We start from the raw sequence: 285,342 nt of genomic DNA on the forward strand, positions 1-285,342 counted from the left end.
CCGCTCAGCCCCTCGACCCTGCTCCGACATTCAATAAGACTATGGCCTCAACTTCCCATCCCACCCTCTCCTGAGATTCTTTGTTAGTCAAGAATCTATCAAACTCAGCCGTACAAATATTCACTGGCCCTGCGCCAATGCTCTCCAGGGAAGTCCCAAAGATACACGGCCCTCAGAGAAAACATTTCTCATCTCCCCCGAGCTCTGAAATTCCCTCCCCAAACCTGCCCATCTCTAACTTGTTCTCCTAGTTTAAGACACTCCTTATACCGATCTCTTTGACCCAGATTTTGGACAAAGAGATTGGGGCAGCAGTGGTTAGCACAGTTGCTTCACAGCTCCAGAGTCCCAGGTTCGATTTCCAGCTTGGGTCACTGTCTGTGCGGAGTCAGCATGTTCTCCCCATGTGCATGTGCGTGTGTGTGGGTTTCCTCCGGGAGCTCCGGTTTCCTCCATATTCCAAAGATGTGCGGGTTAGGTGGACTGGCCATGCTACATTGCCCTTAAGTCTCCAAAAAAGGTTAAGTGGGGTTACTGGGATAGGGTGGAGGTGTGGTCTTAGATAGGGTGCTGTTTCCAAGGGCTGGTGCACTCGATGGGCCGAATGGCCTCCTTCAGCACTGTAAATTCTATGATCTGCCCTGATGTAACCGTATATTTTGATATTATCGTAGCACACTTCATTCAACCTCATCTGTGTTTGTCATTGTTGATGTAAGATTTATTCACAGTACCATGGGAAGTGAGTTAGATTTTGTTTCTTAATGCGTCTGTGAAGGATCTCGGGCTACTTTTAATGTTAAAGGTGTTATAGAAATACAAGTTTGTAATTATTGTTTTAAAAAGTGGGGTTGGGCTGCAAGGGGGTACCAGGGAAATGAGTTTCAGACGACTATTTGCTTCAGCTGGTATTGGAAATGAGCGAAGGAGGTTTGGGAGCGAAGGTGGTTTTGGAACGAAGGAGGTTTGGGAGCGAAGGTCCGTGTCCCTCGATCCCATTCAGCAATCAAACACAAACAGCTCATAATGCCATGTCATTGTTCAAAGTGGCAGCTACAGTATTACAGTATTAATAACAGTTACAACATAAAGTTACAGCTTTTGAGACATGTCAGAGCCCTGGATAGGCCTAAATAATGTCCATTCTGACACAAGTGCAATATTTTGTCTGCAGGAAGCTGTGCTGCCACTCGGAGAGCAGTACGAGCTTCCCAAAGCGCTTCACTAAAGCTGAATTATTTCTAAGCGACTGTGAAGTGGGAACGCGTGGCAGACACGCACACCCTTTCAAAACAGCAATGAGATGAATGACCAGCTAAACTGGTGTTTGTTCAGGGATAGAAGTTCACAAAGGCACCAGATTCCCTGCACTTTTAAAGTGCCGTGGGATCTTGTACACCCACCCGAGAAGGCCAGACGGGGCCGCGGTTTAACATCTCCTCTGAGAGACAGCAGCTATGACAGTGCAGCACTCCCTCAGGACCGCACTGCGGCTGTCCGCCTCAAACCCACGACAGTGCAAGTCAGAGGAGAGAGTGCTGCCTGCTGAGTGGAGGCTGACATTTAAACTGGAATGTTGAACGGTAAGAAGGGTTGGAAAGTTCCAGCTTCTGCTCTCCCAGATTTGGGCTGCGTTTGGGGAATTTTGCGAATAATACTTGGGTGGAAACCATGGGAATCATTTGAAGTTATTAACAGCACATTGAAGTGCAAATAGCTGGAGGGAGAATCTCCCAATAATACATAACAGGCAGTATTAAACTAGTGACAACATTGGGAAGCAAGGTGCAAATCAAATCCAAGGCAGAAGCTAATTACCGATCATTACACAAAATAAGACAAATCCCATCCACCGTCTTCAGTCTTCCCCTCCCTTCAATCTTCTGTTTACCGTCTCCCATCCTTCCGCAACGGAACTCATGGCGATGGTTCAGCAGCTTACTCAGGCAGATGTTATTTATGTTGGCAGGGTATTTGCACGTTGAATAACTAACATGCTGTCCTTATTGAATATCTGTACACAAACAATCGCACGCACGTGTGTGCAGATGACTAAATATTACAGTATCCGGAATGGGAGCGATTCTCTGCTCTCTCACCCGAGAAGCCACTGGCAGTCACAATAACTCAGCCGACGCCCTGATTGAGGTTGGGCGCGACTGGGGATTGTGCCAGGAGTTGACCCTCGGCCCTTCCATAATGGGGGGGGGGGACATCAGTGGCAGAGGTCCTGGTGGCCAGCTCTCCATCAGAATGCAGCTCTCCTGGAACCTGAACCAATTACCAGAGGGAAGAAAAATAATCGGCACCAATTCTCAAAGTGGAACCATTAAAATGAGTCTCTCACGGCCATTGGGACCCACCCAAATGGTCCAGGACATCTATTCTGCAGGGGCTGGGGTGGTGCAGCCTGGTGCACCTCGAGAAACGGGTTCAAATCCAGTCCAGACAGTGGTGCCATGGACCAGCGTCAGGGTGGACATTCCTTCCCAGAATTCACTTACTGGCTGTAGATCGATCAGCGTCAGTCACCAACCAAAACAAAGTTAACTGGAAATCTCACAGGAAAGGCCAGAGGACAGAGTACACTGCGGAGGTCACACTACTTTCCTGCTCAGACAGAAACAGGAGCTTTCTGTTGGTCTGTCTGTGTAGTGAAATTCTACGTACCCCACAGGGAATACTCTGCACTGATATCGGTGCCTGATGCAGGAAAGCTGCTCCACTTGCTAGTGCTAATGTTCCTCAGCTCATTGACGGTTTTCCAAGCTGCTCTGTTCCTCTCCCACTCTACAAGGTTTGCTCGATTAGAAAGCCAGGAGGTGATCACAGCCAAGTCCTGCGGATATTGATTAGCCCTCAGCTGGATTATTACAGCCAGTCCCAGGCACCAGTTTTACGAAGGAAGTCAAGAACTTGGGGAGGATGTACAGATTTACCAGAATGGAGCCATAGACAAGGGGCTTCAGCAAAGAGGGGAGACTGGAGAAGCTGAGATCGTTCTCTTTACAGCAAAGAAGGTTAAGAGGAGATTTAACAAGGGTGTTCAAAACCACCAAGGGTTTGGAGAGAATAAAGAAGGACAACCTATTTCCCGCGGCAGGAGGAAACGCAGAGGACACAGATTGAACACAATTGGCGAAAGAATCAGGGGGGAAGATAGGAATTTATTTTAAACACAGCGAGTTGTTGTGATGGGGAAGACGTTGCCTGAAGGGGTGGAGGGAACTGGAGAAATACCCGAAAAGGAGAGATTTACAGGGCAGAGGGGGAAAGGGAGTGAGACCAATCGGTCTTTCCAGGAGCCAGAACGAGCGTGATGGGCCGAATGGACTTCTATGCTGCTTCAGTCTATGATCCCAATATTGACAGCTGAGCAATTCCCATCGGGATCACTGGATGGGGATTAATGACTGTCGCGCCGGTTACCGTTTCCCTGGTCAAACAAAGCAGCGAGCGAGTTATTAACACACCAAACCTCTGAATGCACCAAAGCTAGATTCATTTCAGAAATCCAATGGAAGTGAATACTGGAGAGGGGGAGATGTGGGATGGATAAAACTCCCGGGGTCTTTTCTGATTGTAGTTCAGAGTGTTTTCAGAATGAGTGACAGAGTCCGGACAGAGGGGTACATACAGGGTACGGGCGAGGAGTGGTTTGGATGGACTGAGTGACGTTTAGGGTGCTTTCTGAAATCTCTCACTGGCTTTAAAATATTTGCTGAACATTTTGCTCAAAATTCGGCCAATTTGCTGAAGAGGAATCAGCTTCTATTTACCATCAGTTTCTTTTCCAGAACTTCTCTCTCTTCACTGAAGCGAGGGATGGTAGCGCTGGAGAATGGACCACCCCGTGTCTAATTCACAATGAAAGCCCCGAATGCAGCACTCCATCAAACCCGGGGAAAGTTTACAAAATGAGAACTGGTGCCATGCCTGGGCTGTAAAAGTCTGCAGAGTGTGGGAGGAGGGAAGACCGAGAGAAGCAAGGATTGCTTCGCTGGATTGCAACTGCCCCTAATTCGGAATCGTTACACCGGCGGACATTTCCACCGCTCCACAGCTGACGGTTATTGTAACTCCATCTATCTGCCCCGGTTCCACCGAGCGTAATTCGCCCTGCCCAGGAAAATCTATTAATCTGGGGTTTGAAATGATCAATTGATCCCTAGCCTCACAGTTTTGTTTCTGTGGGTGGGGAAGCGTTCCAGATTGCCTAACCCTTCGTATGAAGGGGAACGGATTTGATTGGGGACTCATGACAGCATCGAACTGACTACGATCAGTTCCTGATATCACATAAAATACCGCGCACAGTTAAGTGCCACAACAACCCCCTCATTACAATGTCAAGTCTAAGTACTGTTGGCTTGTTCTTGCTCAAACATGGCTAAGGCCAGCTGGGAGCGCGATGCTAGTCCTTCCAGATTGCTGAGGACGCAGTGGTGGTACACCTCCTCACTCAGCCGGGGGTTGCATGTGCGGTGGGTGTACTTCTGCACCAGGGCTGGTTCCACCGGCCGGAAGACATGCAGGCCCGAGTATTTGATGAACACGTCGTACACCTCCATGCTCTCCAGCATCTCGTCGTTGTCCAGGATGTCGGTGGCCATCTTGGTCCTGGCCGCCATGTAGTCCGAGTTGAAGAAGCAGGCCTCACTGAAGACTCGCCGATCAAAATGGCCGTCCTTCAGGAAGTCGGCAGAAGAGGGGGTCTGCTGCTCCCGGTAGATAATGGCGGGGTTATACTCCTGGAAGTGCATGGGGAAGAAGACTTGCCAGTTGTTTATGGTGTTCATGCGGCAGCGGTTCAGAAATTCGCCATTGATCTCAGTCCAGACGCTGGCGATGAAAAACAAGGTGTCTACTGGGTGCTTTTTGGAAATGATGTCCATGATCTTAATCTGGGAAGGAACGTCCGTCTTGACGCTGATCCACGGGATTTTGACATCAGAGTATCGCTTCTCAATCTCGGTGATGGCAGACTTGACCCCCGCAAATATATCGTTCTGGCTCACACGCTGCGCGTCAAAGGGGTCGTAGATGAAGAGGAATGTCAGTAGCATGTTGTCATGTACGTCCAGGGCATTCATAGAGTAGGCCTCCAGGAAATTGGCCACATAGGCCTCCTCGTGCACGGTCAGGGGCAGGATCACCTGAACCCGGGTAGCCTCAGTCACATAGGGCATGGGAATGATCTCGACGGTGCTGAGTGGCCGCAGCAGGCTGACCCGCTTCACAATGGCCCGGCTGTAGCCCTTCTGGGTGTGGGCCTCCAGCATGAGGTCCAGCGTGTACTCCATCCCACGGGTGGGGTCAAAGCGGCGGTAGCCATTGAGAAGCTGCCTCTTGCGGAAGCGCAGCGCGGGCTGGTATTTCTCATTCAGCTGCTGCACTGCCGTCTCTATGATGTCACTGATGTCGGCCTTGTTGATGCCGCGGAGTTCACACTTTGGGGCTCCTTCCACACACGAGTAAATCTGCCCTTCCGTGAAATAATCCCAGTTTATAACCTCAAAGCGGGTTTTGGGTTTGAACGGAGGGTTGATGCCAATTGGCCAGGAAGCTCCTGCTTCCCCCTCTGGTGTCAGCTTGCTCAGGTTCTTTATTTCCACCTACAACACACACAAAGAAAAAGTGATTAGCGCTCGGGAATTTCAATTCTTGAGAAACCCAAGTGGGCGACGATGAAGGGCGTCAGTGAGGTTGTGGAAAGCAGGAGGACGGAAGAGCGAAGGTTCACTGACACAAGCCCAGGGCGTTGGTTTTGTATTTTTACCTTCTTCCTATGATCTGGATGATCATAGAATCCCTACAGTAAGGAGGAGGCATTTGGCCCATCACGTTTCCACCCACCCTCTGAAAGAGCATCCTACCCAGACCCACCCCCCCCCCCCCGCCCTATTCCGGTAACGGTAGGGCTAGTTTAGCTCAGTGGGTGAGCTGAGTTGGTTTGTGATGCAGAACAAGGCCAGCAGCGCAGGTTCAATTCCCATACCAGCTTACCCGAACAGGCGCCGGAATGTGGCGACTAGGGGCTTTTCACAGTAACTGCATACTTGTGACAATAAATGGTTTTCTTATTTTCTAACCCCACCTAACCGCTTGGACACTAAGGGCAATTTAACACGGCAATCCACCAAACCTGCGCATCTTTGGACTGTGGGAGGAAACCGGAGCACCCGGAGGAAACCCACGCACACACGGGGAGAACATGCAGACTCCGCACTGACAGTGACCCAAGCGGGAATTGAATCCGGGACCCTGGCGCTGTGATGCAGCAGTGCTAGCCACTGTGCCACCGTGCCATGGGATGATTCACAAGCTGATTAATAAATTGACAATATTGTGTTTTTATTCTCTTTGTATCTCCGAGAGCAGTATGAAGTGACGGAAGCTGAGAGGATAGGGTTTGAATGGAATAGACCGGGGGAAATATCAGGCCAGAGCGCACAGATTCAAGGCCATTGGTGGAAATAGGAGAGACAAGGAGAATGTTTTTCTTTCATACAGCGAGTTGCTGTAACTAGCGCTGCCTGAAAGGCCGGTGGAAGCAGATTCAACAAGAACTTTCAAAAGGAATTGGGTGAATACTTGAAAAGATTAAATGTACAGGTAACGGAGAAAGGACAGGGCAACAGGACGAATTGGACTGACAGAATGAGGCAGTGGATGGAGGCACTTGCAGAACTGTACCCCAGGAATGAGACCCAGGAGAGAAGAGGATAAATAATGACCCGTGGATTTTGTGGTAAAGTAGATGGAATCAAAGGGCTCAAATTCTCAAAATAAAAGTTTAAAACTCCTGGAATTTTGTGCGATAAAAACAGAATCGTATTTATTTACAGCCTCTTGCGAGCTGGCAGCCTCGGAGAATGAGCCAAGCCATCTCCAAGCCAACCTTACCTGCAGCTTTCTTATTTCCCTGTATGTCCTCTCCAGCTCAATCTCACTGAAGCGACGGTGAAGGCGGTACATTAGCATGGGGTCAGACACCAGGTGAACTGCAGCGGCCCTTTTGAACTCTCCACTGTCTTCTTTATCTGGGTCTGTGTTCTTGCCCAGCTGGAAGGAGTGGTAATGTACATCCTGGAACAACAAGCATGTTCAGACATCAGTGTAAAGGGAAGAGAACATTTCAGGCACCCAGTGTCAGCAACAAGCGGTCCCACACAGAGTGAAGCTCACTCTACACTTTCAGTTTCGCACTACTCTGCACTTAATGCACCAGCGAGACAATCTTCCATTTAGACATGGGGTGGTGCAGAAATTGAATACCGCTGAAAGAAACCAGGCATGCCGTCGAGGATTCCGGATGGCAATATCTCCCATTCCCCACCAGCAATGCAGCCTAGTTAGAGAACCAATACCTGGGGCCAAATGAGAAGCGGCTTTACCCACTGAGCCCGTGACCCACATTGCAAACGCAGTCACAGCGGGGCAGAAAGAACTTCCATTGTCCCTCTGGCTTGGGTGTGAACAGTGCTCCCAAAAGTACAGACCCGGTGTTTGACCCAATGCAACATAGGCCAATAATACTAATCTGGGAGCCTTCAGGTTACCGAGAATCAACTTTTCTCCAAACACAACAACTTTTCAAATGAAGATTCCAATCTCGAATACCAAACTGAACCGATGACAGTCTAGTACCAGCGGAACCAAAGGGTTGAAAGAAGGCCTATTCCAGATGTCCAACACACTCTTGATGAAAACAAATTATTCAGTTCCCCACTAGATTTAGCAATTATTTTAAATCTTCGCCGCTGGTTATAGAACATAGAACATTACAGTGCAGTACAGGCCCTTTGGCCCTCGATGTTGCGCCGACCTGTGAAACCACTCTAAAACCCATCTACACTATTCCCTTATCGTCCATATGTCTATTTAATGACCATTTGAATGTCCTTAGTGTTGGCGAGTCCACTACTGTTGCAGGCAGGGCATTCCACGCCCTTACTACTCTCTGAGTAAAGAACCTACCTCTGACATCTGTCTTATATCTATCTCCCCTCAATTTAAAGGTATGTCCCCTCATGCTAGACATCACTGTCCGAGGAAAAAGGCTCTCACTGTCCACCCTATCCAATCCTCTGATCATCTTGTATGCCTCAATTAAGTCACCTCTAAACCTTCTTCTCTCTAACAAAAACAGCCTCAAGTCCCTCAACCTTTCCTCATAAGATCTTCCCTCCATACCAGGCAACATTCTGGTAAATCTCCTCTGCACCCTTTCCAATGCTTCCACATCCTTCCTATAATGCGGCGACCAGAATTGCATGCAATACTCCAAATGCGGCCGCACCAGAGTGTTGTATAGCTGCAACATGACCTCATGGCTCCTAAACTCAATCCCTCTACCAATAAAAGCTAACACACCGTACGCCTTCTTAACAACCCTCTCAGCCTGGGTGGCAACTTTCAGGGATCTATGTACATGGACACCGAGATCTCTCTGCTCATCCACACTGCCAAGAATCTTACCATTAGCCCAGTACTCCGTTTTCCTGTTATTCCTTCCAAAATGAATCACCTCACACTTTTCTGCATTAAACTCCATTTGCCACCTCTCAGCCCAGTGCTGCAGCTTATCTATATTCCTCTGTAACTTGTAACATCCTTATTGGTTATTGACCCCTTTGCCAAGGAAATTTGCTCCTTCAAATCCACTCTAATATGTCTCCTATCCATTTTTATTCCACTCTGAGCTAGACATCGGGGCCTCATTAATCCTGTTCCAACTATCACAGATAAGATCATCTCTGATCACTTCTTTGTATCGCTTTCCAACCCAGACTTCCAAACAAAATGTCTACTATTGGAAGTGATTGTGATTGGGCAGCACTTGCTGAAAGATACTGAGTGCGCTAACACCTACAGTAACAAATCTAATTTCAGATAATTACTTGAGCTCATATCATGGCCCATTTACACTTGTTAGAAGCGCCGCACATTCATATGCAGAAACCTATTCTCTGCAAACAAAAGGAACATGTTCAATCCTATTGCCAACATCCTTTTGCTCTCCAAACTCCATCAGCAAGTTGTCATCTTCCAAATTCAAGCCCATCTTTCCCACAATTCCATATTTCAATCCCCCCAGTCAGATTTCCGTCCTGCCTCAGTCCTGAATCAGCCCTTATGAAAGTCACAGGGAACATCAGTGGCTAGATGGGTTGAACTTCCGTCACTCGGTTCTAGTCTAAAACCTTTCACCCAGCGAGTGGTTGGGGTCTGGAATGCACGGCCTGGAAGTGTGGTGGGTTCCATCGAGGCATTCAAGAGGGCATTAGATGATTAAGGGGAGGCGCGGTAGCACAGTGGTGAGCACTGTTGCTTCACAGCTCCAGGGTCCCAAGTTCGATTCCCAGGTTGGGTCACTGTCTGTGCGGAGTCTGCACATCCTCCCTGTGTCTGCGTGGGTTTCCTCCGGGTGCTCCGGTTTCCTCCCACAAGTCCCGAAAGACGTGCTTGTTAGGTGAATTGGACATTCTGAATTCTCCCTCAGTGTACCCGAACAGACGCCGGGATGTGGAGACATGGGGATTTTCACAGTAACTTCATTGCAGTGTTTTCTTTTATAAATTTGGAGAGTCCAATTCAATTTTTCCAATCAATGGGCAATTTAGCGTGGCCAATCCACCTACCCTGCACATCTTTGGGTTGTGGAGGCGAAACCCACGCAAACACGGGGAGAATGTGCAAACTCCACGTGGACAGTGACCCAGAGCCGGGATCGAACCCGGGTCCTCGGCGCCGTGAGGCAGCCGTGCTAACCACTGTGCCACCGTGCTGCCCCTTTCATTGCAGTGTTAATGTAAGCCTACGTGTGACACTAATGAAGGTTCTGATTACTGGGAGGTAATCCATGTGGGGGGTACGGTTTAATCAATGTGGGGGGGTACAGTTTAATCAATGTGGGGGGGTACGGTTTAATCAATGTGGGGGGGTACGGTTTAATCAATGTGGGGGGTACGGTTTAATCAATGTGGGGGGTACGGTTTAATCAATGTGGGGGGTACAGTTTAATCAATGTGGGGGGTACGGTTTAATCAATGTGGGGGGGTACGGTTTAATCAGTGGGGGGGGTACGGTTTAATCAATGTGGGGGGGTACGGTTTAATCAATGTGGGGGGTACGGTTTAATCAATGTGGGGGGTACGGTTTAATCAATGTGGGGGGTACGGTTTAATCAATGTGGGGGGGGTACGGTTTAATCAATGTGGGGGGGTACAGTTTAATCAATGTGGGGGGTACGGTTTAATCAATGTGGGGGGGGTACAGTTTAATCAATGTGGGGGGGGTACGGTTTAATCAATGTGGGGGGTACAGTTTAATCAATGTGGGGGGTACGGTTTAATCAATGTGGGGGGGTACGGTTTAATCAGTGGGGGGGGTACGGTTTAATCAATGTGGGGGGGTACGGTTTAATCAATGTGGGGGGTACGGTTTAATCAATGTGGGGGGTACGGTTTAATCAATGTGGGGGGTACGGTTTAATCAATGTGGGGGGGGTACGGTTTAATCAATGTGGGGGGGGGTATGGTTTAATCAATGTGGGGGGTACGGTTTAATCAATGTGGGGGGGTACGGTTTAATCAATGTGGGGGGGTACGGTTTAATCAATGCGGGGGGGTACGGTTTAATCAATGTGGGGGGTACGGTTTAATCAATGTGGGGGGTACGGTTTAATCAATGTGGGGGGGGTACGGTTTAATCAATGTGGGGGGTACGGTTTAATCAATGTGGGGGGTACGGTTTAATCAATGTGGGGGGGGTACGGTTTAATCAATGTGGGGGGGGTACGGTTTAATCAATGTGGGGGGGGTACGGTTTAATCAATGTGGGGGGGGGTACGGTTTAATCAATGTGGGGGGCACGGTTTAATCAATGTGGGGGCTACGGTTTAATCAATGTGGGGGGGTACGGTTTAATCAATGTGGTGGGGTACGGTTTAATCAATGTGGGGGTACGGTTTAATCAATGTGGGGGGGGTACGGTTTAATCAATGTGGGGGGTACGGTTTAATCAATGTGGGGGGTACGGTTTAATCAATGTGGGGGGTACGGTTTAATCAATGTGGGGGGGGTACGGTTTAATCAATGTGGCGGGTACGGTTTAATCAATGTGGGGGGGTACGGTTTAATCAATGTGGGGGGTACGGTTTAATCAATGTGGGGGGTACAGTTAAATCAATGTGGGGGGGTACGGTTTAATCAATGTGGGGGGTACGGTTTAATCAATGTGGGGGGGGTACGGTTTAATCAATGTGGGGGGTACGGTTTAATCAATGTGGGGGGGGTACGGTTTAATCAATGTGGGGGGTACAGTTTAATCAATGTGGGGGGGTACGGTTTAATCAATGTGGGGGGTACGGTTTAATCAATGTGGGGGGTACGGTTTAATCAATGTGGGGGGTACGGTTTAATCAATGCGGGGGGGTACGGTTTAATCATTGTGTGGGGGTACAGTTTAATCAATGTGTGGGGTACAGTTCAATCAATGTGGGGGGTACGGTTTAATCAATGTGGGGGGTACGGTTTAATCAATGTGGGGCGGTACAGTTTAATCAATGTGGGGGGTACGGTTTAATCAATGTGGGGGGTACGGTTTAATCAATGTGGGGGGGGTACAGTTTAATCAATGTGGGGGGGTACGGTTTAATCAATGTGGGGGGGGTACGGTTTAATCAATGTGGGGGGGGTACGGTTTAATCAATGTGGGGGGTACGGTTTAATCAATGTGGGGGGTACGGTTTAATCAATGTGGGGGGTACGGTTTAATCAATGTGGGGGGGTATGGTTTAATCAATGTGGGGGGTACGGTTTAATCAATGTGGGGGGTACGGTTTAATCAATGTGGGGGGGATACGGTTTAATCAATGTGGGGGGTACGGTTTAATCAATGTGGGGGGTACGGTTTAATCAATGTGGGGGGGTACGGTTTAATCAATGTGGGGGGGGGTACGGTTTAATCAATGTGGGGGGTACGGTTTAATCAATGTGGGGGGTACGGTTTAATCAATGTGGGGGGGTACGGTTTAATCAATGTGGGGGGGTACGGTTTAATCAATGTGGGGGGTACGGTTTAATCAATGTGGGGGGTACGGTTTAATCAATGTGGGGGGTACGGTTTAATCAATGTGTGGGGGGATACGGTTTAATCAATGTGGGGGGTACGGTTTAATCAATGTGGGGGGTACGGTTTAATCAATGTGGGGGGGGTACGGTTTAATCAATGTGGGGGGGTACGGTTTAATCAATGTGGGGGGGGTACGGTTTAATCAATGTGGGGGGTACGGTTTAATCAATGTGGGGGGTACGGTTTAATCAATGTGGGGGGTACGGTTTAATCAATGTGGGGGGTACGGTTTAATCAATGTGGGGGGTACGGTTTAATCAATGTGTGGGGGGATACGGTTTAATCAATGTGGGGGGTACGGTTTAATCAATGTGGGGGGTACGGTTTAATCAATGTGGGGGGGGTACGGTTTAATCAATGTGGGGGGGTACGGTTTAATCAATGTGGGGGGGGTACGGTTTAATCAATGTGGGGGGTACGGTTTAATCAATGTGGGGGGTACGGTTTAATCAATGTGGGGGGTACGGTTTAATCAATGTGGGGGGGTACGGTTTAATCAATGTGGGGGGTACGGTTTAATCAATGTGGGGGGTACGGTTTAATCAATGTGGGGGGGGTACGGTTTAATCAATGTGGTGGGGTACGGTTTAATCAATGTGTGGGGGGATACGGTTTAATCAATGTGGGGGGTACGGTTTAATCAATGTGGGGGGGTACGGTTTAATCAATGTGGGGGGTACGGTTTAATCAATGTGGGGGGGTACGGTTTAATCAATGTGGGGGGTACGGTTTAATCAATGTGGGGGGGTACGGTTTAATCAATGTGGGGGGGTACGGTTTAATCAATGTGGGGGGTACGGTTTAATCAATGTGGGGGGGTACGGTTTAATCAATGTGGGGGGGTACGGTTTAATCAATGTGGGGGGGTACGGTTTAATCAATGTGGGGGGTACGGTTTAATCAATGTGGGGGGGTACGGTTTAATCAATGTGGGGGGTACGGTTTAATCAATGTGGGGGGGTACGGTTTAATCAATGTGGGGGGGTACGGTTTAATCAATGTGGGGGGTACGGTTTAATCAATGTGGGGGGTACGGTTTAATCAATGTGGGGGGGTACGGTTTAATCAATGTGGGGGGTACGGTTTAATCAATGTGGGGGGGTACGGTTTAATCAATGTGGGGGGTACGGTTTAATCAATGTGGGGGGTACGGTTTAATCAATGTGGGGGGTACGGTTTAATCAATGTGGGGGGGGTACGGTTTAATCAATGTGGGGGGTACGGTTTAATCAATGTGGGGGGTACGGTTTAATCAATGTGGGGGGTACGGTTTAATCAATGTGGGGGGTACGGTTTAATCAATGTGGGGGGTACGGTTTAATCAATGTGGGGGGTACGGTTTAATCAATGTGGGGGGTACGGTTTAATCAATGTGGGGGGGTACGGTTTAATCAATGTGGGGGGTACGGTTTAATCAATGTGGGGGGTACGGTTTAATCAATGTGGGGGGGTACGGTTTAATCAATGTGGGGGGTACGGTTTAATCAATGTGGGGGGTACGGTTTAATCAATGTGGGGGGTACGGTTTAATCAATGTGGGGGGGTACGGTTTAATCAATGTGGGGGGGTACGGTTTAATCAATGTGGGGGGTACGGTTTAATCAATGTGGGGGGTACGGTTTAATCAATGTGGGGGGGTACGGTTTAATCAATGTGGGGGGTACGGTTTAATCAATGTGGGGGGGTACGGTTTAATCAATGTGGGGGGTACGGTTTAATCAATGTGGGGGGGTACGGTTTAATCAATGTGGGGGGGTACGGTTTAATCAATGTGGGGGGTACGGTTTAATCAATGTGGGGGGGTACGGTTTAATCAATGTGGGGGGTACGGTTTAATCAATGTGGGGGGTACGGTTTAATCAATGTGGGGGGTACGGTTTAATCAATGTGGGGGGTACGGTTTAATCAATGTGGGGGGGTACGGTTTAATCAATGTGGGGGGTACGGTTTAATCAATGTGGGGGGGTACGGTTTAATCAATGTGGGGGGTACGGTTTAATCAATGTGGGGGGTATGGTTTAATCAATGTGGGGGGTACGGTTTAATCAATGTGGGGGGTACGGTTTAATCAATGTGGGGGGGGTACGGTTTAATCAATGTGGGGGGGTACGGTTTAATCAATGTGGGGGGTACGGTTTAATCAATGTGTGGGGTACGGTTTAATCAATGTGGGGGGGTACGGTTTAATCAATGTGGGGGGGTACGGTTTAATCAATGTGGGGGGGTACGGTTTAATCAATGTGGGGGGTACGGTTTAATCAATGTGGGGGGGGTACGGTTTAATCAATGTGGGGGGGTACGGTTTAATCAATGTGGGGGGTACGGTTTAATCAATGTGGGGGGGTACGGTTTAATCAATGTGGGGGGGTACGGTTTAATCAATGTGGGGGTACGGTTTAATCAATGTGGGGGGTACGGTTTAATCAATGTGGGGGGGGGTATGGTTTAATCAATGTGGGGGGTACGGTTTAATCAATGTGGGGGGGTACGGTTTAATCAATGTGGGGGGGGGTATGGTTTAATCAATGTGGGGGGTACGGTTTAATCAATGTGGGGGGTACGGTTTAATCAATGTGGGGGGGTACGGTTTAATCAATGTGGGGGGTACGGTTTAATCAATGTGGGGGGGTACGGTTTAATCAATGTGGGGGGTACGGTTTAATCAATGCGGGGGGGGTACGGTTTAATCAATGTGGGGGGTACGGTTTAATCAATGTGGGGGGGTACGGTTTAATCAATGTGGGGGGGTACGGTTTAATCAATGTGGGGGGTACGGTTTAATCAATGTGGGGGGTACGGTTTAATCAATGTGGGGGGGTACGGTTTAATCAATGTGGGGGGTACGGTTTAATCAATGTGGGGGGGTACGGTTTAATCAATGTGGGGGGTACGGTTTAATCAATGCGGGGGGGGTACGGTTTAATCAATGTGGGGGGTACGGTTTAATCAATGTGGGGGGGTACGGTTTAATCAATGTGGGGGGGTACGGTTTAATCAATGTGGGGGGTACGGTTTAATCAATGTGGGGGGTACGGTTTAATCAATGTGGGGGGGTACGGTTTAATCAATGTGGGGGGTACGGTTTAATCAATGCGGGGGGGGTACGGTTTAATCAATGTGGGGGGTACGGTTTAATCAATGTGGGGGGGTACGGTTTAATCAATGTGGGGGGGTACGGTTTAATCAATGTGGGGGGTACAGTTAAATCAATGTGGGGGGTACGGTTTAATCAATGTGGGGGGGTACGGTTTAATCAATGTGGGGGGTACGGTTTAATCAATGTGGGGGGGTACGGTTTAATCAATGTGGGGGGGTACGGTTTAATCAATGTGGGGGGGGTACGGTTTAATCAATGTGGGGGGGTACGGTTTAATCAATGTGGGGGGGTACGGTTTAAAGGCAGGGGAATGACACTAAGTCATGATGCTCGTCTGCAGACACGATGGGCTGAACTACCTCCTCCTGCTCGGTGATAATTCTGTGATTTTTGTCTATTGAATTACATCCTAAGATTGGAGTCGCTCCATCATTGGTAGCCATGCTTTCATCTGTCAACGGTCTCAGCCTGGACCCTCCTCTCGAAACGCCTCGGCCTCTCTTCACTGCTTTAAGAAGGTCCTTAAAACCTACCTCCATGTCTAAGCTTTGGTCACCTGCCCAAACTTCTCCTTCAGTGGCGCACTGTCAAGCATTGTTTGATAACCGCTCCTGCAAAGCACCTTGGGATGTTCGATACGATTAAAGGTGCCATCTAAATGCAGGTGGTTGGTGTTGTCGCCGATCAGCCTCGGCCTGGGTGTTTTCCAGGTCTGGCTCTAAGTGGGCGCAGTTTCATTATCCAAGACCTGATGTGAGTTCACACGGTGCCTGACTGATGCTCTCTCCCAGTGCCTTCTAATGGTAACCAGTTCTGAGTCATCATTCTGTGGAAAACTAGGCGGGGTGACTGCGTCGAACATTAATCAGCATGCCCCATTTGGAACTTGAAAGCCTCTGGGTTCCTGCTTCAGTTCTGAGAAATTACCAGCAAAATAACACATCAGGCAGCGCAATCCTTTAGTTTAAAAACCTGCCTCAGCACAACCCTCTGCAATGTGAAAACTTCAGAACACAGCAGCAGGTGAAGACGTCACCAGCGGCTGTGGTGAAGGTTGGTGATGCGGACTCTCATTGGTGCTGGCAGCAGCTGATGGTGGTGACACAGCGTGCCTCTGATTGGCCCCGAAATAACAACGCAGGGGTACGAGCGGCAGAACCACACCACAGCAAGTTTGAGAATCTGAATTCAGATTTTTAGTAAAAAAAACCAAATCTTGAATAAAAAGCGGGTAACGGTGAAAAATGGCAGTGAATCTCTTGGGCGGGTGTAAAAATCAAACTGACTATAGAACATGCTACGATTCACCTGAGGAAGGAGCAGCGCTCCGAAAGCTAGTGACATCGAAACAAACCTGTTGGACTTTAACCTGGTGTTGTAAGACTTCGTACTGTGCTCACCCCAGTCCAACGCCGGCATCTCCACATTATAGAACATGCAGTGCAGAAGGAGAGCATTCGGCCATCGAGTCTGCACCGACCCACTTAACCCCTCACTTCCACCCTATCCCCGTAATCCAATAACCCCTCCAAACCTTTTTTGGACACTAAGGGCAATTTATCACGGCCAATCCACCTAACCTGCACGTCTTTGGACTGTGGGAGGAAACCGGAGCACCCGGAGGAAACCCACGCAGACACGGGGAGAATGTGCAGACTCCGCACAGAGAGTGACCCTGCAGGGGAATCGAACCTGGGACCGTGGCGCTGTGAAGCCACAGTGCTATCCACTGTGCTACCGTGCTGCCCATCGACTCTCTGTTAGTGAAAGGAACTTCCTGCCCGTCCCCAGTCCGGCTGACATGTGACTCCAGTCTCAAACAAAGGTGGTTGACTGGATTACTGCAAACAGTTTCGGTACCCTAATCAAAGGAAAGATATACTGCCGCTGGAGGCAGCCCAGTGGAGGTTCACTAGGTTTATCCCGGGTAGGGAGGGATTTTCTCATGAGGAGAGATTGAGTAGATTGGGCCTGTACTAATTGGAGTGCAGAAGAATGAGAGGCGAGCTTACTGAGACATTTAGATTCCCAGGGGGCTTGACAGGGTCAATGCGGAGGGGATGCGGCACGGTAGCACAGTGGTTAGCACTGTTGCTTCACAGCGCCAGGGTCCCAGGTTCGATTCCCCGCTGGGTGACTGTCTGTGTGGAGTCTGCACGTTCTCCCCGTGTCTGCGTGGGTTTCCTCCGGGTGCTCCGGTTTCCTCCCACAAGTCCCGAAAGACGTGCTTGTTAGGTGAATTGGACATTCTGAATTCTCCCTCTGTGTACCCGAACAGGCGCCGGAATGTGGCGACTAGGGGATTTTCACAGTAACTTCATTGCAGTGTTAATGTAAGCTGACTTGTGACATTAAGAAAGATTATTATTATTGTGGGTGAGTCTAGGATCAGAGGGCAGAATCTCAAGAGTAGGATTTCGACCACTTAAGACAGAAAGGAGGAGGAATATCTTCTCCGAGAATAGTAAATCTGTGGAACACTTTACTGCAGAGGGCCATAGAAGCTTAGACAGATTTTTAATCAGTCGGAGAATTCAGGGTTATGGGAACAAGGTGGGAAAGTGGAGTTGAGGATTATCATATTGGATCAATCATACTCTCATTGAATAGCAGAGCAGACTCGATGGGCCAAATGGTCTAGACAGTCACCCAAGACCGGATTGAACCCGGATCCCTGGAGCCGTAAGGCAGCAGTGCTAAGCACTGTGCCACCCCGTTAAAAGTTAATCGGTAGTGTGCGCGCATGGGGGTGAGTGTGAGAGACTGAGTGTGAGCGTGGGGGTGAGTGTGAGAGACCGAGTGTGAGCGTGGGGGTGAGTGTGAGAGACCGAGTGCGTGCGTGGGGGTGAGTGTGAGAGACCGAGTGCGTGCGTGGGGGTGAGTGTGAGAGACTGAGTGTGTGCGTGGGGGTGAGTGTGAGAGACTGAGTGTGTGCGTGGGGGTGAGTGTGAGAGACCGAGTGCGTGCGTGGGGGTGAGTGTGAGAGACTGAGTGCGTGCGTGGGGGTGAGTGTGAGAGACTGAGTGCGTGCGTGGGGGTGAGTGTGAGAGACTGAGTGTGTGCGTGAGGGTGAGTGTGAGAGACTGAGTGCGTGCATGGGGGTGAGTGTGAGAGACTGAGTGCGTGCGTGAGGGTGAGTGTGAGAGACTGAGTGCGTGCATGGGGGTGAGTGTGAGAGACTGAGTGCGTGCGTGAGGGTGAGTGTGAGAGACTGAGTGCGTGCGTGGGGGTGAGTGTGAGAGACTGAGTGTGTGCGTGGGGGTGAGTGTGAGAGACCGAGTGCGTGCGTGGGGGTGAGTGTGAGAGACCGAGTGCGTGCGTGGGGGTGAGTGTGAGAGACCGAGTGCGTGCGTGGGGGTGAGTGTGAGAGACTGAGTGCGTGCGTGGGGGTGAGTGTGAGAGACTGAGTGCGTGCGTGAGGGTGAGTGTGAGAGACTGAGTGCGTGCGTGAGGGTGAGTGTGAGAGACTGAGTGCGTGCATGGGGGTGAGTGTGAGAGACTGAGTGCATGCGTGGGGGTGAGTGTGAGAGACTGAGTGTGTGTGTGCGGTTGAGTGTGAGAGACTGAATGAGTGTGTGGGGTTGAGTATGAGAGACTGAATGAGCGTGTGGGCGCAAGTGTGAGAGACTGAGTGAGTGTGTGGGCGGGGGCTGAGTGTGAGTCTGCTATACGGCCAGTCTGTGTGTTCTCACTCACTCTCAGCACCACACACCAACACACACACACACACACACACACACACACACGCACCCAGTGCCAGTTACCCAGACACTACCCTATCGCACACTTGCATTTTTATTACTTACAACGTAACAATTTATTGCTGACATTACTGTACTCTTGCTCAACAATGTTTCTCTTGTTAAAATCTCAATCCTTTTTTGAAATTCAGTTTATTGCTGTGCCAAACGCCATCATTCTGAGAATTGCGCGAGTGAGAAAAAAATATGGAAATGTGCCCCCCCCCCCCGCCGCACACAAGGCCAGGCTTAACCGTGAGCTCATCGCAGAGTGCGAATGGTTACAGCACAGGAGGATATCACAGGAGGATATCGGGCACATTCTGTCTGTACTGGCTCTCTGAAAGAACAATTCTTTTCTCTTCCTTTTTAAATAATAATCCAAAATAAAAACAGAAAATGTTGGGAATACTCAGCCAGTCTGAGAGAATGAAGAGAAAAAGCTACAGTTGTCAACGGCATGAGTTTAACGCTCCGCTATCAGTCAGACCCCGCAGGCAGGGAGGAAGGAGGACTGAACACTGAATGATGGTCTCACTACGAGCAACAGCAAGCTGCTTTGTTAACGGGTACGTCACAACAAAATTCCAAACAATTTTGTGTTTCAAATTGAAGGTCATTTGTTCTCAAAAACTGAAGAGTCCCAGTAATTAAAGAAACAAGCAAAGCCTTTCAGAGATGAAAATAACTACCTTCCTGCAATTGATTGGAATTTTTTTTAATAAAAGCAGCCTCAGCCTCTCCCTCGCTATTCAGACAAACTGAAGAGCAGAAACCCACTGCAGCTGCCTCACAAGATTCAAACCAACTCAGATTCTGCTAAGTGGTCGCAGAGATCCTCAGCGAAGCAACATTGCAGGTTCAACATCAAGAAAAAGGCTCACATTTCCATCGTCTCTACCAGTTCAGGAGATGCCGAAGGGTTTTATAGCTGATGAAAATCAACAGAAACTTTTGCAGCAGGAACAACGCAGTCAATTTGTACACAGCACGATCCCAAACAGCAACACGGTGAAAGGTGCTGATTGAGGAATGATCAGTTAGTGCAGCACTCCCTCAGTACTGACCCTCTGACAGTGCTACACTCCCTCAGTACTGACCCTCTGACAGTGCGCCTCCCTCAGTACTGACCCTCTGACAGTGCGGCACTCCCTCAGTACTGACTCTCTGACAGTGCGGCACTCCCTCAGTACTGACTCTCTGACAGTGCAGCACTCCCTCAGTACTGACCCTCTGACAGTGCAGCACTCCCTCAGTACTGACCCTCTGACAGTGCGGCACTCCCTCAGTACTGACTCTCTGACAGTGCGCCTCCCTCAGTACTGACCCTCTGACAGTGCGGCACTCCCTCAGTACTGACTCTCTGACAGTGCGGCACTCCCTCAGTACTGACCCTCTGACAGTGCGCCTCCCTCAGTACTGACCCTCTGACAGTGCGGCACTCCCTCAGTACTGACTCTCTGACAGTGCGGCACTCCCTCAGTACTGACTCTCTGACAGTGCAGCACTCCCTCAGTACTGACCCTCTGACAGTGCGGCACTCCCTCAGTACTGACCCTCTGACAGCGCAGCACTCCCTCAGTACTGACCCTCTGACAGTGCGGCACTCCCTCAGTACTGACACTCTGACAGTGCGGCACTCCCTCAGTACTGACCCTCTGACAGTGCGGCACTCCCTCAGTACTGACCCTCTGACAGTGCAACACTCCCTCAGTACTAACCCTCTGACAGTGCAGCACTCCCTCAGTATTGACCCTCTGACAGTGCAGCACTCCCTCAGTACTGACCCTCTGACAGTGCAGCACTCCCTCAGTACTGACCCTCTGACAGTGCGGCACTCCCTCAGTACTGACCCTCTGACAGTGCGGCACTCCCTCAGTACTGACCCTCTGACAGTGCGGCACTCACTCAGTACTGACTCTCTGACAGTGCGGCACTCCCTCAGTACTGACCCTCTGACAGTGCGGCGCTCCCTCAGTACTGACCCTCTGACAGTGCGGCACTCCCTCAGTACTGACCCTCTGACAGTGCGGCGCTCCCTCAGTACTGACCCTCTGACAGTGCGGCGCTCCCTCAGTACTGACCTTCTGACAGTGCAGCACTCCCTCAGTACTGACCCTCTGACAGTGCAGCACTCCCTCAGTACTGACCCTCTGACAGTGCAGCACTCACTCAGTACTGACCCTCTGACAGTGCAGCACTCCCTCAGTACTGACCCCCTGACAGTGCAGCACTCCCTCAGTATTGACCCTCTGACAGTGCAGCACTCCCTCAGTACTGACCCTCTGACAGTGCGGCACTCCCTCAGTACTGACCCTCTGACAGTGCGGCACTCCCTCAGTACTAACCCTCTGACAGTGCAGCACTCCCTCAGTACTGACCCTCTGACAGTGCGGCACTCCCTCAGTACTGACCCTCTGACAGTGCGGCACTCCCTCAGTACTGACCCTCTGACAGTGCAGCACTCCCTCAGTACTGACCCTCTGACAGTGCGGCACTCCCTCAGTACTGACCCTCTGACAGTGCGGCACTCCCTCAGTATTGACCCTCTGACAGTGCAGCATTCCCTCAATACTGACCCTCTGACAGTGCGGCACTCCCTCAGTACTGACCCTCTGACAGTGCAGCACTCCCTCAGTACTGACCCTCTGACAGTGCGGCACTCCCTCAGTACTGACCCACTGACAGTGCAGCACTCCCTCAGTACTGACCCTCTGACAGTGCGGCACTCCCTCAGTACTGACGCTCTGACAGTGCGGCACTCCCTCAGTACTGACGCTCTGACAGTGCGGCACTCCATCAGTACTGACGCTCTGACAGTGCGGCACACCCTCAGTACTGACACTCTGACAGTGCAGCACTCCCTCAGTACTGACGCTCTTGACAGTGCGGCATTCCCTCAGTTCTGACCGTCTGACAGTGCAGCCTCCCTCAATACTGACCCTCTGACAGTGCAGCACTCCCTCAGTACTGACCCTCTGACACTGCAGCAGTCTCTCAGTACTGACCCTCTGACAGTGTAGCACTCCCTCAGTACTGACCCTCTGACAGTGCAGTACTCCCTCAGTACTGACCCTCTGACAGTGCAGCACTCCCTCAGTACTGACCCTCTGACAGTGCAGCACTCCCTCAGTACTGACCCTCTGACAGTGTAGCACTCCCTCAGTACTGACCCTCTGACAGTGCAGCACTCCCTCAGTATTGACCCTCTGACAGTGCAGCGCTCCCTCAGTACTGACCCTCTGACAGTGAGGTAATGCATTTTGGAAGGTCTAATGCAGGTAGGGAAGATACAGTGAATGGTAGAACCCTCAAGAGTATTGACAGTCAAAGAGATCTTGGTGTACAGGTCCACAGGTCACTGAAAGGGGCAACACAGGTGGAGAAGGTAGTTAAGAAGGCATACGGTATGCTTGCCTTCATTGGCCGGGGCACTGAGTATAAGAATTGGCAAGTCATGTTGCAGCTGTATAGAACCTTAGTTAGGCCACACTTGGAGTATAGTGTTCAATTCTACCAGAAGGATGTGGAGGCTTTAGAGAGGGTGCAGAAGAGATTTACCAGGATGTTGCCTGGTATGGAGGGCATTAGCTATGAGGAGAGGTTAAAGAAACTTGGTTTGTTCTCACTGGAACAAAGGAGGTTGAGGGGCGACCAGCTAGAGGTCTACAAAATTATGAGGGGCATAGACAGAGTGGATAGTCAGAGGCTTTTCCCCAGGGTAGAGGGGTCAATTACTAGGGGGCATAGGTTTAAGGTGAGAGGGGAAAGGTTTAGAGTAGATGTACGAGGCAAGTTTTTTACACAGAGGGTAGTGGGTGCCTGGAACTCGCTGCTGGAGGTGGTGCTGGAAGCAGGGACGATAGTGACGTTTAAGGGCATCTTGACGATTACATTATTAGGATGGGAATAGAGGGATACGGACCCAGGAAGTGTAGAAGATTGTAGTTTAGTCGGGAAGCATGGTCGGCGCAGGCTTGGAGGGCCGAAGGGCCTGTTCCTGTGCTGTACTTTTCTTTGTTCTTTCAGCTATATTCCTGGGACTAGCAGAGAGTGGGTCGAGCGAAGCAGAGGCTGATACGAGTGTGGAACTGTCTTCCACAAAAAGCAGTGGAGTTGTGGCTCAACCAATTTTGAATTTTAATTCCAACCCTCAATCCCACCTTTCTCGCAAATTATCATCCCATCTCCAGCCTCCTTTTGCTCGGCAAAATTCTTGAACCTGCTGTAGCCTCCCGAAGGAGTGCCCTTTTGTCCAGCAGCTCCACATTTGGAACCTTCCATCAGGTTCCTGTCCCTGACAGTACTGGAGTGGCTCTTACCAGAATTACAAGCCATCTGCTGTGGGACTGGGCTGAAGAGAAATTTCCCTGCCATCCTTCTGGACCCGTCCTCCTCCGACAGCTCTCCACTGTCACCCAGCAGGCTCAGTCTGGCTTCCATTCTTATCTGTCCAATCACAGCCGGTAAATGGCTTCTCTTGCTGCTCCCACACCGTCATCTCCGGCTGTCCCCAAGGATCTATCCTTGCTCACTTCCTATTTCTCCGACACGCTGCCCCTCGGTGACATGATCTATTTGTAAATTTATTCTTTCACGCGACAATGGGCCTCATGCGTGCGTGGGGTTGAGTGTGAGAGACGGAGTGTGTGCGTGGGGGTGAGTGTGAGAGACTGAGTGTGAGCGTGGGGGTGAGTGTGATTTGCCATTTGTTGCACACCCCTAAAATGCCCTTGAACTGAGTGGCTTGCTGGGCCATTCCTGAGGCAGCAGTTAAGACACCAAGTCATATGTCGGCAGAGTTCCTTCCCTAAAGGACAAAGTCAACCAGATGGGATTTGCATGGGCACAATGGACCAGTTTACAATTCCAGATTTATTAACTAAATTTAAATTCCAGCCGGTTGCAGCATTGGGATTCGGACGCCTGGCCCCAGAGCATTCGCCTGGGTCTTGAGATTATTAATCCTATGACATTACCACGATGCTGCCTTCCCCAAAACACACGGTTGCTTCTCATGCACGCTGACCAAACCCAGCTGCACCGGTCAGGAAATCATGGTAACGATGGTAGCACGGTGGCGCAGTGGTTAGCACTGCTGCCTCACGGTGCCAAGGTCCCAGGTTCAATACCGGCCCTGGGTCACTGTCCGTGTGGAGTTTGCACATTCGCCCCGTGTTTGCGTGGGTTTCGCCCCCCACAACCCAAAGATGTTAGCATTGTTGCTTCACAGCTCCAGGGTCCCAGGTTCGATTCCCGGCTGGGTTATTGTCTGTGTGGTGTCTGCACGTTCTCCCCGTGTCTGCGTGGGTTTCCTCCGGCCGCTCCGGTTTCCTCCCAGTCCCGAAAGACGTGCTTGTTGGGTGAATTGGACATTCTGAATTCTCCCTCTGTGTACCCGAACAGGCGCCGGAATATGGTGACTAGGGGATTTTCACAGTAACTTCTTTGCAGTGTTAATGTAAGCCTACTTGTGACACTAATAAAGATTATTAATTTCTATATAATTTTGTTGCACTGAACAACGTGCCAGAGTCAGAGGTAAATACAGACGGTGCTGAAACATCCGCCCGTTCAGACTGAGGAAAGACAGAAAAGCACTCCTACAGCTGGATGGGGTTAATCTCATTTCCAGCACGCTCGGTATTTTTAAAAAAGCCAATATAATTACAGAAGCACGCTCGGCGGCTTAGAACAGACTCTGCCCTCTGTAAAAACTACCATCTGCTACTCGTTACATTCATAGCAGAACACAGGAACTAAGCAAACACTCAAATTAGTGCCTCTGTTAAAACCACTTCCCGGGAATGAACATTGAGAGGCCGTCTGGTTCCCTGCCCAGTTTTATAATCCTTTCAATGTTCTCCTCTCCCAAAGGCACAGGTTCGGACTTTCTCCCCCCTTGGCCAAGCGGCCACTCTTCACCTGGGGACCTGGAACGTATACATCAACGAGTTATTCAACAGTGGAGGTCATCGCCACCCTGCCAATCCTGCACTCGATGGAAATCTGTTCTTGGGGGGGGGGGGGGGGGGGGGGGTTGAGGGTCACTCGGAATAGTCATTAAAAAAAGACCCTGGCTGAAATTGTGTTTCCTTTTGGGGAAACTGGAACTGATTTTGACACCTTACTCTACTGCCGAGATCACCCAACGTGGCATGTCTCAGAGTCAAGAATCGAACTTGGGCAGGCAGTGGCGAAGTGGTATTGTCGCTGGACTAGTAATCCAGAGACCCAGGGTAATGTTCTGGGGTCCCACCAGGGTAGATGGTGAAATTTGGATTCTATAAAAATCTGGAATTAAAAGTCTAATGACAACCATGAAACCATTGTCGATTGTCGTAAAAACCCACCTGGTTCACTAATGTCCTTTAGGGAAGGAAATCTGCCGTCCTTACCTGGTCTGGCCTACATGTGACTCCAGACCCACAGAGTAATGCCCACTGAGTGATGCGGTTGACTCTTAACTGCTCCTCTCTGAAGTGGCCGAGCAAAACACTCAGTTCAAGGGCAATTAGGGATGGGTAACAAATGCTGGCCCAGCCAGTGATTCACACATCCCAAGAACCAATAAAACACTCACCTGGTATGAGGCACCAACACACTGTCCAAGGCAGGAATCTGCTTGATCTAAACAATGGCTAACCCCACCACCAGTTGAGCGAGGAAAGGCACCATCGAATGGAGCATTACGACACACAGATCAGAAAGCTCACCAAGGGGCAAATGGAGCAGTCCCATGCCAGAGCACAAAATCCGGCCCGACTCTCCCAGAGCTGTACCAAGGGAATGCTGCCCTGCCAAAGGTGCCATCATTTTTAAAAATTCATTAAGGGACGTGGGCATTGCTGGCCAGACCAGCATTTGTTGCCCATCTCTAGTTGTCCTTCAGAAGATGGGGTTGAGCTGCCGCCTTGAGCCGCTGCAGTCCCTGAGGTGTAGGTACACCCACTGCGCTGTTAGGATGTTCCAGGATTTTGTCCCAGCGACAGTGAAGGAGCGGAAGTATATTCCCAAGTCAGGGTGGTGACTTGGAGGGGAACCTCCAGGTGGTGGGGTTCCCAGGTATCTGCTGCTCTTGTCCTTCTAGATGGTAGTGGTCGTGGGATTGGAAGGTGTTGTCTCAGGAACCTTGGTGAGTTACTGCAGTGCATCTTGTAGATGGTACACACGGCTGCCACTGTTCATCGGTGGAGGGAGTGAATGTTTGTGGAAGGAGGAACAATCAAGCGGGGTTGCTTTGTCCTGGATGGTGTTGAGCTTCTCGAGTGTTGTTGGAGCTGTGCTCATCCAGGCAAGTGGGGAGTATTCTCTCACATTCCTGACTTGTGCCTTATAGATAGTGGACAGGCTTTGGGGAGTCAGGAGGTAAGTTACTCGGCACAGGATTCCTAGCCTTTGACCTGCTCTCGTACCCGCAGTATTGATATGGATAGTCCAGTTCAGTTTCTGATCAATGCTAACACTCAGGATGTTGATAGTGGAGGATTCAGCAAAGGTAACGTCATTGAATGTCATGCGATGATGGTCAGATCCTCTCTTGTAGGAGATGGTCATTGCCTCGCACTGGTGTAGCACAATGTAACTTGCCACTTGTGACCTTTTGATGGAAGGGAAGTCATTGATGAAGCAGCTGAAGATGGTTGGGCAGAGGACACGACCCTGGGGAACTCCTGCAGTGATGTCCTGGAGCTGAGATGATTGACCTCCAATCACCACAACTTGTCCTGCACTTCAATCAACTGGCCTTCGCACAGTGGGCTAAACAGCTGGCTTGTAATGCAGAACAAGGCAGCAGCGCGGGTTCAATTCCCGTACCGGCCTCTCCGAACAGGCGCCGGAATGTGGCGACTAGGGGCTTTTCACAGTAACTTCATTGAAGTCTATTTGTGATTATTATTAATCTATATTAGTGTCACAAGTAGGCTTACATTAATATTGCAATGAAGTTACCGTGAAAAGCCCCTAGTCGCCGCATTCCGCCGCCTGTTCGGGTACACAGAGGGAGAATTCAGAATGTCCAAATTACAGCACGTCTTTCAGGACTTGTTGGAGGAAACCGGAGCACCCGGCGGAAACCCACACAGTCACGGGGAGAATGTGCAGACTCCGCACAGACAGTGACCCAAGACGGGAATCGAACCCGGGACCCTAGAGCTGTGAAGCAACAGTGCTAACCACTGTGCTACCGTGCAGCCCACCCATGGCAATTGGCCCTTGCCCAATTAAGCACTCTCACCCGCGAACCATTCTTGTCCTTATCCATGACTACCCGGAACCTTATGGAATTAGGGTCGCTCAGCCCAAAATGCTCGCCCACTGAAACATCAATCAGCTGGCCTGGCTCGTTCCCCAATACCAAGTCTAGTATGGCCCCTTCCCTGGTTGGATTGTCAGCATACTGGATCAAAAAGCCATCTAACAAATTGCTCTCCATCCGAGCCCCTGGCTGGAAGGGATCCCCAGTCAATATGGGGGAAGTTAAAGTCACCCATCACCGTACTTTTTCACGCCTTTTCAGTATCTGACTACACAACTGCTCCTGTCTCCTGCGGGCTGTTGGGACGTCTATAGTACACTCCCAACATTGTGATTTCACCCTTCTTATCTGGTGTGTAATAAAGCTCTTCCTCCCTGGGTTTACGGTGGGCAGAGAGTATGGTCCCTGGGTTACGGTGAGCAGAGAGTATGGTCCCTGGTTTATGGTGAGCAGAGAGTATGGTCCCTGGGTTTACGGTGAGCAGAGAGTATGGTCCCTGGGTTACGGTGAGCAGAGAGTATGGTCCCTGGGTTACAGTGAGCAGAGAGTATGGTCCCTGGTTTATGGTGAGCAGAGAGTATGGTCCCTGGGTTTACGGTGAGCAGAGAGTATGGTTCCTGGGTTTACGGTGAGCAGAGAGTATGGTCCCTGGTTTACGGTGAGCAGAGAGTATGGTCCCTGGTTTACGGTGAGCAGAGAGTATGGTCCCTGGGTTTACGGTGAGCAGAGAGTATGGTTCCTGGGTTTACGGTGAGCAGAGAGTATGGTCCCTGGTTTATGGTGAGCAGAGAGTATGGTCGCTGAGTTTACGGTGAGCAGAGAGTATGGTCCCTGGGTTACAGTGAGCAGAGAGTATGGTCCCTGGTTTATGGTGAGCAGAGAGTATTGTCCCTGGGTTTACGGTGAGCAGAGAGTATGGTCCCTGGGTTTCGGTGAGCAGAGTATGGTCCCTGGGTTTACGGTGAGCAGAGAGTATGGTCTCTGGTTTATGGCGAGCAGAGAGTATGGTCCCTGGGTTTACGGTGGGCAGAGAGTATGGTCCCTGGGTTACGGTGAGCAGAGAGTATGGTCCCTGGTTTACGGTGAGCAGAGAGTATGGTCCCTGGTTTACGGTGAGCAGAGAGTATGGTCCCTGGTTTACGGTGAGCAGAGAGTATGGTCCCTGGTTTACGGTGAGCAGAGAGTATGGTCCCTGGTTTAAGGTGAGCAGAGAGTATGGTCCCTGGGTTTACGGCGAGCAGAGAGTATGGTCCCTGGTTTACGGTGAGCAGAGAGTATGGTCCCTGGTTTACGGTGAGCAGAGAGTATGGTCCCTGGATTATGGTGAGCAGAGAGTATGGTCCCTGGTTTACAGTGATCAGAGAGTATGGTCCTTGGGTTACGGTGAGCAGAGAGTATGGTCCCTGGGTTACGGTGAGCAGAGAGTATGGTCCCTGGTTTACGGTGAGCAGAGAGTATGGTCCCTGGTTTACGGTGAGCAGAGAGTATGGTCCCTGGTTTACGGTGAGCAGAGAGTATGGTCCCTGGTTTACGGTGAGCAGAGAGTATGGTCCCTGGTTTAAGGTGAGCAGAGAGTATGGTCCCTGGGTTTACGGCGAGCAGAGAGTATGGTCCCTGGTTTACGGTGAGCAGAGAGTATGGTCCCTGGTTTACGGTGAGCAGAGAGTATGGTCCCTGGATTATGGTGAGCAGAGAGTATGGTCCCTGGTTTACAGTGATCAGAGAGTATGGTCCTTGGGTTACGGTGAGCAGAGAGTATGGTCCCTGGTTTACGGTGAGCAGAGAGTATGGTCACCATCCATGAACTGTTGTTGTGAGAAACACAGACATGAATACTGAGCAAGGAGCACACCGCACTCACCTTCAACATTCCCGACTAGCACAACATAGGTTCATGGACGAAGGATGGACAATGAACCGTCTCAGGAGCTGCTGACATGGAACATACGAACATAGAAACATTCAGATTTGGAGGAGTTGACCTTTCGAACCTGCCCAACCATTCAAAGAGCAAAGAACAATACAGCACAGGAACAGGCCCTTCGGCCCTCCAAGCCTCTACCGGCCATGATACCAACCTTTGCCAAAACCTTCAGCACTTCATTGTGCCGTATCCCTCTATACCCATCCTACCCATGTGTTTGTCGAGGTGCCTTTTGACCGCCGTTAATGTATCTGCTTCTACAACCTCCCCTGGCAACGCATTCCAGGCACTCACCACCCTCGATGTTTAAAAACCTGCCTCGCATATCTCCTCTAAACTTTGCCCCAGGGAGCTTAAACCTATGCCCCTTGGTGACTGACCCTTCCACCCTGGGAAAGAGTGCCTGCCCATCCACTTTATCCATGCCCCTCATAATCCTGTAGACCTCTATCAGGTCACCCCTCGACCTCCGTCTTTTTCATGAAAACAGTCCGAGTCTATTCAGCCTCTCTGCATAGCTAACACCCTCCAGACCAGGCAACATCCTGTAAACCTCCTTTGCACCATTTCCAAGGCCTCCACATCCTTCTGGTAATGTGGCGACCAGAATTGTGCGCAATATTCCAAGTGTGGCCTTACCAAGGTTCTATACAACTGCAGCATGACTTGCCAGTTTTTATACTCGATGTCCCGTCCAATGAAGGCAAGCATTCTGTATGCTTTCTTGACTACCTTGTCCACTTGTGTTGCCTCTTTCAAAGATCTGTGGACCTGCACGCCCAGATCTCTCTGACTTTCTCTATTCCTAAGAGTTTTGCCATTTACGGTATATTTCCGCTCTATGTCAGACCTACCAAAATGCATGTCCTCACATTTGTTCGGATTAAACTCCATTTGCCATTTCTCTGCCCAAGTCTCCAACCTATCTATGTCCTGCTGTATCCTCTGACAATCCTCAATACTATCTGCCACTCCACCAACCTTAGTGGCAAACTTGCTAATCAGACCGGCTACATTTTCCGACTACATTTTGCTCCAAATCGTTTATGTACACTACAAACAGAGGCCCAAGCACAGATCCAATCCGACAAGATCGCGGTGGATCTAATTGACAGCTCCGCCACCCTCTTTTGCCTACTCTTGATTACCTTGTTGATGACAATCTATCTAGCTCCGCCTTGAAAATAGTGAAAGACTCTGCTTCCAGAGCCACGACTCTCTGGGGTAAGGTTTCTCATCTTGTCGTTTTAAACAGGGACCTCCGAGTTCTGCATCTTTGATAAGAGGAAACATCCTCTTCACATCCAGCCTGTCAACATCCCTCAGGATCTTAAAGGTTTCAATCAAGTTGCTTCTTACTCTCCTAAACTCAATGCCGCAGCCTTAAAAATAGTCGATGATCCTGCACCCACCATTCTCTTGGGAAGACCATCGCAGCACAGCAAATAGGCCATTTTGTCCATTGAGCCTGCTCCTCTATTCAAACAGATTATGGCCGATTATCTACCTCCATGCTATTTCCCCCCACTATTCCCATACTGCTTGACGTAATTATTATGCAGAAATCTATTATCCAGAAGTCTTGAAGGTGCTGAAATTCCTGACTTTCCGCACCCCTCCATGGTAGAGAATTCCAGAATTCCAAAGATTTATCACTCTGAAGAAATCCCTCCTCATCTCAGCCCTAACCGGCCTATCCCTTATTCGGAGACTGTGTCCCCTGGTCTAGACTCCCCAGCCAGGGGAAGCATCCTGCCAACCACACCCTGTAAGAATGTTATAAGTTTCAATGAGATCACCTCTCGTTCTTCGAAACTCTGGAGAATACAGGGCCACTTTCCACAATCCCTCTCCATAAAGACGATTCCACCATCCAGGGAATAACCTGGTGAATCTCCCTTTATGGCCAAGTACATCCTTTCAAAGAACAAAGAACAAAGAAAATTACAGCACAGGAACAGGCCCTTCGGCCCTCCCAGCCTGCACCGATCCAGATCCTTTATCTAAGCCTGTCGCCGATTTTCCAAGGATCTACTTCCCTCCGCTCCCCGCCCGTTCATATATCTGTCTAGATACATCTTGAATGATGCTATCGTGCCCGCCTCTACCACCTCCGCTGGCAAAGCGTTCCAGGCACCCACCACCCTCTGCGTAAAAAACTTTCCACGCACATCTCCCTTAAACTTTCCCCCTCTCACCTTGAAATCGTGACCCCTTGTAATTGACACCCCCACACTTGGAAAAAGCTTGTTGCTATCCACTCTGTCCATACCTCTCAATTTTGTAGACCTCAATCAGGTCCCCCCTCAACCTCCGTCTTTCCAACAAAAACAATCCTAATCTACTCAACCTTTCTTCATAGCTAGCACCCTCCATACCAGGCAACATCCTGGTGAACCTCCTCTGCACCCTCTCTAAAGCATCCACATCCTTCTGGTAATGTGGCGACCAGAACTGAACGCAGTATTCCAAATGTGGCCTAACCAAAGTCCTATACAACTGCAACATGACCTGCCGACTCTTGTACTCAATACCCCGTCCGATGAAGGCAAGCATGCTGTATGCCGACTCTTGTACTCAATACCCCGTCCGATGAAGGCAAGCATGCTGTATGCCTTCTTGACCACTATCGACCTGCGTTGATATCTCTGTACCTCAATTGTCCCCAGGACTCTTCCATTGACCGTATAGTCCGCTCTTGAAGTAGATCTTCCAAAATGCATCACCTCGCATTTGCCTGGATTGAACTCCATCTGCCATTTCTCGGCCCAACTCTCCAATCTATTTATATTTTGCTGTATTCTCTAACAGTCCTCCTCGCTATCTGCAACTCCACCAATCTTAGTATCATCTGCAAACTTGCTAATCAGATCACCTATACCTTCGTCCAGATCATTTATGTATATCACAAACATCAGTGGTCCGAGCACGGATCCCTGTGGAACACCACTAGTCACCTTTCTCCATTTTGAGACACTCCCTTCCACCACAACTCTCTGTCTCCTGTTGCCCAGCCAGTTCTTTATCCATCTAGCTAGTACACCTGAACCCCATACCACTTCACTTTTTCCATCAACCTGCCATGGGAAACGTTATCAAACATTAGCAATTCTCCAGTCCTCCGGGACCTCACCCGTGCTCAAGGATGCTGCAAAGATATCTGTTAAGGCCCCAGCTATTTTGTCCCTCGCTTCCCTCAGTAACCTGGGATAGATCCCATCCGGACCTGGAGACTTGTCCACCTTAATGCCTTTTAGAATACCCAAAACTTCCCCCTTCCTTATGCCGACTTGACCTAGAGGATTTAAACATCCATCCCTAGCCTCAACATCCGTCATGTCCCTCTCCTTGGTGAATACCGATGCAAAGTACTCATTAAGAATCTCACCCATTTCCTCTGACTCCACGCATAAATTCCCTCTTTTGTCTTTGAGTGGGCCAATCCTTTCTCTAATTACCCTCTTGCTCCTTATATACGAATAAAAGGCTTTGGGATTTTCCTTAACCCTGTTAGCCAAAGATATTTCATGACCCCTTTTAGCCCTCTTTATTGCGCGTTTGAGATTTGTCCTACTTTCCCGATATTCCTCCAAAACTTCATCAGATTTAAGTCGCCTAGATCTTATGTATGCTTCCTTTTTCATCTTAGCTAGTCTCACAATTCCACCCGTCATCCATGGTTCCCTAATCTTGCCATTTCTATCCCTCATTTTCACAGGGACATGTCTGTCCTGCACTCTAATCAACCTTTCCTTAAAAGGCTCCCACATTTCAAATGTGGATTTCCCTTTAAAGAGCTGCTCCCAATCCACATTCCCTAGCTCCTGCCGAATTTTGTTATACTTGGCCTTTCCCCAATTTAGCACTCTTTCTTTAGGACCACTCTCGTCTTTGTCCATGAGTATTCTAAAACTTACGGAATTGTGATCGCTATTCCCAAAGTAATCACCGACTGAAACTTCAACCACCTGGCCGGGATCATTCCGCAATACCAGGTCCAGTACGGCCCCTTCCCGAGTTGGACTATTTACAATTTACATACTGCTCTAAAAAACTCTCCTTGATGCTCCTTACAAATTCTGCTCCATCTACGCCTCCAAGACTACATGAGTCCCATTCAATCATAGAATCATAGACGTTTACAGCATGGAAACAGGCCCTTCGGCCCAACCAGTCCATGCCGCCCAGTTTTTACCATTAAGCTAGTCCCAGTTGCCCGCACTTGGCCCATAACCCTCTATACCCATCTTACCCATGTAACTATCTAAATGTTTTTTAAAAGACACAATTGTACCCGCCTCTACTACTACCTCTGGCAGCCCATTCCAGACACTCACTACCCTCTGGGCCCTTCTGAATCTCTCCCCTCTCACCTTAAACCTATGCCCTCTAGTTTTAGACTCCCCTACCTTTGGGAAAAGATGTTGACTATCTACCTTATCTATGCCCCTCATTATTTTATAGACCTCTATAAGATCACCCCTAAGCCTCCTACGCTCCAAGGAAAAAAGTCCCAGTCTATCCAGCCTCTCCTTATAACTCAAACCATCAAGTCCCGGCAACATCCTAGTAAATCTTTTCTGCACTCTTTCCAGTTTAATAATATCCTTTCTATAATAGGGTGACCAGAACTGCACACAGTATTCCAAGTGTGGCCGTACCAATGTCTTGTACAACTTCAACAAGACGTCCCAACTCCTGTATTCAATGTTCTGACCAATGAAACCAAGCATGCCGAATGCCTTCTTCACCACCCTGTCCACCTGCGACTCCACCTTCAAGGAGCTATGAACCTGTACTCCTAGATCTATAACTCTCCCCAACGCCATACCAATGTTGGGGAAGTTAAAATCTCCCATCACGACCACCCTATTGCTCCTACATTGTTCCATAATCTGTCTACATATTTGTACCTCTACTTCACGCTCGCTTTTTGGAGGTCTGTAGTAAAGTCCCAACAATGTTAGTGCACCCTTCCTATTCCTTAGCTCTACCCATATTGCCTCAGTGCTTGAATCTTGCATCGTGCCCTCCTTAATCATAGCTGTGATATCATCTCTGACCAGTAATGCAACTCCTCCACCCCTTTTACCTCCCTCTCCATCCCTCCTGAAGCATCTATACCCCGGGATATTTAGTTGCCAGTCTTGCCCTTCCCTCAACCAAGTCTCCTTAATACCAATAACATCATATTCCCAGGTACTAATCCAAGCCCTAAGTTCATCTGCCTTACCTGCTACACTTACCTGAAACAAATGCATCTCAGACCACCTGTCCCTTTGCGTTCATCATCTCTTCCCTGTCTACTCTTCCCCTTAGTCACATTGAGTTTATTATCTAGTACCTTACTAGCTTTAGTTGCTGCCTCTTTACTGACCTCTAACTTCCTAATCTGGTTCCCATCCCCCTGCCACATTAGTTTAAAACCTCCCCAACAGTGTTAGCAAAAGCACCCCCAGGACATTGGTTCCAGTCCTGCTCAGGTGTAGACCATCCGATTTGTAATGGCCCCGCCGCCCCCAGAACCGGTTCCAATGTCCCAAAAATCTGAACCCCTCCCTCCTGCACCATCTCTCAAGCCACGTATTCATTCTGACTATTCTTGAATTTCTACTCTGACTGTCTCGTGGCACTGGTAGCAATCCTGAGATTACTACCTTTGAGGTCCTACTTTTTAACTTATCTCCTAACTCCCTAAATTCTGATTGTAGGACCTCATCCCGTTTTTTACCTGTATCGTTAGTGCCTATATGCACGACAACTGGCTGTTCACCCTCCTCCTTCAGTATGTCCTGCAGCCGATCTGAGACATCCCTGACCCGTGCACCCGGGAGGCAACATACCATTCGGGAGTCTCGTTTTCGACCACAGAAACGCCTGTCTACTCCCCTTACGATTGAATCCCCTATAATTATAGCCCTGCCAGTCTTTTCCCTGCCCTTCTTGCAGCAGAGCCAGACATGGTGCCATGAGCCTGGCTACTACTGCCTTCCCCGGGTGAGTCATCTCCCCCAACAGTATCCAAAACGGTATACCTGTTTTGGAGAGAGATGATCGCAGGGGACACCTGCACTGCCTTCCTGCTCTTTCTCTGCCTTTTGGTCACCCATTCCCTGTCTCCCTCACCAATCCTAATCTGCGGTGTGACCAACTCACTGAACGTGCTATCCACGACCTCCTGAGCATCACGGATGCTCCAAAGTGAATCCATCCGCAGCTCCAGAGCCGTCATGCGGTCTAACAGGAGCTGCAGCTGGATACACTTCCCGCACATGAAGGAGTCAGGGGCATCGGCCACGCCCCTGAACTCCCACATTGAGCACGAGGAGCATAACACGGGTCTGGGATCTCCTGCCATTTTTACACTTTACCTTAACTGATTACAAATATAATATCAAATAATGAATAAGTGAAAGGAATAAGGATTTTACTTACCAATCACAATACTTACCAACCCACGAAGAGTTAAATTTCTCCCAGCTACTTACCTTCCCGACAGACCCCTGGCCACTGCTCCCGCCGAAAATCTGAAGGCCGCTTCTCCTGCAAGGTAAGTTTTTAAAGGGTAAACTTACCTTCCCGACAGACCCCTGGCCACTGCGCCCGCCGAAAATCTGAAGCTATAACTTGCGGATAAAAGAAAAAGAAAAGAAAGAGCTTACCTGCTATTCACTCAACCCCTTAGGTTAGAGGAGGTGGAAGGGTGGGAGACACTACAAATGTAGTGTCTCGGGTTTAGCAACCGCCCAACTTAAATAGAGGTAAAAATCAAACACTTAAGCACCGACCTGAATCCCAAGCTGCACTCGCTGCACTCCGGCTCCCTCTTTCTCTCCCGCTCCCGGAAATGAAGGCCGCTGGAACCTGGGGGTAAGTTTAAACACCGACCTGAATCTCAAGCGGCACTCGCTGCACTCCGGCTCCCTCTCTCTCTCCCGGAAATGAAGGCCGCTGGAACCCGGGGGCAAGTTTAAACACCTACCTGAATCCCAAGCTGCACTCGGGCTCCCGCTCCCGAAAATGAAGGCCACTGCAACCTGGGGGCAAGTTTAAACACGTACCTGAATCCCAAGCTGCACTCGCTGCGTTCCGGCGCCCTCTCTCTCTCCCGCTCCCGGACATGAAGGCCGCTGGAACCTGGGGGCAAGTTTAAACACGTACCTGAATCCCAAGCTGCACTCGCTGCCCTCCGGCTCCCTCGCTCTCTCCCGCTCCCGGAAATGAAGGCCGCTGGAACCTGGGGGCAAGTTTAAACACCTACCTGAATCCCAAGCTGCACTCGCTGCGCTCCGGCTACCTCTCTCTCTCTCCCGCTCCCGGAAATGAAGGCCGCTGGAAACTGGGGGCAAGTTTAAACACCTCACTAAATCCCAAGCTGCACTCGCTGCGCTCCAACTCCCTCTCTCTCTCCCGAAAATGAAGGCCGCTGGAAACTGGGGGCAAGTTTAAACAGCTACCCGAATCCCAAGCTGCACTTGCTGCGCTCCGGCTCCCTCTCTCTCTCCCGGAAATGAAGGCCGCTTTCTGAGATAAGGAGACCAAAACTATCCACAATACTCGGGTGCGGTCTCACCAACGCTCTATAAAATTGAAGACATCTTTACCCCTGTACCAAAATCCCCTCGTGACATACCATTTTCCTTCCCAATTGCTTGTCGCAACTAACTGCACACGAGCTTTGGTGAGTCATGGACAAGGACACCCAGCTCCCTTTCAACATCAACGCTCCCCCAACCTCTCACCATTTAAGAAATACTCTACATTTTTGTCTACCAAGGCGGATAACGTCACATTTATTCACATTGTATTCTTTCTGCCATGTTCTTGACCATTCCCTTAGTCTGTCCAAGTCCCCTTTAAGCCTCTTTACATCCTCCTCACAACTTACATTCCCACCTAGTTTTGTGTCATCAGCTTATTTGGAAATATTCAATTTGGCCCCCACATCCAAATCATTGTCAACAACTGTGGTCACAGCACTGCTCCTTGCGATACCCCACTAGTAACAGCCTGCCATCATCAGAATGGCCCGTTTATTCCTATTCTGTTTTTGGTCTGTTAACCAATCCTCACTCAATAGCGTTATATTACCCCCAGTCCCATGAGCTCTAATTTTGCTTTGTTTACTAACCTCCTGTATGGGACCTTATCAAAAGTCTTCGGAAAAGCCAAATACACCATAGACCCTGGTTCTCCTGTATCAATGCTGTACATAACATCCTCAAAAACACCAACCAGCTTGTATTATTTGCCTTTCATAAATCTATGTTGACTCTGCCCAATCATATCATTATTGTCCAGGTGCAGAAGGGCAATTAAGATTTTGTAAAGGGCACCCTTCTTTCCATCCTTCTTTATGTTTACAAGGAAAGGCTGAATGGGAATTATGATTTCTGGGGATTCCCTGGAGAGTAAATAATTTGGAATTTGAGCAAGTAGGTCATGGGCAGCACGGCAGCACAGTGGTTAGCACAGTTGCTTCACAGCTCCAGGGTCTCGGGTTCGATCCCCGGCTTGGGTCACTGTCTGTGCGGAGTTTGCACGTTCTCCCCGTGTCTGCGTGGGTTTCCTCCGGGAGCTCCGGTTTCCTCCCACAGTCCAAAGATGTGCAGGTTAGGTGGATTGGCCATGCTAAATTGCCCTTAAAGAGTCCAAAAAGAAAAATGTTAAGTGGGGTTACTGGGATAGGGTAGATACGTGGGCTTCAGTCGGGTGCTCTTTGTAAGGGTCGGTGCAGACTTGATGGGCCGAATGGCCTCCTTCTTCACTGTAAATTCTGTGTGTTTGGAGAGGAATGGGATGATGTAATTAATGGGAGAAGCCAAGTCTGGGGCAGTCAGTTTTGAGTTAGTTTATTTCTGGCTGAACAGCTTCTACAAAAGACGGTCAGGTTGAGCAGCAGTCTGGCAGACAAGAATCTACAAGCTGTTTCCTGACAGGATCTCTCTCTCTCTAATCAGTCTTTTAAAATAAACTCTATTCAAGTGTACAGCAAGTATTCCTGCATTTTCTAACTGTAATTAAGAGGTTTTTGACCTGTGATGGGTTTTGCTTGATTGGAGATAAAGGTGGTGTCAGTTAGATGTTAATGCATTCCTTTTCATTGTTAGGCATTGTTTAACTGTTGATTGTAAGCTACATTTCTGTGATATTAAGGTAGTTTAATACTATGTTAATATTAAATTTTGTTTTAATATTCCGTATCCCTGTATTTGCGTGGAATTGTGTCTGGAGCAAAGTATCCTTTCCTCTCAATTTTACAAATTAAAAAAGATATTGGGGTTCAAGTCCGGTATCCGAGCAAATGTTGGGGTTTTCTCCCTCCCTCCCTTCTTAAACAGTGGGGGTTGCTACCCTCACAACTTGCTACTTGCCAATGCACATGAACCTTTCCTGAATCTATAAAATTTTGAAAGATGCATTCACTATCTCCTAGCCACCTCCTTCAATATTCTGGGCTGTAGCTCATCGGGATCAGGGGATTTGTCACTATTTAATGTAATCAATTCCTGGAGTACTACCTCTGCATTCATACTAATTTCTTTCCATTCCGCATTTTCACAAGTCCTTTGGTTCCCTCGAATCTGAGGTTTCTTCTATCCCCCTCCATGAAGTTGTGCACAAAGTAATTGTTCAATTTCTCCTTCATTTCCCTAGTCTCCATTATGAATTCTCCTGTCTCGGTCTGTAATTGACCCACATTTGTGGCACGGTAGCATAGTGATTAGCACTGTTGCTTCACAGCGCCAGGGTCCCGCTAGATTCTTTCCCCTCATTATATCCTCTCACCAATTAATTGATTGTTTCTAATATCAGTAAGGTTACTCACCACCTGCCCCCGCCCCTGCCATTTTCCTTATCCGTCCTGACACCATCATAGAACATAGAACAGTACAGCACAGAACAGGCCCTTCGGCCCTCTGTGTTATGCCGAGCATTGTCCGAAACCAAGATCAAGCTATCCCACTCCCTGTCATTATGGTGTGCTCCATGTGCCTATCCAATAACCGCTTGAAAGTTCCTAAAGTGTCCGACTCCACTATCACAGCAGGCAGTCCATTCCACACCCTAACCACTCTCTGAGTAAAGAACCTACCTCGGACATCCCTCCTATATCTCCCACCCTGAATCTTATAGTTATGCCCCCTTGCAACAGCTACATCCACCCGAGGAAATATTCTCTGATCGTCCACTCTATCTATCCCCCTCATTATCTTATAAACCTCTATTAAGTCACCTCTCATCCTCCTCCGCTCCAAAGAGAAAAGCCCTAGCTCCCTCAACCTTTCCTCATAAGACCTATCCTGCAAACCAGGCAGCATCCTGGTAAATCTCCTTTGCACCCTTTCCAATGCTTCCACATCCTTCCTATAATGAGGTGACCAGAACTGCACACAATACTCCAAATGTGGTCTCACCAGGGTCATGTATAGTTGCAGCATAACCCCGCGGCTCTTAAACTCAAGCCCCCCGTTAAGAAACGCTAGCACACTATAAGCCTTCTTTACGGCTCTATCCACTTGAGTGGCAACCTTCAGAGATCTGTGGACATGAACCCCAAGATCTCTCTGTTCCTCCACATTCCTCAGAACCCTGCCGTTGACCCTATAATCCGCATTCAAATTTTTCTACCAAAATGAATCACCTCGCACTTATCAGGGTTAAACTCCATCTGCCATTTTTCGGCCCAGCTCTGCATCCTATCAATGTCTCTTTGCAGCCTACAACAGCCCTCCACCTCATTATACACCATTATAACCTGGTATATTAAGTTCCCCGTCCTGACCATCCCGTAGCCATATCTCAGTATATCATAATCTCCAATTTGAATTTGTGCCTGCAATTCATTTCATTTATTCCTTATACTCTGTGTATTTGTACAGAGAGCTGTTATATGGGCCGTACACTCTCCCCTGTCCCTCGGCACTGATGCTTTATTCACCCACGCATTGTTTCTCTCTGCTGGTTTAATCAATATACTTATTGTTTTGCCATTACCTGTTGTACCTGAAGTATGATTCCTGACCGTTTCTTTACTCTCTGCCCTGTGACTTGTTTTTGAAACTGTATTGACTTCCCCCGAGGCCTCCCCACTCCCCCATTTACTTGTTTAAAGTCTGTGTGACCACCCTATTTAGCCTTTCCCGCTAGGACACTGGTCCCAGACCGAGCCCTCACAACTGTCCAGCACCTTTCTGTCCCAATTCTGATGCCAGTGCCCCACAAAATGAAGTCCCTCTTTCTGACACCACTCCTTTAACCACGTGTTTAGTTCCCTAATTTTCTTATTTCTATGTCAATTTGCACGTGGCTTGGGTAATAATCTAGAGATTATTCAATTTTGTTCCTAATTCCTGATAGCCCTAAAATAGGACCTCTTGTCTATGCTGTTGGTCCCAGTGTAGACCACAACAACTGGATCCTCCCCGTCCCTCTCCAAAACCCTTTCATGCCGGTTTGAGATGCGCGTCACCTGGGCATCAGGTAGGCAACACACCATGCGTGGCTCTCACTCCTGTTCCCAAGGGATGCGATCTATACCCAATAACAAAATCCCCTACCACTAGCCTTTTTGCTCCCCCCTGCGTGAATGGCTTCCTGCATCACGGTGTCGTGGTCGCTGCCAGAAAGGGTGGGTAGAGGCGCCCTCACAATATGTTAGTATTTAGATGAGCACTGCAAATGCCATAGCTATGTGCCGAATGCTGGAAAATGGGGTGAGTAGATAGGCGTGTGATGGTCAACCCAGACACGGTAGGCTGAACTGCCTCGCTCTGTGCGGTGAAAAATCTGTGATTCTATGAAAACACTACCGCAGCCCACCTTCAATTATTGAGCTAGTATTTTCTGGTTTGTGGCCGAGTTCTACACTTGCCCTGTGGGTCCCCATCATGTACCTGTGTAGCTTCTTGTTAAATGTATCTATACAATTTGCCTTGACCACTCCCTGGGGTAGCGAGTTCCGTATTCTCACAACTCTCTAGGCTGCTGTCTTTAGCAGGTCAGGGGATAGGGGAGGGGAGACCCACTGGCGACTGACCTTGTGTTTATTCACGCAGCTGATGCCGATGTAGTCGATGATGCAGCGACCGAGCCACTCGTCAGGCCGCACGCTCAGGATGTCGTTGCGACAGTTGTCCAGGTACCGCTGAAGCTTGTCGAGGACACTCCGCGACATCACATAACCGTAGCCACCGTGGCAGTATCGGGAGTCCGGGTCGCCACCGATGAACTCTTCCGCCCGGCCCAGGTACAGGTCCTGGTCAATGCTGAGGTGAGAAACGAGAGACTTGATACGCTCGGCCTGTGTGTATGTGTTGTCCTGCGCCAGGTAGAACCAGTCGTACTCGTTGCCAAAGTGCTGGTAGATGTACTGGATGGTCCGGTACATCAGCCATACTGGACGGTCGTCTCCATGGGAGACTATCTGCATCCCGTGCGGGATCTTGGCATTGCGAAATCCAGTGAAGTAAATCAGCCTGCTGAAATGGTGGGCCACTGTCCGATTAACAGAGATAGCCAGCGAGTTCAGAGTAGCCTTAGATGTCAAGATACCAACAAATAGTTGATCGCGGATTCCCAGCTCCGTATGAATGTAACGTGTCCTGGGGGTGGAGAAGCAGACAGCCTCAGTGCCTGTATTTCAACTTCTTTCCCCGCCCTGATTAACATCGGAACATAGCAAGACATGATAGGTCGGGTGGGGGCGATAGGGTTCACCTTGGTGTGCTGGCCAACATTTATCTCGCAGCTATCCCTTCAGAAAGCATATTATGTGGTCATTTATCTTATTGCTATCTGCGGTATCTTGCTGTCCACAAATTGGCTGTCTTGTTTACATTACAAAAGTGCTTCATTGGTTATGGGATGCCCTGAGGTCAAGAAAGGTGCTACGGAAATGCAAGTCTTATTTTTGCTCTTTACTGGAGAATGGCTGATGACCACAAAGGGATCAAGTTGCTCTCGCAACTGCTTCACCGGTGACTTTAGTTTAATACCGAACCAGCACATTGCTAACAAACTGTTGCTGTTTTTGAGGCCTAAATTTCATTGTCATGTCGCTGTCTGTGGGATCCTACTGTGCACAAATTGGCTGCTGCATTACAACAGTGACGACCCTTCATAGGTACTTCACTGCTGTCAGACAAGCTGAGGATGTCGTTGGAAGAACGTGAAGAATCCTTGGTTTCAGAAACAGGGAGTACAACCGCACGGAGGTTACACTAAACCTGGTACAACACTGGTTAGGTGTCAGCTGGAGCATCGTGTCCCATTCTGGGCACCACACCTTAGGAACAATGTCAAGGCCTCAGAGAGGGTGCAGCAGAGATTTACAAGAGTGGTAACAGGGAGGGGACACTTCAGTTCGATGGTGAGAGTGCAGATAGGAAATTAGGGATGCTGGCCTTGCCAACAACCCTTAAAAAGATGTTAACAAAGACAGCAACTGCTCTCCTTGGAGCAGAGAAGGTGAAAAGAAAATTGCATAGAGGCTTCAAAATTATGAGGGGTTTTGAGGAGGCGATAAGGAGGACTGGTGGCAGGAGGGCCATTAACACTCTCACAGATTTAAGGGAATCGGCAAATGAACCAAAGGCAATGAGGAAACTCACCTGAATGGAAAAGGCACTGGGGAGTGGAGTTAACTTTCAAAGAGCTAAAACAGGCATTATGGGCTGAATGGCCTCCTTGTGGGCTGCCCCATTCTATGCTCCTGAGGCGGAAAGGGCACTGGAGAAATAAAAGTTTTTCTTTCTGGTTCCTTGAGCACTATCCATCCTCTAGTATTTTATCGCTACAATAAGCCCAGGTTTCATCAATCGGCAGGGCCAGGACAAGGCCGCAATCGTTAACTTGCCTGAAGCTGACTAGGCCCCATGCAGTCTACGGCCCAGAGAGTGGGTGCTACACCATATCAGGAACGCTGGCTTTCTCCGTCTCCTACACCCAGAATCATGAGGGCAGATTTTGGGGCTGCTCATCATGGGCCGAGAGGCAAACTAACTCAGAGACTGCCCTTGCTGCAACTGCAGCTGTTGATTTTCACACAGCAAGAGCCCACTCACCGCAAAGTGATAACAATGCCAGAGATCTGAAATTAAAACAGAAGAGCGGGAAAAACACAACAGGTCTGGCAGCATCCGTGGTGAGAGAAACAGAGTTAACGTTTCAAATCCAAAATGACTTTCCTCGGATTATGGATTTCAGTAAGGTATCTGACAAGGTCTCAGACAAGGTTCCACATGGCAGACTGGTCAGAAAAGTCAGAGATGGGAAACCGGGGAAGTGGCAGGTTGGATCCAAAATTGGCTCAGTGACAGGAAACTGAGGGTAGTGGTCGATGGATGTTTTTGTGAATTTTCCAGTGGCATTCCACAGGGCTCAGTGTTGGGCCCTTGCTCTTTGTTGTATCTATCATTGATTTGGTCTCCAATGCAGGAGGCGTAATTGGGAAATTTGCAGATGACACAGCAATTGGTCGTGTAGTTGATAGTGAGAGGATAGCTGTTGGGTGGACAGAGAAGTGACAAATAGAATTAAACCTGGAAGAGTGAGGGAATGTATTTGGGAGGACAAACAGAGGAAGGGAATACTCACAAGAAGATATTGAGAGGAGTTGAGGAAGTGAGTCACCTTGGAGTGCTGTCCACGGGTCACTGAAGGTGGCAGGGCAGGTGGACAAGGTGGTCAGGAAAGCATATGGAATGTGTTTCTATATTGGGTGAGGTATTGAATAGAAAGGGATGTGATGCTGAAACTGTATAAGATGCTGGTTTGGCCACAGCTGGGGTTTAGTGTACAGATCTGGTCACCACATTACAGGAAGCACATAATTACCCCGGAGAGAGAGCACAGGGGATTTACAAGAATGTTGCCAGGGCTGGAAATTTGCAGCTGTGAGGAGATTGGATAGGCCGGGGCTGTTTTCCTTAGAACAGAGGAGGCCGAGGAGTGACCTAATTGAGGTATACTATTATGAAGGGCCCAGACAGAGTAGATAGAAAAGACTTGTTCCTCCTGCCAGAGGGGTCAATTACCGGGGGCATAGATTTAGGTTGACTGGTAGGAGGATGAGAGGGGCCTGAGGAAAATGTTTTTCACCCAGAGGGTGGAGGGTGTCTGGAATTCACGGCCTAAGTTGGTGGTTGAGGCTGAAACACTCAACTCGTTTTAAAGGTCCCTGGATCTGCACCTGAAATGCCGGAACCTGCAAGGATACAGAGCAGGTGCTGGGAAGTGGGATTAAAATGAGGCGCGAGTCGCTTTTTTGGCCAGTGCAGAGATGATGAGCTGAATGACCCCTTTCTGCACCGTAATGTTTCTCTGGTTCTATTCCTTTAAAACTTCTTTGATGCTGGTTGAAGGATAAATATTGACCAAGACACCAGGGAGAACTCTCCTGCTCTTCTCAATGGCCACGGGCTAAATCATACTCATTACAGGCAGAGTCAGAGGCTCAGTTCAATGTCGCACCCAAACGACGAGGGGCTGGACTCTCCATCGGCGGGATTCTCTGCTTCACCGGCAGCGCACTCAGGCCTGCTGGGTGCGGCAGGACAGAGAATCCCGCCCGAAACCTGACCCCCATGACCCGAGTCAGAGGGGAGCATGTAGCCCACATTGACATTAGGTCAGTGAGTGGGCCGCAAGATCGAAATCCGCTTGTTCACTAACCATGACCCGATGAATAAGATTAAATACATTTAATACACGCCGAATATTTCATGACGAGTTATAGAAAATACTTCACCATTTATAAATTAACAGAACGGTCATCAACTTCAAATGAGAAAAGCAAAATAAATAAATATTTTGGCCGCAGAGTGCACGGCTCTCACAGTCCGTGTTGGGAGCAATCAGCACGCACCTCACTTCACTCACCCTCGCTTTGTGCATGAATCACTTCAGTCAAACCGGTAGGAAAACTACGCGGATGGAAATCTGTGGAATGTGACACCCTGCCCATGGGCAGCGGTCAACAGAATGTCTCGTGGGCCACACTCAGAAACCTGATGGGCCACATGTGGGCCTGCAGATTAGGTGGAGAACTGTTGCCTTCAGCGATTGAGCAATTAACCAACCCTCCTGTTGTTCGATTGCTCCTTCACAATGAGGAAATGAACCTGTTTGAATATCAGGCAGAGTGCTTGTGCCTTTTGCAGTTGAAAAGCTTGTCACTATTCACTGTCAAAGCTTACACACGGAAAATGGGTACTTGGACTAGATCATGCAGAGCGACCAGTACTAACGGACTTTTTCTCCCAATAAGGGAGAGTACTTAAGCTAAGAAAGCTCTATATTTGGAAACAAAAATTAAACACGTCAAACGTGTTTTTGCTTTTAAAGATCACAAATATGCATTTCTTTCCATGTTAAATCCTTACCTCAGAACTTTCTTGTGCGGTTTGTTGGGATCCTTGTAATAAGGAACAATCCTGGGTTCATACTCCTTGTTGTCGCTGAAGTCTCTGGTCTCTGATCCTGGTTCCAGGCGACTGTTGTCATGGGGCAGACCCCTGCTGGCCCCTGCATCCATGCACGACTCATCCCCATCCCCCTGGTTCCAAGAGACTCGCAGCAAACTCAGGCTGCAGCCCAAGGATAGCCCCAGGATGAGGGGCAGAGCAGGACGGAAGAGTAGGAGCAAGGAAGTCAAACGCATTGTATAAAATTGGCAGGAAAAGCAACAGCAGAGAGAGAGAGTGCAAAGGGGTGGACACACAAACAAAACAAGGATCTGATACAAATACTCTCATAGAAATTACTCCAAATTAAAATACTGACTTGTCTTGTCTCAAATGCAGACACTGACAGGCTTGAAGTGGTGATTCTCAGCTCCCAGCACCACACTGTTGTCTGAAGCTAGCTTCAAAGAGAAATGTCTCCAATCATAAGAGAGAACACATGTGAGAGTGACACCCAAAGGGCACAAAATCAGCCTCAAATGGAGATTTGATCACAATGCAAACAAAAATCAAAACATAATCAATAAAACTAACACTGATCACACCAGACTGAGCAACACATCACCTTCTGACATCTCAACTCAGCCCAGCCACACTGAATGTACACAACCTTTGAAACTTGAGCAGAATGCGGGACAAATACTAACAGCACTGGATAAACAATAGCCTGGGAGACCAAAAGTATTTTCAATTGATCATAAATCCTAATGCTAGAATGTTTCACCTACTTGCTAAAATTCTACTGCAGTCATATTGACTCTCTCTGTCCCAACCGCTTTGTTCTCCATATTCTGGAAGGACACACCACCACAAACGGAGAAATGTTTCCTCACACCCTCTGAAGTTCCGTTTTCCTTGCAAGGGGGATGGGGGGGGGGGTTGGGGGTTTAACACTCTACTGACCAGTGTGGGTATGGCCCATGTACGGAAAGATTAAACAGGGTGTTCAACACACGTGCTACTGTTGAGAAAAGGTTTCTGGTTAAATCCCTGTGACAATAATATGCTGATCTTCACATTCAGTGAATGCATTGATCAATAAATTACTGTCAGAATACAGGCAGATTAGGGGAAATTGGCAGACAGGATTTGTTAGTCATTCAGACTCGAATCGTTAGCTCCCTTCTGTCTCCAGAGACGTTGTCAGACCTGCTGAGATTGTCCAGTATTTTGTTATTGTTTCAGATTCCGCAGTCATGTGCTTTTATCTAGGATTTGTTTCACCTTCAATTCATATTCCCTCAGCACGAGACCTAATCATCTGGTGAATTCTTCTTGGTTTAGATACTTGAAAGGAATGTCTCATACTCAGGAGAAGAATCTTGCAGTAAAGCACCTTCAGAATGAATCACAGTTTGAATCTTCTTTCAGGCCCATCAGGTGGAGTGTCATTTCAAAGAGCTGTCAGACCCTCAACACTGGACCTCGGGCAGACTGAGGGGCAGATACACTTTGAGGAATGGTTGGTCCACATTTCAGATCACTGGCAATGCAGCGGCATTCACATCTTAGAGAATTACAGAAGCAGCTGGGGTGGGGGGATCAATTCAGATCCCAACGCTGCCAGTGACTGCAGACGGGGGAAGAGGGGTGGGGTGCAGAGTCTCCTCAGACTGTGGAGGATCACCTCAGACTGGGGAGCTCCTTAGTGTGTGGGGGGGGGGGGGGGGCTCCTCAGTGTGGGGTTGGGTGCTCCCTGGGGGGTGGGGAGGGCTCCTTAGCGTCGTGGGGGGGGCACGTCAGTGTATGGGGGGGGGCTCCTCAGTGTGGGGGGGGCACCTCAGTGTGGGGGGGGGTCTCCCTGGGTGGGGGCTCCTCAGTATGGGGGGAGTGGGTAGGGCTCCTCAGTGTGGGGGGGGCACCTCAGTGGGGAGGGTCTCCCTGTTTTTTTTTGGGGGGGGTCTCCCTGGATGGGGGTTCCTCAGACTGGGGGTCCCCCTGGGGGGGGTCTCCCTGGTTGCGGGGGGTCTCCCTGGGTGGAGGTGGGGTCTTCCTGGTTGGAGGGGGGGGGTGTCTCCCTGGTTGGGGGGGGGGGGGTGTCTCCCTGGTTGGGGGGGGTCTCTCCCTGGGTGGGGGGGGGTCTCCCTGGGTGGGGGGGGGGGGTCTCCCTGGGTGGGGGGGGGGGTCTCCCTGGGTGGGGGGGGTCTCCCTGCTTGGGGGGGGTCTCCCTGCTTGGGTGGGGTCTCCCTGGGGAGGGGGGGTCTCCCTGGGTGGGGGGGTCTCCCTGAGGGGGGGTCTCCCTGGTTTGGGGGGGGGGTTCTCCCTGGTTGGGGGGGTCTCCCTGGTTGGGGGGGGGGGTCTCCCTGGTTTGGGGGGGGGGTCTCCCTGGTTGAGGGGGGGTCTCCCTGGTTGGGGGGGGGGTCTCCCTGGTTGGGGGGGGTCTCCCTGGTTGGGGGGGGTCTCCCTGGTTGGGGGGGGTCTCCCTGGTTGGGGGGGGGGGTCTCCCTGGTTGGGGGGCGGGGGTCTCCCTGGTTGGGGGGGGTCTCCCTGGTTTGGGGGGGGTCTCCCTGGTTGGGGGGGTCTCCCTGGTTGGGGGGGGGGTCTCCCTGGTTGGGGGGGGGGGTCTCCCTGGTTGGGGGGGGGGGTCTCCCTGGTTGGGGGGGGGGGGTCTCCCTGGTTGGGGGGGGGGGTCTCCCTGGTTGGGGGGGGGGTCTCCCTGGTTGGGGGGGGGGGTCTCCCTGGTTGGGGGGGGGGGTCTCCCTGGTTGGGGGGGGGTCTCCCTGGTTGGGGGGGGGGGTCTCCCTGGTTGGGGGGGGGTCTCCCTGGTTGGGGGGGGGGGTCTCCCTGGTTGGGGGGGGGGGTCTCCCTGGTTGGGGGGGGGTCTCCCTGGTTGGGGGGGGGGGGGTCTCTCTGGTTGGGGGGGGGGTCTCCCTGGTTGGGGGGGGGGGGTCTCCCTGGTTGGGGGGGGGGGTCTCCCTGGTTGGGGGGGGGGTCTCCCTGGTTGGGGGGGGGGGTCTCCCTGGTTGGGGGGGGGTCTCCCTGGTTGGGGGGGGGTCTCCCTGGTTGGGGGGGGTCTCCCTGGTTGGGGGGGGGTCTCCCTGGTTGGGGGGGGGTCTCCCTGGTTGGGGGGGGGTCTCCCTGGTTGGGGGGGGGGGGGGGTCTCTCTGGTTGGGGGGGGGCTCCCTGAGGGGGGGGGGGGGGGGGAGGGTCCTCTCCAGCCAACTCTGCTGCGTTTCCTCTGCTGTGCGGGGAGGCCTGGGCCCGGGTCCTCTCAGGTCACAGCCCCTGATCTCGGGGCCCTGGGCTGAGGCCTCGGCGTTGCGTGTTCTTGCAGGCCGGGTGCAGCTGCTGGGCTGGGCGTCCTGGAGCTGGAGCTGGAGCTGGAGCTGCCGCTCTCTCTCTCTCTCTCTCTCCGCCTGTCCCCCGAGGCCTCCACTCACCCGCGGGCCGCTAGCTGCGCATGCGCTCAGCCTGCCAGGGCAGCCTGGCCTCGGCGCATGCGCAGGGGCCTGCAAATTACGTGGAAGCGCGCATATAGATTCTGCAAAGAGGTAAAGCCGCGCATGTGCAGAGACCGTGCTGACCTCGCAGCGGGCGGACGGAAATGCGCATGCGCGGTCCGGGCCGCGAAACGAGGGTTTGGCAGGGGCGGGATGCGCATGTGCGGCAAAGGCCGCGCCGCCGCGTGCGGAGGGAAAGCGCGGGAAAGGGCAACAAAATGGCGCAGCTGGAAAGGGAACGACAGCCAGGGGACTGTATGGGAATAGACCAGGGGTGATATTGAGAGGCAACACCCAATGGGGCAGCACGGTAGCATTGTGGTTAGCACAATTGCTTCACAGCTCCAGGGTCCCAGGTTCGATTCCGGCTTGGGTCACTGTCTGTGCGGAGTCTGCACGTCCTCCCGCTGTGTGCGTGGGTTTCCTCCGGGTGCTCCGGTTTCCTCCCACAGTCCAATGATGTGCAGGTTAGGTGGATTGGCCATGCTAAATTGCCCTTAGTGTCCAAAATTGCCCTAGTGTTGGGTGGGGTTGCTGGGTTATGGGGAGAGGGTGGAGGCGTTGACCTTGGGTAGGGTGCTCTTTCCAAGAGCCGGTGCAGACTCGATGGGCCGAATGGCCTCCTTCTGCACTGTAAATTCAATGAAACCAAAGCAGCAGATAGATGTTTAAGAAGAGTGTTAAGAGAATGAGTGTTGTGTGGTGGCCCCTGTGTCTGTGAGCTCTGCGCGCGGGACCTGGTTGTTAGACAGACCAGAGGCTGGAGCAACACCGACAGGGGCGGATCTACTATGAAGCTAACGAAGCTTAAGCTTCAGGGCCCCTAATCCCGGAGGGGCCCAGAAGCGACCTTAGTCCACATTGCTTAAAAAGTTTGGGTCTACTGTATGCGAAGGGGTTTAAAAAAAAAAAATTAATAATATAGTGTAATTCAATACAAAATAATAGTTAAAATAAAAATTAAACGGTTATTAAAGTATTATGTAGGCTAGCCGTAAACGAAAAAACGTTCAAATTAAGGAAGTTTCATTCTAAATATATTTAATATAAAATAATTATAAATAATTTAAAACACTATTAACATTTATGACAGAAATACAAACAGTAGATGACGTGTCGTAACAAGGGAAGCTGTTGAAAAGGCAATCACAATGCTAACGTGAATTTTCAACGTGATAGCACTCGTGATAGCAATCTAGACAAGAATTTTTTCAATAAAGTGTTCATAAGGATACAATATTTTAATTACCTCTACTCAAAAATAAATGTTATATTTAGAAAAGTAAGGTGAGTAATAAAGGTGAAATAGTGTTAGATTAGCCTAAGCCTATTGTTTTTATGAAGAGGTGAACGGAAGGTAGGCTACGACCGCATAGCCTAGGCTAATACTATATTACAAGTATTTATGACAAAGTAATAAAAGGGTGAATTTATGTTAAATTACAGGTGTTTATTATGAAAAGTGTTCAAATAATGGTAAAATTGAGTTACATTACCTTAGCCTATGGGTTTTGGTGGCCTAGTCTTGCCTAACTTAATCTAGCCTAGCGTAGGCTAGCTTGAACGTAGCCTAGTTTAGCCTATTTAGCTTATTTATTATAAATCTTTAAAAATGGCGCTTTACTTTCTGAGAACGGGTTTTTAAAAATACCCTTTCTCAGAAAGTAGACCTAAAATATTTTCCTTTCAAAGCATGTGACAATAGTCGCACGACTCAAATTGATTAATTTTTTGTTGTATATATTTCAACAGTCCCAAAGTTTGAGAGTCAGTAGCACAGTTGTTGTAAAGGTGGAGTGTTGCGGTAAGTTGGCTGTTCTGCTGTGGCTAATGTAATTTTTTTCCCTTTTTAACAGAGGTCAAGACCCTAGAGGAATAACAATGAGTTCACGAAAGTACTTAAGTGGATACCAAAAACGCAAATTCAATGAAAAGCGATCTGACGAAATTTCTAAATGTCAAAAACTAACAAACTATTTTGCAATGTCAAGTTTGTCAACCCCTACAGTTGAAACAAGCCAAGCAAACACCATTGAAGCCAGTGATAGTGCACAAACCGTGGGAGCTCTTTCTAGCAATACTCAACCCACTGTTGACGCTTTTGACACAGGTGACGATCACAGTGGTCAACATGAAAGTATGCGGAACAAGCAGAGACTGAGCAGAACCATGAAACAGGAAGAAAATTCAGTGATTTCAAAGAATACAGTGACCTCGAAAACTGGCCCATAACAGTTGATAATGATTTCATACAGAATTGTTAAATGCAAGACATAGGTTTTTTTCAAAATAAAAAACCAGATGATGTATGTACCGAATCAAGCAGGGTTTACAAGGAGCAAAACAGAAGTTTCTCAAACAAATATTTTGAAAAAAGATTGAAAAATGGCCAGACTATGATGAGATCCTGATTAGTTTACTCAAAGAGCAAAGGCTGTATATACTGTTTTGTTTGCAAACTCTTTTCTAAATGCCAAACATCACTTACAACAGGTGGGTTTTCTGACTGGATGAATGTACTCAGAACTCTGGAGAATCATGAAGACAGCATGGAACATAAGAGGGCGATGTGTTGGATAACAAGAAAGTCAAATAAAAATACTGTGGATCAGCAACTTGAAGAACAATGAGAAAGACCATACAGTACTATTTTGAAGTACTGAAAAGAGTTGTAGCTGTTATAAAGTTTTTAAGTAAAAAAGGTTTGGCATTTAGAGGTCATGAGGAGAAGTGGGGCTCACCAAATAATGGAAACCTCATGGGGGCCATTGAACGTATTGCAGAGTTCGACCCATTTTTACATGAACATCTCGAGAAATGTAAAAATGAAAAAGTAAATGCTACTGACCTATCCAAACCCGTGTATGAAGAATTGATAGAAATCATGGGAAAACATGTGCAAGATGAAATTGTGAATCAAATCAACAACCTAGACACCAAATACTACTCTATTATTGTTGACTCTACGCCTGACCTGACACATGTTGACCAGCTGGTAATTGTGGTTCGATACTGCTGTAATGGAAAACCCTGTGAGAGATTTTTACCGATAGAAAACCATTCATCCACGACCTTGTTCAACAAAATACAACAAGTCCTATGTGAACATAAGCTTTCACTTGAAAATATCCGTGGTCAGTCCTACGATAATGCATCTAACATGAAGGGCTCGGAGAAAAGGCTGCAAGCACTCTTTAAAAACATTAACAGGTACACAGACTAACTTAACCTTGTTGGAGAAAAGGCAGTGTCTACTGTACCTGAAGTTGTTGACTATTTTGCAGGAGCTGTATGTTTTCTTTTCTGGATCTCCACGAAGATGGGAGATTTTAAACACACAGGGCAATCTACATTTTTCTCTAGAGAGCTTAAGTGTAACTAGATGGTCCGCACACTATGAAGCAGTCCGGGCAATTAAAAATGGATATATGGGTATTTTACAAACTCTCAAACATATTTTTGAAGACTCAGAAGAGAAGCCTGAATGTAAACGAGATGCAAAGAATTTATACCACAAGTTGGTAAAGCTGGAATATGCTATTTTAACAGTCGTTTGGGAAGAAGTGCTGGAGCGTTTCAACAAAACAAGTCAGAAACTCCAAACCCCTGGTTTTGATGTATTTGAAGGTTATCTTCTGCTATCATCTTTACTTTTGTTTGTTAAAGAACTCAGAGAAAATTCAGCCGATAGGATTGCACACTATGAATCAGAAGCAAAAGGTTTGTGTGAAGATATCACCTCAAGTTATTCTGACGCTTCCAAACGCATTGTTACAAGGACATTTTCAGATGGAACAAGTGGTATTGCTTCTTTGAGAGGAGCTGACAAATTTAGGATAGAAGTTCTATATCAACTCTATGACTGCTTGATAATCCAGTTACGCAAGAGGATTGACCCATATGAGCAGATTGCAAAAAGGTTCAAGTTCCTCTCAGAATTGGTGAACAATTCTGAAATTGATGAGGACAGTATTAAACTTATAATATTGTATTACAAAGATGATATTGACCACAAATTAGTAAATGAGTGTTATCAGTTCAAAGAATATTTGCACCTTAGGAAATCCCAGAACACAGAAGGAAACACGCCATCTAAAATGCAATGCGCAGAAGTTCTTCAGCTTATTTGTGAGCAACACCTAATTGAAGTGTTCCCCAATATTACTACTGTGCTTAAGCTGTACTTGACAATGCCTATCACGAGCTGTGAAGCAGAAAGGAATTTGTCAAAGCTATCCTTTATAAAGAACAAATTTCGGTCTACCATGACTGAAGAGCGCTTAAATTCTTTATGCATATTGTCTCTAGAAAATGACATTGCAAGGAAGCTCTCATATGACAAAACTGTACGTGAATATGTTGCCAGAAAAAAGAGTATTTTGTAAAATGTGCTTCATGTAGTATGTGTTCTCATGGGTGTGTAAAATAAAAGATTATATTGACTGCAGTCTTTTCTATGTTTTATTTCATCATTCTATGATGCATCATGCATGTATATAACATTTCCCTAATTTTCATCCCCCCCATAACTCGAAAACTATAAGGCATAGAATTTTTTTATTCACACCAGTGACTTTGACATGTGAGATAATCCAGTACAGCAATTTTAATCACAATCTGAGATGTAGTGGTTAAAGTTTTTTTAAATTTGTGGTGATCTGTCGTGGAACAACCCCATTGAAGAAGATAACAGAGGTTACCCAGACCTCGTTGCTCGTTGCGAAGGGGCTCCCATAACAGTTCAAGCTTCAGGGCCCCAAAAATGTAGGTCCGCCACTGCCGACAAGAGTGGGCCAACACAATTCAGTCCAGTCTGAGGCTCCAGGAGCAACACCAACAAGAGTGGGCCAACCCAATTCAGTCCAGTCTGAGAATGGGCCAACCCAATTTGGTCCAGTCTGAGGCTTCAGAGTGGGCAGCCGCATTCCGCTTCCCTGCCAGCCAGAGAGACTGCCGACAATCCAGCCTCGCGGAACCGACCCGCGCGCAGTTCAATAGGAGAGGGAGAAAGCAAAGTGACATCTCAGGAAAACCGTACGCTCATTGTTGGTAAGAAACTGCTGTCAGGGTCTGTCTTTAAATTGTTGCAAATTTTAAAAGTGGATTATTTTTTTAAAAGTAGAGATATTTGTATTTAATTGAGAAATGCCAGGAAGAAGAGAAAGTCACGCTCAGTGTAATAGAATAATCCTAGGTAAAATAAGGGAAGTAAAGTTAATATATGGCTGGGCAGCTCGGTCAGCTGCAATACATGTCCTGTAATATGTGGGAAGTCATGGATGCTACCGATGTCCCAGTCAACCGTATGTGCAAGAAGTGCTGCCAGTTGGAGAAATCTGAGCTCCGGGATTCAGATTGTGAGTAGATTTGAGAGTCACTGTAACGCATTCATGAGGCTGAGAGAAAATACAGAAAAGGTAGGAAAGGGGGAGGGGTGGTATTGGTTAAGAAAGGGGGAGGGGTGACGGTATTGGTTAAGGAGAGCATTGCAGCGCTGGAGAAAGAGGATGTCCCAGAGGATTCAGGACAGAATCAATTTGACTCAAGCTAAGGAACACAAAAGGTGAATAACATTGCTGAGTGTAGTCTATAGACCACCAACTAGTGGGAAAGATGGAGGGGAACAAATCTGCAGGAAAGTTACAGAGATATGCAATCAGTACCGAGTAATTATAACAGGGGACTTTCAGAGGAGGACTTACAATGAAGCAAACAGCACTGCAGGGCCTCTGCCACTGGGGAATCCCATACCAAGCTGTGCTCTGAATTTGCTGATAGGCTCAGCAGGCAATACAGAACCACATTGGGCTCTGATTGGTGATGTTCCCTTGGAGCGAGAAAACACTGCCCCAGACTTTGATGGCCGTGCGAGCAGTTTGGACGGATCTCATGATTGCCTGGTGTGGAGTTTCTGAACTTTCCTTTAGCGAAGCAGCAGGCAAGTTTCAGACGTTCGGGCCTGGCAGCCTGAGGCAAAAGCGAGGTTGCCGAACTTACATTGGGGTACGAGCCTGCGAGGCCTCTGGCGAGGATCGAGAAGGAGCTGGACAATGGCCATCGAGGGGAGTAGTGAGGCAACTCTCAACCTCCAGGTCATTACTGAGGGCAGGCGGACAACCAATTGCCATACCAGGCTGTGATGCAGCCAGATAGGATGCTTTCTGTGGTGCATTTGTAAAAATTGGTAAGACTCAATGTGGACATGCCAAATTTCCTTAGTTTCCTGAGGAAATGTAGGCATTGTTGTGCCTTCTTGGTGATAGCGTCGACGTGGGTGGACCAGGACAGATTTTTGGAGATGTGTACCCCATGGAATTTGAAACTGCAAACCATCTCCATCTCAGCCCCATTGATGCAACAGGGTACTCTACTTTGCTTCTGGAAGTCTTTTACAGATACACCATAGAAAGCAAGCATCCTATCCGGCTGCATCACAGCCTGATATGGCAACTGCTCAGCCCAAGGCCACAAGAAACTTCAGAGAGTCGTGAACACAGCCCAGTCCATCACACGAACCTGCCTCCCATCCATTAACTCCATCTACACCTCCCGCTGCCTGGGGAAAGCGGGCAGCATAATCAAAGATCCTTCCCACCCGGCTTACTCACTCTTCCAATTTCTTCCATCGTCCCATATATCACATTAACCAACAAGAAAAAGGCACCGTGCCATGCATACAGGCATCTGCTCACTATAGAATATCGGTATAAATACAAAGCCACAACAGTGGATTTATACAAAGAAAACAAAATGCATGTTAAACATGAAACAGTCAACAATACAAGGAAGTTACCAGCATCCAAATCAGCCCACCGCTCTTTCCCCCTTTCGCAGCTCCCAGCAGCAGACTCACATCAGTGGAAAGTTGTTTGGGGGTAGCACAACAATACACCGGAAAGTCAGACTGAAGCAGAGCATGGCGGAAGAGTGAGAGAGCACCCCTTTTCAGTCTCCAGGCCTCAGATAGAAGGGGCTGCAGCAGATAAACATATAGCCTCCAAACATTAAACAGTCAACAGTATAAGAACTCCCCACCCGCCTAGCTCCAGCAGTATACCTGTATCAGTGGAAAATTGCTCGGGGGTGAGCAGAATATACCGGAAAAGTCACACCAACCAGAAAAGCCGATCCCCCTCTCCAGCACTGACAGTAGTTCTGGAATCCAGGCCACAGAAGAAAAAGGGGTTGCAGCAAACAAGCACACAGCCTCCAGGCATTAAACGGTAAACAGCAACAGTACGACAGCAAGTACATGGCTTCCGAATGTTAAACATAAACAAGCAACAGTACCAAAAGGCACCAGCAATTTGCATGGCTTCCAAATCTGAAACTGTAAACAGTCACCAGCACAATAAAGTGACCAGCAATCTACAACGGTATTTCTTCACAATCTTCAAGTGGCTCCGTTGAAGCGAGCCACCACCCTTCCCCTCCTGTAGTACCAGCTTCTGGTCACCAATTCCACCCAGTCCTTGCCCAGGTCACAGAAGTAAAAGAGGCAGTCGCAAGCAATCACACACTTCCAAACATGAAACATTGAACAGTCGGTAGTGCAACAAATGCACCAGCAGGCAACAAGAGCAAGTCTTCATACCTTCAGCAAATTGTTCAGTCAAATTGAGCCACCGCCCTTCCCTTCCTGTAGGACCGGCTTCTGGTTACCAACTCCACCTACTCCTTGGTCCAGGCCACAGAAGTAAAAAAGGTGATAGCAAACAAACACACGGCCTGCAGACATGAAACATTGCACAGTCAGCAGGACAACAAAAGCAGCAGCAAGTTGCAAGAACAGTTCTTCGTACTTCCAGCAAGTTGCTCAGTTGAAACAGCTGCCACTCTTGCCCTTCGGCAGCATTGGCTGGATACATCTTGGTTACATCTTACTCTCTTCCTTCCTAACTCCTGGCAGCAGAAGCAAAAAGGTTGGCGAGAAGTAGATATACAGCTTCCAGCAGCAGCAACAGCAATCGGCTCACTCCTCTTCTCTCTCTCTCTCTCTCTCTCCTGGCAGCTCCCAGCAGCAGACTCTCAAGGCAGGAACAATCAGCACCTGAAGCCACACTAACACAGAGCATAGCAGAGGAGTGAAAGAGCACCTCTCCCCCTTCTTCAGACCGGTACTAGTCCAGCCAATTCTCCCCTCCTGACTCCAGGTCACAGAAGCAGAAGAGGCAGCAACAAACAGACATGCAGCCTGCAGGTAGCTGCAGTAGCATTCTAATCACTCTTCCTCTGGAAGCTCCCAGCAGCAGACTCTCAAGGCAGCAACAATCATTACCAGAAAGCCGCACTAACACAGAGGAGTGACAGAGCACCTCTTCCCCTTCAGACCAGTAGCAGGCCAGTCAATCCTCCACTTGCTTGACTCCAAGCCACAGAAGCAAAAGAGGCAGTAGCAAACTAACACTGGGCCTGCAGGCACTGGGCAGCCAAAGCAAGATCAGTCAGCAGACACACCCTGAGAGCTGTGAAGTGCTGTCACAACTATCCAGGCCAATTCCTCATTAGCAATAGCCTTCGGCTGTGAAGCTAGAGGCTGCTCAGAGTCAAAAGGAGTTAAAGTGACCTTCAGCATAGAACCAAGAGCAGAGCTTGTCCTGAAAGTGTTTGGTCGGACAGACAGACAGCAGTTGTAGTTGCTCCTGTTATGGGTATTCACAATATTTAAAGATGGCTTCAAGGCATCAGACTAAAAGCTCCCCAACCCCCCTCCAGACCCAAGAGCGACCTTCGACCTGGAACGGTTCAGCACCCCCGACCAAGCCCGAATCCCATGAGGGATCCCCCTCCCGAGCGCTGGGACAGCAGCTCCGGTGGTGTTGAGCTGCCTGCCGGAAATGGCTACTCATCTGCTCAGTTCCCCTCAGCAGCCGTTGCTGCCAACTTCACCTTTTTATTCCGGAGTACTAAACGACACCCGTGTGATTTAATAGAATCATAGGATCATAGAATTTACAGAGCAGGAGGAGGCCATTCGTCCCATCGAGTCTGCACCGGCCCTTACAAAGAGCACCCTACTGAAGCCAACGTATCCACCCTATCCCCATAACCCCCACTTAACATTTTTTGGGCACTAAGGGCAATTTATCACGGTCAATCCACCTAACCCGCACATCTTTGGACTGTGGGAGGAAACCGGAGCACCCGGAGGAAACCCACACAGACACGGGGAGAATGTGCAGACTCCGCACAGACAGTGACCCAAGCCGGGAATCGAACCTGGGACCCTGGAGCTGTGAAGCAACTGTGCTAACCACTATGCTACCGTGCTGCCCACAAATTTCTCATTGGTTCAATTGATTTCTCATTGGGGAGCCGTTTAATTCCTGGGAGGCCGTTGCGTTCGTCTTCAATCTTGCTAATGAGATGGAAATTAACGCAAATGAGAGTTAATCATTATGCTTGCCATATTTGGGAAATTTAGAGTGGCCAATCCACCTAGCCTGCACATCTTTGGGTTGTGGGGGTGAAACCCACGCAAACACGGGGAGAATGTGAAAACCCCACACGGACAGTGACCCAGAGCCGGGATTGAACCTGATATCTCGGCGCCATGAGGCAGCAGAGTTAACCCATATTTTTCTAAAATTTATCGGTTAATTCAATTGTGTTGCGACTCCGGGTCAATGGAGGGGTAGAATTAATAGCACCCTAGCCCAGGGCGTCCTAATACTATTTAGGATGAACTCCATGTTGTGTGCCCGTTTAAGCTTAATTCAATTTAAAGTTCTGCATAGAATTCACTTTACCAAAGCCAGAATTGGAGGGTCTTCCCCTCTAAGAGACAGCAAATGCAATAGATGATCGCTCGCCACCGCTGATGACACCCACGTGTTCTGGTCCTGTCCAAAGCTGTTCGACTTCTGGTCATTAGAACATAGAACATTACAGCGCAGTACAGGCCCTTCGGCCCTCGATGTTGCGCTGACCTGTGAAACCACTCTAAAGCCCATCTGCACTATTCCCTTATCGTCCATATGTCTATCCAATGACCATTTGAATGCCCTTAATGTTGGCGAGTCCACTACTGTTGCAGGCAGGGCATTCCACGCCATTACTACTCTCTGAGTAAAGAACCTACCTCTGACATCTGTCCTATATCTATCTCCCCTCAATTTAAAACTATGCCCCCTCGTGCTAGACATCACCATCCGAGGAAAAAGGCTCTCACTGTCCACTCTATCCAATCCTCTGATCATCTTGTATGCCTCAATTAAGTCACCTCTTAACCTTCTTCTCGCTAACGAAAACAGCCTCAAGTCCCTCAGCCTTCCCTCATAAGGGGCGAAATTCTCCAGTATCGGCGCGATGTCCGCCGACCGGCGCCAAAAACGGCACAAATCAGTTCGGCATCGCGCCGCCCCAAAGGTGCGGAAACCTCCGCATCTTGGGGGGCCGAGCCCTAACCTTGAGGGGCTAGGCCCGCGCCGGACTGATTTCCGCCCCGCCAGCTGGCGGAAAAGGCCTTTGGTGCCCCGCCAGCTGGCGTGGAAATGACATCTCCGGGCGGCGCATGCGCGGGAGCGTTAGCAGCCGCTTACGGCATTCCCACGCATGCGCATTGGAGGGAGTCTCTTCCGCCTCCACCATGGTGGAGACCGTGGTGAAGGCGGAAGGAAAAGAGTGCCCCCACGGCACAGGCCCGCCCGCAGATCGGTGGGCCCCGATCGCAGGCCAGGCCACCGTGGGGGCACCCCCCGGGGCCAGATCGCCCCGCGCCCCCCCAGGACACCGGAGCCCGCCCGCGCCACCTTGTCCCGCCGGTAAGAGAGGTGGTTTAATCCACGCCAGCGGGACAGGCATTCTAGCTGTGGGACTTCGGCCCATCCGGGCCGGAGAATCGCGGGGGGGGCCCGCCAACCGGCGCGGCGCGATTCCCGCCCCCGCCGAATCTCCGGTGCCGGAGAATTCGGCAATCGGCGGGATTCACGCCAGCCCCCGGCGATTCTCCGACCCGGTGGGGGGTCGGAGAATCTCGTCCAAGATCTTCCCTCCATACTAGGCAACATTCTGGTAAATCTCCTCTGCACCCTTTCCAATGCTTCCACATCCTTCCTATAATGCGGCGACCAGAATTGCACGCAATACTCCAAATGCGGCCGCACCAGAGTTTTGTACAGCTGCAACATGACCTCATGGCTCCGAAACTCAATCCCTCTATCAATAAAAGCTAACACACCGTACGCCTTCTTAACAACCCTCTCAACCTGGGTGGCAACTTTCAGGGATCTATGTACATGGACACCGAGATCTCTCTGCTCATCCACACTGCCAAGAATCTTACCATTAGCCCAGTACTCTGTCTTCCTGTTATTCCTTCCAAAATGAATCACCTCACACTTTTCTGCATTAAACTCCATTTGCCACCTCTCAGCCCAGCTCTGCAGCTTATCTATGTCCCTCTGTAACTTGTAACATCCTTCCGCACTGTCCACAACTCCACCGACTTTAGTGTCATCTGCAAAGTTACTCACCCATCCTTCTACCCCCTCCTCCAGGTCATTTGTACAAATGACAAACAGCAGTGGCCCCAAAACAGGTCCTTGTGGTACACCACTAGTATACTAGTATTTCTTTCAACACTCTCTCCAATATTCTGGACACTGACTTAGAGTCCTGACCTTTAACAGCTGTATTCGGAATCTCATTTACACCGACCAGTTTCACTGAGACTGAAGTAGACATTATGACATTTGCTTCATAAATAGCTCGCAGGCGGGTTTTATTGACCTGGAAATGCCCTGAACCACCCAGTGTTCCATCTTAGTGAGAAGACTTGATGTCCTTTTTATATCTGGAAAAGATTAACTATGTCATGAAGTGTTCAACTGAGAAATTTATTTGTAGATGGTAACTATTTGTCTCTTTCTGCAAGTAATTGATTGCCACCAACTGTTTTCTTTTTGTGTAATAATCTGCACAGGACACATCCAGCTGAGGATGATTGTTTCCCCATGCCCATTGGACTGAGTTAACCCAGCACTAGTATAAAAGGCCGGCCACGAGAGAGCCAGCTAAAAAGGAGAGAGAGGGACCCGGCGAAATGTAACCGGGTCCTGCAAAAATAATGCTGTTGCTGAATAGAAAGACTTTTAAGAACCCCGTTGGACTCCCCTCGCTTTATCAAATTTCTATAGTTTAGTGATGTATATTTGAGGGGGTGGGGGAGCTGAATGTGCGACTCTGTGGGCTGGATTCCCCACCGGTAGCGGGGTTCCCGGTGTGGCAGAGAATCAGGCATCAGGGAAAAAGCAGGATCGGCGCCCCATCGCTGGCGACGGAATTGGAGGTTTTGCATCCGCACACCAGCGGGAGGGTGCAAATGGATCTTAATGACCCATTTGCATCGGCTTAGCGGGCTGGGCACCATATTCTCTGGGCCCACGTATGTCTCCAGTCCTCTGGACCAGGAATCACATTGGCGGGAATCACTACAAGTATTTCCCAGCGTGTCCCTGACGTCGTGGACCTCGTTAAGTGCTGTCAGTTTCCAGCTGAGCTCTTCAAAATCACTCAAGCATGAAGAGGGGTGATTGGAATGCACTTAACTCTCTTTGAAGTGGTTGATGTTGGTAAACATTGTGGTTGAGCACTTCATGAGATACCTCCATTTTACTCAATTAAAGGCTTTCTCTGTGTCCAGGGAGTCGATCACTTCCGGTGTCTCCTCCCTGGGCGAGGTCATTATTACATTCAGCAGATGTTCGCTGTTAGCTGTCTGCCCTTGACCAACCCAGTATGATCCTCCGTGATTATGCCTGGCAGGCAACTCTCCAGGCGCCTCCTCAGTGCTTTCACCAGGACTTTAGCGTGAGTATTTAAAAGATATGATCCACACTCCGCCGGGACTTTGTCTTTTTGGGAGATCAGTGAGACTGAGGCCTGTGTCACCGTGGGTGGCAGGGTCCCCTTCGACAATGCATCGTTGAACATCTCCCACAAGTGGGGCGAGTGATGTTGTGAATTTTTTGTAAAAGTCTACTGGGAACCCAAATGGTCCGCCGCCTTCCCTGACTTGATGGAATTAATGCATTCCATGATCTCGTTGAGCTCTAGCAGTGTTTCCAGCCCCTGTTTCTTGTCTTCCCCCGCCACTGGCACATACAGTCCTTCGAGGAACTGTTTCACCCCCGAGTCCCCCTCCATGGGCCTGAAGGTGTGCAGGCCTCGGTAAAAGTTTGTGAAGGCCTCGTCGACCTCACTCGGGGCCACAACCATTCTCCCATTCCTGTTTCTGACTTGTACTATCCCTTTTGTGGCAGCCTTCTTTCTCAGTTGGTTCGCCAGCTGATGTCTCCATGTCTGTAAAAGGTCCCCCGTGACTGGCGGAGCTGGTGGACTGCTTTCCCCGAGGAGAGCAAATCAAATTCCATCTGCAGCTTTTTCCTCTCCACCAGCAGTTCCATGGTTGGGGCTGTGGAGTACCGCCGATCCACCTCCAGTACGGAGTTGGTCAGCCGCTGCCTGGCTATCCTTTCCTTCCTGTCCCTAAGCTATTATTTCCCCCCTGATGACCACCTTCACTGTTTCCCAGAACTTGGAGGGTGATATTTGGCGATATTGCCTCGTTCTGGTTGCAGGTTACTGTGGTGAATGGAACTACTGTTAATTCACCCGTGCACTGTGATATCATGTTACTGCTGTATCGTGTTACGTTATGTGTTTAACCCTGTGGGCTCCACCTATGGGCCATTGTACGGCTTCACCCACAGGGGGATATGTCGGGGCATGTACGGGCTCGCCCATGGCTCCACCCCTTACAGGAAGTATAAAGGCAGCTGACCTGCTGGGCTGCATTCATTGTTGTACCGGTCACAGGCAGGCTCAGTTGTAAGCTGATTAAAACCACGGTTTACTTCTCAACGTGTCTCTCAGTGAATTGATGGTCGCACCAATTTAATCAGCTTAAAATACTACCATGGAATCAGCCCTCAAACCTGATCGACTGGAACTCGATCAACAGGCCGCGGAGGCGAGAGAAATTTTTTCGCACTGGCTTTGTTGCTTCAAGGCCTATCTCGCCGCGTCGTCTACACCATCCGTCACGGACGAACAGAAACTGAGTCTTCTCCACGCACGGGTGAGCCATCGTATTTCTGTGCAGCTAAAACGGCGCCGCGTCCTGTACAGAGGCCCTCGCACTACTCGTACGCATATATGTATGGCCCGTGAACGAGGTCTACGCGCGACACATCTTCACCACTTGCCGCCAGCGCCCCGGGGAGTCGCTAGATGACTACCTACGCGACCTCAAAGCCGTCGCGCGCAACTGTAACTACCAGGCCGTTACGGCCCCTCAGCATATGGAACTCGCTATCCGAGACGTTTATGTGGCGGGGGTCCGATCGAACTATGTAAGACAGCGCCTGCTCGAAAAGGGGCCCAGGACCTGGAGGACACGGTGACACTAGCTACCTCTCTGGAGGCCGCGTTTCAGAGCCTTACTGCGTTCCCCTCTGACCACGCGACCCCTTCGTGGGCCCCCAACCAGAGACTACCCCAGGCCTGTGCCACGCAGCCGCCCGCCCAGCATGTTCGCTCCCAATATTCCCGACGCGACAAACTATCTCCCTCGCCTCTGGGTCGCACTCGGTGCAAACCCAAGGGTGCACTACTGCAACCCTAGCGATCCAGGGCACTGAGTACGCTAATTTTAAACTGTATGTGCTCCCAGACCTCTGCGCTCCTCCCCTCCTAGGACTCGATTTTCAGTGCAACCTCAGGAGCCTAACTCTTAAATTCGGGAGGCCCCTGACCCTGCTCACCATATGCAGCCTCGCGACCCTAAAAATCGACCCTCCTCCCCTCTTTGCGAACCTCACCACCGATTGTAAGCCAATAGCCACCAGAAGCAGGCGGTACAGTATGCAGGCCAGGAAGTTCATTCGGTCTGAGCTCCAGCGTCTCTTGCGGGAGGGAGTCATCTAGGCCAGCAATAGCCCCTGGAGAGCTCAGGTGGTGGTCGTCAAGACCGGGGAAAAGTTCCGGGTCGTGGTTAATTACAGCCAGACCATTAACCGGTTTACGCAACTCGATGCGTGCCCCCTTCCCCGGATTGCAGACATGGTAAATTAGATCGCGCACTACCGCGTGTTCTCCACGGTGGATCTGAAGTCTGCATATCACCAGCTCCCAATCCGCCTGGAGGACCGCCACTACACGGCGTTTGAGGCAGATGGCCGCCTTTTCCATTTCCTCCGGGTCCCCTTTGGCGTCACAAACGGGGTTTCGGTGTTCCAACGAGCAATGGACCGAATGGTGGACCAGTACGGGTTGTGGGCCACGTTTCTGTACTTGGAAAATATAACCATCTGCGGCCATGATCAGCAGGACCACAACGCCAACCTCCACCGATTTCTCCAAACCGCCCAAAAACTCAACCTCACCTACAACAAGGAGAAATGTGTTTTCCGCACAACCAGGCTAGCCATCCTTAGCTACGTCGTGGAAAACGGGGTCCTAGGGCCCGTCCCTGACCGTATGCTAGCCCCACTGCCCCAAGGCCCTGAAGAGGTGCCTTGGATTTTTCTCCTATTATGTCCAGTGGGTCCCCCAGTATGCGGACAAAGCCCGCCCACTATTTAAGGCCATCCTCTTTCCACTGGCAGCCGAGGCTCGCCAGGCCTTCAACTGCATCAAGGCGGACATCGTCAAAGCTGCGATGCGCGCGGTGGACGAGTCCGCCCCCTTCCAGGTGGAGAGCGATGCCTAAGAGGTCGCTCTCGCCGCCACCCTCAACCAAGCAGGCAGACCGGTAGCGTTCTTTTCCCGCACTCTCACCACCTCTGAAATTCAACACTCCTCGGTCGAAAAAGAAGCCCAAGCCATCGTGGAAGCCGTACGGCACTGGAGGCACTACCTCGCTGTTGGAGGTTTACCCTCATCACCGACCAACGAGCGGTTGCCTTTATGTTTGACAATACGCAGCGGGGCAAGATCAAGAATGACAAGATCTTGAGGTGGAGGATCGAACTCTCCACCTATAACTACGATATAGTATATCGTCCTGGGAAGCTCAGCGAGCCCCCAGATGCCCTGTCCCGCGGCACGTGCGCCAGCGCGCAAGATGACCGATTACGTGCTATCCACAATGACCTCTGCCACCCGGGGGTCACCCGACTCGCCCACTACATCAAGGCCCGCAACCTGCCCTACTGCATCGAGGAGGTCAGGGCCATGACCAGGGACTGCCCAATCTGTGCGGAGTGTAAACCGCTCTTCTTTCGACCTGGTAAGGCCCATCTGGTAAAGGCAGCCCGGCCCTTTGAACGCCTTAGTATCGATTTCAAAGGGACTCGCCCCTCCAATAATCGCAACACGTACTTCCTGAACATCATAGATGAGTTCTCCCGTTTTCCGTTCGCCAATTCCTGCCCCGATATGACCACTCCCACAGTCATCAAAGCCCTGCATAGTGTCTTCACCCTGTTTGGTTTCCCCAGCTATGTCCACAGCGACAGGGGCTCGTCGTTCATGAGCGACGAACTGCGTCAGTACCTGCTCAGTAAGGGCATCGCCTCGAGCAGGACTACCAGCTATAACCCCCGGGGAAACGGGCAGATGGAGAGGGAGAACGCGGCGGTCTGGAAGACCGTCCTACTGACCCTACGGTCCAGGAATCTCCCGGTTTCTCACTGGCAGGAGGTCCTCCCCGATGCGCTCCACTCTATTAGGTCCCTCCTTTGCACGGCCACAAACCAGACCCCTCATGATCGCTTGTTTGTTTTCCCGAGGAGAGCTACCTCAGGGGCCTCGCCTCCGCCCTGGTGATGACACCGGGTCCAGTCCTCCTCCGAAAACATGTTCGGAGCCATAAGACCGACTCCTGGTAGAGAGGGTCCAGCTCCTGCACTCCAACCCACACTATGTGTATATCAGACACCCCGATGGCCGGCAGGATACCGTCTCCCTCCGGGACCTGGCGCCCGCAGGCTCCGGCACCACGACCACTACTGCATCCCCCACACTAGGTCCCATCCAACCTCCCATGTTCAGCGTCCCTACCCCTATCCAACCTCCCATGTTCAGCGCCCCTACCCCGATATGGTTCTCGTGCTCCCTCCCACCCGTCGCACCGGTCCACAGGAATGAAGCTCCGGAAGAGCCGCTCCAGGAGTCCACGCCTGTGCCTGCTCCGGGCCCAGCTCCACAGCCACCCGAAGCGGCTGCAACACCAGTGCTTCGGCGGTCGCCATGTACGATCCGGGCACCAGGCCGACTGAATCTGTAAACCCGTTACCCCCGCCGGACTTCATTTTTTAAACAGGGGGTGAATGTGGTGAATGGAACTACTGTTAATTCACCAGTGCACTGTGATATCATGTTACTGCTGTATCGTGTTACGTTATGTGTTTAACCCTGTGGGCTCCACCTATGGGCCATTGTACGGCTTCACCCACAGGGGGATATGTCGGGGCATGTACGGGCTCGCCCATGGCTCCACCCCTTACAGGAAGTATAAAGGCAGCTGACCTGCAGGGCTGCATTCATTGTTGTACCGGTCACAGGCAGGCTCAGTTGTAAGCTGATTAAAACCAAGGTTCACTTCTCAACGTGTCTCTCAGTGAATTGATGGTCGCATCAGTTACAAAATTGTTGATGGCTTGGGATATACTTTTAAAAATCATTTTATGAAGGCATTTGTAATTTTTAAACAATTTCAAAAGCAAACATAATATAGTAAATAACACCCCCCCCAACCAACAACCACACCCAGCCAACATGGCTTACACACCCAGTTCCCCAGACCCCCTCCTCCACTCACTGATCCCGTCTCAACTATCTCTCTCTACCTCCCCTCCCTCCCTAAAACACGCCCCCCCCCCCCTTATCGTTACTGCCGACAGCTTAATTTTCCCCGATGGGTCGATAAACGGCTGCCACTCCGGACAAACCCTAATGTCAATTCTCTGAGGGCAAACTTGATCTTCTCAAGCCTGAGAAACCCGGCCATGTCACTCACCCATACCCCCGGTTTCGGGGGCTCCGTGTCCCTCCCCACCAATAAGATCCATCTCCGGGCTACCAGGGAGGCAAAGGCCAAAACGGGATATTTGTTTTTACAGAATTCCTTATCGGCAAGGTGGGATGTGTCCACCGTCCATGGGGAGTGCTGGGCCCAGCTCTTCTCCAACCTCACGTCCTTGTAATGGGTCGCGTGGTCGGAGATTACTATTGCAGGGTATTCCGCCCCTACTACCCCTGGAAGCACATTTTCCCTACGATGAAAAATTCTAAGTGTGAGTAGGCCTTGTACAAGTGGGAGAAGGAGAATTATTTTTCCCTTGGGTGATTAAACCTCCATGGGTACACCAACCTCACGCCTCTCACCCCCTCACCCCCCCCCCCCCCCCCCCTCAAATGCATCTGCTCCATAAAGGCATTTAGCTCTCGTGACATTACTGTTATGTTATGGTTCCTGTCCTGGGGTTGGATCTGTCCATTTTGGGTCCTGTACACAATTAAATTCACCCCCCCATGATGAGTCGATGTGTGTCTAGATCAGGGATTTCAGCCATTGTTTTCTTGACAAACTCTGCATCATCACAGTTTGGGGCGTATCTATTTACCAGAATTATTGGGGCCCCTTCCAGGGTCCGCTGACCATAACAAATCGCCCCCCTGGGTCCGTCACTGTATTCATCACCGTGAATGCTACTGTCCTGTTGACTAATATGGCGATCCCTCCTTGCCCTAGAGTCGAGGCACGCCTGAAATGTTTGTTCCACCCAGACCTTCCTTACCCGCAGTCGGTTCTCCTCTCTCCTGGTGCATCTCTTGTAGGAAGACTACGTCCACCCTCCGGCTTTTACATAGATACATAGATACATAGAAGATAGGAGCAGGCGGAGGCCTTTTGGCCCTTCGAGCCCGCTCCGCCATTCATCACCATCATGGCTGATCATCTAACTCAATAGCTTAATCCTGCTTTCTCCCCATAGCCTTTGATCCCATTCTCCCCAAGTGCTATATCCAGCCGCCTCTTGAATATATTCACAGTTTCAGCATCAACTACTTCCTGTGGGAATGAATTCCACAGGCTCACCACTCTTTGTGTGAAGAAATGTCTCCTTATCTCGGTCCGAAATGGTTTACCCAGAATCCTCAGACTGTGACCCCTGGTTCTGGACACACCCATCATGGGTAACATCTTTTGCTGCTCTTGCAGTTGGGTTTTTGGTTCTGCGGCACTCTGGCTGGTACTGCGGTTGATGGTGTTGGTTTGAGGGATTTTCTCTCCTTTTGCTGCCCGTTGGTTGTGATTAAAGGACCTCAACCAAAATTCCAAGACGAGAGCCACTGCTTAGCAAATGGCCGCCACTGGAAATGCAGGGCGGGATTCTCTAATCCCGCGGTAGAGTGTCCACGTCATCGTGAATGGGCCGCTGCATGGGGCCAGCACGGCGTTGGAGCGGTTCGCATCGCTCCAGCTGCCGATCCCGGAGTGAAATGCGGGATCCTCGCATACGCAGCGGTGCCGGTGCCAAGGTGCACTTGTGCAGTGGGCTCATAGATCACAGAATTTACAGCGCAGCAGGAGGCCATTCAGCCCATCGAGTCTGCACCGGCTCTTGGAAAGAGCACCCGACCCAAGCCCACACCCCCACCCTATCCCCATAACCCAGTAACCCCACCCAACACTGAGGGCAATTTTGGACACTAAGGGCAATTTATCACGACCAATCCACCTAACCTGCACATCTTTGGACTGTGGGAGGAAACCGGAGCACCCGGAGGAAACCCACGCACACACGGGGAGGATGTGCAGACTCCACACAGACAGTGACCCAAGCCGGGAATCGAACCTGGGACCCTGGAGCTGTGAAGCAATTGTGCTATCCACAATGCTACCGTGCTGCCTCCTTCAACGCTCCGGCCCCGATGCAACATGGCACAGGACTCCAGGGGCCGGCGCGTAGGAAAGGAGGCCCCCAGCCAGTGAGGCCGGCCCGCTGATCGGTGGACCCCCACAGGGCCGAACACCACCCCCCCCACAGGCCCGCCCCCCCCCGACCCTTCAACGCCGAGGTCCCACTGGCTCAGAGCAGGTTAGAATGGCGCCGGTGGCATCGTTTTCTTTCGTTTTTCCCGCAGGGGGGAGGCACACGTAGAGCGGCCCCCGACCAGCGCCGTGCTGACCATGCCAGTGCCAATGGCAACGATTCTATCACCTGCCAGCGTCTGGGCGGCGTGGCCTGGTCGCGGGGATTCTCCGGCCCGGCCCAGGGCTGGGAGAATCCCGCCCCCAATGTCCAGGAAGTATGAGTAGTTTGTACAAGATTGCTTAAATATTATTCAAATATTATTCTTGACGTGTTGGGTGCTCTGAGACACAGACGAACCAACACAGTTGCGATTGGTACAACGCAATTTTATTCCATTGAACTATTTATACATCAAACTTGGTACTCAGCACGTTGTGACTGTGTGAGTGTCTTGCTTTGAGGTCCTGGCCCTGTGCCATCTCCAGATGGACTGCCCAGGAAGTGTCGTGTTTCTTGTTTTATACTGTGTCTGCTCTTGTCTGTGATTGGCTGTCGTGTTATGTGTGCTAATTGGTCCGTTGCTCTGTCTATCATTATGTTTGTGTTATGATGTATGTTTGAATATCATGACAATTCTGAGGAGGTTTCAAACATGTTTTCAATCCTGGTGTTTATGCCTCAGTCTAATAACACACCTGGGGCAAAATTCTCCGTTAACGGCGGAAAGTCCGCCGATCGGCGCAAAAAACGGCGCAAATCCGACTTGCGTCACGTCGGAAAAATGGGTCGATAGTCTCCGGCCCGAAATGGGCTAGCAGCGACGTAACGGGATCCGCGCTTGCGCAGTGGTTCGCGCCGTGCAGCGTCATACGCGCCGCATGGCGTGACGGCTCATAAGGCCGCGCTGCTCCCCCCCACCCGACTGCAACACCCGACCGCAACACCCGACTGGATGGCTGGCCGTCGCTCAGCCCCGAGGTTCGAGTCACGCGATGTGGAGGCGCTCCTGGACGCGGTGGAGCAGAGGAGGGACGCCCTGTATCCCGGGCACGGCCGCAGAGTTGCCCCATGTCACAGCCGGCGTCTGTGGAGGGAAGTGGCAGAGGCCGTCACCGCTGCGGCCCTGACACCACGGACAGGCACCCAGTGCCACAAGAAGGTGAACGACCTCGTCAGAGCAGGCAGGGTGAGCCTCCCCATATCCCCCCCTCCCCCATATTCCCCCTCCCCCATATCCCCCATATCCCCCCCCCCCCATATCCCCCATATCCCCCTCCCCCATATCCCCCATATCCCCCCCCCATATCCCCCATATGCCCCCTCCCCCATATCCCCCCTCCCCCATAACCCCCCCTCCCCCATATCCCCCCTCCCCCATATCCCCCCTCCCCCATATCCCCCATATCCCCAAGAGAATCCAGCCCTAACCTTAACCTCTGCAATGCACGCGCAACCGATGGCGTGCATTCATATACCTGCCTAACACTGTTGCCTTTTACCCCTGCCCCCCCCTCCCCCCCCCACAGGAGAAGCGCGCACACAACAATAGGGAGCATGTGAGGACTGGAGGAGGCCCCGCTGATGAGAGGCCACTGACCGTACACGAGGAAAGGGCCCTGGAACTGGCTGGCGGACCTGAGGACCGGGAGGTTGCTGATGCAGAGGTCGGGGGCGTACTAGCGAGTGAGCCACCGACAGCCCGTCCCCATATCCCCCCTCCCCTATATCCCCCTCCCCGTATCACCTGATCACTGCCTGATGTCTAACCATGCATGCTTCATTGTGTATCGCAGGACCAAACGTCCAGGCACCCATTCCCGCAGATGCAGACCGCCTGCAGGATGCCCCTCGGAGACCACAGGAGACGGAGAGACCCGGACCCTCCAGCATGCGACGCCCGCAGGATGCCCCTCGGAGACCACGGGAGACGGAGAGACCCGGACCCTCCAGCATGCGACGCCCGCAGGATTTCCCTCGCACACCACGGGAGACGGAGAGACCTGGAGCAACAGGGAGACGACACCCCCGTCACGTGCGGGAGCGACCACCCAGCGACGAGGGGGGCAGCCACAGGCCCCCGTCACATCCGAGCCAGGACACCACTACCCAGGACACCACTACCCAGGACACCACTACCCAGGACACCACTACCCAGGACACCCCTACCCGGGACAGCACTACCCAGGACACCCCTAACCGGGACAGCACTACCCAGGAAGACGAAATACCGGACAGTGACTCAGAGTGGATGGGTGGAGACGAACCCCAAAGTGCCATGGACTCAGAGTGGGACGAAGAGCACGACACAACGCCACTGCTGTCACAAACACCCTCCACCATCACAGAAACACTCACCACGGTTGGGCACTTTCGTGATGAGGCGTCTGGTACACTCACTGGTGCGCACAACACAGCCGTCCCGGTACAGCAGGTGGAGGTAGGAGCAGCAGAGGGACCGGGCGGTCGGAGGGCAGCCCAGCCCAAGCGAACATCTGCCGCCCAGATGGATCCCAGGTTCCTGCAGTTACCACACCCACACATAGATCCGATGCAACCACCGACCCGGAGATGAGCGAAGAGGGTGACGGGCGGCTTGCGGCGGCTGCGGTCGCAGGTGGAGGAGTCCACCCGCGTCCAGGAGCTGGGAGTGGTGCCGGTCATGCGTGCCACCCAGGCTGACACCGCACGGGTGGCGTCCGCGGTGGAGGCAATGGGTGCGACGGTGTCAGACATGGGGAACGGTTTGCGAGGCCTGGGGCCTTCCGTGCAGGCGGCGTCTGTGGCCCAGGAAATGGCTGCCCTCTCACAGGAGGCCATGAGCCAGTGCCAGCGCCAGATGGCAGAGGCGCTCAACGCCATAGCCCAGTCTCAGCAGGCCATGGCCCAGTCTCAGCAGGCCATGGCCCAGTCTCAGCAGGCCATGGCCCAGTCTCTGCAGGCCATAGCCCAGTCTCTGCAGGCCATGGCCCAGTCTCTGCAGGCCATAGCCCAGTCTCTGCAGGCCATGGCCCAGTCTCAGCAGGCCATAGCCCAGTCTCTGCAGGCCATGGCCCAGTCTCTGCAGGCCATAGCCCAGTCTCTGCAGGCCATGGCCCAGTCTCTGCAGGCCATGGCCCAGTCTCTGCAGGCCATCGCTCAGGGCATCGGCGCCAGTGGCCATGTGCGAGCCGGCGTCGCACTGTCACAGACAGGGTTTGCCAACCCCCTGGGCTCCATGGCTGCAAACCTGCAGACCCCTGTCGATACCAGCACGGGCCTCCAGGACTGGCAGCGCCAGATGTCGGGGGCGCGTCGGATGGCCAGTCCGTTCGCATCCCCCACCCATGTAGAGGCCTGGGGGCCATCGGGCACCCCGAGGGAGGAGGAGGTGGTGTGGTCCGTCCCGGCTCCCTCTGTAGGGGAGGTCCCGGTACACCGCGACACCTCGGACTCCCCCCCTTCCGTCCCAGGTGCATCGGGTGGGCAACGGGCAGGACAGGCTGGCAGCTCGCCATCCCAGTCGCCCGGGCCGCAGCCTGGCCCATCTAGGCCAGGACGCCCCAGGAAACGGCCGCCAAAGGGATCCAGTGTCAGAGGGCAGGAATCACAGGAGTCCACCTCCAGTTCTGCTGTACCGTCTGGGGAACCACGTAGACGTAGTCAAAGGGCCCGTAAGGCCAAACAATTAGACACTGAGTAAGTTGGCACGGGTGCAGGGCACAGATGAGTTTTAGAGGCTAGGGCACGTGCATGAACTCCTTTGGTTATTAAAGTCAATGTTACACCTACCGAAGCTGCCTTTGTGCTCTGTCCAAAGTGTGCGGGGGTGTCATGTACGTTGAGCGCAAGTGTGTGTGTGAGGGGTGGTCTTACCTCAGCCCCAGGTGAGTCTGCCTCCTTCCCCCTGGGCCGCCATCAACATCCCCCGGGCAGAGGACGGGACCGTGCGCTGCAGTGTCACAGCCGCATGCAGGGATGGTCCGGGTGGATGGTGGTACTGTGGCCATGGGTCAGACATAGTCCAACGATGTAGAGCCAGGAGCTCATCGCAGGGCGGGTTATCATCATCCTCCATGGCCTGCGATAGACACGCGTCCACCCGCAACTGTGTGAGCCCGGCCCGTTGTGCCGCAGGTGGATCGGCAATGGGGGGGGGGGGTGGTGTGCATGCGGGTGGGGTGGGTGGGGTTGGGGAGGGGGGTGAGGGTGCTGGGTGGGTGGATGGGTGGGGGGTGTGGGTGGTCGGTCTGTGGCCATACTACCCGATTCCCACGCCCACGAGTCAGTGAAGCGGGTGGCTATCAGCCTGTCCCGTGCCCGCTGGGCCAGCCGGTAATGGTGGACAGCCACCCGCCTGTGTCTACCCCGTCTGCCCTGACCATTGCCCCCATCCCCCTCATCTGGGGAGGACTGGGCCTCTTCCTGCTGCTCCTCCACTCCGCCCTCCTCTGCCTGCGGCACATCGCCCCTCTGCTGGGCTATGTTGTGCAGGACGCAGCACACCACAATGATGCGGCCGACCCTATCTGACCGATACTGGAGGGCGCCCCCAGAGAGGTCCAGGCACCTGAAACGCATCTTCAGCACGCCAAAGCACCTCTCGATCACTCCCCTTGTCGCTACATGGGCATCATTGTAGCGGTTCTCCGCCTCATTGCGTGGCCTCCGTATCGGCGCCATCAGCCACGATCGCAATGGGTAGCCCCTGTCGCCCAGCAACCAGCCCCTCAGCCGGGGATGGCGTCCCTCGTACATGCCGGGGATGGATGACCGCGACAACACAAATGAGTCATGTACACTGCCTGGGTGACGGGCGCAGACGTGCAGGATCATCATGCGGTGGTCGCAGACCACCTGTACGTTCATCGAATAGGTCCCCTTCCTATTAGTGAACACGGCCCTGTTATCTGCAGGTGGCCGCACGGCGACGTGCATCCCATCGATCGCGCCCTGGACCATGGGGAACCCGGCCACGGCAGAGAAGCCCATGGCCCGGGCATCTTGGCTGGCCCGGTGCACGGGGAAGCGGATGTAGCGGTGCGCCATGGCATATAGGGCATCTGTCACTGCCCGGATGCACCGGTGCACCGATGTCTGCGATATGCCGGACAGGTCCCCACTCGGTGCCTGGAATGACCCCGTTGCATAAAAGTTCAGGGCCACCGTAACCTTGACGGACACGGGGAGAGGGTGTCCCCCGCCAGTGCCACGCGGTGACAGGTGTGCCAGCAGGTGGCAGATGTGTGCCACGGTTTCCCGGCTCATCCGGAGTCTCCTCCTGCATTCCCGGTCCGTGAGGTCCTGGTATGACTGCCGGGGCCGGTACACACGGGGCGCCCTCGGGTGCCTCCGTTGCCATGGGGCCGCGACGTCCTCCTCCCCCTCCTCGTCCTGTCGGTCAGGTGTCCCTCCAGCCTGGGCGGCTGCCGCCTGCCCCTCTGCGGCAGCCTGCGCCGCCTCTCTGGCACGCTCCTCCTCCTCCTCCTCCTCCTCCTCATCCAGGGCAACATAGACATGAGCGGCTGCCACCACGGCAGCCAACATCGCTGGATGATCTGAAAACATGACGGCCTGGTGGGGGGGGAGGAGAACGACGACATGTCATCATTGCCCATATCCCCTCCTCCCCCCAGCCAGGTGGCATGGACCGCATGGGTCCAACTGTTGGAGGCTGGCACCTGGCCAGGTGGACCAACTCACTTGCCCTCCCATCCCCCTCCTCGGCACGGACCCCCCCCCCAACCCCCAACCTCCACCCCAGCACGGACCCCCCCCCCAACCTCCACCCCGGCACGGACCCCCCCCAACCTCCACCCCAGCACGGACCCCCCCCCAACCTCCACCCCAGCACGGACCCCCCCCAATCCCCAACCTCCACCCCGGCACGGACCTCCCCCCCCAACCTCCACCCCAGCACGGACCCCCCCCCAACCTCCACCCCAGCACGGACCCCCCCCAACCTCCACCCCGGCACGGCACGGACCCCCCCAACCTCCACCCCAGCACGGACCCCCCCCCCAACCTCCACCCCAGCACGGACCCCCCCCCCCAACCTCCACCCCAGCACGGACCCCCCCCCAACCTCCACCCCAGCACGGACCCCCCCCCAACCTCCACCCCGGCACGGCACGGACCCCCCCCCCAACCTCCACCCCAGCACGGACCCCCCCCCCAACCTCCATCCCAGCACGGACCCCCCCCCCAACCTCCACCCCAGCACGGACCCCCCCCCAACCTCCACCCCAGCACAGACCCCCCCCCCAACCTCCACCCCAGCACGGACCCCCCCCCCCAACCTCCACCCCGGCACGGCACGGACCCCCCCCCCAATCTCCACCCCAGCACGGACCCCCCCCCAACCTCCACCCCGGCACGGACCCCCCTCCCGGCACTCCCCCGGAGCCCAGCCTACTCTAACCACTCCCCCCCGCCGCACTCACACACACACATCCCGAGACACACCTCTCCCCACACATTCAGACTGCGGCCACGCCATCGCCTGCCCAGAGCCAACCCCCCAGGCCCCCACTGGAGCACCGGGTCACGCCGATGAAAAGGAGGTTTGATTCACGTCGACGTGAACGGTCATCACGTCGACGGGACTTCGGCCCATCCGGAAGGGAGAATATCGGCAGGCCGAAAATCGGCTGCCTTGCGCAGACCCGTGCCATTCTCCGCGGCAGCGGCGCCATTAACGCCCCGCCGACCTTTCTCCCTTCGGAGACTTCGGCAACCGGCGGGGGCGGGATTCACGGCGGCCAACGGCCATTCTCCGACCCGCTGGGGGTTCGGAGAATGACGCCCCTGGTATCTGGTGTGGAGTTTCTTCGCATTGTTTTGCAGGTTTAAGTAAATCTGTGTTTGAAACATTTCTAATATTAATTTCAGACATTCCATGCTGATATTTGTCATCCTGTTTGTGTAGAATTGCTACTTTGACCATAACATCGGGAGGAAACAATGCTTCTGTCATGCACTCAACAGCACAGCTGCGAAAGTCCCCAGGCTGCTTTTGTTTAACTGGGTGGGGATAAGTGAATGATTTGATAGGAGTGATTAAAATTTGAAAGAATAGCAAAGGTAGGTAGAAACAGACTATTTTCAGTGCTTGAGGGATCTAAAATAGAGTCTAGAGTTTCACAGCATAAAAAGAGGCACTTTGGCCCATCCTCTCTGTGCCGGCCATCAAACACCTATCTATTCCAATCCCATGTTCCGGCACTTGGCCCGGCATGCTATGCTGTTTCCAGTGCTCATCTAAATGCGTTGTAAATGTTGTGAGGGTTCCTGCCTCTACCACCCTTTTAGACAGCGAGTTCCCGATTCCCAACACCCTCTGGGTGAAAAAGATGTCCTCAAATAAATCCCCTGCCCTTTGCCTTAAATCTATTCCCCCTGGTTATTGACCCCTCTACTAAGGGGAATAGTTTCTTCCTATCTACCCCATCTATGTCCTTCATAATTTTGCACATCTCAACCAGCTCCGCCCTCAGCCTTCTCTGCTCCAAGGAAAACCATTCCGGTTTACCAGCCTCTCTCCATAGCTGAAACACTCCAGCCCAGGAAACATCCTGCTGAATTTCCATTGCACCCTTTATAGTGTAATCACATCCTTCCTGCAGCGCGGTGACCAGAACTGCACACAATACTCGATCTGTGACAACCTTTTTGTACAGCTCCATAAACTCTCTTCTCTTATATTCTGTGCCTCAGCTCACAAAGGCAAGAATGATATGCCTTATTCCCCACCTTATTTTAAACTAATGTGGCAGGGGGATGGGAACCAGATTAGGAAGTTAGAGGTCAGTAAAGAGGCAGCAACTAAAGCCAGTAAGGTACGAGATAATAAACTCAATGTGACTAAGGGGAAGAGTAGACAGGGAAGAGATGATGAACGCAAAGGGACAGGTGGTCTGAGGTGCATTTGTTTCAATGCGAGAAGTGTAGCAGGTAAGGCAGATGAACTTAGGGCTTGGATTAGTACCTGGGAATATGATGTTATTGGTATTACTGAGACTTGGTTAAGGGAAGGGCAAGACTGGCAACTAAATATCCCAGGGTATAGATGCTTCAGGAGGGATAGAGAGGGATGTAAAAGGGGTGGAGGAGTTGCATTACTGGTCAGAGATAATATCACAGCTGTGATTAAGGAGGGCACGATGGGGGATTCGAGCACTGAGGCAATATGGGTAGAGCTAAGAAATAGGAAGGGTGCAGTAACATTGTTGGGACTTTACTACAGGCCTCCCAAAAGCGAGCGTGAAGTAGAGGTACAAATATGTAGACAGATTTTAGAAAAATGTAGGAGCAATAGGGTGGTCGTGATGGGAGATTTTAACTTCCCCAACATTGAATGGGACTCAGGTAGTGTTGGAGACGTAGGTGGAGCAGAATTTGTAAGGAGCATCCAGGAGAGTTTTTTAGAGCAGTGTGTAAATAGTCCAACTCGGGAAGGGGCCATACTGGACCTGGTATTGGGGAATGATCCGGCCAGGTGGTTGAAGTTTCAGTCAGTGATTACTTTGGGAATAGCGATCACAATTCCGTAAGTTTTAGAATATTCATGGACAAAGACGAGAGTGGTCCTAAAGGAAGAGTGCTAAATTGGGGAAAGGCCAAGTATAACAAAATTCGGCAGGAGCTCGGGAATGTGGATTGGGAGCAGCTCTTTAAAGGGAAATCCACATTTGAAATGTGGGAGTCTTTTAAGGAAAGGTTGATTAGAGTGCAGGACAGACATGTCCCTGTGAAAATGAGGGATAGAAATGGCAAGATTAGGGAACCATGGATGACAGGTGGAATTGTGAGACTAGCTAAGATGAAAAAGGAAGCATACATAAGATCTAGGCGACTTAAAGCTGATGAAGCTTTGGAGGAATATCGGGAAAGTAGGACAAATCTCAAACGCGCAATAAAGAGGGCTAAAAGGGGTCATGAAATATCTTTGGCTAACAGGGTTAAGGAAAATCCCAAAGCCTTTTATTCGTATATAAGGAGCAAGAGGGTAACTAGAGAAAGGATTGGCCCACTGAAAGACAAAAGAGGGAATTTATGCGTGGAGTCAGAGGAAATGGGTGAGATTCTGAATGAGTACTTTGCATCGGTATTCACCAAGGAGAGGGACATGACGGATGTTGAGGCTAGGGATGGATGTTTAAATACTCTAGGTCAAGTCGGCATAAAGAAGGGGGAAGTTTTGGGTATTCTAAAAGGCATTAAGGACAAGTCTCCAGGTCCGGATGGGATCTATCCCAGGTTACTGAGGGAAGCGAGGGACGAAATAGCTGGGGCCTTAACAGATATCTTTGCAGCATCCTTGAGCACGGGTGAGGTCCCAGAGGACTGGAGAATTGCTAATGTTGTCCCTTTGTTTAAGAAGGGTAGCAGGGATAATCCAGGGAATTATAGACCCGTGAGCTTGACGTCAGTGGTAGGCAAACTGTTGGAGAAGATACTGAGGGATAGGATCTATTCACATTTGGAAGAAAATAGACTTATCAGTGATAGGCAGCATGGTTTTGTGCAGGGAAGGTCATGTCTTACAAACCTAATAGAATTATTTGAGGAAGTGACAACGTTAATTGATGAGGGAAGGGCTGTTGATGTCATATACATGGACTTCGGTAAGGCATTTGATAAAGTTTCCCATGGCAGGTTGATGGAAAAAGTGAAGTTGTATGGGGTTCAGGGTGTACTAGCTAGATGGATAAAGAACTAGCTGGGCAACAGGAGACAGAGAGTAGTGGTGGAAGGGAATGTCTCAAAATGGAGAAAGGTGACTAGTGGTGTTCCACAGGGATCCGTGCTGGGACCACTGTTGTTTCTGATATACATAAATGATCTGGACGAAGGTATAGGTGGTCTGATTAGCAAGTTTGCAGATGATACTAAGAGTTGCAGATAGCGAGGAGGACTGTCAGAGAATACAGCAAAATAGAGATAAATTGGAGAGTTGGGCAGAGAAATGGCAGATGGAGTTCAATCCAGGCAAATGCGAGGTGATGCATTTTGGAAGATCTAATTCAAGAGCGGACTGTACGGTCAATGGAAGAGTCCTGGGGAAAATTGATGTACAGAGAGATCTGGGAGTTCAGGTCCATTGTACCCTGAAGGTGGCAACGCAGGTCGATAGAGTGGTCAAGAAGGCATACAGCATGCTTGCCTTCATCGGACGGGGTATTGAGTACAAGAGTCGGCAGGTCATGTTACAGTTGTATAGGACTTTGGTTAGGCCAAATTTGGAATACCGCATGCAGTTCTGGTCGCCACATTACCAGAAGGATGTGGATGCTTTAGAGAGGGTGCAGAGGAGGTTCACCAGGATGTTGCCTGGTATGGAAGGTGCTAGCTATGAAGAAAGGTTGAGTAGATTAGGATTGTTTTCGTTGGAAAGACGGAGGTTGAGGGGGGACCTGATTGAGGTCTACAAAATTATGGGAGGTATGGACAGGGTGGATAGCAACAAGCTTCTTCCAAGAGTGGGGGTGTCAATTACAAGGGGTCACCATTTCAAGGTGAGAGGGGGAAAGTTTAATGGAGATGTGCGTGGAAAGTTTTTTACGCAGAGGGTGGTGGGTGCCTGGAACGCTTTGCCAGCGGAGGTGGTCGAGGTGGGCACGATAGCATCATTTAAGATGCATCTAGACAGATATATGAATGGGCGGGGAACAGAGGGAAGTAGATCCTTGGAAAATCGGTGACAGGTTTAGATAAAGGATCTGGATCGGCGCAGGCTGGGAGGGCCGAAGGGCCTGTTCCTGTGCTGTAATTTTCTTTGTTCTTTGTTCTGATCTCCCTATCGTGCTGCCTTCAAGGATCTGTGGACATGATCCCCAAGGTCCCTTTGGTCCTCTATTCCCCAGCATCCTATCATTCACTGTGTATTCCTTTGCCTTGTTAGTACTCCCAAAATGCATTACCTCACACTTTTCAGGGTTAAATTCCATTTGTGACTGTTCTGCCCGTCTGGCCAGCCCCTCTATATCGTCCTGCAAACTAAGGTTTTCCTCTTTGTTATTTACCACACCACCAATTCTTGTGTCATCTGTGAACGCACTGATCAAACCCCTCAAATTCCCATCTAGATCATTAATGTACACCACAAACAGTGAGGGACCCAGCAGCAATCCCTGTGGTACACCACTGGACACAGTCTTCCAGTCACAAAAGCAACCTTTGACCCTCACCTTCTGCAACCTGCCATGAACCAATTTTGGATCAAATTTGCAAGACTATGGGCTCCATAGTGGACTATGGACTATGGGGAGAATATGCAAGACTATGCAAGATCCCATGGGCTCCTACCACCTTGATCAGTCTGCTATTCGAGACTTTGTCAAAAGTCCATGTGAACAAAATCAACTTCCCTCATCTATACACCGAGCCACCTCCTCTCAAAATTCAATCACATTTGTTCGATATAATCTCCCCCTGACAAGGCATGCTGATGATCCTTGATTAAATAAATAAAAAAAAATAATAAATCCTTTCCTCTCCAAGTGGAAATTAATTCTGTCCCTCACAATTCTTTTCCAATAATGAAAGAACATATTAAATGTAAAATTCTTCAGGCAGAATCATAGAATTTACAGTGCAGAAGGAGGCCATTCAGCCCATCGAGTCTGCACCGGCTCTTGGAAAGAGCATCCTACCCAAGGTCCACACCTCCACCCTATCCCCATAACCCAGTAACCCCACCCAACACTAAGGGCAATTTTTGGACACTAAGGGCAATTTATCATGGCCAATCCACCTAACCTGCACATCTTTGGACTGTGGGAGAAGACAGGAGAAATTATTTTACACAGAGATGTGAGGCCATAGGAATTAATTAACAGAGTCAGTGATAGAAGCAGGGCCATTGGAAAAGAAGTGAGATAGATGATGGGATGCAACAAAGGATAACAGGATGCTGGAACCAGGCAGGCATTTGGGATTTGAGGCACTGTTGATGCTGAGAAAGTGATTGTTTCTGCCCTGCAATTTCAGTGTAATGCCAGGAATTAAGTCCATTGTATCCTTTTATGGTCTCTTACAATCTCTTTTGGAAATTTATATAAATATTTGCTAACAAATGTTTAAATAAAGTGACCGAATGAAAAACAAAATGTTTAATTGTGCACCATTCCCTTGTTGAAAATAAGATGCAACAATAATGCAAACAGAAACATAAATAACCTCCTTCAAATCCCAGCAAATTCTATTCTTATTTAATAATAATTTACACTCCGCATTGGCAGTCAGTATCGAGCACAACACCTGCTGTTGGGAAAGTAAGCTGATGCAAATCCAAATAGATGCGTGCCCTGAAATCTTACACAGTTTCCACCCCCACCTTCAGTTCCTCCTCAAACCTGCCTCTTTGAGCAAGCTTTTGATGACATCTTCTTGTTTCCTGGTATGGTTCAGCCTCCACATTTTTATTTAAGCCCCTGTGAAGTGCATAGGATAATTTTTCTGGGTTGGTAATTCCTCTCAGTGAGCGAGTCATTACCAGAGCAGCCATCCATTATGCAGAGTAGCTGATGTCCAATGCATTGGAACTGAATATCCAGCACTGCTCATTCAATATTGTCTTGCTGCACCGCCCAAGACAAATCTCCACCCCTAAAGGTCAAATTTTATCACTGTCCACTATTGTTTCATCCCGTGCCATCCCTCGCACCATCACCGTGATTGATGCTTGGAATCAATCCAAATTGTGAAATGTATCTATATTCTTTATTACACAAGGCTTTATTTTTTATTACATTCTTGGAGACAAACAGTGAATATGACAGGTATGAATAACGTGACACACAACCACATAATCCTTTACAATACAAACCATTATAGGCTTACATAAAGTAATTGAAGATTTGCAAGCCACATTTTAATACTTATAATAAATCCTCTCTCAGAACAATAAAAGACAAATATAAGGATGTGGTTTTTGACACACCCATGTTGGCAGACTCTGAACATGATGCTTGTGCTGAAAACATACATTGGTGTTGCCAAAATGCACCACCCTGAATTAATCCAAGAAGAAAAAAAAGCTTGATATAAATAAAAAGTGCAATTCCAGTAATGTCTTTATCAAGATACTCAGAATCATAGTTAATTAAAATCACAGTTAATTAAAATCATAGTAAATTAAAAACATACTAAATTAAAATCGTATTAAATTAACTTTCAAAGGCAGTATAATTTGCTCTTCATTTGATTGTTCCAAGCTTACACCAAGGAATTGTCACCTTCCATATCTTCACCATCACTCCGAGCAATCTCTTGCATTGTGGGGGCTAAGTGGCACAACACAATTGGTTCATAATTTTTGGAATGTGTGGTTGACACAGGATTGAATGCGGGAAATACCGGTTTGTGGAACTTTGTTTTAAAGGAGTGAATGTGAGTTCCTCGGTAAACATTGTAGAAAGACAGGCGCCCCTCATCGTAGTCTAAAAATAATCCCAAGCGTTCGCAGTTGTGGTCTTTGATGTTTACATCGAGCAAGATGGACTCATCAGCATGGAGTGCATAATACTCCTTGTCAACCAGCTGGAGGGACCATGAATGTTTGTTCTTTCCCAGAACAGTTTCTTTCCTTTTACCTGTCCTGGCGATGGAGGAGTAGGTGACACCGATGTTCCACCCATCCTTGTTCCTCACTTTTATCTCCCAGTAGTGTTTTCCCAATGAGAAGCTCTCATTCGCGAGAACGTTGGAAGAACATTCAAACCGCATGGGATTGTTTTGGACACGAGCGGGTGTGGGGCTATATTGCACAGAACGTAGATCAAATGACAAAGTCAGATTCTTGTGTGCTGTGCTCTCATCAAAGGTAATATTTCTTGAATCTGTAAGATATTAACAAAATGCTGTTACTAAAACTTGAAAATGATTATTATTGGTACATCTAAGTGTTTAAATCTATACAGTACAACGAGGGTGGACATGTGATTCGGCTGCACAGCGTTCCTGGACCTGGCTGTGAGATGATAGTGGAGAGGTCATGACACTGATGCATGATCAATTGGACAAAGACGAGAGTTGAATACAACTGAGGCTTTATTGCTCTGAAATGCGTGGCCTCCCACAGCAGCTGGCGAAATGGCTGCTGCACGGAGGACACACATATTTATACTCCGCCTACTGGGCGGAGCCAGCAGGCAGGGACTACTGCCGTACCTGTGGTACAGGTCCTACCATACATCACCTAATATAGGTGCAACAGTGGTTTACCACATTCACCCCCTGTTAAAATTGAGTCCGGTGGGGCTGGTGGAGAACTATATACAGCAATTGAATTTACAGGTACAATATTTGCAACTTTTTTTAAATTTTGAAGTCCAGTGAACCTGTTAGAGGTTTAACCGGTCCGGATGTGCTGGTGGTGGCGATGCCGATGCTGGTCTGGTCGTCGGTGACTCCGGGAGCGTGCCGAAAACCTCTTCATCCTCGGGCGTGGGCCGGGGGAGGACTGATGGTCCCTGGGGGGGGGGGTTGCTGCTGGGAGCGCCTGGGGAGGGGGAGGTGGAGCCGGGCCGGAGGGGTGTGTGTGCGTGGAACCTGCTTGTGCCAGGTCCCTGAGGGAAACAGTATCCTGGCGGCCGTCGGGGTACGCCACGTAGGCATACTGGGGGTTGGCATGGAGCAACTGCACCCTCTCCACCAACGGGTCCGCCTTGTGGAGTCGGACGTGCCTACGGAGCAGGACTGGTCCTGGAACTGCGAGCCAAGTCGGGAGCGACACCCCGGATGTGGACTTCCTGGGGAAGGCAAAGAGACGTTCATGGGGTGTGTTATTCGTAGCGGTGCACAGTAGCGACCGGATGGAGTGCAGTGCATCAGGGAGGACCTCCTGCCAGCGGGAGGCTGGGAGGTTCCTGGACCATAGGGCCAGGTGGACGGCCCTCCAGACCGTCCCGTTCTCCCTCTCTACCTGTCCGTTTCCCCGGGGGTAATATCTGGTCGTCCTGCTGGAGGCGATACCCCTGCTGAGTAGGAACTGACGCAGCTCATCACTCATGAATGAGGATCCCCTGTCACTGTGGATGTAGGCGGGGAAGCCGAATAGCGCAAAGATAGTGTTGAGGGCTTTGATGACGGTGGCAGACGTCATATCGGGGCATGGGATGGCGAAGGGGAACCTGGAGTACTCATCGACCACACTGAGAATATACGTGTGTTGGTCGGTGGAGGGGCGGGGCCCTTTGAAATCCACGCTGAGGCGTTCAAAGGGGCGGGAGGCCTTCACCAGGCGCGCACGGTCTGGCCGGTAGAAGTGCGGTTTGCACTCCGCACAGACCTGGCAGTCCCTGGTGATTGTCCGTACTTCCTCGACGGAATAGGGCAGATTGCGGGCCTTAATGAAATGGTACAACCGTGTGACCCCCAGGTGACAAAGGCTGTCGTGCAGGGCCCGGAGTCGGTCTACCTGTGCGCTGGCACATGTACCTCGGGATAGGGCGTCTGGGGGCTCGTTCAGTTTGCCGGGGCGATACAAAATCTCGTAATTATTGGTGGAGAGCTCGATCCTCCACCGCAAGATCTTATCATTCTTGATCTTGCCCCGCTATGTGTTGAACATGAAGGCTACCGACCGTTGGTCAGTGAGGAGAGTGAATCTCCTGCCGGCCAGGTAATGCCTCCAATGCCGCACAGCTTCAACGATAGCTTGGGCCTCCTTTTCGACGGATGAGTGCCGAATTTCTGAGGCATGGAGGGCGCAGGAAAAGAATGCCACGGGCCTGCCTGCCTGATTGAGGGTGGCGGCAAGGGCGACGTCCGATGCGTCGCTTTCTACTTGGAAGGGCAGTGTCTCGTCTACTGCGTGCATCCCAGCTTTGGCAATATCAGCTCTGATACGGGCGAAGGCCTGTTGAGCCTCGGCCGTCAGGGGAAAATGGGTGGACTGTATGAGTGGGCGGGCCTTGTCCGCGTAGTTTGGGACCCACTGGGCTTAGTATGAAAAGAACCCCAGGCAGCGTTTGAGGGCCTTGGGGCAGTGAGGGAGGGGTAGCTCCATTAGGGGGCGCATGCGGTCGGGATCGGGCCCCAGAACTCCGTTCTGGACCATGTAGCCGAGGATGGCTAAGCGGGTTGTGCTGAACACGCACTTCTCCTTGTTATAGGTGAGGTTTAGGAGAGAGGCGGTGCGGAGGAATTTAGCAAGGTTGGCGCGTGGTCCTGCTGATCATGGCCGCAGATGGTGACGTTGTCTAGGTACGGAAACGTGGCCCGCAAACCGTACCGGTCGACCATTCTGTCCATCTCCCTTTGGAAGACCGAGACCCCATTGGTGACGCCGAAGGGAACCCTGAGGAAGTGATTGGGACGACCGTCTGCCTCGAAAGCGGTGTATGGACGGTCCGCCTTACGGATGGGAAGCTGGTGGTAGGCGGATTTTAGGTCTACCATTGAGAAGACCCGGTACTGCGCAATCGGATTGACCATATCAGATATGGGTGGGAAGGGGTACGCGTCGAGCTGCGTATACCGATTGATGGTCTGGCTGTAGTCCACGACCATTCTGTGTTTCTTCCCAGTTTTGACCACTACCACTTGGGCTCTCCAGGGGCTGTTGCTGGCCTCGATGATGCCTTCCCGAAGCAGCCGCTGGACCTCGGACCTGATGAAGGTCCTGTCCTGGGTGCTGTACCGTCTGCTCCAGATGGCGACAGGTTTGCAATCCGGGGTTAGATTTGCGAAGAGGGAAGGTGGATTGACCTTTAGGGTCGCGAGGCCGCACACAGTGGGGGGATGTAGGGGCCCGCCGAATTTCAGGGTTAGGCTCTGGAGGTTACACTGGAAGTCCAGGCCGAGTAGTAGGGCAGCGCTGAGGTTAAGGAGGACGTAGAGGCGGAAACCGCTGAATTCTAGGCCCTGGACCGTGAGTGTGACCGTACAGTACCCCCGGATCGCCACGGAATGGGATCCGGAGGCCAGGGAAATTCTTTGATTGGCGGGGTGTACCGCGAGGGAGCAGCGCCTTACCGTATCCGGGTGGATGAAGCTTTCGGTGCTCCCGGAGTCCAGCAGGCAAGAGGTCACGTGTCCATCGATTGGTCGATGCGGTGGCCAGGTTGTGCGGACGAGACTGGTCGATGGTCACTGAGGCGAGTCGTGGTCGGTCGTCGCTGGTGTCGGATGATGGTGTGCCCGGGGGGCACGGGTCCTGGAACGCTGGTGGTGCCCATGTGCCGTGGGGGAGACAAGATGGCGGCACCTGAAGATCTTGGGGAGAACAAAATGGAGGCGCCCACGGGCCGCACGTGTTGAGCGGAGAGGAAGATGGCGGCGCCCATTGTGCGTAAACGAGGGGTGTGGGGGGCGATAGTGGCGTCTGCGCGGACCTGGCACATTGCGCCGAAGTGCCCCTTCTCACCACAAGCCTTACAAAGGGCAACGTGGGCCGGGCAGCGTTGGAGGGGGTGTTTCTGCTGGCCGCAAAAGTAACATCGGGGACCCCCAGGGTTAGCTGGCTGACGTGTGGCGCAGGCGTATTGGCCGGGTAAGGCCCCCGCTGGGGCGGCCGTCTGTGGGGTTTACGATGCGTAGGAGCGGTGGGCCGCACGGCTGGGGGGCGCAGACCTGAATATTGCGCGAGGCGACCGTCATAGAGAGCGCTAGCTTCTTTGTCTCTGTGAGATCGAGCATGGCCCCCTCTAGAAGTCGCTGGCGTATGAGGTCCGACCCAATCCCCGTAACAAAAGCGTCCCGCATAAGGAGGTTAGAATGTTCAGTGGCCGTAGCGGGCTACTAGCCACAGTCCCGGACTAGTGGGATTAGGGCCCGCCAGGAGTCTTCTATGGACTAACCAGGGAGCTGAGAGCGAGTGGTGAGTACGTGTCTGGCGAAGAGCGTGTTCGTCCGCTGGGCGTAATTTTCTTTAAGTAGCGCCGTGGCTTCGTCCAGGCTTTCCTGGATCAGCGGAAAGACGTTGGAGCTCAACCTCGAGTACAGCATCTGTATTTTCTGAGCCTCCAGAACAGGGTCTGGTGCAGACCTGATGTACGCCTCGAAACAAGCTAGCCCGTGCTTTGGCGTCGCGTGATTGCGGATCCAGCTGCAGGCGAACCGGCTTGATACGGAGGTCCATCTTCTGAAAATCTTAGAGCAATAAATTGATGCACGATCAATTGGACAAAGACGAGAGTTGAATACAACTGCGGCTTTATTGCTCTAAGATGTGTGGCCTCCCTCAGCAGCTGGCGAAATGGCTGCTGCACGGAGGACACACATATTTATACTCCGCCTACTGGGCGGAGCCAGCAGGCAGGGACTACCGCCGTACCTGTAGTACAGGTCCTACCGTACATCACCTAATATAGGTGCAACAGTGGTTTACCACAGACACTAGATTCATAACCAAGCAGTCATTAGCAACCTCTACCAACACCACAATCTTCCAAGGTCTCTGCGCGCTTCCAATTCTGATTTCTTGCCTAATCTGAATTTTAATTGCTTCTCTTTTGTGCCTGTGCCTTCAGCTCTCTAGACCTTCAGCTCTTCAAGAACTCCCTCCCTAAACTTCTGTACGTCTCTCTCTTCTAACACAGTCTATGATTTCGGTCATTTGTCCTAATTTTCCTCATGTGACTTGTCAAGCCTTGCAAGCGACTCTGTGAAGCGCTGTGGGTTGTCTTACTATGTTCAAGCTGCCATCTTTATGCACATTGTTGTCATTAGGCCAAGTTGCACCAGGACAAGCTGTCACACTTTTGTAAGGGCCCCGAAGAATCCAGCACGAGTTTTAAAGATACAAAATAATAAAGTTTATTTACTATAACAATATATACATAGCAGTAGCAGTAACTTCCCTTGCTACCTTCTCCTTCCTCCTGGTTCCTGGACTGGCCAGCTTATTTATAGTAGGAGTTTCTCCGCCCCCCTCATTGGGGAAGTTCATACTCCCAGAGGATTGTGGGATAATCATTAGTCCCCAGCCAATCGTCAGTAGGCAGGTTATAACATCCCTCCTCCCCAAAGTCCAAGGAATCCACCGTAGGCCCTGGCGAAGGGAGGCGTCGAACTCGTTTGGCCGCAGGCCGGACGCCATTTGCACGCGGCGCTGGATCAGGCGGCGTATAACGAGACGGAGACCGGCGCTTCCGTGATGAACGGCGCGGTTGTACATCCACGGCCTGTGGACCCGAGGATTCCCCCTCTGATTCATCCTGTGTCTCCATCTCGGAGTCAGAGTCTGCTGCCTCCGTCATGTCAGCGTCTCTGTCCCCATTCGGTCCCGTCATGACCTGCGCAGGCTTTGAGTGAGGCACCAGTGGAAGATTTGGAGGACTACCTTCCCTTGTTTCTGGTCTTTGCCGCTGTTGAACTGAGCTCCGGGGGCGGGGAATCTTTTGCGGGGATGATCTTCTGGACCGGACGTGGTCTACATGTTTTCGCTGGAGACGACCCTGGGCTTGCACTTGGTACGATATAGGGCCTGTTTGGCGAAAGATTACCCCAGGAACCCATTGGGCACCACCAGCAAAATTCCGCACGAATACTGGGTCACCGGGCGCAAACTGCCGAATCGGACGATGCTGAGACAATCCCGGTCCCTGCCGTTCTTGTGTGCGACGTACTTTTGCGCCAATGTCCGGGAAGACCATACTAAGGCGGGTGCGAAGTCTCCGGCCCATTAGGAGTTCTGCGGAAGCTACCCCAGTCACTGTATGGGGGGTGGTCCTGTACGTAAACAAAAACCGAGCCAGTCTCGTGTCCATTGATCCGGAAGACTGCTTCTTTAGGCCTCTTTTGAATGTTTGCACTGCACGCTCTGCCAACCCATTTGAAGCCGGGTGGTAAGGGGCAGTGCGGATATGGCGGATGCCGTTCATCTTTGTAAACCTAGCAAACTCCTCACTCGTGAATGGAGTGCCATTATCCGTGACCAGCACCTCGGGGAGGCCATGCGTACTAAACGATAAACGCATCTTTTCAATTGTTGCGCAGGACGTTGTCCCCTGCATCTTATGCACCTCCAGCCATTTGGACTGGGCGTCAATTAGTAGAAGGAACATGGATCCCTGAAAAGGGCCTGCGAAATCTGCATGTAAGCGTGCCCAAGGACGCCCTGGCCATTCCCAGTGATGTAGGGGCGCGGCCGGCGGAAGCTTCTGATGCTCCTGGCAAATGGAGCAGTTTTGGGCCACCTTCTCAATGTCGGTGTCGAGGCCTGGCCACCAGACATAACTCCGGGCCAACATTTTCATCTTGGTCACGCCCGGATGCCCATTGTGCAAGTCTGATAATATCAGCTCCTGGCCTTTTTCCGGGACAACCACATGCGTCCCCCACAAGAGGATGCCGTCTTCCACGCTGAACTCTGACAGCTTGGAGGAAAATGCCCGTAACTCGCCTGGGAGCTGTCTATGCTGCCCACCATACAGGACTATGTGCCGAACCTTTGACAGGACTGGCTCCGTCTGGGTCCACTCACGGATCTGTGATGCCGTGACAGGCAAGGTGTCCATAAAATTTAGGGTTGCGACCACCTCACCGGTCGTGGGGGTCGACATGGGGCCGGTCGATAAAGGCAATCGGCTCAGTGCGTCGGCATTTGCTATCTGCGTACCTGGTTTGTGCTCCAGAGAATACTCATATGCAGCGAGCAACAAAGCCCAGCGCTGGATCCGTGCAGATGCAATGGGCGGTATCGGCTTATCCTCTCTGAAGAGTCCCAGCAGGGGCTTATGATCAGTCACGATAGTGAAATGGCGGCCGTACACATACTGGTGGAAGCGTTTCACCGCGAAAACCACTGCCAGGCCCTCCTTCTCGATCTGCGCGTACTTCTTCTCCGCTGCAGTCAATGTGCGGGAGGCGTAAGCTATCGGTCGCTCGGCCCCGTTCTCCATCTTGTGGGACAGGACAGCCCCAATACCATACGGGGATGCATCACATGTGACGAGCAAAGGCTTTCCCGGATCATAGTGGGTTAGTAACCCAGACGACGACAATTGTTGCTTTACCCGCCGGAAAGCGGTTTCTTGCGGCTGACCCCAAACCCAGGTGTGATTTTTCTTTAGTAGCAGGTGTAAGGGGGCCAGCGTAGTTGCCAGATTGAGGAGGAACTTCCCGTAATAGTTTACGAGACCGAGAAAAGAACGAAGATGCGAAGTGTCAGTCGGGGTGGGGGCATGTTGAATTGCACGCACCTTCTCTGCGACGGGGTGCAGACCCTCGCGGTCCACCCGATAACCTAGGTAGACTACTTCTTTTGCCTGAAATACGCACTTTGTGTGACGTAAACGGACTCCAGCCTCCGAAAGGCGTTTAAGGACAGCCTCCAGATTTTCCAAATGCTCTTGCTCTGACTTCCCTGTAATCAAAACGTCATCCAGGTAGACAGCCACACGTGGTAAACCTCTCAAAATGCCCTCCATAACACGTTGAAAAATTGCGCAGGCAGAGGATACTCCAAAGGGCAATCGTGTATATTCATACAGGCCCCGGTGTGTGTTAATTGTTACATATGGTCGGGAGGCAGGGTCCAGCTCCAACTGCAGGTAGGCGTGACTCATATCTAATTTTGTGAATGAGAGTCCGCCTGCAAGTTTCGCGTAGAGATCCTCTATGCGAGGCATTGGGTATCGGTCGAGTCGGGAAACTGTATTCACTGTAAGTTTATAGTCGCCACACAAGCGAACTGTGGCATCTGGCTTCATTACTGGCACAATTGGTGCTGCCCAGTCAGCAAAACGGACAGGCCTGATAATACCCAAACTCTCCAAACGAGTGAGCTCCCCTTCTACCTTCTCGAGCAAAGCGTAAGGCACTGGGCGCGCCCGGAAATAGCGCGGTGTGGCTCCTGGTTCAACTTGGATACGGGCTACGGCCCCTTTTATTTTCCCCAGACCAGGCTGGAATACCTCTGGGTATCGTCCTAGCACCTCAGTCAACCCTCCAGAAACTGTTTGGAGGATGTGCTGCCATTGCAACCGCAAATGGCGCAACCAGTCCCGACCCAACAGGCTGGGCCCATGGCCACGCACTACGATAAGTGGGAAACGCCCCTCCTGGCGTCCATAGACAACAGGGGTCATTGTAGTTCCTGCAATGTCCAGTGGTTCCCCCGTGTAGGTGGCCAACCTGGCCTGTGAGTCAGTTAGTGTAAGGGTCTGTATACCCTGCTTGATGCGGTCGAATGTCCTCTGGGCAATCACAGAGACCGCTGCGCCAGTATCCAACTCCATCTCCAGCGGGTGGCCATTGACCCGTACTGTCACCTTAATGGGGGCCACACGGGGAGCTGCCACACAATGCAGCTGCAGGCAGTCGTCCTCCGTCTCCACGTCCTCAGGAGTGGTCGCCGCAGGTTCATCCACATGGAATGTACGGCCTCTGGGCTGGTCCCAGTTACGGCCCCTGGGCTGGTCCCAGTTTCGGTCGGAACGACGGCGCCTCTGGCGTCCCCAGGACCGCCGTCCGCGACGGGGTCGGCGCCTACAAGTCTGACACGGACATGGCTCCTCATCCATTGGCTCTGGAGAAGGCTCCCTTCGGGGAGGAATGTCCGATGGCCACTGGCGTCGGTCTGGTCGTTGCCTCGCCCAAGGTACCGCAGGAGTGCGGGGGGACGTTTTCGGACGGAAGGGGTTGCGCCCCAAGGCATGCACTTCCATTCCCTGTAGCTCCTGTACTCCTCGCTCTGCGCTCTCTCAGGACAAGACTATTTGTATTGCCTGTTGAAAAGTCAATGTTGGCTCCGCTAACAACTTTCTCTGGGTGGCCGCATTGTTAATACCGCAAACCAAACGGTCGCGTAACATTTCTGACAAGGTCTCACCATAGTCACAGTACTCCGCAATCCTGCGTAGCCTGGATAGAAAATCGGCAAGGGATTCTCCAGGGGTCCTCTCAGCGGTATTAAACCGGTAACGCTGGACTATCGTGGACGGGGTTGGGTTAAAGTGTTGCCCCACTATATTCACAAGTTCGTCAAACGTTTTGGTGTCCGGCGCAGCTGGGTACGTAAGGCTCCTAATCACCCCAAACGTATGCGGCCCGCAGGCGGTGAGCAATATGACCACCTGGCGCTCATTTTCAGTGATATTGTTTGCCCGGGAATAGTAACGCATCCGTTGTGTGTATTTGTTCCAGCTTTCCAGCGCAGCATCGAAAACATCCAAACGTCCGTACAGAGGCATGGTATAATAGAAAACAACTTCCAACCTGTATCCAACAAAAATCCAGGGAGGTGGCGTCAGCAGTGTAGACAGCTATTCACTTTTACCTTCGTCGCCAGTTTTGTAAGGGCCACGAAGAATCCAGCACGAGTTTTAAGGATACAAAATAATAAAGTTTATTTACTATAACAACATATACATAGCAGTAGCAGTAACTTCCCTTGCTACCTTCTCCTTCCTCCTGGTTCCTGGACTGGCCAGCTTATTTATAGTAGGAGTTTCTCCGCCCCCCTCATTGGGGAAGTTCATACTCCCATAGGATTGTGGGATAATCATTAGTCCCCAGCCAATCGTCAGTAGGCAGGTTATAACACACACTGAATTCAATAACTGGCCATTTGTGGGCTAGCGCCAGAATGATTTGTTAAGCAAAGAATGATTTGATTAATACCCTCAATGTCATTAACCCACACCCCACTTTGTGCACTCACATTCCCACATTCGAGGGAGCATTTTCTTCACAGCCTGGTGGAGCTCCTCTACAGAACCCAGCAGTGATTTCAGTCGCCCATGCTCCGCTGGCATTTCTTTACCAATTGATTTTTGCAAATCTTCAAAAGCTTCAAGGCTAAACAGTATGAAAACAAAGTGAAGATAATGCATTGTTAGAAATCTGCAAGAATTTCATTGGAATCCTTTATTAAAATGGACCACTGTTAGCATTTTTAAGGTGCAAACCCGCCTTTAGAGATCGAGCCCATAATACAGGCTGACGGTCAGGGGGCAGGGCTGGGGGTTGTCAGACTTGGGATTGTCCATTGGCTGACGGCAACATCAGGAAAGGCGATTGGGCGGAGAATCAGTTTGGACGCCAAAAACACTTCTGCCGCCGATTTGACGGCAAACCGTGATTCTCCGTCATTGTAGTAAGTCCACAGAGGCAAAAGTCCCTTCACCTGAATCCCTTTTATCAACAAAACCAACAGTGGTACGTCCAAATGCGTTCAGTTTGCTCTCTACACCGGGAGTGCAGAGGCCCTGGCTCTCCCTGTTGTATACAGAGAAGAGATTTCCTGATTGGACCACTAACTGCACATCCACGGACCACCCACCTGGGCCCCTGGTTCTGCAGAGTGACACAACCATATGCGTGCCCCCATGTACCCGCCCCAACCCCCCCCCCCCCCCTTCCCGAACGCCGACCACTGGCGGCCCACCCAGGGCAACACCCACAGCAGCCCCTAATGAGGGCAGTGCCAGCCAACAGTACCCCTGGCATCAGTGACAGGCGCCAGGGCCAGAGGCCACCGTGGTGCCGGGCACAGGGCCAGGGGTGGGGATGCTGGGAAAGGACATGTAAGGGCAGAGCCTGCAGTGCCAACTGGGGCCACCATCTAGCCAGTGGACCTGGCTGGGCAGGGGGCACCATGTCAACATGTTCGCCTTTCACCCCCTGCAGACAATGGATATTGGATAATCCTGCTGGTCGCCGCAGCCCTGGGGGGGTGTCCTGCGGTTGTCTGAGCGGGTGCTGCCTGAAGAGGAGGAACCTGCAGCAGCGGAGTGGGCAGCAGTGGAGCAGAGTGGGCAGCAGCGGAGTGGGCAGCAGCGGAGTGGGCAGCAGCGGAGTGGGCAGCAGCAGAGTGGGCAGCAGTGGAGTGGGCAGCAGTGGAGTGGGCAGCAGTGGAGCGGAATGGGCAGCAGCGATGCATGCAGCGGAGTGGGCAGCAGCGGAGTGGGCAGCAGTGGAGCGGAGTGGGCAGCAGCGGAGTGGGCAGCAGTGGAGCAGAGTGGGCAGCAGCGGAGTGGGCAGCAGTGGAGCGGAGTGGGCAGCAGCGGAGTGGGCAGCAGTGGAACGGAGTGGGCAGCAGTGGAGCGGAGTGGGCAGCAGTGGAGCGGAGTGGGCAGCAGTGGAGGGGAGTGGGCAGCAGCGGAGTGGGCAGCAGCGGAGTGGGCAGCAGCGGAGTGGGCAGCAGCGGAGTGGGCAGCAGCAGAGGGGGCAGCAGCAGAGTGGGCAGCAGTGGAGCGGAGTGGGCAGCAGTGGAGCCCAGTGGGCAGCAGTGGAGCGGAGTGGGCAGCAGCGGAGTGGGCAGCAGCGGAGTGGGCAGCAGCGGAGTGGGCAGCAGCAGAGTGGGCAGCAGCGGAGTGGGCAGCAGCGGAGTGGGCAGCAGCGGAGTGGGCAGCAGTGGAGTGGAGTGGGCAGCAGCGGAGTGGGCAGCAGCGGAGTGGGCAGCAGCGGAGTGGGCAGCAGCGGAGTGGGCAGCAGTGGAGCGGAGTGGGCAGCAGTGGAGCGGAGTGGGCAGCAGCGGAGTGGGCAGCAGCGGAGTGGGCAGCAGCGGAGTGGGCAGCAGCGGAGTGGGCAGCAGTGGAGCGGAGTGGGCAGCAGTGGAGCGGAGTGGGCAGCAGCGGAGTGGGCAGCAGCGGAGTGGGCAGCAGCGGAGCGGGCAGCAGCGGAGTGGGCAGCAGTGGAGCGGAGTGGGCAGCAGCAGAGTGGGCAGCAGCGGAGTGGGCAGCAGCGGAGTGGGCAGCAGCGGAGCGGAGTGGGCAGCAGCGGAGTGGGCAGCAGCGGAGTGGGCAGCAGTGGAGCAGAGTGGGCAGCAGCGGAGTGGGCAGCAGCGGAGTGGGCAGCAGCGGAGGGGCAGCAGCGGAGTGGGCAGCAGTGGAGCGGAATGGGCAGCAGCGATGCATGCAGCGGAGAGACAGGTGATAGTCGCCCAGGTTGAAGAGCTGGCTGCCCAACAGGCCGAGAAGGCGCTGCATGAGGCCTCGTGTATACCGGCACCGCCTGTCATTCGAGGACGTGCCGGACCAGGCAGCCGTCAGAGACTTTGGCTGAGCAGAGAGAGACAGTACGACATATCCGCCTGGCACCCCGGTGGGTATAGAACAAAGAACAAAGAACAAAGAAAATTACAGCACAGGAACAGGCCCTTCGGCCCTCCCAGCCTGCGCCGATCCAGATCCTTTATCTAAACCTGTCGCCGATTTTCCAAGGATCTACTTCCCTCTGTTACCCGCCCGTTCATATATCTGTCTCGATGCATCTTAAATGATACTATCGTGCCCGCCTCTACCACCTCCGCTGGCAAATCGTTCCAGGCACCCACCACCCTCTGCGTAAAAAACTTTCCACGCACATCTCCCTTAAACTTTCCCCCTCTCACCTTGAAATCGTGACCCCTTGTAATTGACACCCCCACTCTTGGAAAAAGCTTGTTGCTATCCACCCTGTCCATACCTCTCATAATTTTGTAGACCTCAATCAGGTCCCCCCTCAACCTCCGTCTTTCCAAAGGAAACAATCCTAATCTCCTCAACCTTTCTTCATAGCTAGCACCCTCCATACCAGGCAACATCCTGGTGAACCTCCTCTGCACCCTCTCTAAAGCATCCACATCCTTCTGGTAATGTGGCGACCAGAACTGCATGCAGTATTCCAAATGTGGCCTAACCAAAGTCCTATACAACTGTAACATGACCTGCTGACTCTTGTACTCAATACCCCGTCCGATGAAGGGAAGCATGCTGTATGCCTCTTGACCACTCTATCGACCTGCATTGCCACCTTCAGGGTACAATGGACCTGAACTCCCAGATCTCTCTGTACATCAATTTTCCCCAGGACTCTTCCATTGACAGTATAGTCCGCTCTTGAATTAGATCTTCCAAAATGCATCACCTCGCATTTGCCTGGATTGAACTCCATCTGCCATTTCTCTGCCCAACTCTCCAATCTATCTATATTTTGCTGTATTCTCTTACAGGCCTCCTCGCTATCTGCAACTCCACCAATCTTAGTATCATCTGCAAACTTGCTAATCAGACCACATATACCTTCGTCCAGATCATTTATGTATATCACAAACAACAGTGGTCCGAGCATGGATCCCTGTGGAACACCACTAGTCACCTTTCTCCATTTTGAGACACTCCCTTCCACCACTACTCTCTGTCTCCTGTTGCCCAGCCAGTTCTTTATCCATCTAGCTAGTACACCCTGAACCCCATACAACTTCACTTTTTCCATCAACCTGCCATGGGAAACTTTATCAAGCGTCTTACTGAAGTCCATGTATATGACATCTACAGCCCTTCCCTCATCAATTAACGTTGTCACTTCCTCAAAGAATTCTATGAGGTTTGTAAGACATGACCTTCCCTGCACAAAACCATGCTGCCTATCACTGATAAGTCTATTTTCTTCCAAATGTGAATAGATCCTATCCCTCAGTATCTTCTCCAACAGTTTGCCTACCACTGACGTCAAGCTCACAGGTCTATAATTCCCTGGATTATCCCTGCTACCCTTCTTAAACAAAGGGACAACATTAGCAATTCTCCAGTCCTCCGGGACCTCGCCCGTGCTCAAGGATGCTGCAAAGATATCTGTTAATGCCCCAACTATTTCTTCCCTCGCTTCCCTCATTAACCTGGGATAGATCCCATCCAGACCTGGGGACTTGTCCACCTTAATGCTTTTTAGAATATCCAAACTTCCCCCTCCCTTATGCCGACTTGACCTAGAGTATTTAAACATCCATCCTTAACCTCAACATCCGTCATGTCCCTCTCCTTGGTGAATACCGATGCAAAGTACTCATTAAGAATCTCACCCATTTCCTCTGACTCCACGCATAAATTCCCTCTTTTTTTTTGAGTGGGCCAATCCTTTCTCTAGTTACCCTCTTGCTCCTTATATACGAATAAAAGGCTTTGGGATTTTCCTTAACCCTGTTAGCCAAAGATATTTCATGACCCCTTTTAGCCCTCTTTATTGCGCGTTTGAGATTAACCTACATTCCCGATATTCCTCCAAAGCTTCATCAGATTTAAGTCGCCTAGATCTTATGTATGCTTCCTTTTTCATCTTAGCTAGTCTCACAATTCCGCCCGTCATCCATGGTTCCCTAATCTTGCCATTTCTATCCCTCATTTTCACAGGGACATGTCTGTCCTGCACTCTAATCAACCTTTCCTTAAAAGACTCCCACATTTCAAATGTGGATTTCCCCTTAAAGAGCTGCTCCCAATCCACATTCTCTAGCTCCTGCCGAATTTTGTTATACTTGGCCTTTCCCCAATTTAGCACTCTTCCTTTAGGACCACTCTCGTCTTTGTCCATCAGTATTCTAAAACTTACGGAATTGTGATCGCTATTCCCAAAGTAATCACCGACTGAAACTTCAACCACCTGGTCGGGATCATTCCGCAATACCAGGTCCAGTATGGCCCCTTCCCGAATTGGACTATTTACATACTGCTCTAAAAAACTCTCCTGGATGCTCCTTAGAAATTCTGCTCCATCTACGCCTCCAACACTACATGAGTCCCATTCAATGTTGGGGAAGTTAAAATCTCCCATCACGACCACCCTATTGCTCCTACATTTTTCTATAATCTGTCTACATATTTGTACCTCTACTTCACGCTCGCTTTTGGGAGGCCTGTAGTAAAGTCCCAACAATGTTACTGCACCCTTCCTATTTCTTAGCTCTACCCATATTGCCTCAGTGCTCGAATCCTCCATCGTGCCCTCCTTAATCATAGCTGTGATATCATCTCTGACCAGTAATGCAACTCCTCCACCCCTTTTACCTCCCTCTCTATCCCTCCTGAAGCATCTATACCCTGGGATATTTAGTTGCCAGTCTTGCCCTTCCCTTAACCAAGTCTCAGTAATACCAATGACATCATATTCCCAGGTGCTAATCCAAGCCCTAAGTTCATCTGCCTTACCTGCTACACTTCTCGCATTGAAACAAATGCACCTCAGACCACCTGTCCCTTTGCGTTCATCATCTCTTCCCTGTCTACTCTTCCCCTTAGTCACATTGAGTTTATTATCTAGTACCTTACTGGCTTTAGTTGCTGCCTCTTTACTGACCTCTAACTTCCTAATCTGGTTCCCATCCCCCTGCCACATTAGTTTAAAACCTCTCCAACAGTGTTAGCAAAAGCACCCCCAGGACATTGGTTCCAGTCCTGCCCATGTGTAGACCATCTGATTTGTAATGGTCCCACCGCCCCCAGAACCGGTTCCAATGTCCCAAAAATCTAAATCCCTCCCTCCTGCACCATCTCTCAAGCCACGTATTCATTCTGACTATACTTGAATTTCTACTCTGACTGTCTCGTGGCACTGGTAGCAATCCTGAGATTACTACCTTTGAGGTCCTACTTTTTAACTTATCTCCTAACTCCCTAAATTCTGATTGTAGGACCTCATCCCATTTTTTTACCTATATCGTTGGTGCCTATATGCACCACGACAACCCTCCCCCTTCAGTATGTCCTGCAGCCGATCCGAGACATCTCTGACCCGTGCACCCGGGAGGCAACGTACCATTCGGGAGTCTCATTTTCAACCACAGAAACGCCTGTCTACTCCCCTTACGATTGAATCCCCTATGACTATAGCCCTGCCAATCTTTTTCCCGCCCTTCTGTGCAGCAGAGCCAGCCACGGTGCCATGAGCCTGGCTACTACTGCCTTCCCCGGGTGAGTCATCTCCCCCAACAGTATCCAAAACGGTACACCTGTTTTGGAGAGAGATGACCGCAGGGGACACCTGCACTGCCTTCCTGCTCTTTCTCTGCCTTTTGGTCACCCATTCCCTGTCTCCCTCACCAACCCTAATCTGCGGTGTGACCAACTCACTGAACGTGCTATCCACGACCTCCTGAGCATCGCGGACCATAAGACATAGAGTCTGCTCCTCCATTCAAACATGGCTGATATGTTTCTCATCCCCATTCTCCTGCCTTCTCCCCATAACCGCTGATCACCTTATTAATCAAGAACCTATCTATCTCTGTCTTATAGACACTCAATGATTTGGCCTCCACAGCCTTCTGCGGCAAAGAGTTCCACAGATTCACCACCCTCTGGCTGAAGAAATTCCTCCTCATCTCTGTTTTAAAGGGTCGTCCCTTTAGTCTGAGATTGTGTCCTCTGGTTCTAGTTTTTCCTACAAGTGGAAACATCCTCTCCACGTCCACTCTATCCAGACCTCGCAGTATCCTGTAAGTTTCAATAAGATCCCCCCTCATCCTTCTAAACTCCAACGAGTACAGACCCAGAGTCCTCAACTGTTCCTCATACGACGAGCTCTTCATTTCACGGATAATTCTTGTGAATCTCCTCTGGACCCTTTCCAAGGCCAACACATCTTTCCTTATATACAGGGCCCAAAACTGCTGACAATACTCCAAATGGGGTCTGACCAGAGCCTTATGCAGCCTCAGACGTACATACCTGGTCTTGTATTTTAGCCCTCTTGACATGAACGCTAACATTGCATTTGCCTTCCTAACTGCCGACTGAACCTGCACGTTAACCTTAAGAGAATCATGAACAAGGATTCCCAAGTCCCTTTGTGCTTCTGATTTCCTCAGCATTTCCCCATTTAGAAAATAGTCTATGCCAACATTTCTCCTTCCAAGGTGCATAACCTCACACTTTTCCACATTGGATTCCATTTGCCACTTCATTGCCCACTCTCCTAGCCTGCCCAAGTCCTTCTGCAGCCCCCTCGCTTCCTCAATACAACCTGTCCCTCTCCAGATCTTTGTATCATCTGCAAACCTAACAACAGCGCTTTAGTGAGGGCCACGAAGACTCCAGCACGCGTTGAAGGATAGAAAGAAATAACATTTATTTACAATAACATATATATACAACAGCAGCAGCAACCTCACTTGCTGCACACTCCTTCCTGCTGGTTCCAAACTGGCCAGCTTTATTTATGCAGGGAATCTGCTAATGATTTCTCCGCCCCCCCCCCCCCCCCACCCCTCATTGGGGAAGCTCATACTCCCTAAGGATTGTGGGATTGCCATTAGTCCCCAGCCCGTGGTAAGCAGGCAGGTTATAACATCCCTCCCCACCAAAGTCCAAGGAATCCACCGAAGACCCTGGCGAAGGAGGGCATCGGACTCGTTTTGCTGCAGGCCGGACACCATTTGCACGCGGCGCTGGATCGGGCGGCGTGTAATGATGAATGATGTAACAGTTGTACATCCATGGCCCGTGGGCCCGAGGACTCCCCCTCTGAGGCGTCCTGTGTCTCCATCTCGGAGTGGGAGTCCGCTGCCTCCGTCATCGCGGCGTCCCCGTCACCACGCGGTTCTGTAACGACCTGCGCAGGCTTTGAGTGAGGCACCAGAGGAAGATTGTGAGGAACATTCTCTACTGTGTCTGGTCTCTGTAGCTGTAGAAATGAGCTCCGGGGATGGGGAATCATTGGAAGAGATGGTCTTCTGGACCGAACGTGGTCTACATGCTTGCGCTGGAGACGACCCTGGGCTTGCACATGGTGCAAAATAACGCCAGGGATCCACTGGGCACCACCAGCCAAACTTCGAACGAACACTGGGTCACCGGGCGCAAACTGCCGAATCGGCTGATGCCGAGAAAATCCCTGTCCCTGCCGTTCTTGTGTGCGGCGTACTTTTGCGCCAATGTCCGGGAAAACCATACTAAGGCGGGTGCGAAGTCTCCGGCCCATTAGGAGTTCCGCGGGAGCTGCCCCAGTCGCCGCATGTGGAGTGGTCCTGTAGGCCTCGTTTTCATTTTGGTCACACCTGGATGCCCATTGTGCAAGTCTCTTAGTATCAGCTCCTGTCTTTTTTCCGGGACAATCACACGTGTCCCCACAAGAGGGTACCGGCGAAGCCCCCCAGCGGGAGGCCTGGATAAATGATATGGTTGGGTTTATCAAGCTGGAGAGGATAAAGTTTGCCTTGAGAGGGTCTGTGCAGGGGTTCTACAGGCGGTGGCAACCGTTCCTAGACTATCTCGCGGAGCGTTAGATGAAGGTCGGACAGCAGCAGCAGCAACCCAGGGGGAGAGGGGGGGAACAACGTTCGTTGGGGGGCGGAGGGGGGGGGAGGGGGGGAAGGGGGGTTTCTCTGGGGGGCATTTGAGCAAGAAAACACATGAAGGATCCGGAAACTGACATGTACGGGAAGAATCCAATGTACAAAGTTCTGTATTTTATTGACTTGCCATGTTCATGTCTTGCCACGCGAGTTCTCTTTCTTTTCTATGTTACGTTCCTGGTTTGTGCTCCAGAGAATACTCGTATGCAGCGAGCAACAAAGCCCAGCACTGGATCCGTGCGGAAGCAATGGGCGGTATTGGCTTATCCTCTCTGAAAAGTCCCAGCAGAGGCTTATGATCAGTCACGATAGTGAAGTGGTTCGCCATACACGTACTGGTGGAAGCGTTTCACCGCAAAAACCACTGCCAGGCCCTCCTTCTCGATCTGCGCGTACTTTTTCTCCGCTGCAGTCAATGTGCGGGAGGCGAAAGCTATCGGCCGCTCGGCCCCATTCTCCATCTTGTGGGACAGGATAGCCCCAATACTGTATGGGGATGCATCACATGTGACGAGCAAAGGCTTTCCAGGATCATAGTGGGTTAGTAACCCAGACAACGACAATTGTTGTTTTACCTGCTGGAAAGCGGTTTCTTGCGGCTGACCCCAAACCCAAGTGTGATTTTTCTTTAGTAGCAGGTGTAAGGGGGCCAGCGTCGTTGCCAGATTGGGGAGGAACTTCCCGTAATAGTTTACAAGACCGAGAAAAGAACGAAGATGCGAAGTGTCAGTTGGGGTGGGGGCCTGTTGAATTGCGCACACCTTCTCTGCGACGGGGTGCAAACCTTCGCGGTCCACCCGATAACCTAGGTAGACTACTTCCTTTGCCTGAAATACGCACTTTGTGCGACGTAAACGGACTCCAGCCTCCGAAAGGCGTCTAAGGACAGCCTCCAAATTTTGCAAATGTTCCTGCTCCGACGTCCCTGTAATCAAAACGTTGTCTAAGTAGACAGCCACACGTGGTAAACCTCTCAAAATGCCCTCTATGACGCATTGAAAAATAGCGCAGGCAGAGGATACCCCAAAGGGCAACCGTGTATATTCATACAGGCCCCGGTGTGTAGTAATCGTTACATATGGTTGGGAGGCAGGGTCCAGCTCCAACTGCAGGTAGGCGTGACTCATATCTAATTTCGTGAGTCTGTCTGCAAGCTTCGCGTAGAGATCCTCGATGCGAGGCATTGGATATCGGTCGAGTCGGGAAGCCGTATTCACTGTAAGTTTATAGTCGCCGCACAAGCGAACTGTGGCATCTGGCTTCATTACAGGTACAATTGGTGCTGCCCAGTCAGCAAAACGGACGGGCCTGATAATACCCAAACTCTCCAAATGAGTGGGCTCCCCTTCTACCTTCTCGAGCAAGGCGTAAGGCACCGGGCGCGCCCGGAAATAGCGCGGCGTGGCTCCTGGTTCAACTTGGATACGGGCTACGGCCCCTTTTATTTTCCCCATACCGGGTTGGAATACATCTGGGTATCGTCCTAGTACCTCCGTCAACCCTCCATAACCTGTTTGGAGGATGTGCTGCCACTGCAGCCGCAAATGGCGCTACCTCCTTGTCCTCCCCTTAGTATGTTTCTTCCTCCTTGGGATGAATTTCTGCTGTGCCTCCCAAATAACCCCCCAAAAACTCCTGCCATTGCTGTTCCACTGTCTTCCCTGTTAGGCTCCTTCTCCAATCAACTCTGGCCAGCTCCTCCCTCATGTCTTTGGAGTTACCCTTATTTAATTGTAATACCGTTACATCTGATTCCAGCTTCTCCCTTTCAAACTGCAGAGTAAATTCTATCATCCTGTGGTCACTGCTCCCTAAGGGCTCCTTCACCTTAAGTTCCCTAATCAAGCCTGCCTCATTACACATCACCAAATCCAGAATTGCCTGATCCCTAGTGGGCTCTGTCACAAGCTGCTCCAAAAAACCCCTCTTAGACATTCCACAAATTCCATTTCTTGGCATCCACTACAACCTGATTTTCTCAGTCCACCTGCATATTGAAGTCCCCCCATGATTATTGTGATATTGCCTTTTTTACAGCCTTTTCTATCTCCTGATTTATTTTCTGCCCCACATCCTGATTACTGCTAGGGGGCCTGTACATAACTCCCATCAGGGAGTTTTACCTTTGCGATTCCTCAACTCTACCCACAGAGATTCTATGCCTCCTGATCCTATATCGCTCCTTGCTATCGATTTAACTTCATTCCTTACTCACAATGCAACCCCGCCCCCTTTGCCCATCTTTCAACATATCCTTGGATATTTAGACCCCGGCCCTGATCCCCTTGCAGCCACGTCTCTGTGATGCCCACAACATCGTACCGGCCAATTTCAATGTGCGCAACAAGCTCATTTACCTTGTTCTGTATACTGCGCACATTTAGGTACATCACCCTCAGTCCTGCATTGACCACCTCCCTTCTCACACTTGTCATCTTTTTGGCTCTGCCTGAGGGTGATGTTGTTCTTTTATTTTGGTTCTCTATTTCCCCTTCAGTTTTTACACCTTCTAAGCTCACATTCTGGTTCCCACCCCCCTGCCATACTGGTTTAAATCCTCCCGAGTGAATCCTGGTGATGGTCGCCCTGAACATTTACCATGATGGGGTCCTTCCAGAGTGAGGACATGTCCGGGATCTCACAGACTTCGGTGAACAGGTGCCTCTGCGCAGTCACGGAGGCTCTATATGCCCATGTGGATCGATACATCTACTTCAATGTGGATCGAGCGCACCAGCGTACCCAGGCACGGGGTTCGCCGCCATCGACGGGATGTCCAGGGGATGATCGGTGGGATGCACGTCTCCCTAAGAGCACCAGCTGATGACAGGCCGCTCCACACCAACCGATAACGGTCCACTCGATGAAGGTGCAGCTGATATGTGGCCATCAGCTGGGCATCATACACGCCTGTGCCTGGTACCCGGGGACTGTGCACGTCATCTTCATCCTGGCACTCTCGACGATTCCTGACATGTTCGAGACGCCTCACCGTCTGAGGGATTGCTCCTGTGACAGGGCTCATCCACTGCAATTGTGGCTGCTGACGACTATCCGGAGGCCACAGCCCGACGCGGAGACTTGCTACCATGACACCCAGGCAGCGACCATGGGCGTCGTCGAGCAGGGCTTCAGCCTCCTGAAGATGTGGTTCAGGTGCCTGGACCGCTCTGGAGGGGTCCTCCAGTGTGATGCTGAGAGGGCCGCCCGCATTGTGGCTAGCTGCTGCGCAGAAGCGAGGCTCCGTGCTGGAGGAGGAGGATGAAGGCCAGGCCTCGTCCGATGAGGAGGATGTGGAGGAGAACTGGAAATGGGAATCTCCACCTATCACTGTCCATCTATCCATCCCCATTGCTCCACGCCCCCCTCCGCACTACACTATAAACCGGACCCCATTTCCAGTTCTCTGTAGCTTTAACAAAGAGTTATCCGGACTCGAATCGGTAGCTCCCTTCTCTCTCCACAGACGCTGTCAGACCTGCTGAGATTGTCCAGTATTTTCTGTTTTTTTTCAGATTCCAGCATCTGCAGCAATCTGCTTTTATCAAAGAATTAACTATTCACCTTCAGAAGTAAACTATACTGGAATCAATCCATAACGGCCACAGCACTCAACATCCACTCAAAACTCAAGGACTGTTCCCTAGAATGCTTTATTTATAATTACTTACAATTAGACTAGATTCTTACTTCTAATCCGTAAGAATGTGGATGCCTGTGTTTTGCCATTTTTCCCTTTTTAATAGTTAATAAACTTACTCTATCTTAACCAAGAAAGCCTGATTAAATTGATATCATAACTATTGGGTCTGGAAAAGGGTCAGGGAACCTTGTTGGATTGAACCTTTGTTGCTACAGCAGAGGGTGGATTGAATAAATACAAGGAGCCACTCATCCGTCCTCACCCGGGTTTGTAACAATTTTGCGATATGCCAGCCAAATGGTGACAACTCGAGGGATCGCACTCGGGTCAACAACCTCACCTGGGACTTAGAATCATAGAATCATAGAGGTTTACAGCATGGAAACAGGCCCTTCAGCCCAACCAGTCCATGCCGCCCAGTTTTTACCATTAAGCTAGTCCCAGTTGCCCGCACTTGGCCCATAACCCTCTATACCCATCTTACCCATGTAACTATCTAATGCTTTTTAAAAGACACAATTGTACCCGCCTCTACTACTACCTCTGGCAGCACATTCCAGACACTCACTACCCTCTGAGTGAAGAAATTGCCCCTCTGGGCCCTTCTGAATCTCTCACCTTAAACCTATACCCTCTAGTTTTAGTCTCCCCTACCTTTGGGAAAAGATGTTGACTATCTACCTTATCTATGCCCCTCATTATTTTATAGACCTCTATAAGATCACCCCTAAGCTTCCTACGCTCCAAGGAAAAAAGTCCCAGTCTATCCAGCCTCTCCTTATAACTCAAACCATCAAGTCCCGGCAACATCCTAGTAAATCTTTTCTGCACTCTTTCCAGTTTAATAATATCCTTCCTATAATAGGGTGACCAGAACTGCACACAGTATTCCAAGTGTGGCCGTACCAGTGTCTTGTACAACTTCAACAAGACGTCCCAACTCCTGTATTCAATGTTCTGACCAATGAAACCAAGCATGCCGAATGCCTTCTTCACCACCCTGTCCACCTGCGACTCCACCTTCAAGGAGCTATGAACCTGTACTCCTAGATCTCTTTGTTCTATAACTCTCCCCAACGCCATACCATTAACTGAGTAGGTCCTGGCCTGATTCAATCTGCCAAAATGCATCACCTCACATTTATCTAAATTAAACTCCATCTGCCATTCGTCGGCCCACTGGCCTAATTGATCAAGATCCCGTTGCAATCCTAGATAACCTTCTTCACTATCCACTGTGCCACCAATCTTGGTGTCATCTGCAAACTTACTAACCATGCCTCCTAAATTCTCATCCAAATCATTAATATAAATCACAAATAACAGTGGACCCAGCACCGATCCCTGAGGCACACCACTGGTCACAGGCCTCCAGTTTGAAAAACAACCCTCTACAACCACCCTCTGTCTTCTGTCGTCCAGCCAATTTTGAATCCAATTGGCAACCTCACCCTGGATCCCGTGAGCTTTAACCTTCTGCAACAACCTACCATGCGGTACCTTGTCAAAGGCTTTGCTAAAGTCCATGTAGACAACGTCTACTGCACTGCCCTCATCTACCTTCTTGGTCACCCCCTCAAAAAACTCAATCAAATTTGTGAGACATGATTTTCCACGCACAAAGCCATGCTGACTGCCCCGAATCAGTCCTTGCCTCTCTAAATGCTTGTAGATCCTGTCTCTCAGAATACCTTCTAGCAACTTACCTACTACAGACGTTAGGCTCACCGGTCTGTAGTTCCCAGGCTTTTCCCTGCTGCCCTTCTTAAACAAGGGCACAACATTCGCCACTCTCCAATCTTCAGGCACCTCACCTGTGGCTGCCGATGATTCAAATATCTCTGTTAGGGGACCCGCAATTTCCTCCCTAGCCTCCCACAACACCCTGGGATACATTTCATCAGGTCCCGGGGATTTATCTACCTTGATGCGCTTTAAGACTTCCAGCACCTCCTCCTCTGTAATATGCACACTTCTCAAGACATCACTATTTATTTCCCCTAGTTTCCTAACATCCATGCCTTTCTCCACCGTGAATACCGATGAGAAATATTCATTCAGGATCTCACCCAACTCTTGTGGCTCTGCACATAGATGCCCTTGTTGATCCTTAAGAGGCCCTACTCTGTCCCTAGTTACTCTTTTCCCCTTTATGTATTTGTAGAATCTCTTTGGATTCTCCCTTGCATTATTTGCCAAAGCAATTTCATGTCCCCTTTTTGCCCTCCTGATTTCCCTCTTAACTCTATTTCGACAATCTCTATACTCTTCAAGGGATCCACTTGATCCCAGTTGCTTATGTACGTCATATGCCTCCTTCTTCTTTTTGACCAGAGTCTCAATATCTCGAGTCATCCAGGGTTCCCTACTTCTACCAGCCTTACCCTTCACTCTAAAGGGAATGTGCTTACCCTGCACCCTGGTTAACACATTTTTAAAAGCCTCCCATTTACCAGCCGTCCCTTTGCCTGCCAACAGTCTCCCCAATCTACCTCTGCAAGTTCCTGTCTGATACCATCAAAATTGGCCTTGCCCCAATTAAGAATTTTAACTCTTGGGCCAGACCTATCATTCTCCATAGCTATCTTAAAACTAATGGAGTTATGGTCACTTGTCCCAAAGTGATCTCTCACTAGCACTTCTGTCACTTGCCCTTCCCTATTTCCCAAGACGAGGTCAAGTTTTGCCCCCTCTCTAGTCGGTCCATCCACATACTGAATGAGAAATTCCTCCTGAATACACTCAACAAATTTCCCTCAGTCCAAGCCCCTAATGCTCTGGCTGTCCCAGTCAATGTTGGGAAAGTTAAAGTCCCCTACTACTACCACCCTATTATTCTTGCAGCTATCTGTAATCTCCTTACATATTTGCTCCTCAATTTCCCGCTAACTATTTGGGGGCCTGTAGTACAGTCCTACCAAGGTGATCTCTCCCTTCTTATTTTTCAGTTCCACCCATATAGACTCAGTGGGCGAACCCTCGGATATATCCCCTCTAAGTACTGCCGTGATGTTCTCCCTAATCAAAAACGCCACTCCCCCTCCTCTCTTACCTCCTATTCTATCCTTTCTATAGCATCTGTACCCCGGAACATTGAGCTGCCAGTCCTGCCCCTCCCTTAGCCATGTTTCAGTCATAGCTATAATATCCCAGTCCCATGTGCCCGTCCATGCCCTGAGTTCATCCGCTTTGCCCGTCAGGCCCCTTGCATTGAAATAAATGCAGTTTAATGTAGACCTTCCTTGCTCTCTGCCCTGCTTTCTCAGGTCATGCTTTACACACTCTCCCTTCCTGCCTTTTGTTTCTGTCCCCACTGACTTCCTACATCGGTTCCCATCCCCCTGCCACATTAGTTTAAACCCTCCCCAACTGCACTAGCAAACACACCCCCGAGAACATTGGTTCCGGTCCCACCCAGGTGCAGACCGTCCGATTTGTACAGGTCCCACCTCCCCCAGAACCGGTCCCAATGTCCCAGGAATTGGAAACCCTCCCTCTTGCACCATCTCTCAAGCCACGTATTCATCCTAGCTATCCTGTCATTCCTACTCTGACTATCACGTGGCACTGGTAGCAATCCTGAGATTACTACCTTTGAGGTCCTACTTTTTAGTTTAACTCCTAACTCCCTAAATTCAGCTTGTAGGACCTCATCCCATTTTTTACCTATATCGTTGGTGCCTATATGCACCACGACAGCTGGCTGCTCCCCCTCCCCCTCCCCCTTGCTGAAACTTTGCAATCAGATGGACATCCAGTGGTGGTTTGATCACTCGCACCCGAGGTGCCTCCTGCCTGGAGGTTTGAGTTTTGGTCCTTTTAACCTGATTAATGGGGGATTTTGACGGATAAAGTGTGAGGAGAGTGGATGGTGACTGTTTCTCCTCCGGTCGAAATGTCTGCGGGGTGTCAAAGCCGGTTAAAGTCGGTGAGAGCCCTGGCCCAGGGGTTGGAGGAGATGTGTGGCGCAGCATAAGGTGGGAAGATGGTGGAGGGGGGAAGGGTCGGTGTCGATGGTTAAACTGCCGATGGAGCAATTGATGAGTTCTATTAAGGAGGAATTTTGGCAGCGAAAAAAGAAGATGCAGGAAGACTGGTGGAGTGCGATTGAGGGGACTGTAGCATCTCTTTGCAGGACCTTGGATCGGGTGGACGAGTGCTTGCAGGCGAAGATCCAGGAGGTGGAAAAGGTGGTGTCCGACCAGAGTGACCAGATTGTGTCGTCCGAGGCAGAGATGGCGATCCTGGGGGATGTCTGTAAAGTGCTGCGTGCGAGGGTGGACGGCCAAGACGATCGGTCTCGGCAGCAAAATGCTCACATTGTGGGCCTGCCGGGGGGTAGGAGGGAAGTAGTGCCACTGGCTGTGTTGCGAAGATGTTTGCAAAGTTGGTGGAGGAGAGGGTTTTCGAGCAAGGCCCCGGAGGTGGATTGTGCCCAGTGGTCCTTGTGGCAGAAGCCAAGGGCTGGGGAGCCCCCGCGAGCAATGATTGTGCGTATGCACAAGTTTCAGGACGCAGAAAAGATGTTGAGGTGGCCCGAGGCGAGGCAGTACTACAGGCAATCTGATTCGGATATACCAGAACATTGGTGCTGACCTGGCCAAGAGAAGTACGGGCTTTAATATGGCTAGGGCAACGCTCTCTCGGAGCAAGGTTCGGTATGTGGTGCAGGACCCGGCCAACCTTTGGGTAACTTTCGAGGGCCAGGAATATTATTTCTTGATGTCAGAGGAGGTGAATTACATTGTTAGGGAGCATGGGTTGTGACGAGGGCTGAGTACAGGACTTTTGTACCACCTGTATCTCTGGGAGAGATCTGTACTTTCCGTACTGTCTGAGCGGAGTCTGCACGTTCTCCCCGTGTCTGCGTGGGTTTCCTCCGGGTGCTCCGGTTTCCTCTCACAAGTCCCGGAAGATGTGCTGTTAGGTGAATTGGACATTCTGAATTCTCCCTCTGTTACCCGAACAGACGCCGGAATGTGGCGACGAGGGGATTTTCACAGTAACTTCATTGCAGTGTTAATGTCAGCCTACTTGTGACAACAATAAAGATTATTATTATTTCTGGTTTGTCTCCTTGTGTAGGGCTGTAGATGACATATTGGTGCCTTCTTGGACTTTTACTTATTTACTGTCTCATTTTCTTGTTTATGACTTGTTTTGTCTCCTTTGAACATTGGAACTGTTCCAAGACTGAGGGGTAATCGATTGTCCCCACCCATTCGGGTTCAGGTATTTTTTCCAATATCTGTTCTTCTAAAATTCACAGTAACTAGATAGCGAGTGACCGACCAACGGCTTTTTCTCAGTTCGCTTTATCAGAACCCCTCAGAATTGGAACACCTTTAATTCTCTTTATTCTAGTGAAAGGCCCCAATCTGGACACATTCCTTCTGCTTACAACTTTTCTCCAGAAAACACCAGGGCAGATTTTGATTTTCATTCTGAGTATAAATTTGACATTGCAGAAGCAACTGTGCGCTGTAAAAAACATGGGGATTTATTGATAAGGCATCCCTGGGCCTAACCTCTATCCTTAAAAAGCAGTTAGCCAATTACATGGGCAGGGTGGGTATAGAGGGATATGGATCAAGTGGGACTAGCTTAGTGATAGAAACTAGGTGGCAAGGGCAAGCTGGGCATGTTTACATGCTGTAAACATCTATGACTCTAACCTCTGGCATGGGCAACCTTGACCTGGGCACCCTAAAAGTGCCACACAGGCACCCTAACAGTGCCACACAGGCACCCTAACAGTGCCACACAGGCACCCTAACAGTGCCACACAGGCACGCTGGCAGTACCAGGTGGCAGTGCCATGATGCTGGATGGCAGTGCCTAGGTGCCAGTGGGAGTGTCAGGGTACCACCATACCCTGTCCCCGACCACCCGGTCGTCTCTAATGGACTGGGTACCCCCCCACCCCCCCCCTCCCCCACAGATGCCATTACAACTGGTCCACGTTTGTGGGAATGGTGCTGTGCCGAGATCGCCCACGCACGGCTGTCGCGGGTCAGACCTCGATAGTTACATCTTGAGGTTTGATTGAATCTCGCGAGACATCTCTAGCATCGCAAATCTCGAGAGGCTTCTTATTGGATTCAACGGCCTTGTCGCAGGCTGGGTGTGACGAGGCTGTTAAACTGCGCCCATCATCTTTCGTCATGCATTAAAATGAATAGTAAGCAGGCAGCAGATCAGCAACACCAGATTTACACTGACAGCAAGTTGAGAGAGCTCCCCTTGCACTGCACACATCCTCAAGTCACTTATGAAGTCATAAAAAGAATATTGTAATCTTTACCATGTCTTCCAACTCATGACTTCCTGTAACACAAAGGAATGAATAAATTAATTAAATTTATCAATCAAAACAATAACTAAATATATCTAACCCCGTACCTGTCCTGGGAGTGTTTGATGGGGACAGTGTAGATGGAGCTTTACTCTGTATCTAACCCCGTGCTGTACCTGTCCTGGGAGTGTTTGATGGGGACAGTGTAGAGGGAGCTTTACTCTGTCTCTAACCCCGTGCTGTACCTGTCCTGGGAGTGTTTGATGGGGACAGTGTAGAGGGAGCTTTACTCTGTATCTAACCCCGTGCTGTACCTGTCCTGGGAGTGTTTGATGGAGACAGTGTAGCGGGAGCTTTACTCTGTATCTAACACCGTGCTGTATCTGTCCTGGGAGTGTTTGATGGGGACAGTGTAGCGGGAGCTTTACTCTGTATCTAACCCCATGCTGTACCTGTCCTGGGAGTGTTTGATGGAGACAGTGTAGCGGGAGCTTTACTCTGTATCTAACCCCATGCTGTACCTGTCCTGGGAGTGTTTGATGGGGACAGTGTAGATGGAGCTTTACTCTGTATCTAACCCCGTGCTGTACCTGTCCTGGGAGTGTTTGATGGGGACAGTGTAGATGGAGCTTTACTCTGTATCTAACCCCGTGCTGTACCTCTCCTGGGAGTGTTTGATGGGGACAGTGTAGATGGAGCTTTACTCTGTATCTAACCCCGTGCTGTACCTGTCCTGGGAGTGTTTGATGGGGACAGTGTAGAGGGAGATTTACTCTGTATCTAACCCCGTGCTGTACCTGTCCTGGGAGTGTTTGATGGGGACAGTGAAGAGGGAGCTTTACTCTGTATCTAATCCCGTGCTGTACCTGTCCTGGGAGTGTTTGATGGGGACAGTGTAGAGTGAGCTTTACTCTGTATCTAACCCCGCGCTGTACCTGTCCTGGGAGTGTTTGTTGGGGACAGTGTAGAGGGAGCTTTACTCTGTATCTAACCCCGTGCTGTACCTGTACTGGGAGCGTTGATGGGAACAGTGTAGAGAGAGCTTTACTCTGTATCTAACCCCGTGCTGTACCTGTCCTGGGAGTGTTTGAAGGGGACAGTGTAGAGGGAGCTTTACTCTGTATCTAACCCCGTGCTGTACCTGTCCTGGGACTCTTTGATGGGGACGGTGTAGAGGGAGCTTTACTCTGTCTCTAACCCCATGCTGTACCTGTCCTGGGAGTGTTTGATGGGGACAGTGTAGAGGGAGCTTTACTCTGTATCTAACCCCGTGCTGTACCTGTCCTGGGAGTGTTTGATGAGAACAGTGTAGAGGGAACCTTACTCTGTATCTAACCCCGTACCTGTCCTGGGAGTGTTTGATGAGGACAGTGTAGAGGGAGCTTTACTCTGTATCTAACCCCGTGCTGTACCTGTCCTGGGAGTGTTTGAAGGGGACAGTGTAGAGGGAGCTTTACTCTGTATATAACCCCGTGCTGTACCTGTCCTGGGACTCTTTGATGGGGACGGTGTAGAGGGAGCTTTACTCTGTCTCTAACCCCATGCTGTACCTGTCCTGGGAGTGTTTGATGGGGACAGTGTAGAGGGAGCTTTACTCTGTATCTAACCCCGTGCTGTATCTGTCCTGGGAGTGTTTGATGGGAACAGTGTAGAGTGAGCTTTACTCTGTATCTAACCCAGTGCTGTATCTGTCCTGGGAGTGTTTGATGGGAACAGTGTAGAGTGAGCTTTACTCTGTATCTAACACCGTGCTGTACCTGTCCTGGGTGTGTTTGATGGGGACAGTGTAGAGGGAGCTTTACTCTGTATCTAACCCCATGCTGTACCTGTCCTGGGAGTGTTTGATGGGGACAGTGTAGAGGTTGATTTACTCTGTATCTAACCCCGTGCTGTACCTGTCCTGGGAGTGTTTGATGGGGACAGTGTAGAGGGAGCTTTACTCTGTATCTAACCCCGTGCTGTACCTGTCCTGGGACTGTTTGATGGGGACGGTGTAGAGGGAGCTTTACTCTGTCTCTAACCCCATGCTGTACCTGTCCTGGGAGTGTTTGATGGGGTAGTGTAGAGGGAGCTTTACTCTGTATCTAACCCCGTGCTGTATCTGTCCTGGGAGTGTTTGATGGGAACAGTGTAGAGTGAGCTTTACTCTGTATCTAACACCGTGCTGTACCTGTCCTGGCTGTGTTTGATGGGGACAGTGTAGAGGGAGCATTACTCTGTATCTAACCCCATGCTGTACCTGTCCTGGGAGTGTTTGATGGGGACAGTGTAGAGGTTGATTTACTCTGTATCTAACCCCGTGTTGTACCTGTCCTGGGGTTGTTTGATGGGGACACTGTAGAGGGAGCTTTACTCTGTATCTAACCCTGTGCTGTACCTGTCCTGGGAGTGTTTGATGGGGACAGTGCAGAGGGAGCTTTACTCTGTATCTAACCCCGTGCTGTACCTGTCCTGTGAGTGTTTGATGGGGACAGTGTAGAGGGAGCCTTACTCTGTATCTAACCCCGTGCTGTACCTGTCCTTGGAGTGTTTGACGGGGACAGTGTAGAGAGAGCCTTACTCTGTATCTAACCCCGTGCGGTACCTGTCCTGGGAGTGTTTGATGGGGACAGTGTGGAGGGAGCTTTACTCTGTATCTAACCCCGTGCTGTACCAGTCCTGGGAGTGTTTGACGGGGACAGTGTAGAGGGAGCCTTACTCTGTATCTAAACCCGTGCTGTACTTGTCCTTGGAGTGTTTGACGAGGACAGTGTAGAGGGAGCTTTACTCTGTATCAAACCCCGTGCTGTACCTGTCCTGGGAGTGTTTGACGGTGACAGTGTAGAGGGAGCTTTACTCTGTATCTAACACCATGCTGTACCTGTCCTGGGAGTGTTTGATGGGGACAGTGTAGAGGGAGCTTTACTCTGTATCTAACCCCGTGCTGTATCTGTCCTGGGAGTGTTTGATGGGAACAGTGTAGAGTGAGCTTTACTCTGTATCTAACCCAGTGCTGTATCTGTCCTGGGAGTGTTTGATGGGAACAGTGTAGAGTGAGCTTTACTCTGTATCTAACACCGTGCTGTACCTGTCCTGGGTGTGTTTGATGGGGACAGTGTAGAGGGAGCTTTACTCTGTATCTAACCCCATGCTGTACCTGTCCTGGGAGTGTTTGATGGGGACAGTGTAGAGGTTGATTTACTCTGTATCTAACCCCGTGCTGTACCTGTCCTGGGAGTGTTTGATGGGGACAGTGTAGAGGGAGCTTTACTCTGTATCTAACCCCGTGCTGTACCTGTCCTGGGACTGTTTGATGGGGACGGTGTAGAGGGAGCTTTACTCTGTCTCTAACCCCATGCTGTACCTGTCCTGGGAGTGTTTGATGGGGTAGTGTAGAGGGAGCTTTACTCTGTATCTAACCCCGTGCTGTATCTGTCCTGGGAGTGTTTGATGGGAACAGTGTAGAGGGAGCTTTACTCTGTATCTAACCCCGTGCTGTACCTGTCCTGGGTGTGTTTGATGGGGACAGTGTAGAGGGAGCTTTACTCTGTATCTAACCCCATGCTGTACCTGTCCTGGGAGTGTTTGATGGGGACAGTGTAGAGGTTGATTTACTCTGTATCTAACCCCGTGCTGTACCTGTCCTGGGAGTGTTTGATGGGGACAGTGTAGAGGGAGCTTTACTCTGTATCTAACCCCGTGCTGTACCTGTCCTGGGACTGTTTGATGGGGACGGTGTAGAGGGAGCTTTACTCTGTCTCTAACCCCGTGCTGTACCTGTCCTGGGAGTGTTTGATGGGGTAGTGTAGAGGGAGCTTTACTCTGTATCTAACCCCGTGCTGTATCTGTCCTGGGAGTGTTTGATGGGGTAGTGTAGAGGGAGCTTTACTCTATATCTAACCCCGTGCTGTATCTGTCCTGGGAGTGTTTGATGGGGACGGTGTAGAGGGAGCTTTACTCTGTATCTAACCCCGTGCTGTACCTGTCCTGGGAGTGTTTGATGGGGTAGTGTAGAGGGAGCTTTACTCTGTATCTAACCCCGTGCTGTACCTGTCCTGGGAGTGTTTGACGGGGACAGTGTAGAGGGAGCTTTACTCTGTATCTAACACCGTGCTGTACCTGTCCTGGCTGTGTTTGATGGGGACAGTGTAGAGGGAGCATTACTCTGTATCTAACCCCATGCTGTACCTGTCCTGGGAGTGTTTGATGGGGACAGTGTAGAGGTTGATTTACTCTGTATCTAAGCCCGTGTTGTACCTGTCCTGGGGTTGTTTGATGGGGACACTGTAGAGGGAGCTTTACTCTGTATCTAACCCTGTGCTGTACCTGTCCTGGGAGTGTTTGATGGGGACAGGGCAGAGGGAGCTTTACTCTGTATCTAACCCCGTGCTGTACCTGTCCTGTGAGTGTTTGATGGGGACAGTGTAGAGGGAGCCTTACTCTGTATCTAACCCCGTGCTGTACCTGTCCTTGGAGTGTTTGACGGGGACAGTGTAGAGGGAGCCTTACTCTGTATCTAACCCCGTGCGGTACCTGTCCTGGGAGTGTTTGATGGGGACAGTGCAGAGGGAGCTTTACTCTGTATCTAACCCCGTGCTGTACCAGTCCTGGGAGTGTTTGACGGGGACAGTGTAGAGGGAGCCTTACTCTGTATCTAACCCCGTGCGGTACCTGTCCTGGGAGTGTTTGATGGGGACAGTGCAGAGTGAGCTTTACTCTGTATCTAACCCCGTGCTGTACCAGTCCTGGGAGTGTTTGACGGGGACAGTGTAGAGGGAGCCTTACTCTGTATCTAACCCCGTGCTGTACTTGTCCTTGGAGTGTTTGACGAGGACAGTGTAGAGGGAGCTTTACTCTGTATCAAACCCCGTGCTGTACCTGCCCTGGGAGTGTTTGACGGTGACAGTGTAGAGGGAGCTTTACTCTGTATCTAACACCATGCTGTACCTGTCCTGGGAGTGTTTGATGGGGACGGTGTAGAGGGAGCTTTACTCTGTCTCTAACCCCATGCTGTACCTGTCCTGGGAGTGTTTGATGGGGTAGTGTAGAGGGAGCTTTACTCTGTATCTAACCCCGTGCTGTATCTGTCCTGGGAGTGTTTGATGGGAACAGTGTAGAGGGAGCTTTACTCTGTATCTAACCCCGTGCTGTACCTGTCCTGGGTGTGTTTGATGGGGACAGTGTAGAGGGAGCTTTACTCTGTATCTAACCCCATGCTGTACCTGTCCTGGGAGTGTTTGATGGGGACAGTGTAGAGGTTGATTTACTCTGTATCTAACCCCGTGCTGTACCTGTCCTGGGAGTGTTTGATGGGGACAGTGTAGAGGGAGCTTTACTCTGTATCTAACCCCGTGCTGTACCTGTCCTGGGACTGTTTGATGGGGACGGTGTAGAGGGAGCTTTACTCTGTCTCTAACCCCGTGCTGTACCTGTCCTGGGAGTGTTTGATGGGGTAGTGTAGAGGGAGCTTTACTCTGTATCTAACCCCGTGCTGTATCTGTCCTGGGAGTGTTTGATGGGGTAGTGTAGAGGGAGCTTTACTCTGTATCTAACCCCGTGCTGTATCTGTCCTGGGAGTGTTTGATGGGGTAGTGTAGAGGGAGCTTTACTCTGTATCTAACCCCGTGCTGTACCTGTCCTGGGAGTGTTTGATGGGAACAGTGTAGAGTGAGCTTTACTCTGTATCTAACCCCGTGCTGTATCTGTCCTGGGACTGTTTGATGGGGACGGTGTAGAGGGAGCTTTACTCTGTCTCTAACCCCGTGCTGTACCTGTCCTGGGAGTGTTTGATGGGGTAGTGTAGAGGGAGCTTTACTCTGTATCTAACCCCGTGCTGTATCTGTCCTGGGAGTGTTTGATGGGGTAGTGTAGAGGGAGCTTTACTCTGTATCTAACACCGTGCTGTATCTGTCCTGGGAGTGTTTGATGGGGACAGTGTAGAGGGAGCTTTACTCTGTATCTAACACCATGCTGTACCTGTCCTGGCTGTGTTTGATGGGGACAGTGTAGAGTGAGCTTTACTCTGTATCTAACCCCATGCTGTACCTGTCCTGGCTGTGTTTGATGGGGACAGTGTAGAGGGAGCATTACTCTGTATCTAACCCCATGCTGTAACTGTCCTGGGAGTGTTTGATGGGGACAGTGTAGAGGTTGATTTACTCTGTATCTAAGCCCGTGTTGTACCTGTCCTGGGGTTGTTTGATGGGGACACTGTAGAGGGAGCTTTACTCTGTATCTAACCCTGTGCCATACCTGTCCTGGGAGTGTTTGATGGGGACAGGGCAGAGGGAGCTTTACTCTGTATCTAACCCCGTGCTGTACCTGTCCTGTGAGTGTTTGATGGGGACAGTGTAGAGGGAGCCTTACTCTGTATCTAACCCCGTGCTGTACCTGTCCTTGGAGTGTTTGACGGGGACAGTGTAGAGGGAGCCTTACTCTGTATCTAACCCCGTGCGGTACCTGTCCTGGGAGTGTTTGATGGGGACAGTGCAGAGGGAGCTTTACTCTGTATCTAACCCCGTGCTGTACCAGTCCTGGGAGTGTTTGACGGGGACAGTGTAGAGGGAGCCTTACTCTGTATCTAACCCCGTGCTGTACTTGTCCTTGGAGTGTTTGACGAGGACAGTGTAGAGGGAGCTTTACTCTGTATCAAACCCCGTGCTGTACCTGTCCTGGGAGTGTTTGACGGTGACAGTGTAGAGGGAGCTTTACTCTGTATCTAACACCATGCTGTACCTGTCCTGGGAGTGTTTGATGGGGACAGTGTTGAGGGAGCTTTACTCTGTATCTAACCCCGTGCTGTATCTGTCCTGGGAGTGTTTGATGGGAACAGTGTAGAGTGAGCTTTACTCTGTATCTAACCCAGTGCTGTATCTGTCCTGGGAGTGTTTGATGGGAACAGTGTAGAGTGAGCTTTACTCTGTATCTAACACCGTGCTGTACCTGTCCTGGGTGTGTTTGATGGGGACAGTGTAGAGGGAGCTTTTCTCTGTATCTAACCCCATGCTGTACCTGTCCTGGGAGTGTTTGATGGGGACAGTGTAGAGGTTGATTTACTCTGTATCTAACCCCGTGCTGTACCTGTCCTGGGAGTGTTTGATGGGGACAGTGTAGAGGGAGCTTTACTCTGTATCTAACCCAGCGCTGTACCTGTCCTGGGACTGTTTGATGGGGACGGTGTAGAGGGAGCTTTACTCTGTCTCTAACCCCATGCTGTACCTGTCCTGGGAGTGTTTGATGGGGTAGTGTAGAGGGAGCTTTACTCTGTATCTAACACCGTGCTGTATCTGTCCTGGGAGTGTTTGATGGGAACAGTGTAGAGTGAGCTTTACTCTGTATCTAACACCGTGCTGTACCTGTCCTGGCTGTGTTTGATGGGGACAGTGTAGAGGGAGCATTACTCTGTATCTAACCCCATGCTGTACCTGTCCTGGGAGTGTTTGATGGGGACAGTGTAGAGGTTGATTTACTCTGTATCTAACCCCGTGTTGTACCTGTCCTGGGGTTGTTTGATGGGGACACTGTAGAGGGAGCTTTACTCTGTATCTAACCCTGTGCTGTACCTGTCCTGGGAGTGTTTGATGGGGACAGTGCAGAGGGAGCTTTACTCTGTATCTAACCCCGTGCTGTACCTGTCCTGTGAGTGTTTGATGGGGACAGTGTAGAGGGAGCCTTACTCTGTATCTAACCCCGTGCTGTACCTGTCCTTGGAGTGTTTGACGGGGACAGTGTAGAGGGAGCCTTACTCTGTATCTAAGCCCGTGCGGTACCTGTCCTGGGAGTGTTTGATGGGGACAGTGCAGAGGGAGCTTTACTCTGTATCTAACCCCGTGCTGTACCAGTCCTGGGAGTGTTTGACGGGGACAGTGTAGAGGGAGCCTTACTCTGTATCTAACCCCGTGCTGTACTTGTCCTTGGAGTGTTTGACGAGGACAGTGTAGAGGGAGCTTTACTCTGTATCAAACGCCGTGCTGTACCTGTCCTGGAAGTGTTTGACGGTGACAGTGTAGAGGGAGCTTTACTCTGTATCTAACACCATGCTGTACCTGTCCTGGGAGTCTTTGATGGGAACAGTGTAGAGAGAGCTTTACTCTGTATCTAACCCCGTGCTGTACCTGTCCTTGGTGTGTTTGATGGGGACAGTGTAGAGGGAGCTTTACTCTGTATCTAACCCCGTGCTGTACCTGCCCTGGGAGTGTTTGATGAGAACAGTGTAGAGGGAACCTTACTCTGTATCTAACCCCGTACCTGTCCTGGGAGTGTTTGATGAGGACAGTGAAGAGGGAGCCTTACTCTGGAACTAACCCCGTGCTGTACCTGTCCTGGGAGTGTTTGATGGGGACAGTGTAGAGGGAGCCTTACTCTGTATCTAACCCCATGCTGTACCTGTCCTTGGAGTGTTTCACGGGGACAGTGTAGAGGGAGCTTTACTCTGTATCTAACCCCGTGCTGCACCTGTCCTGGGAGTGTTTGACGGGGACAGTGTAGAGGGAGCTTTACTCTGTATCTAACCCCGTGCTGTACCTGTCCTGGGAGTGTTTGACAGGGACAGTGTAGAGGGAGCTTTACTCTGTATCTAACCCCGTGCTGTACCTGTTCTGGGAGTGTTTGATGAGGACAGTGTAGAGGGAGCTTTACTCTGTATCTAACCCCGTGCTGTACCTGTCCTGGGAGTGTTCGAAGGGGACAGTGTAGAGGGAGCTTTACTCTGTATCTAACCCCGTGCTGTACCTGTCCTGGGACTCTTTGATGGGGACGGTGTAGAGGGAGCTTTACTCTGTCTCTAACCCCATGCTGTACCTGTCCTGGGAGTGTTTGATGGGGACAGTGTAGAGGGAGCTTTACTCTGTATCTAACCCCGTGCTGTATCTGTCCTGGGAGTGTTTGATGGGAACAGTGTAGAGTGAGCTTTACTCTGTATCTAACCCCGTGTTGTACCTGTCCTGGGGTTGTTTGATGGGGACACTGTAGAGGGAGCTTTACTCTGTATCTAACCCTGTGCTGTACCTGTCCTGGGAGTGTTTGATGGGGACAGTGCAGAGGGAGCTTTACTCTGTATCTAACCCCGTGCTGTACCTGTCCTGTGAGTGTTTGATGGGGACAGTGTAGAGGGAGCCTTACTCTGTATCTAACCCCGTGCTGTACCTGTCCTTGGAGTGTTTGACGGGGACAGTGTAGAGGGAGCCTTACTCTGTATCTAACCCCGTGCGGTACCTGTCCTGGGAGTGTTTGACGGTGACAGTGTAGAGGGAGCTTTACTCTGTATCTAACACCATGCTGTACCTGTCCTGGGAGTGTTTGATGGGAACAGTGTAGAGAGAGCTTTACTCTGTATCTAACCCCGTGCTGTACCTGTCCTTGGAGTGTTTGATGGGGACAGTGTAGAGGGAGCTTTACTCTGTATCTAACCCCGTGCTGTACCTGTCCTGGGAGTGTTTGATGAGAACAGTGTAGAGGGAACCTTACTCTGTATCTAACCCCGTACCTGTCCTGGGAGTGTTTGATGAGGACAGTGAAGAGGGAGCCTTACTCTGTAACTAACCCCGTGCTGTACCTGTCCTGGGAGTGTTTGATGGGGACAGTGTAGAGGGAGCCTTACTCTGTATCTAACCCCATGCTGTACCTGTCCTTGGCGTGTTTCACGGGGACAGTGTAGAGGGAGCTTTACTCTGTATCTAACCCCGTGCTGTACCTGTCCTGGGAGTGTTTGACGGGGACAGTGTAGAGGGAGCTTTACTCTGTATCTAACCCCGTGCTGTACCTGTCCTGGGAGTGTTTGACGGGGACAGTGTAGAGGGAGCTTTACTCTGTATCTAACCCCGTGCTGTACCTGTTCTGGGAGTGTTTGATGAGGACAGTGTAGAGGGAGCTTTACTCTGTATCTAACCCCGTGCTGTACCTGTCCTGGGAGTGTTCAAAGGGGACAGTGTAGAGGGAGCTTTACTCTGTATCTAACCCCGTGCTGTACCTGTCCTGGGACTCTTTGATGGGGACGGTGTAGAGGGAGCTTTACTCTGTCTCTAACCCCATGCTGTACATGTCCTGGGAGTGTTTGATGGGGACAGTGTAGAGGGAGCTTTACTCTGTATCTAACCCCGTGCTGTATCTGTCCTGGGAGTGTTTGATGGGAACAGTGTAGAGTGAGCTTTACTCTGTATCTAACCCAGTGCTGTATCTGTCCTGGGAGTGTTTGATGGGAACAGTGTAGAGTGAGCTTTACTCTGTATCTAACACCGTGCTGTACCTGTCCTGGGTGTGTTTGATGGGGACAGTGTAGAGGGAGCATTACTCTGTATCTAACGCCATGCTGTACCTGTCCTGGGAGTGTTTGATGGGGACAGTGTAGAGGTTGATTTACTCTGAATCTAACCCCGTGCTGTACCTGTCCTTGGAGTGTTTGACGGGGACAGTGTAGAGGGAGCCTTACTCTGTATCTAACCCCGTGCTGTACCTGTGCTGTGAGTGTTTGATGGGGACAGTGTAGAGGGAGCCTTACTCTGGATCTAACCCCGTGCTGTACCTGTCCTGGGAGTGTTTGATGGGGACAGTGCAGAGGGAGCTTTACTCTGCATCTAACCCCGTGCTGTACCAGTCCTGGTAGTGTTTGACGGGGACAGTGTAGACGGAGCCTTACTCTGTATCTAACCCCGTGCTGTACTTGTCCTTGGAGTGTTTGACGGGGACAGTGTAGAGGGACCTTTACTCTGTATCTAACCCCGTGCTGTACCTGTCCTGGGAGTGTTTGACGGGGACAGTGTAGAGGGAGCTTTACTCTGTATCTAACCCCGTGCTGTACCTGTCCTGGGAGTGTTTGATGGGAACAGTGTAGAGGGAGCTTTACTCTGTATCTAACCCCATGCTGTACCTGTCCTTGGAGTGTTTGATGGGGACAGTGTAGAGGGAGCTTTACTCTGTATCTAGCCCCGTGCTGTACCTGTCCTGGGAGTGTTTGATGAGAACAGTGTAGAGGGAACCTTACTCTGTATCTAACCCCGTACCTGTCCTGGGAGTGTTTGATGAGGACAGTGAAGAGGGAGCCTTACTCTGTATCTAACCCCGTGCTGTACCTGTCCTGGGAGTGTTTGATGGGGACAGTGTAGAGGGAGCCTTATCTGTATCTAACCCCATGCTGTACCTGTCCTTGGAGTGTTTGACGGGGACAGTGTAGAGGGAGCTTTACTCTGTATCTAACCCCGTGCTGTACCTGTCCTGGGAGTGTTTGACGGGGACAGTGTAGAGGGAGCTTTACTCTGTATCTAACCCTGTGCTGTACCTGTCCTGGGAGTGTTTGATGGGGACAGTGTGGAGGGAGCTTTACTCTGTATCTAACCTCTTGCTGTACCTGTCGTGGGAGTGTTTGATGGGGACAGTGTAGAGGGAGCCTTACTCTGTATCTAACCCCGTGCTGTACCTGTCCTGGGAGTGTTTGATGAGACAGTGTAGAGGGAGCTTTACTCTGTATCTAACCCCGTGCAGTACCAGTCCTGGGAATGTTGATGCGGACAGTGTGGAGGGAGCTTTAATCTGTATCTAACCCCGTGCTGTACCTGTCCTGGGAGTGTTTGATGGGGACAGTGAAGTGGGAGCCTTGCTCTGTATCTAACCCCGTGCTGTACCTGTCCTGGGAGTGTTTGATGGGGACAGTGTAGAGGGAGCCTTACTCTGTATCTAACCCCGTGCTGTACCTGTCCTGGGAGTGTTTGATGAGAACAGTGTAGAGGGAGCCTTACTCTGTATCTAACCCCGTGCTGTACCTGTCCTGGGAGTGTTTGATGGGGACAGCGCAGAGGGAGCTTTACTCTGTATCTAATCCCGTGCTGTACCTGTCCTGGGAGTGTTTGATGGAGACAGTGTAGAGGGAGCTTTACTCTGTATCTAACCCGGTGCTGTACCTGTCCTTGGAGTGTTTGACGGGTACAGTGTAGAGGGAGGTTAACTCTGTATCTAACCCCGTGCTGTACCTGTCCTGGGAGTGTTTGACGGGGACAGTGTAGAGGGAGCTTTACTCTGTATCTAACCCCGTGCTGTACCTGTCCTGGGAGTGTTTGACGGGGACAGTGTAGAGGGAGCCTTACTCTGTATCTAACCCCGTGCTGTACCTGTCCTTGGAGTGTTTGACGGGGACAGTGTAGAGGGAGCTTTACTCTGTATCTAACCCCGTGCTGTACCTGTCCTGGGAGTGTTTGACGGGGACAGTGTAGAGGGAGCTTTACTCTGTATCTAACCCCGTGCTGTACCTGTCCTGGGAGTGTTTGATGGGAACAGCGTAGAGGGAGCTTTACTCTGTATCTAACCCCGTGCTGTACCTGTCCTGGGAGTGTTTGATGGGGACAGCGAAGAGGGAGCCTTACTCTGTATCTAACCCCGTGCTGTACCTGTCCTGGGAGTGTTTGACGGGGACAGTGTAGAGGGAGCTTTACTCTGTATCTAACCCCGTGCTGTACCTGTCCTGGGAGTGTTTGATGGGAACAGTGTAGAGGGAGCTTTACTCTGTATCTAACCCCATGCTGTACCTGTCCTTGGAGTGTTTGATGGGGACAGTGTAGAGGGAGCTTTACTCTGTATCTAACCCCGTGCTGTACCTGTCCTGGGAGTGTTTGATGAGAACAGTGTAGAGGGAACCTTACTCTGTATCTAACCCTGTGCTGTACCTGTCCTGGGAGTGTTTGATGAGGACAGTGAAGAGGGAGCCTTACTCTGTATCTAACCCAGTGCTGTACCTGTCCTGGGAGTGGTTGATGGGGACAGTGTAGAGGGAGCCTTATCTGTATCTAACCCCATGCTGTACCTGTCCTTGGAGTGTTTGACGGGGACAGTGTAGAGGGAGCTTTACTCTGTATCTAACCCCGTGCTGTACCTGTCCTGGGAGTGTTTGACGGGGACAGTGTAGAGGGAGCTTTGCTCTGTATCTAACCCCGTGCTGTACCTGTCCTGGGAGTGTTTGACGGGGACAGTGTAGAGGGAGCTTTACTCTGTATCTAACCCCGTGCTGTACCTGTTCTGGGAGTGTTTGATGAGGACAGTGTAGAGGGAGCTTTACTCTGTATCTAACCCCGTGCTGTACCTGTCCTGGGAGTGTTTGATGGGGACAGTGTAGAGGGAGCTTTCCTCTGTATCTAACCCCGTGCTGTATCTGTCCTGGGAGTGTTTGATGGGAACAGAGTAGAGTGTGCTTTACTCTGTATCTAACCCAGTGCTGTATCTGTTCTGGGAGTGTTTGATTTGAACAGTGTAGAGTGAGCTTTACTCTGTATCTAACACCGTGCTGTACCTGTCCGGGGTGTGTTTGATGGGGACAGTGTAGAGGGAGCATTACTCTGTATCTAACCCCATGCTGTACCTGTCCTGGGAGTGTTTGATGGGGACAGTGTAGAGGTTGATTTACTCTGTATCTAACCCCGTGCTGTACCTGTCCTGGGAGTGTTTGATGGGGACACTGTAGAGGGAGCTTTACTCTGTATCTAACCCTGTGCTGTACCTGTCCTGGGAGTGTTTGATGGGGACAGTGTGGAGGGAGCTTTACTCTGTATCTAACCTCTTGCTGTACCTGTCCTGGGAGTGTTTGATGGGGACAGTGTAGTGGGAGCCTTACTCTGTATCTAACCCCGTGCTGTACCTGTCCTGGGAGTGTTTGATGAGACAGTGTAGAGGGAGCTTTACTCTGTATCTAACCCCGTGCTGTACCAGTCCTGGGAGTGTTGATGCGGACAGTGTGGAGGGAGCTTTAATCTGTATCTAACCCCGTGCTGTACCTGTCCTGGGAGTGTTTGATGGGGACAGTGAAGTGGGAGCCTTGCTCTGTATCTAACCCCGTGCTGTACCTGTCCTGGGAGTGTTTCATGGGGACAGTGTAGAGGGAGCCTTACTCTGTATCTAACCCCGTGCTGTACCTGTCCTGGGAGTGTTTGATGAGAACAGTGTAGAGGGAGCCTTACTCTGTATCTAACCCCGTGCTGTACCTGTCCTGGGAGTGTTTGATGGGGACAGCGCAGAGGGAGCTTTACTCTGTATCTAACCCTGTGCTGTACCTGTCCTGGGAGTGTTTGATGGGGACAGTGCAGAGGGAGCTTTACTCTGTATCTAACCCCGTGCTGTACCTGTCCTGTGAGTGTTTGATGGGGACAGTGTAGAGGGAGCCTTACTCTGTATCTAACCCCGTGCTGTACCTGTCCTTGGAGTGTTTGACGGGGACAGTGTAGAGGGAGCCTTACTCTGTATCTAACCCCGTGCGGTACCTGTCCTGGGAGTGTTTGATGGGGACAGTGCAGAGGGAGCTTTACTCTGTATCTAACCCCGTGCTGTACCAGTCCTGGGAGTGTTTGACGGGGACAGTGTAGAGGGAGCCTTACTCTGTATCTAACCCCGTGCTGTACTTGTCCTTGGAGTGTTTGACGAGGACAGTGTAGAGGGAGCTTTACTCTGTATCAAACCCCGTGCTGTACCTGTCCTGGAAGTGTTTGACGGTGACAGTGTAGAGGGAGCTTTACGCTGTATCTAACACCATGCTGTACCTGTCCTGGGAGTGTTTGATGGGAACAGTGTAGAGAGAGCTTTACTCTGTATCTAACCCCGTGCTGTACCTGTCCTTGGAGTGTTTGATGGGGACAGTGTAGAGGGAGCTTTACTCTGTATCTAACCCCGTGCTGTACCTGTCCTGGGAGTGTTTGATGAGAACAGTGTAGAGGGAACCTTACTCGGTATCTAACCCCGTACCTGTCCTGGGAGTGTTTGATGAGGACAGTGAAGAGGGAGCCTTACTCTGGAACTAACCCCGTGCTGTACCTGTCCTGGGAGTGTTTGATGGGGACAGTGTAGAGGGAGCCTTACTCTGTATCTAACCCCATGCTGTACCTGTCCTTGGAGTGTTTCACGGGGACAGTGTAGAGGGAGCTTTACTCTGTATCTAACCCCGTGCTGCACCTGTCCTGGGAGTGTTTGACGGGGACAGTGTAGAGGGAGCTTTACTCTGTATCTAACCCCGTGCTGTACCTGTCCTGGGAGTGTTTGACAGGGACAGTGTAGAGGGAGCTTTACTCTGTATCTAACCCCGTGCTGTACCTGTTCTGGGAGTGTTTGATGAGGAAAGTGTAGAAGGAGCTTTACTCTGTATCTAACCCCGTGCTGTACCTGTCCTGGGAGTGTTCGAAGGGGACAGTGTAGAGGGAGCTTTACTCTGTATCTAACCCCGTGCTGTACCTGTCCTGGGACTCTTTGATGGGGACGGTGTAGAGGGAGCTTTACTCTGTCTCTAACCCCATGCTGTACCTGTCCTGGGAGTGTTTGATGGGGACAGTGTAGAGGGAGCTTTACTCTGTATCTAACCCCGTGCTGTATCTGTCCTGGGAGTGTTTGATGGGAACAGTGTAGAGTGAGCTTTACTCTGTATCTAACCCTGTGTTGTACCTGTCCTGGGGTTGTTTGATGGGGACACTGTAGAGGGAGCTTTACTCTGTATCTAACCCTGTGCTGTACCTGTCCTGGGAGTGTTTGATGGGGACAGTGCAGAGGGAGCTTTACTCTGTATCTAACCCTGTGCTGTACCTGTCCTGTGAGTGTTTGATGGGGACAGTGTAGAGGGAGCCTTACTCTGTATCTAACCCCGTGCGGTACCTGTCCTGGGAGTGTTTGATGAGAACAGTGTAGAGGGAGCCTTACTCTGTATCTAACCCCGTGCTGTACCTGTCCTGGGAGTGTTTGATGGGGACAGCGCAGAGGGAGCTTTACTCTGTATCTAATCCCGTGCTGTACCTGTCCTGGGAGTGTTTGATGGAGACAGTGTAGAGGGAGCTTTACTCTGTATCTAACCCCGTGCTGTACCTGTCCTTGGAGTGTTTGACGGGGACAGTGTAGAGGGAGGTTAACTCTGTATCTAACCCCGTGCTGTACCTGTCCTGGGAGTGTTTGACGGGGACAGTGTAGAGGGAGCTTTACTCTGTATCTAACCCCGTGCTGTACCTGTCCTGGGAGTGTTTGACGGGGACAGTGTAGAGGGAGCCTTACTCTGTATCTAACCCCGTGCTGTACCTGTCCTTGGAGTGTTTGACGGGGACAGTGTAGAGGGAGCTTTACTCTGTATCTAACCCCGTGCTGTACCTGTCCTGGGAGTGTTTGACGGGGACAGTGTAGAGGGAGCTTTACTCTGTATCTAACCCCGTGCTGTACCTGTCCTGGGAGTGTTTGATGGGAACAGCGTAGAGGGAGCTTTACTCTGTATCTAACCCCGTGCTGTACCTGTCCTGGGAGTGTTTGATGGGGACAGCGAAGAGGGAGCCTTACTCTGTATCTAACCCCGTGCTGTACCTGTCCTGGGAGTGTTTGACGGGGACAGTGTAGAGGGAGCTTTACTCTGTATCTAACCCCGTGCTGTACCTGTCCTGGGAGTGTTTGATGGGAACAGTGTAGAGGGAGCTTTACTCTGTATCTAACCCCATGCTGTACCTGTCCTTGGAGTGTTTGATGGGGACAGTGTAGAGGGAGCTTTACTCTGTATCTAACCCCGTGCTGTACCTGTCCTGGGAGTGTTTGATGAGAACAGTGTAGAGGGAACCTTACTCTGTATCTAACCCTGTGCTGTACCTGTCCTGGGAGTGTTTGATGAGGACAGTGAAGAGGGAGCCTTACTCTGTATCTAACCCAGTGCTGTACCTGTCCTGGGAGTGGTTGATGGGGACAGTGTAGAGGGAGCCTTATCTGTATCTAACCCCATGCTGTACCTGTCCTTGGAGTGTTTGACGGGGACAGTGTAGAGGGAGCTTTACTCTGTATCTAACCCCGTGCTGTACCTGTCCTGGGAGTGTTTGACGGGGACAGTGTAGAGGGAGCTTTGCTCTGTATCTAACCCCGTGCTGTACCTGTCCTGGGAGTGTTTGACGGGGACAGTGTAGAGGGAGCTTTACTCTGTATCTAACCCCGTGCTGTACCTGTTCTGGGAGTGTTTGATGAGGACAGTGTAGAGGGAGCTTTACTCTGTATCTAACCCCGTGCTGTACCTGTCCTGGGAGTGTTTGATGGGGACAGTGTAGAGGGAGCTTTCCTCTGTATCTAACCCCGTGCTGTATCTGTCCTGGGAGTGTTTGATGGGAACAGAGTAGAGTGTGCTTTACTCTGTATCTAACCCAGTGCTGTATCTGTTCTGGGAGTGTTTGATTTGAACAGTGTAGAGTGAGCTTTACTCTGTATCTAACACCGTGCTGTACCTGTCCGGGGTGTGTTTGATGGGGACAGTGTAGAGGGAGCATTACTCTGTATCTAACCCCATGCTGTACCTGTCCTGGGAGTGTTTGATGGGGACAGTGTAGAGGTTGATTTACTCTGTATCTAACCCCGTGCTGTACCTGTCCTGGGAGTGTTTGATGGGGACACTGTAGAGGGAGCTTTACTCTGTATCTAACCCTGTGCTGTACCTGTCCTGGGAGTGTTTGATGGGGACAGTGTGGAGGGAGCTTTACTCTGTATCTAACCTCTTGCTGTACCTGTCCTGGGAGTGTTTGATGGGGACAGTGTAGTGGGAGCCTTACTCTGTATCTAACCCCGTGCTGTACCTGTCCTGGGAGTGTTTGATGAGACAGTGTAGAGGGAGCTTTACTCTGTATCTAACCCCGTGCTGTACCAGTCCTGGGAGTGTTGATGCGGACAGTGTGGAGGGAGCTTTAATCTGTATCTAACCCCGTGCTGTACCTGTCCTGGGAGTGTTTGATGGGGACAGTGAAGTGGGAGCCTTGCTCTGTATCTAACCCCGTGCTGTACCTGTCCTGGGAGTGTTTCATGGGGACAGTGTAGAGGGAGCCTTACTCTGTATCTAACCCCGTGCTGTACCTGTCCTGGGAGTGTTTGATGAGAACAGTGTAGAGGGAGCCTTACTCTGTATCTAACCCCGTGCTGTACCTGTCCTGGGAGTGTTTGATGGGGACAGCGCAGAGGGAGCTTTACTCTGTATCTAACCCTGTGCTGTACCTGTCCTGGGAGTGTTTGATGGGGACAGTGCAGAGGGAGCTTTACTCTGTATCTAACCCCGTGCTGTACCTGTCCTGTGAGTGTTTGATGGGGACAGTGTAGAGGGAGCCTTACTCTGTATCTAACCCCGTGCTGTACCTGTCCTTGGAGTGTTTGACGGGGACAGTGTAGAGGGAGCCTTACTCTGTATCTAACCCCGTGCGGTACCTGTCCTGGGAGTGTTTGATGGGGACAGTGCAGAGGGAGCTTTACTCTGTATCTAACCCCGTGCTGTACCAGTCCTGGGAGTGTTTGACGGGGACAGTGTAGAGGGAGCCTTACTCTGTATCTAACCCCGTGCTGTACTTGTCCTTGGAGTGTTTGACGAGGACAGTGTAGAGGGAGCTTTACTCTGTATCAAACCCCGTGCTGTACCTGTCCTGGAAGTGTTTGACGGTGACAGTGTAGAGGGAGCTTTACGCTGTATCTAACACCATGCTGTACCTGTCCTGGGAGTGTTTGATGGGAACAGTGTAGAGAGAGCTTTACTCTGTATCTAACCCCGTGCTGTACCTGTCCTTGGAGTGTTTGATGGGGACAGTGTAGAGGGAGCTTTACTCTGTATCTAACCCCGTGCTGTACCTGTCCTGGGAGTGTTTGATGAGAACAGTGTAGAGGGAACCTTACTCGGTATCTAACCCCGTACCTGTCCTGGGAGTGTTTGATGAGGACAGTGAAGAGGGAGCCTTACTCTGGAACTAACCCCGTGCTGTACCTGTCCTGGGAGTGTTTGATGGGGACAGTGTAGAGGGAGCCTTACTCTGTATCTAACCCCATGCTGTACCTGTCCTTGGAGTGTTTCACGGGGACAGTGTAGAGGGAGCTTTACTCTGTATCTAACCCCGTGCTGCACCTGTCCTGGGAGTGTTTGACGGGGACAGTGTAGAGGGAGCTTTACTCTGTATCTAACCCCGTGCTGTACCTGTCCTGGGAGTGTTTGACAGGGACAGTGTAGAGGGAGCTTTACTCTGTATCTAACCCCGTGCTGTACCTGTTCTGGGAGTGTTTGATGAGGAAAGTGTAGAAGGAGCTTTACTCTGTATCTAACCCCGTGCTGTACCTGTCCTGGGAGTGTTCGAAGGGGACAGTGTAGAGGGAGCTTTACTCTGTATCTAACCCCGTGCTGTACCTGTCCTGGGACTCTTTGATGGGGACGGTGTAGAGGGAGCTTTACTCTGTCTCTAACCCCATGCTGTACCTGTCCTGGGAGTGTTTGATGGGGACAGTGTAGAGGGAGCTTTACTCTGTATCTAACCCCGTGCTGTATCTGTCCTGGGAGTGTTTGATGGGAACAGTGTAGAGTGAGCTTTACTCTGTATCTAACCCTGTGTTGTACCTGTCCTGGGGTTGTTTGATGGGGACACTGTAGAGGGAGCTTTACTCTGTATCTAACCCTGTGCTGTACCTGTCCTGGGAGTGTTTGATGGGGACAGTGCAGAGGGAGCTTTACTCTGTATCTAACCCTGTGCTGTACCTGTCCTGTGAGTGTTTGATGGGGACAGTGTAGAGGGAGCCTTACTCTGTATCTAACCCCGTGCGGTACCTGTCCTGGGAGTGTTTGACGGTGACAGTGTAGAGGGAGCTTTACTCTGTATCTAACACCATGCTGTACCTGTCCTGGGAGTGTTTGATGGGAACAGTGTAGAGAGAGCTTTACTCTGTATCTAACCCCGTGCTGTACCTGTCCTTGGAGTGTTTGATGGGGACAGTGTAGAGGGAGCTTTACTCTGTATCTAACCCCGTGCTGTACCTGTCCTGGGAGTGTTTGATGAGAACAGTGTAGAGGGAACCTTACTCTGTATCTAACCCCGTACCTGTCCTGGGAGTGTTTGATGAGGACAGTGAAGAGGGAGACTTACTCTGTAACTAACCCCGTGCTGTACCTGTCCTGGGAGTGTTTGATGGGGACAGTGTAGAGGGAGCCTTACTCTGTATCTAACCCCATGCTGTACCTGTCCTTGGCGTGTTTCACGGGGACAGTGTAGAGGGAGCTTTACTCTGTATCTAACCCCGTGCTGTACCTGTCCTGGGAGTGTTTGACGGGGACAGTGTAGAGGGAGCTTTACTCTGTATCTAACCCCGTGCTGTACCTGTCCTGGGAGTGTTTGACGGGGACAGTGTAGAGGGAGCTTTACTCTGTATCTAACCCCGTGCTGTACCTGTTCTGGGAGTGTTTGATGAGGACAGTGTAGAGGGAGCTTTACTCTGTATCTAACCCCGTGCTGTACCTGTCCTGGGAGTGTTTGACGGGGACAGTGTAGAGGGAGCTTTACTCTGTATCTAACCCCGTGCTGTACCTGTTCTGGGAGTGTTTGATGAGGACAGTGTAGAGGGAGCTTTACTCTGTATCTAACCCCGTGCTGTACCTGTCCTGGGAGTGTTCAAAGGGGACAGTGTAGAGGGAGCTTTACTCTGTATCTAACCCCGTGCTGTACCTGTCCTGGGACTCTTTGATGGGGACGGTGTAGAGGGAGCTTTACTCTGTCTCTAACCCCATGCTGTACATGTCCTGGGAGTGTTTGATGGGGACAGTGTAGAGGGAGCTTTACTCTGTATCTAACCCCGTGCTGTATCTGTCCTGGGAGTGTTTGATGGGAACAGTGCAGAGTGAGCTTTACTCTGTATCTAACCCAGTGCTGTATCTGTCCTGGGAGTGTTTGATGGGAACAGTGTAGAGTGAGCTTTACTCTGTATCTAACACCGTGCTGTACCTGTCCTGGGTGTGTTTGATGGGGACAGTGTAGAGGGAGCATTACTCTGTATCTAACGCCATGCTGTACCTGTCCTGGGAGTGTTTGATGGGGACAGTGTAGAGGTTGATTTACTCTGAATCTAACCCCGTGCTGTACCTGTCCTTGGAGTGTTTGACGGGGACAGTGTAGAGGGAGCCTTACTCTGTATCTAACCCCGTGCTGTACCTGTGTTGTGAGTGTTTGATGGGGACAGTGTAGAGGGAGCCTTTCTCTGTATCTAACCCCGTGCTGTACCTGTCCTTGGAGTGTTTGACGGGGACAGTGTAGAGGGAGCCTTACTCTGGATCTAACCCCGTGCTGTACCTGTCCTGGGAGTGTTTGATGGGGACAGTGCAGAGGGAGCTTTACTCTGCATCTAACCCCGTGCTGTACCAGTCCTGGTAGTGTTTGACGGGGACAGTGTAGACGGAGCCTTACTCTGTATCTAACCCCGTGCTGTACTTGTCCTTGGAGTGTTTGACGGGGACAGTGTAGAGGGACCTTTACTCTGTATCTAACCCCGTGCTGTACCTGTCCTGGGAGTGTTTGACGGGGACAGTGTAGAGGGAGCTTTACTCTGTATCTAACCCCGTGCTGTACCTGTCCTGGGAGTGTTTGATGGGAACAGTGTAGAGGGAGCTTTACTCTGTATCTAACCCCATGCTGTACCTGTCCTTGGAGTGTTTGATGGGGACAGTGTAGAGGGAGCTTTACTCTGTATCTAGCCCCGTGCTGTACCTGTCCTGGGAGTGTTTGATGAGAACAGTGTAGAGGGAACCTTACTCTGTATCTAACCCCGTACCTGTCCTGGGAGTGTTTGATGAGGACAGTGAAGAGGGAGCCTTACTCTGTATCTAACCCCGTGCTGTACCTGTCCTGGGAGTGTTTGATGGGGACAGTGTAGAGGGAGCCTTATCTGTATCTAACCCCATGCTGTACCTGTCCTTGGAGTGTTTGACGGGGACAGTGTAGAGGGAGCTTTACTCTGTATCTAACCCCGTGCTGTACCTGTCCTGGGAGTGTTTGACGGGGACAGTGTAGAGGGAGCTTTGCTCTGTATCTAACCCCGTGCTGTACCTGTCCTGGGAGTGTTTGACGGGGACAGTGTAGAGGGAGCTTTACTCTGTATCTAACCCCGTGCTGTACCTGTTCTGGGAGTGTTTGATGAGGACAGTGTAGAGGGAGCTTTACTCTGTATCTAACCCCGTGCTGTACCTGTCCTGGGAGTGTTTGATGGGGACAGTGTAGAGGGAGCTTTCCTCTGTATCTAACCCCGTGCTGTATCTGTCCTGGGAGTGTTTGATGGGAACAGTGTAGAGTGTGCTTTACTCTGTATCTAACCCAGTGCTGTATCTGTCCTGGGAGTGTTTGATTTGAACAGTGTAGAGTGAGCTTTACTCTGTATCTAACACCGTGCTGTACCTGTCCGGGGTGTGTTTGATGGGGACAGTGTAGAGGGAGCATTACTCTGTATCTAACCCCATGCTGTACCTGTCCTGGGAGTGTTTGATGGGGACAGTGTAGAGGTCGATTTACTCTGTATCTAACCCCGTGCTGTACCTGTCCTGGGAGTGTTTGATGGGGACACTGTAGAGGGAGCTTTACTCTGTATCTAACCCTGTGCTGTACCTGTCCTGGGAGTGTTTGATGGGGACAGTGTGGAGGGAGCTTTACTCTGTATCTAACCTCTTGCTGTACCTGTCGTGGGAGTGTTTGATGGGGACAGTGTAGAGGGAGCCTTACTCTGTATCTAACCCCGTGCTGTACCTGTCCTGGGAGTGTTTGATGAGACACTGTAGAGGGAGCTTTACTCTGTATCTAACCCCGTGCAGTACCAGTCCTGGGAGTGTTGATGCGGACAGTGTGGAGGGAGCTTTAATCTGTATCTAACCCCGTGCTGTACCTGTCCTGGGAGTGTTTGATGGGGACAGTGAAGTGGGAGCCTTGCTCTGTATCTAACCCCGTGCTGTACCTGTCCTGGGAGTGTTTGATGGGGACAGTGTAGAGGGAGCCTTACTCTGTATCTAACCCCGTGCTGTACCTGTCCTGGGAGTGTTTGATGAGAACAGTGTAGAGGGAGCCTTACTCTGTATCTAACCCCGTGCTGTACCTGTCCTGGGAGTGTTTGATGGGGACAGCGCAGAGGGAGCTTTACTCTGTATCTAATCCCGTGCTGTACCTGTCCTGGGAGTGTTTGATGGAGACGGTGTAGAGGGAGCTTTACTCTGTATCTAACCCCGTGCTGTACCTGTCCTTGGAGTGTTTGACGGGGACAGTGTAGAGGGAGGTTAACTCTGTATCTAACCCCGTGCTGTACCTGTCCTGGGAGTGTTTGACGGGGACAGTGTAGAGGGAGCTTTACTCTGTATCTAACCCCGTGCTGTACCTGTCCTGGGAGTGTTTGACGGGGACAGTGTAGAGGGAGCCTTACTCTGTATCTAACCCCGTGCTGTACCTGTCCTTGGAGTGTTTGACGGGGACAGTGTAGAGGGAGCTTTACTCTGTATCTAACCCCGTGCTGTACCTGTCCTGGGAGTGTTTGACGGGGACAGTGTAGAGGGAGCTTTACTCTGTATCTAACCCCGTGCTGTACCTGTCCTGGGAGTGTTTGATGGGAACAGCGTAGAGGGAGCTTTACTCTGTATCTAACCCCGTGCTGTACCTGTCCTGGGAGTGTTTGATGGGGACAGCGAAGAGGGAGCCTTACTCTGTATCTAACCCCGTGCTGTACCTGTCCTGGGAGTGTTTGACGGGGACAGTGTAGAGGGAGCTTTACTCTGTATCTAACCCCGTGCTGTACCTGTCCTGGGAGTGTTTGATGGGAACAGTGTAGAGGGAGCTTTACTCTGTATCTAACCCCATGCTGTACCTGTCCTTGGAGTGTTTGATGGGGACAGTGTAGAGGGAGCTTTACTCTGTATCTAACCCCGTGCTGTACCTGTCCTGGGAGTGTTTGATGAGAACAGTGTAGAGGGAACCTTACTCTGTATCTAACCCTGTGCTGTACCTGTCCTGGGAGTGTTTGATGAGGACAGTGAAGAGGGAGCCTTACTCTGTATCTAACCCAGTGCTGTACCTGTCCTGGGAGTGGTTGATGGGGACAGTGTAGAGGGAGCCTTATCTGTATCTAACCCCATGCTGTACCTGTCCTTGGAGTGTTTGACGGGGACAGTGTAGAGGGAGCTTTACTCTGTATCTAACCCCGTGCTGTACCTGTCCTGGGAGTGTTTGACGGGGACAGTGTAGAGGGAGCTTTGCTCTGTATCTAACCCCGTGCTGTACCTGTCCTGGGAGTGTTTGACGGGGACAGTGTAGAGGGAGCTTTACTCTGTATCTAACCCCGTGCTGTACCTGTTCTGGGAGTGTTTGATGAGGACAGTGTAGAGGGAGCTTTACTCTGTATCTAACCCCGTGCTGTACCTGTCCTGGGAGTGTTTGATGGGGACAGTGTAGAGGGAGCTTTCCTCTGTATCTAACCCCGTGCTGTATCTGTCCTGGGAGTGTTTGATGGGAACAGAGTAGAGTGTGCTTTACTCTGTATCTAACCCAGTGCTGTATCTGTTCTGGGAGTGTTTGATTTGAACAGTGTAGAGTGAGCTTTACTCTGTATCTAACACCGTGCTGTACCTGTCCGGGGTGTGTTTGATGGGGACAGTGTAGAGGGAGCATTACTCTGTATCTAACCCCATGCTGTACCTGTCCTGGGAGTGTTTGATGGGGACAGTGTAGAGGTTGATTTACTCTGTATCTAACCCCGTGCTGTACCTGTCCTGGGAGTGTTTGATGGGGACACTGTAGAGGGAGCTTTACTCTGTATCTAACCCTGTGCTGTACCTGTCCTCGGAGTGTTTGATGGGGACAGTGTGGAGGGAGCTTTACTCTGTATCTAACCTCTTGCTGTACCTGTCCTGGGAGTGTTTGATGGGGACAGTGTAGTGGGAGCCTTACTCTGTATCTAACCCCGTGCTGTACCTGTCCTGGGAGTGTTTGATGAGACAGTGTAGAGGGAGCTTTACTCTGTATCTAACCCCGTGCTGTACCAGTCCTGGGAGTGTTGATGCGGACAGTGTGGAGGGAGCTTTAATCTGTATCTAACCCCGTGCTGTACCTGTCCTGGGAGTGTTTGATGGGGACAGTGAAGTGGGAGCCTTGCTCTGTATCTAACCCCGTGCTGTACCTGTCCTGGGAGTGTTTGATGGGGACAGTGTAGAGGGAGCCTTACTCTGTATCTAACCCCGTGCTGTACCTGTCCTGGGAGTGTTTGATGAGAACAGTGTAGAGGGAGCCTTACTCTGTATCTAACCCCGTGCTGTACCTGTCCTGGGAGTGTTTGATGGGGACAGCGCAGAGGGAGCTTTACTCTGTATCTAACCCTGTGCTGTACCTGTCCTGGGAGTGTTTGATGGGGACAGTGCAGAGGGAGCTTTACTCTGTATCTAACCCCGTGCTGTACCTGTCCTGTGAGTGTTTGATGGGGACAGTGTAGAGGGAGCCTTACTCTGTATCTAACCCCGTGCTGTACCTGTCCTTGGAGTGTTTGACGGGGACAGTGTAGAGGGAGCCTTACTCTGTATCTAACCCCGTGCGGTACCTGTCCTGGGAGTGTTTGATGGGGACAGTGCAGAGGGAGCTTTACTCTGTATCTAACCCCGTGCTGTACCAGTCCTGGGAGTGTTTGACGGGGACAGTGTAGAGGGAGCCTTACTCTGTATCTAACCCCGTGCTGTACTTGTCCTTGGAGTGTTTGACGAGGACAGTGTAGAGGGAGCTTTACTCTGTATGAAACCCCGTGCTGTACCTGTCCTGGAAGTGTTTGACGGTGACAGTGTAGAGGGAGCTTTACGCTGTATCTAACACCATGCTGTACCTGTCCTGGGAGTGTTTGATGGGAACAGTGTAGAGAGAGCTTTACTCTGTATCTAACCCCGTGCTGTACCTGTCCTTGGAGTGTTTGATGGGGACAGTGTAGAGGGAGCTTTACTCTGTATCTAACCCCGTGCTGTACCTGTCCTGGGAGTGTTTGATGAGAACAGTGTAGAGGGAACCTTACTCGGTATCTAACCCCGTACCGGTCCTGGGAGTGTTTGATGAGGACAGTGAAGAGGGAGCCTTACTCTGGAACTAACCCCGTGCTGTACCTGTCCTGGGAGTGTTTGATGGGGACAGTGTAGAGGGAGCCTTACTCTGTATCTAACCCCATGCTGTACCTGTCCTTGGAGTGTTTCACGGGGACAGTGTAGAGGGAGCTTTACTCTGTATCTAACCCCGTGCTGCACCTGTCCTGGGAGTGTTTGACGGGGACAGTGTAGAGGGAGCTTTACTCTGTATCTAACCCCGTGCTGTACCTGTCCTGGGAGTGTTTGACAGGGACAGTGTAGAGGGAGCTTTACTCTGTATCTAACCCCGTGCTGTACCTGTTCTGGGAGTGTTTGATGAGGACAGTGTAGAGGGAGCTTTACTCTGTATCTAACCCCGTGCTGTACCTGTCCTGGGAGTGTTCGAAGGGGACAGTGTAGAGGGAGCTTTACTCTGTATCTAACCCCGTGCTGTACCTGTCCTGGGACTCTTTGATGGGGACGGTGTAGAGGGAGCTTTACTCTGTCTCTAACCCCATGCTGTACCTGTCCTGGGAGTGTTTGATGGGGACAGTGTAGAGGGAGCTTTACTCTGTATCTAACCCCGTGCTGTATCTGTCCTGGGAGTGTTTGATGGGAACAGTGTAGAGTGAGCTTTACTCTGTATCTAACCCTGTGTTGTACCTGTCCTGGGGTTGTTTGATGGGGACACTGTAGAGGGAGCTTTACTCTGTATCTAACCCCGTGCTGTACCTGTCCTGGGAGTGTTTGATGGGGACAGTGTAGAGGGAGCCTTACTCTGTATCTAACCCCATGCTGTACCTGTCCTTGGCGTGTTTCACGGGGACAGTGTAGAGGGAGCTTTACTCTGTATCTAACCCCGTGCTGTACCTGTCCTGGGAGTGTTTGACGGGGACAGTGTAGAGGGAGCTTTACTCTGTATCTAACCCCGTGCTGTACCTGTCCTGGGAGTGTTTGACGGGGACAGTGTAGAGGGAGCTTTACTCTGTATCTAACCCCGTGCTGTACCTGTTCTGGGAGTGTTTGATGAGGACAGTGTAGAGGGAGCTTTACTCTGTATCTAACCCCGTGCTGTACCTGTCCTGGGAGTGTTCGAAGGGGACAGTGTAGAGGGAGCTTTACTCTGTATCTAACCCCGTGCTGTACCTGTCCTGGGACTCTTTGATGGGGACGGTGTAGAGGGAGCTTTACTCTGTCTCTAACCCCATGCTGTACATGTCCTGGGAGTGTTTGATGGGTACAGTGTAGAGGGAGCTTTACTCAGTATCTAACCCCGTGCTGTATCTGTCCTGGGAGTGTTTGATGGGAACAGTGTAGAGTGAGCTTTACTCTGTATCTAACCCAGTGCTGTATCTGTCCTGGGAGTGTTTGATGGGAACAGTGTAGAGTGAGCTTTACTCTGTATCTAACACCGTGCTGTACCTGTCCTGGGTGTGTTTGATGGGGACAGTGTAGAGGGAGCATTACTCTGTATCTAACGCCATGCTGTACCTGTCCTGGGAGTGTTTGATGGGGACAGTGTAGAGGTTGATTTACTCTGTATCTAACCCCGTGCTGTACCTGTCCTTGGAGTGTTTGACGGGGACAGTGTAGAGGGAGCCTTACTCTGTATCTAACCCCGTGCTGTACCTGTGCTGTGAGTGTTTGATGGGGACAGTGTAGAGGGAGCCTTACTCTGTATCTAACCCCGTGCTGTACCTGTCCTTGGAGTGTTTGACGGGTACAGTGTAGAGGGAGCCTTACTCTGGATCTAACCCCGTGCTGTACCTGTCCTGGGAGTGTTTGATGGGGACAGTGCAGAGGGAGCTTTACTCTGCATCTAACCCCGTGCTGTACCAGTCCTGGTAGTGTTTGACGGGGACAGTGTAGACGGAGCCTTACTCTGTATCTAACCCCGTGCTGTACTTGTCCTTGGAGTGTTTGACGGGGACAGTGTAGAGGGACCTTTACTCTGTATCTAACCCCGCGCTGTACCTGTCCTGGGAGTGTTTGACGGGGACAGTGTAGAGGGAGCTTTACTCTGTATCTAACCCCGTGCTGTACCTGTCCTGGGAGTGTTTGATGGGAACAGTGTAGAGGGAGCTTTACTCTGTATCTAACCCCATGCTGTACCTGTCCTTGGAGTGTTTGATGGGGACAGTGTAGAGGGAGCTTTACTCTGTATCTAGCCCCGTGCTGTACCTGTCCTGGGAGTGTTTGATGAGAACAGTGTAGAGGGAACCTTACTCTGTATCTAACCCCGTACCTGTCCTGGGAGTGTTTGATGAGGACAGTGAAGAGGGAGCCTTACTCTGTATCTAACCCCGTGCTGTACCTGTCCTGGGAGTGTTTGATGGGGACAGTGTAGAGGGAGCCTTATCTGTATCTAACCCCATGCTGTACCTGTCCTTGGAGTGTTTGACGGGGACAGTGTAGAGGGAGCTTTACTCTGTATCTAACCCCGTGCTGTACCTGTCCTGGGAGTGTTTGACGGGGACAGTGTAGAGGGAGCTTTGCTCTGTATCTAACCCCGTGCTGTACCTGTCCTGGGAGTGTTTGACGGGGACAGTGTAGAGGGAGCTTTACTCTGTATCTAACCCCGTGCTGTACCTGTTCTGGGAGTGTTTGATGAGGACAGTGTAGAGGGAGCTTTACTCTGTATCTAACCCCGTGCTGTACCTGTCCTGGGAGTGTTTGATGGGGACAGTGTAGAGGGAGCTTTCCTCTGTATCTAACCCCGTGCTGTATCTGTCCTGGGAGTGTTTGATGGGAACAGTGTAGAGTGTGCTTTACTCTGTATCTAACCCAGTGCTGTATCTGTCCTGGGAGTGTTTGATTTGAACAGTGTAGAGTGAGCTTTACTCTGTATCTAACACCGTGCTGTACCTGTCCGGGGTGTGTTTGATGGGGACAGTGTAGAGGGAGCATTACTCTGTATCTAACCCCATGCTGTACCTGTCCTGGGAGTGTTTGATGGGGACAGTGTAGAGGTTGATTTACTCTGTATCTAACCCCGTGCTGTACCTGTCCTGGGAGTGTTTGATGGGGACACTGTAGAGGGAGCTTTACTCTGTATCTAACCCTGTGCTGTACCTGTCCTGGGAGTGTTTGATGGGGACAGTGTGGAGGGAGCTTTACTCTGTATCTAACCTCTTGCTGTACCTGTCCTGGGAGTGTTTGATGGGGACAGTGTAGAGGGAGCCTTACTCTGTATCTAACCCCGTGCTGTACCTGTCCTGGGAGTGTTTGATGAGACAGTGTAGAGGGAGCTTTACTCTGTATCTAACCCCGTGCTGTACCAGTCCTGGGAGTGTTGATGCGGACAGTGTGGAGGGAGCTTTAATCTGTATCTAACCCCGTGCTGTACCTGTCCTGGGAGTGTTTGATGGGGACAGTGAAGTGGGAGCCTTGCTCTGTATCTAACCCCGTGCTGTACCTGTCCTGGGAGTGTTTGATGGGGACAGTGTAGAGGGAGCCTTACTCTGTATCTAACCCCGTGCTGTACCTGTCCTGGGAGTGTTTGATGAGAACAGTGTAGAGGGAGCCTTACTCTGTATCTAACCCCGTGCTGTACCTGTCCTGGGAGTGTTTGATGGGGACAGCGCAGAGGGAGCTTTACTCTGTATCTAATCCCGTGCTGTACCTGTCCTGGGAGTGTTTGATGGAGACAGTGTAGAGGGAGCTTTACTCTGTATCTAACCCCGTGCTGTACCTGTCCTTGGAGTGTTTGACGGGGCAGTGTAGAGGGAGGTTTACTCTGTATCTAACCCCGTGCTGTACCTGTCCTGGGAGTGTTTGACGGGGAGTGTAGAGGGAGCTTTACTCTGTATCTAACCCCGTGCTGTACCTGTCCTGGGAGTGTTTGACGGGGACAGTGTAGAGGGAGCCTTACTCTGTATCTAACCCCGTGCTGTACCTGTCCTTGGAGTGTTTGACGGGGACAGTGTAGAGGGAGCTTTACTCTGTATCTAACCCCGTGCTGTACCTGTCCTGGGAGTGTTTGACGGGGACAGTGTAGAGGGAGCTTTACTCTGTATCTAACCCCGTGCTGTACCTGTCCTGGGAGTGTTTGATGGGAACAGCGTAGAGGGAGCTTTACTCTGTATCTAACCCCGTGCTGTACCTGTCCTGGGAGTGTTTGATGGGGACAGCGAAGAGGGAGCCTTACTCTGTATCTAACCCCGTGCTGTACCTGTCCTGGGAGTGTTTGACGGGGACAGTGTAGAGGGAGCTTTACTCTGTATCTAACCCCGTGCTGTACCTGTCCTGGGAGTGTTTGATGGGAACAGTGTAGAGGGAGCTTTACTCTGTATCTAACCCCATGCTGTACCTGTCCTTGGAGTGTTTGATGGGGACAGTGTAGAGGGAGCTTTACTCTGTATCTAACCCCGTGCTGTACCTGTCCTGGGAGTGTTTGATGAGAACAGTGTAGAGGGAACCTTACTCTGTATCTAACCCCGTACCAGTCCTGGGAGTGTTTGATGAGGACAGTGAAGAGGGAGCCTTACTCTGTATCTAACCCAGTGCTGTACCTGTCCTGGGAGTGGTTGATGGGGACAGTGTAGAGGGAGCCTTATCTGTATCTAACCCCATGCTGTACCTGTCCTTGGAGTGTTTGACGGGGACAGTGTAGAGGGAGCTTTACTCTGTATCTAACCCCGTGCTGTACCTGTCCTGGGAGTGTTTGACGGGGACAGTGTAGAGGGAGCTTTGCTCTGTATCTAACCCCGTGCTGTACCTGTCCTGGGAGTGTTTGACGGGGACAGTGTAGAGGGAGCTTTACTCTGTATCTAACCCCGTGCTGTACCTGTTCTGGGAGTGTTTGATGAGGACAGTGTAGAGGGAGCTTTACTCTGTATCTAACCCCGTGCTGTACCTGTCCTGGGAGTGTTTGATGGGGACAGTGTAGAGGGAGCTTTCCTCTGTATCTAACCCCGTGCTGTATCTGTCCTGGGAGTGTTTGATGGGAACAGTGTAGAGTGTGCTTTACTCTGTATCTAACCCAGTGCTGTATCTGTTCTGGGAGTGTTTGATTTGAACAGTGTAGAGTGAGCTTTACTCTGTATCTAACACCGTGCTGTACCTGTCCGGGGTGTGTTTGATGGGGACAGTGTAGAGGGAGCATTACTCTGTATCTAACCCCATGCTGTACCTGTCCTGGGAGTGTTTGATGGGGACAGTGTAGAGGTTGATTTACTCTGTATCTAACCCCGTGCTGTACCTGTCCTGGGAGTGTTTGATGGGGACTCTGTAGAGGGAGCTTTACTCTGTATCTAACCCTGTGCTGTACCTGTCCTGGGAGTGTTTGATGGGGACAGTGTGGAGGGAGCTTTACTCTGTATCTAACCTCTTGCTGTACCTGTCCTGGGAGTGTTTGATGGGGACAGTGTAGTGGGAGCCTTACTCTGTATCTAACCCCGTGCTGTACCTGTCCTGGGAGTGTTTGATGAGACAGTGTAGAGGGAGCTTTACTCTGTATCTAACCCCGTGCTGTACCAGTCCTGGGAGTGTTGGTGCGGACAGTGTGGAGGGAGCTTTAATCTGTATCTAACCCCGTGCTGTACCTGTCCTGGGAGTGTTTGATGGGGACAGTGAAGTGGGAGCCTTGCTCTGTATCTAACCCCGTGCTGTACCTGTCCTGGGAGTGTTTGATGGGGACAGTGTAGAGGGAGCCTTACTCTGTATCTAACCCCGTGCTGTACCTGTCCTGGGAGTGTTTGATGAGAACAGTGTAGAGGGAGCCTTACTCTGTATCTAACCCCGTGCTGTACCTGTCCTGGGAGTGTTTGATGGGGACAGCGCAGAGGGAGCTTTACTCTGTATCTAATCCCGTGCTGTACCTGTCCTGGGAGTGTTTGATGGAGACAGTGTAGAGGGAGCTTTACTCTGTATCTAACCCCGTGCTGTACCTGTCCTTGGAGTGTTTGACGGGGACAGTGTAGAGGGAGGTTTACTCTGTATCTAACCCCGTGCTGTACCTGTCCTGGGAGTGTTTGACGGGGACAGTGTAGAGGGAGCTTTACTCTGTATCTAACCCCGTGCTGTACCTGTCCTGGGAGTGTTTGACGGGGACAGTGTAGAGGGAGCCTTACTCTGTATCTAACCCCGTGCTGTACCTGTCCTTGGAGTGTTTGACGGGGACAGTGTAGAGGGAGCTTTACTCTGTATCTAACCCCGTGCTGTACCTGTCCTGGGAGTGTTTGATTGGGACAGTGTAGAGGGAGCTTTACTCTCTATCTAACCCCGTGCTGTACCTGTCCTGGGAGTGTTTGATGGGAACAGCGTAGAGGGAGCTTTACTCTGTATCTAACCCCGTGCTGTACCTGTCCTGGGAGTGTTTGATGTGGACAGCGAAGAGGGAGCCTTACTCTGTATCTAACCCCGTGCTGTACCTGTCCTGGGAGTGTTTGATGGGGACAGTGAATAGGGAGCCTTACTCTGTATCTAACCCCATGCTGTACCTGTCCTTGGAGTGTTTGATGGGGACAGTTTAGAGGGAGCTTTACTCTGTATCTAACCCCGTGCTGTACCTGTCCTGGGAGTGTTTGATGGGGATAGTGAAGAGGGAGCCTTACTCTGTATCTAACCCCATGCTGTACCTGTCCTTGGAGTGTTTGATGGGGACAGTGTAGAGGGAGCTTTACTCTGTATCTAACCCCGTGCTGTACCTGTCCTAGGAGTGTTTGACGGGGACAGTGTAGAGGGAGCTTTACTCTGTATCTAACCCCGTTCTGTACCTGTCCTGGGAGTGTTTGACGGGGACAGTGTAGAGGGAGCTTTACTCTGTATCTAACCCCGTGCTGTACCTGTCCTTGGAGTGTTTGACGGGGACAGTGTAGAGGGAGCTTTACTCTGTATCTAACCCCGTGCTGTACCTGTCCTGGGAGTGTTTGACGGGGACAGTGTAGAGGGAGCTTTACTCTGTATCTAACCCCGTGCTGTACCTGTCCTGGGAGTGTTTGACGGGGACAGTGTAGAGGGAGCTTTACTCTGTATCTAACCCCGTGCTGTACCTGTCCTGGGAGTGTTTGATGGGAACAGCGTAGAGGGAGCTTTACTCTGTATCTAACCCCGTGCTGTACCTGTCCTGGGAGTGTTTGATGGGGACAGCGAAGAGGGAGCCTTACTCTGTATCTAACCCCGTGCTGTACCTGTCCTGGGAGTGTTTGACGGGGACAGTGTAGAGGGAGCTTTACTCTGTATCTAACCCCGTGCTGTACCTGTCCTGGGAGTGTTTGATGGGAACAGTGTAGAGGGAGCTTTACTCTGTATCTAACCCCATGCTGTACCTGTCCTTGGAGTGTTTGATGGGGACAGTGTAGAGGGAGCTTTACTCTGTATCTAACCCCGTGCTGTACCTGTCCTGGGAGTGTTTGATGAGAACAGTGTAGAGGGAACCTTACTCTGTATCTAACCCCGTACCAGTCCTGGGAGTGTTTGATGAGGACAGTGAAGAGGGAGCCTTACTCTGTATCTAACCCAGTGCTGTACCTGTCCTGGGAGTGGTTGATGGGGACAGTGTAGAGGGAGCCTTATCTGTATCTAACCCCATGCTGTACCTGTCCTTGGAGTGTTTGACGGGGACAGTGTAGAGGGAGCTTTACTCTGTATCTAACCCCGTGCTGTACCTGTCCTGGGAGTGTTTGACGGGGACAGTGTAGAGGGAGCTTTGCTCTGTATCTAACCCCGTGCTGTACCTGTCCTGGGAGTGTTTGACGGGGACAGTGTAGAGGGAGCTTTACTCTGTATCTAACCCCGTGCTGTACCTGTTCTGGGAGTGTTTGATGAGGACAGTGTAGAGGGAGCTTTACTCTGTATCTAACCCCGTGCTGTACCTGTCCTGGGAGTGTTTGATGGGGACAGTGTAGAGGGAGCTTTCCTCTGTATCTAACCCCGTGCTGTATCTGTCCTGGGAGTGTTTGATGGGAACAGTGTAGAGTGTGCTTTACTCTGTATCTAACCCAGTGCTGTATCTGTTCTGGGAGTGTTTGATTTGAACAGTGTAGAGTGAGCTTTACTCTGTATCTAACACCGTGCTGTACCTGTCCGGGGTGTGTTTGATGGGGACAGTGTAGAGGGAGCATTACTCTGTATCTAACCCCATGCTGTACCTGTCCTGGGAGTGTTTGATGGGGACAGTGTAGAGGTTGATTTACTCTGTATCTAACCCCGTGCTGTACCTGTCCTGGGAGTGTTTGATGGGGACTCTGTAGAGGGAGCTTTACTCTGTATCTAACCCTGTGCTGTACCTGTCCTGGGAGTGTTTGATGGGGACAGTGTGGAGGGAGCTTTACTCTGTATCTAACCTCTTGCTGTACCTGTCCTGGGAGTGTTTGATGGGGACAGTGTAGTGGGAGCCTTACTCTGTATCTAACCCCGTGCTGTACCTGTCCTGGGAGTGTTTGATGAGACAGTGTAGAGGGAGCTTTACTCTGTATCTAACCCCGTGCTGTACCAGTCCTGGGAGTGTTGGTGCGGACAGTGTGGAGGGAGCTTTAATCTGTATCTAACCCCGTGCTGTACCTGTCCTGGGAGTGTTTGATGGGGACAGTGAAGTGGGAGCCTTGCTCTGTATCTAACCCCGTGCTGTACCTGTCCTGGGAGTGTTTGATGGGGACAGTGTAGAGGGAGCCTTACTCTGTATCTAACCCCGTGCTGTACCTGTCCTGGGAGTGTTTGATGAGAACAGTGTAGAGGGAGCCTTACTCTGTATCTAACCCCGTGCTGTACCTGTCCTGGGAGTGTTTGATGGGGACAGCGCAGAGGGAGCTTTACTCTGTATCTAATCCCGTGCTGTACCTGTCCTGGGAGTGTTTGATGGAGACAGTGTAGAGGGAGCTTTACTCTGTATCTAACCCCGTGCTGTACCTGTCCTTGGAGTGTTTGACGGGGACAGTGTAGAGGGAGGTTTACTCTGTATCTAACCCCGTGCTGTACCTGTCCTGGGAGTGTTTGACGGGGACAGTGTAGAGGGAGCTTTACTCTGTATCTAACCCCGTGCTGTACCTGTCCTGGGAGTGTTTGACGGGGACAGTGTAGAGGGAGCCTTACTCTGTATCTAACCCCGTGCTGTACCTGTCCTTGGAGTGTTTGACGGGGACAGTGTAGAGGGAGCTTTACTCTGTATCTAACCCCGTGCTGTACCTGTCCTGGGAGTGTTTGATTGGGACAGTGTAGAGGGAGCTTTACTCTCTATCTAACCCCGTGCTGTACCTGTCCTGGGAGTGTTTGATGGGAACAGCGTAGAGGGAGCTTTACTCTGTATCTAACCCCGTGCTGTACCTGTCCTGGGAGTGTTTGATGTGGACAGCGAAGAGGGAGCCTTACTCTGTATCTAACCCCGTGCTGTACCTGTCCTGGGAGTGTTTGATGGGGACAGTGAATAGGGAGCCTTACTCTGTATCTAACCCCATGCTGTACCTGTCCTTGGAGTGTTTGATGGGGACAGTTTAGAGGGAGCTTTACTCTGTATCTAACCCCGTGCTGTACCTGTCCTGGGAGTGTTTGATGGGGATAGTGAAGAGGGAGCCTTACTCTGTATCTAACCCCATGCTGTACCTGTCCTTGGAGTGTTTGATGGGGACAGTGTAGAGGGAGCTTTACTCTGTATCTAACCCCGTGCTGTACCTGTCCTAGGAGTGTTTGACGGGGACAGTGTAGAGGGAGCTTTACTCTGTATCTAACCCCGTTCTGTACCTGTCCTGGGAGTGTTTGACGGGGACAGTGTAGAGGGAGCTTTACTCTGTATCTAACCCCGTGCTGTACCTGTCCTTGGAGTGTTTGACGGGGACAGTGTAGAGGGAGCTTTACTCTGTATCTAACCCCGTGCTGTACCTGTCCTGGGAGTGTTTGATGGGAACAGCGTAGAGGGAGCTTTACTCTGTATCTAACCCCGTGCTGTACCTGTCCTGGGAGTGTTTGACGGGGACAGTGTAGAGGGAGCTTTACTCTGTATCTAACCCCGTGCTGTACCTGTCCTGGGTGTGTTTGATGCGGACAGTGTAGAGGGAGCTTTACTCTGTATCTAACCCCGTGCTGTACCTGTCCTGGGAGTGTTGATGCGGACAGTGTAGAGGGAGCTTTACTCTGTATCTAACCCCGTGCTGTGCCTGTCCTGGGTGTGTTTGATGGGGACAGTGTAGAGGGAGATTTACTCTGTACCTAACCCCGTTCTGTCCCTGTCCTGGGAGTGTTTGACGGGGACAGTGTAGAGGGAGCTTTACTCTGTACCTAACCCCGTTCTGTCCCTGTCCTGGGAGTGTTTGACGGGGACAGTGTAGAGGGAGCTTTACTCTGTATCTAAACCCGTGTTGAATCTGCTTGGGCAATCAAGAGTGCCTGTAATGGAACTTGTTCCATTTCCAGCGGTAACATGCCTCACCCCATGATAACAACAACTAGTTTCTGTGCCATATTTTCTCTGTGTAATGATTGGAATTGGTGACTCGGTCTAAAAGACATTTTTGCTTATCGTCAGGATTTGCACATAAAGTTAATAATTATATCTTGACCAAAATAAATATTCACCTGTAGTGTCTGTATACTCTGAGGCTCTTGATTCATATTCATCTCATTGACTCTTTCCATCATGGAAGTGATGGCATCACTGTAAGCCCCCTTGACCACTTCTTCTCCTGTAATACTGACCTCCATTGCCAAGCTTTCTGCTTCGATCAGACTCAGTGTTGCTCTCTTGTCATTCTCCAAGAGCTCCTTAATTGTGTTGTATTTCTCTTCAACAGAATCTTTTGTTTTGGAGATGATAATCTGCGCAAAAAGCAATTCAGAACATTTAACGAACGTGGGGAGGGAACCTGAGAGTGTGGGCTCAGGTCGGGTGGGAGGGGGTGCGTTAGAATTTGCCCGAGACTGATTATTCGAATTTGGATTTGTGTTAATATAGAGGTTAGTCTGTCTGAACAGTGGAAATACTGTAGCAACCAGCAGACATGCTGGCTACAACAGGTATGAGTATTGGCGGGGTAATGACTTAGGCCAGGTCTTTGAGATTGGCCAATCAGAAGATGAGTTCCCTGATTAATGGCCCAATCAGATAACCCCTTCCTGTGTATATAACAGGGAGTGCCAGAGCCTCCGCACTCCCGGTGTGGACAGCAGACGGAATAGTTCTGGTTGTTCAGCTGTTGGGTTTGTAAATAAAAGGAACTCTGGTGACGGGACCTCTGCCTCCCTGGACTTATTACAGTGGCGACGAGGAAAACAGAACGACCTGAAGAAACCTGCTGGTCAGCAGCTGTCGCATATTGAGGGTCAGCCACTGACAGGCAAAATGCCTTCATTCGGAAAGTTGGACTTGTTTGACCCTGCAGTGGAAGACTGGGCTCAATATGTAGAGCGGATAAAGTACTTCCTCAGAGCAAACGATATAATTCTGGATGAAAAGCAACGGGTCATTATGCTGACCGCGTGCGGGCCGGCAGCCTTTGCCTTTATGCGCAGTCTCACTTTTCCGGAGGCACCGGACACAAAAACTTTCCAGGAATTGACGGACTTAGTAAAAGAGAACTATGACCCTAAGCCACCTCTGATCCTGCAAAGGTACCGGTTTTACTCAGCATTCCGAGACACTGGGGAGTCAGTTACAAGCTTTTAAACAAGATTAAGGCAATTAGCAGAGGCTTGCGAATTTGGCCTGAGGCTAAATGAGATGCTCTAGACCATTTGGTATGTGGAATAAATAATTTAGCAATACAGAAACGTCTGTTAGCAGAGGCCGAGCTGGATTGCAAACAGGCATTGCAGCTGGCTTTGTCCTCAAAAAAAGCGGCAAGCGGAGTGCATGTGTTACAGGGTACTCCGATGGAGGTAGACGCCCATACCAGTGAAACGGAGTTAAGGGACTACCGCTGGGGGATAGGCAACTGCATAGCCACCCTCAGGAACGACTCGGATACTAAGTGTGGTAAACTGTTGCACCTGTATTAGGTGATGTAAGGTAGGACCTGTACTACAGGTTCGCCGGTAGCCCCTGCCTGCTGGCTCCGCCCAGTAGGCGGAGTATAAATATGCGTGTCCCCTATTCAGCAGCCATTTCGCCAGCTGCTGTGGGAGGCAACACATCTTACTGCAATAAAGCCACAGTTGTATCCAAACTGAGTCTTTGTACAATTGATCGTGCATCAATTTATTGCAGTGAGATTTTCTAGAAGATGGACCTCCGAATCAAACCAGATCGCCCGCAGCTGGATCCGCAATCGAGCGACGCCAGAAAGGACTTTAATCACCGGCTAGCCTGCTTCGAGGCCGATATCAACTCAGCGACCACCCCTGTTCCGGAGGCTCAGAAGATACGGGTCCTGTACTCAAGGTTGAGCTCCAGCGTGTTTCCGCTGATCCAGGACGCCCCGAACTACGCGGACGCCATGGCGCTTCTCAAAGAAAACTACGCACAGAAAACGAACACGTTCTTCGCCAGGCATGTACTCGCCACTCGCTCTCAACTCCCTGGTGAGTCCATAGAAGACTTCTGGCGGGCCCTAATCCCACTCGTCCGGGACTGTGACTGTCAGGCCGTTACGGCCACCGAACATTCTAACCTTCTTATGCGCGATGCTTTTGTAACGGGGATTGGGTCGGACCTCATTCGCCAAAGGCTGTTTGAAGGGGCCCTGCTCGACCTAGCGGGGACTAAGAAGCTCGCGCTCTCCAAGGCGGTCGCCTCCCGTAATGCTCAGGCCGACCCCTCCGGCCGCGCGGCCCACCCCTCCTATCCCCCGTGGACCCCACAAACGGCCGCTCCAGTCGAAGCCTTACCCAGTCAGTACGCCTGCGCCACACGCCAATCCGCGCACTCCGGGGGTCCCCGATGTCACTTCTGCGGCCAGCAGAAGCACCCTCGCCAACGCTGCCCGGCCCGCGCTGCCATTTGCAAAAAGAGCCACTTTGCCGCGGAGTGCCAGGCCCGCGCAGTCGCCGCCATACACCGCTTTCGAGGCGGACGGCCGTCTCTATCATTTCCTCAGGGTTCCCTTCGGCGTCACTAACGGGGTCTCGGTCTTCCAAAGGGAGGTGGACCGAATGGTCGACCGGTACGGTTTGCGGGCCACCTTCCCGTACCTAGACAACGTCACCATCTGCGGCCATGACCAGCAGGACCACGATGCCAACCTTGCTAAATTCCTCCGCACCGCCACGCTCCTCAACCTCACCTACAACAAGGAGAAATGCGTGTTTAGCATGACCCGCTTAGCCACCCTCGGCTACATGGTCCAGAACGGAGTTCTGGGGCCCGATCCCGACCGCATGCGCCCCCTCATGGAGCTCTCCCTTCCCCACTGCCCCAAGGCCCTCAAACGCTGCCTGGGGTTCTTCTCCTATTACGCCCAGTGGGCCCCAAACTACGCGGACAAGGCCCGCCCACTCATACAGTCCACCCACTTTCCCCTTCCGGCCGAGGCACAACAGGCCTTCGCCCGGATCAGAGCTGATATTGCCAAAGCTGGGATGCACGCAGTAGACGAGACACTGTCCTTCCAAGTAGAAAGCGACGCATCGGACGTCGCCCTAGCCACCACCCTCAACCAGGCAGGCAGGCCCGTGGCATTCCTTTCCCGCACCCTTCATGCCTCCGAAATTCGGCACTCATCCGGCGAAAAGGAGGCTCAAGCTATCGTTGAAGCTGTGCGGCATTGGAGGCATTACCTGGCCGGCAGGAGATTCACTCTCCTCACTGACCAACGGTCGGTAGCCTTCATGTTCAACAACACACAGCGGAGCAAGATCAAAAATGATAAGATCTTGCGGTGGAGAATCGAGCTCTCCACCTATAATTACGAGATTAAGTATCGCCCCGGCAAACTCAACGAGCCCCCAGACGCCCTATCCCGAGGTACATGTGCCAGCGCACAAGTAGACCAACTCCGGACCCTGCACGACAGCCTTTGTCACCTGGGGGTCACACGGTTGTACCATCTTGTTAAGGCTCGCAATCTGCCCTACTCCATCGAGGAAGTACGGCCAGTCACCAGGGACTGCCAGGTCTGTGCGGAGTGCAAACCGCACTTCTACCAGCCAGACCGTGCGCGCCTGGTGAAGGCCTCCCGCCCCTTTGAACGCCTCAGCGTGGATTTCAAAGGGCCCCGCCCCTCCACCGACCGACACACGTATATTCTCAGTGTGGTCAATGAGTACTCCAGGTTCCCCTTCGCCATCCCATGCCCCGACATAACGTCTGCCACCGTCATCAAAGCCCTCAACACAATCTTCACTCTGTTCGGCTTCCCCGCCTACATCCACAGTAACAGGGGATCCTCATTCATGAGTGATGAGCTGCGTCAGTTCCTGCTCAGCAAGGGTATCGCCTCCAGCAGGACGACCAGATATTACCCCCGGGGAAACGGACAGGTAGAGAGGGAGAACGGGACGGTTTGGAGGGCCGTCCAACTGGCCGTAAGGTCCAGTAACCTCCCGGCCTCCCGCTGGCAGGAGGTCCTCCCTGATGCACTGCACTCCATCAGGTCACTACTGGCACCGCTACGAATAACACACCCCATGAACGCTTTTTGCCTTCCCCAGGAAGTCCACATCCGGGGTGTGGCTCCCGACTTGGCTCGCAGCTCCAGGACCGGTCCTGCTCCGTAGGCACGTCCGACTCCACAAGGCTGACCCGTTGGTGGATAGGGTGCACTTGCTCCACGCCAACCCCCAGTATGCCTACGTGGCGTTCCCCGACGGCCGCCAGGATACTGTCTCCCTCAGGGACCTGGCACAAGCAGGTTCCACCCATACACACTTCCCCGGCCCGGCGCCACCCTCCCCTCCCCCGGTGCTCCCAACATTAACCCCCCCAGGACCATCCGTCCTTCCCCTGCCCACACCCGAGGATGAAGAGGATTTTGGCACGCTCTCGGAGTCACCGAACATCGGGCCAGCATCTACGTCGCTCCCAGCGGAACGTCAAGGCACCAGACCGATTTAATCTCTAACTGGCACCGGACTTTCAAAAGACACTTTTTTTCTCTCCTAATAAAACACTGTACATCAATTCACTGCTGTATATAGTTCTCCACCACCCCCGCTGGGCTCAATTTTAGCAGGGGGTGTATGTGGTAAACCACTGTTACACCTGTATTAGGTGATGTAAGGTAGGACCTGTACTACAGGTTCGCCGGTAGCCCCTGCCTGCTGGCTCCGCCCAGTAGGAGGAGTATAAATATGCGTGTCCTCTATTCAGCAGCCATTTCGCCAGCTGCTGTGGGAGGCCACACATCTTCCTGCAATAAAGCCACAGTTGTATCCAACCTGTGTCTTTGTACAATTGAACGTGCATCACTAAGTTAACCCACTCGCAGAACCCTCCCAAGCGAGGGAAAATTAGGTCCGGGCAGACAGCAGCCCCTGCAGCCTTTCGCCCGGCAAAATATTGTAGTTGTTGCCAGAGATCGGAGCCAGAAAGAAGAAATGGAAGCCCAAAACCATCATCTTGGAGAAGGTCACGTGGGCTGGGGTACAGGAGAATGCATACCCTAGAAGCCCCACCTACCTCCGACGAGGAACAACTAAATTGTGTAACGATGGTGAAATCAAAACCCATTAAATTATCCATCAGGTTGAATGGACGTCCCACACTGATGGAAGTCGACACTGGAGCAGCCGTATCAGTGATAGGAGGAACCAGTATTCAATAAAATACGCAGTGGACTCCAACCCTTATTCCTAACCAGGCCTCAGCAACACTGAGGGCAGACACAGGGGAACCACTGAGAGTGTTGGGCACAATGCATGTAATTGTGGCTTATGGAGAACAACTGGTTAGGCTGCCTTTAATGGTAGTGAAAGGTGTGGGGCCAAGCTTATTGGGACGAAACTGGCTAACGGTGATCCAGCTGGATTGGGTAAACATTTTCCAGCTGGAAAATGGCCGCCTGAGCGAACTCCTGTGCAAATACCCAGAGGTTTTCCGAGAAGGGCTCGGAATAATAAAGGGAGCAAAGGCGACATTGCATGTAGATCCAGAGGCAGTCCCAAAATTCTACAAGGCCCGACCAGGACCCTTCGCATTAAGGCAGAAAGTCGATATGGAAATAAAACGATTAGAGCGTGAGGAAATAATAAAACCGGTCCAGTTTGCAGAGTGGGCGACACCCGTGGTGCCTGTCCTTAAGCCGGACGGCTCGGTCCACCTTTGTGGAGATTTCAAACAAACGATTAATCGCTACTCACAACTGGACAAATACTCAATTCCCCGGATTGAGGATTTGTATGCAAAGCTGGCTGGAGGACTCCTATTCTCAAAGCTGGATATGAGCCACGCATATCTACAGCTGAAGCTGGATGAAGAGTCCCAAAAATTCTCAACGATAAACACCTTTCATTTCATTGAAGGGCCTTTTTCAGTTATACAAGATTACCCTTCGGGGTATCGTCAGCTTGTGCGATATTCCAGAGGACAATGGAGAATATATTACAAGGGCCACCACAAGTCGCCATTTATCTGGGCGACGTCCTCATTACAGGAAAAACAAAGGCAGAACACCTGCAAAACCCGGAGGAAGTCCTTAGGAGGTTTTCAGCAGCAGATGTGGCCTAATGAGGGAGAAATGTGTTTTCCGAGCGCCTCAAGTAACCTATTGGGGGACAAGGTTGACAAATCAGGGCTACACCCTTTGCAGGATCGGGTGAGGGCGATTAAAGATGCCCCACCCCCACCACAATCCAGGAGGTAAGGTCTTTCTTTAGGATTGGTGACATATTATGGAAAGTTCATACAGAACAGAGCTTCCCCCTTGGACCCCCGACACCAATTACTAAAAAAGGGGCAAGCCTGGGAGTGGTCCGCCCGCCAAGACATGGCTTTCCAGAAGATAAAAGAACAGCTTTCCTCAGAGAACGTCTTGGCACACTACGGCCCAGGAAAGAGTTGGTCCTCACGTGTGACACGTCTCCATATGGCGTTGGTGCAGTTTGGGCACACAGAGGGCAAAACAGACAGGAACGACCTATAGCGTTTGCTTCCAGGACGCTGGCAGCAGCAGAACGAAAGTACTACTACTGCCAAGTTTGGGCAGCACGGTAGCACAAGTGGATAGCACTGTGGCTTCACAGCTCCAGGGTCCCAGGTTCGATTCCCCGCTGGGTCACTGTCTGTGCGGAGTCTGCACGTTCTCCCCGTGTGTGTGTGGGTTTCCTCCGGGTGCTCCGGTTTCCTCCCACAGTCCAAAGACGTGCAGGTTAGGTGGATTGGCCACGTCAAATTTTCCCTTCGTGTCCAAAAAGGTTAGAAGGGGTTATTGGGTTATGGGGATAGGGTGGAAGTGAGGGCTTAAGTGGGTCGGTGCAGACTCGATGGGCTGAATGGCCTCCTTCTGCACTGTATGTCCTATGTACGCCCAAATCGAAGAGGAAGGACTGGCTGTAATCTACGTGGTGAAGACATTTCACCAGTACTTGTACGGGCGGAAATTCACGATAATTACGGACCACAAGCCATTGCTGGGTTTGCTGAAAGAAGACAAAGTTATACCAACAATGGCTTCGGCCCGGATCCAACGCTGGGCCCTGCTACTGGCGGCATACCAGCATCAACTGCAGCATCGGCCAGGAACCCGGGTGGCAAACGCCGTGCACTGAGCAGGCTGCCGTTACTGGGCACCCCGCCGTTAGTACCCAAAATAGAGGAAACGGTGGCATTACATTTCCTGGACACCCTTCCAGTGGCCGCACAAAACATTCATTTATGGACCCAAAGGGACCTGGTTTTATCAAAAATAAAACACATGGTGCTAACTGGGGAGATGGAAAGACCGGTCCAGGCGGAATTCCACCCTTACTGGAGCAGAAGAGAGCAGATCACCGAGGAAGATGGGATCCTGCTATGGGGGGGGCCCGAGTAATCGTTCCAAGTCAAGGCCGTCGAGCCATACTGGCTGAACCACATCATAATAATAATAATCGCTTACTGTCACAAGTAGGCGTCAATGAAGTTACTGTGAAAAGCCCCTAGTCGCCACATTCTGGCGCCTGTTCGGGAACTTAGCGCCCGCTGCTGGCATTGTTCTGCATTGCAAGCCAGCTGTTTAGCCCACTGTGCTAAATGAGCCTCATGGGCACCCTGGAGTCTGAAAAATGAAGCTGCTGGCCGGAAGCTATGTCTGGTGGCCGGACCTGGACATAGCGGCATTGGTAGGCAGGTGCCAAGAATGCCAACAAGGGCAGAAGGTGCCACCGGCAGCTCCGCTGCGCCGATGGGAATGGCCAGGTGGACCATGGTCGTGACTTCATGCCGATTCTGCAGCCCCGTTTATGGGTTCAATGTTTTTTTTAATAGTAGACGCCCATTCCAAGTGGCTGGACGTTGACAAAATGAAGTCTGCAAATTCAACAACTCCCATTGAAAAACTCCGCACCTCGTTCGCAAATCATGGTATCCCGGAGGTGTGAGTTTCGGATCGGTTTTCACCAGCCAGGAGTTCACAAAATTTATGAAGTTGAATGGCATTCGGCACACAAGGACGACACCACACCACCCGGCATCGAGTGGGTTGGTGGAGAGAGCCGTCCAGACCTTAAACAGTCAGCAGCATCATTGGACACCAAACTGTCGCGCTGGCTATTTGACTATAGGACAACCCCCCCGCCACAACGGGAATAGCACCGGCGGAGCTACTCCGGGGCAGAAGACTCCGAACCCGGCTGAGTCCACTGTTCCCGAATTTAGGTGGCAGGATAAAGCGACACCAAGAGGCCCAATGCAGGGGGCACGACACCAAGAGGCCCAATGCAGGGGGCACGACACCAAGAGGCCCAATGCAGGGGGCACGACACCAAGAGGCCCAATGCAGGGGGCACGACAACACTCACCGAGAAAGGCAGCTCAACACGGGTGAAAATGTATGGGTCCGAAATTATGCGAATAGCCCCACATGGGTAGCAGGAACAGTCAAGGCCGGGACAGGACCTGTGTCGTATGAGATACGTGTGGGGAAACACGTAATAAAGAAACACCTGGACCAGGTGCGGGCCTCAGATTTGTTTCCTCCCCCGGAGCTGACTCAGACCAGCATACCGAGGATCGCGGAGAGCCCTCCCCGACAAACTATTCACGCCCCTCCCACACCACTGGGCCACTGTCCGTGTGGAGTTTGCACAATCTCCCCGTGTTTGCGTGGGTTTCGCCCCCACAACCCAAAGATGTGCAGGTTAGGTGGATTGACCACATTAAATTGCCCCTTAATTGGAAAAAAAATGAGATGGGTACTCTAAATTTATTTTTAAAATGTATCAGTATTGGCCAGAACAAATGGAAGCACCCAAGCAATATTATTAACGATCTTGGGTTGTCTAGACCATCCTGTTCCCTTTGTGATATTAACTGCTTAACAGCTAAACCCTCAAGATGGTCATTATGTCAAGTCCAGTGGTTGGGTGAGGAGAAACTCACTTCTATGTTCTTGGCATCATGTGATGTAACTCACAAGGAAGGGATAGACAAAGGTCAGGCGACAGCCTTTCCGAGATCAAAACTCAGGACAGAAAGAAGTCCAGCGGCTACAGCGACAAAGAACAAAGAACAATACAGCACAGGAACAGGCCCTTCGGCCCTACAAGCCTGTACCGGCCATGATACCCCCCTTGGCCAAAACCCTCGGCAATTCCTTGTGCCGTATCCCTCTATCCCCGTCCTATCCATGGGTTTGTCAAGAGGCATTTTGAACGCCGTTAATAAAGACTAAATGCCATTAATAAAGAACAAACCATGTAAGAAACCAAGTTCTACAAATTGATTGCATAACTGAAATAGTTACATTATTGGCATCTGAGTAATAAACTTGCTTTTGGACAACATGTTTGAGCAGGAATCACGAGGAATCATTTCATTGAGTTTCTGAGATGTCCTAACAGGGTCTGAGTTCAAGCTGAGGTGTGGGGGTACTGAGGTTGTGAGAGAGTTGGGGGAAAGAGAGCCAAGAGTGTAGAATGAGTAGGCCCCAGAACATGGCAGTATCAGGAAGATTGAGTGCAACAGAAGTTGTGTTGAGGAGCTACAGCAAACAACCAAGATCAGTTGTGCTGCACAGGACAGACATTTAAAAGAGCACGAGAAGAGGGGCAATCTGGATTAAATGTTGAGGTTTGAATCTTAAAAGCTGACGATTGAGGGATTGCAGAGGGACCTGGGTGTCCTAGTGCATCAGTCGCAAAAAGTTGGTTTACAGGTGCAACAGGTGATTAAGAAGGCAAATGGAATTTTGTCCTTCATTGCTGGAGGGATGGAGTTCAAGACTAGGGAGGTTCTGCTGCAATTGTATAAGGTGTTAGTGAGACCACACCTGGAGTATTGTGTTCAGTTTTGGTCTCCTTACCTGAGAAAGGACGTACTGGCACTGGAGGGTGTGCAGAGGAGATTCACTAGGTTAATCCCAGAGCTGAAGGGGTTGGATTACGAGGAGAGGTTGAGTAGACTGGGACTGTACTCGTTGGAATTTAGAAGGATGAGGGGGGATCTTATAGAAACATATAAAATTATGAAGGGAATAGATAGGATAGATGCGGGCAGGTTGTTTCCACTGGCGGGTGAAAGCAGAACTAGGGGGCATAGCCTCAAAATAAGGGGAAGTAGATTTAGGACTGAGTTTAGGAGGAACTTCTTCACCCAAAGGGTTGTGAATCTATGGAATTCCTTGCCCAGTGAAGCAGTAGAGGCTCCTTCATTAAATGTTTTTAAGATAAAGATAGATAGTTTTTTGAAGAATAAAGGGATTAAGGGTTATGGTGTTTGGGCCGGAAAGTGGAGCTGAGTCCACAAAAGATCAGCCATGATCTCACTGAATGGCGGAGCAGGCTCGAGGGGTCAGATGGCCTACTCCTGCTCCTAGTTCTTATGTTCTTATGACGAGTGCTGGAGTTTTCAATCATAGGAGAGAATGACCTAGGCAGGAGCTGTGTCTCAATTTCGGCCGCGTGTCAGTAACCGTTTAATTTGCATCCAGGTGCCAGTTACGCTGGCAAGGTTTATTGAATACCCATCCCTGGTTGCCGACATGGCGCATTGGTATTGTCACTGGATTGGTGATCCAGAGACCAGGGGAATACTCGGGGGGACCCGGGTTCGAACCCCACCAGGGTAGATGGTTGAAATGATGGTCCAGATCCACAGTATTGTGGGTGACTCGCTGAAATAGCAAGCCTCTCAGTTGCTGCAAAGTCAATATAAAGTAAAGAAACTAGCATCGACTTAGGCACTGGAAAGGACAAGAGCAAACCCAGTCCTGTTGACCCTGCAAAGTCCTCCTTACTAACATCTGGGGCCGTGTGCCAACATTTGGAGCTGTCTAACAGACTATTTCCTGTCCCACTGGCAGGACAGACCCAGCAGAGACGGCAGCACAGTTGAAGGAGTTGCCCTGGGCGTTCTCACCATGAAGTCTCACGGCTTCAAGTCGAGCAAGGACCAGGAAACCTGCTGCTGATTATCACATACTGTCCACCATCAGCTGACGAATCAGTTCACCTCCATGTTGAACACCACTTGGAGGAAGCACTGAGGGTGGCAAGGGTGCAGAACGTACTCTGGGTGGGGACTTCACTGTCCATCGCCAAGACTGGCTCGGTAATACCACCACAGACCTAGCAGGCCGGGTCCTAAAGGACAAAGCTGCTAGACTGGGACTGCGGCAGGTTGTGAGAGAACAAGAGGGAAAATAATTCTTTACTCCACCCTCACCAATCTACCTGTCACAGATCAATCTCCACCGCACAGTCCTGCTGGAGATAAAGAGTAAAGAGCGCGGAGAGAGAGAGGGCGAGACTTCAGTATAGAGCGCGGAGAGAGAGAGGGCGAGACTTCAGTAAAGAGCGCGGAGAGAGAGAGGACGAGACTTCAGTAAAGAGCACGGAGAGAGAGAGGGCGAGACTTCAGTAAAGAGCATGGAGAGAGAGAGGGCGAGACTTCAGTAAAGAGCACGGAGAGAGAGAGGGCGAGACTTCAGTAAAGAGCGCCGAGAGAGAGAGGGCGAGACTTCAGTAAAGATCGTGGAGAGAGAGAGGGCGAGACTTCAGTAAAGATCGTGGAGAGAGAGAGGGCGGGAATTCAGTAAAGAGCGCGGAGAGAGAGAGGGCGAGACTTCAGCATAGAGCGCGGAGAGAGAGAGGGCGAGACTTCAGTAAAGAGCACGGAGAGAGAGAGGGCGAGACTTCAGTAAAGAGGGCGGAGAGAGAGAGGGCGAGACTTCAGTAAAGAGCGAGGAGAGAGAGAGGGCGGGAATTCAATAAAGAGCACGGAGAGAGAGAGGGCGAGACTTCAGTAAAGAGCACGGAGAGAGAGAGGGCGAGACTTCAGTAAAGAGGGCGGAGAGAGAGAGGGCGAGACTTCAGTAAAGAGCACGGAGAGAGAGAGGGCGAGACTTCAGTAAAGAGGGCGGAGAGAGAGAGGGCGAGACTTCAGTAAAGAGCGCGGAGAGAGAGAGGGCGGGAATTCAGTAAAGAGCGAGGAGAGAGAGAGGGCGAGACTTCAGTAAAGAGCGCGGAGAGAGAGAGGGCGAGACTTCAGCATAGAGCGCGGAGAGAGAGAGGGCGAGACTCCAGTAAAGAGCACGGAGAGAGAGAGGGCGAGACTTCAGCATAGAGCGCGGAGAGAGAGAGGGTGAGACTTCAGTAAAGAGCGCGGAGAGAGAGAGGGCGAGACTTCAGCATAGAGCGCGGAGAGAGAGAGGGCGAGACTTCAGTAAAGAGCGCCGAGAGAGAGAGGGCGAGACTTCAGTAAAGAGCGCGGAGAGAGAGAGGGCGAGACTTCAGCATAGAGTGCGGAGAGAGAGAAGGCGGGAATTCAGTAAAGAGCGCGGAGAGAGAGAGGGCGAGACTTCAGTACAGAGCGCGGAGAGAGAGAGGGCGGGAATTCAGTATAGAGCGCGGAGAGAGAGAGGGTGAGACTTCAGTAAAGAGCGCGGAGAGAGAGAGGGCGAGACTTCAGTATAGAGCGCGGAGAGAGAGAGGGCGAGACTTCAGTATAGAGCACGGAGAGAGAGAGGGCGAGACTTCAGTAAAGAGCGCGGAGAGAGAGAGGGCGAGACTTCAGTAAAGAGCACGGAGAGAGAGGGCGAGACTTCAGTAAAGAGCGCGGAGAGAGAGAGGGCGAGACTTCAGTAAAGAGCACGGAGAGAGAGAGGGCGAGACTTCAGTAAAGAGCGCGGAGAGAGAGAGGGCGAGACTTCAGTAAAGAGCGTGGAGAGAGAGAGATGGCGAGACTTCAGTAAAGTGCGTGGAGAGAGAGAGAGGGCGAGACTTCAGTAAAGAGCGCGGCGAGAGGGCGAGACTTCAGTAAAGAGCGCGGAGAGAGAGAGGGAGAGACTTCAGTAAAGAGCACGGAGAGAGAGAGGGCGAGACTTCAGTAAAGAGCGCGGAGAGAGAGAGGGCGAGTCTTCAGTAAAGAGCGCGGAGAGAGAGAGGGCGGGAATTCAGTATAGAGCGCGGAGAGAGAGAGGGTGAGACTTCAGTAAATAGCGCGGAGAGAGAGAGGGCGAGACTTCAGTATAGAGCGCGGAGAGAGAGAGGGCGAGACGTCAGTATAGAGCGCGGAGAGAGAGAGGGCGAGACTTCAGTAAAGAGCACGGAGAGAGAGAGGGCGAGACTTCAGTAAAGAGCGCGGAGAGAGAGAGGGCGAGACTTCAGTAAAGAGCACGGAGAGAGAGAGGGCGAGACTTCAGTAAAGATCGCGGAGAGAGAGAGGGCGAGACTTCAGTAAAGAGCGCGGAGAGAGAGAGGGCGAGACTTCAGTAAAGAGCGCGGAGAGAGAGAGAGGGCGAGACTTCAGTAAAGAGCGTGGAGAGAGAGAGAGGGCGAGACTTCAGTAAAGAGCGTGGAGAGAGAGAGAGGGCGAGACTTCAGTAAAGAGCGCGGCGAGAGGGCGAGACTTCAGTAAAGAGCGCGGAGAGAGAGAGGGAGAGACTTCAGTAAAGAGCACGGAGAGAGAGAGGGCGAGACTTCAGTAAAGAGCGCGGAGAGAGAGAGGGCGAGTCTTCAGTAAAGAGCGCGGAGAGAGAGAGGGCGGGAATTCAGTGTAGAGCGCGGAGAGAGAGAGGGTGAGACTTCAGTAAAGAGCGCGGAGAGAGAGAGGGCGAGACTTCAGTATAGAGCGCGGAGAGAGAGAGGGCGAGACTTCAGTATAGAGCGCGGAGAGAGAGAGGGCGAGACTTCAGTAAAGAGCGCGGAGAGAGAGAGGGCGAGACTTCAGTAAAGAGCGCGGAGAGAGAGAGGGCGAGACTTCAGTAAAGAGCACGGAGAGAGAGAGGGCGAGACTTCAGTAAAGAGCGCGGAGAGAGAGAGGGCGAGACTTCAGTAAAGAGCACGGAGAGAGAGAGGGCGAGACTTCAGTAAAGAGCGCGGAGAGAGAGAGGGAGAGACTTCAGTAAAGAGCACGGAGAGAGAGAGAGGGCGAGACTTCAGTATAGAGCGCGGAGAGAGAGAGGGCGGGAATACAGTAAAGAGCACGGAGAGAGAGAGGGCGAGACTTCAGTAAAGAGCGCGGAGAGAGAGAGGACGAGACTTCAGTAAAGAGCACGGAGAGAGAGAGGGCGAGACTTCAGTAAAGAGCATGGAGAGAGAGAGGGCGAGACTTCAGTAAAGAGCACGGAGAGAGAGAGGGCGAGACTTCAGTAAAGAGCGCCGAGAGAGAGAGGGCGAGACTTCAGTAAAGATCGTGGAGAGAGAGAGGGCGAGACTTCAGTAAAGATCGTGGAGAGAGAGAGGGCGGGAATTCAGTAAAGAGCGCGGAGAGAGAGAGGGCGAGACTTCAGCATAGAGCGCGGAGAGAGAGAGGGCGAGACTTCAGTAAAGAGCACGGAGAGAGAGAGGGCGAGACTTCAGTAAAGAGGGCGGAGAGAGAGAGGGCGAGACTTCAGTAAAGAGCGAGGAGAGAGAGAGGGCGGGAATTCAATAAAGAGCACGGAGAGAGAGAGGGCGAGACTTCAGTAAAGAGCACGGAGAGAGAGAGGGCGAGACTTCAGTAAAGAGGGCGGAGAGAGAGAGGGCGAGACTTCAGTAAAGAGCACGGAGAGAGAGAGGGCGAGACTTCAGTAAAGAGGGCGGAGAGAGAGAGGGCGAGACTTCAGTAAAGAGCGCGGAGAGAGAGAGGGCGGGAATTCAGTAAAGAGCGAGGAGAGAGAGAGGGCGAGACTTCAGTAAAGAGCGCGGAGAGAGAGAGGGCGAGACTTCAGCATAGAGCGCAGAGAGAGAGAGGGCGAGACTCCAGTAAAGAGCACGGAGAGAGAGAGGGCGAGACTTCAGCATAGAGCGCGGAGAGAGAGAGGGTGAGACTTCAGTAAAGAGCGCGGAGAGAGAGAGGGCGAGACTTCAGCATAGAGCGCGGAGAGAGAGAGGGCGAGACTTCAGTAAAGAGCGCCGAGAGAGAGAGGGCGAGACTTCAGTAAAGAGCGCGGAGAGAGAGAGGGCGAGACTTCAGCATAGAGTGCGGAGAGAGAGAAGGCGGGAATTCAGTAAAGAGCGCGGAGAGAGAGAGGGCGAGACTTCAGTACAGAGCGCGGAGAGAGAGAGGGCGGGAATTCAGTATAGAGCGCGGAGAGAGAGAGGGTGAGACTTCAGTAAAGAGCGCGGAGAGAGAGAGGGCGAGACTTCAGTATAGAGCGCGGAGAGAGAGAGGGCGAGACTTCAGTATAGAGCACGGAGAGAGAGAGGGCGAGACTTCAGTAAAGAGCGCGGAGAGAGAGAGGGCGAGACTTCAGTAAAGAGCACGGAGAGAGAGGGCGAGACTTCAGTAAAGAGCGCGGAGAGAGAGAGGGCGAGACTTCAGTAAAGAGCACGGAGAGAGAGAGGGCGAGACTTCAGTAAAGAGCGCGGAGAGAGAGAGGGCGAGACTTCAGTAAAGAGCGTGGAGAGAGAGAGATGGCGAGACTTCAGTAAAGTGCGTGGAGAGAGAGAGAGGGCGAGACTTCAGTAAAGAGCGCGGCGAGAGGGCGAGACTTCAGTAAAGAGCGCGGAGAGAGAGAGGGAGAGACTTCAGTAAAGAGCACGGAGAGAGAGAGGGCGAGACTTCAGTAAAGAGCGCGGAGAGAGAGAGGGCGAGTCTTCAGTAAAGAGCGCGGAGAGAGAGAGGGCGGGAATTCAGTATAGAGCGCGGAGAGAGAGAGGGTGAGACTTCAGTAAATAGCGCGGAGAGAGAGAGGGCGAGACTTCAGTATAGAGCGCGGAGAGAGAGAGGGCGAGACGTCAGTGTAGAGCGCGGAGAGAGAGAGGGCGAGACTTCAGTAAAGAGCACGGAGAGAGAGAGGGCGAGACTTCAGTAAAGAGCGCGGAGAGAGAGAGGGCGAGACTTCAGTAAAGAGCACGGAGAGAGAGAGGGCGAGACTTCAGTAAAGATCGCGGAGAGAGAGAGGGCGAGACTTCAGTAAAGAGCGCGGAGAGAGAGAGGGCGAGACTTCAGTAAAGAGCGCGGAGAGAGAGAGAGGGCGAGACTTCAGTAAAGAGCGTGGAGAGAGAGAGAGGGCGAGACTTCAGTAAAGAGCGTGGAGAGAGAGAGAGGGCGAGACTTCAGTAAAGAGCGCGGCGAGAGGGCGAGACTTCAGTAAAGAGCGCGGAGAGAGAGAGGGAGAGACTTCAGTAAAGAGCACGGAGAGAGAGAGGGCGAGACTTCAGTAAAGAGCGCGGAGAGAGAGAGGGCGAGTCTTCAGTAAAGAGCGCGGAGAGAGAGAGGGCGGGAATTCAGTATAGAGCGCGGAGAGAGAGAGGGTGAGACTTCAGTAAAGAGCGCGGAGAGAGAGAGGGCGAGACTTCAGTATAGAGCGCGGAGAGAGAGAGGGCGAGACTTCAGTATAGAGCGCGGAGAGAGAGAGGGCGAGACTTCAGTAAAGAGCGCGGAGAGAGAGAGGGCGAGACTTCAGTAAAGAGCGCGGAGAGAGAGAGGGCGAGACTTCAGTAAAGAGCACGGAGAGAGAGAGGGCGAGACTTCAGTAAAGAGCGCGGAGAGAGAGAGGGCGAGACTTCAGTAAAGAGCACGGAGAGAGAGAGGGCGAGACTTCAGTAAAGAGCGCGGAGAGAGAGAGGGAGAGACTTCAGTAAAGAGCACGGAGAGAGAGAGAGGGCGAGACTTCAGTATAGAGCGCGGAGAGAGAGAGGGCGGGAATTCAGTAAAGAGCACGGAGAGAGAGAGGGCGGGACTTCAGTATAGAGCGCGGAGAGAGAGAGGGCGAGACTTCAGCAAAGAGCACGGAGAGAGAGAGGGCGAGACTTCAGTAAAGAGCGCGGAGAGAGAGAGGGCAAGACTTCAGTAAAGAGCGCGGCGAGAGGGCGAGACTTCAGTAAAGAGCGCGGAGAGAGAGAGGGAGAGACTTCAGTAAAGAGCGCGGCGAGAGGGCGAGACTTCAGTAAAGAGCGAGGAGAGAGAGAGGGCGAGACTTCAGTAAAGAGCGCGGCGAGAGGGCGAGACTTCAGTAAAGAGCGCGGAGAGAGAGAGGGAGAGACTTCAGTAAAGAGCACGGAGAGAGAGAGGGCGAGACTTCAGTAAAGAGCGCGGAGAGAGAGAGGGCGAGACTTCAGTAAAGAGCGCGGAGAGAGAGAGGGCGAGACTTCAGTATAGAGCGCGGAGAGAGAGAGGGCGAGACTTCAGTAAAGAGCGCGGAGAGAGAGAGGGCGAGACTTCAGTAAAGAGCGCGGAGAGAGAGAGGGCGAGACTTCAGTAAAGAGCACGGAGAGAGAGTGGGCGAGACTTCAGTAAAGAGCGCGGAGAGAGAGAGGGCGAGACTCCAGTAAAGAGCACGGAGAGAGAGAGGGCAAGACTTCAGTAAAGAGCGCGGCGAGAGGGCGAGACTTCAGTAAAGAGCGCGGAGAGAGAGAGGGCGAGACTTCAGTAAAGAGCGCGGCGAGAGGGCGAGACTTCAGTAAAGAGCGAGGAGAGAGAGAGGGCGAGACTTCAGTAAAGAGCGCGGAGAGAGAGAGGGCGAGTCTTCAGTAAAGAGCGCGGAGAGAGAGAGGGAGAGACTTCAGTAAAGAGCGCGGAGAGAGAGAGGGCGAGACTTCAGTAAAGAGCACGGAGAGAGAGAGGGCGAGACTTCAGTATAGAGCGCGGAGAGGGAGAGGGCGAGACTTCAGTAAAGAGCGCGGAGAGAGAGAGGGCGAGACTTCAGCATAGAGCGCGGAGAGAGAGAGGGCGAGACTCCAGTAAAGAGCACGGAGAGAGAGAGGGCGAGACTTCAGCATAGAGCGCGGAGAGAGAGAGGGTGAGACTTCAGTAAAGAGCGCGGAGAGAGAGAGGGCGAGACTTCAGCATAGAGCGCGGAGAGAGAGAGGGCGAGACTTCAGTAAAGAGCGCCGAGAGAGAGAGGGCGAGACTTCAGTAAAGAGCGCGGAGAGAGAGAGGGCGAGACTTCAGCATAGAGTGCGGAGAGAGAGAAGGCGGGAATTCAGTAAAGAGCGCGGAGAGAGAGAGGGCGAGACTTCAGTACAGAGCGCGGAGAGAGAGAGGGCGGGAATTCAGTATAGAGCGCGGAGAGAGAGAGGGTGAGACTTCAGTAAAGAGCACGGAGAGAGAGAGGGCGAGACTTCAGTAAAGAGCACGGAGAGAGAGAGGGCGAGACTTCAGTATAGAGCGCGGAGAGAGAGAGGGCGAGACTTCAGTATAGAGCGCGGAGAGAGAGAGGGCGAGACATCAGTAAAGAGCGCGGAGAGAGAGAGGGCGAGACTTCAGTAAAGAGCACGGAGAGAGAGGGCGAGACTTCAGTAAAGAGCGCGGAGAGAGAGAGGGCGAGACTTCAGTAAAGAGCACGGAGAGAGAGAGGGCGAGACTTCAGTAAAGAGCGCGGAGAGAGAGAGGGCGAGACTTCAGTAAAGAGCGTGGAGAGAGAGAGATGGCGAGACTTCAGTAAAGTGCGTGGAGAGAGAGAGAGGGCGAGACTTCAGTAAAGAGCGCGGCGAGAGGGCGAGACTTCAGTAAAGAGCGCGGAGAGAGAGAGGGAGAGACTTCAGTAAAGAGCACGGAGAGAGAGAGGGCGAGACTTCAGTAAAGAGCGCGGAGAGAGAGAGGGCGAGTCTTCAGTAAAGAGCGCGGAGAGAGAGAGGGCGGGAATTCAGTATAGAGCGCGGAGAGAGAGAGGGTGAGACTTCAGTAAATAGCGCGGAGAGAGAGAGGGCGAGACTTCAGTATAGAGCGCGGAGAGAGAGAGGGCGAGACTTCAGTATAGAGCGCGGAGAGAGAGAGGGCGAGACTTCAGTAAAGAGCGCGGAGAGAGAGAGGGCGAGACTTCAGTAAAGAGCGCGGAGAGAGAGAGGGCGAGACTTCAGTAAAGAGCACGGAGAGAGAGAGGGCGAGACTTCAGTAAAGAGCGCGGAGAGAGAGAGGGCGAGACTTCAGTAAAGAGCACGGAGAGAGAGAAGGCGAGACTTCAGTAAAGAGCGCGGAGAGAGAGAGAGGGCGAGACTTCAGTAAAGAGCGTGGAGAGAGAGAGAGGGCGAGACTTCAGTATAGAGCGCGGAGAGAGAGAGGGCGAGACTTCAGTAAAGAGCACGGAGAGAGAGAGGGCGAGACTTCAGTAAAGAGCACGGAGAGAGAGAGGGCGAGACTTCAGTAAAGAGCGCGGAGAGAGAGAGGGCGAGACTTCAGTAAAGAGCACGGAGAGAGAGAGGTCGAGACTTCAGTAAAGAGCGCGGAGAGAGAGAGGGCGAGACTTCAGTAAAGAGCACGGAGAGAGAGAAGGCGAGACTTCAGTAAAGAGCGCGGAGAGAGAGAGAGGGCGAGACTTCAGTAAAGAGCGTGGAGAGAGAGAGAGGGCGAGACTTCAGTAAAGAGCACGGAGAGAGAGAGGGCGAGACTTCAGTAAAGAGCGCGGAGAGAGAGAGGGCGAGACTTCAGTAAAGAGCACGGAGAGAGAGAGGGCGAGACTTCAGTAAAGAGCGCGGCGAGAGGGCGAGACTTCAGTAAAGAGCGCGGAGAGAGAGAGGGCGAGACTTCAGTAAAGAGCGCGGCGAGAGGGCGAGACTTCAGTAAAGAGCGCGGAGAGAGAGAGGGAGAGACTTCAGTAAAGAGCACGGAGAGAGAGAGGGCGAGACTTCAGTAAAGAGCGCGGAGAGAGAGAGGGCGAGACTTCAGTAAAGAGCGCGGAGAGAGAGAGGGCAAGACTTCAGTATAGAGCGCGGAGCGAGAGAGGGCGAGACTTCAGTAAAGAGCGCGGAGAGAGAGAGGGCGAGACTTCAGTAAAGAGCGCGGAGAGAGAGAGGGCGAGACTTCAGTAAAGAGCGCGGAGAGAGAGAGGGCGAGACTTCAGTAAAGAGCACGGAGAGAGAGTGGGCGAGACTTCAGTAAAGAGCGCGGAGAGAGAGAGGGCGAGACTCCAGTAAAGAGCACGGAGAGAGAGAGGGCAAGACTTCAGTAAAGAGCGCGGCGAGAGGGCGAGACTTCAGTAAAGAGCGCGGAGAGAGAGAGGGCGAGACTTCAGTAAAGAGCGCGGCGAGAGGGCGAGACTTCAGTAAAGAGCGAGGAGAGAGAGAGGGCGAGACTTCAGTAAAGAGCGCGGAGAGAGAGAGGGCGAGTCTTCAGTAAAGAGCGCGGAGAGAGAGAGGGAGAGACTTCAGTAAAGAGCGCGGAGAGAGAGAGGGCGAGACTTCAGTAAAGAGCACGGAGAGAGAGAGGGCGAGACTTCAGTATAGAGCGCGGAGAGGGAGAGGGCGAGACTTCAGTAAAGAGCGCGGAGAGAGAGAGGGCGAGACTTCAGCATAGAGCGCGGAGAGAGAGAGGGCGAGACTCCAGTAAAGAGCACGGAGAGAGAGAGGGCGAGACTTCAGCATAGAGCGCGGAGAGAGAGAGGGTGAGACTTCAGTAAAGAGCGCGGAGAGAGAGAGGGCGAGACTTCAGCATAGAGCGCGGAGAGAGAGAGGGCGAGACTTCAGTAAAGAGCGCCGAGAGAGAGAGGGCGAGACTTCAGTAAAGAGCGCGGAGAGAGAGAGGGCGAGACTTCAGCATAGAGTGCGGAGAGAGAGAAGGCGGGAATTCAGTAAAGAGCGCGGAGAGAGAGAGGGCGAGACTTCAGTACAGAGCGCGGAGAGAGAGAGGGCGGGAATTCAGTATAGAGCGCGGAGAGAGAGAGGGTGAGACTTCAGTAAAGAGCACGGAGAGAGAGAGGGCGAGACTTCAGTAAAGAGCACGGAGAGAGAGAGGGCGAGACTTCAGTATAGAGCGCGGAGAGAGAGAGGGCGAGACTTCAGTATAGAGCGCGGAGAGAGAGAGGGCGAGACATCAGTAAAGAGCGCGGAGAGAGAGAGGGCGAGACTTCAGTAAAGAGCACGGAGAGAGAGGGCGAGACTTCAGTAAAGAGCGCGGAGAGAGAGAGGGCGAGACTTCAGTAAAGAGCACGGAGAGAGAGAGGGCGAGACTTCAGTAAAGAGCGCGGAGAGAGAGAGGGCGAGACTTCAGTAAAGAGCGTGGAGAGAGAGAGATGGCGAGACTTCAGTAAAGTGCGTGGAGAGAGAGAGAGGGCGAGACTTCAGTAAAGAGCGCGGCGAGAGGGCGAGACTTCAGTAAAGAGCGCGGAGAGAGAGAGGTAGAGACTTCAGTAAAGAGCACGGAGAGAGAGAGGGCGAGACTTCAGTAAAGAGCGCGGAGAGAGAGAGGGCGAGTCTTCAGTAAAGAGCGCGGAGAGAGAGAGGGCGGGAATTCAGTATAGAGCGCGGAGAGAGAGAGGGTGAGACTTCAGTAAATAGCGCGGAGAGAGAGAGGGCGAGACTTCAGTATAGAGCGCGGAGAGAGAGAGGGCGAGACTTCAGTATAGAGCGCGGAGAGAGAGAGGGCGAGACTTCAGTAAAGAGCGCGGAGAGAGAGAGGGCGAGACTTCAGTAAAGAGCGCGGAGAGAGAGAGGGCGAGACTTCAGTAAAGAGCACGGAGAGAGAGAGGGCGAGACTTCAGTAAAGAGCGCGGAGAGAGAGAGGGCGAGACTTCAGTAAAGAGCACGGAGAGAGAGAAGGCGAGACTTCAGTAAAGAGCGCGGAGAGAGAGAGAGGGCGAGACTTCAGTAAAGAGCGTGGAGAGAGAGAGAGGGCGAGACTTCAGTATAGAGCGCGGAGAGAGAGAGGGCGAGACTTCAGTAAAGAGCACGGAGAGAGAGAGGGCGAGACTTCAGTAAAGAGCGCGGAGAGAGAGAGGGCAGGAATTCAGTAAAGAGCACGGAGCGAGAGAGGGCGAGACTTCAGTAAAGAGCGCGGAGAGAGAGAGGGCGAGACTTCAGTAAAGAGCACGGAGAGAGAGAGGGCGAGACTTCAGTAAAGAGCGCGGAGAGAGAGAGGGCGAGACTTCAGTAAAGAGCACGGAGAGAGAGAGGGCGAGACTTCAGTAAAGAGCGCGGCGAGAGGGCGAGACTTCAGTAAAGAGCGCGGAGAGAGAGAGGGCGAGACTTCAGTAAAGAGCGCGGCGAGAGGGCGAGACTTCAGTAAAGAGCGCGGAGAGAGAGAGGGAGAGACTTCAGTAAAGAGCACGGAGAGAGAGAGGGCGAGACTTCAGTAAAGAGCGCGGAGAGAGAGAGGGCGAGACTTCAGTAAAGAGCGCGGAGAGAGAGAGGGCAAGACTTCAGTATAGAGCGCGGAGCGAGAGAGGGCGAGACTTCAGTAAAGAGCGCGGAGAGAGAGAGGGCGAGACTTCAGTAAAGAGCGCGGAGAGAGAGAGGGCGAGACTTCAGTAAAGAGCGCGGAGAGAGAGAGGGCGAGACTTCTGTAAAGAGCGAGGAGTGAGAGAGGGCGAGACTTCAGTAAAGAGCACGGAGAGAGAGAGGGCGAGACTTCAGTAAAGAGCACGGAGAGAGAGAGGGCGAGACTTCAGTAAAGAGCGCGGAGAGAGAGAGGGCGAGACTTCAGTAAAGAGCACGGAGAGAGAGAGGGCGAGACTTCAGTAAAGATCGCGGAGAGAGAGAGGGCGAGACTTCAGTAAAGAGCACGGAGAGAGAGAGGGCGAGACTTCAGTAAAGAGGGCGGAGAGAGAGAGAGGGCGAGACTTCAGTAAAGAGCGTGGAGAGAGAGAGGGCGAGACTTCAGTAAAGAGCGCGGCGAGAGGGCGAGACTTCAGTAAAGAGCGCGGAGAGAGAGAGGGAGAGACTTCAGTAAAGAGCACGGAGAGAGAGAGGGCGAGACTTCAGTAAAGAGCACGGAGAGAGAGAGGGCGAGTCTTCAGTAAAGAGCGCGGAGAGAGAGAGGGCGGGAATTCAGTATAGAGCGCGGAGAGAGAGGGTGAGACTTCAGTAAAGAGCGCGGAGAGAGAGAGGGCGAGACTTCAGTATAGAGCGCGGAGAGAGAGAGGGCGAGACTTCAGTATAGAGCGCGGAGAGAGAGAGGGCGAGACTTCAGTAAAGAGCGCGGAGAGAGAGAGGGCGAGACTTCAGTAAAGAGCGCGGAGAGAGAGAGGGCGAGACTTCAGTAAAGAGCACGGAGAGAGAGAGGGCGAGACTTCAGTAAAGAGCGCGGAGAGAGAGAGGGCGAGACTTCAGTAAAGAGCACGGAGAGAGAGGGGGCGAGACTTCAGTAAAGAGCGCGGAGAGAGAGAGGGAGAGACTTCAGTAAAGAGCGTGGAGAGAGAGAGAGGGCGAGACTTCAGTAAAGAGCGTGGAGAGAGAGAGAGGGCGAGACTTCAGTAAAGAGCGCCGAGAGAGAGAGGGCGGGACTTCAGTATAGAGCGCGGAGAGAGAGAGGGCGAGACTTCAGCAAAGAGCACGGAGAGAGAGAGGGCGAGACTTCAGTAAAGAGCGCGGCGAGAGGGCGAGACTTCAGAAAAGAGCGAGGAGAGAGAGAGGGCGAGACTTCAGTAAAGAGCGCGGCGAGAGGGCGAGACTTCAGTAAAGAGCGCGGAGAGAGAGAGGGAGAGACTTCAGTAAAGAGCACGGAGAGAGAGAGGGCGAGACTTCAGTAAAGAGCGCGGAGAGAGAGAGGGCGAGACTTCAGTAAAGAGCGCGGAGAGAGAGAGGGCCAGACTTCAGTATAGAGCGCGGAGAGAGAGAGGGCGAGACTTCAGTAAAGAGCGCGGAGAGAGAGAGGGCGAGACTTCAGTAAAGAGCGCGGAGAGAGAGAGGGCGAGACTTCAGTAAAGAGCACGGAGAGAGAGTGGGCGAGACTTCAGTAAAGAGCGCGGAGAGAGAGAGGGCGAGACTCCAGTAAAGAGCACGGAGAGAGAGAGGGCAAGACTTCAGTAAAGAGCGCGGTGAGAGGGCGAGACTTCAGTAAAGAGCGCGGAGAGAGAGAGGGCGAGACTTCAGTAAAGAGCGCGGCGAGAGGGCGAGACTTCAGTAAAGAGCGAGGAGAGAGAGAGGGCGAGACTTCAGTAAAGAGCGCGGAGAGAGAGAGGGCGAGACTTCAGTAAAGAGCGCGGAGAGAGAGAGGGAGAGACTTCAGTAAAGAGCGCGGAGAGAGAGAGGGCGAGACTTCAGTAAAGAGCACGGAGAGAGAGAGGGTGAGACTTCAGTATAGAGCGCGGAGGGAGAGGGCGAGACTTCAGTAAAGAGCGCGGAGAGAGAGAGGGCGAGACTTCAGTAAAGAGCGTGGAGAGTGAGAGGGCGAGACTTCAGTAAAGAGCACGGAGAGAGAGAGGGCGAGACTTCAGTAAAGAGCACGGAGAGAGAGAGGGCGAGACTTCAGTAAAGAGGGTGGAGAGAGAGAGGGCGAGACTTCAGTAAAGAGGGCGGAGAGAGAGAGGGCGAGACTTCAGTAAAGAGCACGTAGAGAGAGAGGGCGAGACTTCAGTAAAGAGCACGGAGAGAGAGAGGGCGAGACTTCAGTAAAGAGGGTGGAGAGAGAGAGGGCGAGACTTCAGTAAAGAGGGCGGAGAGAGAGAGGGCGAGACTTCAGTAAAGAGCACGTAGAGAGAGAGGGAGAGACTTCAGTAAAGAGCGCGGAGAGAGAGAGGGCGAGACTTGAATAAAGAGCACGGAGAGAGAGAGGGCGAGACTTCAGTATAGAGCGCGGAGAGAGAGAGGGCGAGACTTCAGTAAAGAGCGCGGAGAGAGAGAGGGCGAGACTTCAGTAAAGAGCGTGGAGAGTGAGAGGGCGAGACTTCAGTAAAGAGCACGGAGAGAGAGAGGGCGAGACTTCAGTCAAGAGCACGGAGAGAGAGAGGGCGAGACTTCAGTAAAGAGGGTGGAGAGAGAGAGGGCGAGACTTCAGTAAAGAGGGCGGAGAGAGAGAGGGCGAGACTTCAGTACAGAGCACGTAGAGAGAGAGGGCGAGACTTCAGTAAAGAGCACGGAGAGAGAGAGGGCGAGACTTCAGTAAAGAGCACGTAGAGAGAGAGGGCGAGACTTCAGTAAAGAGCACGTAGAGAGAGAGGGCGAGACTTCAGTAAAGAGCACGGAGAGAGAGAGGGTGGGACTTCAGTAAAGAGCGCGGAGAGTGAGAGGCCGAGACTTCAGTAAAGAGCACGGAGAGAGAGAGGGCGAGACTTCAGTAAAGAGCACGGAGAGAGAGAGGGCGAGACTTCAGTAAAGAGCACGGAGAGAGAGAGGGCGAGACTTCAGTAAAGAGCGAGGAGAGAGAGAGGGCGAGACTTCAGTAAAGAGCACGGAGAGAGAGAGGGCGAGACTTCAGTAAAGAGCACGGAGAGAGAGAGGGCGAGACTTCAGTAAAGAGCACGGAGAGAAAGAGGGCGAGACTTCAGTAAAGAGCGCGGAGAGAGAGAGGGCGAGACTTCAGTAAAGAGCGCGGAGAGAGAGAGGGCGAGACTTCAGTAAAGTGCGCGGAGAGAGAGAGGGCGAGACTTCAGTAAAGAGCACGGAGAGAGAGAGGGCGAGACTTCAGTAAAGAGCACGGAGAGAGAGAGGGCGAGACTTCAGTAAAGAGCGCGGCGAGAGGGCGAGACTTCAGTAAAGAGCACGGAGAGAGAGAGGGCGAGACTTCAGTAAAGAGCACGGAGAGAGGGCGAGACTTCAGTAAAGAGCACGGAGAGAGAGAGGGCGAGACTTCAGTAAAGAGCGCGGAGAGAGAGAGGGCGAGACTTCAGTAAAGAGCGCGGAGGGAGAGAGGGCGAGACTTCAGTAAAGAGCGCGGAGAGAGAGAGGGCGAGACTTCAGTAAACAGCACGGAGAGAGAGAGGGCGAGACTTCAGTATAGAGCGCGGAGAGAGAGGGCGAGACTTCAGTAAAGAGCGCAGAGAGAGGGAGAGGGCGAAACTTCAGTAAAGAGCGCGGAGAGAGAGAGGGCGAGACTTCAGTAAAGAGCGCGGAGAGAGAGAGGGCGAGACTTCAGTAAAGAGCACGGAGAGAGAGAGGGCGAGACTTCAGTAAAGAGCGCGGCGAGAGGGCGAGACTTCAGTAAAGAGCGCGGAGAGAGAGAGGGCGAGACTTCAGTAAAGAGCGCGGCGAGAGGGCGAGACTTCAGTAAAGAGCGCGGAGAGAGAGAGGGAGAGACTTCAGTAAAGAGCACGGAGAGAGAGAGGGCGAGACTTCAGTAAAGAGCGCGGAGAGAGAGAGGGCGAGACTTCAGTAAAGAGCGCGGAGAGAGAGAGGGCAAGACTTCAGTATAGAGCGCGGAGCGAGAGAGGGCGAGACTTCAGTAAAGAGCGCGGAGAGAGAGAGGGCGAGACTTCAGTAAAGAGCGCGGAGAGAGAGAGGGCGAGACTTCAGTAAAGAGCGCGGAGAGAGAGAGGGCGAGACTTCTGTAAAGAGCGAGGAGTGAGAGAGGGCGAGACTTCAGTAAAGAGCACGGAGAGAGAGAGGGCGAGACTTCAGTAAAGAGCACGGAGAGAGAGAGGGCGAGACTTCAGTAAAGAGCGCGGAGAGAGAGAGGGCGAGACTTCAGTAAAGAGCACGGAGAGAGAGAGGGCGAGACTTCAGTAAAGATCGCGGAGAGAGAGAGGGCGAGACTTCAGTAAAGAGCGTGGAGAGAGAGAGAGGGCGAGACTTCAGTAAAGAGCGCGGCGAGAGGGCGAGACTTCAGTAAAGAGCGCGGAGAGAGAGAGGGAGAGACTTCAGTAAAGAGCACGGAGAGAGAGAGGGCGAGACTTCAGTAAAGAGCGCGGAGAGAGAGAGGGCGAGTCTTCAGTAAAGAGCGCGGAGAGAGAGAGGGCGGGAATTCAGTATAGAGCGCGGAGAGAGAGAGGGTGAGACTTCAGTAAAGAGCGCGGAGAGAGAGAGGGCGATACTTCAGTATAGAGCGCGGAGAGAGAGAGAGCGAGACTTCAGTAAAGAGCGCGGAGAGAGAGAGGGCGAGACTTCAGTAAAGAGCGCGGAGAGAGAGAGGGCGAGACTCCAGTAAAGAGCGCGGAGAGAGAGAGGGCGAGACTTCAGTAAAGAGCGCGGAGAGAGAGAGGGCGAGACTTCAGTAAAGAGCACGGAGAGAGAGAGGGCGAGACTTCAGTAAAGAGCGCGTAGAGAGAGAGGGCGAGACTTCAGTAAAGAGCACGGAGAGAGAGAGGGCGAGACTTCAGTAAAGAGCGCGGAGAGAGAGAGGGAGAGACTTCAGTAAAGAGCGTGGAGAGAGAGAGAGGGCGAGACTTCAGTAAAGAGCGTGGAGAGAGAGAGAGGGCGAGACTTCAGTATAGAGCGCGGAGAGAGAGAGGGCGGGAATTCAGTAAAGAGCACGGAGAGAGAGAGGGCGGGACTTCAGTATAGAGCGCGGAGAGAGAGAGGGCGAGACTTCAGCAAAGAGCACGGAGAGAGAGAGGGCGAGACTTCAGTAAAGAGCGCGGCGAGAGGGCGAGACTTCAGTAAAGAGCGCGGAGAGAGAGAGGGCGAGACTTCAGTAAAGAGCGCGGCGAGAGGGCGAGACTTCAGTAAAGAGCGCGGAGAGAGAGAGGGAGAGACTTCAGTAAAGAGCACGGAGAGAGAGAGGGCGAGACTTCAGTAAAGAGCGCGGAGAGAGAGAGGGCGAGACTTCAGTAAAGAGCGCGGAGAGAGAGAGGGCGAGACTTCAGTATAGAGCGCGGAGAGAGAGAGGGCGAGACTTCAGTAAAGAGCGCGGAGAGAGAGAGGGCGAGACTTCAGTAAAGAGCGCGGAGAGAGAGAGGGCGAGACTTCAGTAAAGAGCACGGAGAGAGAGTGGGCGAGACTTCAGTAAAGAGCGCGGAGAGAGAGAGGGCGAGACTCCAGTAAAGAGCACGGAGAGAGAGAGGGCAAGACTTCAGTAAAGAGCGCGGCGAGAGGGCGAGACTTCAGTAAAGAGCGCGGAGAGAGAGAGGGCGAGACTTCAGTAAAGAGCGCGGCGAGAGGGCGAGACTTCAGTAAAGAGCGAGGAGAGAGAGAGGGCGAGACTTCAGTAAAGAGCGCGGAGAGAGAGAGGGCGAGTCTTCAGTAAAGAGCGCGGAGAGAGAGAGGGAGAGACTTCAGTAAAGAGCGCGGAGAGAGAGAGGGCGAGACTTCAGTAAAGAGCACGGAGAGAGAGAGGGCGAGACTTCAGTATAGAGCGCGGAGAGAGAGAGGGCGAGACTTCAGTAAAGAGCGCGGAGAGAGAGAGGGCGAGACTTCAGTAAAGAGCGTGGAGAGTGAGAGGGCGAGACTTCAGTAAAGAGCACGGAGAGAGAGAGGGCGAGACTTCAGTAAAGAGCACGGAGAGAGAGAGGGCGAGACTTCAGTAAAGAGGGTGGAGAGAGAGAGGGCGAGACTTCAGTAAAGAGGGCGGAGAGAGAGAGGGCGAGACTTCAGTAAAGAGCACGTAGAGAGAGAGGGCGAGACTTCAGTAAAGAGCACGGAGAGAGAGAGGGCGAGACTTCAGTAAAGAGCGCGGAGAGAGAGAGGGCGAGTCTTCAGTAAAGAGCGCGGAGAGAGAGAGGGAGAGACTTCAGTAAAGAGCGCGGAGAGAGAGAGGGCGAGACTTGAGTAAAGAGCACGGAGAGAGAGAGGGCGAGACTTCAGTATAGAGCGCGGAGAGAGAGAGGGCGAGACTTCAGTAAAGAGCGCGGAGAGAGAGAGGGCGAGACTTCAGTAAAGAGCGTGGAGAGTGAGAGGGCGAGACTTCAGTAAAGAGCACGGAGAGAGAGAGGGCGAGACTTCAGTCAAGAGCACGGAGAGAGAGAGGGCGAGACTTCAGTAAAGAGGGTGGAGAGAGAGAGGGCGAGACTTCAGTAAAGAGGGTGGAGAGAGAGAGGGCGAGACTTCAGTACAGAGCACGTAGAGAGAGAGGGCGAGACTTCAGTAAAGAGCACGGAGAGAGAGAGGGCGAGACTTCAGTAAAGAGCACGTAGAGAGAGAGGGCGAGACTTCAGTAAAGAGCACGTAGAGAGAGAGGGCGAGACTTCAGTAAAGAGCACGGAGAGAGAGAGGGTGGGACTTCAGTAAAGAGCGCGGAGAGAGAGAGGCCGAGACTTCAGTAAAGAGCACGGAGAGAGAGAGGGCGAGACTTCAGTAAAGAGCACGGAGAGAGAGAGGGCGAGACTTCAGTAAAGAGCACGGAGAGAGAGAGGGCGAGACTTCAGTAAAGAGCGAGGAGAGAGAGAGGGCGAGACTTCAGTAAAGAGCGCGGAGAGAGAGAGGGCGAGACTTCAGTAAAGAGCACGGAGAGAGAGAGGGCGAGACTTCAGTAAAGAGCACGGAGAGAACGAGGGCGAGACTTCAGTAAAGAGCGCGGAGAGAGAGAGGGCGAGACTTCAGTAAAGAGCGCGGAGAGAGAGAGGGCGAGACTTCAGTAAAGTGCGCGGAGAGAGAGAGGGCGAGACTTCAGTAAAGAGCACGGAGAGAGAGAGGGCGAGACTTCAGTAAAGAGCACGGAGAGAGAGAGGGCGAGACTTCAGTAAAGAGCGCGGCGAGAGGGCGAGACTTCAGTAAAGAGCACGGAGAGAGAGAGGGCGAGACTTCAGTAAAGAGCACGGAGAGAGGGCGAGACTTCAGTAAAGAGCACGGAGAGAGAGAGGGCGAGACTTCAGTAAAGAGCGCGGAGAGAGAGAGGGCGAGACTTCAGTAAAGAGCGCGGAGAGAGAGAGGGCGAGACTTCAGTAAAGAGCGCGGAGAGAGAGAGGGCGAGACTTCAGTAAACAGCACGGAGAGAGAGAGGGCGAGACTTCAGTATAGAGCGCGGAGAGAGAGGGCGAGACTTCAGTAAAGAGCGCAGAGAGAGGGAGAGGGCGAAACTTCAGTAAAGAGCGCGGAGAGAGAGAGGGCGAGACTTCAGTAAAGAGCACAGAGAGAGAGAGGGCGAGACTTCAGTAAAGAGCGCGGAGAGAGAGAGGGCGAGACTTCAGTAAAGAGCGCAGAGAGAGAGAGGGAGAGACTTCAGTAGAGAGCGCGGAGAGAGAGAGGGCGAGAGTTCAGTAAAGAACACGGAGAGAGAGAGGGCGAGACTTCAGTAAAGAGCACAGAGAGAGAGAGGGCGAGACTTCAGTAAAGAGCGCGGAGAGAGAGGGCGAGACTTCAGTAAAGAGCGCGGAGAGAGAGAGGGCGAGACTTCAGTAAAGAGTGCGGAGAGAGAGGGCGAGACTTCAGTAAAGAGTGCGGAGAGAGAGAGGGCGAGACCTCAGTAAAGAGTGCGGAGAGAGAGGGCGAGACTTCAGTAAAGAGTGCGGAGAGAGAGAGGGCGAGACTTCAGGAAAGAGAGCGGAGAGAGAGAGGGCGAGACTTCAGTAAAGAGCACGGAGAGAGAGAGGGCGAGACTTCAGTAAAGAGCGCGGAGAGAGAGGGCGAGACTTCAGTAAAGAGCACAGAGAGAGAGAGGCGAGACTTCAGTATAGAGCACGGAAAGAGAGAGGGCGAGACTTCAGTAAAGAGCGCGGAGAGAGAGAGGGCGAGACTTCTGTAAAGAGCGCAGAGAGAGAGAGGGCGAGACTTCAGTAAAGAGCGCAGAGAGAGAGAGGGCGAGACTTCAGTAAAGAGCACGGAGAGAGAGAGGGCGAGACTTCTGTAAAGAGCGAGGAGAGAGAGAGAGGGCGAGACTTCAGTAAAGAGCACGGAGAGAGAGAGGGCGAGACTTCAGTAAAGAGCACGGAGAGAGAGAGGGCGAGACTTCAGTAAAGAGCACGGAGAGAGAGAGGGCGAGACTTCTGTAAAGAGCGCGGAGAGAGAGAGGGCGAGACTTCAGTAAAGAGCACGGAGAGAGAGAGGGCGAGACTTCAGTAAAGAGCACAGAGAGGTAGAGGGCGAGACTTCAGTAAAGAGCGTGGAGAGAGAGAGGGCGAGACTTCAGTAAAGAGCACGGAGAGAGAGAGGGCGAGACTTCAGTAAAGAGCACGGAGAGAGAGAGGGCGAGACTTCAGTAAAGAGCACAGAGAGAGAGAGGGCGAGACTTCAGTAAAGAGCACGGAGAGAGAGAGGGCGAGACTTCAGTAAAGAGCACGGAGAGAGAGAGGGCGAGACTTCAGTAAAGAGCACAGAGAGTGAGAGGGCGAGACTTCAGTAAAGAGCACAGAGAGAGAGAGGGCGAGACTTCAGTAAAGAGCACGGAGAGAGAGAGGGCGAGACTTCAGTAAAGAGCACAGAGAGTGAGAGGGCGAGACTTCTGTAAAGAGCGAGGAGAGAGAGAGGGCGGGAATTCAGTAAAGAGCGCGGAGAGAGAGAGGGCGAGACTTCAGTAAAGAGCGCGGAGAGAGAGAGGCGAGACTTCAGTAAAGAGCGCGGAGAGAGAGAGGGCGAGACTTCAGTAAAGAGCACGGAGAGAGAGAGGGCGAGACTTCAGTAAAGAGCGTGGAGAGAGAGAGGGCGAGACTTCAGTAAAGAGCACGGAGAGAGAGAGGGCGAGACTTCAGTAAAGAGCGCAGAGAGAGAGAGGCGAGACTTCAGTAAAGAGCGCGGAGAGAGAGAGGGCGAGACTTCAGTAAAGAGCGCGGAGAGAGGCGAGATTCAGTAAAGAGCACGGAGAGAGAGAGGGCGAGACTTCAGTAAAGAGCACGGAGAGAGAGAGGGCGAGACTTCAGTAAAGAGCGCGGAGAGAGAGAGGCGAGACTTCAGTAAAGAGCACAGAGAGTGAGAGGGCGTGACTTCTGTAAAGAGCGTGGAGAGAGAGAGGGCGAGACTTCAGTAAAGAGCGCGGAGAGAGAGAGGGCGAGACTTCAGTAAAGAGCGCGGAGAGAGAGAGGGCGAGACTTCAGTAAAGATCGTGGAGAGATAGAGGGCGAGACTTCAGTAAAGAGCGCGGAGAGAGAGAGGGCGAAACTCCAGTAAAGAGCGCGGAGAGAGAGAGGGCGAGACTTCAGTCAAGAGCGCGGAGAGAGAGAGGGCGAGACTTCTGTAAAGAGCGAGGAGAGAGAGAGGGCGAGACTTCAGTAAAGAGCGCAGAGAGCGAGAGGGCGAGACTTCAGTAAAGAGCACGGAGAGAGAGAGGGCGAGACTTCAGTAAAGAGCGCGGAGAGAGAGAGGGCGAGACTTCAGTAAAGAGCACGGAGAGAGAGAGGGCGAGACTTCAGTAAAGAGCGCGGAGAGAGAGAGGGCGAGACTTCAGTAAAGAGCGTGGAGAGAGAGAGAGGGCGAGACTTCAGTAAAGAGCGTGGAGAGAGAGAGAGGGCGAGACTTCAGTCAAGAGCGCAGAGAGCGAGAGGGCGAGACTTCAGTAAAGAGCGCGGAGAGAGAGAGGGCGAGACTTCAGTAAAGAGCGAGGAGAGAGAGAGGGCGAGACTTCAGTAAAGAGCGCGGAGAGAGAGAGGGCGAGACTTCAGTAAAGAGCACGGAGAGAGAGAGGGCGAGACTTCAGTAAAGAGCGCGGAGAGAGAGAGGGCGAGACTTCAGTAAAGAGCGCGGAGAGAGAGAGGCGAGATTCAGTAAAGAGCGCGGAGAGAGAGAGGGCGAGACTTCAGTAAAGAGCACGGAGAGAGAGAGGGCGAGACTTCAGTAAAGAGCGTGGAGAGAGAGAGGGCGAGACTTCAGTAAAGAGCACGGAGAGAGAGAGGGCGAGACTTCAGTAAAGAGCGTGGAGAGAGAGAGGGCGAGACTTCAGTAAAGAGCGTGGAGAGAGAGAGGGCGAGACTTCAGTAAAGAGCACGGAGAGAGAGAGGGCGAGACTTCAGTAAAGAGCGTGGAGAGAGAGAGGGCGAGACTTCAGTAAAGAGCACGGAGAGAGAGAGGGCGAGACTTCAGTAAAGAGCACGGAGAGAGAGAGGGCGAGACTTCAGTAATGAGCGCGGAGAGAGAGTGGGCGAGACTTCAGTAAAGAGCCTGGAGAGAGAGTGGGCGAGACTTCAGTAAAGAGCGTGGAGAGAGAGAGGGCGAGACTTCAGTAAAGAGCACGGAGAGAGAGAGGGCGAGACTTCAGTAAAGAGCGTGGAGAGAGAGAGGGCGAGACTTCAGTAAAGAGCACAGAGAGTGAGAGGGCGAGACTTCTGTAAAGAGCGAGGAGAGAGAGAGGGCGGGAATTCAGTAAAGAGCGCGGAGAGAGAGAGGGCGAGACTTCAGTAAAGAGCGCGGAGAGAGAGAGGCGAGACTTCAGTAAAGAGCACGGAGAGAGAGAGGGCGAGACTTCAGTAAAGAGCACGGAGAGAGAGAGGGCGAGACTTCAGTAAAGAGCGTGGAGAGAGGGAGAGACTTCAGTAAAGAGCACGGAGAGAGAGAGGCGAGACTTCAGTAAAGTGCGCGGAGAGAGAGAGGCGAGACTTCAGTAAAGAGCACAGAGAGTGACAGGGCGAGACTTCTGTAAAGAGCGTGGAGAGAGAGAGGGCGAGACTTCAGTAAAGAGCGCGGAGAGAGAGAGGGCGAGACTTCAGTAAAGAGCGCGGAGAGAGAGAGGGCGAGACTTCAGTAAAGATCGTGGAGAGATAGAGGGCGAGACTTCAGTAAAGAGCGCGGAGAGAGAGAGGCCGAGACTTCAGTAAAGAGCACGGAGAGAGAGAGGGCGAGACTTCAGTAAAGAGCACGGAGAGAGAGAGGGCGAGACTTCAGTAAAGAGCACGGAGAGAGAGAGGGCGAGACTTCTGTAAAGAGCGAGGAGAGAGAGAGGGCGAGACTTCAGTAAAGAGCGCGGAGAGAGAGAGGGCGAGACTTCAGTAAAGAGCACGGAGAGAGAGAGGGCGAGACTTCAGTAAAGAGCACGGAGAGAACGAGGGCGAGACTTCAGTAAAGAGCGCGGAGAGAGAGAGGGCGAGACTTCAGTAAAGAGCGCGGAGAGAGAGAGGGCGAGACTTCAGTAAAGTGCGCGGAGAGAGAGAGGGCGAGACTTCAGTAAAGAGCACGGAGAGAGAGAGGGCGAGACTTCAGTAAAGAGCACGGAGAGAGAGAGGGCGAGACTTCAGTAAAGAGCGCGGCGAGAGGGCGAGACTTCAGTAAAGAGCACGGAGAGAGAGAGGGCGAGACTTCAGTAAAGAGCACGGAGAGAGGGCGAGACTTCAGTAAAGAGCACGGAGAGAGAGAGGGCGAGACTTCAGTAAAGAGCGCGGAGAGAGAGAGGGCGAGACTTCAGTAAAGAGCGCGGAGAGAGAGAGGGCGAGACTTCAGTAAAGAGCGCGGAGAGAGAGAGGGCGAGACTTCAGTAAACAGCACGGAGAGAGAGAGGGCGAGACTTCAGTATAGAGCGCGGAGAGAGAGGGCGAGACTTCAGTAAAGAGCGCAGAGAGAGGGAGAGGGCGAAACTTCAGTAAAGAGCGCGGAGAGAGAGAGGGCGAGACTTCAGTAAAGAGCACAGAGAGAGAGAGGGCGAGACTTCAGTAAAGAGCGCGGAGAGAGAGAGGGCGAGACTTCAGTAAAGAGCGCAGAGAGAGAGAGGGAGAGACTTCAGTAGAGAGCGCGGAGAGAGAGAGGGCGAGAGTTCAGTAAAGAACACGGAGAGAGAGAGGGCGAGACTTCAGTAAAGAGCACAGAGAGAGAGAGGGCGAGACTTCAGTAAAGAGAGCGGAGAGAGAGAGGGCGAGACTTCAGTAAAGAGCACGGAGAGAGAGAGGGCGAGACTTCAGTAAAGAGCGCGGAGAGAGAGGGCGAGACTTCAGTAAAGAGCACAGAGAGAGAGAGGCGAGACTTCAGTATAGAGCACGGAAAGAGAGAGGGCGAGACTTCAGTAAAGAGCGCGGAGAGAGAGAGGGCGAGACTTCTGTAAAGAGCGCAGAGAGAGAGAGGGCGAGACTTCAGTAAAGAGCGCAGAGAGAGAGAGGGCGAGACTTCAGTAAAGAGCACGGAGAGAGAGAGGGCGAGACTTCTGTAAAGAGCGAGGAGAGAGAGAGAGGGCGAGACTTCAGTAAAGAGCACGGAGAGAGAGAGGGCGAGACTTCAGTAAAGAGCACGGAGAGAGAGAGGGCGAGACTTCAGTAAAGAGCACGGAGAGAGAGAGGGCGAGACTTCTGTAAAGAGCGCGGAGAGAGAGAGGGCGAGACTTCAGTAAAGAGCACAAAGAGAGAGAGGGCGAGACTTCAGTAAAGAGCACAGAGAGGTAGAGGGCGAGACTTCAGTAAAGAGCGTGGAGAGAGAGAGGGCGAGACTTCAGTAAAGAGCACGGAGAGAGAGAGGGCGAGACTTCAGTAAAGAGCACGGAGAGAGAGAGGGCGAGACTTCAGTAAAGAGCACAGAGAGAGAGAGGGCGAGACTTCAGTAAAGAGCACGGAGAGAGAGAGGGCGAGACTTCAGTAAAGAGCACGGAGAGAGAGAGGGCGAGACTTCAGTAAAGAGCACAGAGAGTGAGAGGGCGAGACTTCAGTAAAGAGCACAGAGAGAGAGAGGGCGAGACTTCAGTAAAGAGCACGGAGAGAGAGAGGGCGAGACTTCAGTAAAGAGCACGGAGAGTGAGAGGGCGAGACTTCTGTAAAGAGCGAGGAGAGAGAGAGGGCGGGAATTCAGTAAAGAGCGCGGAGAGAGAGAGGGCGAGACTTCAGTAAAGAGCGCGGAGAGAGAGAGGCGAGACTTCAGTAAAGAGCGCGGAGAGAGAGAGGGCGAGACTTCAGTAAAGAGCACGGAGAGAGAGAGGGCGAGACTTCAGTAAAGAGCGTGGAGAGAGAGAGGGCGAGACTTCAGTAAAGAGCACGGAGAGAGAGAGGGCGAGACTTCAGTAAAGAGCGCAGAGAGAGAGAGGCGAGACTTCAGTAAAGAGCGCGGAGAGAGAGAGGGCGAGACTTCAGTAAAGAGCGCGGAGAGAGAGAGGCGAGATTCAGTAAAGAGCACGGAGAGAGAGAGGGCGAGACTTCAGTAAAGAGCACGGAGAGAGAGAGGGCGAGACTTCAGTAAAGAGCGCGGAGAGAGAGAGGCGAGACTTCAGTAAAGAGCACAGAGAGTGAGAGGGCGTGACTTCTGTAAAGAGCGTGGAGAGAGAGAGGGCGAGACTTCAGTAAAGAGCGCGGAGAGAGAGAGGGCGAGACTTCAGTAAAGAGCGCGGAGAGAGAGAGGGCGAGACTTCAGTAAAGATCGTGGAGAGATAGAGGGCGAGACTTCAGTAAAGAGCGCGGAGAGAGAGAGGGCGAGACTCCAGTAAAGAGCGCAGAGAGAGAGAGGGCGAGACTTCAGTCAAGAGCGCGGAGAGAGAGAGGGCGAGACTTCTGTAAAGAGCGAGGAGAGAGAGAGGGCGAGACTTCAGTAAAGAGCGCAGAGAGCGAGAGGGCGAGACTTCAGTAAAGAGCACGGAGAGAGAGAGGGCGAGACTTCAGTAAAGAGCGCGGAGAGAGAGAGGGCGAGACTTCAGTAAAGAGCACGGAGAGAGAGAGGGCGAGACTTCAGTAAAGAGCGCGGAGAGAGAGAGGGCGAGACTTCAGTAAAGAGCGTGGAGAGAGAGAGAGGGCGAGACTTCAGTAAAGAGCGTGGAGAGAGAGAGAGGGCGAGACTTCAGTAAAGAGCGCAGAGAGCGAGAGGGCGAGACTTCAGTAAAGAGCGCGGAGAGAGAGAGGGCGAGACTTCAGTAAAGAGCGAGGAGAGAGAGAGGGCGAGACTTCAGTAAAGAGCGCGGAGAGAGAGAGGGCGAGACTTCAGTAAAGAGCACGGAGAGAGAGAGGGCGAGACTTCAGTAAAGAGCGCGGAGAGAGAGAGGGCGAGACTTCAGTAAAGAGCGCGGAGAGAGAGAGGCGAGATTCAGTAAAGAGCGCGGAGAGAGAGAGGGCGAGACTTCAGTAAAGAGCACGGAGAGAGAGAGGGCGAGACTTCAGTAAAGAGCGTGGAGAGAGAGAGGGCGAGACTTCAGTAAAGAGCACGGAGAGAGAGAGGGCGAGACTTCAGTAAAGAGCGTGGAGAGAGAGAGGGCGAGACTTCAGTAAAGAGCGTGGAGAGAGAGAGGGCGAGACTTCAGTAAAGAGCACGGAGAGAGAGAGGGCGAGACTTCAGTAAAGAGCGTGGAGAGAGAGAGGGCGAGACTTCAGTAAAGAGCACGGAGAGAGAGAGGGCGAGACTTCAGTAAAGAGCACGGAGAGAGAGAGGGCGAGACTTCAGTAAAGAGCGCGGAGAGAGAGTGGGCGAGACTTCAGTAAAGAGCGTGGAGAGAGAGTGGGCGAGACTTCAGTAAAGAGCGTGGAGAGAGAGAGGGCGAGACTTCAGTAAAGAGCACGGAGAGAGAGAGGGCGAGACTTCAGTAAAGAGCGTGGAGAGAGAGAGGGCGAGACTTCAGTAAAGAGCACAGAGAGTGAGAGGGCGAGACTTCTGTAAAGAGCGAGGAGAGAGAGAGGGCGGGAATTCAGTAAAGAGCGCGGAGAGAGAGAGGGCGAGACTTCAGTAAAGAGCGCGGAGAGAGAGAGGCGAGACTTCAGTAAAGAGCACGGAGAGAGAGAGGGCGAGACTTCAGTAAAGAGCACGGAGAGAGAGAGGGCGAGACTTCAGTAAAGAGCGTGGAGAGAGGGAGAGACTTCAGTAAAGAGCACGGAGAGAGAGAGGCGAGACTTCAGTAAAGTGCGCGGAGAGAGAGAGGCGAGACTTCAGTAAAGAGCACAGAGAGTGACAGGGCGAGACTTCTGTAAAGAGCGTGGAGAGAGAGAGGGCGAGACTTCAGTAAAGAGCGCGGAGAGAGAGAGGGCGAGACTTCAGTAAAGAGCGCGGAGAGAGAGAGGGCGAGACTTCAGTAAAGATCGTGGAGAGATAGAGGGCGAGACTTCAGTAAAGAGCGCGGAGAGAGAGAGGGCGAGGCTTCAGTAAAGAGCGCGGAGAGAGAGAGGGCGAGACTTCAGTCAAGAGCGCGGAGAGAGAGAGGGCGAGACTTCAGTAAAGAGCGAGGAGAGAGAGGGCGAGACTTCAGTAAAGAGCGCGGAGAGAGAGAGGGCGAGACTTCAGTAAAGAGCGAGGAGAGAGAGAGGGTGAGACTTCAGTAAAGAGCGAGGAGAGAGAGAGGGCGAGACTTCAGGAAAGAGCGCGGAGAGAGAGAGGGAGAGACTTCAGTAAAGAGCGCGGAGAGAGAGAGGGCGAAACTTCAGTATAGAGCGCTGAGAGAGAGAGGGCGAGACTTCAGTATAGAGCGCGGAGAGAGAGAGGGCGAGACTTCAGTAAAGCACACGGAGAGAGAGAGAGGGAGAGACTTCAGTAAAGAGCATGGAGAGAGAGAGGGCGAGACTTCAGTAAAGAGCATGGAGAGAGAGAGAGGGCGAGACTTCAGTAAAGAGCGCGGAGAGAGAGAGGGCGAGACTTCAGTAAAGAGCGCGGAGAGTGAGAGAGGGCGAGACTTCAGTAAAGAGCGCGGAGAGAGAGGGCGAGACTTCAGTAAAGAGCGCGGAGAGAGAGAGGGCGAGACTTCAGTAAAGAGCACGGAGAGAGAGAGGGCGAGACTTCAGTAAAGAGCGTGGAGAGAGAGAGGGAGAGACATCAGTAAAGAGCGCGGAGAGAGAGAGGGAGAGACTTCAGTAGAGAGCGCGGAGAGAGACAGGGCGAGACTTCAGTAAAGCGTGCGGAGAGAGAGAGGGCAAGACTTCAGTAAAGAGCACTTAGAGAGAGAGAGGGCGAGACTTCAGTAAAGAGCGCGGAGAGAGAGAGGGCAAGACTTCAGTAAAGAGCGCGGAGAGAGAGCAGACGAGACTTCAGTAAAGAGCACGGAGAGAGAGAGGGCTAGACTTCAGTAAAGAGCACGGAGAGAGAGAGGGCGAGACTTCAGTAAAGAGCGTGGAGAGAGAGAGGGAGAGACATCAGTAAAGAGCGCGGAGAGAGAGAGGGAGAGACTTCAGTAAAGAGCGCGGAAAGAGAGAGGGCAAGACTTCAGTAAAGAGCACGGAGAGAGAGAGGGCGAGACTTCAGTAAAGAGCGCGGAGAGAGAGAGGGCGAGACTTCAGTATAGAGCGCGGAGAGAGAGAGGGCGAGACTTCAGTAAAGAGTGCGGAGAGAGAGGGCAAGACTTCAGTAAAGAGCACGGAGAAGGAGAGGGCGAGACTTCAGTAAAGAGCGCGGAGAGAGAGAGGGCGAGACTTCAGTAAAGAGCGCGGAGAGAGAGCAGACGAGACTTCAGTAAAGAGCACGGAGAGAGAGAGGGCGAGACTTCAGTAAAGAGCACGGAGAGAGAGAGGACGAGACTTCAGTAAAGAGCGTGGGGAGAGAGAGGACGAGACTTCAGTAAAGAGCGTGGAGAGAGAGAGGGCGAGACTTCAGTAAAGAGCGAGGAGAGAGAGAGGGCGAGACTTCAGTAAAGAGCACGGAGAGAGAGAGGGCGAGACTTCAGTAAAGAGCGCGGAGAGAGAGAGGGCGAGACTTCAGTAAAGAGCGTGGAGAGAGAGAGGACGAGACTTCAGTAAAGAGCACGGAGATAGAGAGGGCGAGACTTCAGTAAAGAGCGCGGAGAGAGAGAGGGCGAGACTTCAGTAAAGAGCACGGAGAGAGAGAGGGCGAGACTTCAGTAAAGAGCGCGGAGAGAGGGCAAGACTTCAGTAAAGAGTGTGGAGAGAGAGAGGGCGAGACTTCAGTAAACAGTGCGGAGTGAGAGCGGGCGAGACTTCAGTAAAGGGCACGGAGAGAGAGAGGGCGAGACTTCAGTAAAGAGCGCGGAGAGAGAGAGGGTGAGACTTCAGTAAAGAGCGCGGAGAGAGAGAGGGCGAGACTTCAGTAAGGAGCGCGGAGAGAGAGAGGGTGAGACTTCAGTAAAGAGCACGGAGAGAGAGAGTGCGAGACTTCAGTAAAGAGCGCGGAGAGAGAGAGGGCGAGACTTCAGTATGGAGCGCGGAGAGAGAGAGGGTGAGACTTCAGTAAAGAGCACGGAGAGAGAGAGTGCGAGACTTCAGTAAAGAGCGCGGAGAGAGAGAGGGTGAGACTTCAGTAAAGAGCACGGAGAGAGAGAGGGCGAGACTTCAGTAAAGAGCGCGGAGAGAAAGAGGGCGAGACGTCAGTAAAGAGCACGGAGAGAGAGAGGGCGAGACTTCAGTAAAGAGCGCGGAGAGAGAGAGGGCGAGACTTCAGTAAAGAGCGCGGAGAGAGAGAGGGCGAGACTTCAGTAAAGAGCGCGGAGAGAGAGCAGACGAGACTTCAGTAAAGAGCACGGAGAGAGAGAGGGCGAGACTTCAGTAAAGAGCACGGAGAGAGAGAGGGCGAGACTTCAGTAAAGAGCGTGGAGAGAGAGAGGGAGAGACATCAGTAAAGAGCGCGGAGAGAGAGAGGGAGATACTTCAGTAAAGAGCGCGGAGAGAGAGAGGGCAAGACTTCAGTAAAGAGCACGGAGAGAGAGAGGGCGAGACTTCAGTAAAGAGCGCGGAGAGAGAGAGGGCGAGACTTCAGTATAGAGCGCGGAGAGAGAGAGGGCGAGGCTTCAGTAAAGAGTGCGGAGAGAGAGAGGGCAAGACTTCAGTAAAGAGCACGGAGAGAGAGAGGGCGAGACTTCAGTAAAGAGCGCGGAGAGAGAGAGGGCGAGACTTCAGTAAAGAGCGCGGAGAGAGAGCAGACGAGACTTCAGTAAAGAGCACGGAGAGAGAGAGGGCGAGACTTCAGTAAAGAGCACGGAGAGAGAGAGGACGAGACTTCAGTAAAGAGCGTGGAGAGAGAGAGGACGAGACTTCAGTAAAGAGCGTGGAGAGAGAGAGGGCGAGACTTCAGTATAGAGCCGGAGAGAGAGAGGGCGAGACTTCAGTAAAGAGCACGGAGAGAGAGAGGGCGAGACTTCAGTAAAGAGCGCGGAGAGAGGGCAAGACTTCAGTAAAGAGTGTGGAGAGAGAGAGGGCGAGACTTCAGTAAACAGTGCGGAGTGAGAGCGATGAGACTTCAGTAAAGGGCACGGAGAGAGTGAGGGCGAGACTTCAGTAAAGAGCGCGGAGAGAGAGAGGGTGAGACTTCAGTAAAGAGCGCGGAGAGAGAGAGGGCGAGACTTCAGTAAAGAGCGCGGAGAGAGAGAGGGTGAGACTTCAGTAAAGAGCGCGGAGAGAGAGAGGGCGAGACTTCAGTAAAGAGCGCGGAAAGAGAGAGGGCGAGACTTCAGTAAAGAGCGCGGAGAGAGAGAGGGTGAGACTTCAGTAAAGAGCACGGAGAGAGAGAGTGCGAGACTTCAGTAAAGAGCGCGGAGAGAGAGAGGGTGAGACTTCAGTAAAGAGCACGGAGAGAGAGAGGGCGAGACTTCAGTAAAGAGCGCGGAGAGAGAGGGCGAGACTTCAGTAAAGAGCGCGGAGAGAGAGAGGGCGAGACTTCAGTAAAGAGCACGGAGAGAGAGAGGGCGAGACTTCAGTAAAGAGCGTGGAGAGAGAGAGGGAGAGACATCAGTAAAGAGCGCGGAGAGAGAGAGGGAGAGACTTCAGTAGAGAGCGCGGAGAGAGACAGGGCGAGACTTCAGTAAAGAGTGCGGAGAGAGAGAGGGCAAGACTTCAGTAAAGAGCACTTAGAGAGAGAGAGGGCGAGACTTCAGTAAAGAGCGCGGAGAGAGAGAGGGCGAGACTTCAGTAAAGAGCGCGGAGAGAGAGCAGACGAGACTTCAGTAAAGAGCACGGAGAGAGAGAGGGCGAGACTTCAGTAAAGAGCACGGAGAGAGAGAGGGCGAGACTTCAGGAAAGAGCGTGGAGAGAGAGAGGGAGAGACATCAGTAAAGAGCGCGGAGAGAGAGAGGGAGAGACTTCAGTAAAGAGCGCGGAGAGAGAGAGGGCAAGACTTCAGTAAAGAGCACGGAGAGAGAGAGGGCGAGACTTCAGTAAAGAGCGCGGAGAGAGAGAGGGCGAGACTTCAGTATAGAGCGCGGAGAGAGAGAGGGCGAGACTTCAGTAAAGAGTGCGGAGAGAGAGGGCAAGACTTCAGTAAAGAGCACGGAGAGAGAGAGGGCGAGACTTCAGTAAAGAGCGCGGAGAGAGAGAGGGCGAGACTTCAGTAAAGAGCGCGGAGAGAGAGCAGACGAGACTTCAGTAAAGAGCACGGAGAGAGAGAGGGCGAGACTTCATTAAAGAGCACGGAGAGAGAGAGGACGAGACTTCAGTAAAGAGCGTGGAGAGAGAGAGGACGAGACTTCAGTAAAGAGCGTGGAGAGAGAGAGGGCGAGACTTCAGTATAGAGCGCGGAGAGAGAGAGGGCGAGACTTCAGTAAAGAGCACGGAGAGAGAGAGGGCGGGAATTCAGTAAAGAGCGCGGAGAGAGAGAGGGCGAGACTTCAGTAAAGAGCGCGGAGAGAGAGAGGCGAGACTTCAGTAAAGAGCACGGAGAGAGAGAGGGCGAGACTTCAGTAAAGAGCACGGAGAGAGAGAGGGCGAGACTTCAGTAAAGAGCGTGGAGAGAGGGAGAGACTTCAGTAAAGAGCACGGAGAGAGAGAGGCGAGACTTCAGTAAAGTGCGCGGAGAGAGAGAGGCGAGACTTCAGTAAAGAGCACAGAGAGTGACAGGGCGAGACTTCTGTAAAGAGCGTGGAGAGAGAGAGGGCGAGACTTCAGTAAAGAGCGCGGAGAGAGAGAGGGCGAGACTTCAGTAAAGAGCGCGGAGAGAGAGAGGGCGAGACTTCAGTAAAGATCGTGGAGAGATAGAGGGCGAGCCTTCAGTAAAGAGCGCGGAGAGAGAGAGGGCGAGGCTTCAGTAAAGAGCGCGGAGAGAGAGAGGGCGAGACTTCAGTCAAGAGCGCGGAGAGAGAGAGGGCGAGACTTCAGTAAAGAGCGAGGAGAGAGAGGGCGAGACTTCAGTAAAGAGCGCGGAGAGAGAGAGGGCGAGACTTCAGTAAAGAGCGAGGAGAGAGAGAGGGTGAGACTTCAGTAAAGAGCGAGGAGAGAGAGAGGGCGAGACTTCAGTAAAGAGTGCGGAGAGAGAGAGGGAGAGACTTCAGTAAAGAGCGCGGAGAGAGAGAGGGCGAAACTTCAGTATAGAGCGCTGAGAGAGAGAGGGCGAGACTTCAGTATAGAGCGCGGAGAGAGAGAGGGCGAGACTTCAGTAAAGAGCACGGAGAGAGAGAGGACGAGACTTCAGTAAAGAGCGTGGGGAGAGAGAGGACGAGACTTCAGTAAAGAGCGTGGAGAGAGAGAGGGCGAGACTTCAGTAAAGAGCGAGGAGAGAGAGAGGGCGAGACTTCAGTAAAGAGCACGGAGAGAGAGAGGGCGAGACTTCAGTAAAGAGCGCGGAGAGAGAGAGGGCGAGACTTCAGTAAAGAGCGTGGAGAGAGAGAGGACGAGACTTCAGTAAAGAGCACGGAGAGAGAGAGGGCGAGACTTCAGTAAAGAGCGCGGAGAGAGAGAGGGCGAGACTTCAGTAAAGAGCACGGAGAGAGAGAGGGCGAGACTTCAGTAAAGAGCGCGGAGAGAGGGCAAGACTTCAGTAAAGAGTGTGGAGAGAGAGAGGGCGAGACTTCAGTAAACAGTGCGGAGTGAGAGCGGGCGAGACTTCAGTAAAGGGCACGGAGAGAGAGAGGGCGAGACTTCAGTAAAGAGCGCGGAGAGAGAGAGGGTGAGACTTCAGTAAAGAGCGCGGAGAGAGAGAGGGCGAGACTTCAGTAAGGAGCGCGGAGAGAGAGAGGGTGAGACTTCAGTAAAGAGCACGGAGAGAGAGAGTGCGAGACTTCAGTAAAGAGCGCGGAGAGAGAGAGGGCGAGACTTCAGTATGGAGCGCGGAGAGAGAGAGGGTGAGACTTCAGTAAAGAGCACGGACAGAGAGAGTGCGAGACTTCAGTAAAGAGCGCGGAGAGAGAGAGGGTGAGACTTCAGTAAAGAGCACGGAGAGAGAGAGGGCGAGACTTCAGTAAAGAGCGCGGAGAGAAAGAGGGCGAGACGTCAGTAAAGAGCACGGAGAGAGAGAGGGCGAGACTTCAGTAAAGAGCGCGGAGAGAGAGAGGGCGAGACTTCAGTAAAGAGCGCGGAGAGAGAGAGGGCGAGACTTCAGTAAAGAGCGCGGAGAGAGAGCAGACGAGACTTCAGTAAAGAGCACGGAGAGAGAGAGGGCGAGACTTCAGTAAAGAGCACGGAGAGAGAGAGGGCGAGACTTCAGTAAAGAGCGTGGAGAGAGAGAGGGAGAGACATCAGTAAAGAGCGCGGAGAGAGAGAGGGAGATACTTCAGTAAAGAGCGCGGAGAGAGAGAGGGCAAGACTTCAGTAAAGAGCACGGAGAGAGAGAGGGCGAGACTTCAGTAAAGAGCGCGGAGAGAGAGAGGGCGAGACTTCAGTATAGAGCGCGGAGAGAGAGAGGGCGAGGCTTCAGTAAAGAGTGCGGAGAGAGAGAGGGCAAGACTTCAGTAAAGAGCACGGAGAGAGAGAGGGCGAGACTTCAGTAAAGAGCGCGGAGAGAGAGAGGGCGAGACTTCAGTAAAGAGCGCGGAGAGAGAGCAGACGAGACTTCAGTAAAGAGCACGGAGAGAGAGAGGGCGAGACTTCAGTAAAGAGCACGGAGAGAGAGAGGACGAGACTTCAGTAAAGAGCGTGGAGAGAGAGAGGACGAGACTTCAGTAAAGAGCGTGGAGAGAGAGAGGGCGAGACTTCAGTATAGAGCGCGGAGAGAGAGAGGGCGAGACTTCAGTAAAGAGCACGGAGAGAGAGAGGGCGAGACTTCAGTAAAGAGCGCGGAGAGAGGGCAAGACTTCAGTAAAGAGTGTGGAGAGAGAGAGGGCGAGACTTCAGTAAACAGTGCGGAGTGAGAGCGATGAGACTTCAGTAAAGGGCACGGAGAGAGTGAGGGCGAGACTTCAGTAAAGAGCGCGGAGAGAGAGAGGGTGAGACTTCAGTAAAGAGCGCGGAGAGAGAGAGGGCGAGACTTCAGTAAAGAGCGCGGAGAGAGAGAGGGTGAGACTTCAGTAAAGAGCGCGGAGAGAGAGAGGGCGAGACTTCAGTAAAGAGCGCGGAAAGAGAGAGGGCGAGACTTCAGTAAAGAGCGCGGAGAGAGAGAGGGTGAGACTTCAGTAAAGAGCACGGAGAGAGAGAGTGCGAGACTTCAGTAAAGAGCGCGGAGAGAGAGAGGGTGAGACTTCAGTAAAGAGCACGGAGAGAGAGAGGGCGAGACTTCAGTAAAGAGCGCGGAGAGAGAGGGCGAGACTTCAGTAAAGAGCGCGGAGAGAGAGAGGGCGAGACTTCAGTAAAGAGCACGGAGAGAGAGAGGGCGAGACTTCAGTAAAGAGCGTGGAGAGAGAGAGGGAGAGACAACAGTAAAGAGCGCGGAGAGAGAGAGGGAGAGACTTCAGTAGAGAGCGCGGAGAGAGACAGGGCGAGACTTCAGTAAAGAGTGCGGAGAGAGAGAGGGCAAGACTTCAGTAAAGAGCACTTAGAGAGAGAGAGGGCGAGACTTCAGTAAAGAGCGCGGAGAGAGAGAGGGCGAGACTTCAGTAAAGAGCGCGGAGAGAGAGCAGACGAGACTTCAGTAAAGAGCACGGAGAGAGAGAGGGCGAGACTTCAGTAAAGAGCACGGAGAGAGAGAGGGCGAGACTTCAGGAAAGAGCGTGGAGAGAGAGAGGGAGAGACATCAGTAAAGAGCGCGGAGAGAGAGAGGGAGAGACTTCAGTAAAGAGCGCGGAGAGAGAGAGGGCAAGACTTCAGTAAAGAGCACGGAGAGAGAGAGGGCGAGACTTCAGTAAAGAGCGCGGAGAGAGAGAGGGCGAGACTTCAGTATAGAGCGCGGAGAGAGAGAGGGCGAGACTTCAGTAAAGAGTGCGGAGAGAGAGGGCAAGACTTCAGTAAAGAGCACGGAGAGAGAGAGGGCGAGACTTCAGTAAAGAGCGCGGAGAGAGAGAGGGCGAGACTTCAGTAAAGAGCGCGGAGAGAGAGCAGACGAGACTTCAGTAAAGAGCACGGAGAGAGAGAGGGCGAGACTTCATTAAAGAGCACGGAGAGAGAGAGGACGAGACTTCAGTAAAGAGCGTGGAGAGAGAGAGGACGAGACTTCAGTAAAGAGCGTGGAGAGAGAGAGGGCGAGACTTCAGTATAGAGCGCGGAGAGAGAGAGGGCGAGACTTCAGTAAAGAGCACGGAGAGAGAGAGGGCGAGACTTCAGTAAAGAGCGCGGAGAGAGGGCAAGACTTCAGTAAAGAGTGTGGAGAGAGAGAGGGCGAGACTTCAGTAAACAGTGCGGAGTGAGAGCGGGCGAGACTTCAGTAAAGGGCACGGAGAGAGAGAGGGCGAGACTTCAGTAAAGAGCGCGGAGAGAGAGAGGGTGAGACTTCAGTAAAGAGTGCAGAGAGAGAGAGGGCGAGACTTCAGTAAGGAGCGCGGAGAGAGAGAGGGTGAGACTTCAGTAAAGAGCACGGAGAGAGAGAGTGCGAGACTTCAGTAAAGAGCGCGGAGAGAGAGAGGGCGAGACTTCAGTAAGGAGCGCGGAGAGAGAGAGGGTGAGACTTCAGTAAAGAGCACGGAGAGAGAGAGTGCGAGACTTCAGTAAAGAGCGCGGAGAGAGAGAGGGTGAGACTTCAGTAAAGAGCACGGAGAGATAGAGGGCGAGACTTCAGTAAAGAGCGCGGAGAGAAAGAGGGCGAGACGTCAGTAAAGAGCACGGAGAGAGAGAGGGCGAGACTTCAGTAAAGAGCGCGGAGAGAGAGAGGGCGAGACTTCAGTAAAGAGCGCGGAGAGAGAGAGGGCGAGACTTCAGTAAAGAGCGCGGAGAGAGAGCAGACGAGACTTCAGTAAAGAGCACGGAGAGAGAGAGGGCGAGACTTCAGTAAAGAGCACGGAGAGAGAGAGGGCGAGACTTCAGTAAAGAGCGTGGAGAGAGAGAGGGAGAGACATCATTAAAGAGCGCGGAGAGAGAGAGGGTGAGACTTCAGTAAAGAGCACGGAGAGAGAGAGTGCGAGACTTCAGTAAAGAGCGCGGAGAGAGAGAGGGTGAGACTTCAGTAAAGAGCACGGAGAGAGAGAGGGCGAGACTTCAGTAAAGAGCGCGGAGAGAGAGGGCGAGACTTCAGTAAAGAGCGCGGAGAGAGAGAGGGCGAGACTTCAGTAAAGAGCACGGAGAGAGAGAGGGCGAGACTTCAGTAAAGAGCGTGGAGAGAGAGAGGGAGAGACATCAGTAAAGAGCGCGGAGAGAGAGAGGGAGAGACTTCAGTAGAGAGCGCGGAGAGAGACAGGGCGAGACTTCAGTAAAGAGTGCGGAGAGAGAGAGGGCAAGACTTCAGTAAAGAGCACTTAGAGAGAGAGAGGGCGAGACTTCAGTAAAGAGCGCGGAGAGAGAGAGGGCGAGACTTCAGTAAAGAGCGCGGAGAGAGAGCAGACGAGACTTCAGTAAAGAGCACGGAGAGAGAGAGGGCGAGACTTCAGTAAAGAGCACGGAGAGAGAGAGGGCGAGACTTCAGGAAAGAGCGTGGAGAGAGAGAGGGAGAGACATCAGTAAAGAGCGCGGAGAGAGAGAGGGAGAGACTTCAGTAAAGAGCGCGGAGAGAGAGAGGGCAAGACTTCAGTAAAGAGCACGGAGAGAGAGAGGGCGAGACTTCAGTAAAGAGCGCGGAGAGAGAGAGGGCGAGACTTCAGTATAGAGCGCGGAGAGAGAGAGGGCGAGACTTCAGTAAAGAGTGCGGAGAGAGAGGGCAAGACTTCAGTAAAGAGCACGGAGAGAGAGAGGGCGAGACTTCAGTAAAGAGCGCGGAGAGAGAGAGGGCGAGACTTCAGTAAAGAGCGCGGAGAGAGAGCAGACGAGACTTCAGTAAAGAGCACGGAGAGAGAGAGGGCGAGACTTCATTAAAGAGCACGGAGAGAGAGAGGACGAGACTTCAGTAAAGAGCGTGGAGAGAGAGAGGACGAGACTTCAGTAAAGAGCGTGGAGAGAGAGAGGGCGAGACTTCAGTATAGAGCGCGGAGAGAGAGAGGGCGAGACTTCAGTAAAGAGCACGGAGAGAGAGAGGGCGGGAATTCAGTAAAGAGCGCGGAGAGAGAGAGGGCGAGACTTCAGTAAAGAGCGCGGAGAGAGAGAGGCGAGACTTCAGTAAAGAGCACGGAGAGAGAGAGGGCGAGACTTCAGTAAAGAGCACGGAGAGAGAGAGGGCGAGACTTCAGTAAAGAGCGTGGAGAGAGGGAGAGACTTCAGTAAAGAGCACGGAGAGAGAGAGGCGAGACTTCAGTAAAGTGCGCGGAGAGAGAGAGGCGAGACTTCAGTAAAGAGCACAGAGAGTGACAGGGCGAGACTTCTGTAAAGAGCGTGGAGAGAGAGAGGGCGAGACTTCAGTAAAGAGCGCGGAGAGAGAGAGGGCGAGACTTCAGTAAAGAGCGCGGAGAGAGAGAGGGCGAGACTTCAGTAAAGATCGTGGAGAGATAGAGGGCGAGACTTCAGTAAAGAGCGCGGAGAGAGAGAGGGCGAGGCTTCAGTAAAGAGCGCGGAGAGAGAGAGGGCGAGACTTCAGTCAAGAGCGCGGAGAGAGAGAGGGCGAGACTTCAGTAAAGAGCGAGGAGAGAGAGGGCGAGACTTCAGTAAAGAGCGCGGAGAGAGAGAGGGCGAGACTTCAGTAAAGAGCGAGGAGAGAGAGAGGGTGAGACTTCAGTAAAGAGCGAGGAGAGAGAGAGGGCGAGACTTCAGTAAAGAGCGCGGAGAGAGAGAGGGAGAGACTTCAGTAAAGAGCGCGGAGAGAGAGAGGGCGAAACTTCAGTATAGAGCGCTGAGAGAGAGAGGGCGAGACTTCAGTATAGAGCGCGGAGAGAGAGAGGGCGAGACTTCAGTAAAGAGCACGGAGAGAGAGAGGACGAGACTTCAGTAAAGAGCGTGGGGAGAGAGAGGACGAGACTTCAGTAAAGAGCGTGGAGAGAGAGAGGGCGAGACTTCAGTAAAGAGCGAGGAGAGAGAGAGGGCGAGACTTCAGTAAAGAGCACGGAGAGAGAGAGGGCGAGACTTCAGTAAAGAGCGCGGAGAGAGAGAGGGCGAGACTTCAGTAAAGAGCGTGGAGAGAGAGAGGACGAGACTTCAGTAAAGAGCACGGAGAGAGAGAGGGCGAGACTTCAGTAAAGAGCGCGGAGAGAGAGAGGGCGAGACTTCAGTAAAGAGCACGGAGAGAGAGAGGGCGAGACTTCAGTAAAGAGCGCGGAGAGAGGGCAAGACTTCAGTAAAGAGTGTGGAGAGAGAGAGGGCGAGACTTCAGTAAACAGTGCGGAGTGAGAGCGGGCGAGACTTCAGTAAAGGGCACGGAGAGAGAGAGGGCGAGACTTCAGTAAAGAGCGCGGAGAGAGAGAGGGTGAGACTTCAGTAAAGAGCGCGGAGAGAGAGAGGGCGAGACTTCAGTAAGGAGCGCGGAGAGAGAGAGGGTGAGACTTCAGTAAAGAGCACGGAGAGAGAGAGTGCGAGACTTCAGTAAAGAGCGCGGAGAGAGAGAGGGCGAGACTTCAGTATGGAGCGCGGAGAGAGAGAGGGTGAGACTTCAGTAAAGAGCACGGACAGAGAGAGTGCGAGACTTCAGTAAAGAGCGCGGAGAGAGAGAGGGTGAGACTTCAGTAAAGAGCACGGAGAGAGAGAGGGCGAGACTTCAGTAAAGAGCGCGGAGAGAAAGAGGGCGAGACGTCAGTAAAGAGCACGGAGAGAGAGAGGGCGAGACTTCAGTAAAGAGCGCGGAGAGAGAGAGGGCGAGACTTCAGTAAAGAGCGCGGAGAGAGAGAGGGCGAGACTTCAGTAAAGAGCGCGGAGAGAGAGCAGACGAGACTTCAGTAAAGAGCACGGAGAGAGAGAGGGCGAGACTTCAGTAAAGAGCACGGAGAGAGAGAGGGCGAGACTTCAGTAAAGAGCGTGGAGAGAGAGAGGGAGAGACATCAGTAAAGAGCGCGGAGAGAGAGAGGGAGATACTTCAGTAAAGAGCGCGGAGAGAGAGAGGGCAAGACTTCAGTAAAGAGCACGGAGAGAGAGAGGGCGAGACTTCAGTAAAGAGCGCGGAGAGAGAGAGGGCGAGACTTCAGTATAGAGCGCGGAGAGAGAGAGGGCGAGGCTTCAGTAAAGAGTGCGGAGAGAGAGAGGGCAAGACTTCAGTAAAGAGCACGGAGAGAGAGAGGGCGAGACTTCAGTAAAGAGCGCGGAGAGAGAGAGGGCGAGACTTCAGTAAAGAGCGCGGAGAGAGAGCAGACGAGACTTCAGTAAAGAGCACGGAGAGAGAGAGGGCGAGACTTCAGTAAAGAGCACGGAGAGAGAGAGGACGAGACTTCAGTAAAGAGCGTGGAGAGAGAGAGGACGAGACTTCAGTAAAGAGCGTGGAGAGAGAGAGGGCGAGACTTCAGTATAGAGCGCGGAGAGAGAGAGGGCGAGACTTCAGTAAAGAGCACGGAGAGAGAGAGGGCGAGACTTCAGTAAAGAGCGCGGAGAGAGGGCAAGACTTCAGTAAAGAGTGTGGAGAGAGAGAGGGCGAGACTTCAGTAAACAGTGCGGAGTGAGAGCGATGAGACTTCAGTAAAGGGCACGGAGAGAGTGAGGGCGAGACTTCAGTAAAGAGCGCGGAGAGAGAGAGGGTGAGACTTCAGTAAAGAGCGCGGAGAGAGAGAGGGCGAGACTTCAGTAAAGAGCGCGGAGAGAGAGAGGGTGAGACTTCAGTAAAGAGCGCGGAGAGAGAGAGGGCGAGACTTCAGTAAAGAGCGCGGAAAGAGAGAGGGCGAGACTTCAGTAAAGAGCGCGGAGAGAGAGAGGGTGAGACTTCAGTAAAGAGCACGGAGAGAGAGAGTGCGAGACTTCAGTAAAGAGCGCGGAGAGAGAGAGGGTGAGACTTCAGTAAAGAGCACGGAGAGAGAGAGGGCGAGACTTCAGTAAAGAGCGCGGAGAGAGAGGGCGAGACTTCAGTAAAGAGCGCGGAGAGAGAGAGGGCGAGACTTCAGTAAAGAGCACGGAGAGAGAGAGGGCGAGACTTCAGTAAAGAGCGTGGAGAGAGAGAGGGAGAGACAACAGTAAAGAGCGCGGAGAGAGAGAGGGAGAGACTTCAGTAGAGAGCGCGGAGAGAGACAGGGCGAGACTTCAGTAAAGAGTGCGGAGAGAGAGAGGGCAAGACTTCAGTAAAGAGCACTTAGAGAGAGAGAGGGCGAGACTTCAGTAAAGAGCGCGGAGAGAGAGAGGGCGAGACTTCAGTAAAGAGCGCGGAGAGAGAGCAGACGAGACTTCAGTAAAGAGCACGGAGAGAGAGAGGGCGAGACTTCAGTAAAGAGCACGGAGAGAGAGAGGGCGAGACTTCAGGAAAGAGCGTGGAGAGAGAGAGGGAGAGACATCAGTAAAGAGCGCGGAGAGAGAGAGGGAGAGACTTCAGTAAAGAGCGCGGAGAGAGAGAGGGCAAGACTTCAGTAAAGAGCACGGAGAGAGAGAGGGCGAGACTTCAGTAAAGAGCGCGGAGAGAGAGAGGGCGAGACTTCAGTATAGAGCGCGGAGAGAGAGAGGGCGAGACTTCAGTAAAGAGTGCGGAGAGAGAGGGCAAGACTTCAGTAAAGAGCACGGAGAGAGAGAGGGCGAGACTTCAGTAAAGAGCGCGGAGAGAGAGAGGGCGAGACTTCAGTAAAGAGCGCGGAGAGAGAGCAGACGAGACTTCAGTAAAGAGCACGGAGAGAGAGAGGGCGAGACTTCATTAAAGAGCACGGAGAGAGAGAGGACGAGACTTCAGTAAAGAGCGTGGAGAGAGAGAGGACGAGACTTCAGTAAAGAGCGTGGAGAGAGAGAGGGCGAGACTTCAGTATAGAGCGCGGAGAGAGAGAGGGCGAGACTTCAGTAAAGAGCACGGAGAGAGAGAGGGCGAGACTTCAGTAAAGAGCGCGGAGAGAGGGCAAGACTTCAGTAAAGAGTGTGGAGAGAGAGAGGGCGAGACTTCAGTAAACAGTGCGGAGTGAGAGCGGGCGAGACTTCAGTAAAGGGCACGGAGAGAGAGAGGGCGAGACTTCAGTAAAGAGCGCGGAGAGAGAGAGGGTGAGACTTCAGTAAAGAGTGCAGAGAGAGAGAGGGCGAGACTTCAGTAAGGAGCGCGGAGAGAGAGAGGGTGAGACTTCAGTAAAGAGCACGGAGAGAGAGAGTGCGAGACTTCAGTAAAGAGCGCGGAGAGAGAGAGGGCGAGACTTCAGTAAGGAGCGCGGAGAGAGAGAGGGTGAGACTTCAGTAAAGAGCACGGAGAGAGAGAGTGCGAGACTTCAGTAAAGAGCGCGGAGAGAGAGAGGGTGAGACTTCAGTAAAGAGCACGGAGAGATAGAGGGCGAGACTTCAGTAAAGAGCGCGGAGAGAAAGAGGGCGAGACGTCAGTAAAGAGCACGGAGAGAGAGAGGGCGAGACTTCAGTAAAGAGCGCGGAGAGAGAGAGGGCGAGACTTCAGTAAAGAGCGCGGAGAGAGAGAGGGCGAGACTTCAGTAAAGAGCGCGGAGAGAGAGCAGACGAGACTTCAGTAAAGAGCACGGAGAGAGAGAGGGCGAGACTTCAGTAAAGAGCACGGAGAGAGAGAGGGCGAGACTTCAGTAAAGAGCGTGGAGAGAGAGAGGGAGAGACATCATTAAAGAGCGCGGAGAGAGAGAGGGAGATACTTCAGTAAAGAGCGCGGAGAGAGAGAGGGCAAGACTTCAGGAAAGAGCACGGAGAGAGAGAGGGCGAGACTTCAGTAAAGAGCGCGGAGAGAGAGAGGGCGAGACTTCAGTATAGAGCGCGGAGAGAGAGAGGGCGAGGCTTCAGTAAAGAGTGCGGAGAGAGAGAGGGCAAGACTTCAGTAAAGAGCACGGAGAGAGAGAGGGCGAGACTTCAGTAAAGAGCGCGGAGAGAGAGAGGGCGAGACTTCAGTAAAGAGCGCGGAGAGAGAGCAGACGAGACTTCAGTAAAGAGCACGGAGAGAGGGAGGGCGAGACTTCAGTAAAGAGCACGGAGAGAGAGAGGACGAGACTTCAGTAAAGAGCGTGGAGAGAGAGAGGACGAGACTTCAGTAAAGAGCGTGGAGAGAGAGAGGGCGAGACTTCAGTATAGAGTGCGGAGAGAGAGAGGGCGAGACTTCAGTAAAGAGCACGGAGAGAGAGAGGGCGAGACTTCAGTAAAGAGCGCGGAGAGAGGGCAAGACTTCAGTAAAGAGTGTGGAGAGAGAGAGGGCGAGACTTCAGTAAACAGTGCGGAGTGAGAGCGGGCGAGACTTCAGTAAAGGGCACGGAGAGAGTGAGGGCGAGACTTCAGTAAAGAGCGCGGAGAGAGAGAGGGTGAGACTTCAGTAAAGAGCGCGGAGAGAGAGAGGGCGAGACTTCAGTAAAGAGCGCGGAGAGAGAGAGGGTGAGACTTCAGTAAAGAGCGCGGAGAGAGAGAGGGCGAGACTTCAGTAAAGAGCGCGGAAAGAGAGAGGGCGAGACTTCAGTAAAGAGCGCGGAGAGAGAGAGGGTGAGACTTCAGTAAAGAGCACGGAGAGAGAGAGTGCGAGACTTCAGTAAAGAGCGCGGAGAGAGAGAGGGTGAGACTTCAGTAAAGAGCACGGAGAGAGAGAGGGCGAGACTTCAGTAAAGAGCGCGGAGAGAAAGAGGGCGAGACTTCAGTAAAGAGCACGGAGAGAGAGAGGGCGAGACTTCAGTAAAGAGCGCGGAGAGAGAGAGGGCGAGACTTCAGTAAAGAGCGCGGAGAGAGAGAGGGCGAGACTTCAGTAAAGAGCGCGGAGAGAGAGAGGGGGAGACTTCAGTAAAGGGCGCGGAGAGAGAGAGGGCGAGACTTCAGTAAAGAGCGCGGAGAGAGAGAGGGTGAGACTTCAGTAAAGAGCGCGCCGAGAGAGAGGGTGAGACTTCAGAAAAGAGCACGGAGAGAGAGAGGGCGAGACTTCAGTATAGAGTGCGGAGAGAGAGAGGGCGAGACTTCAGTAAAGAGCGCGGAGAGAGGGCGAGACTTCAGTAAAGAGCACGGAGAGAGAGAGGGCGAGACTTCAGTAAAGAGCGCGGAGAGAGAGAGGGCGAGACTTCAGTATAGAGCGCGGAGAGAGAGAGGGTGAGACTTCAGAAAAGAGCGCGGAGAAAGAGAGGGTGAGACTTCAGTAAAGAGCACGGAGAGAGAGAGGGCGAGACTTCAGTAAAGAGCGCGGTGAGAGAGGGGGCGAGACTTCAGTAAAGAGTGCGGAGAGAGAGAGGCGAGACTTCAGTAAAGAGCGCGGAGAGAGAGAGGGCGAGACTTCAGTAAAGAGCACGGAGAGAGAGAGGGGGAGACTTCAGTAAAGAGCACGGAGAGAGAGAGGGCGAGACTTCAGTAAAGAGCACGGAGAGAGAGAGGGAGAGACTTCAGTAAAGAGCGCGGAGAGAGAGATGGCGAGACTTCAGTAAAGAGCGCGGAGAGAGAGAGGGCGAGACTTCAGTAAAGAGCACGGAGAGAGAGAGGGCCAGACTTCAGTAAAGGGCGCGGAGCGAGAGAGGGCGAGACTTCAGTATAGAGCGCGGAGTGAGAGAGGGCGAGACTTCAGTAAAGAGCGCGGAGAGAGAGAGGGCAAGACTTCAGTAAAGAGCACGGAGAGAGAGAGGGCAAGACTTCAGTAAAGAGCACGGAGAGAGAGAGGGCGAGACTTCAGTAAAGAGCGCGGAGAGGGAGAGGGCAAGACTTCAGTAAAGAGCACGGAGAGAGAGAGGGCGAGACTTCAGTAAAGAGCGCGGAGAGAGAGAGGGTGAGACTTCAGTATAGAGCGCGGAGAGAGAGAGGGTGAGACTTCAGTATAGAGCACGGAGAGAGAGAGGGTGAGACTTCAGTATAGAGCACGGAGAGAGAGAGGGCGCGACTTCAGTATAGAGCACGGAGAGAGAGAGGGTGAGACTTCAGTATAGAGCACGGAGAGAGAGAGGGCGAGACTTCAGTAAAGAGCACGGAGAGAGAGAGGGCGAGACTTCAGTAAAGAGCACGGAGAGAGAGAGGGCCAGACTTCAGTAAAGAGCGCGGAGCGAGAGAGGGCGAGACTTCAGTAAAGAGCACGGAGAGAGAGAGGGCGAGACTTCAGTAAAGAGCACGGAGAGAGAGAGGGGGAGACTTCAGTAAAGGGCACGGAGAGAGAGAGGGTGAGACTTCAGTAAAGAGCGCGGAGAGAGAGAGGGCGAGACTTCAGTAAAGAGCACGGAGAGAGAGAGGGCGAGACTTCAGTAAAGTGCGCGGAGAGAGAGAGGGCGAGACTTCAGTATAGAGCGCGGAGAGAGAGAGGGCGAGACTTCAGTAAAGAGCGCGGAGAGAGAGAGGGCGAGACTTCAGTAAAGAGCGCGGAGAGAGAGAGGGCGAGACTTCAGTAAAGAGCGCGGAGAGAGAGAGGGCGAGACTTCAGTAAAGAGCGCGGAGAGAGAGGGGGCGAGACTTCAGTAAAGTGCGCGGAGAGAGAGAGAGCCAGACATCAGTAAAGAGCGCGGAGAGAGAGAGGTCGAGACTTCAGTATAGAGCGCGGAGAGAGAGAGGGCGAGACTTCAGTAAAGAGCGCGGAGAGAGAGAGGGCGAGACTTCAGTATAGAGCGCGGAGAGAGAGAGGGCGAGACTTCAGTAAAGAGCGCGGAGAGAGAGAGGGCGAGACTCCAGTAAAGAGCGCGGAGAGAGAGAGGGCGAGACTTCAGTAAAGAGTGCGGAGAGAGAGAGGGCGAGACTTCAGTAAAGAGCGCGGAGAGAGAGAGGGCGAGACTTCAGTAAAGAGCGCGGAGAGAGAGAGGGCGAGACTTCAGTATAGAGCGCGGAGAGAGAGAGAGCGAGACTTCAGTAAAGAGCACGGAGAGAGAGAGGGCGATACTTCAGTAAAGAGTGCGGAGAGAGAGAGGGCGAGACTTCAGTAAAGAGCGCGGAGCGAGAGAGGGCGAGACTTCAGTATAGAGCGCGGAGAGAGAGAGGGCGAGACTTCTGTAAAGATCGCGGAGAGAGAGAGGGAGAGACTTCAGTAAAGAGCGCGGAGAGAGAGAGGGCGAGACTTCAGTATAGAGCGCGGAGAGAGAGAGGGCGAGACTTCAGTAAAGATCGCGGAGTGAGAGAGGGAGAGACTTCAGTATAGAGCGCGGAGAGAGAGAGAGCGTGACTTCAGTAAAGAGCGCGGAGAGAGAGAGAGCGAGACTTCAGTAAAGAGCACGGAGAGAGAGAGGGCGATACTTCAGTAAAGAGTGCGGAGAGAGAGAGGACGAGGCTTCAGTAAAGAGCGCGGAGAGAGAGAGGGCGAGACTTCAGTAAAGAGCGCGGAGAGAGAGAGGGCGAGACTTCAGTAAAGAGCACGGAGAGAGAGAGGGCGAGACTTCAGTAAAGAGCGCGGAGAGAGAGAGGGCGAGACTTCAGTAAAGAGCGCGGAGAGAGAGAGGGCGAGACTTCAGTATAGAGCGCGGAGAGAGAGAGGGCGAGACTTCAGTAAAGATCGCGGAGAGAGAGAGGGAGAGACTTCAGTAAAGAGCGCGGAGAGAGAGAGGGCGAGACTTCAGTATAGAGCGCGGAGAGAGAGAGGGCGAGACTTCAGTGTATAGAGCGCGGAGAGAGAGAGAGCGAGACTTCAGTAAAGAGCGCGGAGAGAGAGAGGGCGAGACTTCAGTATAGAGCGCGGAGAGAGAGAGAGCGAGACTTCAGTAAAGAGCGCGGAGAGAGAGAGGGTGAGACTTCAGTATAGAGCGCGGAGAGAGAGAGGGCGAGACTTCAGTAAAGAGCGCGGAGAGAGAGAGGGCGAGACTTCAGTAAAGAGCGCGGAGAGAGAGAGGCCGAGACTTCAGTATAGAGCGCGGAGAGAGAGAGGGCGAGACTTCAGTAAAGAGCGCGGAGAGAGAGAGGGCGAGACTTCAGTAAAGAGCGCGGAGAGAGAGAGGGCGAGACTTCAGTAAAGAGCGCGGAGAGAGAGAGGGCGAGACTTCAGTAAAGAGCACGGAGAGAGAGAGGGCGAGACTTCAGTAAAGAGCGCGGAGAGAGAGAGAGCGAGACTTCAGTAAAGAGCGCGGAGAGAGAGAGGGCGAGACTTCAGTGTATAGAGCGCGGAGAGAGAGAGAGCGAGACTTCAGTAAAGAGCGCGGAGAGAGAGAGGGCGAGACTTCAGTAAAGAGCGCGGAGAGAGAGAGAGCGAGACTTCAGTAAAGAGCGCGGAGAGAGAGAGGGCGAGACTTCAGTAAAGAGCGCGGAGAGAGAGAGAGCGAGACTTCAGTAAAGAGCACGGAGAGAGAGCAGACGAGACTTCAGTAAAGAGCACGGAGGGAGAGAGGGCGAGACTTCAGTAAAGAGCGCGGAGAGAGAGAGAGCGAGACTTCAGTAAAGAGCGCGGAGAGAGAGAGGGCGAGACTTCAGTGTATAGAGCGCGGAGAGAGAGAGAGCGAGACTTCAGTAAAGAGCGCGGAGAGAGAGAGGGCGAGACTTCAGTATAGAGCGCGGAGAGAGAGAGAGCGAGACTTCAGTAAAGAGCGCGGAGAGAGAGAGGGTGAGACTTCAGTATAGAGCGCGGAGAGAGAGAGGGCGAGACTTCAGTAAAGAGCGCGGAGAGAGAGAGGGTGAGACTTCAGTAAAGAGCGCGGAGAGAGAGAGGGCGAGACTTCAGTAAAGAGCACGGAGAGAGAGAGGGCGAGACTTCAGTAAAGAGCGCGGAGAGAGAGAGAGCGAGACTTCAGTAAAGAGCGCGGAGAGAGAGAGGGCGAGACTTCAGTAAAGAGCGCGGAGAGAGAGAGGGCGAGACTTCAGTAAAGTGCGCGGAGAGAGAGAGGGCGAGACTCCAGTAAAGAGCGCGGAGAGAGAGAGGGCGAGACTTCAGTATAGAGCGCGGAGAGAGAGAGGGCGAGACTTCAGTATAGAGCGCGGAGAGAGAGAGGTGAGACTTCAGTAAAGAGCGCCGAGAGAGAGAGGGCGAGACTTCAGTAAAGAGCGCGGAGAGAGAGAGGGCGAGACTTCAGTATAGAGCGCGGAGAGAGAGAGGGCGAGACTTCAGTAAAGAGCGCGGAGAGAGAGAGGGCGAGACTTCAGTAAAGTGCGCGGAGAGAGAGAGGGCGAGACTTCAGTAAAGAGCGCGGAGAGAGAGAGGGCGAGACTTCAGTAAAGAGCACGGAGAGAGAGAGGGCGAGACTTCAGTAAAGAGCGCGGAGAGAGAGAGGGCGAGACTTCAGTAAAGAGCGCGGAGAGAGAGAGGGGGCGAGACTTCAGTAAAGAGCGCGGAGAGAGAGAGGGCGAGACTTCAGTAAAGAGCACGGAGAGAGAGAGGGCGAGACTTCAGTGTCGAGCGCGGAGAGAGAGAGGGCGAGACTTCAGTAAAGAGCACGGAGAGAGAGAGGGCGAGACTTCAGTAAAGAGCGCGGAGAGAGAGAGGGCGAGTCTTCAGTAAAGAGCGCGGAGAGAGAGAGGGCGAGACTTCAGTAAAGAGCGCGGAGAGAGAGAGGGCGAGACTTCAGTATAGAGCGCGGAGAGAGAGAGGGCGAGACTTCAGTAAAGAGCGCGGACAGAGAGAGGGCGAGACTTCAGTAAAGAGCGCTATCCGGTAAGACAGCTGTTTGTTTCAAAATTGAAAGAAACCCTGTAAAGTGCCTCACACGAGACTGTGACCGGCTTAGCTGAAAGGCAGACTGGGCTAAAGTTGAATTTCAGGAGTTACTGACTTAAATACTAGTTTTGTTTTGACTTCGATCACTATTTTTAAGTTGATTTGAATTAATAATTTTTAAATGTTTAATTTGACGAAAATAACTATTTTGGATTGATTTAAATTACTATTTTCAAGTTGAACATAGAACATCGGACATAGAACATAGAACTTACTGTACAGAAGGAGGCCATTCGCCCCATCGAGTCTGCACCAATCCACTTAAGCCCTCACTTCCACCCTGTCCCCATAACCCAATAACCCCTCCTAACCTTTTTGGACACTAAGGGCAATTTATCACGGCCAATCCACTCAACCTGCACGACTTTGGACTGTGGGAGGAAACCGGAGCACCCGGAGGAAACCCACGCAGACACGGGGAGAATGTGCAGACTCCGCACAGATAGTGACCCAGCAGGGAATTGAACCTGGGACCCTGGCGCAGTGAAGCCACAGTGCTATCCACTTGTGCTAAAAATAACTTTTTAAAATTCAATTAAATAACTATTTTTAATTTGTTGTCAGATCAAAAGGGCTAAATACTCAGTTTTTAAAAAAAAAATCTTATTAAATAGTATACGGGGATTGGATTTAATCTGATACAAAAACATCTTTCGAAAGTTTAATTTCAATGGTTTAATTTAAAGGAATAATTCATGGCAGGACAGCTCCAAGGCGTTGTCTGTTCCTCTTGCTCCATGTGGCAGTCTGGGGACAGTTCCAGTCCCGAGGGTCAGCATGTGTGCAGGAAGTGTCTCCAGTTACAGCTCCTGGAAGCTCGAGTTTCAGAGATGGGGCGGCGGCTGGAGACACTGTTCAGCATCCGCGAGTCGGAGAGTATCGTCGATAGAGAGGTGGTCACACCGCAGGCTCAGACTCCACAGGCAGGAAGGGAATGGGTGAACACCAGACAGAGCAAGAGAGTGAGGCAGGCAGTGCAGGAATCTCCTGTGGCCATTTCCCTACAGAACAGATATACCGCTTTGGATACTGTTGAGGGGAATGGCCTCTCAGGGGAAAACAGCAACAGCCAAACTCGCGGCACCATGGTTGGTTCTGCTGCAGAGGGGAGGGGTGATAAGTGTGACAGTGCAAAGGTTATAGAGGATTCAGTTGTAAGGGGAATAGACAGACGTTTCTGTGGCCGCAAACGAGACTCCAGGATGGTATGTTGCCTCCCTGATGCTCGGGTCAAGGATGTCTCGGAGCGGGTACAGGACATTCTGGAGGGGGAGGGTGAACAGCCAGTGGTCGTGGTACACATCGGTACAAACGACATCGGTAAAAAAAAGGCTGAGGTCCTAAAGGCAGAATACAGGGAGCTAGGAAGGAAGTTAAGAAATCGGACCTCGAAGGCAGTGATCTCAGGATTACTCCCAGTGCCACGTGCCAGTCAGAGTAGAAATGACAGGATATGTAGGATGAATACGTGGCTGAAGAGATGGTGTCAGGGGGAGGGTTTCAGATTCCTGGGGCATTGGGACCGGTTCTGGGGGAGGTGGGACCTGTACAAACTGGACGGGTTACACCCGGGCACTGGGACTGATGTCCTATTTGCGAGAGCGGTTGGGGAGGATTTAAACTAAAATGCCAGGGGGGTGGGAACCTACGCAAGGAGTCAGAGAAAGAGGGAGCAAGGACAAAAGCAAAAGGTAGAAAAGTGAATCAGAAAAGTGATAGGTGGAGAATCCAAGGACAAAATTCAAACAGGGCCGGAGAGAAAAATATTGGGAGCAAGACAAGCATTGTGAAAAAGACAAACTGAAAGGCTCTGTGCCTTAATGCACGGAGCATTGGCAATAAAGTGGGTGAACTAATCGCGCAGATAGATAGAAATGGGTCTGATATAATTGGGATTACGGAGACACGGCTGCAGGGTGACCAGGGATGGGAATGTCCCAGGGTTCTCAGTATTTAGGAAGGACAGGCAGAAAGGAAAAGGTGGTGGTGTGGCCCTGCTGGTTAAAGAGGAAATTAACACAATAGTGAGAAAGGAGATTAGTTCTGACAATGTGGGGTCTGTGTGGGCAGAGTTGAGAAATACCAAGGGGCAATAAACATTAGTGGGCATCATATAGACCCCCAAACTGCACTGGTGAGGTTGGGAATGGCATTAAACAGGAAATTAGAGATGCATGTAATAAGGGAATATCGGTGATCATGGGTGATTTTAATCTTCACATAGATCAGGCAAATCAAATTAGCCCCAATGCCGGAGAGGAGGAATTCCTGGAGTGTATACGGGATGGTTTTCTTGACCAATATGTGGAAGAACCAACGAGAGAGCAGGCCATCTTAGACTGGGTACTGTGTAATGAGAAGGGAATCATTGCCAATCTGGCTGTACGAGATCCCTTGGGGATGAGTGACCATAACATGATAGCATTTTTTATCAAGATGGAGAGTGAAGTAGTTGATTCGGAGACTAGGGTGCTGAATCTTAATAAAGGGAACTATGAGGATATGAGGCGTGAGTTGGCCTTGATAGATTGGGGAGAGTTACTCAAAGGGATGACAGTGGATAGACAATGGCAAACATTCAAGGAACGCATGGAGGAACTACAGCAACTGTTCATCCCTGTCTGGCACAAAAGCAAAGGGGGTAAGAGGGCCAATCCATGGCTTACAAAGGAAATTAGAAATAGTATCCGACACAAGGAAGAAGCATACAGATTGGCCAAGAAAAATAATAGGTCTGAGGTTTGCGGGCAGTTTAGAATTCAGCAAAGAAGGACGAAGGGATTGATTAAGAAGGGGAAAGTACAGTACAAAAGGAAGCTTGCAGGGAACATAAAGACTGACACTAAGAGTTTCTACAGATATGTGAAGAGAAAGAGATTGGTAAAGAGAAATGTAGGCCCCCTACAGACAGAAACAGGGGAATGCATAATAAGGGACAACGAAATGGCTGAGCAATTGAATACATACTTTGGTTCTGTCTTCACAAGAGGACACAAATCAGATACCAGAAATGTTGGAGAATGAAAGGTTTAGTGAGAGGGAAGAACTGAGGGAGATCAACATTAGTAGAGAAATGGTGCTGGGAAAACTGATGGGATTGAAGGCGGATAAATCCCCAGGGCCTGAGAATCTGCAACCCAGAGTGCTTCAGGAGGCGGCTCTGGAAATAGTGGATGCATTGGTGGTCATCTTCCGGGATTCTATAGAGTCTGGAACTGTCCCTGCAGATTGGAGGGTAGCTCACGTCACTCCGATATTCAAAAAGGGAGGTAGAGAGAAAGCAGGGACCAGTAAGCCTAACATGGGTAGTGGGGAAAATGCCTGAATCCAATATCAAGGACTTTATAGCGGAACATTTAGAAAGCAGTGGCAGGATCAGTCAGAGCCAGCATGGATTTATGAAGGGAAAATCATACTTGACAAATCTGTTGGAATTCTTTGAGGAGGTAACCAGGACAGTCGATAAGGGGGAGCCAGTCGATGTGGTATATTTGGACTTTCAGAAGGTGTTTGACAAAGTCCAGCATCAGAGATTATTCTGCAAAATTAAAGCGCATGGGATTGGGGAAATTTATTGAGGTGGATAGAAAACTGGTTGGCAGAGAGGAAACAAAGTGTAGGGATTAATGGGTCCTTTTCAAATTGGCAGGCAGTAACCAGTGGGGCACCACAGGGATCGGTGCTGGGACTCCAGCTATTCACAATATATATTAATGATTTGGATGAGGGAACAAAATGTAACGGGCGGGATTCTCCCCTGCCTGGCGGTGCGGGCGGTACCGGTGCTGAGGAGTGGCATGAGCCACTCCGGATTCGGGCCGGCCAGAAGGTGCGAAATCCTGCACCTTCAGGGGCTAGGCCGGCGGCGGCGGGGTTGGCGCATGCGTGGGAGTGCCAGCGTGTGCTGGCGTCATCTCAGCGCATGCGCAGGGGGATTTGTCTCCGCACCGGCCATGGCGGAGGTCCACAGCAGCCAGTGCGGAGGGAAAGAGTGCCCCCACGGCACAGGCCCACCCGCGGATTGGTGAGCCCCGATCGCAGGCCAGGCCACCGTGGGGGCACCCCGGGGCCAGACTCCCCCCCCCCCCTCACCGAGGACCCCAGGTCCTGCCGGTATGTACCCAGTCTAATTTACGCCGGCGGGACCGGCCTAAAACAGGCGGCCGCTCGGCCCATCGCGGGCCGGAGAATCGCCGGGGGGGGGGGGGGGCGCTGCGAGCGGCCGCCGACCGGCGCGGCCCGATTCCCGCCTCCGCCAAATCCCGGTGCCGGAGAATTCGGCAGCCAGCGGGGCGGGATTCAGGCCGCCCCCCGGCGATTCTCCGGCCCAGCGGGGGGTCGGAGAATCCCGCCCAACATCTCAAAGTTTGCAGATGATACAAAGTTAGGTGAGAGGGTGAATTGTGACGAGGATGCAGGGATCCTCCAGCAAGGTCTGGACAGGTTGGGCGAGTGGGCAAACCAATGGCAGATGCAGTATTATTTGGATAAGTGTGAGGTTATTCATTTTGGAAGCAAAAACAGGAAGGCAGATTACTACCTGAATGGGTGTAAATTGGGAGAGGGGAGTGTGCAGCGGGACCTGGGTGTCCTTGTGCACCATTCGCTGAAGGTAAACATGCAGGTACAGCAGGCGGTAAAGAAGGCTAATGGTATGTTGGCCTTCATAGCGAGAGGTTTAGAGTATAGAAGCAGGGATGTGTTGCTGCAATTGTACAGGGCCTTGGTGAGGCCACACCTGGAGTATTGTGGGCAGTTTTGGTCTCCTTCTCTGAGGAAGGATGATCTTGCTCTCGAGGGAGAGCAGCGAAGGTTTACCAGACTGATTCCAGGGATGGAGGGACTGTCGTATGAGGAGAGATTGACTAGGTTGGGATTGTTCTCGCTGGAGTTCAGAAGAATGAGGGGGGATCTCATATAGATTTATAAAATTCTAACAGGACTAGATAGGGTAGATGCAGGGAAGATGTTACCAATGATAGGTGTGTCCAGAACCAGGGGTCACAGCCTGAGGATTTAGGGTAAACCATTTCGGACAGAGATAAGGAGACATTTCTTCACACAAAGAGTGGTGAGCCTGTGGAATTCATTCCCACAGGAAGTAGTTGATGCTAAAACTTTAAATATATTCGAGAGGCGGCTGGATATAGCACTTGGGGAGAATGGGATCAAAGGCTATGGGGAGAAAGCAGGACTGGGCTATTGAGTTGGATGTTCAGCCATGATGGTGATGAATGGTGGAGCAGGCTCGAAGGGCCAAAAGGCCTCCTCCTGCTCCTATCTTCTATGTATCTATGTATCTATGCAGTCCCATCATGTTGTGTGACACTACCCCATGGTAAATGGGGTAGACTTTGAACATTTCTAGCAACTCAAGACTGGGCAGCCAGGAGGCGCTGTGGGCCATCAGCAGCAGAATTGTATCAACCACAGTCTGTAACCTCCTGGCCCGGCATATCCCCCACTCTATACCACCCAGCCAGGGGTCAACCGAGGAAGAGTGCAGGACAGCATGCCAGGAACAACACCAGACATGCCGAAAAATGGGGTTTCAACCTGGTGAAGCTTCAACACAGGACTACTTGGATGCTAAACAACATAGGCAGCAAGTGATAGACAGAGATAAACAATCCCACAACAAACGCATCAGATCTAAGCTCCGCAGTCCTGTCACATCCAGCCGTGAATGGTGGTGGACAATTAAACAACTCACTGGAGGGGGAGGCTCCACAAATATTCCCATCCTCAATGACAGAGGAGCCCAGCACATCCGTGCAAGAATGGGGCAGACGGTAGCATAGTGGTTAGCACTGTGGCTTCACAGCTCCAGGGTCCCAGGTTCGATTCCCGGCTTGGGTCACTGTCTGTGCGGAGTCTGCACATCCTCCCCGTGTGTGCGTGGGTTTCCTCCGGGTGCTCCGGTTTCCTCCCACAGTCCAAAGATGTGCAGGTTAGGTGGATTGGCCATGGTAAATTGCCCTTAGTGTCCAAAATTGCCCTTAGTGTCCAAAATGTTAGGAGGGGTTATTGGGTTAGGGGGACAGGTTGGAAGTGGGTCGCTGCAGACTCGATGGGCCAAATGGCCTCCTTCTACACTGTATGTTCTGTAAGGTTGAAGCATTCGCAATAATCTTCAACCAGAAGTGCCGAGTGGATGATCCGTCTCGGTCTCCTCCGGAGATCCCCAGCATCACAGATGTCAGTCTTCAGTCAATACGATTCACTCCCCGTGATATCAAGAAATGGCTGCGACACAGGATACTGCAAAGGCTGTGGGCCCCGACAATATCCCAGCAATAGTACTGAAGACTTGTGGTCCGGAATCAGCTACGCTCCTAGCCAAGTAGTTCAAGTACAGCTACGACACTGGCAATTACCAGGCCATGTGGAAAATTGTCCAGCTACACCCTGTACAGAGAAAGCAGAACAATTCTTCCCAAGCCAATTACCGCCCTATCAATCTACTCTCAATCATCAGCAAAGTAGTGGACGGGGTCATGAAAAGTGCGATCAAGCGGCACTTACTTCGCAATAATGGCGCATGGTAGCAGTGGTTAGCACTGCTGCTTCACAGCGTCAGGGTCCCAGGTTCAATTCCGGCTTGGGTCACTGTCTGTGCGGAGCCTGCACGTTCTCCCCGTGTCTGCATGGGTTTCCTCCGGGTGCTCCGGTTTCCTCCCACAAGTCCCGAAAGACGTGCTGTTAGGTAATTTGGACATTTTGAATTCTCCCTCCGTGTACCCGAACAAGAGCAGGAATGAGTCAACTAAGGGATTTTCACAGTAACTTAATTACAGTGTTAATGTAAGCCTACTTGAGACAGTAAAGATTATTATTATAACCTGCTCACGGACGCTCAGTTCGGGTTCCACCAGGGCCACTCAACTCCTGACCTCATTACAGCTTTGGATCAAACAAATGCAAAGAAAGGGACTTTTCACAGCAACTTCATACTTGTGACAATAAAAGATTCTTTATTATGCAGGATAGGTGGATTGGTCATGCAAAATTGCCCCTTATTGTTCAGGGCTGTGCAGATTAGGTTATGGGGCTATAGGCTAGGGCGGGGTGGGCGGGGGTAGAGTGATCTTTTAGTGGGTCGAATGGCTTCATTCTACGCTGTAGGGATTCTATGGACAAAAAAGAGCTGAACTCGAAAGGTGAGTGATTGCCCTTGACATCAAGACAACGTTTGGTGGAATTTTTCGCGACTCAGCAGACACTGAAGCAATCCTCATGCAAATGCAGCAAGACCTGGACAATATCCAGGCTCGGGCTGACAAGTGGCAAGTTACATTCATGCCACACAAGTGCCAGGCAATAGCCATCTCCAATATGAGAGAATCAAATCACCATCCCTCAAAATTCCATGGCATTCCCGTCCCTGAATCGCTCACTATCAACAACAAGAGGGTTCCCATTGACCAGAAATTGAACTGGACTCGCCATATAAATACTGTGGCTAAAAGAGCAGGTTAGAGGCTAGGAATCCTCCAGCGAGTAGCTCATCTCCTGACTCCCCCAAGCCTCTCTACCATCAACAAGGCACAAGTCCACGTGATAGTGAGATGAGGAATAGGGAGAGGGAGCATTTAAACACGTGGCTACAGGGATGGTGCAGGCGGGAGGGATTCAGATTTCTGGATAACTGGGGCTCTTTCTGGGGAAGGTGGGACCTCTACAGACAGGATGGTCTACATCTGAACCTGAGGGGCACAAATATCCTGGGGGGGAGATTTGTTAGTGCTCTTTGGGGGGGTTTAAACTAATGCAGCAGGGGCATGGGAACCTGGATTGTAGTTTTAGGGTAAGGGAGAATGAGAGTATAGAGGTCAGGAGCACAGATTTGACGTCGCAGGAGGGGGCCAGTGTTCAGGTAGGTGGTTTGAAGTGTGTCTACTTCAATGCCAGGAGTATACGAAACAAGGTAGGGGAACTGGCAGCATGGGTTGGTACCTGGGACTTCGATGTTGTGGCCATTTCGGAGACATGGATAGAGCAGGGACAGGAATGGATGTTGCAGGTTCCGGGGTTTAGGTGTTTTAGTAAGCTCAGAGAAGGAGGCAAAAGAGGGGGAGGTGTGGCGCTGCTAGTCAAGAGCAGTATTACGGTGGCGGAGAGGATGCTAGATGGGGACTCTTCTTCCGAGGTAGTATGGGCTGAAGTTAGAAACAGGAAAGGAGAGGTCACCCTGTTGGGAGTTTTTTATAGGCCTCCTAATAGTTCTAGGGATGTAGAGGAAAGGATGGCGAAGATGATTCTGGATAAGAGCGAAAGTAACAGGGTAGTTATTATGGGAGACTTTAACTTTCCAAATATTGACTGGAGACGATATAGTTCGAGTACAATAGATGGGTCGTTTTTTGTACAGTGTGTGCAGGAGGGTTTCCTGAAACAATATGTTGACAGGCCAACAAGAGGCGAGGCCACGTTGGATTTGGTTTTGGGTAATGAACCAGGCCAGGTGTTGGATTTGGAGGTAGGAGGGCACTTTGGGGACAGTGACCACAATTCGGTGACGTTTACGTTAATGAAGGAAAGGGATAAGTATACACCGCAGGGCAAGAGTTATAGCTGGGGGAAGGGCAATTATGATGCCATTAGACGCGACTTGGGGGGGATAAGGTGGAGAAGTAGGCTGCAAGTGTTGGGCACACTGGATAAGTGGGGCTTGTTCAAGGATCAGCTACTGCGTGTTCTTGATAAGTATGTACCGGTCAGGCAGGGAGGAAGGCGTCGAGCGAGGGAACCGTGGTTTACCATGGAAGTGGAATCTCTTGTTAAGAGGAAGAAGGAGGCCTATGTGAAGATGAGGTGTGAAGTTTCAGTTGGGGCGATGGATAGTTACAAGGTAGCGAGGAAGGATCTAAAGAGAGAGCTAAGACGAGCAAGGAGGGGACATGAGAAGTATTTGGCAGGAAGGATCAAGGAAAACCCAAAAGCTTTCTATAGGTATGTCAGGAATAAGCGAATGACTAGGGAAAGAGTAGGCCCAGTCAAGGAAAGGGATGGGAAATTGTGTGTGGAGTCTGAAGAGATAGGCGAGATATTAAATGAATATTTTTCGTCAGTATTCACTCAGGAAAAAGATAATGTTGTGGAGGAGAATGCTGAGCCCCAGGCTAATAGAATAGATGGCATTGAGGTACGTAGGGAAGAGGTGTTGGCAATTCTGGACAGGCTGAAAATAGATAAGTCCCCGGGACCTGATGGGATTTATCCTAGGACTCTCTGGGAGGCCAGGGAAGAGATTGCTGGACCTTTGGCTTTGATTTTTATGTCATCATTGGCTACAGGAATAGTGCCAGAGGACTGGAGGACAGCAAATGTGGTCCTTTTGTTCAAAAAGGGGAGCAGAGACAACCCCGGCAACTATAGACCGGTGAGCCTCACGTCTGTGGTGGGTAAAGTCTTGGAGGGGATTATAAGAGACAAGATTTATAATCATCTAGATAGGAATAATATGATCAGGGATAGTCAGCATGGCTTTGTGAAGGGTAGGTCATGCCTCACAAACCTTATTGAGTTCTTTGAGAAGGTGACTGAACAGGTAGATGAGGGTAGAGCAGTTGATGTGGTGTATATGGATTTCAGCAAAGCGTTTGATAAGGTTCCCCACGGTAGGCTATTGCAGAAAATATGGAGGCTGGGGATTGAGGGTGATTTAGAGATGTGGATCAGAAATTGGCTAGCTGAAAGAAGACAGAGGGTGGTGGTTGATGGGAAATGTTCAGAATGGAGTACAGTCACAAGTGGAGTACCAGAAGGATCTGTTCTGGGGCCGTTGCTGTTTGTCATTTTTATCAATGACCTAGAGGAAGGCGCAGAAGGGTGGGTGAGTAAATTTGCAGACGATACTAAAGTCGGTGGTGTTGTCGATAGTGTGGAAGGATGTAGCAGGCTACAGAGGGATATAGATAAGCTGCAGAGCTGGGCTGAGAGGTGGCAAATGGAGTTTAATGTAGAGAAGTGTGAGGTGATTCACTTTGGAAGGAATAACAGGAATGCGGAATATTTGGCTAATGGTAAAGTTCTTGAAAGTGTGGATGAGCAGAGGGATCTAGGTGTCCATGTACATAGATCCCTGAAAGTTGCCACCCAGGTTGATAGGGTTGTGAAGAAGGCCTATGGAGTGTTGGCCTTTATTGGTAGAGGGATTGAGTTCCGGAGTCGGGAGGTCATGTTGCAGCTGTACAGAACTCTGGTACGGCCACATTTGGAGTACAGTTCTGGTCACCGCATTATAGGAATAGGACGTGGAGGCTTTGGAGCGGGTGCAGAGGAGATTTACCAGGATGTTGCCTGGTATGGAGGGAAAATCTTATGAGGAAAGGCTGATGGACTTGAGGTTGTTTTCGTTGGAGAGAAGAAGGTTAAGAGGAGACTTAATAGAGGCATACAAAATGATCAGGGGGTTAGATAGGGTGGACAGTGAGAGCCTTCTCCCGCGGATGGAAATGGCTGGCACGAGGGGACATAACTTTAAACTGAGGGGTAATAGATATAGGACAGAGGTCAGAGGTAGGTTCTTTACGCAAAGAGTAGTGAGGCCGTGGAACGCCCTACCTGCTACAGTAGTGAACTCGCCAACATTGAGGGCATTTAAAAGTTTATTGGATAAACATATGGATGATAATGGCATAGTGTAGGTTAGATGGCTTTTGTTTCGGTGCAACATTGTGGGCCGAAGGGCCTGTACTGCGCTGTATTGTTCTATGTTCTAAGTCAGGAGTGTTTGATGGAACACTCTCCTTGCCTGGACGAGTGCAGCTTCAATAACACTGAAGAAGCTCGACACCATCCAGGACAAAGGGGCCCGCTCGATTGGCACCCCTTCCACAAACATTCAGTCCCTCCACAACCGCCACACAGCAGCAGTCGTGTGTACCATCTACAAGATGCACTGTAGGAACTCACCAAGGTTCCTCAGACAGCACCTTCCAAACCCACGGCCATTACCATCTGGAAGGACAAAGCCAGCAGATACCTGGGAACACCAACACCTGGAGTTCCCCTCCAAGTCACTCACCATCCTTTCTTGGATATATATTATAATCTTTATTATTGTCACAACTAGGCTTACATTAACGCTGTAACGAAGTTACTGTGAAAATCCCCTCGTCGCCACACTATGGCACCTGTTCGGGTGCAGTGACCCAAGCTGGGAATCGAAGCCGGGTCCCTGGCACTGTGAAGCAACAGTGCTAACCACTGTGCTGCCCATCGCCGTTCCTTCACTGTCGCTGGATCAAAATCCTGGAACTCCCTAACAACACAGAGGGTATACCTACACCACATGGACGACTGTGGTTCAAGAAGGCAGCTCACCACCTTCTCCAGGCTTATTAGGGACTGAATTTAAAATATGTCAAGAACCCTCTGGCACAGGACCACGCCAAGTTGGAACGAGCAAAGGGAAATCAGGAAATAACACTGAAGAAACACAGATTTGGTTTTGACAACCTGAAGAGTTTTGGAGGAAGTAAAGAGAAAGTTTATCAGAAACAAAATACTATGGATGTTGGAAAATTGAAATAAGACGAAAAGGTGGAAATGCTCATCAGGTCAGGCAACATCTGTGGGGAGAAATAGGCTTTCATGTCATTTACTTTCCCGTTCTGACGAAAGGACATTGATCTGTAGCGTTGGGTCGGATTTTCTGACACCGATAGGCATTGCAGCGGGCGGGATGGGAAAATTTGGAGAGCCAGTGACTTCTGGAGACTTTCCAGGTTTTCCCATCCTGTCCACAGTGATACCTGTCAGGGCCAGGTACTCCCACCCGTCTCTCTCCACAGATGCTGCCTGATTGGCCAAGAAGGTTTATTAAACTGCGCTTACGTCAACGTCCTGTAATGTCAGGGCAGTCGTGCCCACCTCCTTCTTCATTCGGTCATGACCTTTCTTCAAATCCTTCACTTTCTTTGTGATCTGAAACTAAAATCAGTTGAACAATAAGCAAAATGAAATGAGATACTTGATACACCAATTAGATGCAGCATCATTTGCAGTGAGAGAAAGATGGGGCTATCAATAGAGCTCAAGGACTTTTATCAAAAGATAGTCATGAACGTTACGGGCGCGATTTAACGGAAATGAAACAGTCCTTCATTGGGCATGTTTAGCCAGGTGTTACCCGGTTATTAATGGCCTTGCTATTAAATGGGTCGCTGCGAGGAAGACCTCACCGAGGCCACACTTAGGCCCCATTTCCTACACTACTGAACTCTGCTCACCAGTCTCTGAACCTCACACCACAGCCTTTGGGTGCCCCCTATTGAAGGGGTCCTCGGGCCATCCACACTCCACCTCATAAGGACACCCCTGGAACCGATCCCCAGCATGGGCAAGATGCCACCCAGGCATGCCAACCTGGCAATGCCACAGTGTCTGGGTGGCATAGAGGGGAGCCAGGGTACCACGCTGCCGATACGCCTGGTCAGCGTTGGTGGAGACCAGTGCTAAATGACTTCTGAGGTGCGGGCATTAGATCCCGTGCCTTGGGTAACTCCAGCGCGAACACATTCAAGTGGGCATGACTGCGAACTTGAATATGCAAATCTGGATTCACCACTGTGGACGGGATCCACATGGCGACGCCTTGTCAGACATCGCGTGGTGGAACAAGGCAGTCAAATCTCACCAGAGGCCTCTTGCGACATTTAACTGCCTCAACGTGTCGTGTCGGGCACGACGAAGTCGGTAGAGCGAGAGCTACATTTCTCTCCCAACAGATGTTACCAGATTTACTGTGTGTTTCCAGCACTATCTGAAGTGAAGAGTTACATATATGTTCAGGAAATGAATTGTACCAGCCATATATATGCTATAATAATAATAATCTTTATTAGTGCCACAAGTAGGCTTACATTAACACTGCAATGAAGTTACTGTGAAAATCCCCTAGTCCCCACACTCCGTCGCCTGTTCGGGTACACGGAGGGAGAATTCAGAATGTCCAGTTCACCCAAACAGCACGTCTTTCGCAGGGGCGGCACAGTGGCGCAGTGGTTAGCACCGCTGCCTCACGGCGCCGAGGTCCCAGGTTCGATCCCGGCCCTGGGGCACTGTCCGTGTGGAGTTTGCACATTCTCCCCGTGTCTGCGTGGGTTTCGTCCCCACAACCCAAAATGTGCAGGGTAGGTGGATTGGCCACGCTAAATTGCCCCTTAACCGGGAAAAATGAATTGCGTACTCTGAATTTAGAAGACAAAATATAAGCAAGTCTTTCGGGACTTGTGGGTGGAAACTGGCACACCCAGAGGAAACCCATGCAGCCACCTGGGTTACAGGGATAGGGTGCAGGTGTGGGCTTCAGTAGGGTGCTTGTTATGGGCGAGGCGTTTTCAGAACCCCAAAATGTATCATGGGGTTCAACCAACCTCTCCTTTAATGGATTTGTTGCTTTTCCTAGCACATGGCTTGTTCCCTAGGTGTGGGATTACAATTATGGACACAAGGGTTTTTAAACACAAAATACCGTATATTCCATGAACTGAACTTAACATCTTAAATAAACATTGGATCTCTTAACACCCCTTACTTCAAAGATAACTCAGAAAATATTGCAACAATAAATAACTCCTTAAAATGTTTCTTCAAACTTCCAAGAGATTTAACACCTTTAAACAGTATCACATCAGGTTAAAGGATATATATATTTTCTGTAGAATAGCAGAGATATAGTAGCTTGGTTGACTTCAGCTCCAGCACCTTGCTTTCTTCCTGCAGCTCTCTGGAAACACACAGACACACACAAACTCTTTTTCCAACTGCAAAACAAAACTGCAAAATGGCTGTCCTGACCTCAGCTCCACCCACTCTCTGACATCACTGTTTTCTTAAGGGTACATTACTTAAACATCCATGTCTTAAAGGTACCCCCACATGACAGTGCTCTTTCAAAGGGCCAATGCAGACTCCGTGGGCCGAGTGGCCATCTTCTGCACTGTAAATTCTATAATTCTATGACACGGGGGAGAACGTGCAGACTCCACACAGACAGTGACCCAAGCCGGGAATCGGACCCGAGTCCCTGACGCTGTGAAGCAACAGTGCTAACCACTGTGCTACCGTCCCGCCCGTGGCTCCAAGAGCAAGTTAGAGGCTGGGAATCCATGGCTCCCAAAAGCCTTTCCGCCATCTACAAGGCAAAATCTCCATGATCCTGGTTTGCCAGCATCCTGGATAAAGCAGCCTCACCCCAACCATCAAATTAAACATTCATTCCCTCCACTACTGAAGCACAATGGCAGCAGTATGTACAAGGTGCACTGCATCAACTCACCAAGCCGACTTAATAATAATCATCTTTATTCTCACAAGTAGGCTTACATTAACACTGCAGTGAAGTTACTGTGAAAATCCCCTAGTCACCACACTCTGGCTCCTGTTCGGGTACACAGAGGGAGAATTCAGAATGTCCAATTCACCTAACAGCACGTCTTTCTGGTGGAAGGAAACCGGAGCACCCGGAGGAAACCCACGCAGACACGGGGAGAACATGCAGACTCCGCACAGACAGTGACCCAGCAGGGAATCGAACCTGGGACCCTGGCGCTGTGAAGCAACAGTGCCAACTTCAACAGCAACTTCCAAACCTGTGACCTCTGCCATATAACAGGTCAAGGGAAGCAGATAGGAACACCAGCTGCAAGTTCCCTCCAAGCCACACACCATCCTGACTTGGAAATACATCGCCGTCCCTTCGCTGTCAGTGGGTTAAAATGCTGGAACTCCCATCCTGACAGCTCTGTGTGCAGACCATCAGCTCAGACTGCGATAGTTCAAGAAGGCAGCTCAGCACAACCTTCTGAAGGACAATTAAGGATGTGTAACAAATGCTGGCCTGGCCAGCAACACGCACTTCCCATGAAATAACATTCAGTAGGGTACACCAGAATATACAGATGAACATACGAATGAGGAGGAGGAGCAAGCCATTCAGCCCCTTCGGGCATACCACAGCATTTGGCCAGATTCTGATTGATCTGATTGTGGTCGCAATTTCACATTCATGACTAACCAGTCCCCGCCCCCGCCCCACCTCTGATAAACTCCATCTGCCATTGGTCAAATGTTAACACAGAGAAGTGTGAGGTCAGCATTGAGGGAGGTCTAACAGTTGTAGGGAGTACACAATAAATGGGAATATACTAAGAGGGGTAGAGGAAGCCTCTCCCTCGATAGCTCAGCTGGGAGAGTGGAGAACTGTAGATCATTAAAACTGACATCCTTAGGTCGCTGGTACAATTCTGGCTCGAAAGAAGCCCACCTTCTCTTTTAAGGGGCTGGTTTAGCACACTGGGCTAAATCGCTGGCTTTTAAAGCAGACCAAGGCAGGCCAGCAGCACGGTTCGATTCCCGTAACAGCCTCCCCGAACAGGCGCCGGAATGTGGCGACTAGGGGCTTTTTACAGTAACTTCATTGAAGCCTACTTGTGACAATAAGCGATTTTCATTTTCATTTTCAAGTGAGAGATCTTGGCGTACAGATACACAGGCCCCTAAAGGCAGCAGTTCAAGTAGACAAGGTTGTTAAGAAAGCAAATGGAATGCTCCCCTTCATTGGCAGAGGTATAGAATATAAATGTAAGGATATAACAGTGGAATTGTATAAAACACCGGTGAGGCCACAACTAGAATATTGTGGGCAGTTCTGGTCACCACATTACAGGAAGGACGTTATTGCTCTGGAGAGAGAGCAGAGGAGGTTTACAAGAATGTTGCCAGGGCTGGAAAAGTGTGGCTACGGGGAGAGATCGAGCAAAGAAGGCCGAGGGGTGACTTAATTGAGGGGGAGAGTTAGGGTGGACAGGATAAAATTCATTCCCTCGGTCGAGAATTCTAGCACCAGGGGACACAACTGGCAGAAGGTGTAGAGGGGGCATGAAGAAGAACTCATTCCCCTCCCCCCAACAGAGGATAGTGGGAGTCTGGAATTTGCGCCCGAGTTGGTGGTGGAAGCAGAGACCCTAAACTCTTTTAAAATCATAGAATCATTGAAGTTTACAGCATGGAAACAGGCTCTTCGGCCCAACCTGTCCATGCTGCCCAGTTTTTACCACTAAGCTAGTCCCAATTGCCCCTATTTGGATCATCATTCCCATATAACTGTCTAAATGCTTTTTAAAAGACAAAATTGTATCCACCTCTACTACTGCCTCTGGCAGCCCGTTCCAGATGCTCACCACCTCTGTGTGTGAAACAATTGCTCCTCTGGACCCTTTTGTATCTCTCCCCTCTCACCTTAAACCTATGCCCTATAGTTTTAGACTCCCCTACCTTTGGGAAAAGATGTTGACTATCTCCCTTATCTGTGCCCCTCATTATTTTATAGACCTCAATAAGATCACCCCTAAGCCTCCTACGCTCCAGGGAAAAAAGTCCCAGCCTATCCAGCCTCTCCTTATAACTCAAACCATCAAGTCCCGGTAGCATCCTCGTAAATCTCTTCTGCAATGGTACCTGGACCTGCACCTTAAGTGCTCTTAAGCTACAGGGCAATGGACCGGGAGCAGGAAGGTGGGATTGGAAAGGGCACCTGGGTGTACTTGGGCTGGCATGTAGAAGGTGGACCGAATGGCCTCCTTCTGTGCTGTAACTTTTTTATGATTCTATGACCGGGGAGGCCGGTACGGGAATTGAACCTGCACTGCTGGCCTTGTTCTGCATCACAGACCAGCTGTTTAGCCCTAAGGAAGTGGGGACTTGTCAGCTTTTAGTTATGATCATTTTTTTTTTTGTACATTTTCCTGATGAATGTAATTGTTCCTCTCTCTTTTTCGCCTCCTGATTCACAATTATTTCTGGCATGTTAGTTGCATCCGCTACAGTGAAGGTGTTTTTTTTCCCCCTTATTAATTCCCAGACTCACTCTCTAGAGTGCCTACACTCACGTCCCTTCCTCTTTTCCTTTCAAAATACCTGGAGAAAATCTTACTCTCCGTTTTTATATTTCTAGCTAGCTTTCATACTCTAATTTCTACATTCTTCTTGATCTTTCAATCATTAGTTTCTGTTCTTTATATTCTGTCCAATATTCTGACCTGCCATTCATATTTGTGGAATTGTATGCTTTTTCTTCCATTTGATGCTATCTTTAACTTCCTTAATTTGCCATGGATGGTGTGTCTTAGTCACATGAATGTCTTTTCTGAATAATCTGAAATTTCTCATAAATGTCTGCGCTGCATCTCTACTGACTTATCCCTGAAGTAACAGCACATAAGGCAGCAGGGTGACAGCGGTTAGCACTGCTGCCTCACAGCACCAGGGACCCGGGTTCAATTCCAGCCTTGGGTGACTGTCTGTTTGGAGTTCTCCCCATTTCTGTGCAGGTTTCCTCCAGGTGCTCCGGTTTCCTCCCACAGTCCAAAGTTAGGTAGATTGGCCATGATCGATGTGTGGGGTCAGGGGGGTAGGGCGGGTGAGTGGGCCTAAGTAGAATGCTCTTCGAGGGTCGGCGCAGACTTGATGGGCTGAATGGTCTCCTTCTGCACTGCAGGGATCCTATGGATTGGAGTTATTCCATATTCCAAAGAACAAAGAAATGTACAGCACAGGAACAGGCCCTTCGGCCCTCCAAGCCCGTGCCGACGCCCGACTTAACTACAATCTTCTACACTTCCTGGGCCCATATCCCTCTATTCCCATCCTATTCATGTATTTGTCAAGATGCCCCTTAAACGTCTCTCTCATGGCATTTCAACAGAGTAAGAGTTACTCACAATACGACGTGAAAAGGTGAGAGTTTTGCATATGACACAACACATAGCTGTGGCAGCCCCACAGCCATGTAATGCTTTTGAGGAGCTGTAATTTGTTGTAAGGTAGGATATCCGCTCCGTACTTGGGTGGTGTCACCTTGAGCGGAGTCCACTGCTGGGACTCCCATCAATCCAAGTGCTAGAGGTCCAGGACCAGGTAGGTGTGCGGTCTTATGGGAAGGGGTATCCAGGGCTGGTGTGGAGAAGAGTGTAGGGGTCATGATAGGAAGGCCAGCAGCCCCCCCCCCCCCAATCTTTTCCCACCTGAGGCCCAAGCAAGATGATCCGACAGGCTTTGACTGCCCTCCGCCCATCCCTGAACCCCTCCTGCTGACCAGGTGAAAAGCAGACTTTGAGCTGAGAGTGAGCAGACCACCCATGACGTTGTCCACCATCCCCCTCCCATGTCCTGTTACATTGGGGGAGGATTAGGGTTGGGATTAATAACTATTAAACCACCATGCCTTCATTTAACTGCAGCACTTGAAGAAAATAAAGTGACATTAAAGAAAATAAAGTGACATTGAAGAAAAGTTACGGATTGGAGTAGTGCAACAGTGATCTGAACTCAATAGTACATGTTGGCTGCATGACTAATTCCAAGGTGGAGATCAAAGAGAACATAGAACATAGAACAATACAGCGCAGTACAGGCCCCTCGGCCCACGATGTTGCACCGAAACAAAAGCCATCTAACATAGTTGGATCAGACTACTCCCTCATTACACAAGGGAAATATATACTTGCTACAATTTTCTGTGCAATTATTAAACCCTCAGGGTGAAAGTAAATCTGTTTCCTTACTTCTGCAAGAAAGAAATTAGCTCATTGTATTGTTTCTAATTCCAAACTTATTTTGAACTAATGGATAGAAGCAGAGGAAGATTCATAGAAACATGCGTAGAAAATAGAAGCAGGAGGAGGCCATTCGGCCCTTCGAGCCTGCTCCGCCATTCATTATGATCATGGCTGATCATCGAGTGCAATACCCTTGCACGGTAGCACAGTGGTTAGCACAGTTGCTTCACAGCTCCAGGGTCCCAAGTTCAATTCGCGGCTTGGGTCACTGTCTGTGCGGAGTCTGCATGTTCTCCCCGTGTCTGCGTGGGTTTCCCCCGGGTGCTCCGGTTTCCTCCCACAGTCCAAAGATGTGCAGGTTAGGAGGATTGGCTACTAAATTGCCCTTAGTGTCCAAAAAAGGATAGGTGGGGTTACTGAGTTACGGGGATAGGGTGGAGGAGTGGGTTTAGGGTGCTCTTTCTAAGGGCCGGTGCAGACTCGATGGGCCGAATGGCCTCCTTCTGCACTGTAGATTCTATGATCCCACTCCCCACCCCCATACGCCTTGATCCCTTTAGCCCCAAGAGCTATATCTAATTCCTTCCTGAAATCACACAACATTTTGTCCTCAAAATTCACCGCTCTCTGGGTGAAGAAACTTCTCCTCACCTCAATCCTAAAAGGTTTACCCCTTATCCTCAAACTATGGCCCCGAGTTCTGGACGCCCCCACCATCGGGAACATTCTTTCTCAATCTACCCTGTCTAATCCTGTAGGATTTTAAAAGTTTCTATGAGGTCCCCACTCTTCTAAAATATAATCCTAACCGATTAGGTCCCACCACCCCAGGAATCAGTCTGGTAAACCTTCGCTGCTCCCCCTCCACAGCAAGAACATCCTTCCTCAGATAAGGTCACCAAAACTGCCCACAATACTCCAGGTGTGGCCTCACCAACATCAATGCCCTACCCAATTACAGTAAAATGTCCCCATTCCTATATTCAAATCCTCTCGCTATGAAGGCCAACATACCATTTGCCTTCTTTACTGCCGGCTGTACCTGCGCGCTTGCTTTCAGCGACTGATGGACGAGGACACCAAGGTCTCGCTGAGTATCCGCCTCTCTCAATTTACTCCCATTCAAATAATAATCGGCCTTCCTATTTTTGCTACTGAAGCGGATAACCTCACATTTATCCACATTATACTGGGTATAATGCATCTGCCAAGCATGTGCTCACTCAGCCCCTCAAAGTCACCCTGAAGCATCTCTGTATCCTCCTCACAGCTCACCCTCCATCCAACTTTGCATCATCTGCAAATTTGGAGATAATACATTTATTTCCCTCATCCAAATCACTTATATAAGGTGTACAGTTGGGGTCCGAGCACCGGTCCCTGTGGTACCCCACTAGACACTGCCTGCCAATCGGAAAAAGACCCATTTATTCCAACTCTTTGCTTGCTGTCTGCTAACCAACTTTCTATCCTTCTCAAGTCATTACCTGCAATCCCATGCGCTTTAACTTTACATAGTAATCTGCTTTATGAGACCTTGTCGGAAGCCTTCTAAAAATCTAAATAAATCACATCCACCAGTTCTCCCTGGTCAACTCTACGTCTTTAGAGAATTCCAGTAGATTTGTCAAGCATGATTTCCGTCTCGTAAATCCATGCTGACTCTGTCTGATTACACCACTGCTTTTCAAATCCTGTGCTATAAAACCCTTGATAATTGACTCCAGCAAGTTCCCTACTACCGATGTTAGGCTCACTGGTCTATTGTTCCCTGTTTTCTCTCTGTACCTCCCTTTTTGAATCGCGGGGTTACATTCTCTACCCTCCCATCTGTAGGAAACATTCCAGAGTTCAAAGAATTTTGGAAAATGACCACCAATGGATCTACTATTTCTAGGGCCACTTCCTTAAGTACTCTGGGATGAAGATTATCCGGCCCTGGAGATTTGCTTGCCTTCAATCACATTTATTTTCCCAAAACCATTTCTTTACTAACACTAATTTCCTTCAGCTCCTCACTGAAACTTGTGCTTCTCAGAGGGTCCGATACATCACTCATGTCTACCTTTGTAAAGGCAGAAGCAAAGTACGAATTCAGTACCTGAGCCGTTTCTTTGTCCACAGATATGAATTTCCCCGTTTCTGTGTGTTAGGCGCCTACATTTGATTTTAATCAATCTTTGTCATACAGAAACTTTTAGAGTAGGTGTCTGGTTGCCCAATGATAGGAGACCTAAAGAAACGGAAATGTCCATAAGAAATCGCCCTCATTGACGTGCCAGTTTGTTTTAGTTTTTGGGATGCATTGTGCCCACTGAAAAAGCTATCAGGATAATTTGTGCACTGCACTTCAGGCAGGAGCTTTGCCCCTGCAAGGCATGGTTTGGAGGACCGGGTTTCATGCACAAAGAATGGATGGCAGAATTGGCCCTTCTGACTACCTAAGGAAGACAAGTATCTATTTCTGCTGACCCTATAAAGGAGCCGGAAGCACAACCAAATCTAAGGGTCACAATTACCTACATACTCAGCATAGGTTCCCCTGTGCCTTGTGGGGATACACACGCAGTACCCATCCCAATGAGATAGCAAAAAGGCTGTCTCTCCAAGGCTGGGGAGGGATTTGCGGGAATGTCAGACACCGATCTGGAAATTCTTAAGGGGGCTGTCTCCAAGCCGAGTTGCCTTTCCGTCCAGCATGTTTGGTGCTTTCTAAGCATGCATGTGTTCCATTGAGTCTATTCAGTGGTAAGCTCAGTGAAGTTGATTGGGTAACTCCTGAAGCTGGCAGCAGAGTAAGAGAACTATCCCAGGCTGCAGTGTGGGTGTGGAATCCCATCAGATCCGAGTTCCACCGCCCTACCCACTGCCTGGAATCTGTTCTCCTTGGACCAGATAGTTTGGGGCGTCATTTAGAATTTGAAGCTTGCCATTAAGTAGCAACCTCAGGGCTAGTTGGTGTAGAATAAGAAATATATGAGCATCTGGACTTGGATTGGAGGGAGCTTTCATGGGGCAGAATAAATGGAGCTTTACAGGGCCTTAATGCACATGCTAGCCCTGGCAGCTTGAAGTACCTTTACAGCCTATCCAGATGCGACACTGAGGGTCACTGTGGTGCAGTGGGTAGTGTCCCTGTCTGAGCCGGAAGCTCCAGGTTCGAGTCCCACCCCAGGACCCGATGGCCAAGGAAGGTGTGTCCACAATGCAGCCAAACAGGTTGAGGGTGTCAAGCTCCTGGTGCCTGACTTGCAATCTGTTCCAGGAATTACTAGCTATTGACACAGACAGAAGTCTGCCTCAGGGCAGCACTCGGTGTAGGAAGAGAATTGGAATGGAATGTGACACTGGCAATGGAATGACTAAAGAAGCACGGATGGGCTGGTGATGCAGGGGTTCTCAAAGGGATCCACAACCACCGAGGGGACTATGAAAGAGAGTTCAAATGATCCGGCTAAATTGACCTCCCTCTCGAATGAAGCTTAAAACCCCCAGTGGACCATTCAATTCAGCCAGCAATGAGTAGCTGAGTTTTGCTCCTCACGCAGGGACAAGAAGGTTTTTACAGCTGTGGCATCTCCCTAAACTCACGACCTCAGATTCAATCTACTTCCTATGCCTGAGCCACAATCGAATGTAGTGTCAGCAACAAGTTTCACATTAAAGTAAACCAAGAATAATGAGATAGACAAGGTTTTTTAAAGCAAAAAGGTGGACCCCTTGCTATAATACCAATCGGGCAGTTTCTCGGACAGTGAATTATCAATATCTTGGGAAGCTCTAGAAAGAGAAATGCTGAGGATATATTTCCCGAAAACTGCAGGGCTGGTCCAACCCCTCTCACATCAGAAGCAAACCCAAATGGAGCAGTTGAAGGGTTTGAGGAACAGTCTACCCATCAACTCCAATGTAGAACCGAATGGTTGACTGAGCAGTTTTTACCTGCTGATTAGAAAACTATTCTATTAATCAGTGTGTTTCAAGTAAAAGGGAGTATACAGTAGAATTTGCCTCTCCCTATCTCTGACACGGATGTACTTAAAGATCCAGCACTGCTATTTCTAATTTAAAACGCCCATTACTTGAAACTTGAATCTCATTTTACATCCTGCCTTTTACAAACTAAACCATCGAGAAGCTTACCGCATCCACTATAATCTGCATTTTCCCCTTCCCTGATGTCACTCGAGATGAAAACATTGAGCTGGTCAGGAAATCGGGAACTGGCTACCCTGAATTTTGTCTCCTTCTAAAATTAATAGAAAAGAAACCCTGACAATATGTGTTGTGAAATAACAATTGGAAGTGAGCAGTTCAGTGTTTCCTATTTGCCCCCAACAATGACCCTGTTATACAAGTCTGTGTGAAGGGACATCTTATAATAATAATCTTTATCGTCACAAGTAGGCTTACATTAACACTGCAGTGAAGTTACTGTGAAAAGCCCCTAGTCGCCACATTCCGGCGCCTGTTCGGGTACACAGAGGGAGAATTCAGAATGTCCAATTCACCGAACAGCACATCTTTCGGGACTTGTGGGAAGAAACCGGAGCACCCGGAGGAAACCCACGCAGACACGGGGAGAACGTGCAGACTCCGCACAGACAGCGACCCAAGCCGGGATTCGAACCTGGAACCCTGGAGCTGTGAAGCAACTGTGGTAACCACTGTGCTACCCATTTAGCAACAGTAACAAGCTCTTGCACATAAAAAAACATCATTTTCCCAGTCTTCACACATCATTATTCAATCCCTTCTCTCCACACCTGTCTGTTTCTTGCTATGTTTCCTAGCTCCCGTAAATCCACCGCAGTAATAAAGAACATGAGGAAGCTCACGCACTTACCTTCTGTTCCTTGCAGGCCTCCTCAAAAGGTGCGAATGTGTGGGTCTTGTGCCTGTTCCCCACCAAGCACCGAGCGCACACACAATCCGCACATTCATTGCAGTAAAGGATCAGGTTTTCACTGTGTAACACACATTGCACACCCAAACTGCTTCCACTGTTTTTGCTGACAATGCTGCCTTGACAATTTTGCCGATTCATGCCAAATTGTTGCAATTTTTTTTAAAACTCTTTTAAACCGAGATACCAATGAACAAGAGAATTTTATCGGAAGGTTGGTGCCCGATAGAAAAAGGCTTTAAACTTTTCCGTGAGTACGTAAGAAGTAAGCAACTGTTTATATAGCAAGTTGCCAATGGGCAGGGCCATGCAATTTGCTCTTGGGCGTCACATAAGGAGCTAAACCAATGACAACTTTTTATTTGAAATCTTTCTTGGAAGGTATCTGTTTCCAGTTAACCCTGTTTTGCATTCCTTCACTTTTTTACAATTAATTTACCTAAACGTTTCCTCAAGACAGAAGAGCTCTTACGTGACTGCTTAGAGACAGTGGACTGGTCCATATTTAAGAACTCAGCGACCAACTTAAATGAGTATGCCACCACTGTCACAGACTTCATCAGCAAATGTGTGGACGACTTCGTGCCAAAGAAAGCAGTACGTGCGTTCCCCAACCGGAAACCATGGCTCAATCGCGAGATTGACTCCCTACTGAAGGACAGATCTGAGGCGTTCAAGGCAGACGACCCTGACCTATACAAGAAATCCAGGTACGACCTCCGCAAAGCCATCCGGAATGCCAAGAGAGAATATCAAACCAAGCTAGAGTCACAGACAGACTCTCGGCGGTTGTGGCAAGGACTAAACAACATAACGGGCTACAAAGCGAAGCCGAACAGTATCTCTGACAGCAGCACACCCCTCCCCGATGAACTCAATGCATTCTATGCTCGGTTCGAGCAGGTAACCAACAATCCGCTGTCGAGTGCCCCAGCAGCCCATAATTCACCCATACCCACCATCACAGCTTCCGAAGTCAGATTGGCCTTCCTGAAAGTGAACCCTCGGAAGGCGACGGGCCCGGAAGGGATCCCTGGTCGTGCACTCAGAGCCTGCGCGGACCAGCCGGCAAAGGTATTCACGGACATCTTTAACCTGTCCCTACTCCACTCCGAGGTCCCCACCTGCTTCAAGAAGACCACCATCATACCGGTACCAAAGAAGAACCAGGCAACGTGCCTCAATGACTACCGACCAGTGGCCCTGACTTCAGTCGTAATGAAGTGCTTCGAGAGGTTGATCATGAAGCGCATCACCTCCATACTCCCAGAATGCCTTGATCCACTGCAATTCGCATACTGCTGCAACCGGTCCACATCAGACACCAATTCCCTGGCCCTACACTCATCCCTAGAGCATCTCGAAAACAAGGACTCCTACATTAGATTCCTATTTATTGACTACAGCTCCGCCTTCAACACCATAATCCCAGCCAAGCTCATATCAAAGCTCCAAAACCTAGGACTTGGCTCCCCACTCTGCAACTGGATCCTCGATTTTCTGACCAACAGACCACAATCAGTAAGAATGAACAACAACACCTCCTCCACAATAGTCCTCAACACCGGGACCCCGCAAGGCTGCGTACTTAGCCCCCTACTCTACTCCCTGTACACACACGACTGCGTGGCAAAACTTGGTTCCAACTCCATCTACAAGTTTGCTGACGATACGACCATAGTGGGCCGGATCTCGAATAACGATGAGTCCGAATACAGGAGGGAGATAGAGAACCTAGTGGAGTGGTGTAGCGACAACAATCTCTCCCTCAATGCCAGCAAAGCTAAAGAGCTGGTCATTGACTTCAGGAAGCAAAGTACTGTACACACCCCTGTCAGCATCAACGGGGCTGAGGTGGAGATGGTTAGCAGTTTCAAATTCCTAGGGGTGCACATCTCCAAAAATCTGTCCTGGTCCACCCACGTTGACGCTACCACCAAGAAAGCACAACAGCGCCTATACTTCCTCAGGAAACTAAGGAAATTCGGCATGTCCACATTAACCCTTACCAACTTTTACAGATGCACCATAGAAAGCATCCTATCGGGCTGCATCACAGCCTGGTATGGCAACTGCTCGGCCCAGGACCGCAAGAAACTTCAGAGAGTCGTGAAGACCACCCAGTCCATCACACGAACCTGCCTCCCATCCATTGACTCTGTCTACACCTCCCGCTGCCTGAGGAAAGCGGGCAGCTTAATCAAAGATCCCTCCCACCCGGCTTACTCACTCTTCCAACTTCTTCCATCGGGCAGGAGATACAGAAGTCTGAGAACACGCACGAACAGACTCAAAAACAGCTTCTTCCCCGCTGTCACCAGATTCCTAAATGACCCTCTTATGGACTGACCTCATTAACACTACACCCTGTATGCTTCACCCGATGCCAGTGCTTATGTATATGTTGTGTTGCCCTATTATGTATTTTTTTAAATTCCCTTTTCTTTTCATGTACTGTTGAGCTGCTCGCAGAAGAATACTTTTCACTGAACCTCGGTACACGGGACAATAAACAAATCCCATCCAATACAATAAAATCAAATTCTTAGAACTCTCAATCTGTCAGCACCCTTTTCCAAAGAAAATAAGCCCGTTTACATATTTGTGCCTCACACCTTACATTTATAGCACTTAAAATTCTTTGTTTTTTGTATCAGTCCCTCTAATTAATGGTGAGTACATTCCTACGTAATTGTTTAGGTATTCAAAAAAGAAGAGACAGAAGACGGAGGCAACCATTCTAATTTCCAAAGTGAACAATGTCTACTGCTGGAGAAAAGAGTGCAAATTGGTTGGATGGTACGCTTATTGGCCAAGGTTTTGTTATGGGGAATACATCAGGAAACAGTGGTCCCCCTGCCTCCCAGCATTTGTTTAATTGAAGAAGGTGTGCAATGCCTGGACATGTTCTTTCTGCTTGCAGAGCGGTCACCTTGCCTTTTTTGAATTAAAACAAAAGTTGGGACGGGATATCTGTTCCATGGACCAGATGGGATACATTCATGGTCACATCCTGGTAATTCAGGACAAAGAAAATGTTCTGGAGTCCCACATAGAACAGGATGTGCACCATAGGCTCTGCACTGCCATTGATCTATCAATTAGATAATGGCCGCTAAACTAAGCAGAGCGGCAATCTCTGGTGGATTGTCACTCTTGATGGACTTAACATTGCTGGGATTCCAAAGCGCTTGTCTCATCTAACCATCCTGTTATAACCCCCATGGAGATCAAGGAATAAGGATGACCTGCTTCCCCATGACCTCCATACAAAATGATCATCCCCCAAAACGGGGCGAAGATTCCCCAAGTGTAAAAACCCTGACTTGGATGCAGGGGAGTGGAGAGTGTGGTTGTATCATTAATAAACCTTGTTAATAATTTTCTACCTGCTGTTTCATGACTGCGCTGTGTTACGGAGTTAACACTTCCCACACAGGTTGGGTGAGATAGGAGCCGCAGCGAAACATGGACCGGGTACAGGGTCAGTCCAGGATAGGGTGGTGATCCTGCTCAGCTTCACTCTCTTCCCGCTCTCTTCACAGTGATCCTGCTCTGCTTCACTCTCTTCCCGCTCTCTTCACAGTGATCCTGCTCAGTTTCACTCTCTTCCCGCTCTCTTCACAGTGATCCTGATCTGCTTCATTCTCTTCCCGCTCTCTTCACAGTGATCCTGCTCTGCTTCACTCTCTTCCCGCTCTCTTCACAGTGATCCTGATCTGCTTCACTCTCCTCCCAGTCTCTTCACAGTGATCCTGATCTGCTTCACTCTCCTCCCAGTCTCTTCACAGTGATCCTGATCTGCTTCACTCTCCTCCCTCTGTCTTCACAGTGATCCCGATCTGCTTCACTCTCCTCCCAGTCTCTTCACAGTGATCCTGATCTGCTTCACTCTCCTCCCGCTCTCTTCACAGTGATCCTGATCTGCTTCACTCTCCTCCCGGTATCTTCACAGTGATCCTGCTCTGCTTCACTCTCTTCCCGCTCTCTTCACAGTGATCCTGCTCAGCTTCACTCTCTACCCGCTCTCTTCACAGTGATCTTGATCTGCTTCACTCTCTTCCCGCTCTCTTCACAGTGATCCTGCTCTGCTTCACTCTCTTCCCGCTCTCTTCACAGTGATCCTGCTCTGCTTCACTCTCTTCCCGCTCTCTTCACAGTGATCCTGATCTGCTTCACTCTCCTCCCGCTCTCTTCACAGTGATCCTGATCTGCTTCACTCTCCTCCCGGTCTCTTCACAGTGATCCTGATCTGCTTCACTCTCCTCCCGCTCTCTTCACAGTGATCCTGATCTGCTTCACTCTCCTCCCAGTCTCTTCACAGTGATCCTGATCTGCTTCACTCTCCTCCCGCTCTCTTCACAGTGATCCTGATCTGCTTCACTCTCCTCCCGGTCTCTTCACAGTGATCCTGATCTGCTTCACTCTCCTCCCGCTCTCTTCACAGTGATCCTGATCTGCTTCACTCTCCTCCCAGTCTCTTCACAGTGATCCTGATCTGCTTCACTCTCCTCCCAGTCTCTTCACAGTGATCCTGATCTGCTTCACTCTCCTCCCGCTGTCTTCACAGTGATCCTGATCTGCTTCACTCTCCTCCCGCTGTCTTCACAGTGAGCCTGATCTGCTTCACTCTCCTCCAGCTCTCTTCACAGTGATCCTGATCTGCTTCACTCTCCTCCCGCTGTCTTCACAGTGATCCTGATCTGCTTCACTCTCCTCCCAGTCTCTTCACAGTGATCCTGATCTGCTTCACTCTCCTCCCGGTGTCTTCACAGTGATCCTGATCTGCTTCACTCTCCTCCCGCTGTCTTCACAGTGATCCTGATCTGCTTCACTCTCCTCCCAGTCTCTTCACAGTGATCCTGATCTGCTTCACTCTCCTCCCGCTCTCTTCACAGTGATCCTGATCTGCTTCACTCTCCTCCCAGTCTCTTCACAGTGATCCTGATCTGCTTCACTCTCCTCCCGGTGTCTTCACAGTGATCCTGATCTGCTTCACTCTCCTCCCGCTGTCTTCACAGTGATCCTGATCTGCTTCACTCTCCTCCCGCTGTCTTCACAGTGATCCTGATCTGCTTCACTCTCCTCCCGCTCTCCACAATGATCCTGATCTGCTTCACTCTCCTCCCGCTGTCTTCACAGTGATCCTGATCTGCTTCACTCTCCTCCCAGTCTCTTCACAGTGATCCTGATCTGCTTCACTCTCCTCCCGGTCTCTTCACAGTGATCCTGATCTGCTTCACTCTCCTCCCGCTGTCTTCACAGTGATCCTGATCTGCTTCACTCTCCTCCCGCTGTCTTCACAGTGATCCTGATCTGCTTCACTCTCCTCCCGCTGTCTTCACAGTGATCCTGATCTGCTTCACTCTCCTCCCAGTCTCTTCACAGTGATCCTGATCTGCTTCACTCTCCTCCCGCTGTCTTCACAGTGATCCTGATCTGCTTCACTCTCCTCCCGCTGTCTTCACAGTGATCCTGATCTGCTTCACTCTCCTCCCAGTCTCTTCACAGTGATCCTGATCTGCTTCACTCTCCTCCCGCTGTCTTCACAGTGATTCTGATCTGCTTCACTCTCCTCCCGCTCTCTTCACAGTGATCCTGATCTGCTTCACTCTCCTCCCGCTGTCTTCACAGTGATCCTGATCTGCTTCACTCTCCTCCCGCTGTCTTCACAGTGATCCTGATCTGCTTCACTCTCCTCCCGCTCTCTTCACAGTGATCCTGATCTGCTTCACTCTCCTCCCAGTCTCTTCACAGTGATCCTGATCTGCTTCACTCTCCTCCCAGTCTCTTCACAGTGATCCTGATCTGCTTCACTCTCCTCCCGGTCTCTTCACAGTGATCCTGATCTGCTTCACTCTCCTCCCGCTGTCCTCACAGTGATCCTGATCTGCTTCACTCTCCTCCCAGTCTCTTCACAGTGATCATGATCTGCTTCACTCTCCTCCCGCTGTCTTCACAATGATCCTGATCTGCTTCACTCTCCTCCCAGTCTCTTCACAGTGATCCTGATCTGCTTCACTCTCCTCCCGCTCTCTTCACAGTGATCCTGATCTGCTTCACTCTCCTCCCGCTGTATTCACAGTGATCCTGATCTGCTTCACTCTCCTCCCGCTGTCCTCACAGTGATCCCGATCTGCTTCACTCTCCTCCCGGTCTCTTCCCAGTGATCCTGATCTGCTTCACTCTCCTCCCGCTCTCTTCACAGTGATCCTGATCTGCTTCACTCTCCTCCCGCTCTCTTCACAGTGATCCTGATCTGCTTCACTCTCCTCCCGCTCTCTTCACAGTGATCCTGATCTGCTTCACTCTCCTCCCGCTCTCTTCACAGTGATCCTGATCTGCTTCACTCTCCTCCCGCTCTCTTCACAGTGATCCTGATCTGCTTCACTCTCCTCCCAGTCTCTTCACAGTGATCCTGATCTGCTTCACTCTCCTCCCGGTCACTTCACAGTGATCCTGATCTGCTTCACTCTCCTCCCGCTCACTTCACAGTGATCCTGATCTGCTTCACTCTCCTCCCAGTCTCTTCACAGTGATCCTGATCTGCTTCACTCTCCTCCCGCTCACTTCACAGTGATCCTGATCTGCTTCACTCTCCTCCCAGTCTCTTCACAGTGATCCTGATCTGCTTCACTCTCCTCCCGCTCACTTCACAGTGATCCTGATCTGCTTCACTCTCCTCCCGCTGTCCTCACAGTGATCCCGATCTGCTTCACTCTCCTCCCGGTCTCTTCCCAGTGATCCTGATCTGCTTCACTCTCCTCCCGCTCTCTTCACAGTGATCCTGATCTGCTTCACTCTCCTCCCGCTCTCTTCACAGTGATCCTGATCTGCTTCACTCTCCTCCCGCTCTCTTCACAGTGATCCTGATCTGCTTCACTCTCCTCCCGGTCTCTTCACAGTGATCCTGATCTGCTTCACTCTCCTCCCGCTCTCTTCACAGTGATCCTGATCTGCTTCACTCTCCTCCCGCTCTCTTCACAGTGATCCTGATCTGCTTCACTCTCCTCCCAGTCTCTTCACAGTGATCCTGATCTGCTTCACTCTCCTCCCGGTCACTTCACAGTGATCCTGATCTGCTTCACTCTCCTCCCGCTGTCTTCACAGTGATCCTGATCTGCTTCACCCTCCTCCCGCTCTCTTCACAGTGATCCTGATCTGCTTCACTCTCCTCCCGCTGTCTTCACAGTGATCCTGATCTGCTTCACTCTCCTCCAGGTCTCTCCACAGTGATCCTGATCTGCTTCACTCTCCTCCCGCTCTCTTCACAGTGATCCTGATCTGCTTCACTCTCCTCCCGCTCTCTTCACAGTGATCCTGATCTGCTTCACTCTCCTCCCGCTCACTTCACAGTGATCCTGATCTGCTTCACTCTCCTCCCGCTGTCTTCACAGTGATCCTGATCTGCTTCACTCTCCTCCCGCTCTCTTCACAGTGATCCTGACCTGCTTCACTCTCCTCCCAGTCTCTTCACAATGATCCTGATCTGCTTCACTCTCCTCCCGCTGTCTTCACAGTGATCCTGATCTGCTTCACTCTCTTCCCGCTCTCTTCACAGTGATCCTGATCTGCTTCACTCTCCTCCCACTCTCTTCACAGTGATCCTGATCTGCTTCACTCTCCTCCCGCTGTCTTCACAGTGATCCTGATCTGCTTCACTCTCCTCCCAGTCTCTTCACAATGATCCTGATCTGCTTCACTCTCCTCCCACTCTCTTCACAGCGATCCTGATCTGCTTCACTCTCCTCCCACTCTCTTCACAGTGATCCTGATCTGCTTCACTCTCCTCCCGCTCTCTTCACAGTGATCCTGATCTACTTCACTCTCCTCCCGCTCTCTTCACAGTGATCCTGATCTGCTTCACTCTCCTCCCGCTCTCTTCACAGTGATCCTGATCTACTTCACTCTCCTCCCGGTCACTTCACAGTGATCCTGATCTGCTTCACTCTCCTCCCGCTCTCTTCACAGTGATCCTGATCTGCTTCACTCTCCTCCCGCTCTCTTCACAATGATCCTGATCTGCTTCACTCTCCTCCCACTCTCTTCACAGTGATCCTGATCTGCTTCACTCTCCTCCCGCTCTCTTCACAGTGATCCTGATCTGCTTCACTCTCCTCCCAGTCTCTTCACAGTGATCCTGGTCTGCTTCACTCTCCTCCCGGTCTCTTCACAGTGATCCTGATCTGCTTCACTCTCCTCCCGCTGTCTTCACAGTGATCCTGATCTGCTTCACTCTCCTCCCGCTCTCTTCACAGTGATCCTGATCTGCTTCACACTCCTCCCGCTCTCTTCACAGTGATCCTGGTCTGCTTCACTCTCCTCCCGATCTCTTCACAGTGATCCTGATCTGCTTCACTCTCCTCCCGCTCTCTTCACAGTGATCCTGATCTGCTTCACTCTCCTCCCACTCTCTTCACAGTGATCCTGATCTGCTTCACTCTCCTCCCACTCTCTTCACAGTGATCCTGATCTGCTTCACTCTCCTCCCGGTCTCTTCACAGTGATCCTGATCTGCTTCACTCTCCTCCCGCTCTCTTCACAGTGAACCTGATCTGCTTCACTCTCCTCCGGCTCTCTTCACAGTGATCCTGATCTGCTTCACTCTCCTCCCGGTCTCTTCACAGTGATCCTGATCTGCTTCACTCTCCTCCCGCTGTCTTCACAGTGATCCTGATCTGCTTCACTCTCCTCCCGCTCTCTTCACAGTGATCCTGATCTGCTTCACTCTCCTCCCAGTCTCTTCACAGTGATCCTGATCTGCTTCACTCTCCTCCCGCTGTCTTCACAGTGATCCTGATCTGCTTCACTCTCCTCCCAGTCTCTTCACAGTGATCCTGATCTGCTTCACTCTCCTCCCGCTGTCTTCACAGTGATCCTGATCTGCTTCACTCTCCTCCCAGTCTCTTCACAGTGATCCTGATCTGCTTCACTCTCCTCCCAGTCTCTTCACAGTGATCCTGATCTGCTTCACTCTCCTCCCGCTGTCTTCACAGTGATCCTGATCTGCTTCACTCTCCTCCCAGTCTCTTCACAGTGATCCTGATCTGCTTCACTCTCCTCCCGCTCTCTTCACAGTGAACCTGATCTGCTTCACTCTCCTCCGGCTCTCTTCACAGTGATCCTGATCTGCTTCACTCTCCTCCCGGTCTCTTCACAGTGATCCTGATCTGCTTCAATCTCCTCCCGCTGTCTTCACAGTGATCCTGATCTGCTTCACTCTCCTCCCGCTCTCTTCACAGTGATCCTGATCTGCTTCACTCTCCTCCCAGTCTCTTCACAGTGATCCTGATCTGCTTCACTCTCCTCCCGCTGTCTTCACAGTGATCCTGATCTGCTTCACTCTCCTCCCAGTCTCTTCACAGTGATCCTGATCTGCTTCACTCTCCTCCCGCTGTCTTCACAGTGATCCTGATCTGCTTCACTCTCCTCCCGCTCTCTTCACAGTGATCCTGATCTGCTTCACTCTCCTCCCGCTGTCTTCACAGTGATCCTGATCTGCTTCACTCTCCTCCCGCTCTCTTCACAGTGATCCTGATCTGCTTCACTCTCCTCCCGCTCTCTTCACAGTGATCCTGATCTGCTTCACTCTCCTCCCGCTCTCTTCACGGTGATCCTGATCTGCTTCACTCTCTTCCCGCTCTCTTCACAGTGATCCTGATCTGCTTCACTCTCCTCCGGCTCTCTTCACAGTGATCCTGATCTGCTTCACTCTGCTCCCGGTCTCTTCACAGTGATCCTGATCTGCTTCACTCTCCTCCCGGTCTCTTCACAGTGATCCTGATCTGCTTCACTCTCCTCCCGGTCTCTTCACAGTGATCCTGATCTGCTTCACTCTCCTCCCGCTGTCTTCACAGTGATCCTGATCTGCTTCACTCTCCTCCCGCTGTCTTCACAGTGATCCTGATCTGCTTCACTCTCCTCCCGGTCTCTTCACAGTGATCCTGATCTGCTTCACTCACCTCCCAGTCTCTTCACAGTGATCCTGATCTGCTTCACTCTCCTCCCGCTGTCTTCACAGTGATCCTGATCGGCTTCACTCTCCTCCCGCTCTCTTCACAGTGATCCTGATCTGCTTCACTCTCCTCCCACTCTCTTCACAGTGATCCTGATCTGCTTCACTCTCCTCCCGCTGTCTTCACAGTGATCCTGATCTGCTTCACTCTCCTTCCGCTGTCTTCACGGTGATCCTGATCTGCTTCACTCTCCTCCCACTCTCTTCACAGTGATCCTGATCTGCTTCACTCTCCTCCCGCTCTCTTCACAGTGATCCTGATCTGCTTCACTCTCCTCCCGCTCTCTTCACAATGATCCTGATCTGCTTCACTCTCCTCCCAGTCTCTTCACAGTGATCCTGATCTGCTTAACTCTCCTCCCGCTCTCTTCACAGTGATCCTGATCTGCTTCACTCTCCTCCCAGTCACTTCACAGTGATCCTGATCTGCGTCACTCTCCTCCCGCTCTCTTCACAGTGATCCTGATCTGCTTCACTCTCCTCCCGCTGTCTTCACAGTGATCCTGATCTGCTTCACTCTCCTCCCGCTCTCTTCACAGTGATCCTGATCTGAGTCACTCTCCTACCGCTGTCTTCACAGTGATCCTGATCTGGTTCACTCTCCTCCAGGTCTCTTCACAGTGATCCTGATCTGCTTCACTCTCCTCCCGCTGTCTTCACAGTGATCCTGATCTGCTTCACTCTCCTCCCGCTCTCTTCACAGTGATCCTGATCTGCTTCACTCTCCTCCCGCTGTCTTCACAGTGATCCTGATCTGCTTCACTCTCCTCCCGCTCTCTTCACAGTGATCCTGATCTGCTTCACTCTCCTCCCGCTGTCTTCACAGTGATCCTGATCTGCTTCACTCTCCTCCCGCTGTCTTCACAGTGATCCTGATCTGGTTCACTCTCCTCCAGGTCTCTTCAAAGTGATCCTGATCTGCTTCACTCTCCTCCCGCTCTCTTCACAGTGATCCTAATCTGCGTCACTCTCCTCCCGCTGGCTTCACAGTGATCCTGATCTGCTTCACTCTCCTCCAGGTCTCTTCACAGTGATCCTGATCTGCTTCACTCTCCTCCCGCTGTCTTCACAGTGATCCTGATCTGCTTCACTCTCCTCCAGGGCTCTTCACAGTGATCCTGATCTGCTTCACTCTCCTCCCGCTGTCTTCACAGTGATCCTGATCTGCTTCACTCTCCTCCCGCTCTCTTCACAGTGATCCTGATCTGCTTCACTCTCCTCCCGGTCCCTTCACAGTGATCCTGATCTGCGTCACTCTCCTCCCGCTGTCTTCACAGTGATCCTGATCTGCTTCACACTCCTCATGTCTCTTCACAGTGATCCTGATCTGCTTCACTCTCCTCCCGCTCACTTCACAGTGATCCTGATCTGCTTCACTCTCCTCCCGCTGTCTTCACAGTGATCCTGATCTGCTTCACTCTCCTCCAGGTCTCTTCACAGTGATCCTGATCTGCTTCACTCTCCTCCCGCTCTCTTCACAGTGATCCTGATCTGCTTCACTCTCCTCCCGCTGTCTTCACAGTGATCCTGATCTGCTTCACTCTCCTCCCGGTCTCTTCACAGTGATCCTGATCTGCTTCACTCTCCTCCCGCTCTCTTCACAGTGATCCTGATCTGCTTCACTCTCCTCCCGCTCTCTTCACAGTGATCCTGATCTGCTTCACTCTCCTCCCGCTGTCTTCACAGTGATCCTGATCTGCTTCACTCTCCTCCCGCTCTCTTCACAGTGATCCTGATCTGCTTCACTCTCCTCCCGCTCTCTTCACAGTGATCCTGATCTGCTTCACTCTCCTCCCAGTCTCTTCACAGTGATCCTGATCTGCTTCACTCTCCTCCCGCTCTCTTCACAGTGATCCTGATCTGCTTCACTCTCCTCCCAGTCTCTTCACAGTGATCCTGATCTGCTTCACTCTCCTCCCAGTCTCTTCACAGTAATCCTGATCTGCTTCACTCTCCTCCCGCTGTCTTCACAGTGATCCTGATCTGCTTCACTCTCCTCCCGCTCTCTTCACAGTGATCCTGATCTGCTTCACTCTCCTCCCGCTGTCTTCACAGTGATCCTGATCTGCTTCACTCTCCTCCCAGTCTCTTCACAGTGATCCTGATCTGCTCCACTCTCCTCCCGGTCTCTTCACAGTGATCCTGATCTGCGTCACTCTCCTCCCGCTCTCTTCACAGTGATCCTGATCTGCTTCACTCTCCTCCCAGTCTCTCCACAGTGATCCTGATCTGCTCCACTCTCCTCCCGCTGTCTTCACAGTGATCCTGATCTGCTTCACTCTCCTCCCAGTCTCTCCACAGTGATCCTGATCTGCTTCACTCTCCTCCCGCTGTCTTCACAGTGATCCTGATCTGCTTCACTCGTCTCCCAGTCTCTCCACAGTGATCCTGATCTGCTTCACTCTCCTCCCGGTCTCTTCACAGTGATCCTGATCTGCTTCACTCTCCTCCCAGTCTCTTCACAGTGATCCTGATCTGCTTCACTCTCCTCCCGCTGTCTTCACAGTGATCCTGATCTGCTTCACTCTCCTCCCGGTCTCTTCACAGTGATCCTGATCTGCTTCACTCTCCTCCCGGTCTCTTCACAGTGATCCTGATCTGCTTCACTCTCCTCCCGGTCTCTTCACAGTGATCCTGATCTGCTTCACTCTCCTCCCAGTCTCTTCACAGTGATCCTGATCTGCTTCACTCTCCTCCCGCTGTCTTCACAGTGATCCTGATCTGCTTCACTCTCCTCCCAGTCTCTCCACAGTGATCCTGATCTGCTTCACTCTCCTCCCGCTGTCTTCACAGTGATCCTGATCTGCTTCACTCTCCTCCCGCTGTCTTCACAGTGATCCTGATCTGCTTCACTCGTCTCCCAGTCTCTCCACAGTGATCCTGATCTGCTTCACTCTCCTCCCGGTCTCTTCACAGTGATCCTGATCTGCTTCACTCTCCTCCGGCTGTCTTCACAGTGATCCTGATCTGCTTCACTCTCCTCCCGCTGTCTTCACAGTGATCCTGATCTGCTTCACTCTCCTCCCGGTCTCTTCACAGTGATCCTGATCTGCATCACTCTCCTCCCGCTCTCTTCACAGTGATCCTGATCTCCTTCACTCTCCTCCCAGTCTCTTCACAGTGATCCTGATCTGCTTCACTCTCCTCCCGCTGTCTTCACAGTGATCCTGATCTGCTTCACTCTCCTCCCGGTCTCTTCACAGTGATCCTGATCTGCTTCACTCTCCTCCCGCTCTCTTCACAGTGATCCTGATCTGCTTCACTCTCCTCCCAGTCTCTTCACAGTGATCCTGATCTGCTTCACTCTCCTCCCGCTGTCTTCACAGTGATCCTGATCTGCTTCACTCTCCTCCCGCTGTCTTCACAGTGATCCTGATCTGCTTCACTCTCCTCCCGCTCTCTTCACAGTGATCCTGATCTGCTTCACACTCCTCCCGCTGTCTTCACAGTGATCCTGATCTGCTTCACTCTCCTCCCGCTCTCTTCACAGTGATCCTGATCTGCTTCACTCTCCTCCCGCTCTCTTCACAGTGATCCTGATCTGCTTCACTCTCCTCCCGCTGTCTTCACAGTGATCCTGATCTGCTTCACTCTCCTCCCGCTCTCTTCACAGTGATCCTGATCTGCTTCACACTCCTCCCGCTGTCTTCACAGTGATCCTGATCTGCTTCACTCTCCTCCCGCTCTCTTCACAGTGATCCAGATCTGCTTCACCCTCCTCCCAGTCTCTTCACAGTGATCCTGATCTGCTTCACTCTCCTCCCAGTCTCTTCACAGTGATCCTGATCTGCTTCACTCTCCTCCCGGTCTCTTCACAGTGATCCTGATCTGCTTCACTCTCCTCCGGCTGTCTTCACAGTGATCCTGATCTGCTTCACTCTCCTCCCGCTGTCTTCACAGTGATCCTGATCTGCTTCACTCTCCTCCCGGTCTCTTCACAGTGATCCTGATCTGCATCACTCTCCTCCCGCTCTCTTCACAGTGATCCTGATCTGCTTCACTCTCCTCCCAGTCTCTTCACAGTGATCCTGATCTGCTTCACTCTCCTCCCGCTCTCTTCACAGTGATCCTGATCTGCTTCACTCTCCTCCCGGTCTCTTCACAGTGATCCTGATCTGCTTCACTCTCCTCCCGCTCTCTTCACAGTGATCCTGATCTGCTTCACTCTCCTCCCAGTCTCTTCACAGTGATCCTGATCTGCTTCACTCTCCTCCCGCTGTCTTCACAGTGATCCTGATCTGCTTCACTCTCCTCCCGCTCTCTTCACAGTGATCCTGATCTGCTTCACTCTCCTCCCGCTCTCTTCACAGTGATCCTGATCTGCTTCACACTCCTCCCGCTGTCTTCACAGTGATCCTGATCTGCTTCACTCTCCTCCCGCTCTCTTCACAGTGATCCTGATCTGCTTCACTCTCCTCCCGCTCTCTTCACAGTGATCCTGATCTGCTTCACTCTCCTCCCGCTCTCTTCACAGTGATCCTGATCTGCTTCACACTCCTCCCGCTGTCTTCACAGTGATCCTGATCTGCTTCACTCTCCTCCCGCTCTCTTCACAGTGATCCTGATCTGCTTCACTCTCCTCCCGCTCTCTTCACAGTGATCCTGATCTGCTTCACTCTCCTCCCAGTCTCTTCACAGTGATCCTGATCTGCTTCACTCTCCTCCCGGTCTCTTCACAGTGATCCTGATCTGCTTCACTCTCCTCCCGCTGTCTTCACAATGATCCTGATCTGCTTCACTCACCTCCCGCTCTCTTCACAGTGATCCTGATCTGCTTCACTCTCCTCCCGCTCTCTTCACAGTGATCCTGATCTGCTTCACTCTCCTCCCGCTCTCTTCACAGTGATCCTGATCTGCTTCACTCTCCTCCCAGTCTCTTCACAGTTATCCTGATCTGCTTCACTCTCCTCCCGCTCTCTTCACAGTGATCCTGATCTGCTTCACTCTCCTCCCGGTCTCTTCACAGTGATCCTGATCTGCTTCACTCTCCTCCCGCTCTCTTCACAGTGATCCTGATCTGCTTCACTCTCCTCCCAGTCTCTTCACAGTTATCCTGATCTGCTTCACTCTCCTCCCGCTCTCTTCACAGTGATCCTGATCTGCTTCACTCTCCTCCCGCTCTCTTCAGAGTGATCCTGATCTGCTTCACACTCCTCCCGCTGTCTTCACAGTGATCCTGATCTGCTTCACTCTCCTCCCGCTCTCTTCACAGTGATCCTGATCTGCTTCACACTCCTCCCGCTCTCTTCACAGTGATCCTGATCTGCTTCACACTCCTCCCGCTCTCTTCACAGTGATCCTGATCTGCTTCACTCTCCTCCCAGTCTCTTCACAGTGATCCTGATCTGCTTCACTCTCCTCCCGCTGTCTTCACAGTGATCCTGATCTGCTTCACTCTCCTCCCAGTCTCTTCACAGTGATCCTGATCTGCTTCACTATCCTCCCGGTCTCTTCACAGTGATCCTGATCTGCTTCACTCTCCTCCCAGTCTCTTCACAGTGATCCTGATCTGCTTCACTCTCCTCCCGGTCTCTTCACAGTGATCCTGATCTGCTTCACTCTCCTCCCAGTCTCTTCACAGTGATCCTGATCTGCTTCACTCTCCTCCCGCTCTCTTCACAGTGATCCTGATCTGCTTCACTCTCCTTCCAGTCTCTTCTCAGTGATCCTGATCTGCTTCACTCTCCTCCCGCTGTCTTCACAGTGATCCTGATCTGCTTCACTCTCCTCCCGCTGTCTTCACAGTGATCCTGATCTGCTTCACTCTCCTCCCAGTCTCTTCACAGTGATCCTGATCTGCTTCACTCTCCTCCCAGTCTCTTCACAGTGATCCTGATCTGCTTCACTCTCCTCCCGCTCTCTTCACAGTGATCCTGATCTGCTTCACTCTCCTTCCAGTCTCTTCTCAGTGATCCTGATCTGCTTCACTCTCCTCCCGCTGTCTTCACAGTGATCCTGATCTGCTTCACTCTCCTCCCGCTCTCTTCACAGTGATCCTGATCTGCTTCACCCTCCTCCCGCTGTCTTCACAGTGATCCTGATCTGCTTCACTCTCCTCCCGCTGTCTTCACAGTGATCCTGATCTGCTTCACTCTCCTCCCGCTGTCTTCACAGTGATCCTGATCTGCTTCACTCTCCTCCCGCTCTCTTCACAGTGATCCTGATCCTCTTCACTCTCCTCCCAGTCTCTTCTCAGTGATCCTGATCTGCTTCACTCTCCTCCCGCTGTCTTCACAGTGATCCTGATCTGCTTCACTCTCCTCCCAGTCTCTTCACAGTGATCCTGATCTGCGTCACTCTCCTCCCGGTCTCTTCACAGTGATCCTGATCTGCTCCACTCTCCTCCCGCTGTCTTCACAGTGATCCTGATCTGCTTCACTCTCCTCCCAGTCTCTCCACAGTGATCCTGATCTGCTTCACTCTCCTCCCACTCTCTTCACAGTGATCCTGACCTGCTTCACTCTCCTCCCAGTCTCTTCACAATGATCCTGATCTGCTTCACTCTCCTCCCGCTGTCTTCACAGTGATCCTGATCTGCTTCACTCTCTTCCCGCTCTCTTCACAGTGATCCTGATCTGCTTCACTCTCCTCCCACTCTCTTCACAGTGATCCTGATCTGCTTCACTCTCCTCCCGCTGTCTTCACAGTGATCCTGATCTGCTTCACTCTCCTCCCAGTCTCTTCACAATGATCCTGATCTGCTTCACTCTCCTCCCGCTCTCTTCACAGTGATCCTGATCTGCTTCACTCTCCTCCCACTCTCTTCACAGTGATCCTGATCTGCTTCACTCTCCTCCCGCTCTCTTCACAGTGATCCTGATCTCCTTCACTCTCCTCCCGCTCTCTTCACAGTGATCCTGATCTGCTTCACTCTCCTCCCGCTCTCTTCACAGTGATCCTGATCTACTTCACTCTCCTCCCGGTCACTTCACAGTGATCCTGATCTGCTTCACTCTCCTCCCGCTCTCTTCACAGTGATCCTGATCTGCTTCACTCTCCTCCCGCTCTCTTCACAATGATCCTGATCTGCTTCACTCTCCTCCCACTCTCTTCACAGTGATCCTGATCTGCTTCACTCTCCTCCCGCTCTCTTCACAGTGATCCTGATCTGCTTCACTCTCCTCCCGCTCTCTTCACAGTGATCCTGGTCTGCTTCACTCTCCTCCCGGTCTCTTCACAGTGATCCTGATCTGCTTCACTCTCCTCCCGCTGTCTTCACAGTGATCCTGATCTGCTTCACTCTCCTCCCGCTCTCTTCACAGTGATCCTGATCTGCTTCACTCTCCTCCCAGTCTCTTCACAGTGATCCTGATCTGCTTCACTCTCCTCCCGCTGTCTTCACAGTGATCCTGATCTGCTTCACTCTCTTCCCGCTCTCTTCACAGTGATCCTGATCTGCTTCACTCTCCTCCCACTCTCTTCACAGTGATCCTGATCTGCTTCACTCTCCTCCCGCTGTCTTCACAGTGATCCTGATCTGCTTCACTCTCCTCCCAGTCTCTTCACAATGATCCTGATCTGCTTCACTCTCCTCCCGCTCTCTTCACAGTGATCCTGATCTGCTTCACTCTCCTCCCACTCTCTTCACAGTGATCCTGATCTGCTTCACTCTCCTCCCGCTCTCTTCACAGTGATCCTGATCTACTTCACTCTCCTCCCGCTCTCTTCACAGTGATCCTGATCTGCTTCACTCTCCTCCCGCTCTCTTCACAGTGATCCTGATCTACTTCACTCTCCTCCCGGTCACTTCACAGTGATCCTGATCTGCTTCACTCTCCTCCCGCTCTCTTCACAGTGATCCTGATCTGCTTCACTCTCCTCCCGCTCTCTTCACAATGATCCTGATCTGCTTCACTCTCCTCCCACTCTCTTCACAGTGATCCTGATCTGCTTCACTCTCCTCCCGCTCTCTTCACAGTGATCCTGATCTGCTTCACTCTCCTCCCGCTCTCTTCACAGTGATCCTGGTCTGCTTCACTCTCCTCCCGGTCTCTTCACAGTGATCCTGATCTGCTTCACTCTCCTCCCGCTGTCTTCACAGTGATCCTGATCTGCTTCACTCTCCTCCCGCTCTCTTCACAGTGATCCTGATCTGCTTCACTCTCCTCCCGCTCTCTTCACAGTGATCCTGGTCTTCTTCACTCTCCTCCCGGTCTCTTCACAGTGATCCTGATCTGCTTCACTCTCCTCCCGCTCTCTTCACAGTGATCCTGATCTGCTTCACTCTCCTCCCACTCTCTTCACAGTGATCCTGATCTGCTTCACTCTCCTCCCACTCTCTTCACAGTGATCCTGATCTGCTTCACTCTCCACCCGCTGTCTTCACAGTGATCCTGATCTGCTTCACTCTCCTCCCGGTCTCTTCACAGTGATCCTGATCTGCTTCACTCTCCTCCCGCTCTCTTCACAGTGAACCTGATCTGCTTCACTCTCCTCCGGCTCTCTTCACAGTGATCCTGATCTGCTTCACTCTCCTCCCGGTCTCTTCACAGTGATCCTGATCTGCTTCACTCTCCTCCCGCTGTCTTCACAGTGATCCTGATCTGCTTCACTCTCCTCCCGCTCTCTTCACAGTGATCCTGATCTGCTTCACTCTCCTCCCAGTCTCTTCACAGTGATCCTGATCTGCTTCACTCTCCTCCCGCTGTCTTCACAGTGATCCTGATCTGCTTCACTCTCCTCCCGCTGTCTTCACAGTGATCCTGATCTGCTTCACTCTCCTCCCAGTCTCTTCACAGTGATCCTGATCTGCTTCACTCTCCTCCCGCTGTCTTCACAGTGATCCTGATCTGCTTCACTCTCCTCCCGCTCTCTTCACAGTGATCCTGATCTGCTTCACTCTCCTCCCGGTCTATTCACAGTGATCCTGATCTGCTTCACTCTCCTCCGGCTCTCTTCACAGTGATCCTGATCTGCTTCACTCTGCTCCCGGTCTCTTCACAGTGATCCTGATCTGCTTCACTCTCTTCCCGGTCTCTTCACAGTGATCCTGATCTGCTTCACTCTCCTCCCGGTCTCTTCACAGTGATCCTGATCTGCTTCACTCTCCTCCCGCTGTCTTCACAGTGATCCTGATCTGCTTCACTCTCCTCCCGCTGTCTTCACAGTGATCCTGATCTGCTTCACTCTCCTCCCGGTCTCTTCACAGTGATCCTGATCTGCTTCACTCTCCTCGCGCTGTCTTCACAGTGATCCTGATCTGCTTCACTCTCCTCCCAGTCTCTTCACAGTGATCCTGATCTGCTTCACTCTCCTCCCGGTCTCTTCACAGTGATCCTGATCTGCTTCACTCTCCACCCGGTCTCTTCACAGTGATCCTGATCGGCTTCACTCTCCTCCCAGTCTCTTCACAGTGATCCTGATCTGCTTCACTCTCCTCCCGCTGTCTTCACAGTGATCCTGATCTGCTTCACTCTCCTCCCGCTCTCTTCAAAGTGATCCTGATCTGCTTCACTCTCCTCCCGCTCTCTTCACAGTGATCCTGATCTGCTTCACTCTCCTCCCGCTGTCTTCACAGTGATCCTGATCTGCTTCACTCTCCTCCCAGTCTCTTCACAGTGATCCTGATCTGCTTCACTCTCCTCCCGCTGTCTTCACAGTGATCCTGATCTGCTTCACTCTCCTCCCGCTCTCTTCACAGTGATCCTGATCTGCTTCACTCTCCTCCCGCTCTCTTCACAGTGATCCTGATCGGCTTCACTCTCCTCCTGCTCTCTTCACAGTGATCCTGATCTGCTTCACTCTCCTCCCACTCTCTTCACAGTGATCCTGATCTGCTTCACTCTCCTCCCGCTGTCTTCACAGTGATCCTGATCTGCTTCACTCTCCTCCCGCTGTCTTCACAGTGATCCTGATCTGCTTCACTCTCCTCCCACTCTCTTCACAGTGCTCCTGATCTGCTTCACTCTCCTCCCGCTCTCTTCACAGTGATCCTGATCTGCTTCACTCTCCTCCCGCTCTCTTCACAGTGATCCTGATCTGCTTCACTCTCCTCCCGCTCTCTTCACAGTGATCCTGATCTGCTTCACTCTCCTCCCACTCTCTTCACAGTGATCCTGATCTGCTTCACTCTCCTCCCGCTCTCTTCACAGTGATCCTGATCTGCTTCACTCTCCTCCCAGTCACTTCACAGTGATCCTGATCTGCGTCACTCTCCTCCCGCTCTCTTCACAGTGATCCTGATCTGGTTCACTCTCCTCCAGGTCTCTTCACAGTGATCCTGATCTGCTTCACTCTCCTCCCGCTGTCTTCACAGTGATCCTGATCTGCTTCACTCTCCTCCCGCTGTCTTCACAGTGATCCTGATCTGCTTCACTCTCCTCCCAGTCTCTTCACAGTGATCCTGATCTGCTTCACTCTCCTCCCAGTCTCTTCACAGTGATCCTGATCTGCTTCACTCTCCTCCCGCTGTCTTCACAGTGATCCTGATCTGCTTCACTCTCCTCCCGCTGTCTTCACAGTGATCCTGATCTGCTTCACTCTCCTCCCGCTCACTTCACAGTGATCCTGATCTGCTTCACTCTCCTCCCGCTGTCTTCACAGTGATCCTGATCTGCTTCACTCTCCTCCAGGTCTCTTCACAGTGATCCTGATCTGCTTCACTCTCCTCCCGCTCTCTTCACAGTGATCCTGATCTGCTTCACTCTCCTCCCGCTGTCTTCACAGTGATCCTGATCTGCTTCACTCTCCTCCCAGTCACTTCACAGTGATCCTGATCTGCTTCACTCTCCTCCCGCTCTCTTCACAGTGATCCTGATCTGCTTCACTCTCCTCCCGCTCTCTTCACAGTGATCCTGATCTGCTTCACTCTCCTCCCGCTCTCTTCACAGTGATCCTGATCTGCTTCACTCTCCTCCCGCTGTCTTCACAGTGATCCTGATCTGCTTCACTCTCCTCCCGCTCTCTTCACAGTGATCCTGATCTGCTTCACTCTCCTCCCGCTCTCTTCACAGTGATCCTGATCTGCTTCACTCTCCTCCCGCTCTCTTCACAGTGATCCTGATCTGCTTCACTCTCCTCCCGCTCTCTTCACAATGATCCTGATCTGCTTCACTCTCCTCCCGCTGTCTTCACAGTGATCCTGATCTGCTTCACTCTCCTCCCGCTCTCTTCACAGTGATCCTGATCTGCTTCACTCTCCTCCCGCTCTCTTCACAGTGATCATGATCTGCTTCACTCTCCTCCTAGTCTCTTCACAGTGATCCTGATCTGCTTCACTCTCCTCCCGCTCTCTTCACAGTGATCCTGATCTGCTTCACTCTCCACCCGCTCTCTTCACAGTGATCCTGATCTGCTTCACTCTCCTCCCGCTCTCTTCACAGTGATCCTGGTCTGCTTCACTCTCCTCCCGGTCTCTTCACAGTGATCCTGATCTGCTTCACTCTCCTCCCAGTCTCTTCACAGTGATCCTGATCTGCTTCACTCTCCTCCCGCTGTCTTCACAGTGATCCTGATCTGCTTCACTCTCCTCCCAGTCTCTACACAGTGATCCTGATCTGCTTCACTCTCCTCCCAGTCTCTTCACAGTAATCCTGATCTGCTTCACTCTCCTCCCGCTGTCTTCACAGTGATCCTGATCTGCTTCACTCTCCTCCCGCTCACTTCACAGTGATCCTGATCTGCTTCACTCTCCTCCCGCTCTCTTCACAGTGATCCTGATCTGCTTCACTCTCCTCCCAGTCTCTTCACAGTGATCCTGATCTGCTTCACTCTCCTCCCGCTCTCTTCACAGTGATCCTGATCTGCTTCACTCTCCTCCCAGTCTCTTCACAGTGATCCTGATCTGCTTCACTCTCCTCCCAGTCTCTTCACAGTAATCCTGATCTGCTTCACTCTCCTCCCGCTGTCTTCACAGTGATCCTGATCTGCTTCACTCTCCTCCCGCTCACTTCACAGTGATCCTGATCTGCTTCACTCTCCTCCCGCTGTCTTCACAGTGATCCTGATCTGCTTCACTCTCCTCCCGCTGTCTTCACAGTGATCCTGATCTGCTTCACTCTCCTCCCGCTCTCTTCACAGTGATCCTGACCTGCTTCACTCTCCTCCCGGTCTCTTCACAGTGATCCTGATCTGCTCCACTCTCCTCCCGGTCTCTTCACAGTGATCCTGATCTGCTTCACTCTCCTCCCGCTCTCTTCACAGTGATCCTGATCTGCTTCACTCTCCTCCCGCTGTCTTCACAGTGATCCTGATCTGCTTCACTCTCCTCCCGGTCTCTTCACAGTGATCCTGATCTGCGTCACTCTCCTCCCGCTCTCTTCACAGTGATCCTGATCTGCTTCACTCTCCTCCCAGTCTCTCCACAGTGATCCTGATCTGCTTCACTCTCCTCCCGCTCTCTTCACAGTGATCCTGATCTGCTTCACTCTCCTCCCGGTCTCTTCACAGTGATCCTGATCTGCTCCACTCTCCTCCCGCTGTCTTCACAGTGATCCTGATCTGCTTCACTCTCCTCCCAGTCTCTCCACAGTGATCCTGATCTGCTTCACTCTCCTCCCGCTGTCTTCACAGTGATCCTGATCTGCTTCACTCTCCTCCCGCTGTCTTCACAGTGATCCTGATCTGCTTCACTCGTCTCCCAGTCTCTCCACAGTGATCCTGATCTGCTTCACTCTCCTCCCGGTCTCTTCACAGTGATCCTGATCTGCTTCACTCTCCTCCCGCTGTCTTCACAGTGATCCTGATCTGCTTCACTCTCCTCCCGCTGTCTTCACAGTGATCCTGATCTGCTTCACTCTCCTCCCGGTCTCTTCACAGTGATCCTGATCTGCATCACTCTCCTCCCGCTCTCTTCACAGTGATCCTGATCTGCTTCACTCTCCTCCCAGTCTCTTCACAGTGATCCTGATCTGCTTCACTCTCCTCCCGCTGTCTTCACAGTGATCCTGATCTGCTTCACTCTCCTCCCGGTCTCTTCACAGTGATCCTGATCTGCTTCACTCTCCTCCCGGTCTCTTCACAGTGATCCTGATCTTCTTCACTCTCCTCCCGGTCTCTTCACAGTGATCCTGATCTGCTTCACTCTCCTCCCAGTCTCTTCACAGTGATCCTGATCTGCTTCACTCTCCTCCCGCTGTCTTCACAATGATCCTGATCTGCTTCACTCTCCTCCCAGTCTCTCCACAGTGATCCTGATCTGCTTCACTCTCCTCCCGCCGTCTTCACAGTGATCCTGATCTGCTTCACTCTCCTCCCGCTGTCTTCACAGTGATCCTGATCTGCTTCACTCGTCTCCCAGTCTCTCCACAGTGATCCTGATCTGCTTCACTCTCCTCCCGGTCTCTTCACAGTGATCCTGATCTGCTTCACTCTCCTCCCGCTGTCTTCACAGTGATCCTGATCTGCTTCACTCTCCTCCCGCTGTCTTCACAGTGATCCTGATCTGCTTCACTCTCCTCCCGGTCTCTTCACAGTGGTCCTGATCTGCATCACTCTCCTCCCAGTCTCTTCACAGTGATCCTGATCTGCTTCACTCTCCTCCCGCTGTCTTCACAGTGATCCTGATCTGCTTCACTCTCCTCCCGGTCTCTTCACAGTGATCCTGATCTGCTTCACACTCCTCCCGCTGTCTTCACAGTGATCATGATCTGCTTCACTCTCCTCCCGCTCTCTTCACAGTGATCCTGATCTGCTTCACCCTCCTCCCAGTCTCTTCACAGTGATCCTGATCTGCTTCACTCTCCTCCCAGTCTCTTCACAGTGATCCTGATCTGATTCACCCTCCTCCCAGTCTCTTCACAGTGATCCTGATCTGCTTCACTCTCCTCCCGGTCTCTTCACAGTGATCCTGATCTGCTTCACTCTCCTCCCGCTCTCTTCACAGTGATCCTGATCTGCTTCACTCTCCTCCCGGTCTCTTCACAGTGATCCTGATCTGCTTCACTCTCCTCCCGCTCTCTTCACAGTGATCCTGATCTGCTTCACTCTCCTCCCAGTCTCTTCACAGTGATCCTGATCTGCTTCACTCTCCTCCCAGTCTCTTCACAGTGATCCTGATCTGCTTCACTCTCCTCCCGCTCTCTTCACAGTGATCCTGATCTGCTTCACACTCCTCCCGCTCTCTTCACAGTGATCCTGATCTGCTTCACACTCCTCCCGCTCTCTTCACAGTGATCCTGATCTGCTTCACTCTCCTCCCAGTCTCTTCACAGTGATCCTGATCTGCTTCACTCTCCTCCCGCTGTCTTCACAGTGATCCTGATCTGCTTCACTCTCCTCCCAGTCTCTTCACAGTGATCCTGATCTGCTTCACTCTCCTCCCGGTCTCTTCACAGTGATCCTGATCTGCTTCACTCTCCTCCCAGTCTCTTCACAGTGATCCTGATCTGCTTCACTCTCCTCCCGGTCTCTTCACAGTGATCCTGATCTGCTTCACTCTCCTCCCAGTCTCTTCACAGTGATCCTGATCTGCTTCACTCTCCTCCCGCTCTCTTCACAGTGATCCTGATCTGCTTCACTCTCCTTCCAGTCTCTTCTCAGTGATCCTGATCTGCTTCACTCTCCTCCCGCTGTCTTCACAGTGATCCTGATCTGCTTCACTCTCCTCCCGCTCTCTTCACAGTGATCCTGATCTGCTTCACTCTCCTCCCGCTGTCTTCACAGTGATCCTGATCTGCTTCACTCTCCTCCCAGTCTCTTCACAGAGATCCTGATCTGTGTCACTCTCCTCCCGCTGTCTTCACAGTGATCCTGATCTGCTTCACTCTCCTCCCGCTGTCTTCACAGTGATCCTGATCTGCTTCACTCTCCTCCCGCTCTCTTCACAGTGATCCTGATCCTCTTCACTCTCCTCCCAGTCTCTTCTCAGTGATCCTGATCTGCTTCACTCTCCTCCCGCTGTCTTCACAGTGATCCTGATCTGCTTCACTCTCCTCCCGGTCTCTTCACAGTGATCCTGATCTGCTCCACTCTCCTCCCGCTGTCTTCACAGTGATCCTGATCTGCTCCACTCTCCTCCCGCTGTCTTCACAGTGATCCTGATCTGCTTCACTCTCCTCCCGCTCTCTTCACAGTGATCCTGATCTGCTTCACTCTCCTCCCACTCTCTTCACAGTGATCCTGATCTGCTTCACTCTCCTCCCGCTGTCTTCACAGTGATCCTGATCTGCATCACTCTCCTCCCGGTCTCTCCACAGTGATCCTGATCTGCTTCACTCTCCTCCCGCTCTCTTCACAGTGATCCTGATCTGCTTCACTCTCCTCCCGCTCTCTTCACAGTGATCCTGATCTGCTCCACTCTCCTCCCGCTGTCTTCACAGTGATCCTGATCTGCTTCACTCTCCTCCCAGTCTCTCCACAGTGATCCTGATCTGCTTCACTCTCCTCCCGGTCTCTTCACAGTGATCCTGATCTGCTTCACTCTCCTCCCGCTGTCTTCACAGTGATCCTGATCTGCTTCACTCTCCTCCCAGTCTCTCCACAGTGATCCTGATCTGCTTCACTCTCCTCCCGCTGTCTTCACAGTGATCCTGATCTGCTTCACTCTCCTCCCGCTGTCTTCACAGTGATCCTGATCTGCTTCACTCGTCTCCCAGTGTCTCCACAGTGATCCTGATCTGCTTCACTCTCCTCCCGCTCTCTTCACGGTGATCCTGATCTGCTTCACTCTCCTCCCGGTCTCTTCACAGTGATCCTGATCTGCTTCACTCTCCTCCCGCTCTCTTCACGGTGATCCTGATCTGCTTCGCTCTCCTCCCGGTCTCTTCACAGTGATCCTGATCTGCTTCACTCTCCTCCCGCTGTCTTCACAGTGATCCTGATCTGCTTCACTCTCCTCCCGGTCTCTTCACAGTGATCCTGATCTGCTTCACTCTCCTCCCGCTCTCTTCACAGTGATCCTGATCTGCTTCACTCTCCTCCCAGTCTCTTCACAGTGATCCTGATCTGCTTCACTCTCCTCCCGCTGTCTTCACAGTGATCCTGATCTGCTTCACTCTCCTCCCGCTCTCTTCACAGTGATCCTGATCTGCTTCACTCTCCTCCCGCTGTCTTCACAGTGATCCTGATCTGCTTCACTCTCCTCCCGCTCTCTTCACAGTGATCCTGATCTGCTTCACTCTCCTCCCAGTCTCTTCACAGTGATCCTGATCTGCTTCACTCTCCTCCCGCTCTCTTCACAGTGATCCTGATCTGCTTCACTCTCCTCCCAGTCTCTTCACAGTGATCCTGATCTGCTTCACTCTCCTCCCGCTCTCTTCACAGTGATCCTGATCTGCTTCACTCTCCTCCCGCTGTCTTCACAGTGATCCTGATCTGCTTCACTCTCCTCCCGCTCTCTTCACAGTGATCCTGATCTGCTTCACTCTCCTCCCGCTCTCTTCACAGTGATCCTGATCTGCTTCACTCTCCTCCCGCTGTCTTCACAGTGATCCTGATCTGCTTCACTCTCCTCCCGCTGTCTTCACAGTGATCCTGATCTGCTTCACTCTCCTCCCGCTCTCTTCACAGTGATCCTGATCTGCTTCACTCTCCTCCCGCTGTCTTCACAGTGATCCTGATCTGCTTCACTCTCCTCCCGCTGTCTTCACAGTGATCCTGATCTGCTTCACTCTCCTCCCGCTGTCTTCACAGTGATCCTGATCTGCTTCACTCTCCTCCCGCTGTCTTCACAGTGATCCTGATCTGCTTCACTCTCCTCCCGCTCTCTTCACAGTGATCCTGATCTGCTTCACTCTCCTCCCGGTCTCTTCACAGTGATCCAGATCTGCTTCACTCTCCTCCCAGTCTCTTCACAGTGATCCTGATCTGCTTCACTCTCTTCCCGGTCTCTTCACAGTGATCCTGATCTGCTTCACTCTCCTCCCAGTCTCTTCACAGTGATCCTGATCTGCTTCACTCTCCTCCCGCTCTCTTCACAGTGATCCTGATCTGCTTCACTCTCCTTCCAGTCTCTTCTCAGTGATCCTGATCTGCTTCACTCTCCTCCCGCTGTCTTCACAGTGATCCTGATCTGCTTCACTCTCCTCCCGCTCTCTTCACAGTGATCCTGATCTGCTTCACTCTCCTCCCGCTGTCTTCACAGTGATCCTGATCTGCTTCACTCTCCTCCCAGTCTCTTCACAGTGATCCTGATCTGTGTCACTCTCCTCCCGCTGTCTTCACAGTGATCCTGATCTGCTTCACTCTCCTCCCGCTGTCTTCACAGTGATCCTGATCTGCTTCACTCTCCTCCCGCTCTCTTCACAGTGATCCTGATCCTCTTCACTCTCCTCCCAGTCTCTTCTCAGTGATCCTGATCTGCTTCACTCTCCTCCCGCTGTCTTCACAGTGATCCTGATCTGCTTCACTCTCCTCCCGGTCTCTTCACAGTGATCCTGATCTGCTCCACTCTCCTCCCGCTGTCTTCACAGTGATCCTGATCTGCTCCACTCTCCTCCCGCTGTCTTCACAGTGATCCTGATCTGCTTCACTCTCCTCCCGCTCTCTTCACAGTGATCCTGATCTGCTTCACTCTCCTCCCACTCTCTTCACAGTGATCCTGATCTGCTTCACTCTCCTCCCGCTGTCTTCACAGTGATCCTGATCTGCATCACTCTCCTCCCGGTCTCTCCACAGTGATCCTGATCTGCTTCACTCTCCTCCCGCTCTCTTCACAGTGATCCTGATCTGCTTCACTCTCCTCCCGCTCTCTTCACAGTGATCCTGATCTGCTCCACTCTCCTCCCGCTGTCTTCACAGTGATCCTGATCTGCTTCACTCTCCTCCCAGTCTCTCCACAGTGATCCTGATCTGCTTCACTCTCCTCCCGGTCTCTTCACAGTGATCCTGATCTGCTTCACTCTCCTCCCGCTGTCTTCACAGTGATCCTGATCTGCTTCACTCTCCTCCCAGTCTCTCCACAGTGATCCTGATCTGCTCCACTCTCCTCCCGCTGTCTTCACAGTGATCCTGATCTGCTTCACTCTCCTCCCGCTGTCTTCACAGTGATCCTGATCTGCTTCACTCGTCTCCCAGTGTCTCCACAGTGATCCTGATCTGCTTCACTCTCCTCCCGCTCTCTTCACGGTGATCCTGATCTGCTTCACTCTCCTCCCGGTCTCTTCACAGTGATCCTGATCTGCTTCACTCTCCTCCCGCTCTCTTCACGGTGATCCTGATCTGCTTCGCTCTCCTCCCGGTCTCTTCACAGTGATCCTGATCTGCTTCACTCTCCTCCCGCTGTCTTCACAGTGATCCTGATCTGCTTCACTCTCCTCCCGGTCTCTTCACAGTGATCCTGATCTGCTTCACTCTCCTCCCGCTCTCTTCACAGTGATCCTGATCTGCTTCACTCTCCTCCCAGTCTCTTCACAGTGATCCTGATCTGCTTCACTCTCCTCCCGCTGTCTTCACAGTGATCCTGATCTGCTTCACTCTCCTCCCGCTCTCTTCACAGTGATCCTGATCTGCTTCACTCTCCTCCCGCTGTCTTCACAGTGATCCTGATCTGCTTCACTCTCCTCCCGCTCTCTTCACAGTGATCCTGATCTGCTTCACTCTCCTCCCAGTCTCTTCACAGTGATCCTGATCTGCTTCACTCTCCTCCCGCTCTCTTCACAGTGATCCTGATCTGCTTCACTCTCCTCCCAGTCTCTTCACAGTGATCCTGATCTGCTTCACTCTCCTCCCGCTCTCTTCACAGTGATCCTGATCTGCTTCACTCTCCTCCCGCTGTCTTCACAGTGATCCTGATCTGCTTCACTCTCCTCCCGCTCTCTTCACAGTGATCCTGATCTGCTTCACTCTCCTCCCGCTCTCTTCACAGTGATCCTGATCTGCTTCACTCTCCTCCCGCTGTCTTCACAGTGATCCTGATCTGCTTCACTCTCCTCCCGCTGTCTTCACAGTGATCCTGATCTGCTTCACTCTCCTCCCGCTCTCTTCACAGTGATCCTGATCTGCTTCACTCTCCTCCCGCTGTCTTCACAGTGATCCTGATCTGCTTCACTCTCCTCCCGCTGTCTTCACAGTGATCCTGATCTGCTTCACTCTCCTCCCGCTGTCTTCACAGTGATCCTGATCTGCTTCACTCTCCTCCCGCTGTCTTCACAGTGATCCTGATCTGCTTCACTCTCCTCCCGCTCTCTTCACAGTGATCCTGATCTGCTTCACTCTCCTCCCGCTGTCTTCACAGTGATCCTAATCTGCTTCACTCTCCTCCCAGTCTCTTCACAGTGATCCTGATCTGCTTCACTCTCCTCCCGCTCTCTTCACAGTGATCCTGATCTGCTTCACCCTCCTCCCAGTCTCTTCACAGTGATCCTGATCTGCTTCACTCTCCTCCCAGTCTCTTCACAGTGATCCTGATCTGCTTCACTCTCCTCCCGGTCTCTTCACAGTGATCCTGATCTGCTTCACTCTCCTCCCGCTCTCTTCACAGTGATCCTGATCTGCTTCACTCTCCTCCCAGTCTCTTCACAGTGATCCTGATCTGCTTCACTCTCCTCCCAGTCTCTTCACAGTGATCCTGATCTGCTTCACTCTCCTCCCGCTCTCTTCACAGTGATCCTGATCTGCTTCACACTCCTCCCGCTGTCTTCACAGTGATCCTGATCTGCTTCACTCTCCTCCCAGTCTCTTCACAGTGATCCTGATCTGCTTCACTCACCTCCCGCTGTCTTCACAGTGATCCCGATCTGCTTCACTCTCCTCCCAGTCTCTTCACAGTGATCCTGATCTGCTTCACTCTCCTCCCGCTGTCTTCACAGTGATCCTGATCTGCTTCACTCTCCTCCCAGTCTCTTCACAGTGATCCTGATCTGCTTCACTCTCCTCCCGGTCTCTTCACAGTGATCCTGATCTGCTTCACTCTCCTCCCGGTCTCTTCACAGTGATCCTGATCTGCTTTACTCTCCTCCCAGTCTCTTCACAGTGATCCTGATCTGCTTCACCCTCCTCCCGCTGTCTTCACAGTGATCCTGATCTGCTTCACTCTCCTCCCGCTCTCTTCACAGTGATCCTGATCTGCTTCACTCTCCTCCCGCTGTCTTCACAGTGATCCTGATCTGCTTCACTCTCCTTCCAGTCTCTTCTCAGTGATCCTGATCTGCTTCACTCTCCTCCCGCTGTCTTCACAGTGATCCTGATCTGCTTCACTCTCCTCCCGCTCTCTTCACAGTGACCCTGATCTGCTTCACTCTCCTCCCGCTGTCTTCACAGTGATCCTGATCTGCTTCACTCTCCTCCCAGTCTCTTCACAGTGATCCTGATCTGCGTCACTCTCCTCCCGCTGTCTTCACACTGATCCTGATCTGCTTCACTCTCCTCCCGCTGTCTTCACAGTGATCCTGATCTGCTTCACTCTCCTCCCGCTCTCTTCACAGTGATCCTGATCCTCTTCACTCTCCTCCCAGTCTCTTCTCAGTGATCCTGATCTGCTTCACTCTCCTCCCGCTGTCTTCACAGTGATCCTGATCTGCTTCACTCTCCTCCCGCTCTCTTCTCAGTGATCCTGATCTGCTTCACTCTCCTCCCGCTGTCTTCACAGTGATCCTGATCTGCTTCACTCTCCTCCCAGTCTCTTCACAGTGATCCTGATCTGCGTCACTCTCCTCCCGCTGTCTTCACAGTGATCCTGATCTGCTTCACTCTCCTCCCGCTGTCTTCACAGTGATCCTGAGCTGCTTCACTCTCCTCCCGCTCACTTCACAGTGATCCTGATCTGCTTCACTCTCCTCCCGCTCTCTTCACAGTGATCCTGATCTGCTTCACTCTCCTCCCAGTCTCTTCACAGTGATCCTGATCTGCTTCACTCTCCTCCCAGTCTCTTCACAGTGATCCTGATCTGCTTCACTCTCCTCCCGCTGTCTTCACAGTGATCCTGATCTGCTTCACTCTCCTCCCGCTGTCTTCACAGTGATCCTGATCTGCTTCACTCTCCTCCCGCTGTCTTCACAGTGATCCTGATCTGCTTCACTCTCCTCCCGCTCTATTCACAGTGATCCTGATCTGCTTCACTCTCCTCCCGCTCTCTTCACAGTGATCCTGATCTGCTTCACACTCCTCCCGGTCTCTTCAAAGTGATCCTGATCTGCTTCACTCTCCTCCCAGTCTCTTCACAGTGATCCTGATCTGCTTCACTCTCCTCCCGCTGTCTTCACAGTGATCCTGATCTGCTTCGCTCTCCTCCCGCTGTCTTCACAGTGATCCTGATCTGCTTCACTCTCCTCCCGCTGTCTTCACAGTGATCCTGATCTGCTTCACTCTCCTCCCGCTGTCTTCACAGTGATCCTGATCTGCTTCACTCTCCTCCCGCTCTCTTCACAGTGATCCTGATCTGCTTCACTCTCCTCCCAGTCTCTTCACAGTGATCCTGATCTGCTTCACTCTCCTCCCAATCTCTTCACAGTGATCCTGATCTGCTTCACTCTCCTCCCGCTGTCTTCACAGTGATCCTGATCTGCTTCACTCTCCTCCCGCTGTCTTCACAGTGATCCTGATCTGCTTCACTCTCCTCCCAGTCTCTTCACGGTGATCCTGATCTGCTTCACTCTCCTCCCAGTCTCTTCACAGTGATCCTGATCTGCTTCACTCTCCTCCCGCTCTCTTCACAGTGATCCTGATCTGCTTCACTCTCCTCCCAGTCTCTTCACAGTGATCCTGATCTGCTTCACTCTCCTCCCGCTCTCTTCACAGTGATCCTGATCTGCTTCACTCTCCTCCCAGTCTCTTCACAGTGATCCTGATCTGCTTCACTCACCTCCCGCTCTCTTCACAGTGATCCTGATCTGCTTCACTCACCTCCCGCTCTCTTCACAGTGATCCTGATCTGCTTCACTCTCCTCCCAGTCTCTTCACAGTGATCCTGACCTGCTTCACTCTCCTCCCGCTGTCTTCACAGTGATCCTGATCTGCTTCACTCTCCTCCCGCTCTCTTCACAGTGATCCTGATCTGCTTCACTCTCCTCCCGCTCTCTTCACAGTGATCCTGATCTGCTTCACTCTCCTCCCGGTCTCTTCACAGTGATCCTGATCTGCTTCACTCTCCTCCCGCTCTCTTCACAGTGATCCTGATCTGCTTCACCCTCCTCCCAGTCTCTTCACAGTGATCCTGATCTGCTTCACTCTCCTCCCAGTCTCTTCACAGTGATCCTGGTCTGCTTCACTCTCCTCCCGCTCTATTCACAGTGATCCTGATCTGCTTCACCCTCCTCCCGCTGTCTTCACAGTGATCCTGATCTGCTTCACTCTCCTCCCGCTCTCTTCACAGTGATCCTGATCTGCTTCACTCTCCTCCCGGTCTCTTCACAGTGATCCTGATCTGCTTCACTCTCCTCCCAGTCTCTTCACAGTGATCCTGGTCTGCTTCACTCTCCTCCCAGTCTCTTCACTGTGATCCTGGTCTGCTTCACTCTCCTCCCGGTCTCTTTACAGTGATCCTGATCTGCTTCACTCTCCTCCCGCTCTCTTCACAGTGATCCTGATCTGCTTCACTCTCCTCCCAGTCTCTTCACAGTGATCCTGATCTGCTTCACTCTCCTCCCAGTCTCTTCACAGTGATCCTGATCTGCTTCACTCTCCTCCCGCTCTCTTCACAGTGATCCTGATCTGCTTCACACTCCTCCCGCTGTCTTCACAGTGATCCTGATCTGCTTCACTCTCCTCCCGCTCTCTTCACAGTGATCCTGATCTGCTTCACTCTCCTCCCGCTGTCTTCACAGTGATCCTGATCTGCTTCACTCTCCTCCCGCTCTCTTCACAGTGATCCTGATCTGCTTCACTCTCCTCCCGCTGTCTTCACAGTGATCCTGATCTGCTTCACTCTCCTCCCGCTCTCTTCTCAGTGATCCTGATCTGCTTCACTCTCCTCCCGCTGTCTTCACAGTGATCCTGATCTGCTTCACTCTCCTCCCGCTCTCTTCACAGTGACCCTGATCTGCTTCACTCTCCTCCCGCTGTCTTCACAGTGATCCTGATCTGCTTCACTCTCCTCCCAGTCTCTCCACAGTGATCCTGATCTGCGTCACTCTCCTCCCGCTGTCTTCACAGTGATCCTGATCTGCTTCACTCTCCTCCCGCTGTCTTCACAGTGATCCTGATCTGCTTCACTCTCCTCCCGCTCTCTTCACAGTGATCCTGATCCTCTTCACTCTCCTCCCAGTCTCTTCTCAGTGATCCTGATCTGCTTCACTCTCCTCCCGCTGTCTTCACAGTGATCCTGATCTGCTTCACTCTCCTCCCAGTCTCTTCACAGTGATCCTGATCTGCGACACTCTCCTCCCGCTGTCTTCACAGTGATCCTGATCTGCTTCACTCTCCTCCCGCTGTCTTCACAGTGATCCTGATCTGCTTCACTCTCCTCCCGCTCTCTTCACAGTGATCCTGATCTGCTTCACTCTCCTCCCGCTCTCTTCACAGTGATCCTGATCAGCTTCACACTCCTCCCGGTCTCTTCACAGTGATCCTGATCTGCTTCACTCTCCTCCCGCTGACATCACAGTGATCCTGATCTGCTTCACTCTCCTCCCGCTGTCTTCACAGTGATCCTGATCTGCTTCACTCTCCTCCCGGTCTCTTCACAGTGATCCTGATCTGCTTCACTCTCCTCCCGCTCTCTTCACAGTGATCCTGATCTGCTTCACTCTCCTCCCAGTCTCTTCACAGTGATCCTGATCTGCTTCACTCTCCTCCCGCTCTCTTCACAGTGATCCTGATCTGCTTCACTCTCCTCCCAGTCTCTTCACAGTGATCCTGATCTGCTTCACTCTCCTCCCGCTGTCTTCACAGTGATCCTGATCTGCTTCACTCTCCTCCCGCTGTCTTCACAGTGATCCTGATCTGCTTCACTCTCCTCCCGCTCTCTTCACAGTGATCCTGATCTGCTTCACTCTCCTCCCGCTCTCTTCACAGTGATCCTGATCTGCTTCACACTCCTCCCGGTCTCTTCACAGTGATCCTGATCTGCTTCACTCTCCTTCCGCTGTCTTCACAGTGATCCTGATCTGCTTCACTCTCCTCCCAGTCTCTTCGCAGTGATCCTGATCTGCTTCACTCTCCTCCCACTGTCTTCACAGTGATCCTGATCTGCTTCACTCTCCTCCCGCTGTCTTCACAGTGATCCTGATCTGCTTCACTCTCCTCCCGCTGTCTTCACAGTGATCCTGATCTGCTTCACTCTCCTCCCGCTGTCTTCACAGTGATCCTGATCTGCTTCACTCTCCTCCCAGTCTCTTCACAGTGATCCTGATCTGCTTCACTCTCCTCCCAATCTCTTCACAGTGATCCTGATCTGCTTCACTCTCCTCCCGCTGTCTTCACAGTGATCCTGATCTGCTTCACTCTCGTCCCGCTGTCTTCACAGTGATCCTGATCTGCTTCACTCTCCTCCCAGTCTCTTCACAGTGATCCTGACCTGCTTCACTCTCCTCCCAGTCTCTTCACAGTGATCCTGATCTGCTTCACTCTCCTCCCGCTGTCTTCACAGTGATCCTGATCTGCTTCACTCTCCTCCCAGTCTCTTCACAGTGATCCTGACCTGCTTCACTCTCCTCCCAGTCTCTTCACAGTGATCCTGATCTGCTTCACTCTCCTCCCAGTCTCTTCACAGTGATCCTGACCTGCTTCACTCTCCTCCCGCTTTCTTCACAGTGATCCTGATCTGCTTCACTCTCCTCCCGCTCTCTTCACAGTGATCCTGATCTGCTTCACTCTCCTCCCGCTCTCTTCACAGTGATCCTGATCTGCTTCACTCTCCTCCCAGTCTCTTCCCAGTGATCCTGATCTGCTTCACTCACCTCCCGCTCTCTTCACAGTGATCCTGATCTGCTTCACTCACCTCCCGCTCTCTTCACAGTGATCCTGATCTGCTTCACTCTCCTCCCATTCTCTTCACAGTGATCCTGACCTGCTTCACTCTCCTCCCAGTCTCTTCACAGTGATCCTGATCTGCTTCACTCTCCTCCCGCTGTCTTCACAGTGATCCTGATCTGCTTCACTCTCCTCCCAGTCTCTTCACAGTGATCCTGATCTGCTTCACTCTCTTCCCGCTCTCTTCACAGTGATCCTGATCTGCTTCACTCTCCTCCCGCTCTCTTCACGGTGATCCTGATCTGCTTCACTCTCCTCCCGCTCTCTTCACAGTGATCCTGATCTGCTTCACTCTCCTCCCGGTCTCTTCACAGTGATCCTGATCTGCTTCACTCTCTTCCCGCTCTCTTCACAGTGATCCTGATCTGCTTCACTCTCCTCCCGCTCTCTTCACAGTGATCCTGATCTGCTTCACTCTCCTCCCGCTCTCTTCACAGTGATCCTGACCTGCTTCACTCTCCTCCCAGTCTCTTCACAGTGATCCTGATCTGCTTCACTCTCCTCCCGCTGTCTTCACAGTGATCCTGATCTGCTTCACTCTCCTCCCAGTCTCTTCACAGTGATCCTGATCTGCTTCACTCTCCTCCCGCTGTCTTCACAGTGATCCTGATCTGCTTCACTCTCCTCCCGCTCTCTTCACAGTGCTCCTGATCTGCTTCACTCTCCTTCCAGTCTCTTCTCAGTGATCCTGATCTGCTTCACTCTCCTCCCAGTCTCTTCACAGTGATCCTGATCTGCTTCACTCTCCTCCCGCTGTCTTCACAGTGATCCTGATCTGCTTCACTCTCCTCCCGGTCTCTTCACAGTGATCCTGATCTGCTTCACTCTCCTCCCGCTCTCTTCACAGTGATCCTGATCTGCTTCACTCTCCTCCCGCTGTCTTCACAGTGATCCTGATCTGCTTCACTCTCCTTCCAGTCTCTTCTCAGTGATCCTGATCTGTTTCACTCTCCTCCCGCTGTCTTCACAGTGATCCTGATCTGCTTCACTCTCCTCCCGCTCTCTTCACAGTGACCCTGATCTGCTTCACTCTCCTCCCGCTGTCTTCACAGTGATCCTGATCTGCTTCACTCTCCTCCCAGTCTCTTCACAGTGATCCTGATCTGCGTCACTCTCCTCCCGCTGTCTTCACAGTGATCCTGATCTGCTTCACTCTCCTACCGCTCTCTTCACAGTGATCCTGATCTGCTTCACTCTCCTCCCGCTCTCTTCACAGTGATCCTGATCCTCTTCACTCTCCTCCCAGTCTCTTCTCAGTGATCCTGATCTGCTTCACTCTCCTCCCGCTGTCTTCACAGTGATCCTGATCTGCTTCACTCTCCTCCCAGTCTCTTCACAGTGATCCTGATCTGCGTCACTCTCCTCCCGCTGTCTTCACAGTGATCCTGATCTGCTTCACTCTCCTCCCGCTCTCTTCACAGTGATCCTGATCTGCTTCACACTCCTCCCGCTCTCTTCACAGTGATCCTGATCTGCTTCACTCTCCTCCCGCTGTCTTCACAGTGATCCTGATCTGCTTCACTCTCCTCCCGCTGTCTTCACAGTGATCCTGATCTGCTTCACTCTCCTCCCGCTCTCTTCACAGTGATCCTGATCTGCTTCACTCTCCTCCCGCTCTCTTCACGGTGATCCTGATCTGATTCACACTCCTCCCAGTCTCTTCACAGTGATCCTGATCTGCGTCACTCTCCTCCCGCTGTCTTCACAGTGATCCTGATCTGCTTCACTCTCCTACCGCTCTCTTCACAGTGATCCTGATCTGCTTCACTCTCCTCCCGCTCTCTTCACAGTGATCCTGATCCTCTTCACTCTCCTCCCAGTCTCTTCTCAGTGATCCTGATCTGCTTCACTCTCCTCCCGCTGTCTTCACAGTGATCCTGATCTGCTTCACTCTCCTCCCAGTCTCTTCACAGTGATCCTGATCTGCGTCACTCTCCTCCCGCTGTCTTCACAGTGATCCTGATCTGCTTCACTCTCCTCCCGCTCTCTTCACAGTGATCCTGATCTGCTTCACACTCCTCCCGCTCTCTTCACAGTGATCCTGATCTGCTTCACTCTCCTCCCGCTGTCTTCACAGTGATCCTGATCTGCTTCACTCTCCTCCCGCTGTCTTCACAGTGATCCTGATCTGCTTCACTCTCCTCCCGCTCTCTTCACAGTGATCCTGATCTGCTTCACTCTCCTCCCGCTCTCTTCACAGTGATCCTGATCTGCTTCACTCTCCTCCCGCTCTCTTCACAGTGATCCTGATCTGCTTCACTCTCCTCCCGCTCTCTTCACAGTGATCCTGATCTGCTTCACTCTCCTCCCGGTCTCTTCACAGTGATCCTGATCTGCTTCACTCTCCTCCCGCTGTCTTCACAGTGATCCTGATCTGCTTCACTCTCCTCCCGCTGTCTTCACAGTGATCCTGATCTGCTTCACTCTCCTCCCGCTGTCTTCACAGTGATCCTGATCTGCTTCACTCTCCTCCTGCTGTCTTCACAGTGATCCTGATCTGCTTCACACTCCTCCCGGTCTCTTCACATTGATCCTGATCTGCTTCACTCTCCTCCCGCTGTCTTCACAGTGATCCTGATCTGCTTCACTCTCCTCCCAGTCTCTTCACAGTGATCCTGATCTGCTTCACTCTCCTCCCAGTCTCTTCACAGTGATCCTGATCTGCTTCACTCTCCTCCCGCTGTCTTCACAGTGATCCTGATCTGCTTCACTCTCCTCCCGCTGTCTTCACAGTGATCCTGATCTGCTTCACTCTCCTCCCGCTGTCTTCACAGTGATCCTGATCTGCTTCACTCTCCTCCCAGTCTCTTCACAGTGATCCTGATCTGCTTCACTCTCCTCCCAATCTCTTCACAGTGATCCTGATCTGCTTCACTCTCCTCCCGCTGTCTTCACAGTGATCCTGATCTGCTTCACTCTCCTCCCGCTGTCTTCACAGTGATCCTGATCTGCTTCACTCTCCTCCCGCTCTCTTCACAGTGATCCTGATCTGCTTCACTCTCCTCCCAGTCTCTTCACAGTGATCCTGACCTGCTTCACTCTCCTCCCAGTCTCTTCACAGTGATCCTGATCTGCTACACTCTCCTCCCGGTCTCTTCACAGTGATCCTGACCTGCTTCACTCTCCTCCCAGTCTCTTCACAGTGATCCTGATCTGCTTCACTCTCCTCCCAGTCTCTTCACAGTGATCCTGATCTGCTTCACTCTCCTCCCGCTCTCTTCACAGTGATCCTGATCTGCTTCACTCTCCTCCCGCTCTCTTCACAGTGATCCTGATCTGCTTCACTCTCCTCCCAGTCTCTTCACAGTGATCCTGATCTGCTTCACTCTCCTCCCGCTGTCTTCACAGTGATCCTGATCTGCTTCACTCACCTCCCGCTCTCTTCACAGTGATCCTGATCTGCTTCACTCTCCTCCCAGTCTCTTCACAGAGATCCTGATCTGCTTCACTCTCCTCCCAGTCTCTTCACAGTGATCCTGATCTGCTTCACTCTCCTCCCGCTCTCTTCACAGTGATCCTGATCTGCTTCACTCTCCTCCCGCTGTCTTCACAGTGATCCTGATCTGCTTCACTCACCTCCCGCTCTCTTCACAGTGATCCTGATCTGCTTCACTCTCCTCCCAGTCTCTTCACAGTGATCCTGATCTGCTTCACTCTCTTCCCGCTCTCTTCACAGTGATCCTGATCTGCTTCACTCTCCTCCCAGTCTCTTCACAGTGATCCTGATCTGCTTCACTCTCCTCCCAGTCTCTTCACAGTGATCCTGATCTGCTTCACTCTCCTCCCGCTCTCTTCACAGTGATCCTGATCTGCTTCACTCTCCTCCCGCTCTCTTCACAGTGATCCTGATCTGCTTCACTCTCCTCCCGCTCTCTTCACAGTGATCCTGATCTGCTTCACTCTCCTCCCGCTGTCTTCACAGTGATCCTGATCTGCTTCACTCTCCTCCCGCTCTCTTCACAGTGATCCTGACCTGCTTCACTCTCCTCCCAGTCTCTTCACAGTGATCCTGATCTGCTTCACTCTCCTCCCGCTGTCTTCACAGTGATCCTGATCTGCTTCACTCTCCTCGCGCTCTCTTCACAGTGATCCTGATCTGCTTCACTCTCCTCCCGCTCTCTTCACAGTGATCCTGATCTGCTTCACTCTCCTCCCAGTCTCTTCACGGTGATCCTGGTCTGCTTCACTCTCCTCCCGCTCTCTTCACAGTGATCCTGACCTGCTTCACTCTCCTCCCAGTCTCTTCACAGTGATCCTGATCTGCTTCACTCTCCTCCCGCTGTCTTCACAGTGATCCTGATCTGCTTCACTCTCCTCGCGCTCTCTTCACAGTGATCCTGATCTGCTTCACTCTCCTCCCGCTCTCTTCACAGTGATCCTGATCTGCTTCACTCTCCTCCCGCTCTCTTCACAGTGATCCTGATCTGCTTCACTCTCCTCCCGCTGTCTTCACAGTGATCCTGATCTGCTTCACTCTCCTCCCGCTGTCTTCACAGTGATCCTGATCTGCTTCACTCTCCTCCCAGTCTCTTCACAGTGATCCTGATCTGCTTCACTCTCCTCCCGGTCTCTTCACAGTGATCCTGATCTGCTTCACTCTCTTCCCGCTCTCTTCACAGTGATCCTGATCTGCTTCACCCTCCTCCCAGTCTCTTCACAGTGATCCTGATCTGCTTCACTCTCCTCCCGCTGTCTTCACAGTGATCCTGATCTGCTTCACTCTCCTCCCGCTGTCTTCACAGTGATCCTGATCTGCTTCACTCTCCTCCCGCTGTCTTCACAGTGATCCTGAGCTGCTTCACCCTCCTCCCAGTCTCTTCACAGTGATCCTGATCTGCTTCACTCTCCTCCCGCTCTCTTCACAGTGATCCTGATCTGCTTCACTCTCCTCCAGTCTCTTCCCAGTGATCCTGATCTGCTTCACTCTCCTCCCGGTTTCTTCACAGTGATCCTGATCTGCTTCACTCTCCTCCCAGTCTCTTCACAGTGATCCTGATCTGCTTCACTCTCCTCCCGGTCTCTTCACAGTGATCCCGATCTGCTTCACTCTCCTCCCGGTCTCTTCACAGTGATCCCGATCTGCTTCACTCTCCTCCCGCTCTCTTCACAGTGATCCTGATCTGCTTCACTCTCCTCCCAGTCTCTTCACAGTGATCCTGATCTGCTTCACTCTCCTCCCGCTGTCTTCACAGTGATCCCGATCTGCTTCACTCTCCTCCCAGTCTCTTCACAGTGATCCTGATCTGCTTCACTCTCTTCCCGCTGTCTTCACAGTGATCCTGATCTGCTTCACTCTCCTCCCGCTCTCTTCACAGTGATCCTGATCTGCTTCACTCTCTTCCCGCTGTCTTCACAGTGATCCTGATCTGCTTCACTCTCCTCCCGCTGTCTTCACAGTGATCCTGATCTGCTTCACTCTCCTCCCAGTCTCTTCACAGTGATCCTGATCTGCTTCACTCTCCTCCCGCTCTCTTCACAGTGATCCTGATCTGCTTCACTCTCCTCCCGGTCTCTTCACAGTGATCCTGATCTGCTTCACTCTCTTCCCGCTCTCTTCACAGTGATCCTGATCTGCTTCACTCTCTTCCCGCTCTCTTCACAGTGATCCTGACCTGCTTCACTCTCCTCCCAGTCTCTTCACAGTGATCCTGATCTGCTTCACTCTCCTCCCGCTGTCTTCACAGTGATCCTGATCTGCTTCACTCTCCTCGCGCTCTCTTCACAGTGATCCTGATCTGCTTCACTCTCCTCCCGCTCTCTTCACAGTGATCCTGATCTGCTTCACTCTCCTCCCGCTCTCTTCACAGTGATCCTGATCTGCTTCACTCTCCTCCCGCTGTCTTCACAGTGATCCTGATCTGCTTCACTCTCCTCCCGCTGTCTTCACAGTGATCCTGATCTGCTTCACTCTCCTCCCAGTCTCTTCACAGTGATCCTGATCTGCTTCACTCTCCTCCCGGTCTCTTCACAGTGATCCTGATCTGCTTCACTCTCTTCCCGCTCTCTTCACAGTGATCCTGATCTGCTTCACCCTCCTCCCAGTCTCTTCACAGTGATCCTGATCTGCTTCACTCTCCTCCCGCTGTCTTCACAGTGATCCTGATCTGCTTCACTCTCCTCCCGCTGTCTTCACAGTGATCCTGATCTGCTTCACTCTCCTCCCGCTGTCTTCACAGTGATCCTGAGCTGCTTCACCCTCCTCCCAGTCTCTTCACAGTGATCCTGATCTGCTTCACTCTCCTCCCGCTCTCTTCACAGTGATCCTGATCTGCTTCACTCTCCTCCAGTCTCTTCCCAGTGATCCTGATCTGCTTCACTCTCCTCCCGGTTTCTTCACAGTGATCCTGATCTGCTTCACTCTCCTCCCAGTCTCTTCACAGTGATCCTGATCTGCTTCACTCTCCTCCCGGTCTCTTCACAGTGATCCCGATCTGCTTCACTCTCCTCCCGATCTCTTCACAGTGATCCCGATCTGCTTCACTCTCCTCCCGCTCTCTTCACAGTGATCCTGATCTGCTTCACTCTCCTCCCAGTCTCTTCACAGTGATCCTGATCTGCTTCACTCTCCTCCCGCTGTCTTCACAGTGATCCCGATCTGCTTCACTCTCCTCCCAGTCTCTTCACAGTGATCCTGATCTGCTTCACTCTCTTCCCGCTGTCTTCACAGTGATCCTGATCTGCTTCACTCTCCTCCCGCTCTCTTCACAGTGATCCTGATCTGCTTCACTCTCTTCCCGCTGTCTTCACAGTGATCCTGATCTGCTTCACTCTCCTCCCGCTGTCTTCACAGTGATCCTGATCTGCTTGACTCTCCTCCCGGTCTCTTCACAGTGATCCTGATCTGCTTCACTCTCTTCCCGCTCTCTTCACAGTGATCCTGATCTGCTTCACTCTCCTCCAGGTCTCTTCACAGTGATCCTGATCTGCTTCACTCTCCTCCCGCTGTCTTCACAGTGATCCTGATCTGCTTCACTCTCCTCCAGGTCTCTTCACAGTGATCCTGATCTGCTTCACTCTCCTCCCGCTGTCTTCACAGTGATCCTGATCTGCTTCACTCTCCTCCAGGTCTCTTCACAGTGATCCTGATCTGCTTCACTCTCCTCCCGCTGTCTTCACAGTGATCCTGATCTGCTTCACTCTCCTCCCGCTGTCTTCACAGTGATCCTGATCAGCTTCACACTCCTCATGTCTCTTCACAGTGATCCTGATCTGCTTCACTCTCCTCCCGCTCTCTTCATATGGTCCTGATCTGCTTCACTCTCCTCCCGCTGACTTCACAGTGATCCTGATCTGCTTCAGTCTCCTCCAGGTCTCTTCACAGTGATCCTGATCTGCTTCACTCTCCTCCCGCTCTCTTCACAGTGATCCTGATCTGCTTCACTCTCCTCCCGCTGTCTTCACAGTGATCCTGATCTGCTTCACTCTCCTCCCAGTCACTTCACAGTGATCCTGATCTGCTTCACTCTCCTCCCGCTCTCTTCACAGTGATCCTGATCTGCTTCACTCTCCTCCCGCTCTCTTCACAGTGATCCTGATCTGCTTCACTCTCCTCCCGCTCTCTTCACAGTGATCCTGATCTGCTTCACTCTCCTCCCGATGTCTTCACAGTGATCCTGATCTGCTTCACTCTCCTCCCGCTCTCTTCACAGTGATCCTGATCTGCTTCACTCTCCTCCCAGTCTCTTCACAGTGATCCTGATCTGCTTCACTCTCCTCCCAGTCTCTTCACAGTAATCCTGATCTGCTTCACTCTCCTCCCGCACTCTTCACAGTGATCCTGATCTGCTTCACTCTCCTCCCAGTCTCTTCACAGTAATCCTGATCTGCTTCACTCCCCGCCCGCTGTCTTCACAGTGATCCTGATCTGCTTCACTCTCCTCCCGCACTCTTCACAGTGATCTTGATCTGCTTCACTCTCCTCCCAGTCTCTTCACAGTGATCCTGATCTGCTTCACTCTCCTCCCGCTGTCTTCACAGTGATCCTGATCTGCTTCACTCTCCTCCCAGTCTCTTCACAGTGATCCTGATCTGCTTCACTCTCCTCCCGCACTCTTCACAGTGATCCTGATCTGCTTCACTCTCCTCCCAGTCTCTTCACAGTAATCCTGATCTGCTTCACTCCCCGCCCGCTGTCTTCACAGTGATCCTGATCTGCTTCACTCTCCTCCCGGTCTCTTCACAGTGATCCTGATCTACTCCACTCTCCTCCCGGTCTCTTCACAGTGATCCTGATCTGCTTCACTCTCCTCCCGCTCTCTTCACAGTGATCCTGATCTGCTTCACTCTCCTCCCGCTGTCTTCACAGTGATCCTGATCTGCTTCACTCTCCTCCCGCTCTCTTCACAGTGATCCTGATCTGCTTCATTCTCCTCCCAGTCTCTTCACAGTGATCCTGATCTGCTTCACTCTCCTCCCGCTGTCTTCACAGTGATCCTGATCTGCCTCACTCTCCTCCCGCTCTCTTCACAGTGATCCTGATCTGCTTCACTCTCCTCCCGCTCTCTTCACAGTGATCCTGATCTGCTTTACCCTCCTCCCGCTGTCTTCACAGTGATCCTGATCTGCTTCACTCTCCTCCCGCTGTCTTCACAGTGATCCTGATCTGCTTCACTCTCCTCCCGCTGTCTTCACAGTGATCCTGATCTGCTTCACTCTCCTCCCGCTGTCTTCACAGTGATCCTGAGCTGCTTCACCCTCCTCCCAGTCTCTTCACAGTGATCCTGATCTGCTTCACTCTCCTCCCGCTCTCTTCACAGTGATCCTGATCTGCTTCACTCTCCTCCAGTCTCTTCCCAGTGATCCTGATCTGCTTCACTCTCCTCCCGGTTTCTTCACAGTGATCCTGATCTGCTTCACTCTCCTCCCAGTCTCTTCACAGTGATCCTGATCTGCTTCACTCTCCTCCCGGTCTCTTCACAGTGATCCCGATCTGCTTCACTCTCCTCCCGGTCTCTTCACAGTGATCCCGATCTGCTTCACTCTCCTCCCGCTCTCTTCACAGTGATCCTGATCTGCTTCACTCTCCTCCCAGTCTCTTCACAGTGATCCTGATCTGCTTCACTCTCCTCCCGCTGCCTTCACAGTGATCCCGATCTGCTTCACTCTCCTCCCAGTCTCTTCACAGTGATCCTGATCTGCTTCACTCTCTTCCCGCTGTCTTCACAGTGATCCTGATCTGCTTCACTCTCCTCCCGCTCTCTTCACAGTGATCCTGATCTGCTTCACTCTCTTCCCGCTGTCTTCACAGTGATCCTGATCTGCTTCACTCTCCTCCCGCTGTCTTCACAGTGATCCTGATCTGCTTCACTCTCCTCCCAGTCTCTTCACAGTGATCCTGATCTGCTTCACTCTCCTCCCGCTCTCTTCACAGTGATCCTGATCTGCTTCACTCTCCTCCCGGTCTCTTCACAGTGATCCTGATCTGCTTCACTCTCCTCCCGGTCTCTTCACAGTGATCCTGATCTGCTTCACTCTCTTCCCGCTGTCTTCACAGTGATCCTGATCTGCTTCACTCTCCTCCCGCTGTCTTCACAGTGATCCTGATCTGCTTCACTCTCCTCCCAGTCTCTTCACAGTGATCCTGATCTGCTTCACTCTCCTCCCGCTGTCTTCACAGTGATCCTGATCTGCTTCACTCTCCTCCCGCTCTCTTCACAGTGATCCTGATCTGCTTCACTCTCCTCCCGCTGTCTTCACAGTGATCCTGATCTGCTTCACTCTCTTCCCGCTCTCTTCACAGTGATCCTGATCTGCTTCACTCTCCTCCAGGTCTCTTCACAGTGATCCTGATCTGCTTCACTCTCCTCCCGCTGTCTTCACAGTGATCCTGATCTGCTTCACTCTCCTCCAGGTCTCTTCACAGTGATCCTGATCTGCTTCACTCTCCTCCCTCTGTCTTCACAGTGATCCTGATCTGCTTCACTCTCCTCCAGGTCTCTTCACAGTGATCCTGATCTGCTTCACTCTCCTCCCGGTCTCTTCACAGTGATCCTGATCTGCTTCACTCTCCTCCCGCTCTCTTCACAGTGATCCTGATCTGTTTCACTCTCCTCCCGCTGTCTTCACAGTGATCCTGATCTGCTTCACTCTCCTCCAGGTCTCTTCACAGTGATCCTGATCTGCTTCACTCTCCTCCCGCTCTCTTCACAGTGATCCTGATCTGCTTCACTCTCCTCCCGCTGTCTTCACAGTGATCCTGATCTGCTTCACTCTCCTCCCGCTGTCTTCACAGTGATCCTGATCTGCTTCACTCTCCTCCCAGTCACTTCACAGTGATGCTGATCTGCTTCACTCTCCTCCCGCTCTCTTCACAGTGATCCTGATCTGCTCCACTCTCCTCCCGCTCTCTTCACAGTGATCCTGATCTGCTTCACTCTCCTCCCGCTCTCTTCACAGTGATCCTGATCTGCTTCACTCTCCTCCCGCTGTCTTCACAGTGATCCTGATCTGCTTCACTCTCCTCCCGCTCTCTTCACAGTGATCCTGATCTGCTTCACTCTCCTCCCGCTCTCTTCACAGTGATCCTGATCTGCTTCACTCTCCTCCCGCTGTCTTCACAGTGATCCTGATCTGCTTCACTCTCCTCCCGCTCTCTTCACAGTGATCCTGATCTGCTTCACTCTCCTCCCGCTCTCTTCACAGTGATCCTGATCTGCTTCACTCTCCTCCCAGTCTCTTCACAGTGATCCTGATCTGCTTCACTCTCCTCCCGCACTCTTCACAGTGATCCTGATCTGCTTCACTCTCCTCCCAGTCTCTTCACAGTAATCCTGATCTGCTTCACTCCCCGCCCGCTGTCTTCACAGTGATCCTGATCTGCTTCACTCTCCTCCCGCACTCTTCACAGTGATCCTGATCTGCTTCACTCTCCTCCCAGTCTCTTCACAGTGATCCTGATCTGCTTCACTCTCCTCCCGCTGTCTTCACAGTGATCCTGATCTGCTTCACTCTCCTCCCAGTCTCTTCACAGTGATCCTGATCTGCTTCACTCTCCTCCCGCACTCTTCACAGTGATCCTGATCTGCTTCACTCTCCTCCCAGTCTCTTCACAGTAATCCTGATCTGCTTCACTCCCCGCCCGCTGTCTTCACAGTGATCCTGATCTGCTTCACTCTCCTCCCGGTCTCTTCACAGTGATCCTGATCTACTCCACTCTCCTCCCGGTCTCTTCACAGTGATCCTGATCTGCTTCACTCTCCTCCCGCTCTCTTCACAGTGATCCTGATCTGCTTCACTCTCCTCCCGCTGTCTTCACAGTGATCCTGATCTGCTTCACTCTCCTCCCGCTCTCTTCACAGTGATCCTGATCTGCTTCATTCTCCTCCCAGTCTCTTCACAGTGATCCTGATCTGCTTCACTCTCCTCCCGCTGTCTTCACAGTGATCCTGATCTGCTTCACTCTCCTCCCAGTCTCTTCACAGTGATCCTGATCTGCTTCACTCTCCTCCCGCTCTCTTCACAGTGATCCTGATCTGCTTCACCCTCCTCCCGCTGTCTTCACAGTGATCCTGATCTGCTTCACTCTCCTCCCGCTCTCTTCACAGTGATTCTGATCTGCTTCACTCTCCTCCCAGTCTCTTCACAGTGATCCTGATCTGCTTCACTCTACTCCCGCTCTCTTCACAGTGATCCTGATCTGCTTCACTCTCCTCCCGCTCTCTTCACAGTGATCCTGATCTGCTTCACCCTCCTCCCGCTGTCTTCACAGTGATCCTGATCTGCTTCACTCTCCTCCCAGTCTCTTCACAGTGATCCTGATCTGCTTCACTCTCCTCCCGCTCTCTTCACAGTGATCCTGATCTGCTTCACTCTCCTCCCAGTCTCTTCACAGTGATCCTGATCTGCTTCACTCTCCTCCCGCTGTCTTCACAGTGATCCTGATCTGCTTCACCCTCCTCCCGCTGTCTTCACAGTGATCCTGATCTGCTTCACTCTCCTCCCAGTCTCTTCACAGTGATCCTGATCTGCTTCACTCTCCTCCCGGTCTCTTCACAGTGATCCTGATCTGCTTCACTCTCCTCCCGCTCTCTTCACAGTGATCCTGATCTGCTTCACTCTCCTCCCAGTCTCTTCACAGTGATCCTGATCTACTTCACTCTCCTCCCGCTGTCTTCACAGTGATCCTGATCTGCTTCACTCTCCTACCGCTCTCTTCACAGTGATCCTGATCTGCTTCACTCTCCTCCCGCTCTCTTCACAGTGATCCTGATCTGCTTCACTCTCCTCCCAGTCTCTTCACAGTGATCCTGATCTGCTTCACTCTCCTCCCGCTGTCTTCACAGTGATCCTGATCTGCTTCACTCTCCTCCCAGTCTCTTCACAGTGATCCTGATCTGCTTCACTCTCCTCCCAGTCTCTTCACAGTGATCCTGATCTGCTTCACTCTCCTCCCGCTGTCTTCACAGTGACCCTGATCTGCTTCACTCTCCTCCCAGTCTCTTCACAGTGATCCTGATCTGCTTCACTCTCCTCCCGCTGTCTTCACAGTGATCCTGATCTGCTTCACTCGCCTCCCAGTCTCTTCACAGTGATCCTGATCTGCTTCACTCTCCTCCCAGTCTCTTCACAGTGATCCTGATCTGCTTCACTCTCCTCCCGCTCTCTTCACAGTGATCCTGATCTGCTTCACTCTCCTCCCGCTCTCTTCACAGTGATCCTGATCTGCTTCACTCTCCTCCCAGTCTCTTCAAAGTGATCCTGATCTGCTTCACTCTCCTCCCGCTGTCTTCACAGTGATCCTGATCTGCTTCACTCTCCTCCCAGTCTCTTCACAGTGATCCTGATCTGCTTCACTCTCCTCCCAGTCTCTTCACAGTGATCCTGATCTGCTTCACTCTCCTCCCGCTGTCTTCACAGTGATCCTGATCTGCTTCACTCTCCTCCCAGTCTCTTCACAGTGATCCTGATCAGCTTCACTCTCCTCCCGCTGTCTTCACAGTGATCCTGATCTGCTTCACTCGCCTCCCAGTCTCTTCACAGTGATCCTGATCTGCTTCACTCTCCTCCCAGTCTCTTCACAGTGATCCTGATCTGCTTCACTCTCCTCCCGCTCTCTTCACAGTGATCCTGATCTGCTTCACTCTCCTCCCGCTCTCTTCACAGTGATCCTGATCTGCTTCACTCTCCTCCCAGTCTCTTCACAGTGATCCTGATCTGCTTCACTCTCCTCCCGCTGTCTTCACAGTGATCCTGATCTGCTTCACTCTCCTCCCAGTCTCTTCACAGTGATCCTGATCTGCTTCACTCTCCTCCCAGTCTCTTCACAGTGATCCTGATCTGCTTCACTCTCCTCCCGCTGTCTTCACAGTGATCCTGATCTGCTTCACTCTCCTCCCAGTCTCTTCACAGTGATCCTGATCTGCTTCACTCTCCTCCCGCTGTCTTCACAGTGATCCTGATCTGCTTCACTCGCCTCCCAGTCTCTTCACAGTGATCCTGATCTGCTTCACTCTCCTCCCAGTCTCTTCACAGTGATCCTGATCTGCTTCACTCTCCTCCCGCTCTCTTCACAGTGATCCTGATCTGCTTCACTCTCCTCCCGCTCTCTTCACAGTGATCCTGATCTGCTTCACTCTCCTCCCACTCTCTTCAAAGTGATCCTGATCTGCTTCACTCTCCTCCCGCTGTCTTCACAGTGATCCTGATCTGCTTCACTCTCCTCCCGCTCTCTTCACAGTGATCCTGATCTGCTTCACTCTCCTCCCAGTCTCTTCACAGTGATCCTGATCTGCTTCACTCTCCTCCCGCTCTCTTCACAGTGATCCTGATCTGCTTCACTCTCCTCCCGCTCTCTTCACAGTGATCCTGATCTGCTTCACTCTCCTCCCGCTCTCTTCACAGTGATCCTGATCTGCTTCACTCTCCTCCCGCTCTCTTCACAGTGATCCTGATCTGCTTCACTCTCCTCCCGCTCTCTTCACAGTGATCCTGATCTGCTTCACTCTCCTCCCACTCTCTTCACAGTGATCCCGATCTGCTTCACTCTCCTCCCAGTCTCTTCACAGTGATCCTGATCTGCTTCACTCGCCTCCCAGTCTCTTTCCAGTGATCCTGATCTGCTTCACTCTCCTCCCAGTCTCTTCACAGTGATCCTGATCTGCTTCACTCTCCTCCCGCTCTCTTCACAGTGATCCTGATCTGCTTCACTCTCCTCCCGCTCTCTTCTCAGTGATCCTGATCTGCTTCACTCTCCTCCCGCTCTCTTCACAGTGATCCTGATCTGCTTCACTCTCCTCCCGGTCTCTTCATAGTGATCCTGATCTGCGTCACTCTCCTCCCGCTCTCTTCACAGTGATCCTGATCTGCTTCACTCTCCTCCCGCTGTCTTCACAGTGATCCTGATCTGCGTCACTCTCCTCCCGCTCTCTTCACAGTGATCCTGATCTGCTTCACTCTCCTCCCAGTCTCTTCACAGTGATCCTGATCTGCTTCACTCTCCTCCCGCTGTCTTCACAGTGATCCTGATCTGCTTCACTCTCCTCCCGCTGTCTTCACAGTGATCCTGATCTGCTTCACTCTCCTCCCAGTCTCTTCACAGTGATCCTGATCTGCTTCACTCTCCTCCCGGTGTCTTCACAGTGATCCTGATCTGCTTCACTCTCCTCCCGCTCTCTTCACAGTGATCCTGATCTGCTTCACTCTCCTCCCGCTCTCTTCACAGTGATCCTGATCTGCTTCACTCTCCTCCCGCTCTCTTCACAGTGATCCTGATCTGCTTCACTCTCCTCCCAGTCTCTTCACAGTGATCCTGATCTGCTTCACTCTCCTCCCGCTCTCTTCACAGTGATCCTGATCTGCTTCACTCTCCTCCCGCTCTCTTCACAGTGATCCTGATCTGCTTCACTCTCCTCCCAGTCTCTTCACAGTGATCCTGATCTGCTTCACTCTCCTCCCGCTCTCTTCACAGTGATCCTGATCTGCTTCACTCTCCTCCCGCTCTCTTCACAGTGATCCTGATCTGCGTCACTCTCCTCCCGCTCTCTTCACAGTGATCCTGATCTGCTTCACTCTCCTCCCGCTGTCTTCACAGTGATCCTGATCTGCGTCACTCTCCTCCCGCTCTCTTCACAGTGATCCTCATCAGCTTCACACTCCTCCCGCTCTCTTCACAGTGATCCTGATCTGCTTCACTCCCCTCCCAGTCTCTTCACAGTGATCCTGATCTGCTTCACTCTCCTCCCGCTCTCTTCACAGTGATCCTGATCTGCTTCACTCCCCTCCCAGTCTCTTCACAGTGATCCTGATCTGCTTCACTCTCCTCCCGCTCTCTTCACAGTGATCCTGATCTGCTTCACTCTCCTCCCGCTCTCTTCACAGTGATCCTGATCTGCTCCACTCTCCTCCCGCTCTCTTCACAGTGATCCTGATCTGCTTCACTCTCCTCCCGCTCTCTTCACAGTGATCCTGATCTGCTTCACTCTCCTCCCGCTGTCTTCACAGTGATCCTGATCTGCTTCACTCTCCTCCCGCTCTCTTCACAGTGATCCTGATCTGCTTCACTCTCCTCCCGCTCTCTTCACAGTGATCCTGATCTGCTTCACTCTCCTCCCGCTGTCTTCACAGTGATCCTGATCTGCTTCACTCTCCTCCCGCTCTCTTCACAGTGATCCTGATCTGCTTCACTCTCCTCCCGCTCTCTTCACAGTGATCCTGATCTGCTTCACTCTCCTCCCAGTCTCTTCACAGTGATCCTGATCTGCTTCACTCTCCTCCCGCACTCTTCACAGTGATCCTGATCTGCTTCACTCTCCTCCCAGTCTCTTCACAGTAATCCTGATCTGCTTCACTCCCCGCCCGCTGTCTTCACAGTGATCCTGATCTGCTTCACTCTCCTCCCGCACTCTTCACAGTGATCCTGATCTGCTTCACTCTCCTCCCAGTCTCTTCACAGTGATCCTGATCTGCTTCACTCTCCTCCCGCTGTCTTCACAGTGATCCTGATCTGCTTCACTCTCCTCCCAGTCTCTTCACAGTGATCCTGATCTGCTTCACTCTCCTCCCGCACTCTTCACAGTGATCCTGATCTGCTTCACTCTCCTCCCAGTCTCTTCACAGTAATCCTGATCTGCTTCACTCCCCGCCCGCTGTCTTCACAGTGATCCTGATCTGCTTCACTCTCCTCCCGGTCTCTTCACAGTGATCCTGATCTACTCCACTCTCCTCCCGGTCTCTTCACAGTGATCCTGATCTGCTTCACTCTCCTCCCGCTCTCTTCACAGTGATCCTGATCTGCTTCACTCTCCTCCCGCTGTCTTCACAGTGATCCTGATCTGCTTCACTCTCCTCCCGCTCTCTTCACAGTGATCCTGATCTGCTTCATTCTCCTCCCAGTCTCTTCACAGTGATCCTGATCTGCTTCACTCTCCTCCCGCTGTCTTCACAGTGATCCTGATCTGCTTCACTCTCCTCCCAGTCTCTTCACAGTGATCCTGATCTGCTTCACTCTCCTCCCGCTCTCTTCACAGTGATCCTGATCTGCTTCACCCTCCTCCCGCTGTCTTCACAGTGATCCTGATCTGCTTCACTCTCCTCCCGCTCTCTTCACAGTGATTCTGATCTGCTTCACTCTCCTCCCAGTCTCTTCACAGTGATCCTGATCTGCTTCACTCTACTCCCGCTCTCTTCACAGTGATCCTGATCTGCTTCACTCTCCTCCCGCTCTCTTCACAGTGATCCTGATCTGCTTCACCCTCCTCCCGCTGTCTTCACAGTGATCCTGATCTGCTTCACTCTCCTCCCAGTCTCTTCACAGTGATCCTGATCTGCTTCACTCTCCTCCCGCTCTCTTCACAGTGATCCTGATCTGCTTCACTCTCCTCCCAGTCTCTTCACAGTGATCCTGATCTGCTTCACTCTCCTCCCGCTGTCTTCACAGTGATCCTGATCTGCTTCACCCTCCTCCCGCTGTCTTCACAGTGATCCTGATCTGCTTCACTCTCCTCCCAGTCTCTTCACAGTGATCCTGATCTGCTTCACTCTCCTCCCGGTCTCTTCACAGTGATCCTGATCTGCTTCACTCTCCTCCCGCTCTCTTCACAGTGATCCTGATCTGCTTCACTCTCCTCCCAGTCTCTTCACAGTGATCCTGATCTACTTCACTCTCCTCCCGCTGTCTTCACAGTGATCCTGATCTGCTTCACTCTCCTACCGCTCTCTTCACAGTGATCCTGATCTGCTTCACTCTCCTCCCGCTCTCTTCACAGTGATCCTGATCTGCTTCACTCTCCTCCCAGTCTCTTCACAGTGATCCTGATCTGCTTCACTCTCCTCCCGCTGTCTTCACAGTGATCCTGATCTGCTTCACTCTCCTCCCAGTCTCTTCACAGTGATCCTGATCTGCTTCACTCTCCTCCCAGTCTCTTCACAGTGATCCTGATCTGCTTCACTCTCCTCCCGCTGTCTTCACAGTGATCCTGATCTGCTTCACTCTCCTCCCAGTCTCTTCACAGTGATCCTGATCTGCTTCACTCTCCTCCCGCTGTCTTCACAGTGATCCTGATCTGCTTCACTCGCCTCCCAGTCTCTTCACAGTGATCCTGATCTGCTTCACTCTCCTCCCAGTCTCTTCACAGTGATCCTGATCTGCTTCACTCTCCTCCCGCTCTCTTCACAGTGATCCTGATCTGCTTCACTCTCCTCCCGCTCTCTTCACAGTGATCCTGATCTGCTTCACTCTCCTCCCACTCTCTTCAAAGTGATCCTGATCTGCTTCACTCTCCTCCCGCTGTCTTCACAGTGATCCTGATCTGCTTCACTCTCCTCCCGCTCTCTTCACAGTGATCCTGATCTGCTTCACTCTCCTCCCAGTCTCTTCACAGTGATCCTGATCTGCTTCACTCTCCTCCCGCTCTCTTCACAGTGATCCTGATCTGCTTCACTCTCCTCCCGCTCTCTTCACAGTGATCCTGATCTGCTTCACTCTCCTCCCGCTCTCTTCACAGTGATCCTGATCTGCTTCACTCTCCTCCCGCTCTCTTCACAGTGATCCTGATCTGCTTCACTCTCCTCCCGCTCTCTTCACAGTGATCCTGATCTGCTTCACTCTCCTCCCACTCTCTTCACAGTGATCCCGATCTGCTTCACTCTCCTCCCAGTCTCTTCACAGTGATCCTGATCTGCTTCACTCGCCTCCCAGTCTCTTTCCAGTGATCCTGATCTGCTTCACTCTCCTCCCAGTCTCTTCACAGTGATCCTGATCTGCTTCACTCTCCTCCCGCTCTCTTCACAGTGATCCTGATCTGCTTCACTCTCCTCCCGCTCTCTTCTCAGTGATCCTGATCTGCTTCACTCTCCTCCCGCTCTCTTCACAGTGATCCTGATCTGCTTCACTCTCCTCCCGGTCTCTTCATAGTGATCCTGATCTGCGTCACTCTCCTCCCGCTCTCTTCACAGTGATCCTGATCTGCTTCACTCTCCTCCCGCTGTCTTCACAGTGATCCTGATCTGCGTCACTCTCCTCCCGCTCTCTTCACAGTGATCCTGATCTGCTTCACTCTCCTCCCAGTCTCTTCACAGTGATCCTGATCTGCTTCACTCTCCTCCCGCTGTCTTCACAGTGATCCTGATCTGCTTCACTCTCCTCCCGCTGTCTTCACAGTGATCCTGATCTGCTTCACTCTCCTCCCAGTCTCTTCACAGTGATCCTGATCTGCTTCACTCTCCTCCCGGTGTCTTCACAGTGATCCTGATCTGCTTCACTCTCCTCCCGCTCTCTTCACAGTGATCCTGATCTGCTTCACTCTCCTCCCGCTCTCTTCACAGTGATCCTGATCTGCTTCACTCTCCTCCCGCTCTCTTCACAGTGATCCTGATCTGCTTCACTCTCCTCCCAGTCTCTTCACAGTGATCCTGATCTGCTTCACTCTCCTCCCGCTCTCTTCACAGTGATCCTGATCTGCTTCACTCTCCTCCCGCTCTCTTCACAGTGATCCTGATCTGCTTCACTCTCCTCCCAGTCTCTTCACAGTGATCCTGATCTGCTTCACTCTCCTCCCGCTCTCTTCACAGTGATCCTGATCTGCTTCACTCTCCTCCCGCTCTCTTCACAGTGATCCTGATCTGCGTCACTCTCCTCCCGCTCTCTTCACAGTGATCCTGATCTGCTTCACTCTCCTCCCGCTGTCTTCACAGTGATCCTGATCTGCGTCACTCTCCTCCCGCTCTCTTCACAGTGATCCTGATCAGCTTCACACTCCTCCCGCTCTCTTCACAGTGATCCTGATCTGCTTCACTCTCCTCCCGCTGTCTTCACAGTGATCCTGATCTGCTTCACTCCCCTCCCAGTCTCTTCACAGTGATCCTGATCTGCTTCACTCTCCTCCCGCTCTCTTCACAGTGATCCTGATCTGCTTCACTCTCCTCCCAGTCTCTTCACAGTGATCCTGATCAGCTTCACACTCCTGCCGCTCTCTTCACAGTGATCCTGATCTGCTTCACTCTCCTCCCGCTCTCTTCACAGTGATCCTGATCTGCTTCACTCTCCTCCCAGTCTCTTCACAGTGATCCTGATCTGCTTCACTCTCCTCCCGCTGTCTTCACAGTGATCCTGATCTGCTTCACTCTCCTCCCGCTGTCTTCACAGTGATCCTGATCTGCTTCACTCTCCTCCCAGTCTCTTCACAGTGATCCTGATCTGCGTCACTCTCCTCCCGCTCTCTTCACAGTGATCCTGATCTGCTTCACTCTCCTCCCGCTGTCTTCACAGTGATCCTGATCTGCTTCACTCTCCTCCCAGTCTCTTCACAGTGATCCTGATCTGCTTCACTCTCCTCCCACTCTCTTCACAGTGATCCTGATCTGCTTCACTCTCCTCCCGCTGTCTTCACAGTGATCCTGATCTGCTTCACTCTCCTCCCGCTCTCTTCACAGTGATCCTGATCTGCTTCACTCTCCTCCCGCTGTCTTCACAGTGATCCTGATCTGCTTCACTCTCCTCCCGCTTTTTTCACAGTGATCCTGATCTGCTGATTTCAACATCCATTTCGCAGTTTTTGCATTGTTTCACTGACAGCATTGCTGCTGCCGCCTGGCCAGCGCTTTAACTAGATGATTGTAACTTGTGTTGGGAAAAGAGGGTAATCTTTGTGGAGGTCAGCAGAAAGGATACTTGTTTTGCACAGACTGCAAAATCTGGGCCAATAAGTTTCTTTGTAAAATGTTGCACATTGTATAAACTGATGTTTTATTAATATCAACAGCGAAAATAGAGAACTTCACATTTCAGTTGCACAAACTGTGCTGGACCTCATTCAGTGAGGGAGAGATGTTACTTTATGGCATTGCGCACAAGGAGCAGCTGATTGGTGAAGAGATATTGATTGAGGGTGGAAGAGCAAAGTCTTGTTAGAAAGTGTGTTACGAACTCCGCTGATGTTAAATGTGACTGTATCCCAAATCCCGAAAGGAAAACTTGGAACACCAGTTCTTTACTGTTTATTTTGCAATTCTGTGCGTGGAAAGCGATAAAAACCAGTGAGGAAAGTTCCAGTCTTGTTGAAATCATTCAAATAAAAATATTTCTAGAACTGTAAAAGGCTCAACAAGAAAGGCAACAATTATGGAACAAAAATGACACTCGACAGCAAGGATGGCTACAGAAACAGTATACTTGAGTTAACCGTGTTCCAACCCGCTCTACTTTCCAAAACTCCGCCAAGATACATTCCCAAAAAGCAGCACATAGATTTTGACACCTTGAGCCAAATTCAACAGCAATTACCACATACCGCCTGTATCTCTCTTTTGAGAAAATTCCGCCTGGTTTCGAGGGGCTCACCTCGTTTCAAACAGCAGTCGCACAGCTAAAGCCTGTTTTGGGAGAGCTCAACTTCCAACTGGGCGAGACCGTGATCTTAGTCGGAAGTCAACTCTTCTCTTCCAGGACAGACCTGCCATTGATATGCTGTTTATTCCTTCTGACAACTTGTGTTAAAAATCCCTCTTTCAGCATGCAAGGGCAGTACAATGGCCCAGTGGTTAACACTGCTGCCTCACAGCAACCTGGGACCCAGGTCCAATTCTAGTCTCGGTGTCTGTGCGGAGTCTGCACGTTCTCCCCGTGTGTGCGTGGGTTTCCTCCGGGTGCTCCAGTTTCCCCCCACAGTCCAAAGACGTGCAGGTTAGGTGCATTGGCCTTGATAAATTGCCCTTAGTGTGTAGGTTAGGTGGAGTTATGGGGATAGGGTGGAGTGGTAAGGGTGCTCTTTCGTAGGATCGGTGCAGAGTCCATGGGCCGAATGGCCTCCTCCTGCACTGTCGGAATACTATGGTTCTAAGTACAACATCCATCTTATTCCTCCCTTTGAACTGCTCTCTTTATCTCTGACAATTCTACGGCCTATTGTTTTCCACTCGAGTAAATATCTGTTCACCCTGCCGCTAGCCTTAACCGCAGATTCAAATCCCTCCATGCAGCTGAATATTTGGAAGTGCTGTTTCCGGCGAGATTGGCGGCGAGGTCTTTTGCATCAGCTGCAATGGCCAGATTGCAGCTTGTATCCACCCGCACTTAGTTCCAAAGATGAGCCCCCACGTGAAACTCACCATGCCTGGCTCCTTTGCCATCTGATTCAGCCAATTCGCGCCTCAGCTGCTCGCCATTAACAAGAGGGAGCTGCTTTTAAATGCTCCCTCAGCACTCACTCCCAGTCTGGGCGGCAGAGTGACGCAGTGGTTAGCACTACTGCCTCACGGCGACAAGGACCCGGGTTTGATCCCGCCCCTATGTCACTGTCCGTGTGGGGTTTGCACATTCTCCCCATGTCTGCGTGGGTCTCATCCCCCACACTCGCCAGCGGATTGTTGGTTACCTGCTCGAACCGAGCATAGAATGCATTGAGTTCATCGGGGAGGGGTGCGCTGCTGTCAGAGATACTGTTCGGCTTCGCTTTGTAGCCCGTTATGTTGTTTAGTCC

At 51.8% G+C, this 285,342-nt stretch overlaps 2 protein-coding genes across 2 annotated transcripts; both read right to left on the reverse strand.

Moving 5' to 3' along the window:
• Positions 1 to 1,024: 1,024 nt before the first annotated feature.
• Positions 1,025 to 47,286, reverse strand: LOC140385915 (chondroitin sulfate glucuronyltransferase-like). Its single transcript, XM_072468559.1, has 4 exons — positions 45,545 to 47,286; positions 41,200 to 41,764; positions 6,907 to 7,089; positions 1,025 to 5,615 (listed from the first exon to the last, which is right to left on the reverse strand). Exons 1-4 carry the CDS (start codon positions 45,820 to 45,822, stop codon positions 4,356 to 4,358), a joined length of 2,286 nt encoding a protein of 761 aa, XP_072324660.1. The 5' UTR covers positions 45,823 to 47,286; the 3' UTR covers positions 1,025 to 4,355.
• A 34,525-nt stretch (positions 47,287 to 81,811) lies between these two features.
• Positions 81,812 to 228,869, reverse strand: LOC140386059 (zinc finger protein RFP-like). The gene is made up of 6 exons (XM_072468644.1): positions 228,574 to 228,869; positions 217,003 to 217,098; positions 147,268 to 147,507; positions 110,973 to 110,995; positions 92,638 to 92,774; positions 81,812 to 82,867 (listed from the first exon to the last, which is right to left on the reverse strand). Exons 1-6 carry the CDS (start codon positions 228,772 to 228,774, stop codon positions 82,245 to 82,247), a joined length of 1,320 nt encoding a protein of 439 aa, XP_072324745.1. The 5' UTR covers positions 228,775 to 228,869; the 3' UTR covers positions 81,812 to 82,244.
• Between the last annotated feature and the right edge of the window lie 56,473 nt (positions 228,870 to 285,342).

The sequence above is a fragment of the Scyliorhinus torazame genome, chromosome 11 (assembly GCF_047496885.1).
Source record: "Scyliorhinus torazame isolate Kashiwa2021f chromosome 11, sScyTor2.1, whole genome shotgun sequence".
Taxonomy (NCBI): domain Eukaryota; kingdom Metazoa; phylum Chordata; class Chondrichthyes; order Carcharhiniformes; family Scyliorhinidae; genus Scyliorhinus; species Scyliorhinus torazame.

What these genes read in the sequence shown, in the direction of transcription:
- LOC140386059 (XM_072468644.1), bottom strand. Translation starts at nt 228,774, where the DNA reads ATGAATCGGCAAAATTGTCAAGGCAGCATTGTCAGCAAAAACAGTGGA. An exon ending in AGGCCTGCAAGGAACAGAAG is followed by an intron (nt 217,099 to 228,573) that starts GTAAGTGCGTGA and finishes AACTGATTTTAG; the next exon opens with TTTCAGATCACAAAGAAAGT. An exon ending in TGACATTACAGGACGTTGAC is followed by an intron (nt 147,508 to 217,002) that starts GTAAGCGCAGTT and finishes CTTTTTGCGCAG; the next exon opens with ATTATCATCTCCAAAACAAA.
- LOC140385915 (XM_072468559.1), bottom strand. Translation starts at nt 45,822, where the DNA reads ATGCGTTTGACTTCCTTGCTCCTACTCTTCCGTCCTGCTCTGCCCCTC. An exon ending in CCGCACAAGAAAGTTCTGAG is followed by an intron (nt 41,765 to 45,544) that starts GTAAGGATTTAA and finishes CTCCACCCCCAG; the next exon opens with GACACGTTACATTCATACGG. An exon ending in GCTGCGTGAATAAACACAAG is followed by an intron (nt 7,090 to 41,199) that starts GTCAGTCGCCAG and finishes TTGTTGTTCCAG; the next exon opens with GATGTACATTACCACTCCTT.